The following is a 274,413-nucleotide window of genomic DNA, read 5'->3' as shown; positions in this document are numbered from 1 at the left end:
GGAATGAGCAGCAGACCTACCTTCGCTCTATTGTCAATAAAACTTGTGACCAAGTGTAGCCTGTAAACACATCGATGAGGACAGGTTAAAACATATTGAAATAGACAATAGTTTGCAATATGGGGACACGTACAGCACTCTAGCATCAGCCACACATAACACACTGTGCAATGATGCACATATTGACATGTCTTCACTCGTCCCGTCCGCTGGCTCACACGCAATTACTTCTCAGTTCTGTGCACTGGTGATGAGGTGTTGTGCAAGGGCATCTCTCACGTGCACTCCCAACGCATTCTGCTGAGTGCTTATGCACACTGGCTGAATGCGGCTTGCAACTTCAAAACGGGCAACCTACAACCAACTTGCATCGCAATGATCTAAGAATTCTTACCAAATAATGTGGAGCACACAGCTAGCACGAATGACAGCATCCACATTGTCTATGTCACATTCCAGCCTTTTGTGAAAAATTTGGAATCAAGCCTTCAGTCACCCAAACAAATTCTCGACCACTTGTCTGGCACTAGACAGTCGGTAATTGAATGCTCTCGTGCTCGATCCGTCCGACTCTGCTCTTGTATAAGCCTTCATCAGGTGTGGTTGCAATGGGAATGCCTGTTCTCCAAGAAAACTTGACCCAGCTGCCCCTCCATGCATCTGTTTCACTCCCATTTTGAAGAGGTCGCTTTCCAAACACTTGGGAAGTCTAGGTCTTTCGAACACCGCTGCATCATGCATCCAACCTGGTGATCCTATATTGGAGTAAGATCACCAGCTCGGATGTGACAGCGCTTATCAGCGCGCTCTTTGCGCAGCTCACCAAACCCCTCGAAATACCATGGGACCAATGCTCCAAATCCCTGCTGGCATTGATTGAAGTTGCCCTGGACCAAGAGGGGATGGACGTAAGACGCCTGGGAGGTGGTGTGGCAGCAATGCAAGGCTTGACCTTCCTCCTGCGTCTTCGGGACTTGACGTGGAAGCAGACTCTACTGTAGCAACAAATGTGGATGTCTTAGACCACCAGGCTGCAAAGAAGTCGCAAGGTTCAAAGGCACAAAGAAGCGAGCACCAGTTGAGCGGAAACTTCAACCCGCCAGAGATGCCCAACTTGGACTACACCTAGGCTGACAAGAGGCTGACCGAGCGTATAACGTGCAAATAGGCCCTGAACCCCATGTCATTTTGTTCCTCGTTTTCTGCCACTTTATACCTAAATTCTCCACTTTCGTTATTTATTATAAATTATTATTTATAATCGCGTTAGACTATCTTCAATGTCCGTGTATTTCTTTATTTATTTTGTAGTGAAAAGGAATGCCCACTACTGCACCGACATCGACACGTTGGCGCGAGGCGCGAGCTAAGGCTGCCTGGTTGCTGCTGCGACGCTGCCCGTATACCCGGCCAGATCTTGCTGCTTCTGCACCAACGCTGCTACCGTTTTTTTTTTGTGCAGCATTTACATTATATTTTGGTGGAGGTGCTGGGTGCAGCTTGCGTATGCGACTACGTACTCCTTGAACCTCAATTTGCGCTGTGCGAGCACGGCGCCGAGTCCAACACCGCTGGCATCGGTGTGTACCTCAGTCGGAGCAGTCGGGTCGAAGTGACGCGAGATAGGTGGCGAGGTAACAGGCGGCGCAACGTTTTGAAGGCATCGTCACTGACGAGTGACCAAGCGTAATTTTTTGAGTCACTGCGTAGAAGTTCAGTCAAGGGGGTGGTGATCATCGCAAAATTCTGAATAAAACGGCAAAAATACGAGCAGAGGCCAAGAAAGCTGCGCAGATCCTTCAGAGACGAAGGTTTAGGGAACTCTGCAACTTCCCAAAGCTTGGCGGTGTCAGGAAGAATACCGTCTTTAGAGACAACATGGCTGAGGATGGTGAGCCGACATGCGCCGAAGCGGCATTTCTTCAGGTTGAGCTGAAGGCCGGCGTCAGTTAGGCACTGCAGTACTTTATCTAGCCTGCGAAGATGCGTTGGAAAATCTGGTGAAATTATAACCACGTTATCTAAGTAGCACAGGCATGTTTCCCACTTCAGTCCATGCAAAATATTCTCCATCATCCGCTCGAATGTTGCGAGCGCGCTGCTAAGACCAAAAGGCATGACACAGAATTCGTAAAGGCAATCGGGTGACAAAGGCTGTCTTAGGCTGATCTTTAGGTGCGAGAGGGACTTGCCAGTATTCACTCCGTAAGTCAATAGAAAAGGAGAACTCCGCGCCTTGGAGGCAGTCGAGGGCATCGTCAATTCTCAATAAGGGGTAAACGTCCTTTCGAGTTATTTTGTTAAGACGACGGTAGTCAACACAGGAGCAAATTGACCCGTCCTTCTTCTTAACGAGAACGACTGGAGATGCCCAGGGGCTATTCAAAGGCTGTATGACGCCACGCATGAGCATTTCAGCTACTTGGTCATCGATAACTTGGCGCTAAGCTGCGGGCACGCGATAGGGTCTTTGACGCAGTGGCGCATTGGTACCCGTGTTGGCATGGTGACTCACAGCTGACGTGCAGCCGATTGAAATACGCTGGAAGTCAAAAGAAGAACGCAACTTGTCCAGGAGTCGTAGAAGCTTAGCACGTTGCGAAACGGTCAACGTGTCGGCGATGAAGCTGCTCAGTACGTCAGGCCTAGTCGTCTGCGGCGAAGAGGCACAGGTCACTCGGGCGACTTCGTGCTCAATGGAAGGACCCGTCGGCAGAGAAGAACTACTTTATCTATGACAAGAGAAGGAGTGCCTGGCAATTATTTGGGCTCTAGGTAAATTTAGACCATACCTATATGGTCACCCCTTCGACGTAGTTACCGATCACCATGTGCTTTGTTGGTTATCAGCGTTGAAAGACCCCTCCGGCTGTTTAGCTCACTGGGCTTTACGGTTGCAAGAGTTCGACATGCGTATTGTCTACAGGTCTGGCTGACGTCACACTGATGGCGACGCTCTATCACGTTCACCTGTGCCCTCCGAAAGCTCTGCATGTCTATCTGCCATGGACGAAACGGTTGCGTTTCCAGCAAACTGTGACATGGCGTCTGAGCAACGTAAGAATGACTGGATCAGTGCTCTTCTGCGATTCCTTCCAGACCCATCGACTTCTCCATCTTCTTGAACGTTGTGCTGTCAAGCGGCTCCCTTTGAGGTCCGCGATGGCCTCCTTTATCGCAAGAATTACAAGTTCGACGGCATAAAGTGGTTATTGGTCATACCTTGCCATCTTCGTGCTGCCATATGTTCAGCTTTTCACGCTGACCCTTAGTGCGCACATGCGGGCGTCTTCAAAATATACGCTTGGCTTTCCTCCCGGTTTTATTGGCGAGGCATGTGAACCTTTGTGCGCATGTATATTCAGTCATGCCCACAGTGCCAACGACGCAAAGCTCCCCTTCATCACGCCTCTGATCCAATCCTGCGAATCCCTTGCCCAGCTAGGCTTTTCGACCACGTTGGAATCGATCTGCATGGGCCTCTTCCATTCATGGCTTCCGGAAACCGCTTGATCGTTGTCGCTGTCGACTACTTGACGCGATACGCAGAAACAGCCGCTTTGCCTGCTGCCACAGCACGTGACGTATCATATTTTCTCCTGCGGAACTTCATTCTCTGTCACGGCGCACCGCGTGAACTTCTGAATGGCAGAGAAAGTGTGTACCTCTCTGAAGTCGCCAACGCACTCCTTGCTGAATGCCGTATCATTCACCGGACTACTACCGCCTACCATCCGCAAACGAATGGCTCGACGGAAAGATTCAACCGTACCTTAGAGCACATGATATCTAAGTATGTTGCTTCAGACCACTCCAATTGGGACCTAATTCTGCCTTTCGTGACGTACGCATATAACACTGCTCCACAGGCGACTACGGGCTTGTCGCCATTTTTCCTGCTATATGGCCGAGACCCATCCACCACACTAGATACTATTCTCTCTACCACCCCAATTCCTCCAAGTCTACGCCCACCTCTGAAGCTGCCCTCCACGCCGAGGAATGTCGTAAGCTCGCTCAATTATTCACAACCATCGACCAATGAAGACAAAAATCTCGACGTGACAATAACCAGCCGTACCCTAACTTTTTTTCCGGATACCCTTATATGGCTTTGGATTCCCGCTGTCCCTACAGGCCTTTCCTCGAAGCCTGTTTCAAAATACCAGGGACTCTACCGCGTTGTCTCGCAGACTTCACCTGTTAACTACATTGTCAAACCCGTTACGCCATCCACAGACCTCTCGGGGTCATGAAACCGTTCACGTACAGCGGTTGAAACCTGATTACGATCTGCTCGTACTCTGTTCTCTGTGAGTCACCAGAATGGCTCCTTTTCCGACGGGGGACGAAATGTAGTGAAGAGGAATGCCCACTACTGCAGCGACATCGACACGTTGGCGCGAGGCGCGAGCTATAGGGCTGCCTGGTTGCTGCTGCCGCGCTGCCCGTATACGCGGCCAGAGCTTGCCGCTTCTGCACCGACGCTGCTACCGCTTTTGAGCTTGCATTTGCATTATAATTTATTTATTTATTTATTTATTTATTTATTTATTTATTTATTTATTTATTTATTGTAGCTATTTTTAACTTCCTTGATTGTCTGTGTTTTGTTTTCTAGTGAATTTAACAAAGCATAACAGCCTAGGAACTAAGTAAGGCGCCCAATTCTGCCTCTAATAGGCTCCCAATACCTGCTCTTCAAACGTTGAGATATGGTTTATTCATTCTTGCTCGCTTACAAAAACATATAGCATGCAATTACTGTCGTTTTGTGTTCAGAGGCTCGTCTATACGCACAAAGTATCAGAACCACGTGTGTATTAGGTTTTTTTTTTTTTACAGCTCAGCTATATCTCATCTATGGGTCATTGCACGTCAATTTTTCCCACTTTAGCACTCAACCATCGGGGATTTGCTTGCAAAAAAATGAGGATTATCCTTTTAAAGATAAAGGTTTTCCACAAAAGATACTGTTACGAGTGACTGTGTTTATTTAAATATGAGGTGAAATGGCGTTCTGAAAAAGCAGCGTACTTCTGAGACAGGCCTAGAACGCTTCACCCAACCACACTGTCTCAGCGCCGCTCGATGCGGAGTTGCGTACGCAGATGCGGTGTTGCGTACGTGAAGACGGTGGCGTGACGGTAGACGTCTCGTCTAGGGCAAAGTCAAAGACAGAGGCGTAGCTTGCGATCACCTCCTGCAGCAGCGACCGTTCAGTTGATGGAAGTGACTTGTTAATCATACGGTAATGCTGGAAGAATAGTCGGGGTACGAGTTGGCATGGGGTTTCTTTACATCCACCGAGAGTTGGAGTGACCGTATGGTAAGAGTACTTTGCTCTTGAAAGCTTGCCAATTTGTCCTGCAGGCAAATATATGGGCTGTGCGGAAACGTTCACAGTCCACAAATCGGCACAACCATCGACGGTGAGCACGAGGCAACGAGGCACAATAACGTTTTTCTTAAGTGCGTTACTGAAGTTTGGCTCGGCTAAACCATAGTAAGAACCCGCACAAGAACGCAAAGAGTTTACATGCACAAACATTGCGGTATGCGGGGCCATGCAGACCTCTTCAGACACGGAAAACACTTCCAAGCAGTCATCAACGGTATCTTTCGTCAATGGAGACGGCAACACGGGACGAAAAATAATCCCACCACTACCCCAATCTAGAGTAGCACCACATTCCCGCAAAAAATCTATACCTAGAATGACGTCGTGGGTCGCTCGTGCAAGCACCGTTAGTTCAGCTCGAAACGTTTTATTTTCTACAGAAAGTAACACAGAACAAACTCCAACCGGGCTCAACGTTTCTCTCCCTACGCCGTGGAACGTAGCACTCCTATTTCAAGCAAACAATACTTTCGTCCGAAGGCGATATTAAAAGACATGCTCATTATGAAAACGGCAGCACCGGTATCAACTAGTGCAACAGTACTCACATTGTCTACAAAAACACTCACTTTGTTCTCAACCATTACAACACAAGGGGGTCTTGCGGAAGATGATTTTGCGGCCTCGCCCCCATTGTTCACCCCAGTTAGTTTCCCAGTGGTGGTGGCGTCCCCGAGCGGCGACACGGAGACGGGGATCGCTGTTGGCATGCGGGTGGTGGGGTAACGCTGCGGTCGGAGCAAGGCGAGTCAGCACGTGCTGCGTGTTTCCGTTGGAAAGAGCCCTGAAATGGTCGAGACTCGCCAGCAGGTACATAGGGCGTGTACACGTTGAATCGTGGAGCTCGCTGCTGGTGACGGTAGCAGTACCTAGCGATGTGTCCAGGTAGCCCGCAGTTGTAGCCAGTACGGTTGTCGCGTCTAGTCGTCCCCGCCGAAGTAGACCTCGTCGGCTGATAAAAGCCGGGCGATGGTGGCCGAGGAGTAAATCGCTGTGATGCAGCTTGCCTGCGTTCCTGGTTTTCGAGTGGTCGTTCACTCCTTCGTTCGAACCGATCGGTGTAATTCAGGCGAGGCTTAAAGTAGCTCTGTCGCATCCGAGGTACCAGTGGTTCACGGGGCCGTTGGTCGAATGCACACTGATGGCAGACACCAGCGGTGTCCACAGCTTGCAGTTGAGCAAGTTCTTCCTTAACCACTCGTCTTATAAGAGAAGAGATCTCGTCCTGCGATGGAAGGTTGACACTTGCAATCGTGGGCACATTCTCAAGACGTCCAAATTTCGGTAGGACTCTCCTCCTCTTTGGCGCTTCAAACGCTCGGCAGTGTCTCCTTAGGTCGGAAGGTGTGTGTAAATCTTCCTTGGTGATAAGAAAATTGTACACGTCTTCCACGATTCCCTTGAGCAGATGACCTACCTTATCTTCGTCACACATGGTCGCACTCACGATTTCGCAAAGCTTCAAGACGGCCTCGATGTAGGTGGTGCATGTTTCGCCAGGTAACTGAGCTCTGCGTGAAAGTGTTTGCTCCGCCTGCTTGACCTTAGCTGTTGAGTTACCAAAACACCTCTTCAGCTCGTCCACGAAAATGTCCCATGTGGTCAATGTACTCTCACGGTTGTCGAACCAAAGAGACGCGGTGCCGACGAGAAAGAACACCACGTTCTCGAGCTGCTTGGCCGTGCTCCAGTGGTTGCTGCGACTCACTCTTTGGTAGTGCTTGAGTCCGTCGTCATCCAGCTGACCCGAAAAGGTCCTTGGCTGACGTTCTGGCATGCCGCAGTGAGCTTGTCCTGGCGGGTGAGCGTGTTGCTCATCAGCAACGAGCTTGTTATGGCCTGCTCCCGCGTCCTTTATGTTTGGTAGCTGTGGTGGCAAGCCTGCGAAGCGTCTGCTCCATCGCAAAATCGGTAGAGCTGGGTCGTCCAGATCGTTGCACCCGGCACCTTCCACCAAACTGTTACGAGTGACTGTGTTTACTTAAAGATGAGGTGAATTGGCGTTGTGAAAGAGCAGCGTACTTCTGAGACAGGCCTAGAACGCTTCACCCATTCACACAGTCTACTCTTCTACTCTTCTTGTTCTTCTTCCGCGCCCCATAGGCTCGCGCATCTTCGTTTCAATGCGTTTTGAAGGAGTCGAAGAGGGCTTCTGTCTTTAGGAGCAGGTTTCGGAGCAGGATAATGTGTTTTCGATGTAGCTTTGATGCCGTAGAATAAGTGTTTCGGACCAATTCTGCCGCACCAAAAGTTGTGCTTTGGAGCATCAAAATTCAGTTTTGGAGCAGAGTCCTCGTGTCAGACATCCCTCCTAATTATAATTGTTGCTTTCTGGTAAACAGAACAAACCCAGTGGTTTTCACAACAATATCAGCCGAGCAGCCTTACCCCAAATTAATATATATTGAACCTTACAACTCAAAGCTTAAAGCACAGCAGCTCAAAGCAAAAAAAAACATAAGCGGTGTTCTAGGCAGCAACCAGACCTCAGACGAATAAAAAAAATTTAATGTTAAAATATTGCAATGTCTAAAATGTGATTGAAACTCGACATCCAACATGAAGAAAAGAATGGAGGCGGAAATGTTGTAGGCCCGTGTGCTTAGATTTGGGTGCACGTTAAAGAACCCCAGGTGGTCAAAATTGCCGGAGTCCACCACAACAGCGTCTCTCATAATCATATGATGGTTTTGGGACGTTAAATCCCACAAATCAATCAAACATAGAAAAAAACTCAACGCTCGAGATGAGCTAACATAATAAACGTTATCTCCATACTAAACCAATATGGATCTATAAAAATAAGTATGAAAACTTATGTTCCGGTCATTGAAGTGCCAGAGCGGACATGAAAACCGCGAGAAAATTTAAATGCGCTCGCCGCGCCGTTGCTTAGCCATCAAATAATTTTTTTTTCAGTACGATAAAAATTATATGGACTCTCGATGGTTTTTCACCATCGCCGCCGTGTTCCGCGTAAAGTACAAGTTGGTAACGTCCCCGGCGCATCCTCCCTTCTATCCGCATGTAAAATTGCACAAGCTTGGTGATGAGCGCTGCTGGAGCAGAGATTAAACGAGGCGGTCGATTCACGCGATGGCATCCCGCCGCGTATGGGGGGTTCAAGCAGTAGCGGTGAACTGATTCAAAGGACGTGGCATGCGATAAGCTGGCAGCAAGCATCCGCGCACAGCTTGGGCATCCTTTTATGTGGTGTGCTCTGAACGGGAAGAGATTGCGTGACAGGAGCAATTCTGCCTTGAGCAGACGTACTTGTATCTTACGCCAGCGTTATGTAGAGCTACGCGATATCGGATCCAAGAGTTAGCTGTCAGCCTTACTTCGAATTCTCACGGGGTTGTGATGTTGACAAAGGCAGCAGCCGCTGTTTTCATGGGTGAACGCTTTATTCGGGTAAACCTGTGCCCAGAAAGAAAACTAAACATCACTCTGCAAGAAATACACGCTGTACACTGATAGCAGCGAATATAGAGCATCGGCCACCGATTCTCTGCCTAGCAGAGAAGTGCGTCGACATTTATACATATGTCATCGGTGATTCCAGCGTTATCGCTATAGCAGCCGGGTAAGTTCCAGAACTAATTCTGTAGTACACGTCGTTCGCATAATCTCATTGGAAAGTTCCAAGATTAACTAGCTGGTTCCCAGTCATTCGGGCACAGTTTGTGCAAGACAGTGCGTTACACTCATAATTGTGTGGTGGCAAAAATAGAAAGAAAGGAGCCCGTGCGGCATTACCATTACAGCATTACATATTGTTGCTATATTGCAGTCATTTCTTTGCTGGTGAAACTAATCTTCATTTTTTTCCCTTACATGGTTCGACGGTCTCCATTGCAGCACGTGCGGTGCTTGGCGGTTGCTCACCAATGGTGCGGCAAATTTTTCGCAACACCAATGCCATCTTTATAGTTTAACTAAAAGCTTTGCTGTTTAAAGGCCAACTCAGGCGATTTTTTCACCATGTCAGGGAAATGGTGGTTCTTTGTTCCTCCGACACCCTTATCACGCGCCCGATAGCTGAAATGTTTAGCAAGTTTGAAAATAATTTTAATAAGCAAAAAGGTGCAATACCAAACCAAAACTCAACTGAGCGCACAGTCTATGTATGACGTAACGTTTTGTATGAACCTGGAATCGGATGTCGTACAAGGCATGCTGGTCCTGTTGGCGTGGTGTAGGAAAGCTGTGAATGCCGGGCCGAGCAAACGCTCGGAGTTTAGCTCGGCACAGAAGTCAGCACGCTGTGCGTCAACTAACATGTCCGATACTGACAGTGTATCAGAGCTGTCCGACAGCAGCGACTCTGACGCAATAAATGCTGTTACCTCGCCGTTTTAGGGGTGAAGCTCTTTATGCCATGGGTTGTGCGTCCGCGTTGTATGTAGTTGTAGTAGTAGTAGTAGTAGTAGTAGTAGTAGTAGTAGTAGTAGTAGTAGTAGTAGTAGTAGTAGTAGTAGTAGAAGTAGTAGTAGTAGGTAGGCACCTCTCGTTTAGTCCTTGGAATGTCCGCTGGATGGCGGTACTTCTATATAATGAATATATGATGAAAAGATGCGAGATGGCTGTACTTGGAGTATTCAATAGATGGGCGGACGTGCGGACGGACGGACCGACAGACAAATGCACGAACGGACGGACGGCCGCATGGACGGGTGGGTGGGTGCATGGATGTACGGATGGACAGACAAACGTGGACAGGTGGACAGACGCACGGAAGGACGGACGCATGGACAGACTGACGGACGCACAGATGGGTGGACAAATAAACGGCGCCGAAGCGCTGTCCAGGCGGGACCCCGGCGAGAAATGATCAGAACACACGCGTGCGTTTTGCTCGGTAACCAGTTGTCCCGCCTGATTGCACTGATCCACTTCTCACGGACGGCCCTGTCAAGTGGAAAGCTGTGATAGCAAGCATTCTGCGATTTGTGTGAGTAGTTTGAGCAGCCCACAAAGCAACACCAACTACCACTCACCGCACACCCATTCACAGGGAACAGAAAATTGCGCGCCAAACCAGCAAAACGCCGGCCAAACACCATGAGAAAAAAGAACACCGCTGCTGTCGCCTTGTGGCCAGCACAGTAAACGCTGCAGCGGCCAATGTTGCGATGCCACCGGCTGCGTCACTTCAGTGGACATGCCGAATGTGACGTCACACAGACAGAATTGCCAATAATTCTGACAAGACAGGTGAGCCGTTTCGAGACAATCTTTCAAATTCATTTGTAAACAAAGCATCTCTCGAGCCTGTAATTTGACATAAATGACAGTAATGTGCAAAGGAACGTACCCAGTGAATTTCACTGAGATCCAATGACCTCGAAAAGTTGCCGGAGTTGGCCTTTAAACTTGTGTAGAGTCGCATATGAGGTATGTACACAAAAGCCACCTTAACAAGGTTCACGCATGAATTGAAATACGACATAACTGAACTAATTTGATATGGAGCTATTGCGTCATTTTGTGTAACCCATGCACGTTGCTCGGTCGATGACAAAACTCGACTAAGTTTGGCATTACGCGCGTAAATTGCCGTTTAGGCGCATCTTGGCGCAGCAAGTCAGATTGGCGCATAACGGCAAAACTGGTCCAGCACTTCAACCCCTACTTTTGCGAAAAACATTTTTTTTTTTCAGCAACTACATGCCAATACGAAATTTTTCGAGAAGCTCGAAAGTATGGCTCGGAAAACAGATTATTGAAAATTTGTTTCTTCTGAACTGGACTGCTTCAGTTTTTTTCTGCAGAACGATGATACGCTCAATGTATAAAATTGTCTCGTGAGTATTGACGCTTCCGTGCAATTTCTTGGGGCCTAAATATAACACATATGCTCCACATTGGGCCTTCTTTATATAGAAAAGATCACTTTTAAAAAAATGGCATATATCTAGTTAAACTATGGTAATGCAGTTGTACAACGCAGAACAAATAATTTTAGCCGCATGCAGCGCTAAATAGTGCGGTCAGTCGACCACAAACTTTGCATACAGATAGTTTTGGCCAAGGTTCAGCATTAAATTGTACATTGGCATGGTCTTAAAAAAATTGTCTAAATAGTCCAATTATTCGCAACATCCACACCCTACAAAATGAGATGGCTTTACTCAATTTTTATTTGTTTTAAGTAAGCCATGACCCCTGAGCCATGACCTCAAAGTAAGCTGTGAATTCTTGCCTTTAAACGCATCCGCAGGCTTAATTGCCAAGTATCGCATTTGGCGAGATCATAGAAATTTAAAAAAAAATACGTTTTGCTGCACATCTCCTTTTCCTATAGTCCTACCGAGTGGGAGAACAGCACTTTTGAAAGAAATACGCTTTTTTTAGTGTGTAGGAAACGTTTTTTAGAAAGAAGACTGATAGGACAGAGCACAGAAAAATAACTTTAGCCACATGCAGCGTGAAATAGCGCGGTAAGTCAACGACAAACTTTGAATACTGTTATGTGCGCTCTGTCCTATCTGTCATCTTCCTAAAAACGTTCCCTGTGCACGAAGAAAGCGTATTTCTTTCAAAAAGACATTACCAACCAGCCCAAGTAGCCACTCTTTTGGAGAAAAGCTTAATTAGCTGACCTTAGTTAATCCTTAAAATCGAATGCCGACGACTGAAAGGAGAGATGGGCAGACCGGCCCCTTATCGCAAAATATCACCAGTGAAGTGTTTGTAGCTTTGCTCGTAAGATCGACAACATTTTTCACAGCAAAAAGTAACTACAGTTATATTTGTAGAATTTCGCTAGTGGTCTTCTTTATGAAACTGTTGAGGATCAAGGAAGGATGGCGTTCTCGTGCACGCTGGGAGAAGTGTTTTAAGTAAAACATGGAAACGACAAAGTGCGGGAATTTAATGAACGTATAAATGGAAAGTACTTCTACTTTAGCATTACCAAGGCTTACGATTTCATCACTGGTGATACCTGCCTGAGAAGGAATCCTAAAAGATGACTCGTGAATGAATATAGAACAACTATCCCAGCTGTCATTCGTACTCTATATATATATTCCAATGCGTGAAAAGACTGTCAGCCAGATGGCAGTATTGAATTGTGATGTTCTCGCTTTCGTGTTATGGTTTAATTAGCTTACTGGTCCTGTTTCTTTGTGGGCATACAGGCTTCTATTGATTAAACTGGAACCTTCTTATGTCGGTAAGCATGCATGAGAAAATCAGTTTCCTTATTTAAGTTTTCGACCCATGGTCAAACACTGCTATCATTAAGCGAAATGGACAAAAAGATATTTATAAGCTGAAATTTCGGTGCGCAGTGGAGTTCAGAAGAATAAAATTGGCATTGTATGCCGATTGTATACCGAACGGTTTGTGTTTTCGCGAGAAATTACTCTGGGTAATTATCTCCGAACTATGGTTTGTGGAGGATGAACAATTTGAGCAGCTGAATGTTTCACGGATATAATAATTTTCTTCATTCCGTATTACCATGAGACCAATTCGAAGAGCACACATTGAGGTGTATTTGAAGTGGTGGTATTTTCCAGTATTCTTGATGGCAATCGCATGCGTGTATCGTTCCTACCGGTATATAAACGCTTCGGTGTTTCCGGCAAGTGGTCACGGCTTACTTAACGCCGTGACCACTATGGTCGCTTGAATGTTATTGTGTTGGTAAACTTCGCATCATACCCACCATTCTACGCGATTCATGATTTTCATGACGACAGCATATTTTCTTATTTCTAAATGATATCGAAGGTAAATACCCGTTTAACACAGCATCTTCACTTGCCTCAGTGCGCGTTAACGCTATGCCCGCTGCACGAGACAATTTTATTGGCATTTTTAAGGAAATGAATATAGGCAAGTGATCACTTATGTCAGAACTGATCACCCCGGAAATCGTTTCTTCTGCAGTAGAATTTGTAACAAACATGTCTAGCAATGACACTGTAGATTCAGTAATACGCGTAGGCATAGTAATGACATTTTTAAAAGAGTTGCACTCAAGCACGATAAAAAATTCAGTACTTGTGGCTGAGTTCTTCAAGACATCTATGTTGAAATCGCCACCTACGGTAAGCATATAATCCATGACACTTGCATATGACAAAAGACGATCAATAAATGTTAGGAAATCAGCCGTAGAACCACTAGGAGGGCGATAGACAACAGCAAATACATTTGTGCCCTTCTTTAGACATAGTGATTCGTAGTTTTTTGTGATAAGACTATATTCTTCGATTACTTCACAAGACTCAAGTGTTGTTAGAATGGCAACGCCTCCCCCTCTACTCTTCATGCGATTTAAAAAGAAGTGATTGTACCCTGGTAGCATGAAATGTTCTGACTCATAAGTATACCACGTTTCTGTGAACATTAAAAGGTCAAAGTTTGTGCCACATGATTCCAACAGCGAAGTGACATCATCCTTTTTTGGTTGATGTGATCGGGTGTTTAAATGCATCACTTTGAACAGACTTCGGGCGTTTTTTCCAGATTTCAAAGTGTAAGACTGAAAGGCAGAGATTTTAATTAGTAAACAAATATTCGGTTTGGTATTTAGCACTGGGGAATCAGCCTCCCTCTGTAAATCATATTCTTCCTGTGCGATTAAAATATCTATGACAGTAAGACACCTGGAGTTTTCGGACGTGAGCTTTTGATTGCGCACGTGCATGTGTTTTGTATGTGTATGTATGACGGGTGTGTGCATGCGTATGTCTGTGTGTATGTACGTCTCTCTGTGTTTGTGTGTGTGTGTGCACGTATCTATACCTACGTCTGTGTGTATGCGTGTGTGTTTCTATGTGAGTGTGTGTGTGTGTGTGTGTGTGTGTGTGTGTGTGTGTGTGTGTGTGTGTGTGTGTGTGTGTGTGTGTGTGTAAGCACTTGCGTCTCTGTGTGTGTTTTCTCTCTGTGTGTGCGTACATCTCTCTCTCTCTGTGTGTGTGCATGTATGCATGCGCTTGTGTGTTTGTGCATGCATGCGTGCATGCGTGTGTGTGTGTGTGTGCGTGCGCGCGCGCATGTGTGCGTGTGTGTGTGCGCGCATGTGTGTGAAGCCACATGATGCCCGAAGGTTCGAAAATGGCCTCTTAAAGGCCGCGCTGAATAATGTAAGAAGACCCCAGCGATAAGAGCTAAAAGGACCTCCAAATATTGTTCGTGGCACGGAAGTCTCTTCATGCCCATACAATGATGGCAGCATATATGTGACCACATGCTACGCTACAGAGATCTCTTAGACTTTGCTCGGCCATGTCATCCAGGCTTTCGAACAAGAAAACCTTTCAGAGCGTTGTTTTTTTTTTGTTTCCTGTGCCTTTATTGATTTCAAGCCTTTTGTCCGTGTTTACTGTCATAAGAGAAAAAGACAAATATATCTGGATGGTAAAAACACGGCGCCGTGTTTGTCGCATCGGTTTATTTATCCTCAATTATTGATTAATCTAAGCCGACTTTCCAAAGTATATGTTCTTTTAAATTTAATACACATTGTATTTACAGCGCAGCTATCTTACTCTACTCTATGCCATTCTCATCAACGTAGTATTATTGTTAGTAGTAGTAGTAGTAGTCACAGAAGTCACGTCAGCAACAGGGGAGTGAATAAAAAATAAATCAAATGAAATGATGACAGTGTTGATGCTCGAAATGGTTATGATGTTGCTCTGAAATGATGACGCTCAATTTTTGTACCGAAATAATAATAACCATCATCACCATCGCGTCTTCCTTGCCTGACGTTTTTCACGGTGTGATGTTAGCTGTTTTTCTTTTGCCGTTTTTTAAAGACGATAGTTTTTCTTGGGGACCTTCGACGCGAAAATTTAGGTCTGTCTGTCTCTTCAATTGTCTATTTGTCCGCCCTTAACGGTACTTTAAACGGCACCAAAGTGGCCAAAAGATACTCCAAATGGCTGACCCCATCCGCAGCACCTACTAATATTGCTCAAGATTTAACGTTCATACTTGTGCGACTGTCAATTAAAAAGCAATGATCGCCCATATCTGAGGCACCATAACAACACGTCAATATTTTGTATGTGTGTCTCTTACTATGAAAGGCATACATAAGTAACTGTAAGGACCGTAGCATTTATCACGTTGCGCTGACCATGCAACGCTTGCATGAAAAGGCAAGTGTTTCCGACGCTTTGCTAAGATGACACGGTGGTGACACCTACCCATCGCTTTGCGTTCTACACCTTATCACCTCCGAGACGGGTGCATAAGGTGCCTGCACTTTGTTTTTCAAGATAACTGCCAGATAGCGCTCATGTCTCACGGGTGTCGTAACTTCATGCGCTCGTTCAGCTCCGCTGCACGCTCGAAGCACTCTAACACAGCGCCTCCAGAATACCATTCACCGATTTTCATGCAGTGAGTATTAATATCGATCGAATGATAATGAAGAATTCGTAAGTATAATACTTAAACTCCTAAGCAATTTTGTGGCATATGGATGCAATCACTTTTTGAGCTACACACCGATAACGGTGGAGAAGACACATGGAACCTTCGTTTCACTTGAGGCAGTATGCATCCATGACAGCCACGTAAACTCATCTACAGCAAAAAGAGCCACGATACATTGTTGCTACATTTATTCGGTATAAAAACAAATTAGCATTAATATAGGATAAAAATGTTTTCATGCAATATGAACGGAATAGCACCACTTGTCAGCTGCGGCTGCTTTTAGTAAGGATCTCATTTTTTCACTGATTCTTTGGCGGCACAGCGCCAAGCTTATAGAAAACAGAAGGTCCCGTGTTCTATAATACCCTGTTTGATGCATTTTACCGCTCCAACAATTCCTTATTTCCATCGGCATTGTGACCACCACTGCAAGGTAGTTATTACGGCCGGTAGAATATGTGTGCATTGCTTGCTCCATTCGATTATATTTTACTTCTTTTCATACAGTGATCACGACTTGCCCGTGGTGCTGACAGCGCACTAAGAATTATAGCTACAGAAGAGTAATCCCAGTTCACGTATTGCAGGGAAGGGGACACAGCTTAATAGCTTTGGCTATCAGTGCTATTAATAGCTGTTTCACAAATTAGTTTCTGCAGCCTTGCAGTGACAGCATCATCATTAGCTTGTTTTTCTATTACTATCAATGTGCTATCATTTTTGTAAATAGTTTTGCAGAGAACAGACAGTAGGCTGATCAGCCTGTACTTTTTCAACACCTTGACATCTCCTTTCCTGTGGATTAATTTAATGTTTACCTTCATCACAGATTTTGGTATCATTCCCGTCAAGAGACACTTCGTATATAAGGTGGCCAGTTTTTTCAACACAACTTCTCTACCCTCATTTTAGGAGGTCTCTTGTCACTTTATCCTCACCTATTCTAATAGAATTAAGGCAACAATAGAGTTCAATCAACCAAAGGACCAAGCAGGATTTCATATAGGCTACTCCACAATAGACCATATTCATACTATCAATCAGGTAATAGAGACACTTCATATATAAGGTGGCCAGTTTTTCCAACACAATATCTCTACCATGATTTCAGAAAGCCTATTGTCACCTTATCCTCACCTATCCTAATAGAATTAAAACAACATTAGAGTTCAATCAACCAAAGAACCAAGCAAGATTTGGTACAGGCTACTCCATAATCGACCATATTCATCTAATTAGGTAACAGAGAAATGCACGGAATACAACCAACCCCTGAACACAGCCTCAATAGATTACGAGAAGGTGTTGAACTCAGTCGAAACATCAACAGTAATGCAGGCACTATAGAATCGGGGCATACAAGAACCTTACATAAACATACTGAAAGAAATCTACAGTGGATCCACAGTCACCATAGTTCTTCATAAAGAAAGCGACAGAATCCCAAAAAAGGGAGACCCGATCCCTACAATGCTATTCACCGCATGTTTACAGCAGGTTTTCAGTGCCCTAGATTGGGAAGAGTTAGTGAAGAGCATCTTAGTAACCTGCGATTCGCTGATGACATTGCCTTGATGTGAAACTCAGGGAATAAATTACAGCTCATTGTTACTGAACTGGACACGAAAAGCAAGAGAGTAGGTCTGAAAATTAATATGCATAAAACTAAAGTAATGTGCAACAGTCTTGGCAAGAAACAGCGTTTTGTGATAGGGGGAGAGATGCTGGAAGTTGTAAAGGAATATGTCTACTTAGGACAGGTAGTACCCGCGAAGCCGAACCATGACAGTTAAATAACTAGAAGAATAAGGATGGTATCGCTCACACTCGGCAAGCATAAATGGCAATCTGCCACTTACTCTCAAGGAAGGTATATAACAGCTGCATCTTGCCAGCACTTGCTTACGGAGCAGAAACCTGTAGGCTTGCAAAGAGGGTTCAGCGTAAATTGAGGACGACACAGCAAGCGATCGAAAGCAAAATAATAGGTGTAACGTTAAGAGACAAGAAGAAAGCAGAGTGGGTCAGGGAACAAACAGGGGTTAAGAATATCATAGTTGAAATCAAGAAGAAAAGTACATGGGCGGGCACGTTGCACGTAGGCGGGATAACCGCTGGCCAATAAGGGTAACTGACTGGATTGCCAGGGAAGGCAAACGCATCAAGGGGAGACAGAAAGTTAGTTGGGCCAATGAGATTAAAAAGCTCACAGCATAACCTGGCAACCGAAAGCATAAGACCAGGCTGACTGGTGGATTATGGGAGAGGCCTTTGCCCTGCAGTGGGTGTAGTCAGGCTGATGATAATGAGGTTGATGATGATATCAATGTGTGTGCCTGGCTGCGGACAGGGTAAAGCTTGACAACTTCGGTGTGAACGGCCTCATTAACAGCAGCTCACTGTATAACCGCTGATGCTGTGAGCATCATGTGGCAATTAGGAAAGGAACTGCCACACATGCACTTCATGCAATTTCGTGCAGCAGGTGCACTAGCAGCAGCAGGACATCATCGCACAGTTCACAAACTGTGAGCAAGCGCCCATTACAAGCCGCAGGTGAAACATATAAATGTCTAGGAGTTATTACCTTGCAATACCTAAGGGCACATCATCCGAAAACTTATTACGGCAGCCCCCATTTCAAGTATCTCAATCATAGCAGCGATTTCCTTCTCTCTGCTTTCGGGTGTGCAATTCTGGCACCACCCATAACCACGCCTCAGATATTCTTTTATGTTTATCGTGCAAAGCAGACGCAACGATGTAGCGAAAAATAAGTGACAGTTAACTTGCCTTAAGTAGGAATAATTAGTTTGAAAGTCTGTACAGTTCAATCGAGCCCCAAGTTTTTGGTCTGCCGGCTATGTCTTCAAGGAGTTTACGAAAAAGTTGGATATAAACATCATTTTCCACTAATTATTTATTGTGGCTGCTCTTCTTTTTGTTCAAGTGAAGCGACATTACTACAAAGTGGCTAACAAAGAAATAAACACGGGACACTTATGAGCCACAAATAATTAAACGCACCCACTTTTGATGCTCAACTCGCCGAGTGATGTCTCCGATCTTGTAGCACGGCTGAAATTTTGAACGTAGGCAGTCAATTCCGCTGTTCTCTACTATTCATGCACTCAAGCACTGTCTTTGCTTGTTCTTTGCAAAATTTTGAAGTATTTGAAAGTAACCAATAGACGTTACTTTGCATGTTGCCCACCTGAAATGGTTGTTTCTTTCCACAACATGCTTGCTATGCCGTGGAGCTTCCTTTACAAGAAAGCGTCAACCGCAGCACAGCCAGACTTCATGACACCTCATGTTAGAGCATGTGCATAATAAAGAAAAAAAATTTGGAGAACGCGCATCACCTGCACTGTGACTGAAATTGTTTTGAAAGCTCCACAGCAGGTTATGCAGGCTAAGTACCGTAAACTTAATACACAAGTTACATTACAGCGTATAACTTGTGCCACCAATTCGAACAGACCGAAAACAAAATCATGCACGATATCAATAAAAGGTGATGGTTGTGAAGACAGTGTCGTTCAGTTAACCTGTACTAAACTCACTCCATTGGGGAGTTGGCTTATCAGTTTTTCGCGAATACATCTGTGTCGATGCGGCACTGAAGCTAACTATGGCGGCAGACAAGAAGCGAAACAGCACTCGTAAGCAGATAGCAAATCGTTGCCGAATGTGTGCCCCTCATCAGGATCGAGATCAAACAGACAGGCACGACTCAGGATGACAGAAATTGTAGCCCGGTCTACCAACTTCATTTGTACACTCACGAAAGTAAAAGAATTCAGTTTAGAAGGGTGGCAACCTTGGAGTACTCGTGTTGTAAAACACTCTGGTCAATTAGGGCAACTCAAAAATATTGATGGAACCACGCAGATAACAGACAGAAGACAGCAGTTGAGAAACGCATTTATCTCGCATGTCGGTGGAAAGCATAGCGCAACACATCATCAACTGCTTGCATTCAAGGCTTCCCACCACAACACTGTGACAACCTATATATAAGTCCGTGCTCCGCGTCTGTGCTCCTGCGCGCTCACGCAACCTTACATGAAGGAAAGCATTCAGAATACAAAATTTAATGGCGAGTATGCGCCTGTTCATGTATATATCCTACCTATATTCAGGTGCACTTTTCGATAGCAGCACTATTACCTACAAGCGAATTAATTTGCACCTGCTTCAATGGGCGCATACTAATGACCAGGGGTATCAAGCACGCGGCCCACCAATGCCTCGCTAGGGGCCCAAGGCACGCTGACTTTCTACTTCCGAATGTGTTTTTTTATAACTATATGTTTATGAGGAAACCATGTATGACCAGACTTACTCATTTTTTTTTTTATGAGGCACCCCCTGTGGTTGCCATGCGTTAATACATAACTGTGTAACAAACGTCACAATCTACATCCAGATTGTATGGTAATTTTGGAGATCAAGATCGGTGCAGATTTGTTCGTATCCTGGTGCCAAATCTTTCAAAATGGTTCATTTAGACATGTGAAGGGCCTCTCAAGAAGCAACTTTAGCTGAAACATGTACAGACTACACCATCTCTCCCTCGTTTTTCCCTATTGCAGCCCTTGGAAGAGTAATTTTGTGGCTGCGGCCCGCTAGTTGAGGCGAGTTCGAGACCCTTGTCTTAAACTGACAGTCGCCGGCCGGCAGAATCACTGCAGCACCGACAAGGACATCCAGACACTAATCCTGGAACGGACGGAAAGCGTGATCGAGAAGCATGGCCTGGCAGCCCACTTGGGCCCGTATTCACAAACCAACCTCGGCCTTACCTCACGTTTCACTCAGCCTTCTGCACTCTCTACATGATTTATAAAGGCACAAAAATGGTAACAGAGTGAAATGACAAGACTGGTTCATGAATACTTGCCAAATTTGTTCATTACGCGCAATAAAGGTTTAAAATCGACAAGGAAAACTCGAGGAAAAAATGAGGTTAGTTTGTGAATGCGGGCCTTAGCCTCCCTCACTTCTCACCCCCTTCGATAAATAAAGGCTCGCAATTACTCACTAAAGCACTGCATTGTGCTCTCTACCGGGCTGCAGAAATCAGCCGCCTTCTTCTTCTAACCATTACCACCATTCACTCACTGGCCATCCGGCTAACGAAGCGGACTTTAAGTCGCGAAATGGTTATTGCAAAGGCAATAGATGGTAACATGTCGCGGGGCCTCACTGGTTCTGATGTGGCCCTGCAATACTTTCTTGAACATGGCCAGAAAATGCTGCCAATAGGTAGTCGAGGGTCCTCTGAACCTGTGAGAAAATTTTTATAGAAACGCCATCCTTTTACCACAGCTACAAATTTCTCACTCTTCTTTCGGCAAATGTCGCGATAGATTAATCCGACACATCATTCATGAGAGTCGACATGGCTAATAGCTGACTGGAACATAAGACTCTTGACGTTTTCCTTTAATTAGAGTGTCCTTCTCCGGCATAATTACCGCAGCTTCGACGGGTTGCTGCCACATACCAGCGCCGCGCTCTGTACAGCTAAAATCTCGCGCTGTAGAAATACACTGGATCACTCGTGATAACACCAAAAGTGAGGGGACAAGTTTAAAGAAAAAAAAAGTGCTCAAGGTCATGATACGCGCTAATGCAGCTTTGTCCCTTGGTCATGGGCCCCAGTAGAGCTTTAAGCGAGCTCATTTCAGTGAACCGGGTGCAACAATGTTAACCTTCCTGCCTTTCCTTTGCCTTTCTCTCTCTCTCTCTCTCTCTCTTGTTCAAAGTGCATTAAGCATGCGATAAGCCCCTATAACTCCGCTACTACACACAAGATGTATTCGAAATTTTTTAAGGCAGTCCATTCGCAAGACAAAGAAATCCTATAATATGATGATTCATTAAAAATGTGTTGCACAGTCCCTTTCAGTTGAATACCTAGGTTGTAAACATAAGATGTAGGACAAAAGCACATGCATCATCTCGGGCCTCTACCAGTTTGTAGCCAATGTTCCATAATGCAGTGTTAACAATGCTGAGTGCTTGCATTCACAGCACAGTCTGTGATGAAGCATTACCAGAATGGAGCAATAATATTTAATAAAGAATAACCAGACAGCATCGAACAGTGATGATCAACTCTTTGACATTAGCGTAGTTCACTTGGCACTGAACACATCAAACCCTATTTAGTAGGCCTATAATTTAGACACATCAATTCTAGACACATTTATGCTAAACCTATTAAATAGGCATTGACACGCTTTGAATGGTAAAAATTTGCATTTATTATACATTTTTGCTTAAACATCGTATATGCCAACACTCAGCAGAAGCATTACCGACAAACTTTGGCATGAAATGTAAAAGTCGATGGACAAAATCAAAAATACAATCAAACAACAGCACTGGCCTAAATTCCACAATGAAATAACATACAGCAGCCACACAGAAACTAAATGGAAGGTGTGAAAATAAGACACCTCACATTCCAGCCGCTTTTCTGTAAAGGCGACGATACTACCTCACATTATGCCAAGACATTTTCAGCAAATCCCAAACGCTGCCCGGCCAACTCCTATTACGCATAAATGTTGGTTGGCTCACTTAAGGTCCCTTTTAAAATCCCCATTAGGCGCTCTGCATTGAGATGAAAAAGTTTTAAGAATATAGCTTCAAAAAAATGAAAACACAATAAATGCTAGCAGGGAAGAAAGCACATCCCATAATAATTCTGAAGTAAATGAGATTCAACATATGTCCACTGATGCCCTATGTCATATGAGGATGACTAATAGATATATACTCATTTATGCCACAAAAATCCATGACCAACACTTCTGATACATGGTGAGCAACGGTGAGCAAGAAGTGACCTCAACTGCACACCTCAACATGGCCAGCTAACAGCAGCCATGAAAATTACGTCCCTTAAACAAATTTTTGCCCCTTATTTGGTACACAATCCTCATTATTTATATAAATCTTTTAAGCATTTGGTCTGCATGGTCATCGCTATAGTGTAGTGCCAATGACTGTCCTATACAAACTCCATTTGTTGTCCAAGAGAGGTCAACGTTAAAAGCTGCATCATCCTTATTTCTTTTGTGCCCCGATTCTAAGAAGAGGTATCATTCAGTTCTGAGAACTGCACGGCTGGTTCTGTCAGCCTTCAAATGTCTGTTTCAATGGAACATTAGTCGTGAGTAAGCACTTGCAGTGTTCAGTATAATTCTTTGTCCCCATTTTCTCACACTGTCATCAAGAAGGTTATGCATTCTACCAAATATACCAGAGCGTACATAAACCAAGTGTAGCTAGATAAAGATACTACATCAGAAGCAGGAGTCACTAGCTACCTTGCCATTTTAGCATGAATTCCTAGCCCGGCTGCCGCGGTCACATTTCGGTGGAGACGAAATGAGAGGCCTATGTGCTCTATGATGTCAGTGCACATTAAAGAACACCAGATGGTCAAAATTTCTGGAGCCCTGCACTACGATGTTTCTGATAATCATATCATGGTTTCTGGACATAAAACCCCAGATATTATTATTATAAATTCCTACCAACTTTGTATAAAATTGTCAATGTACAATTATGAAATATAATTCAAAGAATAACATTATTTCTTGATTATGCTATAACTAAAATAGGTTGTATTACAGAAAACATCCATAGATCATGTATTAGTCCAGAGAAGAAATAAAATATAGTTTTCATAATATTTCTAGCATGTATAAAACTTCAATTCTCTCCGCAAAGAAACAGCCAATTGATAAATCACTGAGACAATATAAAATAGTGAAATAATTAGCGTTATCCTAAATTTTTCAACATATCCAAGTGTGTGCACAGTGTGCCTTTGTATTCCTCCCCACCCACCCCATTCCTTAAGGAAAAAAAAGAAAGAGAAACACTCATAAAATGAATAAAAGAAAGGTCCACCAGCATAACTTAAGCCCATACTAATGCAACACTATTCAAACTTTATAAAAGCAACTAGGCAAAGCTGTCAGATCAAATAATGCCAAATAAATAGTTTGAAACATTTAGCCATGACTGCTTTTAACGAAGCACTGTTTGTTGAGTGCAGCTTCCCGGCAATGTGCGAGGAATTGCCACAAAAGTTGTACCTTACGCCAATAATTGCGTGTACCCAACTTTCACATAGAACTTGCATTCCTTGAAATTTTGGAGGCGTACATATGTAAAGTTCAGCAATTTAGTAGAAGAATGAATTCATAATTTTTGTTTTATGCTGCTTAATTTCATTAAGAAGGAAATAAAATACACAAGTGATTATATTACCAAGATAATCACTGCAGCTCATTTTTCCACATTATTCTATGCTTTTAAGTCAATAACAATCACCATAATGATGTGAGTGATGAGATCATTTTATGTTACAACAAGAAATATATAAAATTTAGTCACAGAAAAGAAATTGCTATACTTTTTAAAACAAACCAAGAAAAAATAAGCTGGCTTGAATTAGTAAAACAGGCGTCTGCAATACGAGAAGCCACTCATTACATCAGAGGACACTATAGGCGGCCAAATTTTAAATAACCCAATAAAGTACACATGCTGCATCATGAACTTTGCCACTGTCTGCTCAAGCCTAGTTAACTTATCCTTAAAATGAACAGCCCTGTGTTAACAGCACTATGTTGGAAAGGAGCAAAAAATATAAAATGCGAGATGCAATGCCCCAGATACATCTATCTTTTCCGTTGGCTTCACCTGCTAAACTGTGACATCATTAGGAGACATGCCCTACTGTGGGGGTTCCAGATTAATTTCAGCCTCTTGGGAATTTTAATGTGCTACTAAATATAGGTACACTTGCATTTCTGCAATGAAAACGCTTAAAAGTGCAGTTACCATGATCTGGAATCACATCAGTGCCCTAGTGCTGAGCAGTGAAACATCATAGCCGCTAAACCACCAGGGTGGCTGGTTCCCAGAATTTTTTTTAGGAAATAGCCCAACAACCACAACTGTCCTATAGTACAATCATCCGAACCATTCCTACTGGCACTGATCTCTGAGATTCCTATAAATGTTATTATACCTTCATAATTTCAAGCAAACATAAATAGTCAACAATTTCAAGTAGTGAATATGCTAACAGAATATGAGCTCAGCAGCAAAGACCATTTTATTTGTACTTCAAGCATTTCAATATTTACACATCACCTAACAGAATATCTACAATATGTGTGCACATGTATTGCTTGTGTTCTCAACATGAAAATTCCAAAATATATATCGTGTTTTTTCTTCTTTTTATGCTTTTGCAACACTTTTAACCTTATTACTGATGTAAAGTACGAAATGTTTTGCAGTGAGGTTAAGAAAGAAAAACACCATCTTCGCATCTACAACAATGTGCCCAAGTATGCCTTCCACACACACATAGCAAACCTTCTCTCTACTGAACCCATCTACTTGTGTACTTCCACCACACAAGCCAATGGAATGCACCTTGATGCATTCTATGACGCTTTGCCCGTCGCACTCAATCAAATACCGTTGGTATAAGCACGTTGTCACACTACGATTCTTTCCTGCCCAGCACCATGCTGCAACACTGTTCCCATGTGTACCCATCAACACCACATGCACATTAAAGCCACAAACAGGCTATTTCAAACCATATCAAAGGCATATCTGCAATTACCAGGGGCGAATTATCAGTTTCTTACAGTGAAACAATAACTATTAAAAAAAACTCTAATATCGAATATATGGATTGATTGATTGATATGTGGGGTTTAACGTCCCAAAACCACCGTATGATTATGAGAGACGCCGTAGTGGAGGGCTCCGGAAATTTCGACCACCTGGGGTTCTTTAACGTGCACCCAAATCTGAGCACAGGCCTACAACGTTTCCGCCTCCATCGGAAATGCAGCCGCCGCAGCTGGGATTCGAACCCGCGACCTGCGAGTCAGCAGCCGAGTACCTTAGCCACTAGACCACTGCGGCGGGGCACGAATATATGAATTTAAGACACTGACTTCATTAAGGATGCCAAGTCAATAAAATGTATGATCATCAAAATATCAAGTGCCTGTTCTTTCTGATTAGACAATGATGTAATGAAGTACTATCCATAAAACTAGCTTATACACTATGGACGGAATGGTTCTGGTAAAATAGCACTCTATCTGAAAGGCATACATACATGCATTAATAAATGTTTTAGGAAAAATATTGGTCCGAAAGACTTTCAAAATAAACTTTGATGTAACATGGTTCAAGTGAGCATATGTGCAAATACACAAGTAAAATCTGTATACAATTTTAAATTATTATTACAGATAAAAAATGAAATGTATTATCAAAGCATGAGCCACAAGATTACACTGGAAAGCCCTCTTCTAAGAAGTGAATACAATGAGCTAGAAGGTAGTGAACCTTTACACATCTTGCAAACCTCACTGTAAAATGGTATTGTGTTTGTAATGAGCCCTCAGTAAACTTAGGCCCAAGTAGAACTAAGAATCATCTCACAAACTTGACTGTTATGATGTTGAGAGTTAGTAGATTAACAAATTTACATTCAGCTGAATCAAGGTTATACAAACTCAAAGATATGCTGCCTTCTCTTTCCTCCCTGTTGGTGTTCTATCGAACAAAGCCTTGCCATGCTACAAATAAAATAGCAGCATGTGTACAATTCTTGCAGATCTTCACACCAAAAACCGACCACAGCTTTTAAATTATTTTAATGGTGCAACCATAAACAGCACTGATCCATCGTTAGCGTTGCATACATTTTCACACTGGCACCTACCCTTTTTTGCATGCAGACTTGAATCCAAGATCTGGCAGTTTTATAAGTGATAGTTTAAAATATTATCCTATTCAATCCATATTTTACATTCAAGCTAGGCACAAGATATGCCACAGAAGATTTCGGTTATCCAGTGTCCTATGGAATATGCATTATTGCAGCGAGTTACCGAACAACCTGATGGCAGAAAGTGAGAGTGCCCACACAGCTTGCCATGAAAACTGCACAGCTAACACATGCAGCAAGAGGTGGGGATGCATGGTGTATGCAGTTGTTTCCATGAAAAACTTCATATAGCCCTATTTATTTCTGAAACCTTTCACCAAATGTCTGCAATCAATTTCATGAAAAGCAATATTGCAACTGGAAATTGCAATAGCTGTTCAGTGTGACAAATGTTTCTTAGCCCACAAGAAAGTCTTAAGGGGAGCTCAAGGTTAAGCTCTTTATCAGCAATAAATCACAGTCTGCTCTCACAAACCTCTTCCCGAGCAATTATTTTTAAAAATGTAAATTGGCACAACGTTACTGAGATAAATTTCACTCACCCAAGGTAAACGTACGACAGTGAATGTGAAAGTTCAAATACCATAGTTGTACTAATGAAGTAATATAACTAATCAACCTTTATATACTATACAGCCAAATACAGCAATGTTCACAATTTCAGTTCTCGTATATATAGAAATTTAGCAGAACTCCCGCCTTATTGGTCTCATAGTCTCTAAACTTAGCAAGAAGACAGAAGTTCTATACAACAATGCCATTTAGCAAAAGAGCACAGATATGTACTCAAAAGATCATAGTTTACTTGACTGAGCCTTGGCTCAACTGCATATTTTGTGGTACACAATTCTGCATGATGACTATACAACTTCACATGATTTAGTACACTTGAACTTTAACAATGCTTTTACAGCTTTATGAAATAATGCATAAAAAGATGCAGAAGGTATACAAATTGTGCACAATATGGCAAAGTGGCTAAAAACACGAAATATCAAAAATCACAATAAAAAATAAGATATAAAGATGGACGGAGCATTACTGTCTATGGTTGTAATAAAAGAAGCTCAACAGTGACAAATTTTATAGCCTGCATTTCTACATTCCTTCACTTAAATGTTCAAGGACTATATAGCAACCACTACAAGCACTTCACGCAATAACTAAATAATAGCCTCCTTTTACTGAGGGCTGTTTTTTTTAGAATAAAACTCTATATCTGAAAAAGTACATGAACGTTGTACCACTCACTTCCTAACGCCTAAGCTACACAGGTTAGAAACATTGCCCACTTGGTTATATTATAATAAAAGTGCCCTTAACCTTGTTTCCTGTGCACTCATCTTCCCGTGTGTGCTTAATGTACAACCGTCATCAAAATAAGTCAGGACACGTGTGCGGCAACCACAGTCATATCGAACTGCATCGCTGTGCCATGGGACGTTGAGCGTCTGGTGTCCAGACATCACAATGCGCACGAGCATCCTTTCACACTCGCAGCTGTGTCTTTAGTCGATTGTAAACAGCTAGCTGATTACATGTTGTATTATGCAGTAGGGGTCGCTTTGTTTATTCAATACATCGCACACTCACTCCGACAAGGGCCCGCTGGTGGGGAAGGGTAAGCTGTTTGTGTTACTTTTATTAGACAGATAACAAGCAGCAGCTGGACCTTCCAAAGTTATGAGAATAACAAATAATTTTTTTGTTGGCTCAGCACCTCTCCGCATTCGGTGCCCTTGTTTACATTTAAATACCAAACAGCACGGTTTCCCCAAAATGAATGTGCACAGAAAGGAACTAATGCTGTATACAGCAACACTTTCTCACTCAAAAAAATGTTATCTTAAAGGAAGTAAAGTGAGCAGCGTAAGCTTCACGCCAACTGTGCCCCCGTTGAATGAAGTGCATGACGGATTGAAAAAAGCAAGTGCCCCTGCCACCAAACACATGTCATCAGCTAGTAGTCTGAAAATGAGCAAAAAGAACACAGCTGTGGGTGTGAAATGACGCGTACGTGTACTGATTAATGTCTCAACAACAAACGCTCGATATCAAATAGCGCGGAAATGCAGTTATATGAGTGTGGTCGCCGCTCTTCCATCCTGAATTATTTTGCTGACGAATGTACTTACAGTAAAACAGGTTCTTTCGCAAGTTCCCATGAATAATGAGCCAAAATACTTGCATAAAACTACCACTGACCGCAAAAATAAAACATCCCGTATGGAAGGACTTCAAAAACACTGGGTCAAGTGAGATTTAGGATGCTAAGGCATACTGTACAATGCATGAGACCCATGTGGTTGTGAGTAAGGCAAAACGACAAGATTTTCTCCTCTGCACCTTCCTGTCTAGGTCACCAGCTTTTGCAAGATTTCTCCTCACACAAAGCATATTAAGTAGTGCAAGGACATGCAACATGATCGACTGGTACCGATCAGAAGAAATTCAGATGCCTGAGCAATGCAAGGCTTCCACACAGCACGAGCAAAGCATGCAGTGAACGGACATTAAGCTGGTCAGCACCATTGCAGCTGTCTTCAGCACAGTAGCACTCCTCCCAATAGACACCATTTTCGTGGTAGCCCCAGTCACAACCCCAGTTGACACCTCGCTCCGAGATCTGGGCACATCGTCGCTCCACACTTCTCCACCGGCCATCCCCTTTAAAAAAAATGCAAGAGCATTAATAAGCTTATTAACAAATAAAACTAGGATGTCATCAAGCTAGCACAGATATCCACCCCCATGTTTCCGTATGCTTACAATATTAATAAAAACTGAATTAATAGTAGGAACATTACCTACAAACAGCATGAAGATCAAATAAGTCGACCCATGTTTCGTGGACACAGGATGACACTGCGCAAGATTATATCTCACAGTGTGATAATTCTAACGTTAGGAGACTTTTAGAGTAGAACAACTGTCATAACAGTGCTCTTTTAACTATCCTTGTTCTACCTGCTATTTGATATTAAACAACTGAAGAGCAATACACACTACACAGCAATCCCAGTTATCATGAAGCCACTTGAAAGGTTTGGGAATTACAAAAACACAGTGCAGTGCGTAGATCACATGGTGAAAATCACATGCGCAAGGTATTGTATTACATTGGTGGGCAATGTAAACTCGACAAAAACTTCAAGTAAACCCGTCTAAGGGGAGCTACTTGTTTTGTTGGCAGAAGTATCACAGCCATTTCCCTCCACACCCACCATGACAACAGCCAGAAGCAATGCCAACACAAGAAGTTTTAAGAGATGTTTAATGTGAAAATTGCTTTCAAAAACATGTCATGCATTAGAAAAAAAAATGGAGAAAAATATCCATAGAAAACCTCCTTTGAGAGTTGTCTAAGTGATACATAAATGAAGAGTTACGTGTAACTTGATGAAGAAAACCAAATATCCACTCACGGGTCTCAGTCGTTCTACAACTCTCCCTATAAACGTACAGGGTCTGCATGATAGTGGCTACAGCAAATTACTAAAAGGGCAAGTTGTGTCATTCAAAAGTAGGCAGTAGCAATTATGGATGTTTATTGAAATAAATTAAGTAAAGCAAGAGAACGTAGCTACTGCTGAATATAACATAACTGTTCACAGTGTTGCCTACAGCAACTTCCACTGTTCTGATACATTTATAACGAAAGCCAAAGTGTGTACAACTATCATCTCAGCAAACTGCATGCACACAACTATCAAACCGTTTTGTGGCTTCAATGTTGTTCTGGAAGCAAGAGGACAGCAAAATTTAATTATTTAGTTTAACAAATAGCCAGAAATCTTAGAAGAAGAAGAGCAGTAGTAATATTGCTCTGTCTTGACGTGTGTGCTTAAGAACATTTTGCTGCACAATAGGCAACCAGCCCTAAAACTCTGCCAACTAAGAACAGCATCATAACACACAGCCTAACAATTTGAGAAAATTGTTTGAAGTAACACATACTGCAATTTCACTTCAACAAATCTACCGCTCATAATGATGCAAATCTGCCCAGCTTTTGGATTAGCTAGGCACTAGCCTGTTGGAGTGTTAGAGAGAATGGGCACCCAGTAATGTGAGCGACAATAGCAGGCCATTGTCACTTAGCTAGATGCATTAGAAAATAGAAAACATTATTAGAGGTGTAGTACATATGTTTTTTTGAAAATTTAATTTAATTTTCAGGACGGGAGCATATTTTACTTTCATAGTCAAACTTTACCTCTTGGTCAGGGAGGTGAAGTTTGCAAGCACCAAAATGAGACACTAAGAGTTCAATGAAATGAAAAGCAGACAACGTTGGTTCTCTCCATATTTTGTGTAGAGGAGCGAGGCAACAGAAAAACTGATACTCTCAAATGAAGTCAGCTTACTAGTTACTTAAACATCCTTATAAAACTCTGTTAATAGTACATTTACTATACATCAGCTTTTCATATCAACTTCTTCACCAGTTTATTCTTTTACAGCCAACAGTCCTCGCAATTATTGCCAACAGTCCTCGCAATTATTTTGTAAGTATGAGTGCACACGCATGCATGTGCTTTTTTACATCCATACCTGAACCCCCACTATTAGGTGACACGCTCCTAGAAATGAACCCAAATCCTGATAATAGGCATCGTACAGTTGAATTTTCAGTGTATCACAGCACCAGAACCCAAACCTCAGTGGATCGAAAAAGCAATAATGAGACAGGGTTGGACAAAAAGGAATGCGATGTTCATATAGCCTTCCCTGCATGAGTTGGCGGATTGTGCCCAAGATACATGGGGGACGTGTAGCGAACTTGAGACGGGCCAGTTCGAGCGAAGCAGCTCCCTCTGGTCAGTGAATGGTGACTATACTTTGCAACAATTTACCAAAAAGGTATTCCACAGGTATGGCTTTCGCTAAATACAATACAGGAGCAAATATATTATGTTTGGTCCTTCACCTATTCCCCAGATTCAATGAGAGCCCATGACAGCTACGTGAACAAAAACTGTCAATCGAACAAGACATTCTATCAAAGTAACCATTCTACAAGGAATTTCTAAAGTAACTTACTTTGTAAACATTGCTCTCCTTCAATACATTTGAGACACAGATGGTGCTGAGCTCACACATTTTCTATCACGAAATGTCATTATGTCCAATGACTAGTACAGCTGTGGAGACACATTGCATGCAATTTACTTTCTTGTGCAAAAGTGGAGTGCCAATCGAAGGGACATTTTTGAAGGAGCTATATGTTGTGTACACACCTATGGCTCGTTCACAGGTCAATTTAAAGGCAATTTGGCCGAGCTGTCGGTGAAATTGTACCCAATTACCAGTTCTCACCTTTCTAATAGAACACATGCAAAATGTGACTCACAGATAAATCCCCTAGGCCCCTGCATGATACGCTTGTAGCAAAAGGTGCCCAGTGCCTTGGCCTCTTCCCCTAAGCACTCAACAGCCGTATTCTTGGTCTTGTCATAGTAGGCGTATGCTCCACAGCGGTCTTCACCCTTAGGATCCTCACTGGTGCTACACTGGTAACATTTGATAGCCATCGCTGAAAGTGCGACACAATACATACAGTCAACTCAAGCACTTCAACACTTTATATGTAAGATAATACAACTTTCGGAAGAGTTAAGAACTGCAACAGTTGTCCTTGAGATCATATCATTTAGATATCCAGGCTTTGAACAGCTTATCGAGGTACACATCCTTGTTTCGGCTTCAGTTTGCAAAAACAGGGGTCCTGTATAAGGACACACCCTGAACTCAATGCCAAGAGTTTTCTAGCCACCAAGTGGCTTTACGCACTAGGAATAAACAAATTAACGAGAGATGTCGCAAATGCACTTCCAACGGGAACACAGCATTAACACTTCGAGTATCTAATTGAGTGCATAAAATTAAGCGCATAACTGCATAAAATTAAGCGCTTCCGCCAACCCTCATCGATATCGTGCAAGAAACGCGTCAAATGCGTTTCCATGCGTACGCTATGTTGGCCAATCTAGCGAAACCACTCCCAACAAGCATTCTTTCGACGATGAACTTCAGTGACAAGGAACAACAATATCTGCAAACAAACATATTATATATTTTTCGAAGTCGGCTAGGCTTTCCATGCTAACAGCAACTGGCTATATATTTCGAAAAAAAATGAAAGGTAGATCCTTTCATCGCTGCACACATATGATTATTTGACATCATTTTCGTGCGGGAATCGCCATGTTGGAAAACCAAAACTCAAGCTACAGCAGATGCTCGCGCTTACCTTGGTAGAAGCAGTTCAGAAAAACGCACGTCAGAGTGATCAGACCTATTGGCTCTAAATTCTTCATGATGTCTGGTAGAACACGATGTATAGCCACAATCTGAACAAATGTCGTCTTCACTACTTCCGCACCGGATCACAACGCCACAACCACTTGCTGCACGCAGCGCGACTCGCTTTTGAAACGCGCAGGATGCAACTTTGTTTCTCATACCAAGTAAAAGAGGGCGCTACAAGTCCAAACTTTTCGCCAGCCCGGCAAGTTTGAAATTATTTAAACGACGTAAACACCAACGTTGGTAAACACATAAATCCTTCATGATGTAATGAGCAGTCACACAGCGATACCGCTCATGGCATAATGAAGGTCGTTGGACCTTTTGGCTACTCATGTGCATAGCTAAATGAGCTAAATGGTAATAAATCATGCCGTTGAATGCTTGAGTCATAGGGCCGTCTGCGTTCGATTTTCCTAGGTGTTAGCTGTGAAAACATAATTAGTTGGCACCCTAAAGAGGTTAGAAATATCGAACTACCAGTGCACTTTGCGAAATTTAGACGGTCAGGTGGGGCCTTCGGCGTAGGCTTGGAGTAACGCATGATAAAGAACTTGCCCCCTGCCCCTTACGATGCAACTTAGCTTCTAGTACACTGTAACTTGGCTTTGAAACCACCAAGAAACAATTCTGCCGACGCCCATGAGTGGGACAATTGCAGGCCAGATTTTGAGGCTTATTCTTTCTACATAAAACACCCAAATGGTATAAATTGCCTCAGGGGTTTATGCGAGAGTTCTTAAGATGCTAATTGACAGAATTTTCCGTCGCGCACAAAGACGGAGAAAGAAAAGTCGTTGCGAATTAAGGGTGACCTCAGGAAAACAAGCTGGGGGGGGGGGGGGGCATCATCGACCCTTGGGGGTGTGTAGGGAAATCATTGAACTGCCTAATCAAACTCTTGCGTTCTTATCATGCACTGAGTTCACGGCCGGCCTATCGCCGCCGCCATACCCGGAGCGACGGTAAATATTGCAGGAGTACGAAAATGAATATATCGTGTTAGAATTACAGGAAGAAGTTCCAAGTCGAACGTATTTACATTGTCCCCGTTTCGCGTGCATAAGTATTTGTATTTCTGGGGTGACACATATGCGGAGATATTTCCATGGATGCCCTTACTACTCGAGGTCAGCGGAGCGATGACAGGTGAAGTGAAGTTAGCGACACCGAAACTGTGACGCAATGTATAGAAGGAAGGATTCACGGAATAATTTCGTAGCTGACTAGTTATTTTAATCATCGTGTGCTATTTCAAATACCAATCAGTGAAACGTTAAACGCGCAGTTAAAAAGGCTGCGTAGTACGCATCACGCCATAGGCGGAGATAGAGTTTTCATTTTCCCGGAGTAGGCGGGGCCAGAAGCGCGCTTCCAAAGTGCTATCGCTTTATCTCTGAGAGAGAGAGAGAGAGAGAGTCCGACTTCCAAATTAAAGAACGTAATGCAATTCAGTCTTTAGGTGCCGACACCATGATGTCATTATGAATATCTTTAATGGGAAACTGATCCAGACTGATTTTGTTTCAATTTACGCAAATACATCGATCTACATTGTAACGGTACTGCTTGGCTCAAAGCGAAAAAGGCTGCACAGGCTGGTACTCGCTGACTGCAGCCCATAAAATCGATTCCCACAATGCGTGGGGCTTGCCAAATGTTTTCACTAGTTCACTAGTATGTATGTGAAACCAGGCAACAGGCAAGAGGAGGAGGAGTTTGTAAACACAACATATTGGGTTCTGCGCATACCATTTTTTCTGAGGAGCATGTTTAACTGAATGTTTGGCTTGTCATTTTCACTGGTCTATGATCAAACGAAGTGGGTATAAACCTGTGAAAGAGCTACCAGACAGAACGGCGGACAGCCCGTTGTCAATGTGGGGGTGGGGAGGCCTAAGCCAAGTTTTTTAAAAATATCCCGTGCCGGCGCCAGAAGCGGGGGGGGGGGGGGGGCTTTGTTCTTATGAAGCTGCCTGAAAAAAGAGCCCCCCCCCCCCCCCAGATTTCCCGTACTATTCGTTTATTCATTGAGCAATAAAAGAAAGACCACCTTTTTCTTATTTCTTTTATTTCCTTCCTCAAGCAATGCATCCAGTGCGTGACTGCGCATTTACTATGAAAGTATAACTGAAATGCCTTCATTTTTCTTTTACTATAGCGATAAAGATTCAACGCCAGATTCACTCCTTGGCTCACCAGCATTGATCTTAATTTATATGCATACAGGCGTGCGCCGACATGTCACTCGAAGATTTTGGATGATGTCAGGTGGCATACAAATGCATACTTACATTTATTCGCCCTCTGCAGCTCCTTTTCTGGAAAAAGAACATCAAGTATACGCCCTTCCTCTCAATGCCTTTATCAATAAAGACATTTTCTCTCTCTCTCTTTGTCATGGGCACGGCCAGGGGGGTTCAACCTCGTTCCTTCCCCCTCCCCGGCAAAATTTTTCCGCTTGCGCATATATACACACACACATAAAAACGCAGGCACGAACATAATAACGTACTGTTGAACTCTCCCCCCCCCCCCCTTACAATACAAAAAAAATCTGACAATACCCCTGGTTACTGCCGATGAGATTTCACGGCAGATACGTTCTTGCATTGGAAACTTTTATATTTTCACAAAGCGTAAATAACGAAGCGATTATGTAAAAAGACACGGTTTCTTCGTTTCGTTGCTTACATTAAGCAGTCATATTACTATGTAGGCATGACATGACTTTCATTTATAAAACCGACGTGCTGTACCAAGCCCTTTAAAATAAAACGGAGACAGGCAGCAGGTTTTGCCCTTTCCTCCTTGATATTCAAGATTGGGTGTCTCCAACAACCCGCCCGCGAGCCTCTCCTTTGCGGCCCGCGGTTTGCACAAGATTGCCTTCGCCCTGCGATTTAAATATTTTTTTAATAGGTATGTTCGTGAGCTGCAGGTCTAAATGATCGCTTTAGTGAGGCACCCCATGTGGTCACACTGTCTATAACCGTGAAACAGAAATTGTATTTCATTATCGTCTTCCAGATAGTCATTTTGGAGATCGGTATCGATGTGTTTTAGGAGGCCTAGCACCAAATGTCCTTCAGAAATGACCCATATGTGTGATATGGGAAAGGTTGTCTTTCGAATGACAAAGGTTGCTGTCAATTTTCGCAGTCAACTCAGTGATGCTATGCGGCAAGAATTCCTCGAGTGGTTGCCCAAAGACGGACACAGGAGTGCACCTGCAGACCTTTCGCGCCTTTGTCGTCAACGGTAGCAGACCCAGATACATCAGAGGGATTCTCGGTGGAGGAAGCCAGTGATCATACATCTCAAAAGATCTATCTGGAAAAATTCGACTTAAGCTGCTGGGAGCAACTCGAGTTTCATTTAACACGTTCGGCAGCGTTTTCCCAAGTTCTCCAGAAAAACGAAAAGTTATTTAAGTCGCCCTGCGGAGCCAACACCATTATAAAATCTACATCATTCGGATCATTTTCGTGATGTTATCTGTGACGACTTCCTTTCGCCGACAGGTGGTGGCTACCTAATACGAAAGATGCGAAGCGAAGGGAAAGTCATTGCCGAATAAAAGAAGTTCGACGGAGAGGTGGTAAATGGCCTCAGATTGTTGAGTGGAGCTCACCACCTGTGGGAGTTGACTACTTGAGCAATAATAAGAAGCATGGAAATTCCAGGATTGATCGCGACCAACACGACGCTTGGATGGATACTGCAAGGACCCAGTCGTCAAAGTGCCTCTTTTGACGGCAACACTAACCTCGCGGCCTGTGTTTTTCAAGTGGAAACTACGAGTAACGATGACGCAATCTCGCAGATCCGACAGTCGTTCTGGCACCTGGAAGCAGCGGAGATCACAGATTCTGGCTAACGACACTTTCATGAGCCCACTGCAAGCGTCCAAGCAATTATTCGAAAAGAAAATGGGAAAAGTACAGTGGCACTGCCTCAAAAAGATGGCTCGAAACCGACACTTGGAACGAATCATGATGCCACACTCACTCGTTCAAAAAAACTGACAAGGTAATCGACAAAAGAAGGCTTATTGGAGCTACACAGCGCAACCGTCTGGCAATGCATAGTGCCAGGACATGCGTAAGTGTTTCCTAATGACGCTACCATCCATCGAGATACCCATTGTGTATCCCAACGAAAAAAAATATGAGGTAAATCTTTGACTGCGAACTTTCAAGTCTCGTTCCACGCTTCGTCAAACAAGCAAGGAATACGATCTCTCAACGAATGCGTTGGTATAAGGAAGAACCACAAGCCAGAAAGGATCATCGTCACGAGGTCCCAATTAACACCAGTCTCGGCGCATCGAGGGCGTTCGAAGTTTATTTCACGTGGCGACCATTGGTTGGGTGGTTCATGAGGCAGATTTGCCACAAAAGTCAAGTCTTTGTTGCTCAAGGCACTTTGAAAGAACAAGCTCAGCTGCGAAGAAACGGAGAAAGTGCAACTGGAAGTAAAGGCGGGTGCAAATTCAAGACAGTTCACCTACACGCGTACAGATGCAAAAAAGCCCTCTCCGATGTTTCTGGTGAAATTTTCCGTTGGACGGTCATCACAGGCTTCTCTTAGTCGAAACAAGCACGACTACGAAGCTCGAAGCGCTCAGGCTAGTAGGCGTGACAGCAAACACACAAGATACCGCCGGGAGCAGGTATACCTATAAGGAAGAGTACAAGTTAGACCTGGTGGTACACCTTGACCAAGCATTCTGTAGCAGCAGTCTCCAAGTAGTTGGTGCAGTGATTTTCGAGGCACCCAACACAGAAGTACTTGGCCCCCACGACGAATCATGGATGTCGACCCTGGTTAAGATGACATAACCCGAGTTTGCAGAGTGAAATCCCAACATGGAAAGCTTTTAAGAAGATCAGTACAGGAATTGTTCAAGCTCGAGTTCTGCAGCTCTACTGGGGAGCAGGAGTATGTAGGAAGAGAAGAAAGGAATAAACGTGTGCAGGTGAGCACCACAAGAAAAGAAGGAAAAGATGAAACCATGAATGGCGTTCGGTGTGGTTTCTTCGCTGATTCAGTTTTTTTTTTTTTTCACACCGCATATGCTGAAGTCACTAAACGGCTCAAACACCGTACACAAGATTTTGTACATCTCCTAACCCTCTAAAATAGGAGGCCAATGTCATAAACAAATGTTTTAGTGTAGTGCTGTGGGCACGTTTAAATTGGGCACGTATTCTTTAACTGAAATTGTTCGTATAGAAACATTTTAGCGAATCCTGGTGCTAGACACATAATTAGCGAATGTGACCCGCCAATGAAAAATGACATTTGTGCGAACGAGAATCCGGCCCCTATTTATGACACTTTCGATCACGCTGAAAAAAAGAAAAAAAAAACGCCAGGCCTGCGCGAAAGGCGCAGCGCAGTCACAGCGAAAGCTAGAAGAGCGGCTTTTCAGAGCCTTTTCTAAACACTCATTGGGTAACTGCTGCTAGCACACTAGCTGGGTACCCACTACGTCAATAATATTAATAATAATAATTTCTGAGTACTAGACCAGCATTCGCTATGCTATTTTACGTCATTCTTCTGAGAAGCGTTGTATCCGTTAAACGCTTGCAAAATTTTCTGCCAACTGCTCATGCAGTGAGTGGCTGATGACAACGAGTAATAATGCCTGAAATGGGTATGCACCACAGTTAATAGGTGATCAAAAACAAGCTTTTGTAATGGGTTAGAGCGTTAGACAACCCATTCGTTAAGTTATTCGCATTGTGTGACGCCTCGTAGTTGTTTTGCTGTGCTAAAATGTTCCTTTCCCAACATCAAGCCTGCCTAAGGCAAGTTTGCGAACAAATCCCTGGCGCCGGCGTGGCTCAGTGGTGGAATGCTGGGCTGGCACGCAACGGACCCGAGTTCGTGCCCCCTGTGTCCTTGGTACTAGGTTTTTTTTTCTTCTTATTTCGCGATAGTGGTTACGGACACCGGCGGCGGCGGACAACTGCGGCGCCACGCGCGACGGAAGTTTTGATTTCATAACAGCTTCGCAGTAAAGAAAAAAACTTAGTATTAAGGACACAGTGGGGCTCTAACCTGGGTCCGTTGTGTGCCAGCCCAGTATTCTACCACTGAGCCACACCGGTGCTTTTTTTTTTCTTCTTTAATGCATGAAACCATCACCATTAGTTGTGAACTACGCACAACATACTTCATCAGAAGTCAGACATCCGTGTGCTCAGATTTGGGTGCACGTTAAAGAACCCCAGGCGGTCAAAAATATCGGACCCCTCCACTAGGGCCTCTCATAATCATATGGTAGTTTTGGGACGTTAAACCCCACATATCAATCAATCAAGAAGTCAGGCAAACACACACAAGCGTCCAGAAGGGGAAGCCACTCCGGAATGAAGTCAAAAGTCTCAACAACACTGTGCACTTGAGCAGCTACGTCTCGAAAGACTGATCTCGTCGACCGTGAAAGCTTGGCGTGTCTATCAGCATGCAAAGTTTCTATAGTGAATACAGTCCCAACAACATAAACAGGTCACATGGATTATTATCGGTCAGGCTCTTTTTAAAAGGAAGGAATGAAATGTCATGAGGTGAGAAGTTTTTTGTATTGTTCTTTTTAGAATGTCCCAAAAATAAAATACGTCACCATAACGAATGAAACGATGCTCCATTGCCTCAGGTTGGTTGCAGAGTCTACAATTCACTGTACACGGCACATATATTGATTTTTCTTTCGGCCACGTTTTCACTGGCAAAGTGGAAGTGTGCAGTTTAAAGAAAGATGTTTTCGCTGAAGGATATATCTGCATTATATGTATACACGCAATAATACATCACGAGCAGACAAAAGCGAATATGCCATTCGATAAACGCGTTCAGGGAAAAGGTTATTCACAAGTGCAGCGGTTAACTTTGTTCTGTCAAGATTATACAAATGCTCAAAACTAAATCTGGTTTTCGAAAAATTGGCAGTATCGACAATTTCTCTTAGGAATCCGCGCAATGGCGATCCCTGAGCAACGCCTGTTGTGACATTATTAAAAGGAAGGTGGCAACATAGATTATTTCGAAGGACCGCTAAAAGTCACAGCTTTGCCGCAAAGGCAAATCAATTAACGCGATAGCAACAAATCGGAAAGTCACGAACACAATGGCAAGCAGATCGAAACGTGCCCCGCGTTTCTCATGTGCAAATGACGCACGAAATGTACTCACAGGTATAGATGACAGCGAATAAGCGTCTCAGTTGTTACTTCGCTGTGTCTGAAAAGCACGCCCTTTTCGCAAACGGAGACTGTGCGATGATTGCAGTGACCTTTGTGCACCCGGTAACTACAACAGAATCGCTCCAGTGAAAGCCAAAGGCCAGCCAAGACGTACGATCCTCCCCAACTCGAGATAAGGGCGCCTAAATGAGCGTCCACCCCTCTCCTCTCCACAGGGCAAAGTACGCGTGGGAAATGAAAGCGCGTGCTGAATCCTCGTGACGTTGTGGCGACGCGTGCTCATTGCGCCATCTTGCTGGTAATGCTGAAAACACGATAGTTAGCCCTGATATGCCCACAAACAGCGGTAAGTGGTAGATATAACTAGCTTGCCGTTTGAACATTCAAGGAGGTGCTCATTCGTGACTGAGTGATTAACGCATCGCATTCACTATTTAGTGGCCCCATGTTCGATTCCGTTGAGTGGTCACCTACACGTTCAGTGATCACTGTCTGTAGCCGATTTGTCAGCAATTTCGCTAATATTTTGTAGTCAACGTTAAGTGACAATATAGGCGTATATCCATTAACTATATTTAAGGCTTCAGGATCAGTACTTATTCAAATTATTGTTGTATGGCTCTGATAAAAAAGGGGAGGGGGGAGTTCATCACGTTCATAAGCTTCTTTAAAAAGTTGCTCAAGGAAAGGTCTCAGAAGTTCCTAAAATGCTATGTAAAATTCGCCATTAAGGCCATCTGAGCCACGAAATTTGTTCTTATGCAACGTTGTTATTGCAAATTTAATTTCTTTTTTGAATATGGGCCAATGAAAAGTGAGCCTGTCTTCTTGTAAGGGGGGCACAAGGCGATGAAGTGGTCAGCTTCTTCCTCAAAATTCTCCTGAAGCTCTGCCGTAGAAAACAAATCGTTGTAGTAATCCTCAAATGCGGCTCTTATTTCACGTGTCTCTGTGCAAAGAGAGCAAGCACCGTGACTCAATTTGCAGTATCTGTTTAGACAGTGCATATCCCCGAGAACTTTCTTAGTGGGTTCCTCTTCAGTGAAATGAGTAACACGAGAACGAATCATTGCTCCCCTGTATACATATGAATCGTGTTTTTGTATCTGTGCTCGAATAACATATATCTCATTCACGTACAATCCCGGCTGTTGACTTTCAAAAGTATGGAGCTCAAAGTAAATAAAAAAGGAGGCGCTTTTCAGCGTTTTTTCCCCCTTTGAGCTATTTCACACGAAGCACTAGTCACCTGGTACTTAACTTTGTTTTAACCTTTCCCATGTATTTATTTATTTATTTATTTATTTATTTATTTATTTATTTATTTATTTATTTATTTATTTATTTACAGTACCTACAGCGCCCGCGAGGAGCATTAGTGTAGGGGGGAGATAACGATTTCGAAATGAAGAAAGGCGACAGTCCATTAACACTGAGTTGAACATAAAAGAAATACAGATACATAATAAAGCATCCAATGGTGACACGTAATAAACATTGACGTGTGTGAAGGTACAACAGCAAGAAAAAAAAGAAAAAAAAGGCATTGGTTAGGAAAGATTGGCAGCTGTCGACACTGCGTTGCCTCTTGTACCAATTCTTTGACTATTTTTACAAAACAATCGTCGCGCAACAACGGTACGTTAAGGTTCTATAGGTCCCGGTTTAGAGGAACCTTACGAAAATTTTTAGGATCCCAAGAAACGGTGACCAAGCGATGGTTTGTAAAAAAAGACCAGGCCTGCGCGGAAGGCGCAGCACATGTCACAGCGTAAGCTAAAGAGCGGCCTTTCAGAGCATTTTCTAAACACTAGTTGGGTAACTGCTGCAAGCATGCACACTTGCCTGATACTCACTATGGCATTATTAATAAAAAAATTTTGTGTAGTAGGCTGGCATTTGCTATGCATTTTTTCGTCATTCTTCTGAGAAGCGTGATATCCGCTAAGCACTTGGAAGGTATTTTGTGCCAATTGTTCCTGCAATGGCTGACGACAATGAGGAATTGTGCCTAAAGTTGGTATCCCCCTGAGTGGGTACGAGCCACGGCTGTGGAATCATCATCATCATCATCATCGTCATCATCATCATCATCAAGTTGGTATGCGCCCCAGTTAATGGGTGAACAAGAACAAGCTTTTGTAATGGTTTGAAGCATTGGATGACCCACTAGTTATGCTATTCGCATCGTGCGACGATTGGTTGTTCTTTCGCTGTTTTAAAACGCTTTATAAGTCGTATTAACGTGATTGCTTTCCCAAGATCAAGCCTGCCTAAGGCAAGTTTGCCAACAAGTTCAAATCACCGGCGTGGCTCAGTCATTCTGCTCCTGGACGCCGGTCGGTGCAGACGCAGGATGTAAAGCTCGTACCGAGCAGCGACAGCGGCCGACGCCGGCCGCGGTATAGCGTCTCCCCTCGTTGCAAAGAACTACAGGATTATTCTGCCTTCGTTGCCATCGGGTGAAGCGATGCCTCGAGCAGTAGCTCTATCTACACTGCGACATCAGCTAGCGGCCGACCGTATCGAATCGACGACTTCGAAAAGCTCTAAAAGACTTGGGCATAATACAGCAAGGAAGTTTTTTTTTGGGACGTTAAACCCCACATATCAATCATCAAATCAACAGCAAGGAAGTGGCATCGGGGCATACCAGATGTCGCATGTGTGGTAATAATGAACATGAAGACCGAGCAAGCGAAGAAAGCGCTGACAGAAGCAGGCATTCTCAAAGTTAAAGACCAGGTATGTCTCGTCATTGACCCGACGCGGCAAGAGAGCAAGATCAAATTGCACTGGCTAGCGTTTGATGTTACAAAAGACGCTATTCGACGTGCCTTCTACGGCGACGTCAAGGAGGAGACCGATGACCGATGGAGAGTCGAGGATTTTGAAGGAGTTGAATCGACAACTTGTGTTATACGCATGCAACTACAAGATGGCGTTTCTGTAAATCAACTGCCGCATCAAATGCGAATTGGCAGCAGTATATAGTATATAGTGCCAGGAAGACCTCCTTTGTGCTTGCGGTGCCGAAGCACGGGGCACATGCGACGCGATTGCTAAGTTCCAAGATGCAGCGAATGCCACTCTTTCGGTCATGAGCAAGTTGAGTGCAACCGTTCGTACGCCCGATCTGCATGACGACGATCTGAGAATCAACAGAGCGAACTTCTCATGGATGAAGATGAATCGGAACAGGCATCTTTACCTGCAACATCACAGAAGCAAACGATCGGACGACGCGCCGGTGCTGAACAAAAGTAAGAAACTTTCTGCAGCTCTTGACACGAACGCCGAGCGGAAGATGGGATATCCAGTGGCCACTGACTGTACCTCAACGACGAGCAAACAGATGCGTCCTGCGCCTGCGATGCACGCCGCGTCACAGCCGCAAACAACGTGCCCTGAAATGTAGGCGTCCCAGACCAATGTCACTTGGACTCCTCTAAAGTCAGCTCCGCAGTATTCATTAGCGAACGAAACACATGAAAGTGAAGGTTTGCTTCGTGACCTGGGTAGCCAAAGGATGGAATTAGAATTGGCGTCTGCGAAATGCCATCACGACTTGGACGACGGCGCTCAATCAGACGAAACACAAGTGAAGTCAGAAGTGCAGTGGAAGATGGTCATTGGAGGCAAGAAACGAAACGCTGCCCGACAACCGTCGTCGTCGCTCAAACGCGACGATGGCCGCGCAAACTAAAGGTGAACAACATGGATCCACCCTGGACGACGAGAGCCCAACGAGTGAAAGTGCAGGGCTTTCAGCCTGGACCCGCTCACCAATTTCGCCACTGAGCGGGTTCGTGAAAGCAGCGACGATCAACGTACGAGAATTGGCTTCCAGAAAGAAACAGACCCAGCTCTATAGACTAGCCATGGACCAAGACCTGGACATTATATATTGCTGTTCAGGAAACCAAAGTGGAGAGCGTGGACGCCATTGAGAGCCTACTACAACGTTTCACCGGACGCTACAGTGCCAGCATCAATCATGCAGTTGGTAGGTCGGCAGGGTGTGTGATCTTTGTGCGGGATAGTTAAGGTGCCACTGTTTAAAATGTCACGTCTTATTTGTCCGGAAGGTTTGTTGTTTGGGATTTGGCTTTCTTCTTTACTAATTGGCGAGTGATTTGTTTACATGCACCTGTTGAAGTTGATGAACGGTGCGCAACATTCGAACAAATTTGTGCTTATTGTGAATGCGATCGCATAGTTATCCTGATGGGAGATTTTAATTGTCTGATCAGGGCCAGTAATAAAACAAGTACATCCAATTTTAATGATTCAAGCACAGTAACGTTAAAGAATCTAATGTCTGACTTGGACCTTGAGGATGTTGCAGAGTGTATTGGTAAAGGACCAACACTGTATACGCTTTTCAAAGGCTCCAGTCATGCGCGCCTAGATAGGGCCTATGTGTCACTGGAATTAGTTCTGATTATCAGTAAGTACAATGTCCTCCCTGTTTCATTTAGTTATCATTGCTTAGTATCATTTGTAAAAGGTAAAAGAAACAGACGTAGACCAGTATTTAACTAGGACATGTGGAAGCATTTTCTCTAATCTCTTTGAAGATGAGATATTTATGGACAGTGTTCGAGAGGAATTGGTAAACATAGACAGTGGAGACCAAAATTGTGTAATGAAATGCGAACAATTTAAACACGTTATTAAATAGAAAGGTATAGAGCACTCAAGTGTAATAAAACACGCAAAGAGGGAAGAAGAAAGAACCCTACGCTTAAATCCGAAAGAACTGCTAGCACAAGAAAGCAAAACACCAGGTTTATTCATTCATGATATAAGGCCAGTAAAATCAAAATTGGAACAATTGTTCAGGAGAAGTATTGTGGTGTGCAGATAAGGACAAGGGCGGAGAAAATTACCGCAGGAGAGAAGCCGACCAAAGGAATGCTCGGACTTGAAAAACGGAACACTCAGCGGAACGCTATACATCAGATTGAATACATGGGTAGTGTTACAAGTGAACAGAGATATATAGAGGATGCTTTAGATGAGAACTACACCACACTATTTGATAAAAGTGAAGTAAATATCGATGGATTCAAGAATGAATTTTAAAATTAATACCAAAGATTGAATATTGCAGGAAAGACAGCTTAAAACTTCCAATTTCTGAACCGGAAGTGGCAAAAGCAATCATTGTCCTCTATTTGGGAAAGCCCTGGGGACCTGACTAGTTAACGGCCGCATTTTATAAGGAATTCAAACACGAACTAACACCGATCTTAGCAGCGGTTTTTAACGAAGCTTTAGACGAAGTTCTACCACCTTCTTTTCTGCTATTTCATGCTATTTTAATTCCAAAAACTGAAGACCCAGTTAAATTATGTGAGGTCGTACAGGCCAATCAGTCTATCATATATCGACTACAATATTTTGATGAAAGTGTTATCAAGGAGACTGCAGACAGTTATCAATACCATTGTAGGCAACCACCAGACATCTGGAATTAAAGGGCGCACTATATTCACAAACATTCACAAGGCACAAAGTTTATTGGAGTGCTGTGATGCCACAAGCGATCACATCGTGATGATCCAGATAGCCGAGTACCCAATAAAATTCTTTTTCTTTTGTTAGACTATGTCAATGTTAGTAATGCGATTCACGATACAGTTCGAACGGCATATACTAGCTGGATGTAAAACTCGGCTAATCATCAACAAAGTTCTTGGTGAAAGAATTAATGTCAAATATTCAGTGCGATAAGGTTGTCATTTGTCTTCCCTTGTATTTTCGATTTATATAGAGTCATTTTGCCAAAAAGTCTTGAAAAGCAGTAACATAGAAGGGTACAAACTTCAAGAAGCTGAAGTACGGGTACCAGCATACATAGATGATATAACTGTGTTTTGTAAATATTACGAAAGTATCACTGAAACCACAAAAATCGTGAACCTTCATTCTAATACGAGTGGCAGTTCGGTTAACTGGAGCAAGTGCGTGGGTTACTGGCACGGCGAATGGCCTGTGACTCGAATTCATGGCTGGTATTTCATGGACTACTACTTCAGTGTGATACCTAGGTGTGCCATCAATGGGCAGAGTGTCAAATATGCACGGACGCATCGTTTCCTGGGCATAATAATCGACAGAAGTCTTTCGTGGAGCCCACATTGTGCGTACTTGAAGAAGAGACTGCTATCTATTGTGCATATAATGAAATTCATGTGCGGGAAAGCATGGGGAACTTCTGTGGCCTCCATGCTACAGCTGTACAGGGCCCTATTCTGGGTCTATTGCGCTACAGCTTGCCGGTACTGACTAACACTTGCAAATCCAATACTCATTCAGTGGAGAGTTTGCAGGGTCAGGCACTGCGTATCTGCCTAGGACTGCCCCGATGCGCTTCTACTTATGCCACAATCATGCTTGCCAAAGACCATCCGGTCAGGACATATAGAGTTGTGGATTGCCTCAGAGCGCACATTCGACATGCTAGCCGTGTCCCCGACCACCACTTGGCCCTTCTACCCTCCGGAAGACCACGTGCTACGTTTTCAGACGTCATAGCCAAGCACCTAAACAGCATTCCATCAGGATATACGCCAGCTGCGAGAATGGCATGTCCTTTGTGGTGCCTCGACCAGCCGCAAGTACGTCTAGAAATTCCGGAAATCAAAAAGAAAAGCAATCACTCCAGAGTAGCATTGAAGAAAGCAACACTGCTATTATTACATGAGTTGTACTTAGACCGAACGCAGATATACACTGATGGGTCCGTCTCGTCCAGCAGCTCATCAGGTGCCGCTGTAATTCCGGCTGCAGCAATGACAATCAAGTTTAAGTTGTCGCATATGACTACATCTACGGCATCAAAGCTTGCTGCTATAAGGGCTGCTTTACAATATCTCGTTCAAGAACGTCCAGGAAAATGGGTCATATTCTGCGATTCGAAGGCAGCGCTTCAGAGTTTGCAGTCTGCCATGCGTAGGAGGAGTCATGACCAATTGGTACAAGAAATAAGACATTACCATCATGAAGCTCTAGCACGAGGGCATGATATTATATATCAATGGCTGCCTGGACATATCGGTATTACCGGAAATCAATTAGTCGATGATGCAGCCCGCTCAGCCGATGAAGGAACCCGTGAAGTCCCGATTCCTCTATCAAGGAATGATGCAGCAAGACAACTTTACCTGCTGGCTCGAGATCTCACACGCACGTTCTGGTCGTCTACCAGCTTCCAAAGGTGTCAATTTTATGAACTGGATCCTTCGCTCAAGCTAAAGCTACCATCACAACTTTCCCGCTCCGATGCAACACTGTTATGCCGCCTTTGGTTGGGTGTTGCATTTACAAAGGTGTACTCCTTTCGCATTGGTATGGCAGACACTCCTACATAAGACTACTGCGGAGCTGAAGAGACCATCGAACACGTCCTGTGCAGCTGCGCTTGCTACGACACACAGCGATGCCAGCTCCGGATGGTTTTGAATCAACTTGACCCCGGACCATTTTGTGTGCAGAAGATACTAGGACATTGGGCATCTGCCTCAGTTGCCCAGAAAGCAACTAAAGCACTGCTACTTTACCTAAAGTCAACAAACCTGAGCGACCACCTGTAGACTGTGTGTGCTCCCCGAGTGTGCTCGTGATTGTGTTTACCTTCTCGTCTTTCTGCAACCTCTTTTCTCCCCTTTATCCCTTCCCCAGTGCAGGGTAGCAAACCGGATGTGCGTCTGGTTAACCTCCCTGCCTTTCCTTGCATCTTTATCTCTCTCTCTAGGTGTGCCATTGGAATATTATTGTAACAGTGAACCGTACTGGCGGCGTCAGGCCCTGGAGCAACGAGAAAAATCTGAACAACTTAAAGGTTTTCAGCTATCAATTTTTGCCAGAGCGACCTTTTGTAACCTATTTTGAGTCAGTAAGCTCTGATATGCCCTTCAAGTATTGCATTGTTCACGTGTGAATGTACAGAAGCTTTATCGAATGTTTGCTGTTTTCTTGCGGGGCTCTTCTTGGGAGCGAACAAGTAGAACTAACTTATCCAGACGGGTTCGCTCTGGTGGGCTTGGTCTGTGTCATTTGTACCTTCGGCAGTTAGTTAATCGGTTCATGTTTTTCTGAAATAATCGAGACCCATTCATATGTACTGTAATACAGCTTAGACTTGGGAGACGGTTGCCAGAATTTGTGGTAGCATCTGGTCACATGAAAGGAAGCATTAGAGCTTACCTAAAAGAAGATGTTGATTCATGTCTCTTTCTAAAAACACGTTTTTCATTGGAATATTTCAGTACAGTTTCGTGTAAAAAGTTATAGAAAAATCTAGTAGAAACAGTTCTTCTTGTTCTTCTATATAGAACATTATGCCGTGTAGGCCCAGGCCAGAACGTCTTAAGCCATGTAAAAAAAAATGGAGGTATCACCTGGAGCAAAATCCTTTTTCTTAAAATTGCACACTGGAACCTTGCCCGTGAAAACATAGATGCAAGAAAATGGCTTATTCGTTCTTTGGGGCGATGATTGTCTTTTCTGCAAAAAGCCGGAAACAATCGAACATGTTTTCATTGGCTGCTGGGATGCAGTATTTGTCTAGGATGTTCTCCAAAGAACTTTGAAAAAGGATCTGCCTCTTGATGCCTATGGCATCAGATTTCGTCCAGTATCAAATCAAGAAGGAATACCTTTCGACCTAGTTTTGTTACTGGGCCTGCACAGCTTATGGCAATCTAGAACGGTGGTGCGGCATACTGTTGTTAATGCACGTCCGGTTCGGCAATACTTTTTTCAATCTGTCTGTTCATTCGTGGAATCACAAAAGGTTCAACAAGATGTGCCCGAATGGCTTCATCGAGTAGAAAGTCTTCTACAGATAAAGGAATATTAAAAAGCCTGTTAACTTTGACGCTTTTTAATTATTTCTTTTGTTCATGTTTGTCCTTTGTTTGATATATATTTGTTTGTGAATGTTGTATGTACAAGGCAATAAAGACAAAAAAAGCGGCACAGCCCAGAGGTAGAATACTGGGCTGCACCCAGCGGACCTGGCTTCGAGCCCCACTGTGTCACTGGTATTAGGTTCTTTCTTTTAATTTAGTGTGATGTAGTTATGAACACCGGCGGTAACGGCGGCGGCGGCAGCAGCGACGGACAACTACGGCAGCGAATGACCCGAGTTTCAATCTCATAACAGCTTTCGCTGTAAAAAAATTATGCGTGGGTGTAAATTTGTTTCTTTCCTTCTCTAATCATACATGAAAGTGCTTCTGTGTTTTCTTCTGTTTTCGAGTTTGCAAAGCTCTGCTGCATATAGAACGTGCTATATATTACGAAACTCGCAGGTGCAACCCAGGTACATATGTATTTTAGTATCTCAGCCTAGGAACATTTCTTTTCTGTGTGAGCTACATTAAATTATTAGTGCATTAGCAAACCGCATTTATAAGTACCATTTAATGTTTGGCATAGTTTTGTTTTGCACAAAAAGTATCATGTCAGATAGGAAAAATAAGAGACGCTGCCGATAGTTATCGACATCTTTTAAGCACACTCAATAAAAAAAGAGGCAAAGGCTCTTTGATTAGCAATAACACTGCAGGAAACCGAACGTTTGAAGCAGAAACAGCATGCATGTATGATCGCTTGAAATTTTTTAAGCCCTGACTGCCCTAACCTCACGTACGCGTTACAACGCACCATCGCGTGGCCTGCTAGTTCTCTGTGCGCACTCTTTCTATTCATAGGAACGCCACGTAACGCCGCCAGTCTACATGCCACACGCTGACGTGTACGTGTGGTAAGGGCTTTACTCTTCGTCACCTCTCATGCAGTAACCAGAGTTTCACAAGCGCGTAGACTGCAACAACAAAGGTCCATGAATAAATCTAACAAGTGATATTCCCACTCCTACCTTTGTTTTTGCACTCACCCTCTCCTCCACTTCTGTTTTGGTTAAGGAAGATGATACGATACGTCCATACACATGCGACAATAGTAAGCAGTTGATGCTTCGAAAAAGACAAGACCACTGGTTAAAGCGTTGGCTCCAGCGAAACCCCCTCCTTGAAAATCTTTCGTCCCAGACAAGGCTCAGACGTTGGAACCCTCACCCCTGATAAGCGCTTATAACCTCTACAGTTGTGGAGGTTTAGAACTGCAAGGTAACTTTTTCACAATATGAGGCATTATGCGGGAAAGCCATCACACACACAAAAAAAACAATTGAAAAAAAGAAAACTTGTACAAGCATTTTCACTGTTGGTGAAACACAGCACTCACTGTAAAACTCATTCATATACACAATATAATGAATGACTTCATGGGTATGCGAAAGTTAATTCTAGTTGAACTACCCTTAAACATACTCGCTGTCTAACGGCAGGATGAGTATTTTAGATTTGTTTTGTCAACACAAGCTTGTCTATCTGGGTATTTCTCAGATAGCCTTTAGGACAAGTCACTTGCTATCCGTGAAAGCCTAACATGCGATTACGTCGCAACTCTACGCATTTGCAGTGACGCCTTTTAAGTTGACGAAATAACAAGGGCAAAGATTTCGAACGGTCTCGAGACGATTTGTCACTGCGGGTCGAGCATCCTGTGGGGTCACATCAGTGGCAATGAATTACTTCACTTTTTTTCTATTTAAAATAGAAAGAAATGCTTAGCATGGACACAGGGCCAACATGTAGTAAGGTCGTTAGCGCACAGTGTAGGTCGACACTACCTTGACATCATAGTCAAGCGTGCTTCACAGGTACAGGGAGACATTTAGAGTGCGCTACGCGCATTCCTCTCAAACCTTACAGTTTTCAAACAGTCGACTACTAGGCAGCGCTAATGTGCGAACCCACAGCGATCCAAATCATTGGCAAAATCGTGCAAAAACAATGCATTTCTTCACGCGTCATATAGCTGCAGAGCGAACGCTGTAGTGTACCTTAAGCTGAAACTCGTCAACTATTGTATCACTTCATCCTGCAGAGCAACTTTGCAAAAGACGCAAGCCTGATTTTGGAGCAGCAAGGTTGACTTGAAGTGTTAACTAGAAAATAGGGTTTTTTTTTTTCGTTTTGCGGGTGTATACCTTTCCCTTTTAAAAGTCAAAAACATCTTGGCATTTCAAAATATTTCATATCTCTCGTATGTACGGCCTATTACCTTGATCTAAAGTAGTCCGAGCCAGTGATTACGGTGAATTTTAGCTCTTGTTGTTATGACGTGAGAATGGCAGCAATATCCAGCAAGAAAATGCACCGAATGCTCCGACGCTAGTGGAAACGCGCGGGAGACGCTTTGGGCATCGCCATTTTAAAAGAGTAAAAGAAACACAGTGCCTTGTAGATGGAATGGTGTTTCAACTCCACTTACGTGAAAGTTACGGAGGGGCTAAGTATGAAGTGTGCACCGGTGTTTCTTCCTTTAATCGTCACCGGTTCCCTAATGCACCATCACTTCACAGATATGTTTCAGGAAGTGGTGTTTGAAATAAATGACTTCACCTAAGAGATTTACGTTTGTGTGTCTGGTTGTAGATAAAAAACTCGAACACTTTAGAAAATGTCGTTGTGGATTCTGACACTGTTGGCTAAGCCAAACGTGATGTTTTAGGCAGCAACAACGAACCTTTAACTCATGTTGTGTACAATATGAAGTGGTGACGAATAGTGGTATTTACCCAATTTTTGTGGCGCTGACCTGTTTGCGACGAACCGTGACGACGACAACATGACACGCCGACAAGCTGAGATCTTCAGGCTCTTCACCCCCAAAGTAAATAACGACATTTTAAGTGTTCCACAATGCAAATATATGAAAACCGAACATAGTAAACTCACAGGAGAAAGCTTTTGCAGAAAACAAAATTAATGTAGCAGATAACAAAACGAGAAACTAAGGTTCATCGTGGTTAACAGCGCGAAACACCCGGACAGGAGCGATAGAAGGACACGGTACAGCGCTGACTTTCAACTGAAATTTTTATTGAAAACACGAGAATATATATATAGACAGAACAGAAGACCTCGTGACCAAACCAGCCCCCTCAATCGATAAAATTATACACGGCGACAAGGCTTTGTCATGTGCACGCAATCTTGCCACAAAAATAACACATACTTCAAACTATAAGATTCCAATGTCGCCAAGAAAACCGGGCATGAGCAGACGAATGAACTTTAGCCACTATCTAACAAAGATAATTCATTACCAAGTAAGGCGATAGACGGCTGGCTAACGCATTGAGACCCTTTCTTATTTATAAAAAATGCCTCCATAATTTCTCTTGAAAGCTTGTCTGGGTGCTTGAAGAGTACTTTTGTTTTTTCAAAAAGTGGGTGGCATCCACATTCGCGGCAATGCAAAGACAAATGTGAATGCGCAAATCCTTTCAAGGAACTGTGGTGTTCCCTTAGCCGTATATTGACACAACGCCCGGTCTGACCAATGTACTCTCGCCCGCATGAAAATGGGGTTGAGTACACGACATTCTGCATGCACGGGAGAAACTTCATAGTATGTTTGATACTACACTGCTGATAAATTCCAGTCTTCCTGCCTTCTATGCGAGTGTTTACTGCCTGGCAAAGTCCCTTAAGCTTCGTTCTGCTTGAAAACCCAACGTTTAATCTGAACTTAGATGCTACTTTCTTTAATCTGTGCGAAAAAGAATGAACATATGGAATGTAGACAGAACGGCTAAAATCTTTTTCTTTCACTCGGGAAGACTGCCCCTTGACCTCACGCAGCAGCTTATCGCAAGTCGTAGAAATGATAGAGTGAGGAAAGCCTGCATCACGCAGCCTCGCCACCTGATAGTTAACGCTGTCAAGCATACGATGGGGACAACTCTTATTGAGGGCGGACCTTATAGCGGAAGTGGCTATACCTCGTTTAATCAATTTCGAGTGCCCTGATCTGAAATCAAGAAGAGACTTCTTTGACCTCGGTTGATAGGTCCAACACACATGTTCCGCTTTGAAAGACAGTCTAAGGTCTAAGAACTGCAACTCCTCCTTTTCAGGAACCTCAATAGTAAACCTAAGACCTTGTCCCTGTTCATTAAACAACTTTACGACGTCCACAATCGATCTTTGGAAATTTAGCCTATTGACGAAAACCAAATAGTCATCCACAAAGCGGAAAATTCTCAAAGCCAATTCACCTAGGTTATCATTTATTTTGCGGTCAACGAAACTTAAAAAGATGCTGCTTAGTACTGGCGCTACGCAGGAACCTATGCACACTCCTGCCCTTTGGATAACTGTCCTTCCTTGCCACTGAACGATCGTGGACTTCAAGTAAAACTCCAAAAGCTCTAGGAAGCTAGCAACCGGTATTTTGCAACTTTCGACGAAGCCTAACTCATTCATTTGTCCCTCGATGGTCTGTTGCACGAATTTCAATAACTGTACATGAGGCAGGGAATAATAAAGATCTTCTATGTCTATGCTGAATCCAAAGCAACCGCCAGGGTTATTATTCTGTTATTTTTGTGGCAAGATTGCGTGCACATGACAAAGCCTTGTCGCCGTGTATAATTTTATCGATTGAGGGGGCTGGTTTGGTCACGAGGTCTTCTGTTCTGTCTATATATATATTCTCGTGTTTTCAATAAAAATTTCAGTTGAAAGTCAGCGCTGTACCGTGTCCTTCTATCGCTCCTGTCCGGGTGTTTCGCGCTGTTAACCACGATGAATGCTCACCAACTAGCCCAGTTTTCCATCTTGCTCAACGTTATTTCTAGTACAAAGGGCTCTTTTCCATGTTCTAATGACTTCTTGACTAATCCCGGCTTTTTGACGTCGATGATAGCCGTTTACGTGTGCAAAGCAAGAGTAGCGTCTTGGTATGCCAGGAAGTCGCTATGCCCTCCCGACCTGCAGTCTTTGTGTGGGTGGATGACTCCGTCTGAGGGACACGCTCGGAGGATGTGCCGCATTTTACGCGCGGAGTGGTGGCAACACGTGAGGGTGTACAAGGATCTTTTGCGTTTAGCCTGTGCGAAAGAGGCTTCCGAAGCGCGAAGACGGCTTCTCCTGAAGGAGTGGACTAAAGTGTCCTACCACGCTACGGAGTTCTTATGGAGTCAAGTTCGACCTTCGCTACCTAAGAAGAAAGAAGTGAAAGGAACAGGGAATGTGACCATTATCGGGGACCAAGTAGTACCAGACAAGTTTCTACAGGTCCTTCAACTAGGGCCCAAATTCTGTCTCGAGCCGCGTCTGAAACAGCTGGATAAGGTCGCCTTAGCCAGGACAGTGGCTCACCGAGCTGAGGAGGAAGACAGACTAAGGTGTGTGTCTGAGTGCGTCGATGTGTTGTTGAAACCGTCGAAGGATTATAGGTGTTCGAGAAGGTTAGGACCTCTGATTGATTTCTGTGCGGATAGTAATTTGCGCATTCTAGAGTCTGACAAAGAAGGACATTTTGTTATTATTCCGGAAAACTTGTATTTGGAAAAAGCAACCACGGCAATGGATAAGAATTTTCGCGAAGTTTCCGTTGATCCCTCTAAGATTAAATCACGTGCTTTAGCTTTGATGAATGAGGTTGGATTAACGAAAGTAGCAAACGAAGTCAAGCGAGAAAAAGGGCTCCTTCTGCAGGCCTTCTTCAGTGTAAAGACGCATAAGCAGAACTATCCTTTCAGGACCATCGTCTCGGAAAGAAGGTCATGGTTAAATGTTATTTCAGGGTACTTGCAGACTAATCTCGCACAGCTTAAGCTGGAGGACCCTTACGAAGTCGCCAGTTCTAACTGCGTAGTTCAAGTTCTGCAGAATAATAACCCTGGCGGTTGCTTTGGATTCAGCATAGACATAGAAGATCTTTATTATTCCCTGCCTCATGTACAGTTATTGAAATTCGTGCAACAGACCATCGAGGGACAAATGAATGAGTTAGGCTTCGTCGAAAGTTGCAAAATACCGGTTGCTAGCTTCCTAGAGCTTTTGGAGTTTTACTTGAAGTCCACGATCGTTCAGTGGCAAGGAAGGACAGTTATCCAAAGGGCAGGAGTGTGCATAGGTTCCTGCGTAGCGCCAGTACTAAGCAGCATCTTTTTAAGTTTCGTTGACCGCAAAATAAATGATAACCTAGGTGAATTGGCTTTGAGAATTTTCCGCTTTGTGGATGACTATTTGGTTTTCGTCAATAGGCTAAATTTCCAAAGATCGATTGTGGACGTCGTAAAGTTGTTTAATGAACAGGGACAAGGTCTTAGGTTTACTATTGAGGTTCCTGAAAAGGAGGAGTTGCAGTTCTTAGACCTTAGACTGTCTTTCAAAGCGGAACATGTGTGTTGGACCTATCAACCGAGGTCAAAGAAGTCTCTTCTTGATTTCAGATCAGGGCACTCGAAATTGATTAAACGAGGTATAGCCACTTCCGCTATAAGGTCCGCCCTCAATAAGAGTTGTCCCCATCGTATGCTTGACAGCGTTAACTATCAGGTGGCGAGGCTGCGTGATGCAGGCTTTCCTCACTCTATCATTTCTACGACTTGCGATAAGCTGCTGCGTGAGGTCAAGGGGCAGTCTTCCCGAGTGAAAGAAAAAGATTTTAGCCGTTCTGTCTACATTCCATATGTTCATTCTTTTTCGCACAGATTAAAGAAAGTAGCATCTAAGTTCAGATTAAACGTTGGGTTTTCAAGCAGAACGAAGCTTAAGGGACTTTGCCAGGCAGTAAACACTCGCATAGAAGGCAGGAAGACTGGAATTTATCAGCAGTGTAGTATCAAACATACTATGAAGTTTCTCCCGTGCATGCAGAATGTCGTGTACTCAACCCCATTTTCATGCGGGCGAGAGTACATTGGTCAGACCGGGCGTTGTGTCAATATACGGCTAAGGGAACACCACAGTTCCTTGAAAGGATTTGCGCATTCACATTTGTCTTTGCATTGCCGCGAATGTGGATGCCACCCACTTTTTGAAAAAACAAAAGTACTCTTCAAGCACCCAGACAAGCTTTCAAGAGAAATTATGGAGGCATTTTTTATAAATAAGAAAGGGTCTCAATGCGTTAGCCAGCCGTCTATCGCCTTACTTGGTAATGAATTATCTTTGTTAGATAGTGGCTAAAGTTCATTCGTCTGCTCATGCCCGGTTTTCTTGGCGACATTGGAATCTTATAGTTTGAAGTATGTGTTATTTTTGTGGCAAGATTGCGTGCACATGACAAAGCCTTGTCGCCGTGTATAATTTTATCGATTGAGGGGGCTGGTTTGGTCACGAGGTCTTCTGTTCTGTCTATATATATATTCTCGTGTTTTCAATAAAAATTTCAGTTGAAAGTCAGCGCTGTACCGTGTCCTTCTATCGCTCCTGTCCGGGTGTTTCGCGCTGTTAACCACGATGAATGCTCACCAACTAGCCCAGTTTTCCATCTTGCTAAACTAAGGTTGTCCAGCTATACAAGCATCTACAGAGCAAGCTGTTAAAGAAGTAATGTTTTCTATGGCAAACTTGCGACAAATGCCACGTCGCAACGCTCTAAACACACACAGGCTTCTTTAAAATGGCCTAGAACGCACTTTTTCAGCAGGTTTAAAACATATTTTAAAAAAATGAAGCATGAAAGTTTGCAGGGTAAACACTGCTAGTGTGCTCTAATGACAAACAAAAAAAGACTAACATCAAATCTGTTCATAGCACGCACATTTTCTTGATTTTCTAGCCACGTATTTAGGCGCAAAAAGGATTAGCCACGAAAGTCTCGATGAAAGGCTAACTTCATTGAGATTAACTCATTAACTCATCCTCGAAGATAGTACCACAAGTTTGCTGAAATTTTGCAGGATTTGTGCTCATTTTTTTTTTTCATTTGTGGAAATAGAAGGTACTGTGGGCCTCAAATGAAACGCGAACAGTGGCAAGCTTTAGCAGCGGTATAGTGTGCGCACTACTGGCATCACCGCTGAGCATCACCACTGGCATCACCGCTAACATCAACGCACATCCAGTTTCATGGCACTGCACAAATGTGACTGGACGGCATGCGCTATGCCATTGCAAATGCTTGCCACTGTTTTATTTGACGCCGATAGTACACACAGAGTCAAACTTTGTTTATGGCCTAACGAAATTTTTATAAATGGAAGAAAACAGAATTCTATATACACTGTTTATTGACGTATTTTTATCTTTGATGCCCCAGTATTGAGAAAAAATGAAAGAGGCATTCCCAAAGGCTTTTTTTTTGGTAAGAGGAACTTATTTTAAATTTTGTAAATGCAATTTGTAGACATACTAATGCAGCCTGCATGCATTTTTTATTCATTACATTCATTCAAAGTTAAATGCGACTGAGCACTACGCCAATATGAGATAAACTTGAGTGTAGCTCATCAGGTGCCATTCTGAAAGTCTATCTGGAGGAAGGGAGAGGAAATTTAAGGGCTGGTTTCTATTTGTTGCACAAAGTATTAATGAGCCCTAACTCTAATTAATAATGCGATGGTCTGGTAGTTTCTAGGTGGGACTTCAATTTAGGATAAACAGAGTGAAAAATTTTAAAAAGTCAGGGAAGTTACTTTCTTGATTACTTTTTCAACATCCGCACCGTGACAACATTGATTACGCAGCATGTAATCACGAAGTGTTGACACTTCGTTTTCCGCATTCGAGGTACAAAAATAAAATATCGAGGATATAGCAGGGTAAAAAGAAACAGAACCCTATGTTACTTTCCCTTCATTCTGTACAAATCCACATGGCGAATAAAAAACTATGCATTCGTTCATGTCTCTTCTTGTGCTCATCTTGTTTGCACCTTTCTCCTTCCACAAAACATGCACCAAATAGACCAACGCAAAGTTCTACTTGAACAGAAAACAAGTTTGAACGGAGGCTGTGAATAGTAATAATTTTATTTGTACAAAAAATCCGTCTATAAAAAATGGACTGGTTAAACAAGCGAGCATTCAAACACCCCTTTCGCAATCCACGTACGCACATTCCATTTGCAGTAAAACATGGGAATTAAATAGTACATGGTGAAACAGGCAATCTGGTTACAATTCCATGATTTGTGGCACTTGGGAATATACTGGTGGTGTTAGATTTAAAAATAAATGGACGGAATGTTCACCACCTGCAAGAAAGCTGGCGACAAGGTATAACATGCAACGAATCAACAAAACGAACGCACTTCCATGAGAAGGGAAAATCGCATCACTGCAGAGTGTGCCCCCCCCCCCCCTTCCACCTCTCCCCGCACCCCTTAATGAAACATTTGAAACTTGGAAATGAGTAAATCATTACGTCAGTGTTGTATTTGTTGTTTCTTTTGCATAAGATGCTACTGAAACTGAATCGTTTATGTAGCATGCGTTCCCACCGGGCTGATAAATCACACACAAAGGAAACATAAAATTACGCCGACTGTTTTAGCGCACTTACACACGAGTTCAGCTCTAACGTCTGTTGTCAGCTGTGATTCAAATGACACTGGCAAGGTTTTCCCGCTAAGTACACAATATTACAAGTACACACAAAATTTTCACAGGCGGTATGCTATATATATATATAGATTACTGCATGAAAAACATTTTCTATTGATGTACCACCATGCGTGACATTCTTGCGAGACGTTGAGGATGGTGACAACACCAACTGTACAAACGCACACACAAAAAAGAAGACTAACCGATCTACACCAGAGGCTAGCTTGCTTCAAATACGATGACCCACCGGTAATTCCCAGTGAACAATTGCATAATTTCACTGCACTTTACATATAGGCGACCACAATTGTCTAAGGCACTGCAATTTTTCCTGTGTATGGTGCAGGTAATTCTATAGTGAGTTCCAAGATTGATGTTAAAGATCACCACTGAGTGTAATTCCAGGATTGTGATGCTGTATAAGGTCACAGACCAAAAATAAGAAGTATGCTGGCTTCTACAGCCGTGATTAAAAACATGCGACAGGACGGCAGAAGCCTATAACTGTACACCATCAAAACATTGCTCTGTGGTCTGCTAGAGAATGCAGAACAAAGTGGGGGCATGAATTTATCTTCTCCCTTCACAATTTTCTTGCTAGAAAAAAAAATGAGTACTATCTTTACGAAGAGATTAACTTGTATGTGCCCCCTTTCTCTAAACTTTTACAGTATAAATGCAACTGGCTGACCGCTTCTCGTGGTCCTTAAAAAAAAATTCTGCTCGGTCCCTCTTGACCAGCTTTCATCAACACGTTTTACCCTTCAACCTATAGAGCACACCACCTTATCTGCCAATTTTCCTTGAGAAGCCCAGCAACTGGTTTCGTTTGCCAACGTTCGTTATTCTCAAATGTACCCCACCTTCCTGGTAGTGTGACCTTTCAAAAGAGCTAACAACAATGGAAAACATATTTGCAGAATGGTTCCCTTCATGCTTGAAATTTTTTTTCTTCAACCTGCACTGAATTATCAGTGCTCGACACTACTGCACATCGACCACCTTCGCTTGTGCCTTAAGGGCCCGACGTTTCAATGTCGTTAGCTCTAACAATAACTCGGCACACTCACCAAGTACAAGCTCGGTGGGGTAGGCCATTGACGTTCGCTCAGCGCGCTGAGGATCCTCCTACAAAACACATTGGACGGACAGTTCAAAACTAGCTTGCACTTGCCACATGTAGTTCTGGTGTTTTCTGGCGAGTACGTTTGACGATACTTTCACGAGATAAGTGTCGAAAGCATTAATGTCCATGTGCCACACCAGCGTTACTACTGTTTTAGCACAGTACACACAACGTCACGCCGCTTTGGCCAGTAGCGGTTCAACTTGCCCGGTGCGAAAGTGGTAAAATCTCGCGAAAGTGATCGAGAAAGAATACTAGCCAGAATTCACCTTTTAAGCACATGCCTCACAACTATTACCTCACGAGCGAAGCCGACCGAGTGCAACAAGCCCCATCACCACAGCACAGAGTTGTTAGGGTGCGTAAGCATCAAACAGGATAAAGAGAGAACGCTGTCTTTTTGGGGACCACCCAATGATTGGTTGTTTCCGCAATAGTGCACCTTCACATCTGGAACAGGTGGAACGGCGACAAAATTAACCACCAGGTGGCGGCGTTGCTGTAATATCAGGCTCCATTATAGCGTACACGCAACAAGTGTTTCTGGAGATTCACACACTCGGGCACCTTGGGCAGGCCACAACAAGCCACGGTGTCTGAGTGGTCCATGTGCATAGTGGCATGGCGTACACTGGGAGAAGTGGTCACTAGCGAAGCGTGCCCAACACCACAACGGTAACCGCAGCTGCTCCGAAAGCCAAGAGTAAAAATGGCCCGCTTTGTTGCGAGGCTGTGTTGCAGCCGTCCTTGCTTTTGCAGGTGCAGGTTTCGACGAACACATCGTAAGAGCCAGTCCGCATGAGGCAGTAGTTCTCGTCGTTGGTGCCTTCGCCTGGCTGGCCCATGAAAGCGCAGGACCGGATGAACCGCCAGTTGCCGTTCACTGCGCACCAAGCCAGCATGAGTGTTCAAGAAACGATATCGCACGTGACGTACATACAATAAGCATATGAAGGAACGGACCGCAAAGTCTAGAGGAGTTTATCTTAAAGGCCAGCATGGCGTCAATGAAACATAAACAATGCTTGGTTTTTGCAGCGGCAGCAGTTACCAGTTACGCTGTATTGTACCATAAGGTATTAGGACTGGCGGAAATGCTGTAGGCCTGTGTGCTCAGATTTGGGTGCACGTTAAAGAACCCTAGGTGGTCAAAATTTCTGGAGCCCTCCACTACAGCATTTCTCATAATCATATGGTGGTTTTGGGATGTTAAAACCCACATATCAATCATGGTATTAGGACTGCACTGCGCTAAATGAGTTGCAACAAGTCCATGATAAAAGAAGCTAAAAAGCAAAAGGAACACAACAGGATGCCACTTTGTGAGCAAAGTCACGCCTTCCTCTTTGACATGTTCCTTGAGCTTGTTTGTTTGCTTTGTAACACTATAAAACAATATGAAAGTATAATATACCTACCAACCGCTGAAATTCAGAATAGAAAGAGAAAAATTGTACGCTCACAATCTTCAGCGTACACATAATCATTGAACCCTTGTATATCGCATGCAGGACCGTACCATTCATTTTCTTCACCGTTGGTTGTCTGTCGATATGAAAGCGTTGGGCTAACAGGCTAAAATCGCATCTGTGCTGATTTACTTTTTTAAAAATTTTATTTGGCAGAATATGGGAAGGTAGGCTACGTTAAAGCTGGCTATCCCAACATCATAGCAGTAATGTACAAGATGAACACACAAACAACAAAACTTAAAAATAAAAGAAAAAAACTAATCAGGGGTGCTATGTACATACTACATACATTATAGGGCTTATAATACATGAATGAGCACAGTATGTGTAGTCATTGTCCAGTTCATACATTGAGATCACTTACTTATTAAAGATTGTCTGCATTTTCTTCAGATGCAGATTTTTATACAAACATAAAAAAGCGCACACTTTCGGTCAAACTTCTACCTGTCCCACGTAATCCATACGAGTTAAATGAGGATGAAATGCACGAAAGCCAGCATGCTTAGATTTAGGTACAGTGTTTCCCGCTGAGGCGTGTACCATAAGTGTATCATACATTTGGCGCATAAAAACTCTGAATAAATTAATCGACACCTTTCTGTCGAATCTTGCGGCACATGGTCGCCTTGAGATTTGGGTAGTGGGGCAAACTCCGGGCAGCACATTCGCCGATGGGCAACGACGTGTTGTCAAAGGGGTCGGCGCACCTTGGATCTGCGTGAGAGTTGCATTCCCAGCACTTGATAGCCTCGCCTGCAAAAGGATCAGAAAAAAAAACAAGCAAGTTTGTACGCGTATAATTCAGATGCAGAGAAAACAAGGACAGACTCACTACAGAGTAGCGCACCAGAAGTGATACAACATTATTTTTAACAGCGAACCTGCATATGACTATTGCACGGCAATTCGCGTCCGTGGACTAAAGATGCACATGGAACATTATTTTTTCGGCAAACAGATTAACTCAAGTAATCCAGCGTTGGCCCCGCCGCGGTGGTCTAGAGACTAAGGTACTCGGCCGCTGACCCGTAGGTCGCAGGATCGAATCCTGGCTGCGGTGGCGGCATTTTCGATAGAGGCGAAAATGCTGAAGGACCGTGTGCTGAAACCCAGGCCGTCAAAATTTCCAGAGCGTTCGACTATGGCGTCTCTCATAACCATATGGTGGTTTTGGGACGTTAAACCCCACATATCAATCAAATAACGACCTATCGCTTTACATACACTATATGCCTGAGACCACAATACTCGGGGGATCAAAACCAATTACTTGCATTGTATACTGCACCTCTAGCATTTGCGCAGTCCCTGAAACGTTTCGAAATTGCGCGATGCGGCTAGGTGATGCACTTCAGTTTTATATCATATTGTGTCGTGATTTTCTTCTTTTTCGATGATTTTATTCGTTTCCTGTCATTGGCCTCGCTGATCTCGAGAACCTAGGGACTTTGCTCAGAATGAGTTAGAGAGGAACAGAATAGAAAATTATCGCTAGAAAGTATGCCCAATCATGTATTCAAAATATAAAAAAAAGAACTCTGCCTTTCGTAAGTGCACACTTTGTTATTCTTGACTTTGCTCAGAATGAGTTAGAGAGGAACAGAATAGAAAATTATCGCTAGAAAGTATGCCCAATCATGTATTCAAAATATAAAAAAAAGAACTCTGCCTTTCGTAAGTGCACACTTTGTTATTCTTGTCCTTTCACTATGATGATTTTCTTGGAGCATTCTTTGAACAGCGCATCTGCTGCAGTATATATCGGTGCTGGCCACGCCTGTAAGCGGTCGAACTCAAAAACAACGTGCAGCCTCGCCGCGGTGGTCTAGTGGCTAAGGTACTCGGCTGCTGACCAGCAGGTCGCGGGACCGAATCCCGGCTGTAGCGGCTGCATTTTTGATGGGGGCGAAAATGCTGTAGGCCCTTGTGCTCAGACTTGGGTGCACATTAAAGAACACCAGGTGGTCTAAATTTCCGGAGCCCACCACTACGGCATCTCTCATAATCATATGCTGGTTTTGGAACGTTAAACCCCACATAACACTATTGTAGAAATATCAGCAGTCATGCAGACACTGCGAAATTAAGGGGTCGATAAAGCATATGTAAACATCCTGGAAGAAATGTACAGGGGATCAACTGTTACCACAATGGTTCATAAAAAAAGCAACAAAATACCAATCAAGAAGGGTGTAAGGCAGGGAGATCCAATCTCCCTAATGCTATTTACCGCGTGCTTACAGGATGTTTTCAGAGGCTTAGATTGGGAACAGTTAGGCATTAGAGTTAATGGAGAGTGCCTTCGTAACCTGGGCTTCGCCGACGACTTTGCATTGCTGAGTAACTCAGGGGACGAATTGCAAGTCATGATTATGGAGTTAAACAAAGAGAGCAGAAAAGTAGGTCTTAAAATTAATCTGCGGAAAACGAAAGTAATGTACAACAAGCTTGGAAGAGAAAAGCGCTTCGTGATAGGTAACAGTGCACTTGAAGTTGTAAAAAACTACGTCTACTTAGGACAGGTAATAGCCGCGGAGCCGAACCATGAGACTGAAGTAACTAGATCAATAAGAATGAGGTGGAGCACATTTGGCAACCACTCTCAAATCATGACAGGTAGATTGCCACTATCCCTCAAGAGGAAGATGTATAACAGCTGCATCTTGCCGGTACTTAGCTACGGAGCCGAAACCTGGAAACTTACAAAGAGGGTTCAGCTTAAATTGAGAACGACGCAGCAAGCAATGGAAAAGAAAATGGTAGGTGTAACTTTAAGAGACAAGAAGAGAGCAGAGTGGATTAGGGAACAAACTGGGGTTAAGGACATCATATTTGAAATCAAGAAGATGAAGTGGACATGGGCTGGGCATGTAGCACGTAGACAGGATAACCGCTGGGCATTAAGGGTAACTAACTGGATTTATAGAGAAGGCAAGCAGGCTAGGGGGAGACAGAAGGTTAAGTGGGCAGATGAGATTAAGAAGTTTGTTGGTATAAATTGGCAACAGCAAGCACAGGACCGAGTTGACTGGCGGAACATGGGAGAGGCCTTTGTCCTGCAGTGGACGTTGTCAGGCTGATGATGATGATCATCATCGTACAGATGTCGCATTTCCAGCTTAATATTTCACAGATTTTTTTACAATTCCCTTGCCATCGCATTATACATCTCACCACCAGAACGAGTAAATGTTGCTCGCCTCAAAGTGCGCACTGTCACTTTTTCATATTCTTTTTTTTCCCTCATGTAGCTGTAGATTGGTACGGCCTTCCCAACAACATCGCTACTATCACCTGCTCATCTGAGTTCATCGAAGAAGTGTCTGCATTTCTCTCACCAAAATTTTTTTCTTTCTCTATTTTTGTAAACCCACCCCTTATGTAATACCCCTTTTTAGGGCCTTTAAGGAATAAAGAATCAATGAGAGAATGAATATTCTTTTCATTCGCTGAGTCAACACTGCCAATGTGGTCTTTTTCTTGAGCTCCCATATTTAAATTTTCATTGTGTGTTGTCATCGTTCTTCGTTAGATATTAACACCTGTGGCACATGCCAGCATACCGCGACCCGTATGGCACATACCGTGGGGTATGTGTCCCATGGGTCGGTCTGGAGGAAAGGGTTTGGCCACGCGCGCGTCCAGATTTTCACATTATTCGTGCTATGACCAGAAAGTTATGTCATACTCTCTTACCCTCCCGTACTAATTTCGATCAACCCCAAGTTAAGGAGGTGATCGTGAGAACACTCAGACGTACGCGGCTAGATATACAGACACGTAGATAGGAACGCTAAATGTGTCTGCGGTATGCGAAGAAATTATTCGCATTTAAAAAACAATACTGTCAGAGCTGTGCTATCCTCTGCAGGCGTGCTTTTCCTGACCACCTCACGCAAGCAACTACGCACGTTGCTCGACAACGCCCTTGCCCGAATAAAAGCACTTCCCCAAATACGTGGAGGCGGTTCTGCAAGGACGCTTGACTGTTGGTCAGCGCAGCAAATGTACTCGCAGCTTTTTCTGTGACTCTAAACAAAGCTCAGGTCACATCTAGCTTGTTCTGTGTGTCGTTGTGCACGAAAACGACCAGACACTACACCTAACTGACGCTTCATGATCCATGCGTTTGCTGCGCCTGATGACGTCACCTTGGGCGGAAAACATGAAGTTCCCGCGCTGGCTCGGAGCATTCGAGACATGCTGCCTGCCTGAAATGCCGAAATGTGGGCACGTCTCCCATGAGGGCATGCCACCAGATGGGAAAATGCACGCGCACGGCGTTCGAAACATCTGTACCACGCAGATTCAACAGACCCGCCGGGAACCGCAAACCGAACAGACCGCTTTGTCGGAACATGCCCTAATTGCCCTTCAAGTGCTAGTTTGGCGGTTGGCTGGGAAATCGCCATTCATGCATAAAGCTTGACCCAGGCCCCGGAAACTCTCAAGTTCAAGTGATCATCTGTAGGGGGCAAAAAAAGCAACCGCGACGCATTTCTGCTTCAAACACCCAGAGTGGATCTACTGACCTATCTCACTACTCGCACTATTGCACTTTCTTGTAGGGGCACCCTCGTCGGGGCCAAGTTTCAATTCTAAAATGATCAAATACTACACCTTTGCGTACCACTACAGATAAAAAACTTGTTCTTATAGCAAGTGGTTTTTCTTAAACATGTGCTGCATCATCAACTTTTTGTATTAGTTTTTGCTCCAGCTGACTCATAGTCAGCAGTAGCCTATCAACATTATTATCCTCATTTCAAAATATAAGGCGGCCAACGGTAGGAACGGCAGGTAACGACTCGCAGTACGTTCGGATGTGTCTCACAATGTTTTGTTTCGCTGTAAATATTTCAAGCCACTGTCGACCGACACTCTTTTTCGTTCTGCTTATTTTGACTCTATCAGATGCTTTCGCAAAGAGAATTCAAGTGACTTCCGAGGAACGAAGCGATCATTGAAGCTTTCATCGGATGAACACCCGTTGCAAAGCCCGAGAATTACGGGCCAGTGAGTAGAAACCACTTCAGTTTTTTAAGGATGGTTGCTTGCTGAGCTAGTTCGATGAAATGCTTTCGCAAAGAGAATTCGAGTGACTTCCGAGGAACGAAGCGATCATTGAAGCTTTCATTAGATGAACACCCGTTGCAAAGCCCGAGAATTACGGGCCAGTGAGTAGATACCACTTTAGTTTTTTAAGGATGGTTGCTTGCTGAGCTAGTTCGTTCATTTCAATATAAGTCGTTTTTTACCATTTACTGCATAGGCATCTCACGGAAGCAGTGCATTGCAATGTTAAATTTCTTTAATGTCTCAATTTCTCACTGCGAAAATGTGCGCTACTTGCAGCGTGGCTTCACGTGGTAACGAGTCGCTGACTCAACAGTTAATTCTGAAATTCTAATGCCAGCTAACACAAACCAAGCCACTGCGATGAAAGAAGGGAAATGCATCACTGTCGCCTCGCATGGATCTTCGTAGCTAGCCCATATATTCATGCAAAAAACCTATGAGTTAATAGTTTAATACAGTCACATTTGAGAAACATCACATAATTAAGGGTGTGACAAAGAAAGTGTCACATAAATCAGAAATACTTCTTTTTGTGCCACAGCCTCCTGACCTACCTGACATGGAAGCACTTGTACAATGGGCAAGGAACCTGCTACATGACATGCCTTGTGAAGAAGCAGCCCCAAGTGATACATGCGATACTAGGTACCATTACATACATCTATAAAATATTGCTGTTTACTTGTTAACTGAGTTTATTTGTTTACTTTAGAAAACTTCATGCATTGATTATGCATTGATTTCATGCACTGATATCAGGTGATGTTACTTGTTTTTCCAGACTGCCATTCAACAACAGAATGACTACCCCCCAATGTCCACTCTGCAAGCACGTTGAAACATCTGAACGTCCACTACAACACGTCATCTCGAACCTCACCCATGCAATGCTGTATTTGTGAATGTTTTACCATGCATATCGTGGAGTGGTGCTTTAGATTGGCCACAAGTAATGGCTGTCTACCGTGGCATGGAATCTGCTCTTCAATAACGTTGAAACTGTAACACTATTAGTTAGATTGTGTGGTATTGCTGAGCTCAACAACACAGGTTTGATCCCGGCCACAGTGGCGATATTTCAATGGGGATGAAATACTAAGACGCTTGTGTGCTTAAGGGTTTGTTCGATTCGCCTGCATCACATATGCATTTTACAAAGTGCTGCACCTCGCCATTTTGTTTCAGTGGTGCAGCAATGGCATCCTCTAAACCATGCAATTCATTTCAAAAAGCGCATGAGAGGTGCAGCACTAAAACTAGTTCATGATTTTCCTGTACCTCCTACTCTGACGGCACTGGTTTGGTGCAGCTGCAAGCACAGCTTAACAAACAACATAGCAGTAGACGTAGGTGTCATACCCGCCTCTACAAACGCAGCGTCTTTTACCCAGATCTTTACCTGATTAAATTAAGCAAACAAAAATAAGGATTCCACCTTGTCATTCACTTGTGATGTCGCACTGCTGAACTCGTGCTGCACAAGTTCTGAACTTCTCGTGCACAGCTGTGAACCAGTTCCCATTGGTGCAGGTGAACTAAACTGACCCTTAAAAGTTGGAAGCTTGAAAATATGAAAAATCTGTGAACACGAGGTGTCAGAGCAAATGTTTCAACAAGCAGTCTTGTCTCCAGCGAGGCTACAATGTGATTTGTTTTAACCCCTGGAAGCCAGAATAAATCTAAATTTACCCACTACTGTAAGACTCATGATCATTTCATAGTTGGCATGTGAATTGTCAGAAATTGTTAATTATAATACGAAACAAATACCCCCGCAGTGAGGGGCATAAACAGACTTTTGGACATTTAGTTGTGCCTTGTGACAGTTTACGAACTACACCCAGAACTGTTTTGTCTTAATTAACTGTGTTTAGCTCATTCAAGTAAGATGCACCAAACCTCATAAGGCTGCACTCAATTGCTTTAGCTTTGCGCACATGTTCAATGGGCTCCTAAAATAATAAATCATAAAGGTGATGAGCACTTGCAGCACAGCTTCCTCAAACACGTGAATGGTGTCGTGATGAGCAAGATTGTGTTCACTGGATGTGGTACTGTTTTTTCTTTCTTTTTTTCAAATAGCAGAGAAATGTCCCAGATTTCCTTGAGCACATCTGCTTTAGTTGTCAGAGCTGTAGTGTCTACCACTACGAAGCGAAATTCTGTGCGAGCCGTCATGAAAAAAATCTAAGAAATGCACAGGTAGTTGAAACATACATGATCTGGACTTATCCACAGCCACACTGCAGGATAGTACATATTTCAAGTCCTAACCTCTAAAAATAGCAGGGAGAAAGCAACTTCAGCTTTCAAGCTTAAGTATACTGAAAAAGTCAACACAATAACAAGTGTGTAATAAATGTGACCTTTACTGATCCAGTATTTGTACCGATTCACATTATGTATCACCAATGTATCACCAATTGATTTCAGGAGTGCTTGCTTGCAAGAGAGTGCTCAAGTTCTATCGATATGTCTATGCAAAAAAGAGATTGTGCTCAGAGCTGAGCAAATAGTGTACCGTAAAAGTGCCAACAAAGATGTACAAACAGCAAAAATGTACAATGCATGCCTAAAGCTTAATTTCTTAGAATTGGGCTTTCCTATCTGTAAGCACACACCTCATAACTCTGTTCCTTTAGCATACATGTTCACTGCATACTCAACAGACCGGTCATTACCTGCGACGAGAAATTCTAGCTGTAGTAACTGTGTAGCTTAACTCTAACAATAAATGTAGCAAGCCTGAACTATTTTTTAGGCCCATCACCTAAATACATATTACTTATGATAAGGGCTCCCGGCTGAGAATGAAAACTACTGCCTACACTGTCGACACGACGCGACATTGCACAATTGTGAAGTACTCAATGTAGCATTGCTGAGCGAGAAAGATTCAGAACTGCATGCATCCACAATTGTTTATTTAACAAATTTAGCTAAACTACACTGCTCTCACTGCGCGAGCCATCTCTCGGCAATGTGCCAGTTTCCTTCCCGATTCCACATCATGCATTCACTTCACTTGAAGACCAACACTACAGGGCAAGCGCCGCGTCTGACGGCAGAATCGGACCCTTGTCCTGAAGCCACGCTATTAAACTGGAACGCCGCAACAAAATGAGCGCGACGTTCATTCATCGATCTCAATGTTCAGTTAGATGCATATGCTTGTTAGCTTTCAAGAGTCTTTGCAGATGAGGTAAAAGCTTTTGATATTTATGAGCGACTTGTTTTGTTCGGACCCGACCGTATACATTAGTTGTACCGGCTTCGACACTGGCAAGAAACAACGCAAACCTTACTTGAATTTTTTTTTTTTTTTGCAGTCTGGGCCAGTTTGGTAACCTAGCGATAATTACAGGCGCAAACCAAGATTTAGCAAGGCAAAAAAAAAAAAAAACTGAAGAAGCGAGCAGCGCGAATGATTAGCGAGCTACCCACTGCTTGCAGCAAAAAAAAAATGCATCTGTTAATTGATGATGATAGTACTACCAGCGCCATCTCGCCTCGCGGTAATGCAGTTCAGTACGCCGCCGCTACGTGTTTGCATGTTATTTTGATAGAACAGCCCAAAGGTACGGTTTCCGTTCTCTAAACTGGTAGGTGTTTTGTGCTTGACCTTCGTCTAGCGGGTCGTCAGATGCGCGTTCGCAGGCGATGCGTAAATGTCATTCCCCTTCCACACGTGCAACTCTCGCAGGAAGCACGCAACGCGGCCGCTGACGACGTGGCGCTTGTCCATGCGCGTGTGTGAAACCGTTGCGCGTGCGTCTGTCGCCAACCGCCGGCAGATAGCGCGTGACAGCCTCAGCGTATCGACGGAGACCCACAGGTGCTAGCACGGCGCCTCGTTCTTAATTAAAAATCTCCGGCGTCCGACCGCGATCCAACAGTGTCTTCTAGTGATCCGCTGAGTTACTTTTGAAGTGATGAAAGCGGTTATAAATTCATAGGCCTAACATTCAAGTCAAACGAGAGCGCCACACGAGACATTTCATGACAATTTCAGAATAGCACACCGCGAGCCCTTGCGGTACGGCGTCTGCCACTGCGCATGCGTCGAAACGCGAGCCGGCGTTCGCGTTTGCGACCCGCGCGCAGCAAGTCCGAAATAGCGTGCGGCGATCGCGGCCTGCATGACGCCCGCAAAGCTGGATTCGAGGCTACGGCGTCACTGCGATCGTGCGTTGCGGTTTGCAGCAGGACAAACGCTATTCTAAAACTCATATCGCGCTCGCAACGCCAGCGGCGCTTGCAAACGGTATTCTAAGAATAATAATGACGTCGCGGGTCGACGTCGACACGCGTCATTAAAATTGCATTAATGCTGACGCGCGCGCGACGTGTCCATGTAGGTATAGGGGGGCCACCTAGCAGGCGAAGGAACGACAACCTCTTCGTCGGCGTCAATTACGCGCGCGCGTAATTTCGCGTGTCTTAGCGGTGCGCCACGCCTCGGTGCGGCGATTGACACACTTGCACGTGAGTAGCACAGTCGCGATCAAGGCACGCTTTCTTGCCTTTTGTATTCGCCATTGCGTGACAGGCCGCGTTCAAGAAACAAAAAAGAGGACTCACCGGATTCCCACAGCAACGCGAGGCACAACGCCGTCACGAAAGCGCCGGTCTCCATAGTTGTGCGTGAAACTTGGCCGCCTCGGCACCGCCACCACCTGCTCGTAGCGGTAATCACCGGCACCGCGTTTCGACGGGCCTCGTCATCTACGATGTTCCACCGCGCGGTCAGCGCCCAGTGCCCGATATGCGACACCGGCACTGCTTCGTCAGCGGCGGCGGGTGGGGACGATACGGCAAAACGCAAAGCGCCAGCGAAGTGAGCAAGCCAGACCTCAGAACACTTTATACTGCCAGGCCACAGAACACCTACCGGCCAGGCGGACTCCGAGAGGGAGCGACTGCTGCGCGGGGCCCCTTGCCACCCCGCCTCCTTTACGCGAAAACAGGTACGGTCGGCAGTTGCTGCCAACCAGCGGAGCCACTTCTTCCCTCTCTGGAGTGAGAAAATTCCCTAGATTTCCGTTATATTTTCACGGAGAGCGGAGTTTTGAAGGCTAATGTGTTTGTCCGTGGAAAACGATTTCCAAATTCACTTTTATGATATAATGGTGCATTCGTTTGAAAATATTCACTAAAATCACCATGCTGAAGGTGAAAAACTTTCGTAGTACAAATTGAAAAACTAACTTTTTATCCCATGAAATCACTAAAGTAAGCGGTAATGACAAAAGGGGGGAGGGGGAGGATACATAGTGTCGCAGTATTTTATAAAAATTACCAAGAAAGGAGCATTGCGTAGAGGCCGAAGAAGGGTGAAATTATGAAAATAATGTTTAGGAACACTGCTAGCTGTTCAATGCAAAACTCGGAAATGATACAGTGCACTTGTAATAGCATGCAAGTTAAATAATAATAATAATAATAATAACCAGAGCGAGCATATAAAGCGCGTACGTGAAATGTTCCAGCAAACATGCTTAAAAACCTAATATATTCCGTTATTTTACAATCTCTGTTATTCTGTTATTATTTTAAAATTCTGTTATTTTGCAGCTCTCGCCCCGCCGCGGTGGTCTAGTGGCTAAGGTACTCGGCTGCTGACCCGCAGGTCGCGGGTTCGAATCCCGGCTGCGGCGGCTGCATTTCCGATGGAGGCGGAAATGTTGTAGGCCCGTGTGCTCAGATTTGGGTGCACGTTAAAGAACCCCAGGTGGTCGAAATTTCCGGAGCCCTCCACTACGGCGTCTCTCATAATCATATGGTGGTTTTGGCACGTTAAACCCCACATATCAATCAATATTTTGCAGCTCTCTAGGAGAAAATGCTTGGTGGTGTTGATATAAAATATGAAGTGATGCAGGCTTGCATACCTTATAAGCAATGTCTTGAAAAGCGTACTCTCAAGCTTTGTCATATCTGATACAGGATATTGTGACAAAAAATAGTTTAACCATGAAAACATATTACGCCGTGTGGCAGTTAAGCCCTCGCAACCTGCTGAATGGATACGAAAAGATATGTTTATTAGAAATATTGGCTGCCATATATTCGTTTCAAATAAATCCTTGCAGTCTTCTACCAGCCACTTTCTCTTCCAACTTTTTTTTTTCAGCTCTGCAAATAACCGCATGCATGCAGCCTACTGCTCTGGCCGAGCTTTTCACAGAAACCTTGGTGACCTTGGCGGAGCAGCTCACTATCAACGTGACAGCGTTCGCGAAGAAGGGAAACCTATAAAAAAACATCAACAAACCAAAGAAATAACGCAGCGGGTGAAATGCAAGAAAATGGGAGTTTGGTGTAAAGGAAAACACACACACACACACACACACACACACACACACACACACACACACACACACACACACACACATATATATATATATATATATATATATATATATATATATATATATATATATATATATATATATATATATATATACTTGGCGGGCTCAAGAGAGAGCACTTTTTCTTTGGTTCGAACCGGGATTCAGGCAATCGACGTCGAACACGGATGGCATATAATGAACCGCAATGAAGTTGGGGAGAGGAGAGCGCTGACACAGCGTTGGGGACGGAGACCGGCCCTATCTCCCGCTTGCACAGCGCTTTTGGGTGAGCGTAGAGGGGGTGTAAAATAAAAAAAAATGTGGAAGAAGGAACAAAAAAGAGGTTGTGGGTGGGAGGTCCCTACGTCGATCTGCTTGCTTCACGTGGACGCGAAATATTTTCCTAGATGTTGACAAATTTTCTTTTTCGCCTAAGTACAACAAAAATCCCCTAGATCCAAGAAAATTTCCCTAGAGTTGGCAGACGGTCGGTCAGAGTGTACTAGAAGTGTTGAGTGGCGTGACCACGCCTCGCTGCCTGATCCCTTCCGCGTTGCCCGTAGCAGCAGCGGCGCTGCAGTTGAACGGTACTGAAAGAGCTGCTTTCCGCGTGCAGAAACTGCTATGCGCTTCGGCTCCTCCGTTGCGCTTTCTTGATGCAGATTTCTTCGTACCTACCCATCATTCATGCCTAGCACATGATGCCATAGCCCTTGAAGTATGACACATGAATCTACTGAATTTGAGCTCCGTAAAAGCGTGAGAGATTGAAAAACATTCAGAAAGGGCGTGTCTTATACTGATTTATTCTGTCTGAACTCTTTCTTCGTTGGTTAGGCGTCTACCATATTCAGCATAACTGAACCAATTTATTGGAAGTTAGCTTCACTCAGAAAGCTGTGAGATAATTTAACTTTTTAGGGTATACTGTAATATTTACACGCATTCACAGCGACCACCAATTGCCAAAGTATTAGTCGTGTTTCTGCACCCCCCCCCCCCCCGAAAAAAATCTGGGTGCTAGCTTTGCGCCGAAGGTTTACAGTTGGCGAAGCTGAATATAGTGCGTCTCTGTTCAAATGCGCACTGTCAATTTCACCCTGTCGACAGTATAACGTCCTAAAACTAGTTCAAGTCTAACGTTGTCATACGAGAAATGCACCGCCTAAAAATAGTAGTTGTGCTAAGGGGCATTGCATGGATATTGTTAAAGGGGGAGCGACGTGTGACTTTAATGCGTGCACTTTATATATATATATATATATATATATATATATATATATATATATATATATATATATATATATATATATATATATATATATATATATATATATATATATATATATATATATATATATATATATATATTGATGAGATCTAACAGACAATAATGCCAAGGAAGGTATAGGGGAAGGTATTAGGCCATTTGTAATGTAAATGAGAAGAAAGAAAAGTGGGTGAAAAGATAACTTGCCGTAGACAGGATCCGAACCTGTGACCTTCGAATAACGCGTTCGATGCTCTACCACTGTCGTGGCTCTTGAGATACATCGACGACTGCTACACTCTTAGCCACCTCGATTTGATGTCTGACTGAACTGACCGACCGACCGACCGACCGACCAACTGGACTGGACTGGACTGACTGATCGCGCTTGTCGTTGTCTCAGTGTAGTCGGAAAATGCAAAGCATTGACCAAGTACTAGCGGTAGCGACATCGACGACTGCTACACTCTTAGCCGCCTCTATTTTAAGCCTCCTCTATTTCATGACTGACTGAACTGACTGGCTGACTGTGACTGACTGTCTGTGACTGACAGCTGTCGCGCTTGTCGTTGTCAGCCGGTAGGGACAGCCGGAAGGGACAGTCAGTCACAGTCAGTTCAGTCAGTCGTGAAATAGAGGCGGCTAAGAGTGTAGCATTTGTCGACGTCACTACCGCTACCATGTGTGTATCTCCTAACCTGAGTAGTATGCCTTTGTTCCCAGGCCATCGGTACCTGAGTCCCGGGAATCCACTGCACAACGGAGACACGGTGGACGAGGACGGCGGCATAGCCAAGTCGCACCACGAAGCCTACGAGCGAGCCACAAGTCACGAAGACGTCTTTGCGGCTGACCAGGCATCTGCAGCTCTCTTCTTAAAATACTTTAGACGCACTGGTAACTGGCACTCTGCATTAGGTGCAGTCGGTCTGGGCACAAAGAATATTGTAGAACAATACATTTCGGGCCACATCCTCTACGGAATGCCAGGAGATAGACGGAAACGTGCACATAACGGGTGATCAGATACAGCAGACGCAAAGCGATACCAGTTTGACTCAAGCACCGGCAACGCCGAAATGTCGTCGCAGATGCCATCGGACGCTCCCGTCTGTCCACGCGGAGCACGAATTGGGGGTGATGGTGAAAATTCCGCAGAACTCGTTCAGCAGATCTTGCGCATACCTCATGACCCCGGAGTGGTCACAGTCTTCCGTAACAGCAAAATACTCACCACATGGGCCTATGCAATGCTGAAGACGAATTTAGTGTATGACACCGAGAAAGTGTTTCCTGATGTTCAAACTAGCTGCTCGCGCTTGCCAGTGAACCGGCCGTATCTTTACATTCCTCACGGCACCTACATTAACTTACCATCTCTCACAAGAGCTGTGAGTTGCACTGTCAAGGTTACTCCTCATGGTCTACGCACCCCTTGGTTGACTGGCTTTTCGGTTGTCCAGCCTGTCAACTCTGACGTGCTAGTTTAGGGTCTTAGCTCCGTCGGATTGAACCACTCCTTTAATACAGGCATGTGCCGCGTTAAGAAAGACAAGACAAACAGCCCGATGAAACCGCAGTCTTACACTCCATTTCAAGAGAAGGATCATGCCGATCTGGCTAAGAGCTACTAAGGTCTTAAAATCACACCGGGAAACGAGGAGCAAGATGGTGACGACGAAAAGAGCATACCTGCGTGCATGGACGTGCCGCGACGCAACTTTGCCTACGACTTTATTCACATTGACAAGGCTAGTCCCCGCTTGACCAAGTTTGTCAACCAGTTTCATTCAAAGGTCACGTGGGCACACCCATAGTCAACTATGAGTCCCAGTTCGGAGGTGACGCGTGGCTAAAGATGGGACCTACTTACAACGCGGAGAATGAGTTTCTAACTCGAACACAGCTAAGCCTGCCTACTGACGTTGTATCCTAGACTACCAGCAACCCAGTAGCGTAGCCCGGGGGCAAGGCTCAAATCCCCCCCCCCTCCTTTGCGCCACTTACCAACTTTTTTTTTTTTGTCGCTTCGCGCTTACATGATTTAGAAATTAAGCAGTGCAACTATCACAAATGATTCCTGGGTGCTTTTGCAGTAAATAATGTCTGCATGCGAAAAAAAAAAAAAACGTGTCGCAGTCTTTGCCAAGGCTTTGACACTTCTTTTAATTTAAAAAAAGCTGCGTATAATACAGAAGCAGGTTCCAAAGTGAAAACTGTCAGGGGGACCTCTTCTTAGAACAAGTACAAATAACGTAAAGAAAGATTGACAACTGAGAAACCGTAACAAACTATTTTAATATAAAAAGTAGCACTAATTTAAATATTTATCAAGGATATACATACATAGTGAACATACACACATAAATATAAATATAGTTAGACCAATACATATATAAATGCGCAAATACGATCTGGTGGTGCGTGTGGTTAGTGAAAATTGTTTGAGTGGACGCTGGAAATATTGTAATGAAGGGCTTGACTTAATTGTTGATGAAGGGATTTCCAGGATGAAATTGCAGTAAACAATGCTGTCATTTTACCATTGTTAGTGTTTACTTTTGGAAGCAGACTGTTTCTATTTTCAGAAAACCGTGTGTTATTGTTATTGAGAAGATGTGTTAGGGGAAGTATGTCAGTTGGAATGTAACCTGTTCTGCTTCTCAATAATAAAACACAAAATTTGAGTGTAAAAGCGGAAGTGATTGGTAGAATTTCGAGAGTACTAAAGAGAGGTGCTGCTGATTCAGTGTGTGAACTATAAGTGATGATAAAGATTGCTCTTTTCTGAGGGTGAATTATGGATGCCAGATGAGTGGTGTACATGTTGGCCCAGGATGAAATGCAGTAATTAAGGTGACTGTGAATAAATGCATAGTAAAGTGATTTGAGAATTCGTTGCTGTAAGCAATGTCTTGAGCGAATGAGTATGCAGATGCCATAAGCAGTCTTCTTGATACCATATTTGTTATGAAGTTTAACTTAAGGTGAAGATCTAATGTTACACCCAAAAAACTAACGAACTTTGACGGTGTAATGACACAGTTATCTATGTGTATTTTCGGATTTATTGTCACGTTTTTTATGTAAGCGAAATAATATGAAAATTGCTTTAATAGGCTTGATTTGCAATAAGTTGTTATTGCACCATGAAACAAGATTTCCGACATCTGTGTTTATTTTGATAGCATATTGGTGAGATCTGTCACTAGAAAATATTGTAGTATCATCAGCATAAAGAATGCAGTCAGAAAAAGTAAGCTATGATTGTAATTCATTAATGTAGATGAGAAATACGAGATGTCCCGAAATTGAGCCTTGTGGAACTCACTAGTTAGTTGTCATTAGAAAAGATAAAACACCGCAGCAGTTCACAAATTGGGTCCTGTTAGCAAAATAACTTTGTAGAAGAGCAAAAGTAGGCTCACTAATTCTCAGAGATTCAAGTTTAGCCATCAATATAGAGTGGTTAATGGTATCAAATGCTTTAGTTAAGTAAATAAATACCGCCCCTGCTCATAGACCTTTATAGATAAACTGTTTTAAGCGATCAGTTAGTTTTTTTAGTACTAATTCGGTCGGCAGCTTAGCAAGAAAACCAAACTGCTCACGTGACAAAAAGTTAAATTTTGTTAGGTACGTTGTAAGGTCTTCTCAATATGAGCTTCTCAATAACCTTAGTAAATAATGGGAAGATTGTTATTGGGAGATAATTAGAGAAAACTTTTCGGTCTCCCAATTTAAATATAGGTGTTACGTCTCCTTGTTTGAGAATAGTAGGAAAAACGCCAGAACGAAATGCGGTGTTGATAAGATCGGAAAGCACAGATGATAAGTCGGGGGCAACAAGTTTGATTTTGGAAGTATAAATTGAATCTAGGCCACATTTTGTTTTCTTCAAACTTTTTATAGTGCGTAGAACTTCATCAGGTGATATGTGTTTCAATAAAAGTTACTAAGACAAGCGAGACAATGAAGGCAAGGTAGTGACAGTCGATACAGAGTTGTTGCAAAAGAATTAATTAAATGAATTGGTGATAGCAGTGGCGTTGGTTATAGTGCTGGTGCTGTTCGGAAATACTGTTGAAATTGCGTCTGGCTGATCAAGATGTAAAAATTTTATTTAAATAGAAAATAAATGAATAGTTTACGTTCCAGTTTTTTCTGCAGTCATTACTATTCTCAAGCACTTTATTTTGATAGTAGGTTCGTTCGTTTAGCTTTTTTCAGTAGGGCAGTAAGGGTTTGTGAATACACGTTAAAGCGGGCCCGAAGAGACAAGTTGAATGGCCTGAGCTTCACTTTTTTTTTAAGATTATCTTTTTTTATTGCCGCGCAGCAGTCCTCTCGTAATCCACTGGTTTTTAGGGGCTTAGTAGCTACGTGATATGATGGATGCAGACGTACATGAATTTATGAAACCTATAAGTTTCTCGGTCAAGGCATTCAACGCTTTGTTGAGGCAAGGATCTTGTGATAAATCCCACCCCACCGGAGCACGATATCATATCAACGAACTTTGCAGAATCTAAAGCACACTTATTGGCCATTTCAGTTCTGATATTAGTTTGCGTATTTAATAGCAGAAAAATTGTATAATGGTCTGTCAGATTTAAATTGACTACACCGGCATTTTGAACAAATATTACTTTACTGAGCATATGGTCCGTAAACGTGTTGCGGCTGGGAGAAACACATCGTGTTTGAGAATCCAGGAGAGATTCTAAACAATGCCCCATGCAACAGTTGGAGTATTGAACACAAAAGGTATCGTTAATATTTGTAATGTCAATGTTTATAGACTAAAATTATCACATTGCAATTTTCAAATATAAAAGAACTTCGAACGTCATCAAGTTCAACACACAAGTCACCGTATAAGACGATAATGGGGACTGGTAAATATATCCAATGATAGCTATTTTGTTAGATGGAAGAAAGCCATGATCAAACTCGAGCCAGACTGATTCGAATTTCACTACACAAAATACGAAATAAGTAAGTATGTGAGATTTCAGTACGTCTGTGAGATATCAGTACGTCTATAAGATATCAGTATACACTCTGTGAGATTTTGGGCAAGAATCAGGGCCGCAAGTGTTTTAAGTACGGGATTAATGCTGCACCGGTGGTCATACCTATACCCGCCGGAAGGGACCTCGCCGGAGTCGATCGCTACGAAAAGTTTTTTTTTTTCTGGGTAGAGGTTTGTTTTAATTGTAAAAACCATACACAGTTTCAAGGCCTGATAGGCCACTTTCAAGCATATTACATTGCTACTATTCAAACGTGTACCAATGTATACCTAAATCAGAGACTAACATTTCGATTGAACTTTCGCACGTTCTGCTAACATCTAAACACACACACACACACACACATGTGAACCCCCCCCCCCCCCGACACACATGCACGCACGCAGGCACATACACACGCGCGCGCGCGCGCGACAAAATATTTGGTTTATTCAGCGAACTTCACTTGTATACGAGTTTACAATATATTGATACATGTTTCTTATGCCCTAACTGCTGAATACACTGTGAAGTGTTGCCTAGTGAGAAGGTGCAAGACAGCCAAACGTGCAGGCCAATCACAATCTTAGAAAGGCCTACTAAATATCTATGATGTAAAAAGGTGATGGTCACACCTAAAGCAGCCTAATGAGAAATGTAGCGTGGGAAGTTCTAGTGATCACGAGTTTTATTGTTCAGCAGCGTGATAAATAGCGCAAGAATAAGGGACATAAAGTTGAAAAAATGTGCGACGAATTAGAAACCTTTATATTGATTCGCTTCATCTGTTCGTCCCTTTCCACTGGCATGACTGGAAGCTAGGGCACACCGAGTGATTTCTGCAACTAGCGATATAACGAACAACAAGAAATGCACAGAATGAAAAAAAAAAAACATGGGTAGAAGTGGACATGTTATTATGCAGTATTAACAACAATATGCATAATAACCATAATTTTTTAGAAGAAATCAAACTAACCCTGTGCAAGCGATATTTCACGCAAAGAACGGACACATGCCACAGCGGAATACTGTTGGTTATCTTCTTCAACTGACTCGAAGATTACTCTGCGCATTACATGTCATATTATATGCCACATATATGTAAATTTACGAGAATCGTTACATGCAAACTAGGCTTGTTGCATTGCCGTTCAAACTTTTTGTATCCGCTAACCACGTCTGCAAGTGAAAAGTGCCACCGAAAAGCAAGAAGTAGGCAATGGGAGAAAACGGAATAACTCTGGCACGAAGTAAAAGTGATTTTCAGCAATATATCTCAATCAGTTAAACTTGCGCTCTTACAGCTGGACGAAAAGTAGCGCATAATCATTTTACCAAAACCGTCCTTTTTACTACCCGCCATGATGGTCCAGTGGTTATGATGCTCCATTGTTGACCCCGCAGGTCGCAGAATTGAATCCCTGTCGTATTTTTTGATGAAGACGAAAATGCGCGAGGCCCGTGCACTTTGATTTAGGTGCACGTTAAAGATCCAAAGTTGTAAAATTTCGGGAACGCCCCACTATGGCGTCCTTCATAACTATATTGTGGTTCTCATCATCGTCTCTCATGATCACCCTGTCTCCCACAGAAGATCACAGAATCTACGATGGAGATCAGTATTGTTTTTCTGCTTAATTAGTTTTCTGCCTGCGCTGATGACTCAACCTTTTTGGCAATTGACTCACGTTGTAGTACTTCTAGAAAATTTGTCGCGTAGAGAGCAGTGGTCTTGTAGTAGCCACGCTCGTTTTGGCTTCTGAAATTGTCGAGCGCCTCTTTCCGACGTGTGAACGGAGACGGGACCATGCTTGCACGAAGAACTTGGTGAGTTTCCTTGCCTCAACTTTATTTCCAAAAAAAAAAAAAAAACATGCATGTCTTGCTCTCTCAACCTACTTAGAATACACCAGCAGCCAAGAAAATATTTCTTACCAGTGAGGTTGAAACTTCAGTTTGCTCTTACTAACTGAGGGAAAGTTGTACGTAGTGAGCGCCTGGCTTACATGTTGTCATTAGCAAACGTCGTCTAGTCTCGTCGTGCTGCAACTTCTGGCGTCTGCATGGACCTGTTTAACACGTAAGGATCAATGTTGTTAGGAATCGCGGTTTCGGTGGATGCATCATGCTCCGATTGGTTTTCAGGAGTTTTCTCTGCACACGAGTCGTATTCAGGCAGTGCAGAACTACAGTTCAGAACCGTTTCCTTGGCTGCTGTAGCTTTTTACGCCAGTTGTGTGTGCATTGGGAGCAGCGTCGCCTTTCGAGAAATAATTATCAAGCTTTACCTTACAGCGTTTCGGCGCGGCTAGATTGTACTCTAGCGTGGCTATCGAGTCTCATAGAGGGACGATGATTGACACAGAGCATGAACTACCCAGCAAATACGTGTAGGCACCGTATTTCAATGGGGCAATTTCGCACTGCTAGGAAGCAACGCGCTCAGCAAAGTTCGGGCAGTGACACTGAATGCGAGGAACGAGAACTTTACCGACGATACATGTCGGCAGGTAATATTCCGCCTTAAACACTAGCTTTCGTTTTTCCCCCGGCGAAAAGATTCGCCGGTAAACATTTCCTCCGCTGCCCTTGAGGTGCCGGTATGGTCGCACGCGCCCCATGGCAGTATCTTACTCTGTGCGCGAAATGTCTCGCGTTTGTGATTACGCCCTTACAGAAGGCTGGTGGGTTCTGTTGCGCTGTGGTGTCATACCAAAAACGCGAATGAACGCGAAGCTGTTGATGCGAACAGTAAAGTTGCAGCACCTCGCATCAGAATACCAGAAACAGACAACCGACTGCAGGCACGGATGGTGCACAGTATACAGCGTAAGTAAACTTGTGTTGCATGCACTGGCAGTTCTCGTTAAAGTTCACGTGTTCTGAGAAATTGATTATGGTGCAATATGCTCTGAAGAAGACTGGATTTTTTCTCCTTCATCACTAGTGAACCGATCACTCGAGATTTTGCGTGGTACGAGGCTGCTCCTGTTCGCGATGGCGTAAGTGCTGCAAACATGAATGCATGAACTAGTTAGAACAGGGTATACATGACATATTCATGCTGCACAGTGGAATATTCCGTATGGTTTTGAATCTATTAGTGTAAAAGGAAAGGACAGCTGCACGCTTGGAAACAACGGAATACACCTTGCTGCTACGCTATCGTTTCCGGGAGCAGAGCGACGAAAGCTACGAAATAAAAAAATTAGATCACTACGCGTTTTCGCGCATATTGAAGTTTTCAAGAGCATATACTAATCGAACAACTTATTTCTTTGCGAGTAGGTATTGTATGGTTCCAGTTGCATTTTGATTGAGTGTAGTGGACATTTCTGAACAATTATTACCTTGTCCTCGCAGATTGCACGATAAAATCTTTGCGATTGGAGTTACTTCATTGATATCAAAAATCACAGTGCAACTGTAATGTCAACCATGGTTGCGAGGAAGTCTACCTGAAAAATAACGCCTGCGAAATTGTGTTGCCAACATGCAGCAAAATTTACAAAAAAATAATACTTATTGTGTATTGCAAGCATGCGCGTATGCACGCAGTAAAGTAAAAAAAAAATGTTGACTAAAAGTTATCATGGTGGCTGGGCTGCTTGACATAAGAAGCTCAAGATAAAAATCATTCCCATAGGCCTGCAGTCATTCTCATTTCACGTTGTAAGCGGAGCCGTCCTTGACTTGTGAAACGCACTTCGCTCCGACGAGGACTATGCCATCTACGCTTAACGATTAACAATTAACGATGTCTTCTCCGCTCGGGCGGGTCGTCGCAGTGACGCGTTTTCAAAGACCAGTCGATTCACTTGTGCGACGACAGGCCGTCGCTTGAAACGACCACTGTGCCGGTCGTTTATGCTTTACTGCTATTACTCTACTTTTGCTTGCTCGCACGGGGATTGGGGGGGAGGGGAGGGGGGAGTCTCAGGTCTTTGATATACATCTACGCAATATTCTAAAAATACCGTCGATAATAACGTCACGGAAAAAAGCTGATGCCTGTACCCCCCCCCCCCCCAGTCGGGTCGGTGTCAATTCCGCCCCCTTCCCCGAAAAAAAATTTCTGGCTACGCCCCTGCAGCAACCTATCAAACTACGAATCGTACGAGCAAAAGCCAGATCTGAACGTCACCATTCAAATTCGACCCGACGTTATGCACACGTGTCACGTGAAATATTTGGACCCCATGGAAAATGCTTATTTCACCCGTAGTTTAAAACCGATGACACACTCCACTATTCAACCGAGTTTGAGTTTCAGCGTGTTGGCGGTAAGCTATTCGAACAAGGACGATCCCGGCAGTACGGAAACTTTCCAAGACATTGGCGCTTTTTTTTTTTTCAAATTGACACAAAATTGGTGGTTCATTCTGACGTAGACCCCATAGTAGCCGACAGCGTCACTCTGCCGTCAAGGGTGGGGCCGTACTTGCGTCACACCAACGAGAGCATAAAAGCAAGTTACAACAGCCTCACACGTCACGGGCGCGCGCGTCCAGTAAACCTTACTCCCACCGAGACCGAGGTGACCGATCACAAGGCAGAGCACCTGAAAATTGTGGAAGCGCCGCACATCGGTCTCAAGAAACCAACGCTCGGTGCCTTTTTCTCCTCAATAAAAGCAAGATGAAAGAAAGCTTTTTGTTTGAATTTTATTACTAATACTGGAGTGTCGCTGTCGTCGTCGACGAAGACTAAAAAGATTATATATATATATATATATATATATATATATATATATATATATATATATATATATATATATATATATATATATATATATATATATATATATATATATATATATATATATATAATATATATATATATATATATGAGTATGTAACGAACGGTGGGCATGGTGGGTATGGTGGGTGCTGCAGTGCCGGCAACGCTTGAGTGCGAAATGACGTCAGAATCACCGTGACGAGTTGCCACAAAAAATAAAAAAATTCTATAAAAACGATATAAAAAACACCCGTCCCGTAAAAAAAAAAAAAAACAAGGCGCCACGGAGGATCGAACGTGCAACTTGCGCTAACCACTGCGCCACACCAACATGCTGTTGATTATGTGTTAAATACTTAGTAGGCATACAAACTTATGGTTCAACTTAAGTTATGTTTGTCGTGTACACAACATAGACAAGATCTACACCTGCTACTAAATATTGCACATTTATTAAACACAAGCAACTGCGGCCTTTAACGATTGCCGCTATGTTAATGGCACTAGCTTAAGCTGATGGTATCTGTGTCTGGGCATTAGCATTGAAACGTCTACAAGTTCGAGCAAGAATACAGAGGGCAGCGTCGCAAGCATCTGACTATCTTCGCACGCAAGGTCTAACAATCTCAGCAGAAAAATGTGCACTGGTAGCCTTCACGGCCGGGCAAGGCGATGACAAGTTGCCCGATAAGCATTAACCACTTGTAGGGCAGGATATGTTTAAAAAAAAAAACAGAAAAAGGTTGTCTTCTTTTACTAACCAAGCTAACATAAGTAGCTTGAAAGAACTTTCAAGGCTGTACAACGAGTACTTTATTAAAAAACTGGGACACATTTGTCCCACTGGCGCTAAATTAAAATTTAAAAAATGGGACGCATTTGTCCCAATGCTCCTTGAGGGCTCCGAGGTTACATTCGGCCGGCATGAAAAGGACCAAAACAAGTTGAACAAAGGGGCACATTGCACACAGAAGGTTGGTGCGCGCTTCTTTCTTGGCAGTCGAGCACCAACGACACCGCATCCTTTTTGCAATCTTCTGAGGGTGATGTCCAGCTCCCAGCAATCGGACTTCATCAGCAACGCCTACCATTTTCTGGCCATGTTTGGCACCTTTTTTGTTGACTCGATACGGGCGGTTGCTGGACCCTTTGAACGTTTGCCCGTTTATCAGCTGGCGACCAAGGACGGGCCGGAACCAAAGGTAGCTCATTTCACTGACTGCTTTCATCTGAAGAAAAGCATTTGCTATTGCTGCGTTCTTGCCAATCTGCCGTACCCTTCTTCACCTTTCTTTTCTTTCCTTGGTTAGGTCGGTGAGGTGCAAACAGTTCATAATGGCTTGAAAACGACGGAACGGCATAACCTTTGATATTTCAGGACAATTGAAAAAAACTGTCACTGCTTCAGTACAGGGTACATTTGATGTCTGGGGTTTGAGCTCATCTGCAGAAGTATGCCAAAGTATGCACGGAGTTCATCAATTGTAAGCTCTTTCTAAAGCTGTCGGCCTTTCTGTTTGGCAAAGCGGTTTGTCTCTGTCACCAGTGTGATCATGATACTTTCGTCAAAATAAACAGCAAAAGCTTCACAAGGCGTCGTCGGGAGATTTGCACTGTATTGTGGGTCCCAAATTTTTGGAACACGAATGACGCCATCCGGTTCGCTGCTATTCCATGCCCCAACCTCCTCCTCTTCGACTTCTGCTTCGTCGCAAATTCTAGGCACTTTCTTCTGCCTCCTTTTCTTTCTTGAATAGGTAGCCTTTCGCTTTTGTGGTTTCCTCGTTGATTCCGCCGATTCGGCTTCACTGCTTTGCTAATCTGAATCGGGCGGAGCGAGCTCGGGTGCGAAGTCTTCATCCGCATCTCTGTCGGAATCACTCGACGTAGGGTCGTCAGGAAGGCTAAAATATATTTCCAGCGCTTCCTTTCGCATCAGCAATCCTTTACCTGCGTTTTTACAAGCAAACAGAAAACAAAAGAGTCGGTGAAATGTTTCACTACACATCAAATGCAGGCAGCGGTGGCAGTAGGCTTCTCCCATCGTCATGCAATTTTTGCCTTGGCACCATTCGAAAAAGCTTTTAGGAGTAAATATTGCACCTATTGCTGAAAACACCCAATTATTACAAGCTGGAAGTATTTCTTTTGAAGCACAGAAAAGGGTACACTCACTTGTCAGCTTGAATTATTCTTTGCCGGAGACTCACAATGCGGAAATTTGTGCCGCCGGTAAAACAAAAAACGCAATTTTGAAAATAATCTATACCTTACGCCATCTATTTTACAGCTTTCAAACGAGATTCAACGGAAGTGTAAAAGCCTCAATGTAGATGGCAGCACAAAAAAATAGGCTTGATGCGTCCCATTGTTTTTTACGAGCAATTCTGTGGGGAACAAAAAATGGGACAGATATTTCCCGTTGTCCTACAAGGGGTTAATGACCAGCCCATCTCTTACAAGCGTAGCCATCGTTTCCTACAACGTTTCTAGACTAGGTAAGTTGCAAAACTTCCCGCGCCAGACTACTCGGCACACGGCGCCGGGACAGCTTCCAGTTTGGTGGCACTGGCGGCGCAACAAGCTTCCGCTAGCAGACGAAAACGCGTAGTCGTCGTGGCAAGACGCCGAGGCGGCCGTTCTGAAAGAGCTTTGCCAACAGTATATTATCGAGACTTGTTGTGCTGCCGCAGAAACTTAATACTGCGTAATATTTAGAGGTGTAAGGCAAATATAGTATAATTATGGCTTTCTGAACAGCCCATAATATACAATGCTTGATATATATAGCATAACATACACGAGTTTTTCGTTAGTTGCTAGTTGGTGTACGTCCGCAATAGATTTTTAGACGCAAAAAACCCAATTACAATGTCTTGCATCGTCTCTTGTGGCTGTGTTTTTCGTGCTTGAAAATAAATTACAACTATGTGGCACAATTTCGTGGCTTTTCTCTGGTTATGTAAACAGCTTTTTTTTTTTCATGTTAGTCACATTCTTTAGCAACTTCGACAGTCGAAAAGCAACGCTTGCGGCCATTATCTTAAGAATGTCTTCCCTCTGCTTCTTCTTGAATTCCTCTAATGAAACCTGTTAACACAGCTGCAGCCAAAGCTTCGAGCAGAGACCGCACTTTCGGGTATCGGTGAGCACTTCGTAGTCATCACTCACGAGTCTGCCTGCTGACGCACTGGGACATCATGAACACACTTTCAGCTTTCCTATGTCCCCCAGAAGTTCGGCCAATTGGGTGATGGTATCTGCATTGCCGGGCGACTTCGCCAAGCGATGGTGACGGCTGCTAATGGTGACTGTCATGTCTTTTGCGACAACACATTTTTCCACAAATGGTGCTTTTGTTTGAGCTCTAGAAACACCGCAAGACGACTTGTCTTGTCTTGCCATTTTCAACAACTTTCGACCAGCATGCAGCTGGCAAACAAACGTTTTCTATGTCTTGAAGCGAAATGACGCCACTAGTTGACAGCATGTCGAGACTTATTTCACTGTCTTCGAACTCAGTTCTCGGAGATAGTCGATTCTTTTTCGCCGATGATATTCAGGAAAATACCCCACTCCTATCGGGCAGCTTTCGCTTCTTTGTCGCGGGCCCCGCGAAGAAGGTAAGCGGGCAAATTCGGGAACATTCAGGGAACGCATCCTTCGACGAGGTTCCACTTTCCTCTGGCGATTTGTACCTTCTTGCCATATGACGTGAGTAAAAGTCTTCAGGATGTCCTTCTCATGAAAGTGCATATCACACACACGTGAGGTGCTAGGCATTTTCTTATCCGCACGAGGAATAGCGTGGTCCCATACCTCTCGCTGCTCAGGTACACGTGGGTACAAAAGAAATGTTGTGGTATCTCTCATTTCCTGTAGCTACTCTACAGCCGAGAACGCAACATCTGGGCATGATGAAAACACGCGACACATACAAAGCAGAACAGGGCACGCTGAAGCACAAAAATGTTCACGCAGAAAGAAGCCTCCACAGATATCGACGCGCTGCAACATGCACCGGCGATGGAGGTTACGGGAATGACACGAGCGAGCATGCAGTGAGTGAACCCGGATGCGACAGCAGCGCCACATTTGTCGCTGGCAGCGGCGGCGCCGCGCAACGCCACTCAGTTTTACAACTTACCTAGTTCTAGAAACGTTGGTTTTCTAGGTGTAATTGTTGACCTTGACCTCTCCTGGAGCCCTCACGTGACTAGCTTGAAAGCTAAACCAGGCCCCGGAAACTCTCAAGTTCAAGTGCTCACCTGTAGGGGGCAAAAAAATCAACCGCGGCGCGTTTTTGGTTCAAACACCCAGAGTGGATTTACTAACCTCTCTCGCCACTCGCGCTATTGCACTTTTTTTGTAGAGGCGCCTTCATCGGGTCCAAGTTTTATTTTAAAATGATCAAATACTACAAGTTTGCGTACCGCTACACATAAAAAACATTTTGTTTTTCTAGCAAGTAGATTTTGTTAAACATGTGCTGCGTCATAAAGTTTTTGTAATAATTTTTTATCCAGCTGACTCGATGTCAGCAGCAGCCTATTGACATCATTATCCTCATTTCAAAGTTTGCGCAACTGTGTTCTGTGGCTAAACTGGTATCTATTGCCATGTCCCGGAAGTTAACGCTGGAAAAAGGTGGGGCCCGTCATTGAGTTCCATGCTACAGCTATACCAAGCACTTTTTATCGGTGTACTGCACTACAGTTCTCTTCTGCTTACTTAAACTTGCAAGTCAAACATTCGAGCACTTCAGAGCGTGCAAGCACCGGCACAACGTGTTTGTCTCGTCTTACCACGAACTACCTCAACCGCAGGAACAGCTATATTGGCTCGGGATCGTCCGGTTACAACCTACGTCATAACCGACGTGCTGAGAGCACATATTCGGCACATTTCACGCATGGTATTGAGCCATTTGGCGCGTTTGCCAGAACAACGGCCGCAGGCGTCGTTCTCTAAGGTCGTCAGCTCCCACCGCGCTTTGCTACAATCCAGTTTTATACCCTTGGTGCGTTCACCGTCCGCCTTGTGGAGCCTACGACAACCCGACGTGTGCTTTGCTGTCCCAATAAAACGAAATAGAAAAGCCACTTCTACCTTGACCTTGAGAAAGCAGCACTGGACTGTTTACACTCCTTCTACGCTGACAGAATCTACGTATACACGGATGGATCTACCACCCAGACTAGCTCCACCGGCGCCACCGTCATCCCATCGCGACACATCAACATCACGTACAAACTTTGTCACGTGAGCACATCAACTGATTCGGAAATTGTTGCCCTGCAGGGTGCCATCGATTATATCGAGCAACAACCGGCTAATCGTTGGGCAGTATTCTGCGACTCCAAGGCGGCTCTACATTGTCTTTCGTTGGCACTTCGTCGCGGGTCGTACGAACAACTGGTGTGTGAGATCAGAGAAATGCTGCACTATGCGACCGAACAAGGACACAACGTTGTGTTTCAGTGGATACCAAGTCATTGCGGTATCTCCGACAACGACCTCGCTGATGAAGCAGCCAGAAAGGCACATGTACAAACAAACCCTGTTTCCATACCTTTATCTAGGATTGACTTGGCTAGACACCAAAGTAAGCTGGCGCAGAACATGACACTCCAGAAGTGGCAGTCATCACAGTTAGCACATCATCGACTGTATTCTCTCGACCCATCTCTACGACTCCGGCTACCCTCTGGCCTTTCTACGGAGGAAGGTAGAGTGTTGTGCCATCTACGTTTGGACGTAGCCTTCAGCAATGCCTACTCATTTAGGATTGGGATGGCCGACAGCGCGGTGTGCAACGACTGCGCCGTCGATGAGACTATTGAACATTTCTTATGTCACTGCCCGGCATACACAACCGAGAAGCTTCACCTGCGCAGTGTCTTAAATCAACTGGACAGAAGTGATTTCAGTGTCGAGAAAGTATTGGTATCATGGCACTACCCATCCCAATTCCGAAAGGCAACAAAAGCGCTGTTGCGTTTTCTCAAATACACTGGCCTGTTTCATCATTTGGGAATAAAAACTGTTACGCGTCGGCCCAGTCAGTGACCTTTTTTCTTCTCCTCTATAACTTTCCTTCCCCCTCTCCCCTTCCCAAGTGCAGGGTAGCCTACCGGGGCTCAGCCCTGGTTAACCTCCCTGCCTTTTTTCTTATGTTCTCTCTCTCTCTGTACAGGATAGAGCCAGGTGATGTGCTGGCCGATAAAGGCTTTGCTGGCATAAAGGCACCCGTGGAAGGTAACAAAGGTGTCGTAGTCCTGCCTCTTTTCTCCAAAGTAAACATGCAATTTACATTCGATGAGCTCCAGGAAACTTATCACATTGCCCAAATTCGGATTCATGTAAAGAGAGTTATTCAACGTATCAAAATGTTTAATATTGTTAATTTTCGTGTGCCTAATGAGCTTATTCCTCTCATGAGTGACATCATGCACTTGTGCTGCATACTGGTCAATATTCAACCTCCTATTATTAACAGCTCTCATCAGCAGAATTAAGACAGGTGTGAACATTGTATTTGCTGTACATTACTTGGGATGCTATGGTTGTATTGATCTTTTTTTTTTCTACAATATTTTTGGGCCCTAGTTGTATTATCATTGGCATTAGTGGTCTTGATCTATTCTTTTCTGTTCATGTGTTTGTGCACGTGCCTTATGTTATCATTATTCTGTGCCATCTAGACCATTGCAATCATTTTTATGGTTATGGTTTTTCCATCCACGGTCAGGGTATGGTGTACCTTAAAGGGAATTTCAACCAATTTTTATGGGGCTTGTTTTTTTTCAGTGCAGAGAAAAGCTCACCAAGAGCGTAAAGTTATGGAATGGTATTGTGGAAAGCGTTTGTACTAACAATTTTTGTTTATATTTGCAGTGACTGTGGGGTCCAATGCAAAACACACGCTGTAAGCTTTACATTACTTGGAATGCTATGGTTGTATTGATCTGATCTCTTCTATTGTCCACTTGTTTTTGGGCCTACCTTCTTTGATCATCGGCGTTAGTGCTCTCTTGATCTCTTGCTTGACGTTCATGTTTGTGTGTACGTGCCTTACGTTATGAGTCTGTGCCAACTAGCACAATATAATATTTTTTGTGGTTTGATGTCCCAAAGCCACAATATGATTATGAGCTGCAGCGGTGGGCACCGGAAATTTCAACCGCCTGGTGTTCATTAACGTGTACCTGGATCTAAGCATATGGGCTTCACTAACTCAACTTTGTGTTTGTTCGTGGACTAAATTTTTTGTTCCAGCTTGCGCCACATTACTTGGAGAGGTTGACCATTTACTTTTACGTCATTACTCATTAACCTGACATGTAAAGTTAATGACAAACAGGGTAGTATCTAACATGTAAGTTTCCCATAGTCACAGTTGAACAAATGAAGGCTACATCTGAATTGAATACACATGAATCATTACTTCAGCAAGGCCTTTAAGGCCTTTTTTAGAAGAGTGGTAAAAGTTAAGGACACAGTAACAGAAAAACAAAGATGCACAACACAGGTACCCAACTTCAAATGTGTCTTTTATTGATCTGCAGGTCATATTTATCACATGATATGCAAACAGCTGTACATACTTTTATGCATGCTTTAGACCACCGAGGATTTTAACAATTGATGCACACACTATGTCACATTAGAAGTTGTTTTCCTCTTGAAGGACTAAAGTGTGCTCGCAGATTTAGTTTGAATATGAATCAGTGTTATGTGTTGGGATAAAAATTAGGGCAACATAGAAAAAAAAAGATTAGGTGTCTGGCTTTTCATTGTGGAATGTGTGGTTGTGAACTGTTTTGGAAATGCTTTGTCGAGACGAAATATAATATGACCTCACAACGCCATCTTATTCTTATCTTTATGTTTTGAAGTTTGGCCGCACGCAATATACCCTCGGCCTCTTTACAGATTTGGCCTTTGGCGATGTTTCGTAGCACCTGTCTAGAGTCACTCAGCACTGTGTTTCTCGATTACCATGCCAAGAATCCTGATTTTACTAACTTCGGGGATCACGTAACCAGACTTGGTAACGATTCGGATTTTTCGAATTCGCGTTGTCTGGTTTTGCCTCTGCTGTTATTGGCCGGTGGGAGTACTAGGCTGTGTCGTCGATGGCGAGGGCGATGGCCACTTCCTCCACTTGTTCCACTCTGGAATTTTTCACGCTCGCTGCCATCCTTGTTGCGCTAGTCGACGACTCAATGGGACGACCACTGCGAATGCCTTCCGTTGGTACTGCGCCGCGTCAACGTACCTCGTGTGTGCGTCGTTGGCATGCACGTTGATGATAATCCTGGCCCTCGCCACCCTTCTTCCCTTGTTGTACCCGGGATCCATGTTCTACGGAATGGGGTTGGTTCTAATCTGGCATCGAACCTCTTCGAGGACAGGAAGCTTCATCTCTGCTTCGCTCAGGCATCCTATTTCTATATCCTCCAGTATCTTTTTACAGAACTCCGTTGTGGACAGCCACTCCAGTTGAGTGATTCGTTGCGCTTCGGCTATTTCTTCGAGCGTGTTGTGTATCCCGAATTGTAAGAGGTGGGTCGTGCTCGCGGACCCGAACAGACCCAGCGCCATCTTGTACACTCTTCTGATGATGGCGTTGATTTTGTTGCGTTCGTGTTGCACCCATCTGTGGAAGGCGGCAACATACGCGACGTGACTGATGATTGAGGATTGTATGAGCCTGATCAGGCTCTCCTCTCTCATGCCTGCCCTCCGGGACGCGATTCGTTTTGAGGAGTCACGTCGCGTTGGCTGCCTTAGCCGTGATATGGGCGATAGTGTCGCCATTTCTTCTGTGTTTCTCGATTACCATGCCAAGAATCCTGATTTTACTAACTTCGGGGATCACGTAACCAGACTTGGTAACGATTCGGATTTTTCGTATTCGCGTTGTCTGGTTTTGCCTCTGCCGTTATTGGCCGGTGGGAGTACTAGCAGCTTCGATTCGCTAGGTGAAAATCTTGGTCCGGTGCCTTCCAGCTGATCTATCGCGTCTATGGCGGCTTGCAGCGCGCCCTCGATGTTGGCGTCGTTGACACCAGTCACTCATAGCGTGATATTATCCGCTTAGATGGTGTGCCTAGCGTGTTAGATACGCGCGAGCTTCTCTGCCACCCAGAGTATTACCAGGTTGAACAGCATCGGCGAGATTACCGACCCCTGCGGTGTGCCAGTGCTCCCAAAATTCTTCTCTTGCGTCTGTAGGTCGCCTGCGCGCAGCTTGGTGGTTCTGTGAGGAAGTCCTTAATATAGTAGCAAGGTATTTTCCTCATGATGAGTTTGGAGACTTGAGACAGGATCGCCGAGTGTTTCACCTTGTCGAAGGCGCTCTGCAGGTCGAGCCCCAGGATTCTCTTGTTATCACGGGCGCTGCCGCCACCGTCGATGATTTGGTATTTGAGCTGCAACATCGGGTCTTGCGTGATCAAGTGTTGTCTGAAGCCAATTACTGTTGCCGGATACATCCCTTCCTTTCCAGGTAGCCTTGCCACCTGTTGAGAAGGACGGGCTCCAGCACCTTGCCCACGCAAGATGTGAGCAAGATGGGCTGAAGGTTGTCCATATCAGGTGGCTTCCCCGGCTTGGGAATCAGAATGGTCTTGGCGCCCTCTCTTCAGCACTTGTTGAAGTATTTTGCTAGGTTCTCAGTCGATCCGTCGTCAAGGTTCTTGAGCGCCTTATTCATGACGAGGTCTGGGCCAGCCGCTGACCGGCTGTTGAGGTTATGCAGGGCCGCGCGGACTTCCTTGACGTCCACATCACTATCGAGCTTCGCATTGGGTATGCCGCCGTACGGCGCGTGTTGCTCAGTGGGTGTACTTGGCAGGTATTAGTCGTTGATGCGTCTTATGACTTCATGGGCGCCGTGTGCCAAGACTGCACGATGTATAAGCTTGACGAGCCCGTCCCTTTGGTGCGACTTGGTCTTGATTTGGTCTAGCAGGTGCTGCAGCAGGTTCCACGTCTTCTCGCTGTGCATCTGCCCATCTGCTGTGTTGCAGATCTCTTTCTACTGTTGCGCACATAGCGCTCGGCAGTGATCTTCAATCGCACGGTTGAGCTCTGCTACCTTCTTTCTCAGCCAGCGGTTTAGCCGCTGTTTTTTCCATCGATTGAGTATCGACTGTTTGGCTTCGATTATATGTGCTATCCGGCTGTCTACTTTGTGAATCTCCGCGTCCGTTTCAATTTCTTTGGTCGCGTCGCCTACACTCTTGGTGATTCCGGCCTCCAACGAGTCGGTGTCTTCGATCTCGTTGCCATCGTCTCTCTCCTGGTTTCTGGTGTCTTGCAAGGCATCCCAGTTTATCCATTTGTGTGTTCTGTTTCTGTTGCCGTGTTCCGTTATGCCGATTTCCACGATGGTGTGGTTGCTACCGAGGTCGGCCCCCGTGTTTCTCCACGTGATCGCACCTCGAACATCATTCTGGACGAACGTGAGGTCCGGAGTGGTCTCGCGGGACACGGATTTGCCGATTCTCGTCGGATGCGTCGGATGCGTCGGATCTGTTATGCGGGTAAAGTCGAGTTTCTTGGCGTCGTGGTACAGATCACGGCCCTTTGCTCTGTACTCGTTGTAGCCGCAGGCGGGGTTCATCGCTTTGAAATCACCACATGCGATCAGCGCGTTGTGACCCGCTGCGGTGCTTGCTCTTTGCAACAATAATGCCTTGAATCTCTCTGTTCTTTTTGATGGGTTGCTGTAAACGTTGAGCAGAAATAGACTTCCCTTTCTCTTCTTGCCCGGGATGAATTCTGTGAGTGTGTTCTCGATCTTGACAGTGTTGTGCAGCTCGTACGTGTTCAATGAACGTGAGTCCTTTCCTGACCAGGGTGCACAGGCCTCGGCCGTAAGGCGGGCCCTTGTGCACTCTGTAGCTGGAGAGTGTCGTTGTGTCGGTGAGGGTCTCTTGTAGTATTATCACGTCCGGCTTGCACGCGGCGCGTGCGATAGGTTGCTGGACTGACTGATAGGACTGACTTGTCAAGCTCTAACAGTTCCACTGTCACACTTTTATGCCTGTTGCTGATGCGCTGGAGGCCATGATTGCATTGGCGTGTACGGTGTTTCTTGGTTCGACGGCTGTAGTGCGAAGAGGGGTGCAGACGTCGGGTGGCTCACAATCGGCTGCAGGATCCGTTCGATGTGAGCAGTTCTATTTGTGTTCTCGGCTTGGTAGGCATCCATTGCTTGTTTCATTGCTGTTGCAGCTGCGATGTTCGCCGGGATTAGATCTTTGATTTTGGTGAATCTCTCTTCGAATTTTGCTTCGAGCCTTGTCATTGCGTTCGTTTTCTTTTTGCTTGCGCTTGACCTCGAAGTCTCGCTTTTTCAGGACTGGTTCCTCTAGGACTGTCTCCTGGCTGTTCGTGATCATTTCTTTGGCCTTGCTTGTGCATAACATGGGTCTCTGTTGAGGCTCGTTGTTGGATAGCAGCAGCTTACGGATCTCGGCGATCTCTTTCATGAAGATGTTGATGGTTGTTCGCAGCTCCTCGTTCTCTTGCCTGAGGGTCTCATCGGCTTGTTTCACCTTGTCCTTATTGTTTTTCTTCGTGGATTCGGTGATTTTTGCGCACTCCGTGTATTGTTCTCTTTCGCTGCGTTGGCCCAGCCCACTCTATCACGTGATCAAAACCTTTTCCTGCTGAGACTTCTCTTGCTGCTGTCTCTGGATTTTCGGGCGTGGTTCTTCGATGCAGTCCTTGACTTTCGCGCAACTGGCGCTTGTCGAGTGGCGGAAAATCGTTGTCGGCTGGCGTTCGGCCTGTCGTCACACCCATTTTCGCTTGCGCACAACGTAGAGCATCTTGCATTTTGCCTTGCATGTTAATTCGGTCTCCAGTCGAGTGTTCGCTCCCACACAGCTTACATTTTGGGGTGCAGCTATGGACGTCATTGGCGTCCACAAGCCCGCAGGCCAGGCATGTCTTTATTGTAGGGGTCGGGCACACGTCCTTACAGTGTCCCACACGGCCGCACTGCTGGCAAACGTCGACCTGTTTCCTGTACAGGTTACACGGTATCAGGATGACTCCGTATCGAACGAAGTTCGGTACTTTGTGTCCTTGAATCACCACGATCACGCTGGTCGTGCTGCCGATACTCTTTGCGCCGACCGCTAGCGGGTTCCTCTCGTTGACAATATTTCTATCCAGATCTTCAGCGTTCGCGTCAGTGGGTATGCCTCTGATGACGCCCTTTAACCTTCTGGCTCCCCCTAACCCGCTTGCCTTCTCTGGGAATCCAGTCAGTTACCCTTAATGGCCAGCGGTTATTCTGTATACGCGCTACATTCCCGACCCATGTACATTACCTCTTCTTGATTTCAACAATGATATCCTTAGCCCCCGTTTGTTCCCTTATCCCCTCTGCTCTCTTCTTGTCTCTTAAGGTTACACCTACCATTTTTTCTTTCCGTTGCTCGCTGCGTCGTCCTCAATTTAAGCTGAACCCTCTTTGTCAGTCTCCAGGTTTCTGCTTCGTAGCTAAGTACCGGCAAGATTCGGCTGTTATATACATTCCTCTTGAGGGATAGTGGCAATCTACCTGTCATAATTTGAGAGTGTTTGCCAAATGTGGTCCACCCCATTCTTATTCTTCTAGTTATTTCAATCTCGTAGTTCGGCTCCGCGGTTATTACCTGCCCTAAGTAGACATACTATTTTACAACTTGAAGTGCACTATTACCTATCTCGACGCGCTGCTCTCGTCCGAGGTTGTGGTACATTACTTTCGTTTTCTGCAGATTAATTTTAAGACACACCTTTCTGCTCTCCTTGTCTAACTCCGTAATCATGAGTTGAAATTCGTCCCCTGAGTTACTCAGCAATGCAATGTAATTGGCAAATCGCAGGTTACTAAGGTACTCTCCATTAACTCTTATCCCTAACTGCTCCCATTCTAGGTTTCTGAAAACCTCCTGTAAGCACGCGGTAAATAGCATTGAGGAGATTGTGTCCCCTGCCTTACACCCTTCTTGATTGGTATTCTGTTGCTTTCTTTATGAAGCACTATGGTAGCAGTTGATCCCCTGTATATTTCTTCCAGGATGTTTATATATGCTTCATCGACGCCCTGATTCCACAGTGCATGACTGCTGATATTTCTACTGAATCAAACGCCTTCTCGTAATCAATGAAGGCTATGTATAGTGATTGCTTATATTCTGAGCATTTCTCTATTACCTGATTGATAGTTTGAATGTGGTCGATTGTTGAGTAGCCTGTTCGAAATCCTGCTTGTTACTTTGGTTGATTGAATTCTAATGTTTTCTTTACTTTGTTAGCAATTACATTTGTAAACAGTTTAATGCAAAATTATGGAAGAAGCAGGCTGGAGACCAAGCAGTAGGAGATTATGGCATCGGTGCTAGAAACGCCAGAGGAGAGCTACTAGTAGAATTCGCAGAACGCAACAAATCACGGATTTTAAATACCTTCTACCGAAAACGAGGAAACCGTAAGTGGACATGGAGGAGCCCTTATGGCGAAAATAAGAAGGAAATAGACATTATAATTGTGAAGGCGCAGAGATAAATTTTATCTCTCCACATGGCCGCCTCTTCCACTTCCCCATACTGAAATAAAGGCTTGTGCTGTAAAATAGGCATTGACAGTATCAAGGTTACTAGATGGTTACAATAGCGTACGTGAATCTTTTATTAAAGACCCAACCACACGTACGCTGTAGTACATGGTGCATCGCGTTCCTATTAAGGGAGAGGGTACGCATAAGGGAAATACACGCCGTGCACGTGCTGACGCGTTGTAGCACTTTAGCGATTGATGCCATTACGAATGCTTCGTACGCTATTGGCGGCGAGGACATACCATGGCGCCGTCTGCTGGAATCTTTCTGTGACGTGTGACGACATACCGACAGCGCGAAACGTTCGACGAACCTAGTGGTTCAAGTTGTGCAGCCGCGATGTTTGTCGCTTTGTAAGCGTTGGATGTGTTTGTTTTAGCTGCGAAACAACCTAGAGTGTCTGCCAACAAAGATCCAACGTGCGGTCATTTCATGCGCATATTCCAGAGTTTTTGTTTGGACGAGAGGAGAAAGAAAGCAATTGTCGCGTGTGCGACAAATTTTTGTACCTCCACTCACGCGGGACGGATTCTAAAAAAAGTGCAGCGGTCAATTCGATCGTGATGCAACAAGTGAGTTAATTAATTATATGGTGACCTAGAAAAGTGTTGTCAGGGCCCCTTTAAGTGACGGTTTCGTCAAATCTGTGTGTACGTGGTTAGGCCTATATATGCCACCCGCCATGCCTGGGTACCCTGGTAGTTCGCGTGCTGCTGCGCGGTTTTTTGGGCGCTCGTTATCTGTTTCTGTGTACGATGTTGAAAGGGAAGCATTCTGTTTTTTCTTTTTTTGCTGTCGTACTTTATCGAGCTCATCGGATCAGGAAGGCCTCGTTTGTTCACTCGATACAAGATCAGAAAATCAAGATGTGCGACACGGATACCAGCCACCGCGTACACTGGCTGCCCACCACGACCTACGAGGGCCCATTATCTCGCTTTCACTACAAACGCTACAAATTGCGTGGCCCAAGAACAAGTGAAAGCCCAAAGTCTCTCGAGCCGCAGTTTTAAGAGTGGATGAGCGAAGCGCAGCAGCTCCCGTGGAAAATGAGTCGTGCAGAGCTAATTTTACAAGAGATATAATATTAATATATTGCTGCGGCCCACGCCACCAAAGTAGCAGCGTCCCCCCCTCCCCCCCAACTGTTTTAAACACTGCTGATGTTGAGCCTGTTTGATTGAAACTTGTGCAAACAGCCGAGGAAAACATTATGCGAGGCAGAGAGAGACTTCGCGTGGTGCGTGCCGCGGTAATGCCGGTAATCACTTTTTTTTTCGCGTATGTTTTGACACCTTTTTCATCTTGTATTTTACCTTTTTTGTACGCTAATGTACAGTGAAGACCCTGAAAAACATGGAGACCGTTTTAGGGAATTCATTGACCAAATTTTGAAAATCCTGAGCCCTCAACTTGAACCGATCGGCTGTATATACTTCAAAGTGAACAAATATTGCTTCGCATCCATTTTCACAGTTTGTTTCAACGCAATACCCGAATTTCCGCGATCACCATCACGATTTTGACCGCCTACCTGACACGCTGATTGTGCACGCAGTGAGTTTGTATATACATGTATCTTGGTAAGCTATCTCTGTTTGCAGGTAAGTGCTTGGCTATGGCACTAACCCGGAAAGAAGTTTCACCTGAAGACGCAAATATCACCGAGGTTGTTCAAGTAGTTTTTTTTGTTAATCCGCGCCAGCCAAACACGCCGGTACTTTTCAGAAAATCGCAAAGTGCGTCCTCAGCTTTGGGTAATAACTTTCAGCGAAAAAAACATCCCGAAGCTCTGCTCTCTCTTCGGCGACTACTAAATCAACTTGCCTCACTAGCGGCCCTAAAACTTGCATCGTGAGGCAAAACTAAATGGGCGCAAGCACGAGGAGACAGCACGGTAGCGGTAGGCGACGGAGCCGGCAGATACCCGGGCATATCGGTGACGCATTTCGGAAGTGACGAAGGGGCGCTGCGTGACGCACGTGCACACTATATATATATATATATATATATATATATATATATATATATATATATATATATATATATATATATATATATATATATATATATATATATATATATATATATATATATATATATATATATATATATATATATATATATATATATATATGAAATGTTGTAGGCCCGTGTGCTCAGATTTGGGTGCACGTTAAAGAACCCCAGGTGGTCGAAATTTCCGGAGCCCTCCATTACGGCGTCTCTCATAATCATATAGTGGTTTTGGGACGTTAAACCCCACATATCAATCAATCAATATATATATATATATATATATATATATATATATATATATATATATATATATATATATATATATATATATATATATATATATATATATATATATATATATATATATATATATATATATATATATATATATATATATATAATTAAAGAGCAGGAGTACACCCAGGCTCGTAGTCAGGAATTTTTCTTGGGCGGAGAGGGGGGGGGTATTCTTCCGTTGAAGGCCTTTAAAACAAACAAATATTTCAGTTATTTTTCCTCGATAAAACACTCTCCATTTGAATTTCGGGGAAGCCCTCTGTTCCTTTCCGCTACGTGTAGGGGTAACATGGGTGAATGGAACACCACCAGCCTCACGGCCTCCTTGGTTCCCGCGAAGTGGAGCTGGTTGAATTTTTTCTTATTTTGTTCTCTCTCGATATCCTTATATCTTCTTCTTTCTCACTCTCTTTCGTATGTTTCACGTGCTCCACTTGGCACCGGCTGTACTTGGTAGATGGCTGTGGCGCATATACCTACATGACGAGTTTTGTATGATGGAGCGCAACTTTGCTGTAAAGAGAATGAAGAAAGCAGCCCTGGCCATAGCACGTGGATGAAATTTTCTTTGAATGATGAACGCATCATACCGACAAAAGTTTTTACAGCCGGCCTTAACAGCTGCGCTGCTTCAAAGCTGTCCTTCAGCATTTGATAGCTTTATGGCATTGTCGCATTCACATCCAGAAAAGCCGATTGGAGAGAATTTATTTGGCAGGCGCAGCGTGCACTTCTGCGAACATTAATGGGTACCGTTCAGTCAAGTTTTCCAGTCTTACTGCAGCGCCAGAATACATAACCTAGCGGATAAAAAGGGCAACCTTGAGACGGCCTTGGTAAAAAAGAACGTGACGTGCGCGTCTCACGCCCTGCATCGGTCGGCGGATTGTAGCCGGGATACATGGGGGACGCAGTGCACGCGTCTATTTTCTGCTGCTCCTAACGGCGAATGCCAAAGACTTTGAGACGGCACAGTTAGGGTGGCTAGCACAGTGTGAGCAACGCAGCCCCCTTTGGTCAGTGTGCGGTAGCTATGCATACCGGTTTCGGAATAGCATATACAACAATAAGAACTAGTAATAAAATTCATTATTGCATGTGAAGGCACTAATACGTGTCCTAGACTGAATAACAATATAACTAAAGCGATTGCAGCGTTTTGTTCTTATTTTCTGAGAAGTTTCGTTGTTAAAAGACAAAGTGTGTCTGCTGACAGCGAAAGCCTGATATTTTAGGATGGCTATGGCTAAAGATCTGGCTGCGGCCACTGCATATGGCTATTGTGGCTGTCAAAAGAAAAACTTCCTCCAGGGGGCGCAGAAACAGCGACACGCATCTTATTGCCACGTTGGATTTGATTGCCGGTACTGTTCCTAATTTTTTTCGGATTTAGAGTGAGCGTTGAGCTTAATGTTAAAATTCGTTGAATATACAAGATGATTTAGGCAAAATCCTGTCAGCTGTAAATAGCAGACAGCGTTGTAGTTTCTGAAAACTCAGCCATTTTCGATGGTAGTCGAGGAAAGAAGTCGCCATATATCGCTTCGCCTTCGTTTGTGTTAGGTGTATTTCCTTAAGTGAAACATTCTGACTAGTGAAGGAAAGGCGTGAGTTTCTGTGACTAAGGTACACTTTAAAGAAATAGCAGGCTGGAAGTCTTCTGGCGTCGCGTTTAAACGTCCCCGTTCCGCGGCGTCTTCAATGCGTGTCAAGCTTGAGCAGCTCTGCTATTCGTGCTAGCAGCTTTTGAATGTTCCGTAACTCGTCGCTAAGTTTTGAATTTGTTTTTGGTTTTGCAGGCAAAAATGAAGGTTAAAGAAATAGATAGAACAGCCAACGTGGCCTGGGCGCCGGCTGTGCACCACCCGATTTATATTGCAGCCGGCACTGCCGCTCAGCAGCTGGATTCCACGTTCAGGTACTGTTGCCTCTGGGATTTTCACGTATAATCCCTCATAGACTATTATTTCATAGATGTGCCTGACATGCTTATTGCAGCCTTCTACAAATTTCCACATTAAGTTTTTCATTACTGCCAGCTCACTCTTTTGCGCGACACATTTCAGCACGTCGGCTGCACTCGAGATATATGCACTGAACCTCACGGAGCCAGGACTGGATATGGAACTTGTCGGAACTCTTGATTCCGATCACAGGTGAGGATAATGTTTGCCATTCTCCAGTTCAGCTTGTGATGTTTTTTTGAGAACAGTTCGTCCGAACGAAACCTGTTAGTTTCAGCGAAAAACCGATGTATTAATTTACATGTGTGACTTGCAGTTGCAGTGTAATGATTTTTTTTATTCTTCTAAGGCGATATCGTGCATGTCACCTTGTCTTAGAAATTAGAAGGGAATTTTAAAGGTCGATCAAAGAGCAATAAAACAGGCTGTTGCTGCTTGATCTGCCCTTTTTAGTTACTCCATGTATTGAAACTGAATACGATGTTTGGTGTGAACATGTGTCGTTCATCTGTGCAGGGATGTGCAACGTGTCTGCTCATTCTTTTACAGTACTAGCATGAGTGCTAGTATTGCCTACAAGCATTCTTGTGTGTTTTATGCACTATGGCCACAAATTATGTTCTGTTGAGCAAAAGTTTGACCTGGTTGTTCCGAGCACAACCAAATTTAATCTTTCACTGTCGGCCATGCTGGAAGCAAGGTTCACTGCCACTTAAAATGTGAGGCACACTCTCTTTGCAGTTTTTTAGCTTAACTCTCCAAGGAATGTGGCACGTTAACCTTTTCCAAGGAATGTGGCACGTTAAAACCTGTCCAGCCTACATTTGGTTGTCATGAGTGTGTTATTAAAAATTGCAAAAAAACTTTTTAGATCAAATATTTTATTGAGACTAAACTGTGTGACTGGGGGAGTAGCATTTACTGGCATGAGTAGTACTACTTGGTAATCTCAAGCATGAATGACATGAGGTCATTTATGTTCTAGGGGCTTGCTTGTTATGAACAGAGTGTTTGGTTTGAGTCTGAAATGAACCCATGCCTTTTGTAGATCAAATATTTTATTAAGACTAAACTGTGTGACTGGTGGAGTAGCATTTGCTGGCATGGGTAGTATTACTTGGTAATCTAAAGCATGAATGACATGAGGTCATTTATGTTCTAGGGGCTTGCTTGTTATGAACAGAGTGTTTGGTTTGAGTCTGAAATGAACCCATGCCTTTTGTAGATCAAATATTTTATTAAGACTAAACTGTGTGACTGGTGGAGTAGCATTTGCTGGCATGGGTAGTATTACTTGGTAATTTAAAGCATGAATGTCATGAGGTAATTTATGTTTTAGGGGCTTGCTTGTTATAAACAGGGTGTTTGGTTTGAGTCTGAAATGAAGCCATGCCTTTTGTTAAAGGAAGAGTTATTCATGGTAGTTCAACAAATAACAGAGGTGACATTCGTGTTGGGATTTCAGGGCTTTACCACGCCATCTTTTTTGAACCTATACTGTGTTTAATCATGTTTCCACTAAGAAATCATCACCTATGAGGTTTTACTTGAAAACAGTGGTCTGCAAGGATAGAGTTCATAGTCATCCTTTAACTCTTTCATTACCACACCTTAGTGAACTGCTTGACAACTTTTGATAGGAAATATTCTATAAATAGTGCCATGCTGCTCATCAAGTAAAAACTGAACTTTAGTTTCTAATCATATTTGGCAATTTTTGGCACGCCTGGGAGTTTTGCAAAGTAAATGTTCAACAAAATTGATTGCTGAAACTGGCATCTTTTGCCCTTCATTCTAGTAATAAAAAATTTGTGCTTTGGTTGTTTCTACAAATGTTGTACAAAACATGTGAAGACTCTAGTTTTACTTCAAGCTGCACAGCTGTGGCAGCTTGATCACAGAGCCATACAGATCAAGCTTAGTGATTGAAATGCTGAGCAGGCTGTTCAACATGAAAAGCATAGCTTTGGAGCTAAAACAATTCTGAGCATAAAAAAAACCAGGCACTTCCTCTTCAAGAAGTAAACAAGAGCTTATTGCAGAATAGGTGCATACCTGTTTTCCCACATAACATGAAAAGTGTAATGCAGGACTTGACTCTCACTTTTGTCTCGACACAGCTTAAATGGATACTGAACAAAATTTTTGCTCCTAATAAGGTCAGATTTATAGCACACTGTTTTTCTCCAATTTTTTTTCACCTCCTTGCACAGCATTTTCATTCATACGAAAGCTATGTGCTGTTGATGCAACCAACTGATAAAGCGAATAGATGAATTGATAACCACGACCCTTAAGAATCCATGTGTGTTGCGATAGTTGCGTTTTTCTAGGCGTTTAAACGAAGAGAGATGAAGTAAGCAGATAAGTGGCATGGTTTGTGAAACATCCTTACGAAGAAAAAAAATGCTAGCAATATTATTAAAAAATAATGTGTTTTTCACAAACTGCTTCATCTAGCGGCCGCACCATGAACTATAGGAATAGACATTCGACGATGTCAGATCCACCCGAAACGGGCAAGCCAGCCGTCGCTTGCGTCTCTCAACACTCCTCTCCCCCTGTGGTTCCCAGAATCGGTATGAACAGCACCCATTGCAAACGATGCTCCTGGCTGATGCAAAGCATCAGCACTTTTGTGGACGTTCCTCGACTTTCTCTAGTTCCTCGAGCTTAAACATGTAAATTATAACTTTGGATATTAATGCATGAAATTACCTTGTTTTACTGTCTTTACATGGTTACCAAGAACTGTAGCTCTGCACCTACCCATACATTTGCTTTCTTTTGTACGCTTGTGCAATTGAAAAATGTAAAATGATTATATCCATATGTATTTCTGTATCATCCTCTTGTACATGGAAAGCCTATTTTTTTTATTGGAGTTTTGGTATTTTTGTATCTGATTCCTGCAAATGAAAAATTGAATTGAAGGGGGAAAGTGGAATGAAAGGAGAAGTGGAGAAAAGGAAGAGGATGACGGGAACTTGTGCGCTACGCCTGCACCTTAGCGAATCTGACGTCACGGCTCCCGCTCGCGTGAGGCCACCGTACGATGACGATTCATCAGAAATACAGCCAACAGTTTGAAAATATGGGAAATTAACTCTGTTTATCAGAACAGTTGCATATTCTGAGTAGAATTGCAACGTTTCCAGAGTTTTTCTAATTTTGTTCAGTATCTCTTTAACATATAATGTTTAGTAAGCACGTTTCATGTTATTGTGTTACTACCGTATGCTGCACCTAATTTATGTAGGTTTAACACACCTGAATATCTGTGGTTTCTTTCACCTTTTATGTTTGTAAAGGCAGTAAAACTGTTTGCTAGTACTACAGTTTTACTGCACATGTTCTTCTAAATAAGGAATATGGAGAGTGACATGGTTGTGAATGCTGTGCTGCATGGAGACCCACATGCTTCCATATGCTTAAATCCTATGCTCACTTTTTTTGCCTGCATTATGCTATAAAGTACCATCAATTTATTATTAAGAAATGTCTCATTCTTGTAGAAGTGTCGTACAAAAATGTGTAAGGCACATAGTATTGAAGGAAGGGCTGTTAGGTGGACAGTGATGTATTATGGTCAAAAGTATAGCAGCCAGGGATTCTGCAATAAAGCCAGCATCTCTTCACCTATGAATATAGCTTTAATTGAGGGGTGCACTCCAAACTTCATAATAGGAGTGTTCTTCTGCACTTATCATTTGCAGTCTCTGTGTCTGAATTGCTGATAAATTTAGTTCTTTTTTTCAGCCTGCATGCAGTCTATATACTTTTGTTCATAGGTGCACCAAAGTAAAATTGTTACACAAAGGTAAAACGAGATAAGGTATAGGACAGCACAGGGATGTGCTTGTTCAGTATTTAATCTCTTGTTTAACCTTTGTAATTATGAAATAGCCAAGCTGTTCCTTCATTGTAAATACCTCTATTCACATCCTAACTAAAATATTGTTAATTAATTGGTTGTTCCGGAAATTTATTTAAAAGAACAGTGCAGCTTTTGATTGCTTTTACGTCCGAGTGTTGTGTATAATCTACTCAGGTTCCATAAGATTGCCTGGGGCTGGCATGGCATGTCAGATGAACTGGCCAGTGGTGTGCTCGTCGGCGGGGCCGACGCTGGCAACCTGCTAGTTTATGACCCAGCAAAGCTCATTAAGGGGGAAGATTCACTCATTTGCCAAAAGAACAAGCATACTGGCCCTGTGTATGCACTTGACTTCAACACATTTCAGGTGAGTTGCTAAACACTGTTGAATGCTTAAACTGCTGAATGCCTTTGTAATCACACTTTTTACAACTTTAAAAAGGAAGTCCTACGCATTTTAAGCCACTTCACAGTGTGAACCATGGTATGTACTGCAATGATAATTTGTATTAATGAGTGCAATGTTATTAGCTCTGGCCTGCAAGTATATATAAGTTCAGTTGTGTTTACTTACAACCTTGTTCTGTTGTTGAGAGTCATTCTTAGCGCATTGCGCTTTGTGTGGCAAAATATCTTTCAGCAGAATACACAGCTGTGGACTCTAAAAGATTGCATAAGGTGCCTGGACTAGGCAACCTCGTCTACACCAGTGCAGAGCAGAATTGCCATTTCAGTGGACTTCCTCCTAGATTATGACTAGCATTGCCCTTATTTCACTGCATAAGCATTCACTTCGCAGATGGCTAGGAGTTTTAACTTCTTTGTAAGAGTGTTGCCCATTTCAGAATATCAGGTTAGTAGAGCTGCTGGGTTGGTGGTGCCACCTAGTGGCATAAAGCTTAAACAATAAATGCACACAGATTGTGATTGCATTGGCTAACATTCTTCGTAGCTGCTGCCCCGCCACGGTGGTCTAGTGGCTAAGGTACTCGGCTGCTGACCCGCAGGTCGCGGGATCAAATCCCGGCTGTGGCGGCTGCATTTCCGATGGAGGCGGAAATGTTGTAGGCCCGTGTGCTCAGATTTGGGTGCACGTTAAAGAACCCCAGGTGGTCGAAATTTCCGGAGCCCTCCACTACGGCGTCTCTCATAATCATATGGTGGTTTTGGGACGTTAAACCCCACATATCAGTCAATCAATCAATCTTTGTAGCTGCTGGCGTAGAAGGTCAGCAGCAATAAATATAACATGCAGCTGTTTTTCTTTTCTTCTGAATTTTCTTTGTCATTGAAAAATATGTAACATAAACATGTTTAATGTTTGGATAGCAAGTGTCACAAATATCAGCATTGCTGCTACTGATGATATATGTGGGTACCCTGTACTGTGCAAAATGATAGTGCATAATTTCCAGCCAAGCTAAAGATTCTTTTGGTGGTTACAGTGAAATAAGGTCTTATATGTTAACAAACTTTAAATATTAGGGTAGAAGAAAATATTGAGCTGAATAGAAGTGATCTCATGATTCCCCCTCCCCCACCTCTAGAAATGCTTTTAGATGGAGGAAAATGGTAGTTTAATGTTTAACAGAAGTGTCACAATAATCAACATTGCTGCTACTGATTATATCTGTGGTGACCCCATACTTTGCAAAATGGTAGTACATAATTTACAGCCAAGCTAAAGATCCTTTTGGTGGTTACAGTGAAATAAGGTGTTATATCTTAACAAACTTTAAATAAATATTAGGATAGAAGAAAATTTTTAGCTGAATAGAAGTGATCTCATCATTTCCCCCCACCTCTAGAAATGCTTTTAGATGGAGGGAAATGGAAGTTTAATGTTTAACAGAAGTGTCACAATAATCAACGTTGCTGCTAATGATTATATCTGTGCTGACTCCATACTTCGCAAAATGATAGTGCATAATTTACAGCCAAGCTAAAGATCCTTTTGATGGTTACAGTGAAGTAAGGTCTTATATGTTAACAAACTTTAAATAAATGTTAGGGTAGAAGAAAATTTTTTTAGCTGAATAGAAGTGATCTCATGATTGCCCTCCCCTCCTCCAGAAATGCTTTTAGATGGAGGAAAATGGAAGTTTATTGTGATTGGGTCATTAGCAGAAGCCTAAAATGCTACCAGTGAAAGTTGGTTTGGAAAACCCAGTTTGAAAATGCCCCTGATATTTGTAGATGTTAAATGTTGTATCAGAAACTGTTCGAGAATACAACACCAGTGCCATGTGAAACTGGCCGAGATATATGCAGAGACTGTGTTTTTTTCCTGGCATAGTCTTGTCATGTTTGCTGGAAAGTGATTTACAGAATGCAATTGAAGTGCCGTGTACTTAGAAAGTTGATAAACCCTTCATCACATTTCTTGTATAGCACTTGGAGCTTGTTTTTGTGTGTCAGGAATGCCATGTTGTATTGATATGGGCATTTTGTTTTTGTGATGCAGAAGTAGCAAGAATTCAGTTAAAGTGCGTGCAAGATAAAGATGGTCTGTAAACAGGATAACGTTTAGAGTCCTGACTTTCTCTCTGCTTTTTTAAGTAGCTTTCAGCATTACAAACATGGTATGAAGCCTTAGTTACCTTTTTGGATGCACAAATGAATATTTACTTACTTGCTTATTCATTTTTGATGGGACCAGCTTAACCCTGTAATGCCCATGATAAGTTATGCCTTCAGAAAAAATTGTGAGAAAACGCTGACTGTTTTTACTCTTCTTGTGCAGTTCATTTTGAGAAAAATATAAATAAAATTTTGTTTGAGGCATAACCTAATAAGTAATAATTGAGAATAATTGATTACTATCTTATAATATATGTCCCTGTACTTTCTTCATATCATGTGAAATCTGCAATAGCTGCTTGTCGTGACACTTATAGTAGCTTTTAGTAGCTTTATTGAGGTATTCAATGCATCAAATATGATACAGTGGATATTACACGGAGGGTTAAAATGCATGTGAAGTGTGTTTCGAACTATTCAGACATACGTTCTTCAGTAGGAAGTGAAGGAAATCAGTGCATAGAAAGCATTTCATTTTTTTAGGCAAATCTTCTGGCATCAGGGTCGACTGACTCGGAAATCTTCATATGGGACCTTAATAGTCCCAATGCGCCAATGACTCCTGGCGCCAAATCTCAGGTGGGTGTATGGCCCTTCGCTGCGGTTCTGGCATTTTTCATGTTACATTTATTACCATAACTCTTAAGCCTGTAGCATGAGCACATAACTCCCAGTTTCATAAATTACTGCTTGTATTGCATTTACTTCACTTTTCCTTGTAGAATTTTCTGGTTTTTCAAACTAGCAAGGCAGTGTTATGTACGTGAGTGCCCTTCTCACTTCTTCACATAATAAAATGTATGTTGTGTCGATACCAGCTTCATATTTGCAATGCAGTGCCTGCAAACTAAAGTGCACTTTTTGCAAAAGTACTGTCATAATTGAATATTTGTCGCACAGCACTGTTACAGTCTTGATTGTGTGTACAGCAAGCCTCAATATAACAAACCTCAATTAAAGGGGTACTGACACAAAAACTTTGACCTTGTGTTTTTGACCTTGTGCTTTTCTGCTGCAATGTGTTGCTGGGGGCCTGTTAGTCATGACATGACACATCGTTTGCTGTAGTGCATGACAGATAATTATTTACAGGCCTCTTATTATTGATCAGTTTCAGTTTCGGTTTCACAGAGCTTCAAAAACTAGGTGCAACTGTCGCCACCTAGTGTGCGCAGCTTTTGACCACATCAGCACACAGAACTGTGACACACGTCCGCACGATCCGCATCAAGAATTACATTCGAATAGGAAATGGGACTGCAATATCTCCTAACACAGAAATTTCTAAGCTTGCGCCACGGCTGAGCACTCGCAACCAGCCGTCGAGAAATATAAACTGCGTTAACAAGTGCTGCAAAAAAAAAAAAAAATGGCGGCTATGACGTCATCATAACTTGTTTTGTTGGCTGCAGCGTGGTGACGTGAGGGAAGTAGGGGGTCAACACCTAGGGGTCCCCTTCGATTGTGTCAATGGCACGATGGAGTCCAGGGCTCACGCAAACTTCAAAATTCTTTTAAAATATATTCCCAGCTATATTCGCTGTTATTTTGCAGATGATATACGAGTGTTCCTGAGAATCGACCCTACTGGCTATCTCGGCCGCGAAATTTTGTGTCGGTGCCCCTTTAAGTGTTATCCACGATGTAACAAATATTTTTATTTCTGGTTGTCTTTTTTACAACTTAGTGAAGTTGCTTTGTACTGCAGTTTCAACTTTAAGTGCTCACGAGTCACAATCACTGCTGGTCTCTCTATAACAAATAAAAGCTTGCTAAGCATTGGTTGGGAGAGAATTTTCGGCTGGTGGTCTTTCATATGGAAACATTACTAGTGGAAAGAGTGTATGAAAGGGAATGTGTAATCTTACTTGCATTTTTTCTGTTTTAAACACTGATTGTGACCCTCAATTCGTGGCATAGCCTGCACAATACACAATGGTATATGGTTGAATCCTGTTACAATGAAATTAACAGGAAGTGTGAAAAAATTCATTGTGGAATTTTGTTGCAGCAAAGTGTTGTCTATAGACCATGTAATCAGGTAAAATCTCATGATTATGAGTCATTTTTTGTTCCTAGCAAGCTCATGCATTGAACTCTCACTAACTCAGAAGTACCAATCTCATATCGTGTGAACGTATTTTCTTGCGAACAACATGCTCAAAATAAGCAGAAATGTTGAAGCTAAAGTTGAGGAGCGGGTTATACGAGAATGTCAATGCGTAAATTGTTTTCGTAGCATACCTAGCAATATTGCAAAGAATTTGAATTTGGTGTAAAAAAAAAATGATGCGTGCAAGATAAAGAGGATCTGTAAACAGGATAAGTTTCGGAGTTCTGACTTCCTCTCTGGCCGCCTTGCGATAATACGCGGGTACTTTTTTCTTCTGCAGTTTGCAGTCGGAAGTTACTGTTAAGGGAGGAGGCTACCATGGAAGGGCAACTTTTTTGTTTGTTGAGACATCCTAATGAAATTTTCAGGGTAGGCCTACTATAAAGCCATTTGAATAACCACGAAATTTCATGCATTTAGGTTCAGCCATTTATTAGGGTAATCCACATAAGTTTCTTAGTCAGGCTCCGGTGAATTTAATAAATACTGTAGCACAGGAAAATTCACTGTGGTGATTCCTGGATGGGGTGCTTTACACTAAGACAGAGCCCTTTTTTAAATTTCCGTGCTGAAAATTTTTAGCAGAGCACTGGATTTGGTGTTTGTCATTGAGATTTATCAATGAAATTTTAATTATCACAAAAAATACACATGCAATGTATTTAAAAAACGGCTCTGTCAGTGTGTGGGCTATTTATTGAGGTACATAATAAAACGAATATGATGAACATTTACAGAGGTATCACCAGACTAAACAGCTTCACTGGCCAATAAAGTCATTGTGAGAAAACGAACTTTGAAAGCTTTTAACACATATGTTGGTCTAAAATGACTCTGCAGAGTAGCTAGAAATGTCCTTTAGGACTCTTTTCCTTTTCCGCTTTTCCTGCTTGTGTTGCAGCCGTTCCTGAGCACATGGAAGGGGGTTTCTCTGCTGCCCATAGGTTGCCGACATAGCGCTGAGCTTTGATTGCACAGCAACGCGCTCGCCATCCTCCGCGGCTAACTTCTCGCATATCTAAAAACATGTTAGCAAATGCACAGTTGATGACGCGGTCGCACTGTTCGGGGTCGTAATCACTGCAGTTAGCGAGTGCAATGCATCAGACGCACTTGAACACGAAACACCAACACCAGCCTCGCCTGTGACGTCGGAGTGTTGCGCCGATGGTGTAGCAATATCGACATTGCGATAAGCATCAATGCAGTCGTCATCTTGAAGAGACGAAGGAGAAGCTGCTCAGCATCGATGCGACTGTCACCCACTCGTTGGCACATGAATGAGCCTCACCATGCGTACAAGCTTCATCGGACGCTTTCTTGAACTGAACGTGTACAGAGTCTCAAACTTTGGTCTACCTATTGTGAGGGACAGAACAACAATCAGCGTCCCATGAACACGGCGAAAGATTGTCTCGTCAAGTGAAAGATAATAAAGCATGTGTGAGAACCGAGCGGAATGATGCCGTAGTGCCTTCAGAACTGTGTTGTTATTATTTGTGAATTTGTCTGCGTGGTTTTTTCCGCGGCGTTGTGGCAAGCAGCATCGGTTTGAGTCAGTGCATGTAGTTTGTGGTCACTCACGATCACATCGACACGACCGCATTTGTGTTCGCAACGCTTGCGGCCGAGTGTAGTTAATTGCACTTGGACTAGGTGCACGCGTATGCCTTCATAGTAGCGTAGTTGTCATTCGCGATAGCATGGCTAGTGACGATGAGCGGTAGGTTTGTTTAGAGTGCTGCATTGAGATAATGGCGGGAGTTCTAAAATGATTCTGCCACGGCCTGCACGCGTCTCAAATCCACTGGCTTTATGATGGATGGGTCATCAGTCGCCGTGCATTTCCATGGCAAAACGTTTACTGTGATGTGCGTGTGCTGGCAAAAAGCATGTCTTCGACAAGCTTATTGGCCGCACCTCTCAGGAAGTCGCAAGCCAATGAGGAGTGGTTGAGTAGGTAGCGGAATTTCGTGGCGATCTTAGTAAAGCTCGTTTTTCTTATGCGGTAGTAGTACTGGCGAAAACTTTGTTGAAGCAGAAGTATCCAGGAAAAGTACTCATTGTTTTCTATGGGTGTCCGATTGGGAATTTTAAATCATTCGTTGTGGTGGAAATTTATTTGTAGCCGGATTCAACTTTAGCGGGTACTACACTGTCCTCCCTGAATCGCTGTGTATTTTAGCTTACAAAGACCGGCTAATCAGTGATTTTGACTTTGTTGCCACGCCAGTTTAATAAGCATTAGCAATGCAGAGATTTGGTGGTGGCCACAACAAACATGCACGTGTAACTCATTGCTAGTAATTCTTTCATGATGGGAATCAACTGTATTCTTGGCAGTGATTGTGGTGTAGCTTTGTTTTAAAGCATAGTGCATTCTTTTAAATGGCAAAATGCCAAATCAATCGTGCAAGCTCCTTAAGCACAATCGCTTGCGCGATTGCGTGCAAAAATTGAAGCTGCATTGCCAACATCAATGTATGGGCCCAGTTGAATGTGCGCTGCACCTTTGCTCGGTCAGAGTGATGTAGGCACGAAGAGGCCTTATTGCAGAGGCACACGCACAACATGAGATGAGCATCAATGGCAATGCACTGTCCACAAATTGCTCAGGACAGTTGATGTCATGCAGCAAAAGGGTCTCTTGTGTTACTCTGAACCGAGACTGGTTTTTGCTCTTTAGCAAATGTGTATGGACACATATTCGAGTAAAGCCTGACAAGTTATTAATTCTGCTACTGTGTTTCCTGTCATAGTTTCAAAATGCTCCTTGTTATCGCCTCTGTGCATTCTCGCATGGTCTTGCGAGAAAGGCGTAATTCGCAATTTTTTCCTCCCTTTGAGTTTCATACTTGCTCTCATGGCAAGCAGTCTTGCTACTCCGCTCTTCTTTTCTTTTGCTACAGCGTACTTACAAATGAAATGCAGGGCTATACTAGAAACATGTGAAGTTATTGCTGTTGACACAGCAACCTCGATATAATGAAATGTGTGGGTAAATGAAGTTGTGCACTGCTGGTATGTTTTATTATACAGAGCTTTTGCGGTATCTTTACCTGACAAAACAAAGTTTAGCATAGTCATTTAATAGCAGAGGTTCTTGCTACCCCCTCATATTCACTTTTATATTCTGTGAACGCTGATAGTGTGTTCCACCATTTCAGCTAGCAATTTGTACAGCTCGCAATCACTTCAGGATGCCTAGGCTCTTAATACTCTTTTATTGGACAGCCTCATGAAGACATCAGCTGCCTGGCATGGAATCGGCAAGTGCAGCACATCCTGGCCTCTACATTTCCGGCACGATGCATCGTCTGGGACTTGCGCAAGAATGAACCCATAATCAAAGTGTCAGACACCACTGCCAGGGTGAGTCTTACACCATGCTTTCATTTGAGTAGGAAAAGTGTGCATTGATAAAATATTTCAAAAAGTTCCCATATTGATGTGCTAATTATCTGAAAACTATGTAATGTCTGAAATGTATAACTGGCTCGCAACAAGATTACTGAGACCTGCCAGAACTTTGAAAAATTAAGAACTGGTGCTAGTGTCAGAACTGTTATTCGGGGAAATTCGTGCTGCCACAAAACCCCACTTCAAGATTAAATGAACATATTACTCTCACATCGATTCATCATTTTTATGAAGTATAAAAGCTTGTTATATGCTCTAAGTATAGCATAGTTTAAAAAAGAACATGTGCTTTAGGCTATCACTCGCGTTCTACCGAAAGTCAAATCCTGTGACTATTATAAGTTCCCTTTGATGAAAAAGAAAATGGCATTTGCACAGGCCTTGTTGTGATTTTTAAAAAAATATTGTGTATGTTAGTCAAGTAGTGACAAATATGCCCATTCTTCTTTATAATAAGCAGTATACCGTATTCACTCGTATAATGAAGCAACCTTCATCTTGGTTCTTGAAAAAAGGAAAAAAAAATGAATGTATCTGTTAATTTTATTTTGGTGTGATAGTGCCATTGACATTCGAAACAACGTAAAATCAAGCGGTTATGTCACAAAATAACGATGCAATAACAGTCAAAACATAGTTAAGCAACCATGCTGAACAGTAACGAGGAGCGTGTGTGGACGACTTCAATCAAAATTTAAAAGCCCTTTTTGCTTGTAGGGCCACGAAAGCACAGCGGCACGAAAATGAAGCAAGAAACAAAGCTCATGGGCTCCGAGATGACAGGCGCGAGGCGTGTGTTTGGGCTGCGTGCCCGCCATCTCGGAGGCCATGTAAAGCGCAACCATGCCCACCGCGCCGACGCCACGTGCACCCGCAACGTTTGTGTGCTGCCATCCGACGCAGCATTTTTTTGTCCGGTTTGTCGTAGTGAATTTACAGTAACATCTCGATGCTACGAATTTGAAGAGAGCACACAAAATATTCGTATCATCCTGAATTTGTATGAACCACAAACAACTTAAAGATGATACAGTCGAACCCCCTTATAATAGAGAGAGAGAGAGAAACAATTTTATTTATCTCATCTTAAGGGAAAGGGGCTGCGAGAAGGTGTAGGATCGTACTCGCGGTAGGCCTCTTCTGCCACCTCAGCCCACCTCAGGATAGCCTTCTGACGGGCGGGGTTTTAGTCAAGTAGTGACAAATATGCCCATTCTTCTTTATAATAAGCAGTATACCGTATTCACTCGTATAATGAACCAACCCCCATCTTGGTCCTTGAAGGGCGGGGTTGTAGCTGCGCATGGCAGGCTCGAGACACTGATATAAAAATGGGTGTAAGAGAGACCAGTGTGCCAACAGTAAAATATGGGCTGATAAGAAAATGCATGCGAGGTGTCCTGCTTAAAGAGACATCTCATTTAAAAGACGAAAATTGCCGTTCGAAGCATGCCTCTTGTAAAGTTGTTTAAATGTATTAAAGATGAATAAGAACTTTATTGGCAACTCCGTCTTGCTGAAAAGAGTCTATGACGTTCTTTTGAACTTTTCTGCTTTCACCATTTCTCGATACCAGGCTCTCGATAAACGCGTCCTTGTCAAGACTATGAGCTTTGGCGTGCTGCACGGTAGTTCGCAATAGCGCGGACGCGATCCATTGTCAACGCCTTTGCCGCCATGTTGAATTAGCCGCTGGTTGTTTACACCATAGAGTTTCCTATGGTTTACATCACATGGTTTGAGAGATAGAACAGCCGGTGTAGCCAAAGCCATGAAGCCAAAAGGCGATCTGCTATTGCGTGGCGGGAAAATTGGTCTCTGGCTGATTTTTTTACGTCGGCCTCGTGGTGTGTTCTTTTCGGCCACTAAAGCAAAGAGAACTTTGGCGAGTTTTGCCGCATTCACTCCCTTCGAGGCCAAGAGTGAATGGGCCTTCCTCCCACAGACAAGCCACATTGCGTTGCTGGTGTGCAGCGGCCCATCGCAGATTCGTATCATCCGCGTTGGCTGGGGAAGCCGTTTGTATAAAACCGAATCACGGTGAATCTAGTTCATTCGTATCAACCGTAATCGTATCATCGGGATTTTAGTGTAGTTAGGCACCTGCTGCGCAGGGCGCTAGCACACGGCTGCATGCGCTGGAGTAGGGGAACTGAGTGGCCGTATGAAACTTCAGTGTCAATCTGTGCGCTTTCATTATGGGAGAAAACAGGAAAGGCATTGGGCTACAGAAAAGAATTATTGCTCATTTCGTGGGCCAAAACAATCCTATGAAATTTTTGCTGTGATAACTCTCGTAGCTTTTTTCTCCCACGTAATGAACCCTCCCCAAATTGGCGTTGAGTTTTCTGAAAAAAAGGTGGGTTCATTACACAAGTAAATATGGTATATGCTATGTGAATTTGATTACAAATTATTCTACCAAATTCACTTCGAGCCTAAAACAAGCCTAATAATGGAAGGATTGCACCAGAAGCACGATTGCAAATCTGTGTATTTCAAATTTGTGAACAATGAAAAACGAAGGCACACAAATATTTCTGCTGTTTGAAAGTTACTTGACATGGTAGTGCACCGTGGCAGATGATGGTTGGTGTCTAAAAAATAAACGCACACTACTGTGTCGCATGACAGTGGACCCCTTCTGCTCACCGCACGCATCGCTGCAATTCACTACATATGCTATCAAAGTGTGTTGTACGTGGATCTGTTTTAATGGCCGCGGCTTGTATGAATGCACAAAATTAGGTGAATTCTCTTCCACTATTCTTATTTACTGCAAAAGCACGAGGTCAATGTGAACATGCTGCAGAGGGATGGCGGGTGACAGTCCCCTCCTCCAGTCAGCCTGTCATGGTGGCTGTGCTACTTTTGTGTGGCTGAGTGGATAGGCAGGTCAGCGTATTTCAACTTGCAGGTAGTCTACAGTGGTCACAAAGGCTGAGTGAGGCGAGATGCTGGTGGCTTAGTGTAAGCATTCTTCTCACGCACTTTAGTGCTGCAGGGCAGATTGTTTTATGGGATATATTTAAGTGAGAGACAATTTGGCTTCTTCTCATCTCTGTTTGGGCTGTTCACCATGTCACTGTTGCGACAGTGTGTGTTCGCAGTCCTGTTGTGTGGTGTTCGTCTTTGCCTTTGCGCCTGTGATGCCATGCTTGTTAATTTAACATACTAGTAATTTTTACTGCAGTACAGTAAAAGCTTGTTAACTCGGATCTCATGGGACTGGAAAATGTCTGAGTTGACCGAATTCCGAATTATCAAATGGACCATGAAAACAAAAGGAAGACGTACACTGAAAAAACCAACCTTTATTTCTTGAAAAAGTGCGTTATTTTCATCTGCTTCGCCGTCGTAATTTCTGACAGAATGGTCTTATTTAATCCCATGAGGTGGTGGTGCGCACATTTACTTTCATGAGAACAAATGCAGAACTCCTCGAGGAACGCGAGGGTTCGGCGGTCTCTTGCACGGTGCATCGAGGTCGCGGTGGCGGCTCATCTTGGCCGTCGGCATCGGAACAGTTATTTTGGTGCTCCTCAAGCACTTCGACAATATATCATCGTCAGTCAGCGGACCAGCAACAACCACCTGACAGTCTATAGCCACGTAGTCTAAATTCTGCACGCCACTAGAAAGTAGAGAGTCAAAAGGCGCGTCATTTAGCTCGTCGTCTATATTTACAGTGGGCTCACAAGGGTCTTCTGGAGTGGCGTCTGGAGGAATATCAGAGTTGCCAGGGTGGACAAAGCCGCTGTGCTGGAAAGAATTTGCAATGACTGTAGGGGGTGTTTCGCTCCAGACATGCGCTAAAATGTGAATTGTTGTCAGGAGAGTCGGGTCATATTCTTGCCCTGCTTCCTTGTACTGCAAGATCGGTTCCAGCACATGCTTTCTGTACCTGCTTTTTATGTGCTGAAGTATCCCTTGATCCTGTGGTAGCCGAGCAACTGTCGTGTTTGCCGGTAGAAATGCAAGTTCGATGCACTCCGGCCCTGTCATTCTGGTATGAGCGCTGCAGTTGTCAACTAGAAGTAAAACCTTGGGCTTGTTAGCAGAGAAGCGATGGTCAAGCTGGCGCAGCCAAGCTTCTGCAAGCTTTTGTTCATCCTCCGTTGCATCATCCTTGGCAGGTTCTGCTGTAACCTCTCAACACTCTTGTTGCCGCACCTGCAGGTTCTGCTGCAACCTCTCAGCACTCTTGTTGCCGCACCTGTAGTCCACAGATATGCCAATGGTTCTGGCAACCCTTTTGGAAATACCTGCAGCCTTGAGCTCCTCAAGAGAAAAACCTTTGCCCAGGCATTGCTTTGTGTTGTATTTGAAACCCGAGCACCTAATAACAGGTCGGAGGGCTCCCTTGATGGGCCTTGGCACGATAGCTCAAGCCCACTTCACATGGTGCGCATGACGGCGTTTCTTGCGCATCAGCTGATTGAACCATGTCTTCACATAGTGCTGGTAGTCCTTATGAAAATTGCCCTTAGGGACCATACTGTTCTTTTAACGAGCCATCTTGAATGTACCGTGTGGCGGCGGCCACGATCCTGTACAAAATATCCCAAGTCATCCAGGCCTTTCTATTGGCGCGGTATTGCACAAGAAAGTGGTGGATTTCTTGAAATACCTTGAGTTACGTGCCTTCCTGATGACTAGCAGTGGCAGGCGTTCGGTGCCCGCCATATTTACAGCGAGAAGCACAGTCACCCTTTTTTTGCTCCTCTTTCCGCCGACGCACGGGTCGCCCTTGAACGTGATATTTTTTTCCGGCAAGGCTTAAAAAAAAAAAAAGAGCCGTTTCATCGGCATTGAAGGCATTGGCAGGTTTATAATGAGCAAGTTTCTGTGGAAGCTCAGTTGTCTTCCAGTCAGCAATACGCTGTTAATCCAGTGCTCTTTTTTTACTGCGGAAGTTTAGAAAAACCAACCCGTGCCTTTCTCTAAAGCGGGCAAACCAGCCTTCAGCAGCCGTGAAAGATTCGATGTTCATTCTCTGTGCATACCTTTCACGTTGCTGGCAAATCAATGGTCCACTTAAGCGAAACTTCAACCGGCACTTTCCCAGCAGCTGGCCGCGTCGTATGTCTATTCACGTGTGTCCCTGGAAGACATACTACACGAGTTATTTTGACTGAAATAGATTTTTCTAGTTGTTTTGAGCCCTCGATGTTTTGAGAGATACAAGTATGTTCACCCCCCTTTGAGACTCTCACGTTTTACATTACAGTAGACTCTCAGTAAACGAAAATCTGTTAAACAGAACTACTGCTTAAATCATGGCTCATACAGGTCCTTGAAATCCTTGAACACCCTTGAATTTGAAAAATGCATTTTCAAGGCCCTTGAAAGTCCTGGAATTTTTTGCCATCCTTGAAAATCCTTGAATTTACCGAGTAGTGCACTCTCATATCGACATCGCGACGTCCTAAATGTGGTACATTGGTGTATCAACCTGTCGAACTCCCCCTTTCTCCAGCAGTAATGCGGCGGGGGTGCACATGATCTCATTTTGCAAAAGTGCATGTGAAAAAAAAAAAAAGTTAGTTTGTGGCAAGGGTGAAGCAGTGAATGTGATAGCAAAAAATTAGAATACCACAAGAAGGACAAGCAACCCCGTACATGCAACACGCAGCTCAAGCACGGAGGACACACATAAAAAAAGCACACAGGAAGAGTGCTGATAAACGACTGTAACAGCTCGACACTGGAAGTTAAAGGAGGACTCTGTACTTGAGACGAACTGCCAGATATTTTGATGTGTTTAAAAAGAAAATTCACAGTGTGATTGAGTTTTTGATGCTGATTTCAAAAATGTAATTACTATCCCTCTAAACCAATTAGTTTTTGAGATATACTAAAATAATTACCCATTGTTTGCCGGTAAATTACAAGAGAAATTTGTATTGCAGAGCTACTTCTGGCACATACCTGTGTACTAATGAACATAAGCTACACAACGGTAGGAGTGCTTTTTTTAATTTGATAATTTTAGCAAGGTTTGTCGCACCTTGCATTTCAGTGTTGCAGACAAACCCACTTTAGGCTCCAATTTCTGGCAAAAATAAAATTTTTCGAAGATCTCGGTCAAAAATTCACACCTACCGTTGTGTAAACTAAAAATACCGCTACATATCACAATAAAAATGACAGTTCTAGCTGGTCTGGAGGTAGAGATATCTTTTAGACAAGTTTGCAACTGCAGCAAAATTGGAATCCTGAGAAATCATGCAAAAACACAAGTCCATTTTGGGCAGACAGTAGCATGGAAAAGTTGTTTATTTACAATCATTTGCAAATTCAGCTTTCTCAGTAGGCACCATGCATATAATCCTTATGTTTTGCATAGCCTAAATGGTGTGTTTTTAATGCCTGCTGCATGTTTTCCGCAGAGGCACACTTGTGAGCTGATGTGGTCGCCTTGGGCTCGTCTGCCGACTAGGCCGCTTACTAGTTCGGTGACGCCTATGTGCGACGAATGTGCGTGTGTAATCCGCGATCCATCCTATAATAAAACGGTGTTCCGGCTTGTCCAGATTGAGCTGTTGATGTCGCAGACTGAACTCGTGCACTCGCTCATCAATTTCAGGGCTCCGAGAGCAGCGAGGTGTTAGTTTTCTTTTCACGTAAGATTGCCACGCTTTTGAGTGGAGGCTGCGGCACAATATGTTCATCGTTGCGGACGCGTCGTTACAAGCACTCTACCTGTTGCCAGTAGCCTTCATTGCTTGGCCGGTGAGCACGTTCACCGTAAACAGATTGATTTTCTGCTGTTTGCCGACGCGCGGCGAATTCCACTCTGGCGACCCGTCACGCAGTTCACGTCAGACAGAGGAACCCGCGGCATCGGCGCGTTTAGTGATAAGACTGCGCTTCCCTTCCATCGTTGCAAAGATTGCTATCTCTCGTAGCATCACTTCTGATTTTTTACTTGCCGTCTTGTAATTGTTGAAGCTCCAAAACACTGCCGCTTTCAGTGACGTCGACAACCGATGGGCTCGTACGTGAGTTAGGCCTACACCGGTGACTCAGCGACCGCCGTTGAACGGCGCGAGTTTGCTATCCTCCCTGTCCTGAGTGATAGTGGAGCTCTTTCTGAAGTTCACAGCGAACAAACGATCGCCACACCCGCTTCACGAATTAGTGTGGCGAAGAACTTCTTCACTACGGCAGGCAGTCGACAGCACCATGTCAAAATGGCGCATGTCCGTGCGCGTCCCGATGAAAAAGCAGACGCCTGAAACGCCACTTGACCAATATGGTGTCTAGGTTTTATCACGTGCCCCAAGCAGCCAATAGAATCGCGCGGTGGTGCTTCTCGATGATGCGTTTTTGCTGAAGAACCAAGGATCAAGGCGAGCCACATGTAGCGGGAAATTGAAGATGAAGAACGACCCTTTCAGACGAGACCAAGATGACCACGATAGCTCGTGTGTAACTGCAACGGTTCGGCATGAAAAAAGCGCGACTTTAGCATTTATTTGTGCTCAGATTCATCTCACAGGGATGTTACAAATTGATTTTGTGCCAGAAATAATGACGCGAGAAGCTTGAATCTTCTCAGATAAGTGCAAAAATAGTTGCAGATTCCGAAAATGTCAACTTCAAAAAGTCTGTATTTTCGCGATTTAAGGCCTTTTAAGACCCGTGTCCCCCCTTAAGGGAAACTGGCTGTTCCGCATGTCTGTTATCCACCGCAGCAGTGCGCCTTCCAGCTTCGGGTGTGCTGCTATCCTTAGTCGTTTTCGTTTTCTGGTGAATTTGGCGCTGTCAAACTCCTCAAAAATTTTTGCTTGGTTCTTCACATAGTCACTTGAGGTGCTTCTCTCAACATCGCACTTCTCTATTAGCTCTTGTTGATAAACACCTGCGTTCACGTCTTTCAAAATCACCTTTCTTTCAAGATAATTTTCTGGCTGCTGTGGCCGTTTAACTCTTGTGACGGTCACCATCGGTATGAAGCGCGACGGCGGCAGCAATGTGCACACACACAGCCGCAACAAGCAAAGTTACAGCAGAAAAAACCAAGTCATGAAGTACCCCAGTAGGTGTAGCATAGCGAACAGCTATTAGTAGACACTGGATGTGCCAGTGGCCCAAGTGCTTCCGCTGGGTGGTGACTAGCGCCACCTAGCCACTTTCCCCTCATTCGCTATCATCACGATCATATTGTGCTGCGGTCTTGGTTTCTCCAAAACTCCGGTTCCGCCGTCAGTTACGGCAAGCAGTGCTTGAGCCTCCAAACCGCCGAGATTGCGAGACTCTAGAGTCGCGTGGAGTTGTTTAGATAACCGGTGGGCGGCTAAATCCCTCCGAAATAATAAGCATTTGACCCCATTGAAATATACACAGTTTTACTGGGACCACGCCGCGAGTCCGAGTTAACCGAATTTCAGAGTTAGCGATGTCCGGATTAATGAGCTTTTACTGTATATATATGTATTCAATCAGAAATCCCGAAAATTGTGTTTAATACAGCAAAACTCTCTTAATTCAGAGTCACTGGGAATGGGAATATTCAAATTAAGCAAGTTTTTATATTAGAGTAATGAGAGGTGGTCATTTGCTATTTGCTATGCCTGCTAGTTTATGGCTCCAAGAGTGTTGCTATCCAGCAATACGCGGTCTAAGTTTTGCCACAAACTCGGGCCTCTCTGCTGCCAGTGAAAAAACAAATGTGAAAAAAAAAAAAAACTCGTGGTAAGCTAAAATGCGTGCCTGCGAAAAAGAAGATACGCTTCACTGCAACAGTGTAGTGATGGTGACATTTGAACAGCTGGTCACCTGTTCCTCTCAGCGTCAGTGCGTCATGGTGTGACCGTTTGCCCATTCTTCCTGTTAAAATAATTTATTGTGCCAGAGAGAGAGGCCAGTGTTTTGCAATTCGCAATTAGTTCTGACTGGAAAACATGGTGACTGAAGTTTTCTGAGTTTTCGCAGTATGCATTGCAGGGAAAACACTACCAGCAGTGCGAATGTGCAGATTGCCAGAGCAACCACCAGTCAGAAGTTCGCATACATTGTGATTTCTATCAGACCGTCCTTTAAAGGGGCCTTGCGACACTATTTGAGCATGTATTTTTCATTGGTTCTTCAGGTGCTCTGGAATGTGCCGATATCGTTGCGTAAATGGCAACGCCGAAATCGACGCTGTTATAATTTTAATTCACAGGACAAACTACCTTGGTTTCAGTTTTCGGCGACACACATAGGCTATTTTTATTATGGGAAGTGACGTTATGTCATGTGACGGGACGACAAACACCGTTGCCTTTTGATTGGCTGGACGCGAGAAATAGCGTGCAATATTCATATGGTGGTAGCTAGGCCATACGAGTGAATGCTAAAACACCAAAAAATTTTTTATACTTTCTCAGAAAGAAATCATTCGTGTTTCGAAATGATGTATTTGGAGAACAACGAACACAACACAGCCTGCGAACGAGGCTATGGTATGCCAGCAAGCAACTAAACATGGAAAGGCATGCTGAGTTTTTAGCGAGCCAACAATGCGACGGGTGGTGGGCGCAGGTGTTGACGTAGAAAGAGTCTTGCATGCAAGCAGAGAAGTAACTGTCCCCAAAGTGTGTGTATTTTACAGTGTCACCGTGGGAGCGTCTTCTAAGGTTCTATTCGGCGCATGTAGTTCATAGTAACCATGCTAACGACGCCGTCAAAAAGAGCGCTAGTGAGGTATTGTGTGAAGACCACCATGAGGTGACATTTCCGGAATGTCTTATGAGACGCGCACTGTGACTGGAAATGGTCTTTGACATCAGCAGCCGAGTGAAATTCGAAAGAGAACGCTTCTCCTCGTCGTCTGCTCGAGTTTGGACCTTTGAGGACTCATAAGTTCACTGTCCGTGCACCAATTTCCATCATTCTTGTTGCATTCATCTCAGTAATCATCGCTAGGTGTGTTCCGGTGCTTAATAGGGTTGTTCGAAAAGTGTTGCAGGGCCCCTTTAATTTTTTTTCTTTAGAAAGAATGGATAAATCGTGACGCGCTGACATAGCAAGAAGCATGTGACATGCTGCCCGCGTGCCACTGGTGTATCTGCTCTACTGGAGCGTGCCTTTTTTTTTTTTTTTCAGGAGGCATACATATCAGCTGACCAGGACACCGCTTTTACTTTTTTTTTTTTTTTTTTGCTGATGGCAGCGATGCTGGAGTGGTTCAGCTGTCACTCATTATTATCGCTTCACTGCATTGCTTTGTGGCTCCTACGGGCCGTCGTTCCTGCACATTTGCGGCACAATCGGGATCGGAAGGCCCATGGCACCCAAAGTTTTTGAATTAACCATGCTTGTGCTAACTGCTGCTTCGAATTATCCAGTCAAATTTACATTGTAAGATATGGGACCAGAGAAATGTTTCTAATTAAGTGGGATTTCAAAATAGTCGAGTTTGAATTGATGAGGTCTTGCTGTACATTGTTGCTGTTATCAGGGACCTGCCTCTTGAATGAAACTGAAACTTTTCGCGATTGTTAGAGTAACACCCCATCCTGCACAATCGCTTTGCTTTCATTTTGGTGTCTTTCACCGTCAGTTAAGAGATATGTCATGGCTTTCATTAAGCTAACAAAAGATGTGCCTATCAAAGTTGTTTGTTTGTCGTACGAACAGTTTTAGTGATGCTCAGAACTTTGTGGTAGCAACAAAGCTTGATCCTAGTGAAGGCTTCCGAAAAGGAATGGAGGTAGCTTTACGGCAAAGAAAAAAAAATTATGAGCGATGGTTATTACTGCTATCATGTGGGAAAGACAGGATGTAGGTCTTGAATGGGGGGCACCTTTGAATATGTTTCGGCTCACGGGCTTGGATCCACAATATTAGAAGCTCATGTAGATATCTGACATAGTGATAGTATTTTCGGGGGTTGGGTGTGTTCTTATTTTGCTCATGCCTTCTAATGGACTTGAAAGACCTGATGGCATGGTATGCCTTGTTTAACATCAGACAGGAGCAGAAATATGTTTTGCTGCAATCACTAGTGAATTGACTGTCACTGTACAATGCCTATCAAACGCAACAATATTTCGGACGGTATGAAACTTCTTTTGCATAGGCTGTGGATATACTTAGAGCAGCTCTCCTGCAAAGTCCTGGCAGTTAAAACCGACGTTGGTGCGTCACTGCAGGCTTGGGGAAGAAAAAATAACTGCTTCCTTTCTGACTTAGTGAAAATGATGCAGAAAGCAAACTTAGTATTTATAAGCATAGCTTCTTAGTATTATATGATAGTGCAGATAGTGCTTAAAATGTCCGAAGCCATGTACTGGACTAGCCTCAGGAGCATGTGGAACCTCCTGAGATTGTCTAATGGCTGTCTAAACAATAAAATTGCATAGTAGCCTTTCAGCTGTGCCAAGGTTGATTCAGTACTGTATTACTACTCATTTATAACCATATTAATAGCAGTGAACATATTTTTGCTCTTTCCTGGAAATCTTAGCAAAATGGAGCTTGTATGTGTTCAACTTGGTGTAAGGCTGCCTATAATTGCAGTGGATTACACGCAGGTGCATTGTAAAGCTGTGGCCTGGCACCCTGAAGTGGCCACTCAGCTGTGCCTGGCTTCCGAGGATGACCATGCACCTGTGGTGCAGCTTTGGGATTTGCGCTTTGCTACCTCTCCACTAAAGACGCTTGAACACCATCAAAAGTGAGTAGATTAATGTCGCTTCTGTGACTGCTTTGGGTTGACACATTATACTTTTTGCATTGTAGAAACATAGTCAAGAAGTGTATTAAAATGTCATGTCAGACCGGATTTAAGAAAAATGCCTGCCTTGTTCCTTGCACTCTTATCGCTCTGCTTTGATATATGAGCTTGAAATAGACATTAGGAAGCAATTTTACAGTGATTTTATAAGACCTATAAAGGCCTACTTTCAAATTCAATGCCTACATCACTATTTAAACGTAAGTTTTTCTTTGGTGTGCAGTCCAAGACTGTTATTCATGTTACCGGACAACACTGACTGTTTCTAACTCTATCGGGTTAAACCTTGTACTCTAGTTCAACCAACTCCTGGAAAAGAGTAGTGCTGTGCTGACAAAGCGTGAGCAGGACGCAAATGCAAGACCACGGAGAGCTGTTGAAGGATAAAATGTGTGTGTGTAGCAAAAGAAAATGTGATGTTCACATGGTGTTTTTTTTTCTCTCCTTCTCTCAATTTTTTTGTACCTAATATTCAAGGTGTTCACCATCAGGGGAGAAATTCGCTCCCTCCCTTCTGGTATTTTATAGATCGGGATATCTGCTCCCGCTCTGCGTTTCTCGGTTATGCAAAAAAAGAAAGCTATCTATGAGTATGTTCGTTTAACAGTGGACATTTGACTCTCTATGCTATGAAGTAAACGCAGAGGTCGTGTTCTTATAACAGTGCGGGAATTGCATGGTTATGATCAACTGCTGACTCTTTTATCATAATTGATAAAATTTCTTCATTTCCTGACGTTGACACAGGTTGCACCTCGCTTGAAATTATTTGCATGCAGAGGTCGTGTTCTTATAACAGTGCGGGAATTGCATGGTTATGATCAACTGCTGACTCTTTTATCATAATTGATAAAGTTTCTTCATTTCCTGACGTTGACACAGGTTGCACCTCGCTTGAAATTATTTGCATTTATGTAAAAGTTGATTGTGCCTATATATGTGATTTTGGAGGCTTAAAATGCAGTTTTGCCTGCGCATGTTTGAAGCCGAGATCATGCTTTCTCAATGTCGGAAAATTCGGCTTCTAGTCATGACACATCTCTCTCTCCTTTACTCCAACCAAAACCAGTTTGTAGAGAAGTACTGCAGTAAGAAAAGGAAAGTGTGCCAAAAACGCAACCTAATGTTGAAGTAATACTTCTGCAATAACTTCACTTTCAGTTTTTCATTTTTCTATCATGTATGTAATAAGAAAAGGGAATGCACTTGATTCAGTCACTGTAGCACAGGCAACACATCAAAATTTTCTAGAAAGTATATTTCTAATGTTATGTCAGTACTCTCAAGTTCTGTGTGCTGAACTACTTGTGTACGAGTGAAAGCATTCACACTGTTTTATTCTTTCTTCTTATATCTTTTGGTTTGGTGGGCAACGTATTGCTACGCTTGTATGTCATATACATTACCGTATTTACGTGCATAATTTGCGCCACAATTTGCACACCCTTAATATTTTGCCAGCTTTTCTGAAAAAAAAATTTACTCTGATATTTCGCGCTCCCCGACCTGACCGAGCCAGCTCGCCTGCGCGCACACGTTTGAACATTTTGATGCTTCGGCCGGGCGCGCCTCGCCGAGCAGACGGGTGCAGTCAAGCAGGCTGCGAGTGCGAAGTCCCTTCTTTCGAAGACTTCCCCCGAACTATAATTAGGGTCTCTAGAACACCGCACCCGAACAAAAACCTGTTGACAGGTCGCTGAAACTGCTCGAGCATTTGCCCCCCCCCTCCCCCAATCTCCCAATCTCTACCACCGCAACTATGGTGAGAATGTATGCTCGCGTCACGGCACGGACGACTTTCCACATCGGAGGCGTGCGCCAACTGGTCTCCTCGTTCTCTGCGTCCGCACTGCAACGCACGCTTGATCAATTTCGGAAGTTTAGGTTTCGCCATTCGGCCAACACATTTTGACGGGCTCCTTACGATGTGCTACAATAATTAAATACACGGCAAAATATAAGCTCGCTGTTGTAAATTTTGGCAAAGAAAGCGGATAGCGTGCTGTGCGTTTAAAGGAGACGTATTTCAACGTGATGACCGACACGATCGGTACGCGAGAAAGTAGAAGAGCGCGCTTGCTTGCTAATACAAGTTTCCTGCCATTCAAGGAGGCCTTTTCAATTGTGTACGGATGCTTAGTTCTTGCATGATTGCCGTGTCGTGGGACCCAGTTTCTCCCAGCATGGTCCAAAGAGCTTCAGGAAAATGGGGCGTTCAAACGTGCACGACAGAACCGGGGATGATGCGCTTTGGGAGGGTGGGGGCCGCGGCCGTGACGATGATTTCCAATCTGTCTTCGCGATCAGTGATTGCCGCTACACCACGCGTGACCGGTCGCACAAACTCTTTCAATTTAACAAGTACACTTTGTTTGTGCTTCAATTTATTCCTTCTTTTTTAAATGTATATACTGCACACGTTAGGATTGTGACACAATAATTCGTATGCGCTCGCAAAATCCTCGCGCAATTTGCGCACCTCCTTCTTGGGGCCCCAAAATCACAAAAAGAAGTGTGCAAGTTATGTGAGTAAATACGGTAGCTATTCTCTTGATCATGACACTTTGACATGGTGATGTTACTGTTGTCTGCGTTTTGTTGTGTACTCTTGTATTGTCAATGCATTGTCCTGCTTGTACAATGTTTGTAGTTTATTGCACTCCTGTAATAATCCCTATGGAGCGTTGACAGTATACTTTAAATAAATAGATTAGTAAAATTATCTTAGTGAATTATTTTAGGTTTCAATGCAGTACAACTGCATGGGTTATGCCTTCAATTAACTGAAAAAAAAAAAAAAAAGAGAGTGAGGAAGAGGGCCCCGCCGCGGTGGTCTAGTGGCTAAGGTACTCGGCTGCTGACCCGCAGGGCGCGGGTTCGAATCCCGGCTGCGGCGGCTGCATTTCCGATGGAGGCGGAAATGTTGTAGGCCCGTGTGCTCAGATTTGGGTGCACGTTAAAGAACCCCAGGTGGTCTAAATTTCCGGAGCCCTCCACTACGGCGTCTCTCATAATCATAGAGTAGTTTTGGGACGTTAAACCCCACATATCAATCAGAGTGAGGAAGAGGTCTGAAATATAATGTATGCATTTCTTAAAGGACACCAACATGTAATATTTAGTAAAACTGCAATGGAAAATTGGAGCTCTGCAAAAGCAAAACTTTCATTTATATGATTGAAAAAGCTGTAAAATAATTCCATAAAAGCCAGTGACTCTTTAAGTTCTAAAAACACCTTGTGATGTTGTCATAGATTTTGTCAGTATCTGTTTCACTCTAGGTAATTGCTAAATGCTCAGGGAGCTGAAGGATAAGTATAAAAAATGCAAGTACTTGAGCACTTCTCCCATGCGAGGTTGGTGCACAAAAATAAAATAAGTATACAAAAATAAAACCAATGTTTTGCATTGGTGTGCATATAGGGCCATTTGTTCTATAATGAGGCGTAGAAACTTGAGTGTACTGATGCGTGAACTCCACTGTGTTGAAACCTGACCCTTTTGGCACTGGAGGCCAGTTATGTACAATACAGATGTGCAATATTCAATGGCATGATTCTAAAGTTCAGTGAAGTTAGGGCCATGACTGTTTGAGGAGGCATAGCGGGGGAATTTTGTTCACTTCTTGCTTGTGTGATACCCTTTTTATGCTAGAAGCATTCAGTTGCCTAGTTCATTGTGTAAAGCTTGGGTGTCCATACTTGCAGGGGTGTTTTGGCTATCGCTTGGTGTCCACAAGACCCAGACCTCCTGTTGTCGTGTGGAAAGGACAACAGGATACTTTGCTGGAACCCAAATTCTAATGTACAGGGTGGAGAGGTGAGTTGCTCGAAAGATATGCTGTTTATTTAACATTATTAAGACAGTGAAAGACATTTGCTTACATCGGTGTATATTACTTTGAATGGCCAATCTTCATGTTGTTCCATGTCTGGTGAATTATTTTGGAAGCATTATTTATGCAAAGAGATGAAACCGAAAATATTTACTTTTTAAATACATAATCTTGCATGTTTCATTATTATTGCTTATACGATGAAGTGGAGGGCCACTACCATGGTGTGTCGAGCAGAATACACATCGTTCTTTGACCTAAAAGTTCAGTTTGAGTCTCCCCCTGTTGTTACAATTCGATTGTGGTGAAATGCTAGAGGTCTGTGTACTTAAGGGGGGAGGTGGCGTTAAAAAAAAAAAAAAAAACTTTGTTTGCTGACCTAGAGCAATGGAACTTAGCATGCATACTCATAAGTGTCTTGAATAGGGAAATATGCAGTTTCGTCACGATACCTTTAGTAGTTCTCAAGTTACATCCTACTACAGCGAAATCTCGGTATAATGAAATTCAGGGGACCGCGGAAATTTGTTTGTTATTTTGAAAGGTTGTTATAGTTAAAGCTAAAAAATTAACCATAAATACTTATTTTTCACTGACCAAAACGACTTACCTTTAGAACGGTGGGTCTTTGAACTCGTTTTTCATGAGAAAAAAAACCGCGAAAAATGCACGTTTAGTTTAAAAAAGTCTGTGATTTTTTGTTTTTTGTTTTTGATGCGAGCAGCACAAACTTTGCAGCGCAAAGGCCTCCAGCTCATCCAGATTCCTGTGGTGCAGTTCGGTTCTTTAGTCACGACAGCCTGCTTTTTGCCTTCCAGTTGCCAAAGAATATCCATTGTCTCGCTTAGCGAAAACTGCTTCCGCTTCTTTGTCGCAAGCAGAGATGAACTCATTTGTAGTATCACTGCAGCGCGACCGCCAGCTTGCTTTGCGGACGCGATAAGTAATCACCGAAAAGAGATGAACACGACTGAAAAAAATGAAGCCTCCAAAAAAAAAAAAACTCGAAGTGTGACGGCTGTCATCGCCTCTTTCTAAAAAAAAAAGTGCTAAAAAAGAAAATTTTTCGCGTTTAGTTTTCTGCTCTCTTGCTTTCTCAGGTTTTCCACATACATGCTTCCTGCTCCACAACTCCCACTCTGCCTCACTGACCTTGCCCTCCGGTGTTGCCCTTGCCTCTGCGCTCGCTTGTAAATCTGCAGCGTCGGCATTTCAATAAAAAGAAAGAAAAGAAAGTCGCCCTTTCGTTTTTTTTTTCCTCCACCCCGTCGCGCGTCTCCCGAGAAGCAAGGCGTCCGCTCGCTTTGTCGTCTACTTGCGTACCGCTCCGGTGGTCGCGACAGATTTCAGAACATAAGTTCGTAGTACTGAGGCGTTGTTAATATAGTGCGGAACTAAAGTAATGCTTGTTAATCTGAAAAGTTCGGTATTCTGAAGTACGTAGTAGTGTAATAATTTTACATTGAAACTATTAGCAGTCGGCACGGGACTTTTTAAAAGTTCGTTAGTCTGAAAAGTTCGTTAATGTGGGGTTCATTCTACAGAGATTTCACTGTACGTGGTTCGACTTGTATGGTCTGCTCGTGGAAAGCCTAGCGCTGTAACAAAGCATGTCAAGAAGCTTCAAATGGTGTTGATCTTTACTCAAAAGAAGACTATTAGTTATGAAAATTTCAGTTTTTTTTTTATCACTTCTCTTTTTTTTATAGAGATCATCATGGCTGCCTAGACATATTGTCAGAAACAGTGTACAAGTCATCTTGGAAAAAAAAAAAAAAAAACTGGACCATAAACAAAAATTCAAAAATTGTCAGGCCCTCAAAAAATGTTTTGAGATTCAGGAAAAAAAAAAAACAGAATCAAAATTCGTCCAGTCATTCCCGTGCCACACTTTCCATGAGCAATGCACAATGTTCAAAACACAATGTTCAAAAAAGCCTGTAGAAGTTTTCGACAAGCTTTTTTCGAGGAATTTCTTGTTTCTGGTTGGATGTTGATGAAAATTGGCACAGACGCTAAGAGTGGCCTCACAGTGCTTCCATAAAAATTTCGAGGCGATACCACGAATACTTAATGGGAGACAAATTATTTCGTCATTGAACCTCGTGGAGGGGCTGAGCATAATGAAAAAAAAAAATTGAGAAATCTCCATTTTAAGTTCCAATTTCTCTTTACTTTCCGATGGAGGCGGAAATGTTGTAGGCCCGTGTGCTCAGATTTGGGTGCACGTTAAATAACCCCAGGTGGTCGAAATTTCCGAAGCCCTCCACTACGGCGTCTCTCATAATCAAATGGTGGTTTTGGGACGTTAAACCCCACATATCAATCAATCAATTTCTCTTTACGTCTTGTGATATTCGACTTCTCAGGCATGTGGTCTCTGCCTAGTGTGCCTTTGATTACAAATATTCACTGAACATTTTTTGTATATCGAGAAGTGTATTGCATAAAAAAATGGCCCATACCATCACAGCCTATGCCTTCTTTCTAAATAACAAAGCTATAGGCAGGAGATTGGTGGCACAAGAATTTTTTAGCAGTTTATTTAAAGATGCAACATGGGCATATAAAAATTCGTGCCCCTGCTTCATTCATGCTGTTTATCCACTCTTACCGTGAAACGCATCATCATACAGCCGGTCGTGGGAACGCCAATCTACGAGGTTTTCATTGTCTCGGAACATTTGTAGACGCTTGTTGCGGTACAAAGCACGGCTCTAAGCGCGTCTAAATCAGATGACAAAAGCTTATTGACAGCACTCCATATGACCGTGGAGTGCACGGCCGCGTGGACAGTGCAGCTGGCACGTGATGCACTTGGAGGCAGCGTTCGGTGATGATGCGCGAAATGTGTAGCTGTGATGACAAAAAATCAGCATGCTCTGTGCTTGGTACAGACGAGCCCACATATAACGGCCCCACTTAAAACAAACTTTCGCTTAAAATGAACAATATCCGCGTGACCGTAAAAATATACATTGTTTCAATCACACAAAATCGAACTTACAACGAATGTCTCTGAGCGCGCGGATCGGTTACAGCGAACGGAGTCCGCACTCTGCCGACTTCCCGGGAAACCACTTTCCACTACGGATGAGTCATCGGTGAAGTGCCTGTAGATTCTTATTGTTAAACTCCGACCCTGCCTCTGACCCTCTAGTTGTCACTCATTGTCACACACCCTGTCCCCCCCGCTACTCTGAGCACCCCACATCGCCAGATGTGGCCAGTGTTTTGACATTGCCACCCATCTTTCGAACACCGGTTGGCCATCTCCCCTGTTTTTAATCGCTGGTACTGTTGTTGGCGTTGCTGGCCTGGAGTGACCTGACCATTTGCCAACATCGTCTGTATCCGATTGTCTGCATCTTGTCTACACTGCTGTGCGCGTCGATACAGGCGGTCGTGCTTAGACCTCTGTGCGTGCATTCTACGTGTAAGTTGCGCGTTTTGTGGACCTCTCAAGCATGCTGCCCGACCTGCCTCCTTGCCACGTGTTTTCGTTTTCAAGGTCTTCTTCCCTTCGTATCCTCCCTCTCTTTGCTCTATCTCAACTCCTTGCCTTTCTCTCTCAAATCGGCTCTCCTCTCATGACACAACTCCTTCGTCTGTCTCCAACGCTCCGCGACACCAGCCACGCTGACTCGAGAAGTTTTGTTTTCTGACTAGAAACAGGCCCAGAGCTGTACCCTGCATTCTGGCATGTGTGTTGCGTGTGGGCGTCTTGCTCGCTCTCGGTGTGCGTGTGTGGTCAGGATGGTGGACAGGAGGCCTTGCATGCTTTTTCCTGTCGCTCAACAAAAACGTTGAAAGTGTGACCGCTTGACTTGGGCGTAATCTGTGTTAGGTGCCGCGTTGCGGAGTGCTTGCTCATAGCTACTGACCACCTGGCAGCCAACTTGCCGCTTTGGGCGTCCCGGTATTCAGCTGTGGAGATGGTGAATATTTCGTGGGCAGCGGTGACGGCTACATGCATGCAAAATGTTTTCGCGAGGCCGACTTCGTCGATGTCGGGCCCGATGCAGAGCCTGAAGCTTCCGAACAGGACCACTCCGGGGCGATTTGTGGCAGCGCGTCGTCGACTCCGACCTGGCAGAGTGGGTGGGACATCAGTTGTGATGGTTTAATTACGGCCAATGATGATGCCGACACGGCGGAACCATGTACGGATCAGGGCGTTGCGAATTAAGTACGCGGCAAGGGTGATTTGGAGGAATCTGATTGCGAGAACGACGGAACTTTGAAGCCAGTGCCTCATGCAGCTTATGCCACGGATCTCGGCGAAGAGAATGCTGCCGTTTGAAATAAACTCGAGACCACCCTTATCACTTCTGCTCTTCAAAACACGTACATCACAGGCTTTTTTGGGAAAAAATTTTGCGTTTTCACTCGCAACTTTTTTAAACGCTGTGTTTCATTCATTTACTACGAACTTAGGGATACAGCGAATGGATGCCGCATCAGGCTCAAGCTCTTTATAGGCGGGCTCGACTGTATTGCATTTTCGAGTGACAACGCGCGAAAATGCTAGCCGCTGTTCCGAGCAATCCCTGGCAGTGGAGGGGGGCTTGACAAGCTTGACTGTGGGGTCTGCTGCCCATGTGTAAAATGCCCGTCCGCAGTTTCGAATAGCGAGTGATATGCTTTGTTGCTTACGAAGAAGCACGTCGCCATGAGTGCGCTAGCGCGTCGTTCTTTCCCGCAGTCTCGTCATCAGTAGGCTTAGGCCTAAAGACTCCGATGACTGGCCACTCTTGTAGACCGCGCCCCCACTCGTAGTAACCTGATCATGAATCCGCTTACAGCTTCGTTGCTTGGATAGATCATTGCATTATCATCTATCCTAATATGGCAATGTGGTGTAGTTTGAAATCTCTTTACGCGGTTTGTAGGGTAATTGAAACTACATGGCAAGTCCTGGAAAAGATGTATGTGCAGTTAAGCCTGCTTATAACGAATCCCCTTGTAATGAATTCCTCGATATACAGTAGACTCTCGTTAAACAGAACCTGAAGGGACCGGAAAAATATGTTTCATTTAGGAGGAGTTTCGTTTACTGAGAAGTGAACATGGGCGCAGGATACACGCCCGTAACCAAACATAGCAGAGGCAGTTGTTCTGTTTAAGTAGTAGTTCCCTTTAACATATTTCCGTTTACCGAGATTATACTGTAATGAAGTTTTTCTATTCCCCGCAGTTGCTCCATAAAAGCACATGTATTTGAGACCTCTATGTAACACCCGCAGTTGCTCCATAGAAGCACATGTATTTGAGACCTCTATGTAACAAAGTAATAGTGGGAGACAACCTTGGTATAACGAGTTTTCTACACAAACAATCTAGAAATTTCGCCCCGCATTTTGGCATTTTGGTACGAGCATGCATCTTCCACGGGTGCCCCGCGCCGACGAAGCAGAGGCAGTTGTTCCGTTTAAGCAGTAGTTCCCTTTAACAGATTTCCGTTTATTGAGATTACAGTGCAGTCCACTTATAACGATATCGAGAAAACCTAAAAATATGATCGTTATAACCGGTGATCGTTATATTTGGACTGCCGCCAAAAAATCGTCGCCGGACGTACCTTTTGTAGCTCCAGGCTTCATTTCGCTATTTTCACCAATTAATAAATATTGTAGATAGCAGGATGTCAAAAACAAGACTTTATTTCTTACTCCGAAGAACGCATCACGGGTTCGCTGAGGAAGAGAGACTGACCGACGGCGGGGTGGGAGCAGTGGAAGGAAGAAAGCACAGCCAGAGGTACACAGCCGGAATGCCAACGAGGCCCCGCCCCGATGCCGCCGCGCCGCTTTGCTTTTCGCTTTTTTTATTTTCTCTCTCTTATCGCTTTGGTTCGGCAAGCTACGAGTAGCTTGCCGGCTTGCCGTTGTAGAAGGCGGGGAGCCGCGGAGCGCGGCGCTTTGCTTTTCGCAATTTTTTTTTTTTTAAATTCTCTCAGCCTCTCCGCGGTCGACGCGCGGCGAGGCGCAAAACGTGACACAGCTGGCGCCATCTGTAGCGCGTCGCGCCAACTCGCGACGCTCTCCTCGGCTTTTTGCACGGCTGGGACGCGCTGCCGGCGCTGTGCTGCAGTGGCGGCAGGTACTCGCCTACGCTAACTTTTCGTCTTGTCTCGGCATAGTTCGTTTCAGAGGAACTTATCAATCTAAATGTTACGATTATTCTGAATGAAACATGCCGTCCACGGCAAACTTTTCATCGTTGTATCCGATATGCGGTGGATAACATATCGTTATATATGGTTTTTTTCCCCATAGCCCCAATGCATAAAATGAGACTGTTAGGTCGACCCATCGTTATAACCGATATATCGTTATATGTGGTATCGTTATAAGTGGACTGCACTGTATACTGTAATGAAGTTTTTCTATTCCCCGCTGTTGCTCCATAGAAGCACATGTATTTGCGACCTCTATGTAACAAAGTAACAGTGGGAGACAACGTTGATATAACAAATTTTCTCCACAAACTATCTAGAAATTTTGCCCCGAATTTCCGCATTTTGGTATGAGCATGCATCTTCCGCAGGTGCCCTGCGCCGACGAAGCACGGTGCATTAGGCGAGCGCGAGTGCTTGTTATTGTGCACGGGTGAGCACAAGGCAGGCAGGCGGGCCTGTCCCTTCGTGTTGAAAGCGCACAGCTGATACTTGCTGAGATAGCACGCCCCAGCGATAGCGACCGCCCTTAAAATCGAAGTTCAATTTGCTACTTGAGCAACGCGCCCCCCCTCCCCCACGTTTTTTCATGCTCGTTCAAGATGGGTGGTTTCCTTTCTGTTTGAGCATTCGACGGCAGTTATAACACGCCAGCGATAGAGATGGGCCGGCTCATTTAATCAGCAGTGCTCTCGCGCTTTTACCCGCTCGAGAAAGTTACAATGTGCGGGGGCATTTTGTTAATTTAGACTTGTTGACTTTTTACGGAACATGGCGGCGAGAGCGAAAATCCGCTGAGAATGTCCGTACAATTGCTATCGCAATGATAGCGCAGTTTTTTACTGCTAACGGTTTTAGCTTAGCTCTGCCTTCAGTACCCCTTTTGTTTGACTTGTGTTTACTTTCCGAATTTTTATACCGAACCACCATATAATAAAATAATCTTTATAACGAATTTTTCTGGGAATTCATCAATTTTGTTATGTCCAGGTTTAGCTGTATTTGTGCAGGAAAAGCTCCAATGAATTCAAGAGAAGGCTAGATTTGGTTGTTAACTCTGAAGTTTCCATTTTCTACAAAATACAGTGGAACCCCATTTATACGTTCTTCAGCAGACCGGGCACCAAAAATGGTAACAGCCGGAAAAAACGAACGAGTGGGGAAAGCTCCAAAAATTAGAGAACAGGCGCTTTGACTACAAACAATTTGTTTCTTTCGGCAAGATGAGCCTAAGACTTTTGAAATATTCGAAGATAGTTGATTGCTGCTTCTTTCGCTCGCCGGTAAGCATCACACATTTCTCAATAATCTGGAAGGTTGTATTGCTTTCAGTGTCGCTTTGGTGCGCGACGTACCTCCGAACGTAGTTCAGGGCTGTGACGACTTCTCCTAAGTTGAAATCGGCCGACTCCGCTGCCAGCTCATCAGAATCATGTGGCTCATACTCGTCATTGATGTCCCCGTCATCAAATGCAATCGAGTTTGCAACGATCTCTGCGATTGTCTGGCACTGCGGCTGTTTTGTAAGCCATGCCGTGCCTCTTGCGGAAACGGTCGATCCAGCCATTTGACGCCGCAAAAATTAGCGATACCCAGTGTGTCAGCTATTTCCATCGCCTTCTCGCGTAAAATGCTGCCGTCGAAGTTGATATCGGCAGCGCGAGCTTGTTTCAACCAGGTGAGAAGAGCCTCGTCGAGCTTCTTGTGCTTGGCGCCACGAGCTTGCATGCTTGGCTTTCAGGCCGACGAGAGAGGAATTCCCTTCAATCTCGGCACGCTTCGAGGCGATGCTGTTGAGCGTTGACGGTGGCAGTCCAAGGTCTTTGGCAACGTTGACCCTTTTTTGCGCTGGCTGCCTGTCGATGCTTTAAAGGGGCCCTCCAACACTGTTCAACCCCCGATGTTTTATTCGTGGGTTATGTAGAAGGAAGTTCAGACAGACTAATGCAGCGAAAATGGCAGTGATAATGGCATGCAATCTGAAGTTATTCAACATAAAAAATTCAAAACACAAGAAAAAAATGCTGGCCCTCAACTCAGTTTTCTTGGGGTCACTTGACCACATTTCACTCGCCCATGACGCCGGAAAGCTGCCCCAATGAAATAAGCTGGAAGCGCCAATGTAAGGGTAGCTCGCACCCCATCGTTGCTTGCTTTTTTTTATTTTCTTGTTTTCAAAGTCATGTTGACCTTGTTGCCACAGTAACAAGCGCGGTGCCTGACGCCTGGCTTGCCAGAACGTGAGCGGGAGCTACTATGTCGAAGCGAGGTATTTTCTGCTGTTTTTTACAACATTCCAAGTTGTTTGGTGAGACGTGCAACTAACAACAGTGGTGCATTGCACCCCTTCAACAGTGCAACTCCCAAAAGGAAGAAGAGGGAAGAAAAAGAGAGAGGTCTTTCATATATTCATCCGACTCGTGCAAGCCAAGAATCCAGTGGCGAAATGGCAGCCAGCACCTCTGTCGTGCTTTGTAGTCGCAGTGATCTTTTCTTGTCGGGGCCACGTCTATTCAGCGTTCAATGAAAAAGTACAGAGAAGAAAAATGAAACAGATTAGTAACCTCAGTTTTGATCCTACACCACGATTGCATCTAATGTTACATTTATCCAATGATATGGCAGCAACCTTCCGGCATCATTTCCAGTCGCAAAGTTCTGGCGAGGGCCACTACGGGGTAATGCGCTCGGCAGCGATGTAGTGACTTATTGCGTGATTAAAATACTAAATTATTTGATATCGGCGCTTAGACCTATGCTAAAATTATCTACAGCTATCGGTTTACGCAAACCACAGATAACAAATAGGTGCTTCAATAGTGTTGGAGGGCCCCTTTATGTACGTCCAGATTTTCAAGGGAAAGCGCTTTCCACTTACGCGATGCCATTAAGGCTTGACGAAGATTGTGTTGACAAGTTCAACGATAACAGGCATAGCGCACACAACAGCGACTGAAGACGAGTTGCAATGAGTGGCATGCAGAGGTGGGACTTTCATGCCCTTCCGGCATTCCGTAGTGAAACTTCCGTTGTGAGTGATGATGTTGATAGCACTTCTCACACATGGCCGTCTAGGGGCGGCCTCTACAACTCGCTGGCGGCTTCTTACAGCCTGTTTCATAGCTTGGTAGCCAAGCTAAACCAACACTGTCAAATGTGAAATTGAAATGGCGGTGCCAAGGTCGGTTCGGCGAACTAGATTGCGACACATCATACATGAACGTTCTCACAGTTGCGACATAACAGCGGGGTTTGCAACACATGGGATTCCATGAGAGCTATGCCGGCACCGATGAAAGATAACATAACAGCCGAGAAAACGCAGCAGTGAGGAACGTAGGTTTCACTGTATTTCGAAAAAGAATCTCTTGACATTGCCTGTCACATTAGTGTGTCTCAAAAACTTCAGGTTAACATGACTGCCACCACTTTGTGTGGTGGAAGACTGCTGACATGTAACTTCCAACCATCTTGGCTCATTCGACCTAATATGCTTCATGCAAGGCACCCAAGTGCAACAGGGTTCTCTCATGCTCTCTTGACCCTTGTTTCCTCCTCATGCTGTTCCACCGTGTGTGCACTCTTTTGCTTTCCTCTCTGCCCTGTTTATTTGAGTATACTCGTTTGCCCCGCCGTGGTGGTCTAGTGGCTAAGGTACTCGGCTGCTGACCCGTAGGTCGCGGGATCAAATCCCGGCTGCGGCGGCTGCATTTCCGATGGAGGCGGAAATGTTGTAGGCTCGTGTGCTCAGATTTGGGTGCACGTTAAAGAACCCCAGGTGGTCTAAATTTCCGGAGCCCTCCACCTCGGCATCTCTCATAATCATATGGTTGTTTTGGGACGTTAAACCCGACATATCAATCAATGAGTATACTCGTTTATGCCAGGGAGTCTGGCAGCTGTCATGGGAGGATGCAGCCTTTGTCACTTAGCTGACGGAGGTTGCCTGTCCCTATTGGTTCAAATAATTGCCACCTCTCCCCCCCTCCCCCCCCCCCCCCCCTAACTCCCTTTTTTGCAAAAGTCGTGTGCACAATCGGGCGTGCGTACCCCTACCATTGTGTGCCTACTCATCCAGGAATGTGTCGTCACTTGTCGATGCTGGGTTCAGTTCCGGCAACCTTTTAAATTTGAATTGATGAGGTTCTACTGTATAAATAGTCACTTTTGCATTGCGAAAAGCTGGGTGAGCCATCTGCTGCTTTGTATCACCTTCGTGCTATTGCATGGTTGTTTGTGAAAGCTAGAATTTTTTGATGGCTTTAGTAAAAAGTGGAAGAAAAAGCCTTGTGAATACGGTCAAATCCTGCTACAAGAAAATTTGTGGGACACGTGAAAAAAGTCGTTGTAGCGGAATTTCATCTATAGACCACAAAATTTGGTAAGATCTGATGATTGTGACTGGTCTTTTGGTCCTAGCAAGCGCATGCTTGGAACTCTTGCCAACTCAGACTTACCTGGCTGAACACTGAGTGAACATATTTTCTTGTGTATAACATGATTGGTTGGTTGGTAAGAACTTTATTGGAAGTCTGGCAGAGCATTCGCCGACCGGACCTTAGGTCTCCCGCTTGGGGACGTCAAGACCTTGCCTGACCGCCGCCTCGCGGGCCTGCTGGACGGCCCAGAGTTGGTCACCGAGTCTAGGGCTGCACAGGGCAGCGGCCAACCACGGCGGAAGGGTTCCGGATTTAGCACCTTGCGGATTCCTAGCGCAGTCTCAGAGCATGTGATTTAATGTGGCAACCTCACTATGGCATATCTTGCATATATTTGTCGGATATATATTGGGGTATAGTCTGCTAAACAGCGATGGGTTGGGATACGTGTGCGTCTGCAGCTGTCGTAAAGACACCGCCTGCATCCTGTTCAGCTTCTCGCTGGGTGGAGGAAAAGTTCGGCGGGCCAGATGGAAAGCCTTGGTAATTTCATTATAAGTCGTCAAACATGATCAATAACATGATCAATACAGAAAATTTGGAGCTGTAGTCAGGGTGCAAGTTATATGATAATTTTGGCACGCAAGTTGGCTTCACGGCACGGCTTTACTGCAATGCAGTGAAGGCAGCCTTGTATCAATATGTTGGTAGCTTTTTTTTCTTCCCGCGGTTTGTAGTTGGGGGTGCGGGTTATATGCAGGGGTGGGTTAGACAGGGGGAAATGCGATATTCAGACGACTCTTGAGGCTTGCCGAGTGCACAGAGCTGCAAACGAGCGTGCCAAAGCTTTGCTAGAGGCCTACTGATAATTGCAACTGAAAGTGACGAAGCTCCGCACTACTGTGGCCATAAGTGAATGACAGGAAAGTCGTAATGCTTCGTGTCATTTTATGGCTTTATTGTCTTTAATCTGCGGCTATGTTAGTTGTGCTTCTTCGCATTGTACTCTCTATCGAAGAAAAGACAGTACTGACCGCCGATTCTTGCGCAGCGGTAGTTTCGTGGTCACCCATGATTGTGTTCGGCACGACCGCATTTGTGTTTGCAGTGATTGTAAAAAATGCAGTTATGCTGGGACTAGGTGTGCACTGCTCGCGTGTGCGCTTTCGTGACGCGTGGTTATCATTCACAATCGCAGAGCTAGTGACGATGAGCGGTAGTTTTGTTATGAGCGCGACGTCAAAAACATATGGCGGGTGGTTCTTGGCTGCCGCGCCCTGCATGTGCATCAAATCCACCAGCAGCATCATGGCAAACGGGCGCGCTGTCACCTAGCATCTCAAAGGCGATAAATTCAGTGGTATGCGAGTCGATGAAAACACGGTTGCTGCGATGCAGTGAGTTGGTATTAGAATTTCGAGGCAATCCGAACCAAATTTCTTTTTCTTATGGGGTAGTATTAGGGAAAACTTTGTTAAAGCAGAAATATCCAGAAAAAGTATTTGTTGTTACGAGACATTTTTCACCTTGTTTTCTATGGGCGGCTGACGGGGAATCGAAAGTCATTCGTTGTGGCGGAAATTTTGTTGTAGCACAATTCGTTATAGCGGGATTCTACTGTAGTGCATATTATAAACGTTTACTGATGTATTGGTCAATTTTTTTGTTAGCATTGGCACAACATGTTCAAAGATGTGAATTTGTACTTGGTGCTTAGTATTTAATTATGGACTGTAGACCCTCATTTAAGGGAGAAGACTGGTCTTAGATGTTTTTTTTTATTTCTTCAGTGATCTTGATCAAACTGCACAGAATTATGCAGTTTTTTCTGCTGATTTCATATATTTAATTAGTTTTCCTGTCACTCATCTTGTTCCTGAGATAACTTAAGTTCACCCCCGCTTGCTTAAGGCCGCCATGGAATAAAAATGCTTAATTATAAGTGAATTTTGAGATATGCCAACATGGACTAATGACTATAGATTGAAAGTATGCAAGAGTTTTTGTTTTTAGGCCTTTCTTGATTATTTTAAAGGAAAATGAACTATCCATTTTCTAAAGCAGTTGGTATTGTGTTAGAATTTTGATCAGTAATTAATTAAAAAGGCTTGTGCTCTAAATTCTTCTCCCATACTTGCATTCTACACGCATACAAGTTTCCTTTGCAAGAAGAATCATTGTTGTACCTGCCCTAGCTGCAGAGATATTGAGGTCTCAAAATTGAACAGTTGTAAATTTTTTGAGTAAAATGGAAAAGACTGAAAACACACAGCTTCTTCAAAAAGCAACTGTCATGGTGCACATGTTTTGCCATTCTCATAAAGGTGCTCATAAATTCGTAGGAGAGCTTCTAACATAGGTGTTGGCAAATTATAAAGAAGTCTGGAAGTTTGTTCCCCATTTTTTTGCAGGTTCTGCATGTTAACAGCACCAAGAATCTGGACAGTTAGAATGATATTACAAAAAAATTACCACTTCTTGGTGTGTGAAAGTTTGCAGAGAGATTGAAAAATACTTGCAGAAACCAAGTATGTCAATTTCAAAAAATGAATTTTTTTGTCACTTTTTGATCCCAAAGACCAGTCTGCCCCCTTAACGAAAATTTGTTAAACGGAACCGCTATTTAAATGGAACAACTGCCTCTGTTACGATTGATTTCGTACTTGTGTTCTGCACCCCTGTTCTTCTCTCAGTAAACGGAACTCTTGTTAAATAAAACATATTTTATCAGTCCCTTCAGGTTCCGTGCAAAGAAAGTCTACTGTACTACTGTTTAGCACATAGTTATGCTGCATTTCGGCTGGTTTACAAATCGGTGCACTGAATCTTCATTTGGAATGGTGGGCATGCGAGAGCCTTTTCTTGAGAGGATTTGACCTTTTCCGTTTATAATCCTCTTGACTAATATAGCTACCGCTGTTAAGTGTACTTCTTATGGTGTTGCAGGTTGTGTGTGAAATCCCCACTGGCAACCAGTGGCATTTTGATGTCGCTTGGTGCCCACGTAACCCAGCAGTCATCTCGAGTGCTTCTTTTGACGGCCATGTGGGCATCTACTCGCTGCTTGGAGGTCAGCAGCAGGCACAGGCGAGCCCCAAGCTTGCGGAGTCCTTTCCTGGTGCTGACACACTGGCACAACTGCCACAGCAATACCAGCAGCAGCAGCAGCAACAGCGTGGTGTCACCATATCTCTCCTCAAGCCCCCGAAGTGGCTCCGCAAGCCCGTTGGTGCTTCCTTTGGGGTGCGTGTTTTTCTGTAGTGATGAACGCTCAGGCCTGTTATATTATGATTTTTCATAATTTTTTAAGATTTACATATTCAATAGTAGCAGTTTAAAAGGAGAAAATTTTCAGGTTATGCAATGGTTTTTCATTTGCTATTCATTATTGCAGTATTGCATTGTGTACTTTGTTTTGCATTTTTTTTTGTCAGATGTCATTCCTCACTAGATTATTACCGTTGCCCAGCGTAAGATGTGTCTGGCATACTATTTGAAATATCTTGAACATTGTCACCTCTTGCAGGTGACAATATTTAAGAAAGATATAGCTAAAGAGGCCTATCTAATCAGAATGTGTGCTGTGCATGGTGATAACGTGCATAAACTGTGGATGAAGTTGACTAGTGAGCTTGGGTATCATTGTGCTTTGAGTGTTACTCATCTTTCTGGGAGCAAGCTTGCCCCTATAAAGGAGTAAAATATTGAAGTTGCATTCCTGGCAGTGGTTAATTGTTCACCAATACTAAACATGGCAGTATGTGTTCTTTTTGAAAGATAATGCGAGCTTTATTTGTGAATAAAAAATGCTTATATATTTTACGTGTCCCTCACAGGGAAAAAAGAGGTCGTACTAAGCTCTGAATTTTTCTGTGAAAAGCGATATCTTCTAAAAGTGGTGTTTCTACATTGTGATTTAGATAAACTGAAGTTTTAAAGCAACATTATTAGCTTGTCGTGTGGCGAGGACGTAGTGGTTAGAGTATCCGCCTCGCCTGCAAAAGGTCCGTGGTTCAAATCCCGGTGCCGCGCAGTTCCCAACCGGGTTTAAAAAAAAAATCCGTGTGGTGATAGAACTTCATTAAGAGGCCTGAGGGTGCGGCCTCAATGGTAACCACCACCGGTAACGCACTCCCTCACCAGAGAAGGATTGGTCTCCCTGGTGCAGTATCTGGCCACTACCTCCCACATGCATACGTCAATTAACTCACGGCCCTCAGTCCCCAGCAGCTGCGAAGCAACTGACCACGACGGCGGTCAGATATGCAACGCAGCAGAGGGTGCTAAAAATCTCTGGATCCAAACAGGCTGCCATTGGAACCTGAACTTGGCAACGTTTAACGCTAGAACCTTATTTAGTGAGGGAATTCTAGCTGTACCATTCGAGGAGCTACAGTGTGTTAAATGAGATATAATAGGGCTCAGTGAGGTTTGGAGGACAGATGAGGCCTATACAGTGCTACAGAATGGGTTCGTCCTTTGCTATCAAGGCTTGGCTGACTGAAGAGAACTGGGAATGGTGCTCTTAATTCACAGAAACATAGCTGGCAACATAGAGGAATAATATAGCATTAATGAAAGGGTGGTAGGTCGCGTAATTAAACTGAATAAGAGATACAAGATAAAGGTGGTACAGGCTTACGCGCCCACATCCAGCCATGATGACGCTTCAGTTGAATGCTTCTATGAAGATGTGGAATCGGCAATGAGTAAGGTAACAACACAGTATACAATACTGATGGGAGACTTCAATGCAAAGGTAGGGAAGAAGCAGGCTGGAGACCAGGCAGTAGGAGATTATGGCATCGGCACTAGAAATGCCAGAGGAAAGATATTAGTAGAATTTGCAGAACGTCATAATTTACGGATCGTCAATACCTTCTACCGAAAACGAGGGAACCGTAAGTGGACATGAAGGAGCCGTAATGGCGAAAATAAGAAGGAAATAGACTTTATAATGAGTGCACGCCGAGGCATCGAGCAGGATGTGGAAGTTGTTGGCAAGGTACGATGCAGTGACCATAGAATGGTACGGTCTCGAATTCGCCTAGACTTGAAGAAGGAACGACAGAAACTGATACGCAAGAAGCCAATCAATGAGCTAGCACTGAGAGGGAAAGTACAGGAATTCAGAGTGTCGCTGCAGAACAGGTACTCAGCTCTTAGTGAGGAAACCAACCTTAGCGTAGATACAATGAATGATAATCTGACGAGTATCATTACGGAGTGTGCAGTGGAAGTTGGAGGAAGGGTAGTTAGACAGGACACTGGCAAGCTTTCCCAGGAAACGAAGAACCTGTCAAATCATGAAAGTGTCAAGTACAACAGACAAAATAGAACTGGCAGAGCTTTCGAAGTTGATTAATAGGCGTAAGATATGCGATGTAAGAAGGTATAACATGCAGAGAATTGAACACGCTCTGAAAAACGGAGGAAGCGTCAAAGCAGTGAAGAGGAAACTTGGGATAGGCGGAAATCGGATGTATGCACTAAGGGACAAAGAAGGCAAAACAACTACCAGTATGGATAGGATAGTTAAAATAGCGGAGGAGTTTTACAGAGATCTGTACAGTAGCTGGGACAACCACGACCTTGATACTATAAGAACTACCAGTAACTCAGATGACACCCCACCAGTAATGATAGAAGTCAGAAAAGCTTTGGAGAGCATGCAAAGAGGCAAAGCTGCTGGTGAGGATCAGGTAACATCAGATCTGCTGAAAGATGGAGGACAGATTGTGTTAGAAAAACTGGCCACCCTGTTTATGAGGTGTCTCCTGACGGGAAGAGTGCCAGAGTCTTGGAAGAATGCTAACATCATCTTAATACACAAGAAAAGAGATGACAAGGACTTGAAGAATTACAGGCCGATCAGCTTGCTCTCTGTAGTATACAAGCTATCTACAAAGGTAATTGCTAACAGAGTAAAGAAAACATTAGAATTCAATCAACCAAAGGAACAAGCAGGATTTGGAACAGGCTACTCAGCAATCGACCACATTCATACTATCAATCAGGTAATAGAGAAATGCTCAAAATATAAGTAACCACTATACATAGTCTTCATAGACTACGATAAGGCGTTTGATTCAGTAGAAATATCGGCAGTCATGCAGATACTGCAGAATCGGGGCGTCGTTGAAGCATATACAAACATCCTGGAAGAAATCTACAAGGGACCAACTGCTACCATAATGCTTCATAAAGAAAGCAACAGAATACCAATCAAGAAGGGTATAAGGCAGGGGGATACAATCTCCCCAATGCTTTTTATCGCGTGCTTACAGGAGGTTTTCAGGGGCCTAAAATGGGAACTGTTAGGGATAGGAGTTAATGGAGAGTACCTTAGTAACCTGCGCTTCGCCGATGATATTGCATTGCTGAGTAACTCAGGGAACAAATTTCAACTCAGGATTACGGAGTTGGACAAGGAGAGCAAAAAGGTGGGTCTTATAATTAATCTGCAGAAAACGAAAGTAATGTACAACAACCTCGGAAGAGAGCAGCGCTTTGAGATAGGTAATAGTCCACTACAAGTTGTAAAAGACTATGTCTACTCAGAGCAGGTAATAACCAAGGAGCCAAACCACGAGATTTAAATAACTAGAATAAGAATGGGGTGGAGCACATTTGGCAAGCACTTTCAAATTATGACAGGTAGATTGCCACTATCCCTCAAGAGGAAGGTAGTTAATAGCTGTATCGTGCCGGTACTTAGCTACGGAGCAGAAATCTGGAGACTTGCAAAGGGGGTTCAGCTTAAATTGAGGACGACGCAGCGAGCAATGGAAAGAAAGTGGTAGGTGTAACCTTAAGAGACAAGAAGAGCAGAGTGGATTAGGGAACAAACGGGGGCTAAGGATATCATAGTTGAAATTAAGAAGAGGAAATGGACATGGGCCGGGAATGTAGTGCGTAGACAGGATAACCGCTGGTCATTAGGGTAATGAACTGGATTCCCAGAGAAGGCAAGCGGGTTTGGAAGAGACAGAAGGTTAGGTGGGCAGATGAGATTAAGAAGTTTGTGGGTATAAATTGGCAGCAGCAAGCAGAGGACCGGGTTAACTGGCGGAATATGGGAGACAGAAGGTTAGGTGGGCAGATGAGATTAAGAAGTTCGCGGGTATAAATTGGCAGCAGCAAGAACAGGACAGGGTTAACTGGCGGAACATGGGAGAGGCCTTTGTCCGGCAGTGGACGTTGTCAGGCTGATGATGATGATGGTGATGATGATTAGCTTGTCTGTGTTATGGCTCTCCTTTAATTTACAAATGATGAGGCTAGCTTGTTTGGCTACTTTCATTCTTAAGAGAGGGACAACCGCTCAGAGCACGAATTTTCGATAATTCCAGTAAAAAAACAGTAAATTAAATGTTGTTTATTGTATATAGACATATACAAATTTTCTTAATTTTACATCTTTTAAGTGTTACACTGTTTGTACAAGCATGGCAGTACTTTTTTGCATCACTTGAGCTTTGGCATTTCCACTCTGTTCCTTTGTTTCTGACAGCTGGTGTGCCCTTGTTCTACTTGCTCTTACAGTTTGGAGGAAAGCTGATTTCATTTACCAAGCAGCAGCCCCAGCAGCAGTCATCAGGTGGTGTGCCTGTGGCTCAACTGATCTACATCAGCCAAGTAGTTACGGAAGAGGCCCTGATGACGAGGTCGTCTGAACTGGAGGCTGCTTTGAGCACTGGTGCTTTTGCTGACTTCTGCCAGCGCAAGGTTCAAGACTGCCAGGATGACCCAAACCTGAGGCTTGCCTGGTCTTTCCTTCAGGTGTGTGCCACAGACAGTATTTTTGTTGTGTAAGTCGTGCCTTACACAACTAGGGGTGTAAGATGCACCCCTTACTTTTCATGCCTTTCGCGGGAAAAAAGATATATAAAATGCACCTTTGTATTAGAAGCACCTATTTCTGACACTGCCAAATCATAAAACAACAATTCAAGCAAAATACGTTCATTGTCAAATGCATAGTCATGCACGGTGTTGAATATCTCCAAGCATCAGTATAAAACTTTTCAATAACACTGTCTTGTGCAAAAAACCAATGTTTAGCATTTCACAGAAGTTCAAGCCACTTCCTCGTGTGCACTGTCAAAAGTTCTTTTGCTACGATTGGCAGCATCAAGGGGTTGCCGTTGTCGGCCTTCAAGTAACTTGTAAGCGGCATTCAAAGCACCTTTGAGCACATTGTGGGCGCTGTTTCTCCAGCATTATGGGGCTTCACGTGAACACACAATCATTGCGCTGCACATTTGGCACCTACACGCATGCATACTGAATGTGAATGGCGACCGGAAGCCAGAAACTAAGACTAGTGCAGGACTAGAGCGTAGCCTCGTGTAGAAACTGGTGATGATGATAACAAAGTGGTACTTTCGTTTCTGCAGCTAGTATTGCAGGTGCTACAATGTTACCGTGAAACCTTGTGGTGCCCTTCTTCATTTATTGTCTCTGTTCCGTGGGTTTAATGGTTCGTTGAAGAACAAACAATTTGAACAATACAAAAATTTGGCAGATCCTACATACACTCGACGTCCGGCTTTCCGGACGCCCGAAATTCCGGACATGCCCGATTTTCTGGACTCATGTGTGGCACCATCAAGTTCTCCATAGAGTCAATGTATTAAAAAGTCAAAAATTCTGGACACTTATAGCCTTTGGCATCCGATTTCCCGGACATTTTACTGTTAACTGCCGACCCGAAGTCACCACTGACGCCACCATTTTGGTTGTATTCATATCTTCGTGCCGCGGCTGCCGTAACCTCGATACCGCACGTGTCAATCCGTTGCAGCCGTAGGTTAGTGGCTTAGCCAAGCCAAACCTCACTGTGTTCGTTCACGTGTTGTTTTGTCAGCTCTGCGGTAGTGTCTGCGGTTGATCGTTTGCTGCTGCACACTATCTTCAGTGATCACATTTTCCGACCTTCAACAACCATCGAGTTCCTAGCAGTTTCGTGCTGCGCTTTTTGTCGAGCGGATTTGTCGTTTACAGCGATGGCACCGACTGATCCTTCATCTTCATCTGCGCCTTCGAAGCGCACAAAGCCCCCTCGTAGGCTCACGATGGGAAAAGCTACTCTGTTGACCTCAGGTCTGCCGTCTGCATGCTAGCGGAATCATGGAAGGCTGTTACGCAAGAGACTGTGCGAACTGTTTTCGCCACGCAGGCCTCACACTCGAGGCTAAGACAGCCGCCTCGCCCCAAGTGGACAGTGTGTGTGATGAACTGCCATCCGCGGATGTTGCCTTCGACGATCTGCGCGCTGCCGGCGTGTTGATTCCAGCCGGGGTAATCTTTGAGGGCTTCTCCGACGCTGACAAAGACCTCGAGCTATGTGCGGACTTGACCGATCACGAAATCATTCGTCAAGTTACGGAGGATTTCGACGACTCCGACACCGAGAACTAAGAGCCATCTCCTACACTGCCAACGAACTCGGAGTTGACGCGAGCACTGATGACACTGTCATTGGTGTACAGCGGCAACATGACATTGACTGAAATTGAGGCAGACATGATCGTGGGCAAGTGGAACGCCGTGCAAAAGAAAATAGGCGACTTCTTTGCACCCAAGTGCTGACATATAAGGTAGTGCCGGCCACAACGGTTTTTTTTTTATAAACGACTCTTTTCAGAGCTACCTAAACGATGCATTGGCTGAATTGCAGTGAGAATCTTGTACTTCGGCCGTTACCCTCTCCATCAGGAAAAAAGGCCTACAAAAAAAGGCCTACAAAAAAAGGTGCGTTCTCAAGTGCATTTTTTTTACAGACTGCCCGATTTTTCGGACCTTTTTGCAGTCCCGTGAAAGTCTGGGAAATCGGACGTCGGCTGCACCATGAGAATCAATGTGATGGGAAGCATGCCGAGGGACTGGGGTGTATTTTTTTTATTGAGGGAAACGTTAAGATACAATGTTAAAGGTAGTATGTACAAATGTAGTACGCACAGACACATCTTGAACAGGTGCTATATATAAGCAGTTCTTTACAGTTGTGTAACAGTGCCAACAGCAACATGGGTGTTACAAATGCCAGAAGTGGTAAGGTGATTGGTAGCACTTGTCCTTGCAAAGATAGTAGCCTACGTAGTGATACGTATACCAACTACAGTAAATTGCGCTTAAGTTTGCAACTGAAGTTCACCTGCCTGTATCATAGCAGTACAAACACTCAAAGCTCATTATAACAAAGTTGAATCTTACATGAAAGTAAGCTTGCTATAGTCGAATCTCATTAATTCGAACACACTTAATTCGAACTTCCGGTTAATTCGGACTCAGGCTGGGGTCCTGTGAAAACTATGTGTATTCTAAACGGGGAAAACTACCTGTAATTCGAACCTGCAAGCACTTGCGACAGTTAATTCAAACATACCGCGCTCAGCACCATCCCCAATCGCTCGGCGGCACCTCCGCCTCCTCAATGCTGCGCCCGAAAAAGGAAAAGAAGAAAAGGAAAGAAAAGGCTGTGGCGGAATGTTTCATCATTATCATTAGCCTGACTACGTCCACTGCAGGACAAAGGCCTCTCCCATGTTCCGCCAGTCAACTCTGTCCTGTGCTTGCGGCTGCCAATTTATACCCGCAAACCTCTTAATCTCATTTGCCCACCTAACCTTCTGTCTCTCCCTAACCCGCTTGCCTTCTCTAAAAATCCAGTTAGTTACCCTTTATTCATTCACAAAACTTTGTGTCCTGAAGCTCGGTCTTTTCAGACCGAGGTGGGCCGCGTCCACGTCGGTACCGTCAGGCCGAGCCTTGTGGCGTCATCGTGGACCTTCTGGACTGCCCGTAGTTGGTCTTGATAAGACGCACTTCGCACCATCGTTTGCCAGTAAAGCCATTGTTTTTCGGGGTCGGCGAGAGTCTCGGGACAGCCTGCCAGCGTGTGTCTGATCTTAATGATGCCATCGCACGCGTCACACTTGCCTTGAATTTCACTGTCGGGGAGAATTTTATGTAGAAAATACGGAGTTGGGTAAGTTCCGGTTTGCAGTAAACGTAGCGTGACTGCCTGAGTCCCATTAAATTTTGCATGTGGCAGTGGGAATTGCCTACACCTCAAGTAATAATATTTTGTGATGTCGTTGTGATTAAATTGTCTTTATAGCCCCCGGAGTGGTAGTGGGCGTCGGATCGGATCTGACCGGCACGGAAAGCAAGTCCTCGAACCAGGTCATTCGTCACCTCATTGAGGTTGACTCGAATTTCGTCCACTTTTCCTATATGAGCAGGAAACCATCGAATTTCAGTATCGATAGGATTGACTTTATATACCTTCCTCTTGAGGGATATTGGCTATCTGCCAGTCATAATTTGAGAGTGCTTGCCGGATCCTGTCCACTCTATTTTTATTCTTCTAGTTCGATCTCGTGGTTCGGCTCCGCAGTTATTACCTGTCCTAAGTAGACATAGTCTTTTACAACTTCAAGTGCACTATTACCTATCAATAATAATAATAATAATAATAATAATAATAATAATAGCTGATAGAATTAAGGTGACATTAGAGTTCAATCAACCAAAGGACCAAGCAGAATTTCGTACAGGCTCCTTTGTAATAAACCATATTCATACTATCAATCAGGTAATGGAGAAATGCGCAGAATACAATGAACATCTATACATAGTTTTCATAGATTACGAGAAGGCGTTTGACTCAGTTGAGACATCAGCAGTAATGCAGGCATTACGGAGTCAGGGCATTGACGAACCCTACATAAACATTAAATAATAATAAATAAACCAGGATGTCTACCAACCTGGAAAACCTGGAAAAAATTATGGAATTTAGACCCTTCTGGGAAAGTTATGGAAAAGTGAGGTAATTTTTGAAAAACCTCGCCAAGTCGTGGAAACTGACAGCAGTTCTGTGTGGCCGTCACAAAAATAAGCATTATCATTGTTCAAAGCTTACAGCCGCTCTTCGAACTGCAACTGCAATGAGCTGCTAGAAAAAGTGTGAAAAAAAAAAAAAAAGACCGTGCATAAGTGTTGCTTCTTAGTGTGAATGCGAAAGGATACACCCGACCCATAGAACACAGTTTACTGACGTTTTGGCACCCGATATGGGAGAGAGTTTTGTTCACAATAAAAGCCAAAAGAAAGGCACAGTGTACCTAAGTAAGCCTAAGTACGTGGCGTAAGCAGCGACAGTACAGTGCCGGCCGCTGTTAGGGCGAACGCGCGAGCGTGTGGCCACGCTCTGTGGAACGCCACTGTAGTGAGCGCAGCCACGCATCGAAGTAAACCTGCGCATGCGTGGGAGTGCCCGCAGGCATGGCTTCGCGTCGTCTGCTACAATGCTCGCGCTCTTGGGCGTGCCAAGCTTGCAGTGCCGTGAAACAAACTTCGGTCACAATGTCACGCATTTCTTACTGCCAATACAGCCTTTAGTTTTAGTGTCTCAACTTGGAGGCTACCAGATTATGAACGCTAGTGGGGCACTTCACAATGGAAATACTTTCGAAAAATACAGTTCGGTGACTGTGAATTGAAGGCAACGTTAGCTCACCCATTTTTGTGTCTGTTCTAATGAGCATAGTGAGTGTGGGAATTTTTTGTGCATTTTCAGAGGGAGCATGTTGAGGGGTGTTCCTTGGCCATTGTTGCACTTGAATGCAGCAGGTGTGAGGCAGCGTGAGTGGCACCTGATAATATATATCTGATAATATATAAAACAGCTGGAGTGTTTACTTTGAAACGTAAAGATCAATAATTATACTGAAACTGTTTTGCACAGTGAAATAAAAAATTCATTTACGTGTTTTATAGACACAAATATTTATCCTGTTTTTCATGTGAAAAACAAACAACACACCGGAGTTGGACAAAATAAACAAGAATAGACTGGGAGTTTATTCACGAATGGAAATGGCCATGAATTTCTATGGTTTAAAGAAAATGAGATTACCTCACACTGCAGATATTTCTTGTCGACGTCGCAGCATGACGGTGAGCAAAATTGCGTGTCTACTTTTTTGCGACACCAAATCAAGACTGATCGCGGCATTGAGGTAAATATAACCGTGAGTGCTTTTTCGCTTCAGTACTGTGTGACTTCTCTGGCAGCGTCAATGACAGCTAGCATCCTGTCTAGCAGGGAGCTGTACAGGGATGCGCTGAAATTGTACAGCTGTACAGGATGCGCATATGAGCTGAAATTTTTCGGCTCATATGAGCTGTTTCTCACCAACGGTTGTCCGGGCGCCATACTCGCTGCCTTTGGTCCCATCTTGTGGTAAATGTCCACTCGTCGGTGAAGACGACATTTTGCCATTCGTTTCTCCAGTCTTCATGTTCTCGGGAAAACGCGAGGCACCTCTCTTTGTTGACGGCACTCCTTAACGGCCTTTGGACAGCTCTCCTGCTTTCGAGTCCCTCTGAATGTAGGCGACGCTTCACTGTTTGATCCGAAGCTGCCGATACACCCGCAATTCGCTTCAGTTTTCTGACGTTCAACGCAGGAAAGTCATTTGCCGCCAATATGATTGCTATGTCCTCATTTTTCGTGGTCACCTGGGCACGGGCCTTCCTGGGAGCATGCTTTATCCTGCTCTCCGTCCTGTAGGCTTGAATTATTCTGTTCACAGTTTTTAACGTCCTGTTAGTGATTCTAGAAATGGCCATTTGTGAATATGCTTTGAGGCTTAGCTCAACAATACGCATTCTTTATCCGGAACGCGTGACATTGTCCGATCACACACATGCCCCTAAATGCTTGCAGAGAAAAGAACTGGGATTCAATGGCAATCGCTTTTTTATCACCGCTAAAGCATGAGAAAAAACAACTGTATAGAAATAAAATTTTTATCTGATGCTTTCGGGTGATAGTGTCGCAGTGCATGGCCTGCTCTGCACTCTATATTTTTTATCTTGACTTGATCAAGCGTGAGCAGTGGCGGGATTGAATGCTGTATGGTCTTGTTGGCCACATTTTGGTGAAAGCAAGTGCTGGAGGCTTACGTAGTTAGGTTCAGGTGCGCTTCAAAAAACACCAGATGATGAACATACCTTGGGCAATCAACTACAACATCCCTCAATAATCATATCTTGGTTTGGGACGTAAAACCCCAACAAATATAACAAGTGTGAGTGTGATCATAGTGTAATACCGTCCTACGAATTTCCGTGAGAGATATCGTAGCGAAAATGCGACTACAAGCATCCAGTACGCTAACTGGGATAGGGTAAATGAAATTGAAGGCATTGCTTTGAGAATACACTGATTGAACAGAACGCAAAAATACGCCCGTTTGTTTTCATTTTTCTATTTTGCAGCAAGGGCAATTTGGTGTCATCATTGTTTTGAGTGCAACATCGCAGCCTTTCTCCCGTCGCCCAAAGAGAAACTTGAAAATCAAGTAATTTGTCTTCAAAAGCGCTGGATAGCTTGGAAATATGAAAAACCATTAGTGTTCAGAAACTTAGGCCCACTAAAAACGACGTATGTACCTGTACGTCGAAGGGACAATTTAATTTTGGTCAATAAAATTGAGATCACTTGGCGTCTGGCACGTTTTCATGTTGCGACACTAACAGTTGTATTGGCAGCAGGAAATGCGTGACACTGTGACTGAAGTTTGTTTCATGGCACTGCAAGCTTGGCGCGCCCAAGAGCATGGGCATTGTAGTAGACGACGCGAAGCCGCGCCGGCAGGCACTCCCATGCATGCGCAGGTTTACTTTGATGCGCAGCCGGGCTCACGACAGTAGCGTTCCGTGGAGCGCTGCCACGCGCTCGCGCGTTCACCCTAACAGTGGCCGGCTCTGTACACTGTCGGAAGTGTCCCATCACTTCTGTTCAGCTTATGTACAGTTGTCTGTATCAGGATTCCAAGTGCAGGCATGATGCAAGCTTCTTTTAAATGCGAAGCATGTTATAATCACACCTACTCGCAAATCCGGCGTTTGCGGTGGTCTACACCCTACTGCGTATGCTCGCGTCTCGCGTCTCGTGCCGCATGCTTACGCCTTGTGCCAACTGTCGCTCCTTCCCCCTCTCTCGCCTTGCAAGGCTAATGCAGGCAGCGTCTACTAGTAAAATCCGACTTGTTGCAGGCACTGCATCGTGCGTTCAGAATTCGGTTTAGGGCGTTTTTGCTTGGCTTTCGTTTGACTTTTGCTTGACTTGAGTAGATGTGATAGAAGCAACACAACCTTCGACCAGTAGTGGGGCACAAGCCAACATCCATGTCCCACAACTCGTTAAAGGCAATGCTTCTCCTTTGTTCAATAAATATGAAAATTAAAAATGAAATAACAATTGAGCATTTCCAAACCATACCCAATTATGCAACATTCACGTTGTACTCCTGCCACTCTACTACACATTTACTCGAGTCCCATCCCCCTCCCCCTGTGGGAAGATCCAGATTTTTTCTTTGTCCAGAACACATGCGTTTGATAAGTCTATTTGGTGGTCTGTGGATTCCGCGTGTTCAGCTAGGGCAGTCGAAGCCACGCGTTCTTTTGTGGCGTCATATTTGTGTTGTTTAACTCTTTTCTTGAAATAACCAGTTTCACCGATATACTGGTTGTCACAATTGTGGCAGCCTATGGCATAAACAAGACCAAGGAAATCTCTGCTCGGTAACTTGTCCTTCACATTGGCTAAAGCATTCCTTGGGCTTCACGTTGGTACATGCACTGTTTTTTTATGTATGTTGCTTTTACATATCTCGCGGCCTATGTGAATTTATGCATGTTTGCCTAGGCCACGATTTCTGCTTGGCTTGAAGGCTGTCTTGTCTAGGCTAGAACTGCCATCGGCAGAAGTGGCCAGGCTACTCATGTCTTTATTATTATTATTATTATTATTATTATTATTATTATTATTATTATTGTTGTTGATGCAACAGCAAACGTCCTCAACTACACACTTATTCCTAGTAGCTTGTGTTTCAAGGGTAGAACTTGGGTAACTTCAGCTAAATTTCTCATTTCAGTTTTGTGAGACTGTGTAAATATATATGCAATTATTTTTTAGCGTGACATCCACAGAACAGCACGTAAATCAAGGCAACGTGCCGACATCTGCAATTAATCTGTGGAATCAAGGTAGCTGTTGCACCTTGACAGATTCCTGCTTGCCACCACATATTTAAAGGTCGGCACTTTCAACGCTGTCCCCAGCTTGCATTGCAGCCGTCCAAGGACTTTCGTCGCACTTCAGGCGTCAGAGCCCGAAGACACAAAATACAAACATGCATGTGCTCGTTGGAAAAAGAAAGAAGGAAAATGTTGCAGTATGGCTCTGTTCTTGCAACATTGTCGTTGGTCATTGTCAGAGCAAGGTACACAGAATACGCGGGTAGTAGTAATTAATTTTTTTTGCTGAGAAGTATATTTTAGAGGTGTGCAAATTGGGCGGGGATGCAAACAAATAGTAAATAGAGCAATCCAGGTCGAGTCAAATCTAATCCAATCCACATCCTAAAAAGTTTAGTCAGTAAACATAGCAGTTCAGGGCGATCTAATTAAATTCAATCCAATCCACATCCTAAGTGGCGTGTGCTATAACCATTACAGAAAACTAGATTATACTCCAGTTACAGAACCGGCCAGGCTCCCATGTCCTCATTTTGTATGGATGCCGTGAGAAGGCCCCACTTCTACGTTTCCTAGCAGCTTTGACAGTGATGTCGGACTATCGCTGGCTCCTTCAAACTTTCATCTGTGGTTACTTTTAACTGGTGTGTTTGCTTCGTGGTCTGAACATCAAACAGCTGACTTGCTCACTGCTGGGCTCAGGGGTTTTATTTCGGCCAGATATACATTTTTTCACATTTACTGCATGTGCTCAGAACATTCCGAGTACGTCTGCTAAATATGTTTACTTCTTTCATATGGTGTGCTGATTTTTTTTTACCACTTGAGGGTCTGTTTCCAATGCACAGAGTTTTCTAAGCAGATGTGGCGGTCATAGAATTTGTTTTTAATCACCATGAAAAACCTGGAAAAGTCAGGGAATTCAGAAATATGAAATTGGTAGACACCCTGATAAACATACCGGAAGAAATCTACAGTGGCTCCACAGTTACCATAGTTCTCCATAAAGAAAGCGACAAAAATCACAATAAAGAAGGGTGTAAGGCAGGGAGACAGGATCTTTTCTATGTCGTTCACCGCATGTTTACAGGAGGTTTTGAGGGCTCAGATTGGGAAGAGTTAAGAATAATATTTAATGGAGAGTATCTTAGTAACCTGCAATTCAATGATGACATTGCCTTAATGAGTAACTCAGGGGACGCATTACAGCTCATGATTACTGAACTGGACACAGAAAACAGGCGAGTAGGTCTGAAAATTAATATGGTAGGCCCGTGTGCTCATATTTGGGTACATGTTAAAGAATCCCAGGTGGTCGAAATTTTCGGAGCCCTCCACTATGGCATCTTTCATAATCATATGGTGGTTTTGGGACGTTAAACCCCACAAATAATCAATTGAAAATTAATATGCACAAAACTAAAGCAATGTGCAACAGTCTCGGCAGAAAACAGCACTTTGCAATAGATTATGTCTACTTAGGACAGGTAGTAACGGCAAAGCTAAACAATGAGAGTGAAATAACTAGAAGAATAAGGATGGGGTGGATCACATTCGGCAAGCTTTCTCAAATCATGAATTGTAATCTGCCACTAACCCTCAAGAGGAAGGTATATAACAGCTGCATCTTGCCGGTGCTTGCCTACGGAGCAGAAACCTGGAGTCTTACAAAGAGGGTTCAGCTTAAGTTGAGGACGACGCAATGAGTGATGGAAAGGAAAATGATCAGTGTAATCTTAAGAATGGGGTGTAACCACCTCATTCTTATTCTTTTAGTTACTTGAATCTCGTGGTTCGGCTCCACGGTTACTATCTGTCCTAAGTAGACGTACTCTTTTACAACTTCAAGTGCACTGCTACCTATCGCGAAGCGCTGCTCTCTTCAGTGGTTGTTCTACATTACTTTCGTTTTCTGCAGATTAATTTTAAGACCTACCTTTCTGCTGTCCTTTTATGAATTCAGTAATCGCAAATTGCAATTCGTGCCCGGAGTTACTCAGCAATGCATTGTCATCGGGGAAACGTAGGTTACTAAGGTACTCTTCATTAACTCTTATCCCTAACTATTACCATTTTAGGCCTCTGAAAACCTCCTGAAAGCATGCGGTAAATAGCATTGAAGAGATCGTATCTCCTTGTTTTACACCCTTCTTTACTGGTATTTTGTTGCTTTCTTTATGGAGCTCTATAGTGGCAGTTTATCCTTTGTATATTTCTTCCAGGATGTTTATATATGCTTCGTTACCGCCCTGATTCAGCAGTGTCTGTTTGACTGCTGATATCTCTAGTGACATTTCGATGGTGGCTGAATGCCCCGCAGGGGCGTCTGCGCAAACAGGCATTTGGTGTTTAGAGAAGCCACGGACTTGAGCTAAAGGGGGGTTTTCACTCCCTGCCACGCCTAGCCGCACGTGACTGAGCCGTGTCCGGGGAAAAGGGGATCCTGGGGGTTGAGCCAATACCGGGTGACTGGACCTGTAAGGCCCCCTGGCAGAGGCAACGCACCCCTTTGGCCCCGGCTTCACGTAGGCGGCACCCCTGGGCTGACCCACTCGGGAAATCGGCAGTCTCTTTTTCCTGTTGTTTTCTCCCTACATCTTCGTCTTTCTCTCTCTTTTACTCTTTCCTGTCTTCTACACGGTTCATTTACTTGTAACTTTCCTGGCGGCAAGGGTTAACCTTGTGTAATCGCTCAACGTAGGGCAATTATATTCCAATATAGTGGCGATGCATGGTTGGAGACTCAAAGTGTTTGTAATGCAACCTTGTAGCTTCCCCTTGTTGGGCTCAGTGGTGGGTGGCCACCATCGCTGCCGAACTTCAAAATTTTTATGGCAAACTCCTTTCCTGCCTTACCTGATTGCCACTTGAAAAGGTGGTGCACCTATGAACTGTTTACTTTTGTCCAACCAGAAGAGTCTTTCCCCAAGCACTATGTGATATGTCAGCACTTTAAACACTGGTTGGAAAGTTGCAGAGGGCACACCACATGTGCCAAATGTGCATCCAAAGAACACTAATCTGACAAATGCGCCTTTGGAGTCTATTGTGCGAACTGTGGAGGAGACCGCCCCACCTAATCAAGATCATGAACCTTGTGGAAGGAAGAGAAGGAAATAGAACTAAAAATCAAATCGAACTTGTCTTTTCAAGAGGCATGCAAACGTTTTTCTCTGCACAACCCATCTTATCCTTCTTTTGCCGATATGACGCGCCAAACCTTTCCACGCTTGCAAGTGTCACAAGAGTGGGACCCCGGTCGCGCCATCAGTGCCCTTGGCTGGAGCAGCCTGTACTGCTCCGCTACTTGACAAACAGTGCTGGCAGACGCCCGTGTCTGTTGGTCCCCGGACCACTGCAAGCGCAGTCGGGTCCGAAACCACTGCGAATGTGCCTGCTGGGCAGGCACCATCCGCAAGAGGTGATGGGTACAAGTCCCACTACTCCTCCGGCGGCGAAGGATAGGTGTAAGTATTTGGAGTGTGCCAAAAAAGAAAAACTCCAAATTACAAGGCCCCTGAAAGGCCCTGTAACCTAAGGTAACACTTTTTGTACGCTCAGCACCACACAACTTTAAAATGACACAAGTACTACAGTGAAACGTCAGAGGACTGCTCAGAAACTTCGACAATGCTCAAGAACTTTTACACGAACATTCGCCCAAAGGGTTATGTGTATAGAAAACGCACCTTAAATCCAAAAAACACGAATTTTCCATGTTCTTATGATATTTCGAAAGGACCGAGATAATGCTGTGGTGTCATCTGGTGGCGTGGTTAATAAGTTAGTCAAGGTGTAGCATGTACACATCTATGACTACAAACACCTCTTGATGCAGTGGCTGTTCGAGCAGTTCTTCTGAATAAACTCGTCACCATCTGCTCTCTTTAGGTACCTATACAGTATCATCTTGAAAAACATGAATTCCAGTCCTTGATAGATGAACTATCAAAACCTTACATGGCCCTTGGGGACTTGAATGTACATAGCTGTCTATGGAGTGATTCTTAATGCTACACAAGTGGCTGCTTAATTGAACAGGTCCTGCTCTCTTCCGGTACATGTCTGTTGAACCGGAAAAAATACACATATTGTAGTCTCGCCAAGAAAATTTACTCATATATAGACCTCATCGTTGTATCTCCATTAGTTCTGCCCTTACTCCAATGAAAAGTGGTCAACAATCTTTTTTGAGATGGCCACTTTCCCGTCATTCGAAGCTCATCCTTATAAAATCAATGCTCCTAAATGTTCCACAGGTTCCTTCCTCAATGGCTCACATACAAAGCTAACTGGGAACAGTTTCACAAGATTACCCGCTTAAGTTGGACTGACATATCGTGTTTAAGCATAGATGCGGCTGTACAGTACTTTACTGCCTTTATAAGTGACGCTGCAGCTCAATGCATCCCGCAAACGTCTGGACTGGCGACCAAATGACGTGTCCCAGAGTGGAACAATGAGGGCCGAAATGCACACAAGAAACAAAATCAAACATAGAGGTTGCTCTAGAACTCTCCCATAGCGGAGAACCTCTCAAACTTTAAGAACATAAAGTCCCAGGGCAGAAGGACGCGCCGACAGGCGAGATGGTAAAGTTGGCAGAAGTTTCTATCGGGCATTACTTCCTGTATGCATGAGGGTAAAGTTTGGAACAGGGTCAGTAGCATAATAGGGAGACAGGCATATTCACTTCCGCTAGTAAACACCCAAGGTGACAGCCTGGAAGACCAGGCGAACCCTTCCAACGGGTGTCTAGCTCGTTGCATTACTCTGAGGGCTTCCAATGCTACAAAACAAGAATAAAAAAACAATCCAGAGCGGAAATATACAAAATATGAAGCATATAATTAACCTTTTTGTTTACCTATACTAATGGCATCGCTTGATTGCTGTAATAAGTCCGCCTCACGTTCTGATCGTGTAGTATATGAAATGTTAAAGAATCTACCTGCCGAAACACAAAGCACCCTACTTTCTCTCTACAATGCTATATGGTTTTCGGGCGAGATGCTTACTTCTTGTCAAGAGGCTGTTGTCATTTCGATTTTGAAAGAAGGCAAGGACCCATCCTGCACGGCGAGTTACAGGCCTATCGCACTGGCAAGTTGCCTTTGTAAACTGTTTGAGAAGATGATAAACAGGCGCCTGATACACTTCCTCAGTTTTGCATCATGCATTCTTTCATTGTGTGAGCGGCAGGTTCAGCTAGGTCTAAACAAGATGACAGAATGGGCAGAAGAGAATGGTTTCAGCATTAATGCTCAAAAAAAGCACCCGAGTCCTGTTCTCCTGGAAGCGACGCCTTCATCTTGACCCAGATATTGATCTGCATGGTCAACATCTCTCCATAAAGATGGGGCACAAGTTCTTAGGCCTAATTTTGGATAGTAAACTAACGTTCATATCACACATTAAGTACATGAAAAATAAATGCATAAATACAATGAATGTCCGAAAATTATTGTCATGCACTACGTGGGGCAATGACAAGAAGTGTCTTGATAGACCTGTACAAAAGCCTCATAGGCACTCACTTAGACTACGGGGCAATAATCTATCAGTCTGCCACACCAAGCGCTTTGCAGATGCTTGATCCTGTCCATCATCTGGACATTCCCCTATCTATGGGCGCCTTTCGCACTAGCCCCATAGGAAGCCTTTACGTTAAATTGAATGAGTGGTCACACCATATGCAGAGGTCCTATTTATCATTTGCATATTTTCTGAAGGTTAACGCAAACAAGAAACACCCTTCACACTCAACTGTCAATGACTTGTCCACTTCTACCCTTTTACCGCCTTTCGCTACAAGAGCACTACGCACTTCGTGTGAGGCGTGTTGCCGAGGAAATGGATGTGCCCATTCTAGAACACTGTTTGGCGGCTGCTGCTGCTAATCTCCCGCCGTGGCAGTGGCAGTTAATAGATTGTGATGTGTTCTTCATAGAGGTTTCAAAACACGCTCCCCTTGCTCGTATTCATACGTACTTTCTTGAACTTTAGCAAAAGTACACCTGTCCAGGATTCTTTACGAATGCCTCCAAGTTCCTCACTTCTGTATCATACGCAGCCATCGGTCTATCTTTTTCAGATGTTGGCATTTCTGCACGCAAATACAAGCATCTTCACAGCAGGAGTACACTTGATACTCGTGTTTATAAAACACATTAAACAAATAAAACTACAGAAGGCAGTAATATGCACTGATTCCCTGAGTGTAGTAAAAGCCTTAAAAACAATGAAAAATCACAAGAACCCTGTCCTTATCTCTGTATACTCACTATTATGCATGGTATATGCACAGAAATAGCATGTCGTAGTTTGCTGGTTGCCCGGGCACCGTGAGGTTCAAGGAAACGCGTTGGCGGACCAACTAGCTGCATCTGCCCACGAAAGTGCTGCCAATACAGCCATAGCAGTCCCTGCTCTCGACCTGAAGCCCTGTCTTAGAAGAAAACTCGGGGATCATTGGCAGCAATTATGTGGCAGGCAAACAGAATAAACTTCATCTTGTAAAGTTACATATAGGAGATTGGCCGCCAGTGTCAAGGTCACACCGCACAGAAGTCACATTTACCAGATTAAGAATAGAACATACACACACTACACACCCGCACCTTCTGTCCTGTGGTGATCTGCCATTGTGTGAGAAAATAAGCGGTTCTCCACATCCTCGTGCAGTGCAATGAGCTTGATGCTCTAAGAAAAAAAGCACTTTTTATTACCCTACCGACAGCAGCTCCTACTGCATTCTGTCATGCTCATCGGCAGGGTTCCGCTTTTTAAACTAGAATTGCTGTTTACGTTTTTAAACGACACACATAGCTTTCACCCCATATACCAAGCTGATCCGTAGCACGACCTCCCTACTGATGTCGCGGCTGCGGTGGCTACATCGTCAATATGGTTTTATGACGCCTTTTCGTCTTTCAGTTTCACTGCACATATTTCACGTCACGTCATGGTTTTAATATTTCTATGTTTTACCCGCGTTAGCGCGAGGAGTTTTAAGGCCCCCATACAGCCACATAGCATATCATTGTTCATATCTTTTGCCTACTGAAATGGTTCTCTTTAGCTATCAATTGGCCCTTGTGTCATCAAGCACCACACATAATAATGGTGACCGAATAAGAGCACCAGATGGACAAAATTTCCGGAGCTCTTCACTACAGCATTCCTTATAATCATATCTTGTTTTTTTAAATACGAAGCATTTCTTAGCGAACTTCGGCGACTTTGACCGTCACCCCCTTAACTTGGCGTGAACCAAAATTAGCATAGGAGGGTAAAGTGCTGTGAAGAATACGAGGTGCTGGTCAAGACATCAATAATGTCAAAATCCCGTCGCGTACGTCGTCAAACACTTCCTGCCAGACAGTGGCATATACCCATGGGCGGGTATGGGACGCTGGTATGCAGGTATGTGCCACAAGTGATTGACACTTAGTATCTACCCAGGAAGGATGAGAATACACATGGGCAGTTTTTATGCACGAGTCTTAAGAAACACCTGACATCGGTAGGGTCGACTCGACAAATGCAAAGAATAAATGTCGGGGTCCTAGCTGGAATCGAACCCAAGCATTCTACGTGGCAATGAAGTATTTTACCACAGAGCTAAGCCAGGTTTCGGGACTTTTCAAGTAAACGCTAATCTTCGTCAAACGTCAATAGGGGTCGCAGTACCGCCTACACAATTTTATAAACATTACACATGTACTCCTTTGATACAGCCGTCATGTCAGGTTAACGTTGATTGTGGTTAGTTACTATGCGCTGAAGTTCATTTATGTACCTAGCACTGTCCAGGGCCAGCATCTTCGCGAGTATCAGCGCTTGATATCAGCTTCTGGTGTTGGTAAAACGCATGTTCTATTTGGCATCATTGTGCAAGTGCGAACAACTGGCTATATAAACATCTGCAACTCTTCAACATATGTCTGTGTGTGCACATATATTTAGCATCGTTTCATAATGTGTCTCCCAATAAGATAATTGCAACACACGGTCACCTTCCCTTTGCATGCTTCGCATCGCGTCGATTCCCAGGTACGTGGGATCTGTCAAATTATTAATATTATCATTGTTATTATTATTATTATTATTATTACTATTATTATTATTATTGTTGTTGTTGTTGTTGTTGTTGTTTACGGGACTCTCAGCGTATTGTCTCCAAGACATTTACTTCATCACAATCAACCATGGGCGCCTCTGATTTGCAGATGTCAGGCTGAAGAGCATTGTATTTGTGTTCACGTGTCACTTTTGGCTAGTGGTTATTATGAATTAGTTTGTTTTTATTTTCATTTGTGTTGTGAAATTTCTTACAAATTTTTGATTTAGACTTACTTTGATGCCTTAATAGTTGAGATTTTAACTGATTACACTAGGTGGAGTACAAAATTATTGTGTAACACACATATGGTGTTGCAGAATTTACAACAGCATTTCGGTGGTAAGAGTTCTACTGATACAAATTTAAGTCTGATATGAACTAGTGAAATTTCTTGGCCAAATTTCGTAATGTCCCACAGGCCGAATTCGATGTTCCGAACACTTTTTCAGTGTTGTGACAGGTGATACAAACTTGGGTTACAATGTTGACTGTTGAGCGACAGCCAGCTAATCAAGCGTGTTCCAAAAGCACATGCATGCAGCCACGGTCAGAATTGTGTTTATGGTTTGCTGTATCCACTGTTAATGAAGCTGCTCTCACTACCGATGCAATCATGTATGGTGTTGATGAAACTTCTAAAGTGCACGTATATCCAACGGCCATTGCATCAAAACGATGCTGCATGCTGCAACTACTGTGGACAAAACCGCAGTAGATGCGATTATAGGCGGTTGCAACAAGGGATGCATATGGTCAGAGCACACGGATAGAAACGGAACTATCATTTGGTGTAGCTGCTGGGCACGAAACTGCACTTGCTATCGACGTAATCATCAATAGTGATTACGCAGCTCCATAGGTATGCGGCTTACACAGCGGTAGATTAAAGGAAACAGTCATAAAAAGGCATTAAGCATTTTGGAGTTCCTGTCATTCGCTTATGATCATGGTGGAGCGACTTCGGTACTTGGTTTTTATTTGCCTTAAGCAATGTTTTAACATGCACATTCACAGCAACCAGCTACGCCGTCCCTTTTTAATTCGTCGATGCATGTCCGAGAGAAAGATACAAAAGTTCTTTTTATGGCAATGAAGGTTCTGTGTACATTATCGTTTAAAGAGATTTTGCTAGATTTTTTTGGGTTTCTTCACTCTCCTTTAAAAATTATATCGTTGCAATTCTACTGTGTTTGGCTGATTACTGGAGTGAATGATATCTTGAAAAGGGATGCTGATATTGATAAGTCGTAATTAAAGTTTTAAGAAACTTGAAAGCAAAGCAGTTAAGTGGCTGTGGTCTTGATGTGAACGCAGACTGTATATCTATGTTTGGCCTTCGCTTATCTTGTTTTCTCCGGATAGGCCTTGTAGCTGCCACGTTTTCAGAATCACACACGCAGTACCATGCAAGTTTGTGACGCTCTCGGAATGAACAGTGGCGGGACACACAGTGGTGTATCTAGCCAAACTTGAGTGTCTAACTTAAAGAGGCCCTGCAAAACTTTTTCAAAGAAGCATTGTATGACCTCGCTACTGATGTTCATTGCCTCACAGATCGATTGCTGCAAAAGGTTTTTGAATCTTTCAAATATGAGAGGAGTTACAGAAACGTGTTGCACACTATAAACACTTTCTGTCTTATTCCAACGAGTGCGCTGGAAGCTACACAAAGGAAGATGACAGAGGGGAGAGAAGCTATACCAGTACGCATAACAAGCGTGAGATTTGATGCTCTTGCAACCATAAAATTAATGAGTTCCCTCTACTTCTTTGATGTAGCTGGGCTGATCAGAGATTTAGTTTGTTAAGAGAAGAGTGAGCGATTTCTAGCTGATTTTAAAACATAATTATAATCAGGTCACATGCTTTACTGTAATATTTGGCTCGCATACACAGGAGACCCGATTAACGATATGCAGCGTTTCGTGAACATGTTCAAAAAGTGTTGCAGGGCACCATTAAGGTGATGCCACAGCCCCCTCCTCCTCTACTCCCAACCTTAAATGGGTGTATGAAAGTGTGAACAAATGAATGCCTTCTCTTGTGTCATATGTTGCTGTCACTAATAAAGTGGGCCAAGAAATCTCATTGCTTTGAGAGCACAAGATGGAAGTGTCTTTTTAGTGATAAAGGTCGCAACTTGGCCAAGCCATATAGCAGGGAGTGGAAGGAAGCAGCTTGCACCAAGCTAAGGCTCCTGTAGACTGTTTTCTGCCGCTGGTTTGCACAGTTGAAATCTGATGGTGTGGCTGGCATTCAGCTTTTCAGTCCCTGAAACGTTGTCCTTGGTATTGCCGCTCACTATGTTTCCATCTGCGCCGCGTCATTTGCTTGGTGTCCCCATAATGTCTGCTTGCACTGTTTGGGCAAGTAAAAGCGAGCAGACAGCACTGCCAGAAAAAGTCAACATGGCAGTACCCACAGATGTGCGTTATTTTTACTTCAAATATATCGCCTGATCATCGTGCACTATGTGGCCCGTAAGTTAGAAACCTATGCTTGTATTTTATTTATGTTTGTGTCCTGAAGTATCGAAAGCAATGTATTCACTGTTATTTTACAGTGTTTCGAAGATCTACTCTCAAATCCTCTGAGACAAGGCTTACCAAATGTGGCTAAATAAACACAGCTGATGTTGATAGTAAGGACAAAGCATACTTCGTCCTCAGTGTGAGATGGCACAAAGCAATACCTGAATTCACCATTTATTGTTGTCATCATAGTCAGCAAATAGCAAGTCAAGTTCGGATCAAAGCGGGTGATCATCACGTTTGTATGGGTGGTGCCATTTTGGCTTATTATCACAGGTACCGGCAACTTCTAATACAGAAAATAAAGGCATGCACCACCATATTTGTTCAGTAGAATAAATACATCACATAATGCTGTGACGTACATGCTAAACAAATACCAGTGTCTCTGCCTTGTCAACATACAGATGATAAAATATCAAACTATTTTTGCTGTGCAAGCATGCGACTTGCTTAAACTCTGCTGCAACCAGCTTGTGTGGTACGACCACTTCATTTACCAAAGGCCATTTGCAATCGCGTGATCAAACATGGCCGCACCTGCGTGCTGCTGTGGAAAATATCTTATTGCTTTCTGCCCCCTTAAGCTTAAATAAGGCATGGGTGAAATTTTCTTCTCTCTTGTAGAGGAGGAAAGCTTGAAAATGCTTAGTTATTTTGTAGTTTGTGTAAAATGTTTCACCACTTTGGCTGATAAGTTTTTTGGAGCTTTACAGCACTGTAAAAATGCATTTTGAATATAGTATATATCCTGAAATTTCAAGGCCTTTGAATAATACAAGTGTCGTTCTAATTGAATCAAATATCGAACAGTTTAAGTGGACTATATTGATGTTACATTTTATGTACAAGTTAATTGTGTCAGAGCAGAGTTACATTGAGCTTAAGTTGGCATCATCATGCTGTAGCAGAATTGATCATTGTTACAGGAATTGATGCGCGAGATGTATGGATAGGCTCACTAAAGATGTTTACTCTATCTCAGTGCATCAAACACAATTGTAACACATGAAACTTCTTTAAGAACCTGAATTTACCTGTGATTTTTTTTTTAACTTTTTGTTCGCAGGCTAATTTTGAGGCGTCGCCCAGGGCTAAAATGCTTTCGCTACTTGGCTATGACCCTGATGATGTGACAAACCAGGTACATTTCTTTGTTTTCTGAGCCATGCTTACAATATTGAAGTTATCTATGAACTGGCAATATAAAGCTCAAGCAATATTCTAATATTTACAGCTCAGTTTAGTGTACACCACCACTTTTATTTTTTTGGATACTCCTGAATTGTTTTAAAGTAAATGTTACAATTTTACGTCTAGGTGGTGTTAGCCGCCGTCCGATCTAAAGGGTATAGTCGTGTCAATCCATGTATCCATTCATCCATATAAGTGTGATTTTGTATCATTTAAACAATGTATATTTTCATGGTCACGCGGATACTGTTCATTTTAAGTGAAAGTTCGTCTTTAGTGGGCCCGTTATATGTGGGCTCGACTGTATTTGTGCTCACCTTCATCTCATAGGAGTCTTATAAATCGATTTTGTGCCAAAAATAATGGTACGAGAAACTTTTCCGATGAGTGCTAAAATAGGTATTGATTCTGAACATGTCAGCTTTAAAAAGTAGATTTTTTTTCGGGATATTCGGCCTTCTGAGACCCGTGTAACTTACGGTTGATCAAATAACTAAATCAAAGTAGCCACACCATACATGGCAACTCCTGCAATATATTGGAAACTGTTACAGATAGCAGAATATTTTTTGCAAGATGAAGCTACAGTCGAACTTCGTTACAACGAACGCCACCGAAATTTCCGCAACAACGAAAAATTCAGGGTTCCCCGTTAGCAGTTCATAGGAGTCGATGTATATTGTCACCAGAACGAACACTTTTTATTCTGCCGTCCCGCTTCAATGAAACTTCAAGATGCAATTCCAGGCTTAGATATTTATTGCTATGCAGTAAACAGTCTTTAACATTTTGATGCATTTTCAGAACTTGAAAATAGGTCGACGAAGTCTAAAACACACGTTGGCACCACCGTTAAGCACCACTGTTCATCAAGCATGGGCGCCGCCATCGCCGCCATCATTGCCATCGCTCTATAGCGATGGCAATGAGACTGCCCTGCTTTTGCCACTGGCTTGCTTTTGAGCCGCAGACGATCTGAAGCTGAAGCTCAGTCGCTCAGTTCATGATTTTGTTTCGCGCATCTGTGCGCAACAATGCCTTTTTCGATGCCAATGCGTATAATTTTGTTCGTGCTTGGCCATTGTGGTAAATAATCAGAGCAGCTGTTCGTCCACACTATCAACAAAATCAACTATCTGCGAGTGATGGATGATAAGAATAGCATAGAATAAGGCAAAAGTCACCACTCCACGATACCCTGCCTCCATCTCGGCATTGTCGAATACACTTTGACGGCGGACAGCTGCTAGTGTTAACGTGTTAATGCAGATGTTTGGTTCGTTCACGAAAGTGGTTGTAGGCCTTGCTTCAGTGTGCTTTTCACCATGGCCTCGGTATGCATGGGTGAGAATCGCGTCACGACGCTGCTGCTATATTTTTTCGACTTCAATGAAAATTTTTCTGCGCCCCGTCAGTTTCGTTGTAGCGAAATTCGACTGTATATGTTTGTAGCACACAACATAGGAAGCATGTTTTAACTTTTCTTGATGCAAGTTTTTAAAGTTAGTCTTTTGTGTGACCACTCCATGGCTACATTCAGAAGTGTGGCAGCTTGGGCTAGTTGGTATGGCATGACGATAGTTATAGCGCAAGAACAAAATGACAACACAGACGAGGAGGACACGAAGGACATGAGCGCTCATGTCCTTCGTGTCCTTCTTGTCTCTGTGTCGTCGTTTTGTTCTCGTGCTATAACTATCTACATTCAGAGCTATAAAATTTAGTGTACTGTTAAGTAAGAAATAATGACCCACTTAAAAAATTGCTTTCTAGGTTGTGTGGCTTGGGCTTTCTACTGCTGATCCCTATGTCATCTGTATATTTTTGACAGGTGGTTGTTTTTCTGTTGTAGGAACAATAGAGATTACCCTAATTATATAATGAACAAATGAAGCTATAGAAACAATAACTACATCTTTAAAATCAGGAGAACAAACTGAGTAAACATGCCAACTTTTGTCACATTTGGTTCAAAAATAGATGAAATAACTCTCAGACCCATGTCCCCCCTTAATTTACGCGAAGTCCTTGATAGGGGGCCACCGTGATCAAAAATAAACATTGTTGTTTCTTAATCACTGCCTGTCTAATTTTGCCTTGTCTAAAGCAAATCATCAAAGGCAAATCATTTGTAGTGTCGGCATGTGGCCACAACTTGCATATGCCCCTCATCTGTCATGTACACAGAAGTATTATGAACTTTAAAGTTCACATGTTGGTAGGTATATTAATTTGAGAATGCACATTCACTAAAGGTCCACTCCACATCAAATAATATGAGAACAAGTCAGTCACTTTTATTTCTGGCCTAAGACAGTACTCACACACAAACAAAATAAACAAAAAATTTTGCAAAAATAGATTGCTTGGCAGGGTGGTTATTTACTAATGGTCTAAAGTTACTTTAGATATATGAAGTTGCTACAATTGATGTTGTTACAGTATCAGTAATTAAATCAATATCTTGGGGTGGTATTGAATTCAGCATATCAGAAATTATAAGTTGGGCATAATAGGAAGGTTTTTAGGGCGTTCTCAATCTTGCACATAGTGTCTGCAAAGTGGCATGTAGCATCTGAGGATTTGGCTGGCAGGAAAATCCACAAAACATTGCCAAACTGCCTGTTGTTTCATATCTAACTTCAGCCACACTTCATTCACTTATTCGATGTTGACATGAATCTCTTATCTCAACTTAATTTATAAGTAACAAACAAGTTTGTTTTAATTGCTGGAAAATGCTATCATAGCCTTACAAATGGTCACTCCAATCCTGTCAAATGTTCATATCATTTACTTCCTCTTGAAGGTCTGTCCTAGTCAACTTACACCTTTCATGTCTAACTGCTAATCCATCTCTTCAGGTTGACAGAGTGCTTGATGTGATATTGACATTTTCTCTTAACTTTCGCTAGTTGGCTCTAGCTTGCCTCGAATTGGAGGACATTGATGACCAGGACTTCTGCAATGACGTTGGCAGCTTGTCACCCAATGCAACTGTAAGATGCACTCTCCTACTCGTGTCTTGCTTTGCAGTTAGCTGTGGTTTATTGCCTCCTGCAGTGCCTTTTGCGTTAACCGCAGCGGTGCTGGCCACTTCGCTAAATTTGCACCACTGTCTCTTTGCACAACCTCTGCTTGCAAATGCATTCTTACTGAGCTACCTTTTTGAATGATCTCTGCTGAATAAACTCGATTGCTATTATATTATTAAGAATATTAGGGGTGTAGGAATATATTAATAGCTTTTGAGTGGACTAAGCAAATACATTTATAACAATCAAATTCAATTTGAAAATAATACCGTACTTAGAAGATTTATATTCTTATAACATGATATGAACGTTCACAACAAACTGAAGCAATTGCTGGTAGTGTGCGACCGCATGCAATTATTTTGCATTTGCTTGTATCTAAACAGCAAATGAGAGCACGGTATTGTAATTTCAGTACTCCTATAATCAACCAAACATTATTTTGTATTCAAGTTCAATAAAACTAAAAATATAATTGTGAAAAGTGTCCCGATCCTCCCGGCTCTCCTCTATGCTGTTCATAACAACAGGGGTGGAAGTGCTGCATCATTTCCGCCATTTTGCGCCAATTCGACCTGTTGCTCCAAGCTGCACCTAAACGGCGATTTGCATGTGCTGTGCCAAATTTAGTCGAGTTTTATCATCGGCTGAGCAACGCATGTGTGCTATACTAAGGACGCAACCGCGTGCATATAAAATTAATTCGGTCACGTCTATTGGTTCTGTTTCACTCTCACGCCGTATTTTGGTTCATGCATGAATCTTGTTAAGGTGACGTTTTTGTGCATACCTCATTATGCGACTCTATGTATGTTTGAACAGCAAAGCTGTTAGCCGAATCATATAAACTTTTGGCTAAATCACATAAACTATAATCGTATATAATTCTTTTGGATCAGACATTGTGACACTCTACAAAATGCTGGTGTAAGAGAAAAAGGACGGCCACTCCAGGGAGAAATGCTCTTATCGCACAGTCTCTTCCCGTTGAGAGCTCGCCATGTAGAAGGGTTTACTAGCTGCGTGCTGATACTTGCCAATAGCGCGCGCGCCAGCTTATTGCAACCACGCTTTAGAATCAAAGTTCACCGCTGCTGCTCAAGCACTTCTCCCCCTTCCCCCCCACCCCCCCCCCCCGGGTCTTTTTTATGCTCGTTCAAGAAGGGCGGCGTGTTTTATCTCTGCTTTAGCATTCGACGGCAGGTGTAACATGTGACGTACGACGCCCTTCGAGCGAGCGACGCAGATCAGCTACTTTGTTTAATCTCTGCTTGAGCAGCGCATACCACCCCAGCTTGCGGAATCTTACGCGCGAGTAAAACGTGCGATGCGCGGGGAATGTCACCAACTTGTAGTTTACGCAAAACATGGTGGCGATGGCGAAAATCCGTCGAGTGTCGAGTGCCTGGACGCAGAAAATCCGAAATAGCAGGTGGCGTGTGCGGTCCGCAAACGCTAATTTCGAAACTATGGTGCTGCTGCGATCGTGCGTTGTGGTTTGCAGGAGGGCAAATGCTTTTCTATAACTCATATGGCACCAGCTATGCCCGCAATGCCCGCAGCGCCTGCAAACGTTATTCGAAAACTCCCTAATGGTGCGGCGAGCCCATCTAAATTTCTTCACGATTCTCATGTCGGCTGTAGCACTTTAATGACCAGAACATATCTTTTACACTCATTTTTATGGAGCCCTATTGGTTTAGTATGAAGATAGCTTTTATTAGTTCATCTCTAGTCTAATTGACTTGCTGTTCATGTTAAGATGCGGTGTTTCATTCACATCTGGAACATTGCCACATCTTAACATCAATTTTTTTTTTCATTTGTCTGAGGTCTGTTAGCTGTCCATAGTACCGCTTATGTTTTTTCTTTGAGTTGCTGTGCTTTCAGCTTTGATGTTGTAAAATTTAATATATTTATCAATTTGGGGTAAGTCTGGTCACTTGATCAGCATTGAATGCTCAGTAAAAACCACTGAAATTTCTTGGTTTTATGAGAAAGCAGAAATTCTAATTAACAGCGATGTTCGACCTGAGAAATCTGCCCCAAAACTAAATTTTGATGCTCCAAAGTATATCTTTTGGTGCTCCAGAGCTGCTTCAAAAATCCCCTCTTACTGCTCCAAATCTGTTCCAAAACCGTAATATTCCTGCTCCCAAAGCTGCTACAAAAGACTGAAGCCCGCTTCCACCCCTGTAACAATAACTGACGTCTTCTCCTTGTTGGCTACTGGTGTGGCCACTATCTGCTGTGATACTGTCTTCTAGGCAGTATTAGCAGTGTGCCATATTTTTTAAGGTTTTCATCATAAACTGGCTTGTGTTTTTTTTTAATGCTCTAATCTAAGCTGACCATAGAGTTTGATACAGGGGTATATTTAAAGAACTATCAACCTAGATTCGAGTAAATATGCGAGTTACTTAAGCCATGCATTCGCCAAATGTTTAAGGAAAAAAAAAACTGGGAAGGAAACTTTCATCAAAGTGCCAACCACACAAGTTGCTGGAGTATAATTCCTGTTGCCCAGCATAGCTTGCAAGGTCATCTGATGAATGCAGTTTTCACATTGTGCAATGAAAAACCGGATTTTCTTCATGCTTGTTGCATGGCTGTTTTGTGCTTATGTTTTCATCTTTTTTCGTTTCGCTTATCCAGCTTGCAGGGTTGTAACTCTTGGTGGTGTTGCCTTACTTTGTCCTGTTTTTCTTCTTCATGTTTGTTCCTCTATGTCGTTCTTCCCTTTGCATGGTCTTGTGTTGTGGCTAGAGTGAGGAGGATGACTCAGAGCTGTATAGTCCTCCCTCCTCAGACTTCAGTGTAAGTTGACATGCCCCCTGGCTTTGCTTATTTTTACCATCTTGCATGCTTTGCTTATGTTTGTGGGAGAATGCATATAATGAGATAACAGCTTGGACTGACAGTATTTCTTGTTTTCTTGCCAGCAAGTTGCTCTGCATTTTGCTTGATAGATGTGATTTCGCCACCAGACTTGCTGCAGAACTTAACAAAAACATTGTGCATCAAAACATTATATTAAGGTCTCTGGATTTTGTTTTTACTACTCTTTGCAGCTATTTGCTGCAATAAGTTCTCTGTTTTTCACTGGGATTTCTAGCTCTTGTGGGTTCTTGTTACATTTGTTAGGAAAACTAGACCAGCGAACGTTGTTTTATTTTTTCGCCTTCGCATTACATGATGGCACATGTCTCGCCTCGCGGACTGCTTCTCGTAACAGCAGTCGCAAAGCTTACGGACTTGCGCTTTGGTATATGATATTCATGTATTGATGCTGTAGATTCTGGCAAGTTTCCTGGAGTGGAATGGAGCGGTAGAAATTCTGTTAAAAAAAAAGGCAAGGCACATGTTTGTCTTAGCCCCAACCAATAAATGTGCTGCATTAAAAAAGAAGCAGCAGTGGGAAGTTTCTCACTGGAGAGACAGATAAACATTGAGTGCGAGACCACTTGAGTAATGATAATAATGAAACATCCGCGAACTTGCAAAAAAAATGTACAACATGGTTTTCGCATGTTGTTTTCGTAGCTCAGTGTTATCCTACCTAGCTGTGAGAGAGACACGCCCGGTAGAAGGTAAATCTTTGCCCCCTACAAGGCTGGTTCAAGCAAAATGTGGCAGTGTGCTGTCTATAGCTCCGTGCAAAGAGCAGCCTTCGCAGTCACATGTGTACGTGCGTGTAACAAATTAAATATAGAGCAACATATAATTGTAAAGAACGGCACTGCTCTTTGCTTTGTGTGAGTTAACAGGAGGCCCTGCAATATGAAGGTGTTTGTGTAATACACTTTGCGCATCGTATAGACGGAGTCATGTGGGATTGACAACAGTTCGCGGGAAAGCTTCACAATTTCCACTTTATAATTGACAGTTCCATCTGAATATTGGTCGAATTAGTGTTCGAGACCCTTCGTCACGTGCTCGCGTGTCATTGTGCTCACGACAGTATATATATATGTATATATGTATATATATATATATATATATATCTATAAGGTGCGTGGTGATTGGAAGCAACTGGTGGCATCCCTAGGAGAAGGAAATGCAAAAGGAAATGATTTCTCTCATTTTCTGTCTGCTTTATTTTTGAGAGGTAAGTTTCTTAGGCCCGCACTCTGTCGTTGCTATCGCGTCACCGCTCACATTCCTCTCTTACGTGTCTACCTCTTTCTTTGTCTCTGCCCTTTCCCCTCAAACCAGCAAACGCACGAAACGATCGCTTTACCCTGTTGTCCTCCTGGTGGTTGGGCCGTTGCTTGGGCTAGCTCGCACTGCACTGCGTGTGGCGCACACTCACTCGCTCAGTCATTCTCACCATTAAGTGTAGGAGATGCTCTCCCCACCCTACCCTCTTTATGAAAGCAAGCAGCGAGATGAGGTGCATAGTCATTCTGGTCCCATTTATAGGGAGCTTCATTCATTGGTTGTATTCATATATTCGTACATGGAACTGCTGGTTTTTAACTTTGACGACTAATTTCTTCAGGTGAGGCATGCAAACTTTTTTTAAAAATTAGCGTTTTTTACACTGTTGATTAATACACACACTCCAGAAGGAAGTTGAAATGTGAAATATATGAAGATACATTAACTACAGAAGGAAGTACAGTAGATTCAAAATAATTCACTCTGATAACTCATACTTTTGGGTAATCCTCATAAAATATGATTTTTTGGTTGGCCCTTTATACTTTTAATGTATTTAAATGTATTAAATGTATTCACACTCATCATCTGGTTAATTCATACTTTTTGCAGTTTCATGCCAGAAAATATCTGCTGCTTTCCCAGTACTATTTAAAAATTTGCGGGCTTATAAAATCGTAACAGTCCAAAAATGACAAATAAGCAGTTAAGGTCCATTGAAGAAAAAGGCTTTGCTAGTAAAGATACGTATTAAATGCAGCACACGCACGGTAAAAAATGATGCTTCTGTTTAGGCACATTCGCAAAAAAAGCAGTTGGTGATTCACGATTTCTTTCAAAGGTCTGATCAGAAGCAAATGGCCAAAAACGTGTGGACATTACACCTATGCTTTCTGTTAATTGGGTGCAGTTAGAGTCCAAAACCCTTTAAAAATTTTAAATGTGATGAAATCACTGCCTAATCATGTGTGGTGTCACCTATCCCAGATTTTTATGTCTGAAAAGTTTGTATCATTCAGACTTATTTATAATTCAAATAAATTTCAGAGGTCCCTTTGAGTTAGAATTAACAAGAGTAGACTTCAGTATAAAAAAATCTTCCAGGTCACTTTTACCTGTGGATTGCTTGCACAGAAATTGTAGTAATAGCACTAAAGGCATATTTTAGGAGTAATGATGTAATTTATAGGTTCTAATGATATAGAAAAACCTGCATGTGTGTTACTAAAATTTAGTGGCACTCGTCAAGACTTGATAAGTGTGTATAATTTGATATTTCGGAGTTTGCAGTATGTGTCTCTAATGGCACATTGGGGAGGGCCATATCAGAGAACTTGGCCAGTTTAGTTTGGCAAAAGCTGTGTAAGACAGCAACTATAAGTAGGCTACAAAGATGACAGTGAGACCCCATAATTGTTGTGAGGTCCGACTATTCGCGTAATACCATTTTGAAGCTGTAGTAACTTTTACAGTGTGTGTGCGTGTGTGCGTGCATGCATGCACACGCACATGTGTGTGTGTGTGTGTGTGTGTGTGTGTGTGTGTGTGTGTGTGTGTGTGTGTGTGTGTGTGTGTGTGTGTGTGTGTGTGTGTGTGTGTGTGTGTGTGTGTGTGTGTGTGTGTGTGTGTGTGAGAGAGAGAGAGAGAGAGATCCTGGATGTATAAAACTCGGATATATCGCATTATTGGTTTTATCAAGCCGTTGAAAAATCCCCTTGAATTTCCCTTGCTAAAGTATGGGACCAGTGCACCTGTATATCAAATGCTACTCCGCGCCGAAGCCCAGAAACGGCATTTTTCCTAGCAAATATAGATCAATTTTTGGTCACGTTGTAATAAGTTCCGATTCCTTTGTGTGCGTAGTGTACAAAAAGGCAGTATTATTCTATCGTGCTGATCTGGTTTTATTCCATCGTGCTGATCTGACCAAATTCCAGACATGTCTGGAATTTGATGGTGTGCAAGAAGCAAGACAAGTTTACGGACTGTTTTCATGTAAAATAAGGTGCGGTAACTTGTAGTTCACACCTTTTTCATGTAAAATAAGGTGCGGTAACTTGTAGTTCATACCTTTTTCATTATACTGTGAGTGAATTGTTATGTTAAAGCTTGTAACGATTTGAGGCCTGAATTGCTTTAATTTAGGTCTTAAATACGCATATTTTCTATTTCGAATTATCGATACATCGAACTATTTTGTGATCCTCTTCGAGTTCGATATATCTGTGTGTGTGTGGGGGGGGGAGTTGATTTATGCACGTTTTATGCATGTTGGTCTGCTGTTTTGAAGGCAGTATCTGTAAGATTGATCGTGCTTTCATTTTCTAGAATGATGACCTTGTTGAAGATAGCAGCAGTGCTTTTGACGGCATTGCTGCAAATCAAAAGGAAAACGAGTGCTCGCCTTTCACTATTCCTACAAGTTCAGGTGAGAACTAGTTTTATATCTGACGTCATAGGTAACTTCGTATGTTGCTCTTTTCTGCTGTGTAAAGTCGGTTGTTTTGAAAAGGACTACTGTGCTTTGGGGAGATCGCAATGTAATATAGCAATGTACAAGCCTCTTAGTGTTTCTGAATGGCACCACACTTGCCATCAAGCTTCTGATATCTAGTGGTGCATCATTGAAGCCATGTCAACTTTGTCATTGCCAGAAACGACACTTCTCTGCTTTGAGATCATTTTCTGACGCAAGCTCACTGTTCCTAGATTGAATTCATAAACAATCTCATTCTGATGTAATTCAACCCTTTTGCTACTGCTAACTGGAGTACAAATTCAATTTATTGTCTCCCTTCGTAGCCGCGAAAAAACTTTGTTTTATATTGAAATTTTGGATTAATGTGCTCTGTTAAATTTTGGTTAAAAACAACTCCTGTGCTGTGGACATGCTGTTATAGAAGATGACCATCGTTATGGTAGTAATGATTTTATTGCAGTTTTTTTACATTCGAGTTGGAAGGGAGAACTAAAAAAAATTGCTGATTTAATAAAAAGTGAAGCTGCAAAAGAATTACAGCTGGCATTGATTGACGGAACACTTTATCTTGAATTGCTTGTGCTGCCTCACTTGCACACTGCTGATTGTTTGCCATTCCAGCTACAGAAATTCGCTTTCTATGGTAGCTGTGGCAGAGTATCATTGACGGTAGTTTCTCAGTTTGCTTCATCTTACTGACGTGAGTAGTAAAGCAGCAGGATGCATTGATATGTTGGCAGAAGTGCGTGCTTGCTACTGAGAAAAGCGCCAGCCTCTTCTACAACAACCATTGCTGAGCGAGTGGAACACTCCTTGTTTCATGCCCTTAGCAGAGTCACTGCATGTGGCTGTTTGTTGCAACCACTCTACTTTCAGTGTTTCAGTTTACAGTTATAGGCTTTGGCTAGTCAACCATACTAAACGTTGTTGCATGTTCTCATGTGTTTTTAGGTGATGCTGACAGCCTGCTGACGAAGGCATTACTGACAGGAAACATTGATGCGGCCGTGAACTTGTGCTGGCAAGAGGGCCGCTGGGCTGATGCCCTCATTTTGGCACAGGCTGGTGGTTTGGAACTCATGCAGAAAACACAATATCGCTACTTCAAGCAGGCTACTTCAGATTCAGCAAAGGCACGCTTTGTTTCTTTCAGTAGTCAGAATTAAGGACTTCTGCTCAGGTACATCATTAAAGTTTATACAGTCATATCCTGCTACAACTAAATTGACAGGATGTGTGAAAAAATTTGTTGGCGCGAAATTTTATTGTCGCAAAATTTCATTTATAGACCACAAAATTTGGGAAGATCTGATGATTACGAGTCATCCTTTGGTCCCAGCAAGTGCATGCTATGAACTCTCCCCAACTCAGACGTACCTGGCCGAACATTGAGTGAATGTATTTTCTCGTGTGATTAAAATTTACAGAAAATTTGGAGCTAAAGTCTGGGAGAGAGTTATACGAAAATTTTGTCACTCAAGTTGGCTTCATGGCACGGCTTCATGGCAATACAAAGGCGGCGCCTTTGCATCAATGTGCGGGTAGATTTTTTTGCTCCGGCAGTTTGTGGCCAAGGGTGCCAGAGGATGCAGGGGTGGGTTACACAGAAGCAAATACAATACACAATATTCAGACGACCCTTGTGAATTGCCGAGTGCACAGCGCCGCCAACAAACGTACCAAACCTTCGCTAGAGGCCGACTGATAAGTGCAACTAAATGTGACAAAGTTCTGCACTACCACGTCCATAAGTAAACAACAGGAAAGCAGTAATGCTTCGTGGCATTTTATGACTTTATTGCCATTAAAAGGGGGTATGGTAGGTTAAACTAACAAAAAATCGAATTTGTAGTTTTGACACCAAAAAATTCACTGTACTCTGAGGAACAAACCTGTGGAAGCCTGATCCGCGCTGAAATGCGCCGCGCATTCTCTGGCATAAGCAGTATGCCCACATAAAACTTCGTTTTTCTCGAATGACCTTTTCTGTACGTTTTTCAACTTCAATGTATCTTTTCTCAAAAAGTATTGAATCAATTTCGATGAAACTTTGTATGTGTGTGCTATAACACATTAGAAACAATCTGAACTAAAAAAATGCTGATTTAATAAAAAGTGAAGCTGTAAAAGAATGACACAACATAACACAACCTTCGTGGCATTGTGTAAGCAGTATATTTAATATTTTTTTCAAAAACGTTTTGCAATCTATGAGTCTTTCCAACAACATAACTGAATATCGTTACGTTCCTTTCGGTAGTTGCAAAAAAAAAGGTACATTGAATAAGTGAACCCCCTTTAAAATTTGAGAGTGGGCCATAGGAAGGATAAAAAAAAAAAGGCATAAAAAAGGCTGTAACTTGATACCCAGTGGCATTTTTTTGTGAGCACGTCAAATTTTATGGGAATACTTGCAGCTGTTTCTAAGATATTACGTTAAAACTTACATATACCATTTACCCTACCATGCCCCCTTAATCTACGGCTGTGTTAGCTGTGCACCTTCAGACGAAAGCAACTACTGTTTCCTGTGCAGCGGCTGCGGTAAACACAAGTTAGTTTTTAACCTGTGCACGCTGTACTGGCCGTGCGCGTGACTTAAAAGCAACTACTGTTTCCTGTGCAGCGGCTGCGGTAAACACAAGTTAGTTTTTAACCTGTGCACGCTGTACTGGCCGTGCGCGTGACTTAAATTAAGAACTGCGTCTTTGCTATATTTGTTTGCATTGTTACGGCAAGAAATATTGGGTTGATTCGGTGTGTGTTGACTGCGCATGTACTTTCGTAGTCGCCCATGATCGCATTCGACACAATCACATTTGTGTTTGCAGCGATTGCGGCAGAATGCAGCTACGCTGGGAGTAGGTGCACGTTGCTCGCGTGTGCGCCTTCATGATGCGTGCATGTCGTTCATGATCCCACGGCTAGGGAGCATGAGCGATAGATTTTGAGTGCGATGTCAAAAACATATAGCAGGCGTTCTTGAAGATTGCGATTCTGCCGCGGCCCACACGAACATCAAATCCACCGGCAGCATCATGGTGGATGGGCGAGCTGTTGCTGAGCATCTCAATGGCGATAAATTTAGCGGGATGTGCGTGTAGGGGTAGGAAAGCATGTATCCGATGAAAACGTGGTTGTTGTAATACAGCTGTGCACTCTGAATGCCACGAGCCGTGGAGAAATGGGCGAGCTGGTATCGGAATTTCGCGGCTATCCGAGGCAAGTTCCTTTTTCTTATGAAGTAGTACTCACGAAAACTTCGTTAAAGCGGAAATATCCAGAAAAAGTATTCATTGTGACGAGACATTTTTCACCTTGTTTTTTATGGGCGGCTGACTGGGAATCGAAAATCATTTCTTGTGGTATAAATTTCGTTGTAGCGGAATTTGTTATAACAAGATTCGATTGTATTTACATGAATTATTTAGGATTTTTTTAAAACAGGGGAAAAAGAAAAGTCATTAACAGGTCAAGAATTCAGTGACAAGATTCCCGTATTTGAAGTGTGCGTAAAACATGGTTTGGTGTATAACTCAAGAACGTTGTTGTAACGCCTATGTGAATGTCCTATGCACGCCTAGGTAGAGGGAAAAAAATGCGACTTTTTTGCATTACTGTGTAATGAACATTATGATAGTGAACAACCTTTCAGAACTTGCTTCATGTCACTGTATTTCCTCACCTATGTTTCCTCTGTGCATGTGGGGTCAAGCTCTGCTTTCTAGACACAAATCTTGTGCTGTTGCAAAGTGCTGGTCAGTTTTGTATGTTTCGTGTTGTGTAGGCCTTGAGAAATAATGCTGTCTTTGTGTAGTTAAATGTGGGTGTTTGCTTTGCTTCTCTTGTCTACTCTTTCTCACAAGGCAAAGTTTTTGTATTGTTTACTGTAAAAGCCCGCATATAGCTCGGACCCATATATAGTCTGAGGTGTAATTTGGGGAATAGCAAATGTGAGAAAAAGTTTTCACCTGAATATAGCTTGAGTAAAGTGGAAAAATGCGTTCATTAACACACTTCATACATCATCGTTGTCAGACGCACTCTTTTTCGAAGCTCTCTTGTTGGAAATGATCTCCCACAGCACATCATCCTCAGTTTCATCGAGCGCATTATGAGATGGAGCACTTCTTGAACGCGCGCCAAACGAGCCCCTCGGGAATGCAGGCCCAAGCCTGGACAATCCATGAGCACAACATTGCTGGTGAGGCTTGTTTCAGCCGTCCGGCAGGAGTTAATTCTGGTTCTCCGGACCTCATCCACTCCGCATACAGGCACTTGACATAGTCCTTGAATGGCTTATTAAGGCATACATCAAGCGGCTGCAGCTATGATGTCATCCCCGCTCGGTGCGGGAGTCGCACAGCAGTCGCTTAACAGAGTTGATTAGGCGACACTGGAACCCATCGAGCACAAGCATCGAAGGGAGCCCCAGCAGTGCTTCGGGCTGTGTATACCAAATGGACTTTATACAGCCAAGTACTAGCGATTCGTCCATTGACCCTTTGTTCTGGCAGCAGGCGACATTTTTTGAGAACTTCTTTCCCTTTGACAGCGTCTTTCGTTTGAACACCACGTAGGGTGATAGCTTGCGACTGTCTGCAGTGCAAGACAACATTACAGTCACCTGTGTTTTTTCGTTCCCAGTCGATCACACAATAACTTGCCTGGAGCCTTTCTGATGCACCGTCAGTGTTGAGGGCATATCCAGGTAGACCGGCGTTTGATCCCTGTTGCCGATCTGCCCCAGATCAAAGGGGGCAGCCTTTCGCAATGCCATTACATACTTTTGAAACTTCACAAAGTCCTCTTCGTAGCTCTTTGCTAGCTTCTGTGAGATGGACGTATGCAGACGTAGGGAGAACCCAGCGCGGCACATGAAGAGACACCCAATGCTTGCTCACCTTGAAATACTCCAGCTGAATGCCTTTGTCTCGGGCGATCTTCCTTGCCTTTGCTTGTAGCAGCTCGATGCTAACAGCGAGATTTGCAGCTCGCTGCTCCCGCACAAAGTCTGCGAGTTATCGTTCCACGTCAAGAAACGCTCCATTTTTTGGTCCGCGGAAACTTTTTCACTGGATGCTGCAAGCAAAGGGGGCATCCTGCTTCCGCCAACCACAAATACTCCACTTGTTGACCCCGAACTGCCGCTCTGCGGCACAGTTGCCAATGCTTTCGGCAGCGGCGATAACTTTCCTTTTTAAAAGCAAGCAGTCTGCGTGGCGCTGACATGGCGCAAAATCACAGGAGCAAAATCGTGACTGTCGTTATGGGTGTCAAGCTGAAGCAAAGGTCACTGACCATTGTTGCATGCATAGGTCTGTAAGTGTAACGCCTGCTACCGCCACTAACACTACCTAGCACGTAGTGCAGAAGTGCACAAACACCTGATGATGATGATAGCATTGCACTATGCTGAAACCAAAACTGAACTTTGGCTGAAAATTCTTGGGATTCGCATATAGTACGGGGCCGAAATTTCGTACCCTAATATCTAGGAAAAATCCCCTGGCTATAAGGGGGCTTTTACGGTATTACCAAATCAACATATTGCCAGCTGATTTTGTGTTACTGAGATATGCATAGTTAAAGAGGCTCAAAGAACTTAAAGGGTTAATGGAGTTAGCATGCACAGATTATCCGGATGCAAATTAAGCTTGGCTTGGTTGAGTCATATGAAATTCCGATATGGCAGGCAACAATCTATGCCCCTGCAATGCCATGTCCATACATTCCTGTGCAAAAATATAGCCACACTTTGAATGACTGATTTACCCGTCATTTTGCCATTGAGCGCACTAGTAGCACAGCAAATGTTTTGTAGGAGATACACTGTGAAGTCTGTATGGTGCATAGTCTGAGCAACAATATGTTGATCCAGGTAAAACTGGTGGGTAAAATTTTAATAATGTGCAACATACTTCAATTGTATAATATATAGCTCGCAGGCACAAGCAGTCTTTTCAACAGTCATCACACGACTATGTGCACAGCTGCAAAGTGGTGCTAATAGTTATGCTCCTTGTTTTTTCAAGTCTCCTGACTTCAAGTATATTGAACAAGGGCTGCTAGATGGAGCTTTAAGGCTGTGTTATAGTGGAACTTTGGGCTGTTACCACTGGCTTCCTCAGTATTTCTTATCTGGTTTATCTTCTATGTCCTAATGGGCATGCATTTGATGCATCTATTCTAGGGTGGCTCAAACAGTAAGAATTGAATTAGGTTTACTTGATGCCGCTTTAGTTAAGTGATATTTCGTTAGATCAAATTGAGAACTAGTGTACTGCCAGGTCTGTTCTCTTGGTGAAGGGATTTTTTCGACATTAGGGGCAAGAAGCATAGGCCAAACTAAGGAATACTGCTTCAGATGTTGATGTTAAGGACAGGGAGGTAATGGTGGCCATGTCTTGATAGCAGCAAACCACAAAACACCTGTTAGGGGTTTACGTTGAACAACTCCAGGTGTTAAAAAAAAAAAAATCCCGAGTACCCCACTATGGCAGGCCTTGTATATCACACTGTACATTCCAATTCAGTGGAATCAGTCAGCAGCTGTTCAGGGACTATATTTTCTAGCTATAAACTTTAATTTCTCTTGTTTACTTCCTTTTTAGTGGTACAGACTGTGATGGTAATGATGTGAACTGTTGTGTATGAGTTAGTGGTTGGCAGCAGAGAGGTCTTTGCTATGCCTTAGCACCAGTGATCTAACTTGCGAGTACGCGAACTTCTCCTGGAACCCTACTCTGCACGTATAAAGTTGAACCTTCTCTTAGGTGCAGATATCTTACAGCATGCAATGTGTGCCCTAACCTTAAATTATAACATATTTAAGCACTAAATTTCAAACCGGCCAACTGTCCCCAGATTGTCTGGAAAACTCCCAATTTTTCACCTGTCTTCCTGTTTGTATGATTAATGGCCATAAATCTTCTGTTAAACTGCATCAACCCAGTTTAAAAAAAAAAAAAATCACTAAGACAAGAACTAATGATTACAACAACACAAACTTATTTATATGACACACTAAAAGAAAGGGAATGTCCACCCAGCTCTGAAGGTTTGCTAGCTGCTGCTGTTTTCTTTGGCCAAAAGCATATGCATTTGCGCACACTCCAACTTCTGACACTAGTGAGCACATCACCTATTTTATGGCCCAATTCTTAGCGGGTAGAAAAACTGGAACACCTTCATGATAAGTGTTTCAGTAGGGGCTCGCTTTGACTGTTCCAAGGCCATAAAAGGGGGGCTGTATGGTGGACAGTTTTGGAGACCGATCACAGGTGTCACCTGAAACAACTTTTTTTCTGTGCCAATCTGACCTGCTGCACCAGGCTGTGCATAAACGTTAATTTCCGTGAGTTGTCGATAGGAAGTGTAAACCACCAAATCTAGCCACATATTATCTTCGGCCGAGCAACACTGAGCATTGGCTATACCAAGGACATGGTTCCATCGATATTCGATGGAGTTTGGTGACATTTTAATGGTTCATAGCTGTTATTGCTGTGGTTTCTCCACAAAAGTGGTGGCACCAACATGAGTAACTGCTAATTATCTAGTAATGCAGTAAAACCTCGATGATTTGTATGAACTGGGAACACGGCATGATCATGCAATTAGCGGTAGTGCACGTTAACAAGTGCAAATGTGCATCTCCTGACATGCCCCATCGCCACCAGAACGTTTTGACGTGCCCCATTGCCACCTGACGTGCCCCATCGCCACCAGTACCTACCAGAAAGTCTTTTCTTCCTTTTTGCCAGAGTGCGGAAAAGATCATACCGGGTTGGCACTCTCGCACGATTGTTTTGTCGCGCGCAGTGGCGACGCCAAGGAGCATTTCGAAACCATTACAGGGTTCGGAATACGCAGCAACTGAAATAGTGACTGAACGGACACTATCAGTTTTCGTGATACACATGTATGTCTGTCTACCGCGATCTGATACTCAGCGACAACTGACAGTTTTATTGAAACAGAGAGCGGTCGCGTGGGCTCGGATCATCCATCTCCTGGTTAGTTGCGTGCAGCACAGCGTCTATGCTGCCCACACTGTCGCTGCTGGGCGGCTTGCTGAACCATGCCAGAGGATTTGCGGTGTGAATTGCTCGTGCCCACTTCGCTCCACACCGAGCACAGATGAGCAAAGTAGTCTGTCGTCGGGATAACAATCTTCCTCCAAGCGATGTGCCCTGCAATTATCTATACTCCGGTTCACACATCAGGTGCAAGGCTGCGAAGGCTAGCGAGACTCCTTGTAGTAGATACATTTGTGTGAAAAATAGTTCTGCGTTTTCACCACCCAGAATATATTTTTGCTTTTGTCTCGGGCAGAGTATGAAATGGGCATGTTTTGTAACACACAACACCCACACAAACACACGCACAGACATGTGCACACAGGTGATAAGTGTGGTAAGCTATTAGTACAGAATTTTTGGCAAAAACCATTGAAATTTTTTTTTACCCGAAATAATTTTTTTGACGATGATGAGTGACACTAAATAGCTGCTCCAAAACTAACCCACATTGCTCCAAAATACACCTTTTGGAGCTCCTAACCTGCTCTGAAACTCCCCTTTTACTGCACCAAAGCTGCTCCAAAACAGCATTATGTCTGCTCCCTGAGCTGCTCCAAAACACAAGTTCACTTCCACCCTTGTGTGCTCCTCTCCCCTGCCCCCTCCCTTCTCCGTGGTGATGCTCCCAATTTCAGAAGTTTATGTATCTTGGAGCTCTATTGCTGACATATTCAAGGTAGTACGTCTTAACTTTTTTCTCATTATGTATATAATTTTTCTTGAATTCATTGCAGTACTTAGGTGACTAAAATGGTTTTTTTTTTTGGAAGTGATTGAGATATGCATTTTTGTATTTCTCTTAACAAATTGCTTTCTCAAGCAATTTTATGGGTGTAAATAATAGTTTATAATAGTTTATTTTTTTTTACAGCTCATCTCTGCTGTTGTACACTCTAACTGGGTGCATGTGGTGGAAAACTGTGAGATCAACTGCTGGAAGGAGGCCCTAGCAGCTGTACTTACCTATGCTAAGCCTGAAGACTTTGCAGTACTCTGTGGTGAGCTGTCTTCTTGGGTTTCTTTATTTTCAGAAGCATGGCGAGAGAATAAGTGTTGCACACACACAAAAAAAAAGAATGAGTACAGGTCAAATGCACTTTTACCGTTAGTTCTTGCGTAAGAGCTGGGCCCCTAGATTTGAATGTGGTATTTTAGCAGGGGGGGGGGGGGGGGGATTTTGTGTGTGTCGCATACCTTTTTCATCATAGTGCTGGTGTCTTCTTTTTAGATGTGTCCACAATTGAGAACCTTATGGCAGGAACCTTGTCGACTTACCACTTGTTAGTTCTTAATAGTGTTAGAAGCATTAAGCTTTAGTAGCGTGCATGTGCATCAAGCTTCAATTGTGTGGTTAGAGCTGTGGAGTTATGTAATTCAGAGTGAAATGTCAGTACAGTAGTATCTCATTAAATGGAACCTGAATGGATTCCTAAAATGTGCTCCATTTAATAAGAGTTTCATTTAATGAGAGATGAACAAGGGTGCAGAATACACACAAAACCAATCATACTAGAGGCAGTTATTCGATTTCAGCAACAGTTCGGTTTTTAAGGGATTTAAGTTTGCTGAAAGCCTGCTATATTGTTTGCCACTTAAGTTTTATGTTTGGGATGTGCAGTGGTAAGAAACCTGCACCAATCGCACCAACCTGCACCAACTGGAAATTACTGCAGCATACTGCTCCAAAGGGGTCTTTTTTGTCTAATTTGCTCCATTGCTGTGCCGCAAGGTAGTTTTGGAACCAAAAGTAATGTTGACAGCATGCATCGTAAGCAGCTATTACATGAAGGTCGCTATCTTGCCCCTTGTGCTGCTGCAAAAGCACGAAATTGGCTGATCAATTATTCCCACATCTGTGCAATTGCGCTGGTGCCTTTTCTGGTAATCATTAGCAAAGAACGAAAGCAATGTGATGACAACCGAAAAGCGCGCAAGTATGAATTATCGCCAACAAAAAGCCTGCGTGTGTGGCGTAGCGCCGCTTTGAGCCTACTGCACGCTTTTAATAGCCAATGACTACCTGAGAGAGCTGAAGCGCCGATTGCTGCCGCCTCAATCGATGTGCGGGACCGTGCTCAGCGTGCACCACTTTGCAGAAATGAGGGCGACATACTGTTGCAGAGTTAAGCGCTGTCGATCGCGAGGACCGGGACAGTAAGTGTAGCACATGCTTTCATGAGGGGAGCAATGTTTGCCCCCTACAATGACATAATAGCGAGGGGGAGAAGCACTGTGATGAAACTCTGCCCTCCTCCCCTTAAGGAGAACCCTGCACACGCTTATGTACTTGTTTGTTCATGCGTACTAGATTTAGTGCGTAGGTAACCCTGTTACCGATAATTTCTTGGAATGTATGTATTAGTATGTATTAAGTTTTATTGTAATGAGCTTTAAAAGTGTGTGTGTATGTGTACTGGTTTGTGTGTGCACTGCTTGAACTTCATGCTGCTGCTAGATATATCCTTCACAGTTTTGTCACCGCTTTTCTATGTGAGCCTGCTTTCGCTAATATTTTGCACTTATTTTGTGGGCTTGCTGCTTCTGTATAAATAATTATTTAAACTGAGGGAACATTAAACTAAATAAAGCTAAATTTTCTCTGTGTGTGTCATGGAAAGCCCGTGCATGCTCCAAACACAGAGGTAGCTACTACAAAAGTAGTTTTTGCCTGCTCCAATGGCTACTCCAAAATGCTGGAAGACATTTTTACTACTGGACATCTCTATGCTAAAAGCTGGTTCAGTTTGTTCATGTTGCATTTCACATAAGCACACCGTGCAGGCTAAAGCACTTTTCTGTTCTGGGCATTGTTCTCAGAAAGCCTTGGGAGTCGGCTGGAAAACACATCACTGGTGCCTTATGCAATGCTCTGCTATATTTGTGCGGGCAACTTGGAGAAGCTGGCACGCTGCTGGGTGCAGATCCAATGCAAAGCTGAGAGTCCGGAGTCACTTCAAGTAAGTGACCTTGTAAATTGTTTTTAGGAGTTCATGGATTTGTCGTTTTTCTGCTCACTAGTCCATACTGTATATAAATTGTGGGAGCAACTGGCACATTGGTGGCGGCAATGATGTAAACTGTTGTGTGTGAAACAGTGGTTGGTGGTGTAGGCTAAGACTTTTGATCTTTACTATGCCTCACACCAGCCAGCTGTCTATGAGCACGTAATCTTCTCACTGAGCCCTACTGCGTGCATATGAAATTGAACCTTGTCTTTAGAAAAATTGTATCAGTGACTGCTACTATATCATCATGATTATATGTGTGTATTTTTTATTAAATGTGTGTATTGTTTTATTGGTAATGCTTATATATACAAGAAGCGTAGCTTTTGTTGTACGGTCGATACAGTCACCTGTAAGAGTAATGAAGTGCCTTGAAAATTTTACTGTTTCGTAGGTTAATTGTTATAGTCATGTTTTTTGATAAAAAAAAAACAATGGGAGGGGCGGGGACACAGGTCACATTTTCAGGAGACTGCGCGTTGCCACATGTCATGTGAAATTGTTATCGACCTGTGCTACTCGGGTATTCTGCGTGTCTTACCGGGAACAATCGGTGACCACTGCATTAAAAGCTCAGACATATTATCTGCCATAGTTCTTTGTAATAAAAAGAAATATTTTTTCACATGTGCTAACTCTTCGCCTACTACCGGAACTATCATAGCCCTTAGCCTGGTTTTGCCATTGTTTGAGGAATGTGCCAACAAACAGCCTTAAATAAGTTACCTTAAAAAATGTTTATGATGAGATATAGCTATAAAGAAAGAATAACAAGTCAGGTTGATTTATGAAGCAATGGTCTGGATGTTCTTTATCGGATAAATGGCTAAACTATGTTTAGGTTTTGCATAGCTGAACTCTGTTTATTTGTTCTTAGTAACTTGAATTGGACTGGTTGGTACATACTGTTCTTCAATGAAGAAACAGAGCTAGAGCATGATACGGCATAAGCACCAGTCTGTGTTCATGCCATCTTGCTTTTGTCTTGATCTAGCGCTCTGTCTTCATTCAATATGATTATCTGTACATTTGTGCAGATTTCTCTGCGCTGCACAGTTGCTTTTTTTTTTTTCTGGCTGTCTTTGCCAGCCAATGGTGGCCACGTTTTTATTGCAGCAAAGCACAAAAATGCCTGTTATGGATTTCCATTCAACAACTCCAGGTGTTCAAAATCAATCCAGAGCACCCCACTATGGCGGCCTAGCCTAGCCTCTGCTTTGTCCACGTATCATCTACAAGATAGGTTGCATGGGGCTGCCTATCAGACATGCAAGCTAGATAGCAGCCCCTCTTCCCTGCACCCCTTAACAAGTTCACCTACCCTCTCCCCTGCTGTCTATTGTTACATAGTGGACTGTGGTGGGAGAACATCATTCCTTCACTCATCACCAGTGTAGTCTATATATGGAGGGGCAGAAGGAAGATTTGAGATAGGCGTGTGGTGGCACTGCAGAGAAGGCTGGAAAACTGCCTGCAGCATGGTGCGTGTTGCATGTGTGCAATTGGTGTACGATCCGCGTCAAAGTAAACCCGAATATCAGCAAGTCTTCGTGATGGTATAGTGTGCCGTCCACTTATCATCATGGACAGGCATGCATATATGCGCAGGGCTGCCTAATAGAATGCGTGCGCCTGTCAATGGTGTTAACGGGACGGTGCGCACTATACTACCGTGAAGGCTTGCTCTTGTTCGGGTTTCATTTGACACAGATAGTACATAGTATCTCACATAGTTTCTTTTTTTCTTCTTTGGCTTTCTGGGTGCTCCTTTTCCGGCTTGTGCATATACTCACCTCTCCAAATTTAATTTTTCTAGCCATTTACTTCACATAGAGGACACTGCAGCATCTGCATGTTAATATAAGTGGGTTCAGCTACATCTAATTATTCATGATAGCTATATTTATCATATTGATGTTTTAGTGTCAGGTTGATCTGCATTTATCATAGTTCTGTGAATAGAGCACTGCTGGACAGGTGGCCTGATTAACATGAAAAAGTGGCAAGGCAATTGCATTTTTTTTTGGCTACTACAGCAGTCAAAAAGGGCACCATTGCTTGGTCACTGTTGAGAGCCGCACTAGTTCTTTGAAACCCTTATTCTTTGGATCATGTTGCTGTTGTTCAGGTACTTATCACATATTTTTTCATCTCTTGCACCGTTAACCTAAAATGTAGGAAAAGTAACTGGAAGTGACATACTAGTTGACTGAAAATTTGTCGTGATGTTTCCAAATGTGATGCCGAATTTGATGTAAAAATTTCCACAATCATGCAGGTGCTTACTGTATTTACTCTCATAATTTGCACACTTTTTTTCGCAATTTTAAGGCTCTGCAAAGGGGGTGCGAAAATTATTTTGGGTACTTAGCAAATGCATACAAAATAATGTGCAATAGTCCTAACGCATGCAGTATAAAATTTTAAAAAGTTATTAACTTACAGCACAAACAAAGTGCACTTGTTTATTTAAAAGAATTAGCGCTACTTAAACCAGTCATATCCAGTCAAGCGCAGTCTTGTCAAAGTCACTAATTGAGCCCGATTGAGGCCAATTGAGAAACATCATCGTGGCCACTGTCACTGCCCTCCCATAGCGCATCGTCCTCAGTTCAGTTCAGTGCGTTCGAATGTCTCATTTTTTTGAAGCTCTTCTTGACAATGCTGGAAGAACACAGTGTTACCGGAGGTCTAAGTGCTCGCATAAACTGAAAAGGCCCTCAACGGGCAGAAAAATTGTATTAGCAAGCTCAGACTCTTCTGCTTTCTCCCGCAGCGATTGCTCCGATCGTCACACGTTAAAGCACATCACGCTGAAGTCTCTGCGGTGCCGCGATTCCAGTTTTCATCGGCAAAGTTTATAATAGCGAGCTTGAATTTCGTCGTATGTATAATTACTGTAGCTCATTGCAAGAGAACAGTAAAAACGCGGTGGACAGATGGCGAAACCTAAACTTCCAAAATCAACCAAGCGTGCGTTGCAGTGCGGACACAGACACAAGAGGAACAGTTGGCGCGACAGGCCCTCGCAAGCCTCTGGTGCCGAAAGTTATCAGTGCCATGACGCGAGCGGGGCATGCCATGGTGGGTAGAGATGGAGAGATAGAAGCGGGAAAACCATGGAGGAAAGAATTGGGAAAACGCTCAAGCGGTTCAGACTACCCGTCAACGTAGACCCGTCAATAGATTAGAGTGTTTGGGTGCGGTATTCTAGTAACTCTAGTTCGGGCGAAGTCCTCGGAAGAAGGGACTTCACATTCGCAGCCCGTTTAATTGCACTCGCTTGATCACCAGGGCGCGTGCTCAGCCCGCCTGTGCAAAGAATCTGAAGGTTCAAAGTCCGTGCGCCAGCGAGCTGGCTTGGGTGGGTCGGGGAGCGCAAAATATGCGAGTAAATACGACAGTCACAATTCTTTTTTTTAAATTAACTAGTCAGTGACAACTAAACTTTACCAATATGCGTGCACCAACTGCTGATGAAGTGCGGTTGGTCGTATTTTGTTTGGTCTCTATATTTTGTGCCTTCTTGAAATTAGGTCGATCCAACTTGTTGATCAAGACTGCTGCCCTCAGTAAAGTCACTGAAAGGAGATAAGTACAGCAACTGTTCATCTGTTGCTTTATTTGGTCCAGTGTGGTCGAAGCTGCAGCAGCACACTTTTATTTTGCATAGATTGTGTAATGAGCGTTTTATGAATTTCGTGCACTTTTACAGTCCTGTATGAGGCATACCGCTGTTTTCTAAACGATTAGTCAAGAAATAGTGCCAGTTTTTTTATTCCTACGCATGCAGCCTACCTTAAAGTCAAACATGGTATAGATGCGCATGATGCAACTAATTATGATTCTGACGTAGATTAGAGTGCTCTGAAAACAAAATGTGAACAACCTACCCAAGTGCTGCGCTGTTCACATTTATTTTGGCCGCCTCAGTACATGCTGGAATACATGATGTACCAGTGAACGAAAATATTAAACTACATGCTGCCATACAACAGATGCACAGTGACCCATCTGAGATTTATTTTACACCAATATTGCGCAGGCATGCTGATGCTTTTGAATCCGTTATACAGCTTTTTTTTTATAATTTTTTGAAGTAGCTTCATATTTTTTTCTTAGGGCAAACGTTTACTAATAGTTGTTACATCAAGGCACCTTTTTCTTGGGACGCTAATAATTAGGACTGAAGCAGACAAACAACATACGCACTTCTTGTCATTCAAGAAGTGTGGTGATCATTTGCTTCTGTTGCTGTTTTTCAGGCACTCATCACATACTTATTTATCACTTGCACCATTAACCTAAAATGTAGGGAAAGTAACTGGAAGTGGCATACTAGTTGGCTGAAAATTTTTTGTCATGATGGTTTCAAATGTGATACAGAATTTGATGTCAAAATTTCCACAATCATCCAGGTGCTTAACGTATTTGCTCGCATAATTTGTGCACTTTTTTTGCAATTTTAAAGCTCCGCCAAGGGGGAATATACACTCAAACCTCGTTATAACAAAGTTAAAGGGGAGCCACAATTATTTTGTTATATCCATTATTTTGTTTTATTGATTATAACAGTTTGTGGCAATGTATGCTCAGATGGGTGCACATCTATAAGCATGCAACGAAAGTAACTGCCTAGCAGCCCAACGTACCGCCACGCGACCACGCGTGCCACGGAAAATGAACTGTCGAATCTCATTAATTCGAACTTTCGGGTAATTCGAACTCGTGCTGAGGTCCCGTCAAAGCTATGTGTATTCCAATGGGTGAAAACGCCCTGTAATTCGAACGCGCAAGCACTTGCGACGGTTAATTCGAACATACAGCACTCCGAAAATGCTCTCAGCGCCATGCCCAGTCCCGCGGCGGCACCTCTCAACGCTGCGTGCGAAGAAGGAAAAGAAGAAAAGGAAAGAAAAGACTGTGGCGGATTGTTTGCTCTCTCTGAAATGCTGATCTGCGACGCGCCTGTTCCACGCTTATCCCTTTTCCGTCTCTGCACGTAGAGACCCTTCTCCTTTCAAGTTCGTGCGCGTGGACAGAGGAAAAAAAAAAAAAAAAAGCTGTCGCGGAGAGTCCTCTTTTCTCGGCGCAGAGTAAGCAGCTATGGTAGCAGCGGAGACGCAGCCGTTGCCGTCGTGAGATGGAAATCACTTTGCACGGCGGCGCTGCTTCTCGGTGATGTGACCCGCTGAGCGCTTCCTCAATCCTCTCCGCTGGCTGTGTGAGGAGGACCGCTCTCTCGGCCGTGTGGGGCGGGGCTGTAGGTCAGCGCGGGAGTTTTGAAAGAGCCGCGCCGAATGAGCGTCAAACTCCGCAGAAAACTCTGTACTTAACACACTACGGTCGTTGTTTTTATAGACTAATTTAGTTTGTTATATCCATTTACCAGTCAATTTTAGTTCGTTACAATGAGGTTCTAAATGCATGGTTCTCAATAGAGTTTTTAAGGGGATTTCATTTACTTCGTTATATACATTATTTCGTTACATCTCGTTACGTTATAACGAGGTTTGAGTGTATATAAATAAATAGTATGTGGAGAACATTCACAAAGAATTCACAGCTCAGTGCATGTAGTGCTTCAAAATCATGAATATGGGCAGCAACAGAGTCCACATCAAAAAAACCATAGATCATAAGTGAGCCACATGGAAGTGACTGTAGTGGAAATGCAGCAGTCAGTTTTGTGGCGCACTGATCGTGTTCTGTGCACCCAAAGGTGTCAATTTTATTCAATCATAAAATGAGCTTTCCGTCAATGTTATTGTGCATGAACCTCCTCTGGCAACCACATGAAACACGCTGCACTATTATAAGCGCAACTTCAACATTCGCCTAAATATTTGCAAATACTCAATGAAATTCTTACCTCACGAAGGCGGGTATAATTTGTGGGAACGAGTTCTCCCACCATATTTGGGCAGGCCACACAGCCCCTCACTTGGTGTCTTAGTCCCAGCTAGAAATACCAAAACGCGTTTCACCTGCTTCTCGCCAATTGCTGCCGTCGAAAGCGCAGCACAGAGGCATTCTTCAATATCTCTTGATAGGTTTATTAACTATCAAGCATCAGAACGGTTTCGTAAAGTTCATGTACGCATTTATGAAGCCATAAAAAATGACTCTCCGAAGAACCGATCGTTGATGGTCGGGAGAAACAAGCGAGATGTGTGCCGAAGACCATTTATGGCATTACATGACTTCGTGGCCATGGAACGCGCATTGCGAGCGTGGGCGTACGATGGGGCGGAGCGTGGATTGCGCAGTGGCGAAGAGGAAACAGATGTGGTACTTTTCTCGTTCCAGTGACTTCAGCCCAGAGTAAGCCAGTGGTTTTTGACATGGATGACAACCAAAAGATTTGGTCCATGTTTTTAGTCCTTTTAGCACAGCTTCAACAAGCCCTCAAGAACAAGTGCCAATTGAGACCTTTGATGGCTGGGCCTTGTCATGGTGTAATGTCAGAGATGCATAACTCTATAATGAGGTGTGCATGTAGAGGCTTCACAGTGAGCTGTACTTAGCTCTGACTCTTTATCTTTATCCATTTATTTATTCAGTATGCCGCATTTACTGACATAATTTGCGCACTTCTCAAGATTTTGGGGCTCCAAGAAGGGGTTGTGCCAATTACACGGGGATTTTGCGAACACATATAGAATAATGTACAATAGTTCAAATGCGCGTAGTATATACAGTCGAATCTCATTAATTCAAACACGCTTAACTCAAACTTCCGGTTAATTCGAACTCACGATGAGGTCCCGTCAAGGCTATATGTATTCCAATGGGCGAAAACGGCCGGCAATTCGAACGTGCAAGAACTTGCAACAATTAATTCGAACATACCCTGAAAATGCTCTTAGCACCCCGCCCAATCCCGCGGCAGCTCCTGCGACACCTCAACGCTATGCGCGAAGCAAAGGAAAAGGAAAGAAAAGGCTGCAGTGGAATGTTTACTCTTTCTCAAATACCCATCTGCGACGCGCCTGTGTCGCGCTTCTCCCTCTTGCCATCCCCTCCACGTAGAGACCCTTCTCCTTCTAATGCCACGCCCGAAAAGAGAGGGGAAAAAAAAAAGAGAAAGTGTCGCAGGGCTGAATGAAATGTGTGGTTGAAGGAAAGGCAAAAGGCACTATCTTCTGCAGCCCTTGCCCCTTACGGGAGCACGGTTCTGTGCCTTGAGGAGGGGGGGATCTCACGCGCCGGTGCCATGCTTCCCCTTTCCCGTTCCTGCCACGTAACCCTTCTCCTTTCAACAACGCCTACGAAGAGAGCAAAAAAAAAAAAAAAAATCGCTGCCGTAGAGTATTGGTTTTCTCTTAAATGCCGATCTGCTTCTCTCCGCATGGAGACTGCTCCGCCTTTCTCAACATGTGCTGGCCATGCTGCAGCTCCGCTACGCTGTCATTGTTGTCGTCGTCTTTAGAGAGTGTCGGCGCTGGACATTTTCGCACGCAACTTCTCTTGCCAGGAGAATGCTGAAGCCGAAGTAGAAATGCTTTGCAAGCTGCGTGCGAAATTGACTCACTGCAAGGCAAACGTGTGCAAACCCGCATCACCAATTAATGACGCATGTCCTGTGATTTGTGAATAAATGTAAGTGTTCTGAAACTTTCGTGTGTTAGCTCAATGCACATGTGCCACTGCGCGGAGAGCCCTCTGTTTATTTAGCTTTCATTAATTCGTACTACGTTTAATTCAAACAAATTTTCGGGCCCCTTCGAGTTCGAATTATTGAGGTTCGACTGTACATTCAAAAAAAATTATAAATTGGCTTACAAACTAAGTGTACTTGTTAATTTAACAGACTTAGGAAATACTTTAACCAGTCATATCCGGTCATGCATAATCTAGTCAGAATCACTGATTCAAAGGTCCGATTGATAATCGTCGTCGTGACCACTGTCACTGTCTTACCAAAGCGCGTCATCCTCGGTTCTGTCAAGCGCGTTCTAATGCCTCAGTCATTTTCTTGAAGCTCTTCTTGACAATGCTGGGAAAAATTAGGTCCCACGACATTGCGATACCAGAAGACCTAAGCAATCACACATAACTGAAAAGGCCTTCTTTAACTGCAGGAAACTTGTATTAGCTAGCGCGCATTTTTCTGCTTTCTACCGTACAAATTGCACCGATCGTCACACGTTTAATTAAGGGCTCAACCTGAAGTGCTTGGTGATGGCATGGTTCTAGTTTTTTTTCGGCAAACTTTATGACAGTGTACTTGAATTTCGCAGTTGAAAAGGGGTTTATTGGCGTGTGCTGCGACCGTGGCCCTTCGATGAAAACACGATCTGGACAGAGCAACGATCAAGCAGATGCCGGCAACGATCAGCATGAAGCGAGCGAGAGAAGCCCAGAACCCAGTACTCAAGCGGTGGCGATGTTGCTTGCCAACGATGCATTTTATTCTTCACAATTTTCTCCCGCTGAAAAAGACCCATCCTGGCGACCTAAGAGTCTGGAGGCAGAGGGTGATGATATGGCTTAAGGCGGGCGACGTGGTCGATGTCACGTCCACGCCGGCGCATGTCGTCAGGTGGGGAAAGTGGCTCAATGAGAAAATTCACCGGCGAGGTTTTCTCCAAAACGTGGTAAGGGCCCTTGTACTTCGGGACGAGTTTTTAGGAAAGGCCGGGGCTTTGGTAAGGATTAGCCAGCCATACGAGCGATCCCGGGGAATAGCTGTGGCTTCGTGAAGAGTCGGCGTTGTTTTCTTTCTGACGCTGCTGTTCTTGTGATGTAAAGGTGCGTGCGAGTTCATGGCACTCACTCTTCCGCTTTTTGGGCAGCTTCGGACACAGATGGGCATTTGGATGCTTCAGAACGGTATGGAAGGAGAGTGTCGATGGTGTGGGATGGTTCGCGTCCATAAAGAAGAAAGAAAGGTGAAAATCCAGTGGTACACTGTGCCGCGGTGTTGTATGCGAACGTGATGAAGGGAAGATTGCGATCCCAGTTAGTATGATCAAATGTTACATACATCGCGAGCATATCGCTGAGGGTGCGGTTATATCTCTCCGTGAGCCTGTTAGTCTGCAGGTGGTATGCCATGGTCTTGCGATGAACAACATGGCATTCAGAAAGCAGAGCCGTGACGACTTCTGATAGGAATGCTCGACCTCGGTTACTTAGTAGTTCTCGAGGTGCACCATGTTGTAGTATAAAGCGATGGAGGACGAAGGACGCTACGTCCCGTGCAGTGGCACTTGGAAGGGTGGCGGTCTCTGCGTAGTGTGTTAAATGGTCCACAGCGACTATGATCCACCGATTTTCATCTGATATTGTCGGTAGAGGGCCATAGAGATCAATTCCAATCCGATCGAAAGGTTTGGCAGGGCACAGAAACGGTTGAAGCGAACCGGACGAGTGGAAAGACGGTGATTTGCGGCGTTGACAGTCAGGGCAGCCCATAACGAATTTTCGAATTTCGAACAAAATTATATACATTCCGTGCCAGTAGAAGTGATGGCGAATGCGTTCGTAAGTTTTGAAAACTCCGGCATGGCCACATTGGGGATTGTCGTGAAAGGAGGCGCATATTTGAGATCGTAAGCTGCGGGGGACAACCAAGAGCCACTTACGACCTTCAGGGGCGCAGTTCACAGCCGATCACGAATGGCGAAATGAGAAGTTTGACGCTGGAGAGATCATGATACCCCAGTAGTTGACGATCCAGAGAGACAGTCAAAAAGGGAAGCGATCCACGAGTCATTGTGTTGTTTACCAGCAAAGGAGTCGAGGTCGAGAGATGCGACGGAGTCGGTACCAGTGGTTCCGCAGACCGAGTCGGGAGGTAAAGGCGAACGGGACTGGGCGTCGGCGTCAGAATGCTTGCATCCGCTGCGATAGATGACACGAATGTCGTACTCCTGGATTTGCAGTGCCCACCGAGCTAGGTGGCCAGAAGAATCTTTCAATGTGGCGAGCCAACAAAGTGCATGGTGGTCAGTTATCAGGTCGAATGGGCGACCGTACAAATAATGGCGGAACTTGCGAAGTGCCCACACTAGCGCTAAGCACTCCTATTCAGTGACGCTGTAATTGGCCTCGGCTTTAGTGAGCCTGCGACTCGTATAAGCGACGTTTTCGGAGTAGCCCGGCTTGCGTTGGGCGAAGACAGCGCCAAGACCAACCCCGCTAGCGTCTGTGTGAACTTTCGTTGCAACTGTTGGGTCGAAATGCTGAAGAATGGGAGGAGATGTTAGCAGACTACGGAGTGTCGCAAACGCGACGTCGCAGTCAGGAGACCAGGATGAAAAGTCTGCGTTACCGCGTAGGAGGTTGGTCAGTGGTGACATGATCGACGCAAAATTTTGAACGAAGCGCTGGAAGTACGAGCATAGACCAACGAAATTGCGTAATTCTTTCAGTGTAGTAGGTTTCGGGAACTCAGCGACTGCTCGCAGTTTTGCAGGGTCGGGTAAAACACCATGCTTGGACACGATGTGCCCTAAGATGGACAGCTCTCGCTCGGCAAAGCGGCACTTTTTAAGGTTCAGTTGGAGCCCAGCATTGGTTAAACACGTCAGAACCAGTTGGAGCCGAAGCAGATTTTTAGGAAAATCGGGAGAGAAAACGACAATGTCGTTGAGGTGGCATAGATACACAGACCACGTTGTCTATGAGTCGTTCATATGTGGCAGGAGCATTACAAAGCCCAAAGGGCATTACGTTAGATTCGTACACGCCATCTGGTGTAATGAACGCAGTTTTCTGGCGATCAGCTTCTGCCATAGGAACCTGCCAGTATCCAGATCGTAAGTCTAAGGAGGAGAAGAATTCCGCTCCTTGGAGTCTGTCAAGGGCATCGTCGATGCACGGTAATGGGTAGACGTCTTTCCGCGTCACCTTGTTTAATCGCTGGTAGTCGACGCAAAATCGAATTTATCCATCCTTCTTTCGAACTAGAACGACAGGAGATGCCCAAGGACTGTGCGATGGTTGAATAATGCGACGGCGTAACATCTCTTCGACCTGGTCGTTGATGACATGACGTTCTGCAGCAGAGACACGGTGTACGGTCTTTGACGCATTGGTTGGTGCGAACCGGTGTCAATGTAGTGGTGCACTGTGGAAGTGTGACCCAATTGTGGCTGAGAAACGTTGAATGAATTCGCGTAGTGCTGGAGGAGATTAAGAAGCTCGGCGAATTCTTGAGCACTTAAGGTGTCAGCGGTAGAACTCGAGAAGATATCACTCGACGAGCATCCTAGTGGGGAAAGGGCATGAAGTTCGGTCAAGGTGCTACTGCACGACTTGTCTGGCATGTTAAGAAATAAAGAAGAATCAAGGTACTCCACTTGACGGAGACATTCTCCGGCAAGTAGCATAAGCGGTGCAGAAAGGGGGCTGTGGACGAAAATATTGCTTCGGCCAGCAGTGAAGTCAAGTGTAGCGAAAGGCAAGAAAACGGCTCTGCGGCTCATGAAAATGTTGGAAGGTGTAAACATTACCGTAGCATTGTTATGGTCATCGTAGCAAACAGGGACAACGGCAAGAGAGGCTGGCGGAATTTCGTTGTCCTCACGCACGACGAGTTTTGGCGACTGCTCAAGAGTTTCGTGCAAAGGTTCATCACACAGGTGCGAAAATTGAACTTCAGCGCGTGCGCAGTCGATGACGGCATGATGATGTGACAGAAAGTCCTACCAAGGATAACGTCATGCGAGAAAGGACGATGAACTCGACAACGTACATAGAGCCTTGGATGAATATGCGGGCCGTACAGGTGCCGAGAGGTCGAACTGGTTGTGCGCTAGCCGTACAACCAGTCCAGAGAGCGGCGTGGTCACTTTGCGTAGGGAGCGGCTGAGCTGGGTGGCTATAACAGAAACGGCAGCACCTGTGTCGACGAGGGCAAAGGTGGAAACACCATCGACAGATATGGCGACGACGTTAGCAGGTGAAGTGCAAGGACTTGAGCATTTCGACGATGGTGCAGTTCTTGCCTCTGGAACTGCGGCGTTCAGTTTTCCCGGTTGGAGGAAGCAGGTCGGGGACGCATTGGGGACAGTGATCGCCTGCGAGGAGACGGGGAGCGGGGAGAGTGAGTCTGAGACAGGGGCTGGCATTACTGAGACTTGGGAAGGTTACTGTAGCCATACTGTGGTGAGGGATAGGGAGCAGGTAGTTGCATGGGCTGTGGGTCATAAGATAACGGTTGAGTAGCGTCGTTGAGTGATTGGAAGCGACGGCGACAATATCGTGCCACGTGTCCTGGAGTACCGCAGGCGTAGCAGATTGGTCGATATTCAGGAGTGCACCAGGAATTGCTTACTCGCGGTGTGGCCCAAGGTGTCGAAAGAGGGGCGGAGTGGGGAGCAACTGAAGACATCGGTGGCAAATGCTGCTGGCGGGGTCTGCTGCGTACCACCTGGGCATACGTAAGAGGTGCGGTCATGGGCTGCATAGCCGGCGCATGGGGAACAGGCATGGCCACAGGCTGCTGGTGGGCAGCGACGGGAACAGCCTGAGCTACCTCTTGGGCAGTAACGTCACGGAGTGGTGAGGGCAGACGAGAGGACGGCGGCTGCTGCGTGAAGGGAATCAACGACAGTTGCCGAGCTACTTTTTCACGCACAAAGTCTTTAATCTCTTGCAGAGTTGGTGAGTGATCGGGAACAGAAGAAAGACTGGAGAGCGAGTCAGCGTGTGAGGAAAATGGCCGAGTCAGGACACGCCGCTTCCTCAACTCGTCGAAACTTTGACATAAAGTCACAAGTTCCGCAACGGTGGCAGGATTACGGGCCAGGAGCATCTGAAATGCACCGTCATTTATTCCTTTGAGGACGTGTTGAATCTTCTCCGACTCGGGCATGGCGGTGTTCACACGGTTGCAAAGACCAATAATGTCTTCGATGTAACTAGTGAACGATTTCGTTGGCTTCTGCGCGCGTCCGCAAGCGTTGTTTGGCTCTGGACTTGTGGACAGCGGGTCGGCCAGAAACGTTAGCAACTGACGTTTTGAAGATGGACCACGTCGTAATGTCGTTTTTGTGGTTGTTATACCACATTTCGGCCACGTCAGTGAGGTAAAAGATGACGTTAGTCAACTTGTCCGTGTCATCTCACTTGTTGTTTGCGCTCACCAGTTCTTAGTTGGGGAACCAGTCTTCCACGTCGGTCTTATCAGCTTTGCTGAAGACCTTGGGCTTTCGCAAGCGAAGAACGCCAGGGTTGCTGGAGGATGGAGTGGAAGAGCGAGGTTGCGCGTTGTTGGTGGCCATGATCGGAGGTAGCGTTCGGTTGCGCAGCTCCAGGTTTAGGCGACGGCAAATGGCAGCACCCAAGTTCAGGCGAGGGGGAACGTCAGCACCCTCCACCAATTGAAAAGGGGTTTATTGGCGTGTGCTGCGACGGTGGCCCTTCGATGAAAACACGATCGGGACAGAGCAATGGTCAAGCAGAGGCCGGCGACAATCAGCACGAGGCGAGCGAGAGAAGCCCAGAACCCAGTACCCAAGCGGTGGCGATGTTGCTTGCCAATGATTCATTTTCTTCTTCACACAGTATGTATAATTAATTACTGTAGCTCATCACAAGAGAACAGTAAAAATGGGACGGACGGATAGTGAAACCTAAACTCTGAAATCAACCAAGCATGCATGGCAGCGTGGACGCAAAGAACGAGGGGGACTGCGACCTGCCGTTGCACGCCTCTGCTGCAGAAAGTGGTTCGTACCGTGACACGAGCGTCTATTCTCATGGTAGTAGAGATGGGGAGATAGAGGCAAACACTCGAGCAGTTCCGGTGACTCGTCAACATGTTTGAGTGTTCGGGTACAGTATTCTCAGGACACTTGTTCAAGGGGAGTCCTCGGATGAAGGAACTTTGCACTCGCAGCCCATTTGACGGCGCTTACCTACTAGTCGAGGCGCGTGCTCGGCGTACCCATCCAAAGCGTCCAAACGTCCAAGTTTTCTTTGTGCATGTGCTGGCGAGCTGGTTCAGGTGGGATGGGGAGTGCAAAATATGAGAGTGAATATTTTTTTTGTGTGTATAGCTGGCAATATATTGTGGGTGCACAAGTTATGCGAGGGCACAATTATGCCAGTAAATATGGTGACTCGTTAGAACAGAACATGGACTAGGAGACTACATTCCATCAACTGGAGTTCCATTTGTTGAGAAATATGCCTAGGGTGCAGCATAAATATACAAAACTAATTAAACTAGAAGCTGTTGTATCATTTAGGGGATTTTCATTTGCTGAGATTATACTGTGCAGGTTTTAAGCCATCACTTCACTATAATCTGTCTCTCTCTCTCTCTCAACCCAATGAAGTACTTCTGTTGATGAAGCTTTAAATTCTTGTTTTATACAGGAACTGGTGGAACAGGTGATGGTTCTGAGGGCAGCCATCAGCCAGATGGGTTCACAGCCACAGCCTATAGAATCTGGAGTGCTTTCAAGCCTGCTGAGCCGCTATGCTGCTCTACTTGCTGCTCAGGGAAGCCTGAACGGATCTATCAACTACCTGATTGACACCTCAGAGGTGAGTCACTAGACTGGCTGAACTTGGGCCAAGGATCTCATACTTCGACGGAAGACTTTTGAATTTAATATAGTCCACTTAACATGTGCTACTTAAACAATGGTGCCTTGTTAGTGGAAATTTTCGGTCTCCATAATTAGTACCAGTAAAGTTTTAAATACATGCTAATAATGAAGATACAAAGAGTTTTCTACTGTGCAAACCTAAGATGCGCTCCATGAGCTTGAAAATGAGAGCTGCATTAACATGTGCCATTGCATTCTTGTAGTGGCTGCGCTGTAGCAGCAGGTACGGGTGGGTGATGAATTGTTGCTGTAAAGGTGTAATATCTTCTTTTTTAGGAACGTTGTTACTTCCATCTTATGTCCTTGCTTAGATGTTTGTTTGACGATACATGTTAGTAGTGTGAGTGTACATTTGCTTTCAAGGTGGCAGCTTGCTTTTCTCCCCTGTGATGTCAAGGTGCAGGTCTGTGGTGAACCTTAAAAAATGCAGTAAAACCCTGTTAATTTGGACTTCACGGTACCAGAGAAAATGTCCAAATTGACCGAGGGTACAACTTATCGTGAGTATGAACAAAACACTTGAAAAATGTCTCCTACACCATCAGACTTTTATTTCTTAAAAAAGTCTGTGATAGCGTTTTGCTTCACGGGCGCAATGTCTGACAGTCACAATTTTGCGAAGTTCCTGCAGGTGGCTTAGTCTGCGCACACTGTCCGTGGAAATATGCATATGTCCTCCAAAATGGCCAATGCATGCACAGCCTCTGTCATAGTGTGGCGTGGACGCTTGTCAGTATCACTTACATCCTCGTCAGCCGATTCCCCTTCGCCGTCCAAGATTTCGGCGACGATATCGCTGTGGGTCACTGTGCCGGTCACAGCAACATCGCTGTCAATTGCAAAGTAATCGCCAAGGGGCACATCAGCTGGCATGATGCTCACATAGCGGCCATCTTGCTCTTACCCTGTTTCCTCATTGGCCACCATCCTCGGATCAGCAACGTCGTGCACGAAGCCGCTATGCCTAAAGCTGTTTGCGACTACGGCAGGTGGTGTGTTGTTCCACACGTATGTCAGCATGCGAATTGGGCTTAGCAGGCTTACTTTGTACTGCTTGCCTGACTCCATGCAGAGCAACATCCGCTCGAGTACCTGCTGTCGATAGCAGATTTTCACGAACTGTATGATTCCTTGGTCCATCAGCTGCGGGGAAGCCGTTGTGTTCGGAAGCAGGAATTGCAGTTCAATGTTCTCGAGCCCGGACACTTTCGTGTGTGCACTACAGTTGTCTAGCACGAACAACACCTTCTAATCTTTGCCGCAAAGCAGCAGTTAAGCTGACCCAGCCAGGCTTGAAAGAGTTCGGCAGTCATTCAAGCCTTTCTGTTGAACCGGTAGTCGGCAGGCAGCTGCCTAATATAGCCTTCCCGATCACCAGCAGCGGCAGCCGCTTTGTGCCAGTCATGTTAGCAGCCAGAAGAACTGTCACGCGCTCTTTACTTTGTTTTCCACCAATGCACGGGTCCTCGTTATACGCAATTGTCTTGTCTGGGAGAGCCTTATAGAACAGCGCTGTCTCGTCAGCGTTGAAAATGTTGCACGACTCGTACGTAGAAAGGCGCACGGATAGTCCAGACCGCCAGTCCTGCACAACACTTTTGCCAACCGCACCTCTTTCACCACACACGTTGCAGAACACCAGCCTGTGTCACTTTTTGAAGCGGTCGAACCAGCCTTCCAACGCATTGAAGGAGTCAATGTTCATGTTCACCGCGAACTTCTCTGCTTGCGCGCCGATAAGGGGCTGCTCAAGGGCAAACATGCATCTCGCAAAACGGCAATTCAGTGCAATAGCGCTTCTTCTAGCTTGGGATGCACTGCGGTTTGAAGCCTCTTCCTTTGGTCACCAAACATGTCCCCGTCATACACTTGCATAATCTGCTCTTCGGTCTTCACGTAAGTGCTCAGTGTGCTTTTCTTCACATTGAACTTTTCATTACTTCTTTTAGAGATGCTCCCACTTGCAATGCCTTCAATGTTTTCACCTTCGCAGCCAAATCCTTTGTGTCGTACTTTGCCCTCTTCATTGCGGGAGTTGGGGCGATTAGGACGGCAGGAGACGAAGGGGAAGCCGTCCCGGCGTTGCTCGCGTAGCGGTCACGCACGCGTTCACGAAGTAGACAACACAAACACACACACACACAAAAAAAAAACTTACGGTGGTAAGAACGAAATAAAAACCGGTGAACTTTTCAAAAAAACAGCTAACATTAAGACTGCAGATGGCACTCATCATGTACAGATAAATAATTTAAAGCACACTAGAGGTGAGCAATCCAACTCGACTGTCACGCAAACGTGTTCGACGCGCAAGAAAAAAAGACAGGCAAATTCGTGGTTTGCCCGTTGCTAATGACAGTAGTGATGCACTGCCTTCCATTTTTGGTTGTTTAAAGCACCATGTGGTTTAGTTGTTTTTTTCTTGGGGGGGGGGGGGGGGGTGCTTCCAAGATGTACTACCCAAGAAGTTTTGAATCTCAGACGCCGCAATTCGATCCCAAAGTTGTTTAGGTGCGCCGTCGATTTGGCTGGCAGAATCCGCTGCTGCTTCCCCGTCGTGACTCGACGGCGGTGAGGCATTCGCATTAACCGAAGTGTGGCTACATTTGTCCGAATCAATGAGAGTTTTCAGTCGTAGAACAATGTACATTTTGGACGGGACCAGATGTCTTGGCTGAATTAACTGAAATTCTGAATTAACGGGGGTCGAAGTAACGAGATTTTACTGTACTTGTAAAATTTGCCAGACCAGTCCTATTCCTGCCACATCTTTACGTAGCCTTCATTGTGGTTCAGCATGTTGTTTTTAATCTGAAAAGCCATCCTTCTCGGGGAGAACTCCCAATACAGTAAGACAGGTGATAATTTTTTTCCACAACCGAATGTGCTCTGTAATCTTCACGAAGCCTTTGCGGCATTGCTTCTTGCGCACATCGACACACTTCTCATTGACATTGATGTGCTACTAGTACCGTAGCACACCTTCCTGTATCGAAATCATGCCATGCCAATACTGTACTTACACACCCGAAATTTCATTGTTTATTGGCAACAATAGTCAAGCTGACAGGTGTATCTAAATTCAAAAGAGGCATTCAGTGCTTGGAAATATATTAGATTTTAGTACAGTCGAATCTCGATAATTCAAACTCGAAGGGGCCCGAAAATTTGTTCGAATTAAAAGAAGTTTGAATTAATGAAAGCTAAATAAACGGAGGGCTCTTCATGCAGTGGCGCATGTGCATTGAGCTAACACATGAGGGGTAAGTTTAAGAAGACTTACATTTATTCACAAATCACAGGACATTCGTTATTAATTGAAGTAATCGGTGATGCGCATTTGCACACGTTTGTCCTGCACCGAGTCAATCAATTTCGCATGCAGCTTCCAAAGCATTTCTACTTCGGCTTCAGTATTCTCTTGGCAATAGAAGTTGCGTGCGAAAATGTCCAGCGCCGACACTTTCTAAAGACGACGACAACGACTGCTGCGTAGCAGAGCCTCCCGCTCTCCGCCAGGCAGCTGCAGCATGGCCAGCACATCAGGAGAAAGGAGGAGAGAAGCAGATCGGTATTTCAGAGAAAACCAACACGCCATGGCAGCTTTTCTTTTTTTTTTTTTTGCGTTCTTTGCGGGTGTCGTTGAAAGGAGAAGGGTTACGTGGCAGGGAAGAGAAAGGAGAAAGCGTGGCACCAGCGCGTGAAAGACCCCCCCCCCCCCCTCAAGTCGCAGAGCCGTGCTCCCGCAAGGGGCAAGGGCTGCAGAAGATAGTGCCTTTTTTCTTTCCTTCAACCACACAACCATTCAACCCAGCGACGGCTTTTTTTTTTTTTTTCCTCTTTCTCTTTGCCCATGGCGTTAGAAGGAGGAGGGTCTTTTTTTGGCAGGGACGTAAAATGGAGAAGCGGGACACGGGCGCGTCGCAGATCGGCATTTAGGAAAGAGCAAACATTCCACCGCAGCCTTTTCTTTCGTTTTCATTTCCTTCGCGGGCAGCGTTGAGGTGTCGCAGGTGCCGCAGGTGCCCATTGGAATACACATAGCTTTGACGGGACCTCATCCTGAGTTCGAATCAACCGGAAGTTCGAATTAAGCGTGTTCGAAATAACGAGATTCAACTGTATATTTTTCCTCAAGCATTGTAAAGTATGCTTGGAGCATAAATTGAAAGTGCTCAATGTGGCCATTGTAAATCCTCAAGCTGCACGCTAATGAGCATCGTGTGCCCCTGTCCAGTGGGTATCGTGCAGGTTGCAGACTGCTGCAGTGCATATTTGGTTTGGGATAGCTGTGATGGTGGTGGTGGTGTTGGAAAAAATTCTTTAATTGTCCTGTAAAACCTGAGCTCAAGCCATTATGACCAATACATTATGACCAATACAAAATGTCTTTTATATCTATAAATTGTGAAAGAAAATGTTATTACGGATGAGGGGAGTTTCATTCTGGCTGCTTTATTGCAGAACCCCAAGGTGACATTGAGAATGGCAAACTGGGCAAGTTGATATCTGTTCAGGGTGTTCAAGGTGGGGCTAAACTAGTACAGAATGAAAGAAAGACACCACATAGCCAAAGCACACTAAGCAGTATACAGTGAAACCTCATTAATACGTACCTGCCGGGGACGGCGGCATAACTACGCACTAAACGCACTACACATTAACCACCAGCTACAAATTTGCATACCCTGACTTGTGCCATTGCCGCCAACAAAGGAAGAAACTCAGTGCCATGGTAAATATTGCCTTAAGTGCCCAGCGCAAAGCCATTTCCTTCTTTTTGCCGAAATGCAAAAAAGTTTGACACAACTGCCCGACAGTACGCAGTGGTGACATCGATGAGCATTTCAAAACTACTGTGGTGTGCGTAATATGCAGCGTGGTACAGCGACAGAATGGACAGAATAAGCTCTCAGTGATACAGTTGTCCCGCGGTCTGCTTTTAAGCGAAAACTGCTGCAGTTTTTTTTTCTTCTTTTAACGCAGTGCAGTCTCAGAGAGCCAAATTGTTTATTCCATGGCTAGTTGCGCTCAGCGCTTTGCTTACTCGGCGCACACCGTGACTGCCGATCCGTTCGCTGTAGAATGCGCTCTCTCCGCTTCAGGCCATGCACAGATGCGGCAAGTAGCCTCCTGGGTTATGCAGCGACGAAGAGCTTTCTGCAAGCAATGCACTCTCTGCGATGCTCTAGCAGTCCTGGCAATGGGCGAAGGCGCGTTTAGGCTGCCTCTGAATAAAAGCGTGCAGCATGATTACAACAGCGCTGTGCGGGGCACGTGTTGGCATAATACAGCAAGGCTTATCGGTGCTCGCGGCCCGCAACACTAAGGAAGCTCCTTGTGTTTCTGTAAAGCGGTGCGCAGTCAAATACAGTCCCACACAATGAAGCGGCAGCGATCGGCGGCCCAGCACATTCAGGTAGTAGCCTACTAAAAGCCTGCTCTAGGCCTCAAATAAGGCTACGCTACACGCTGCTCGAGCAGATAACCAGTGTGCTTACTGTGATGAGGCTTTTTTGCGACGATAAGTCATACCGGCGCATTTTTCGGTGATCGCCACCTCACTTTCGTTTTTTTCTCAATGAATACTTGCAATGTCGTTGCCGCAATCACGCAAAAGTCGGAATAACTGATCGGCTGATCCCCACACTTGTCAGCATGACGGGAAAACATTCGTGGCGCATTGTGGCATTGGAAAGTTCAGCAGTGCAGTAAAATTTTGTGGCACAAAATGTTATCATAGTACGCAGTTAGTACGGACAAACCGCAAGGCATGAACACTACGGCTTAAGCGGTTCGCAAATGCATTAGTCTCTATGAGACTCGGTCGGGGATTCGTTGCAACTGAGTTTTAACCGTTTGCACTCTTAAGGCGGGTACGCACTAACCACGTTTGACTGTATTTTTCTTCCATATTAAAATTAGTGCTGTTGTTGAAACTAGTGCTAAGCCTGAAATTTTCAAATTATGGATTAAGTATTGTCATATTCGAATGAGTCTTTGAACCGAATACTCAGTAGTAGTTATTTGTAAGTACTGAAAGACGCAGGAAGACTTCACCAGGCAGGACCAGCAGGAGCGTTTATTCCGCGATGACTGCCTCGGCTCAGAACAGCAACGAACGAGCCAATCGCGATGCTGATGGTTATGTACAAGTGAGAACGATGAAGTACAATAAATGAGCTTACACTAATTTTTCCCCTCTTCAAAGATCAGCTGAACGAGTAATGAAAGGCTTCATGCATGACATGTGAACAATTTCCGCGCTGCGACGACAGCAGTCAGTGACGGATTGAAGCGGGGTGACGAGATAGTTCACTGGGGAAGTTTGTTGTAGAACGGTGTATGGGCAACGTACCGGTGAAGAAATTTTTCACACAGCTCTGACGCTCAAGTCGGTGTCCATAGTAAGACCTTATCTCCGGAATGAAATGTCACGTCGCGTATTTTGCTATCGCAGCGACATTTTCGTTTTTCTTGAGTGGCTTCCGTGTTGCGCCGAGCAATTTCACGGCATTGCGTGGCTCGAGTTGCGAACTCTTCTGGTAGGGAAGTACTGGACGGAGCTTGTGCAAAGAAGAATGCAGTGTCGAAGACTAAGGATGCAGATCGTCCATACAGAAGAAAGAAAGGGCTGTAGCCAGTAGATCTTTGTGTTGCGGTATTATATGCGAAGGTGACAAACGGTGAAATATTGACCCAGTTTTTTTTTATCCGGACGTAGGTACATGGGGATCATGTCAGAGAGTGTTCGGTGAAAGCGCTCAGTAAGGCTGTTCGTCTGTGGGTGGTACGTAGAAGTTGTTTTATGCGTCGTTCTACAGGCCTGTAGGACTTTCTCTGGGACTTGCGAAATGAAGACTTTGCCTCGGTCGCTCAGAAGAACGCGTGGAGCTCCATGGCTCAAGAGGATGGATTGCGAGAAGAATTTGGCGGCTTCTGTAGCCGTACTAGACCAAAGAGACACAGTCTCGGCGTATCTTGCCAAATGATCGACTGAAGTGACGATCCAAGGGTGACCATTAGATGTCAACGGCAAGGGACCATACAAGTCAATTCCAACAAATTCAAAAGGTGTTGCAGGACAGGGAAGAGGCTACAGGAAACCGAATGGCGGAGACGTGTTACCCGTGGGATGATAAATATAGAGTTTTAACACACCGTCGTTGAGGCGAAATTGTCGAAGCTGGCGTCTGAAGCTGCAGTTGGGTGGTTTAGTGATGCTGCGAATGTAGTCAATGAAAGTTAAACAGTAGGAGTCGGCCCGCTGAAGTCAACGGAAACTGGATTGCGAAGCAGGTTGAATTTGGTCCAGTGAGGTGATCGACAGGTGTCGTGAGGCAGGTGAGATGTTGGAGCTCTCGGGATGCAATGCGAAGGGCTTATTGTTGGGGGAAAGTGAAAGTGGGCATCGGGACAGCGCGTTGGCATCATGATGACATTTTCCAGACTTATATGTGATGGTAAAGTCACATTTTTGCAAGCGCAGCACCCAACGCCCTAGACGTCCTGACATATTCTTCATCGAGGACAGCCAACACAGTGCGTGATGATCTGTGACGATAGTGAAGTGCCGGCTGTAGAGGTACGGGTGGAATTTCTGTATTGACCAGACAATAGCCAGGCACTTTTTCTCAGCTGTCGACAGAGTCCGACTGGCGTATGCCACTACCTGCTTTATAGAGGCGGCATCATGCTGCAAAAGTACAGCTCTGATATCTTGCGCGCTTGCTTCAATGTGGAGGATAGTTGGCGCTCTCTCTTCAAAGTGGCGAAGCACTGATCCAGAAGTCAGGCGTTTAAGGACGTTAAATACGAACTCGCAGTCGTCAGACCAATCGAAAGGAGCACCAGGGACTAGTTTCTTATTTAGGCGAGCCGCTGTTGTCGCGAAGTTGCATATAAGACATGCCAGGCCAAGAAAACTGCGCAACGTCTTTTGGGTGGAACACCGAGGAAACTGCAATACAGCGGCTATCTTGTTGGGTTCTCGCCAGACTCTGTCTTTTGATACGACGTGACCAAGGACTTTTATACTTTTGCTGGCAAACATGCACTTTTTGGTATTTATCTGAAGGCCAGTGTTGAAAAGGCACTGAAGTACTTTGTCTTATCGTTGAAGTTGTTGGATAAAGGTAGAGGAAAACACAACAATATCGTCTAAATAACAAAGGCAGGTCTTTCATTTTAGGCCACGAAGAACAGTATCTATTATGCAAAATAACAAACATTTTTGTTATTTTTATTTGTTATTTTTATTGTTATTGTTATTTTTATTGGTATTTGTTATGTTAACGTTTTTGTTATTTTGCACTTTGTTTGTCCCCGACCAGACGGGATTCCGTCGGACTCTTGACTAGTATCTATTATGCGCTCAAACGTTGCCAGAGCGTCGCACAGGCCAAATGGCATTACATCAAATTCGTAGAGTCCATCCGGCATAGCAAAGGCGGTTTTTCTTTGTCAGCCTCATTCATAGGGATTTGCCAATACCCCAATTGTAAATCAAGGCTGCAAAAATGATTCGCTCTTTGTAGTGTGTTCAAGGTGTCATTTATTCGAGGCATAGGATATACATCCTTGCGCATGATCCTACTTAGCGCACGATAATCAACGTAGAAACGAACGTAACCATCTTTTTTTTCACTAAGACAACCGGAGAAGGCCAGGAACTGGAAGATGGCCGTTTTATCTTGTGTAATAGTGTATCTTCAACTTTTCTTCAATGAGTTTCCTTTCCGATTGCGAGTCACGATAAGGCCAACAGCGTAGAACACCAAAACCATCGGTTTGAATGTGGTGTACAGCCGCTGCAGTCTGGCTAAATGTCATGGCACAGCTATCGAAGCAGGCCTTATGCTTAGCTAAAAGCGCCAATAACGCTGCGGACTGGGCAGGTGTTTGATCTGTACCGATGATTTATGGGAAAGAGGAGGAACTGACGTGGGCAGTGACGATGAAGACAGGCAAAGTGCTGCAATGCAGGTCAGTGGAGAGGCGTCTATTGTCGCTACAGTCATCCCCTTGGGTAACATCATTGATTCTGCAGTTGTGTTGCAAATGGGCAGAAGAGAGCACGGCCATGGGACAACCGTAGCAGACAGATGGCAACAAGAACTCCACTAGAAGTGCAGCGAGCAGCAGGGGCAACTAAGGCATCACCATCGGTTACTTGGCTAGATGCAACAGCTACCACGTGTTCCTCACCAGGGCGCAAAACACAGTCTTCAGCGACAGCCAAGTTGAAGACCCATAAAGGCGGATGTGACAGAAATGCTTCCGATGTATCCCCGATTGCAACGATCTGTTCTTTACATGATATGACAGCAGAGGCGGAATGTAGGAAGTCCCAGCCCAGGATAAGTTCATGAACCCACGTGCGTAGCACAATCATTTCGATGTGGGTATATAAGCTGTCGATGAAAATGCGAGCCGTACACTGTCCATCAGGCTGGCTGAGTACGTTATTTACGTCAACCAACACAGGTCCTACATAAGGGGTTCTTACTTTACGGAGCCGCGAGCACAAGTCACTACGTATAACAGAAGTAGCGGCACCGGTATCAACAAGCGCCTGCACAGGAACACCTTGAATAGTCGCTAACAACAGGTTGGCCGGGGAAACAGGAAGTACTTTTGATGATCGACAGGACGCAGTTTTCCCTTCAAGGACTGCAATCCTTAGTTTTTCGAGTGTTGTTATACAGTGCGGGAGAGGGGGCAAAGCGGAGATACTGAGCATTAGTAGGGTGATGGAGAGCGTCGTCTGGAGGAGCGGTAGTCCTGATGTTGACGCGGGGACGCTGGAGGAGACGGTGACCGGTACTACATGAAAGGGTAGGAGTCTGGACCGTAATAATCGGGCCGTTGATAGCGGTCCCGCTCGAATTCAGCGTAGCCTCGTCGTTAATCCTACTGGTGGTGATTACATTAACGAGATATAGGGCCTTGGATACCGCAGTAAAAACAAACAGGACGGAATGAATGCCACTGAGGATAAAAGGATAGAGGAGGTACTCCACACCGCACCGAAGGCAAGCGGCCACAAGTAATGGCAGCAGGCTCAGATTTGACCACAGGAAGCGGAATTGCAACTATATCCACATATGTGGGCGTCGGTAGTTGATCAACTGATGCTGTCGGTGTCGTCATGGACGCCACATCAGCGTATGTGGGCAGTGGGCGTGCTGGTGGAGTGACCGGCGTTGTCGGTGTTGTCATGGTTACTAACTGCTGCTTCACAAGATTCTGCAAGTCGAACGGTGCGGATGGAGTTGAGACGGCAGTGGACCGCTGCTGTTTCAGGTCTCGAAGTTCTTTACGAATGATTGCGCGGATTAGTCCTTTCAAATGGGACGGAGTCATAAGGCAGAGATGGTTGTCTTGTTGAAGGTGGAGCGAGTGCAACTGATCAAGGTGTTGGCATGTCGAAATTATGTTTTCAACTCTAGTGGGATTGTTAACAGCCAAGGCATTGAATGCAATCATGCCGATTCCTTTGAGGATGTGGCAATCGCGCTTGGCTTCCGTCATATCGCTGTTCGCATGGTGACAGAGGGCCAAAACATCCTCGATATACGAAGTCTGTCTCGTGTGGATGTTGAACTCACGCTGCCAGTTTGTTTTGTGGTTTCAGAATGACCTGTCGAGCATCCGAAGACTTGTCGCAGCTTTGTGGCAAAGGTGAACCAATCAACGAAGTTAGTTTTGTGGTTGAAATACCACGTTTTGGCTGTGCCGGTCAGATAGAATGAGAGATAACTCAATTTTTCCGCTTCGGTCCACCAATTAGCTGAACTCGCACGGTTGTAAAGGTCGAGCCAGTCCTCGACGTCGTCACCGCGGAGGCCTGCGAAGATGGGTGGTTTGCGCTGAGGGCTGGTGACAGTGGACGAAGGGGGCGGCTGTAGGCATCGGTGCGAAATGGTTTGGCCTAGGTATTTTGCTTTTGATTTTTTTAATATTTCAAATTGTGATCTGTTAGCAACAGAGCAGGAAATGAGACAAAAAGACCAATGCATTTTATATGTGAGACTATAGCACGTATGAAACATGTGGAATTGGAAAGTGTGGCAGGCTACATTATTTTTGGAGCCAGACTTTGTTGCCAAAATGGCAATGGTTCACAATCTCTGAATAATGTTGCATATATATACGAATGACCTAATTGTTTCTAATGCTCAGTTTGCGCTTTTATTTTGGTGGGCTTTTTTAATATGCAGTGCTTCACAATGTGCAGTGTAACGAGAGAAACTTACAGATATAATGAATAGCATGTGAGCACCTTCTTATGTCAGTTGTGAAGTACTATGTTTACTCTCATAATTTGCGCACCCCTATTATTTAGCCAGGTTCACACAAAAAAATATATATATATTTAATCTCATATTTCGCACTTCCCAACCCATCTGAGGCAGCTTGCCAGTGCGCATGAAGAGACTTGGGACCTTTGGATGCTTTAAATGGGTGCGCTAGGTGCACGCCTCTCCGACAAGGTGAGCACAGCCATCCATCAAAAAATGCTGTGAGTGTGAAGTCTCATTTTTCGAGGACTTCTCCTGAACTGTGGTCCCTAGAATACCGTACCCGAACACCAAAACCAGTTGACGAGTTGTTGGAACTGCTCGAGCGTTTGTCTCCCTCTAGTATCTTCCCATCTTCTCCACCTTGAGAATGCATGCTTACATCACAGCACGGACAATTGTCTGCATCGGAGGCGTGCGAGGGCCTGCCACACCCAACTGTTTTCTTCGTTCTCTGCATCCGCGCTGCAATGCACGTTTGGTTGATTCCAAACGTTTAAGTTTTGACATCCGTCTGTTGCGTTTTTACTGTTCCCTTTCGATGGACTACAATAACTATATACAGTCCACTGTCGTTGATTCAAACTCGAAGGGACCTTTGAATTTTGTTTGAATTATCAAAAAGTTTGAATTATCAGAAGTTCTCAGATAGATGATTCTGGGTGAAGTGACACCGCACATTATGATTAGGCATTGATTTTATCACATTTAAAGTTTTTAAAAGTGTGTCTTTAAGCCCTAACTGCATGCAGGGAACAGAAAGCAGAGGTGTATAGTCCATACTAAATTTATTAGCCTTTTATTTTTATTGCTGATCAGACCTTTTAAAGAAGTTGTGAGTTTCTAACTGCATCACGGTTTACCATGCATGTACATCGTTTCAAACATTTGTTTACTTGCAAAGCCTTTTCCCTTGAAGGCCTCAGGTGCCTATTTTTCATTTTTAGACAGTCAAGATTATATTAGCACGCAACTTTTTAAATAGTAGTGGAAAAGCAACTGATATTTTCTGGTAGGAACCTACAAAAAGTATTAAGTAACCACATGATGGAGTTTGTATTAAGAGGCTTCTAAATACATTGAAAGAATAGAGGGCCAAAAAAAAAAAAGTGAATTTTGTTTGAATTAACCAAAAGTAGGAATTATCAGAGTTTGAGTTATCGCGAATCAACTGGGTATGGTGAAATTCAAGCTCCTTGTTCTAAAGTTTGCTGTAGAAAACGGGAACCATGCCTACGCCAAGCACTTCAGCTGGCAGTTTTTCTGTGTGTGATGTTTGCTATGGAAGAAAGAAGAGTGCACGCTTGCTAATACAAGTTTTCTACTGCTGAAGATGTGTGAAAACTTCAGTATTTCGGTATCACCATGTCTTGGTATCCGATATATCTCAGCATTATTAAGAAGAGCCTCAACAAAATGGGGCAGTTGAACGTGCGCGATGGAACCAAGGATGACTCATTTTGGGAGGGCAGTGACAGTAACTGCGACAATTGCCTATGAGACCTTTCGACCAGTAATTCTGACTAGACCGCGCGTGACCGGTGCTAGTATGTGCTAATTCTGTTAAATAAACAAGGACACTTTGTTCTTGCTTTAATTTATTTTTATTTTTACGTATATTTTGTGTGCATTAGGACTACTGTATATACTATTGCACATCATTTCAGATGCATTTTCAAAATTTCCGCATATTTTATGCACCCTCCTTTCAGAGCAGAAAAATTGTAAAAAAAAGTGTGCAAATTATGCGAGTACATATGGTATTTTGGTCATGTCCATCTCAAAGTGACTATTTGCACACCCTTATTTATGCTATGCAAGTTCTGGTTTGTGTGAATGTAAATGCAGTACTGTAATCTAGCTGTTGTCTGATCTATATAACACAAATAACTGCTACAAATGCCTATGTGTGGTTTCATTTCGTAAACATGCAGCCTTCACTAGCAATTCTACGAGATCGAATCTGCCAGCACCTAGGCATGCCATCACCACACTTCCCTTTTCCAAGAATTGAAGTCCTGGGTCAGTTCTCAGCACCGTCAGCTGGTGGCAGTGTACAGCAGGGTAGGCCCTTGACAATGGGAGGCCCCAGAGCTGGCCTTCCAGCACCAACTGGAAGTCGCTTTGCTAGCAACACAGGGGTGTCACATTCACGCATGGCTTCAGCGGTTTCATCACAGACTCAAGCCTTCTACCAAGGGGGCCAGCAGGTTCCTCCAGCTGGAGCATCTGTGAGTTCCAGACCTCTGTCTATACTCTGAATGCAGAATTTACACACTGGGAATGCTTACTGAAAGGGGCCCTGCAACACTTTTGGAACATGGTTCGAAAATGGTGCCGATAAGTAGTTGAGGCTCCCAAGAACATGCGAGCCAAGTATTATAGCGCAAGATGCAGCCTAGAATGTACTATAAATTCTCAAAGTGAGCTAAAAAAAATTTCTCTCTACAAATAATGCTATATATCAACAAATTGTGTCACAGGCCTAGTATCTTGCCATCTGCTTATTTGAGCATGGCGTGCTCAGGAGTTACTGGGGCCACCGCGGGAGGCTACGACATGTCCGCAGCTGCTTGCACATTTGTGTTAAAAAACCGCGAGTTTGAAGAAGAAAAAAACAAAAGTAGTGCACAAGGTCACGAGGCATGCTTGGCAAACCCTTTTTGCCTGTGCCATTCCTTCCTTCTTGGCTTCTAGTGCTTTTGTCAGAACGAGAGAAAACAAAGCAGTTGTAGCATGTGACAAATTTTTGTAACTCTGCTGATACTCGACAGATATAAAAATTTTGGCGGTGGTCAGTTCGTTGGGCAACAAGCTCCTTTAGTGAATTAATTTCATGGCTACTTGGAAAAGTGTCGCAGGCCCCATAACTGTAGGAAGAGCACTTTAAACTAGGACTAAGTGCGGTGTTTAGATTTTTTTGTCCGTTTTATGGAACATGCTATGTAAGTTTATTCAGCAGCATTCTTGCATTACTATGGAGATGTTATTTTGTATAATAAATAGAGCAGCTGACACATGCAGACGATATCTGTGTTCATTGAAACTGTTGCAGCCACAATTTAATGTGTGTGGTTATTTAATGCAGGGATCTAGAAAACAGTTGTACCTGACTAAAAAAAAACAAAGAAAAGGAAGGCATGTCACAGTACGCGTTACACTAAAGCTCACCTGAAAGTGTTGTTGCACCTCTACATGTATACGGTTTTCTAAAATACCAAATTCATATGTTAGAAACAGTAGATCAGCAACTACACACAGGAATTTGAGCTGGAATAAATGCATTACTATTGCCCTTGATGGTGTGCAGGTCACCCCGTAAATTCGCTGAGAGCCAAAATCACAGCTATGTAACTAGAACTTGAGCTTGGGGACCATAGCGTGGATGATCATTCATAACTATTACATGCTTGAGAAAAAGCTGCCACAGGCATTGAGTAAAGACAATGAGGAGTAATAGGCAATATTGTTGTTATGTATGTGATTTCTTGATCAACACCGTGGCTATTTCTGTACAACTGCACTCTCAGTGATGTTTGCTTATGAATTCTGGAAAGAAGAGTGGTCACCTTGTGTTGGACTTCAGTATTTTTTGTCATTTTAAACAGAGCAAATTATTAGCTGGGCTCACTGGTTCCCACAATGCTTTCACACGCAGTCATTGTAAAGACAAATGGCGACATGCCTGCTCACAAACAATATGTCATCGAATGAATGTCTTGAGTCGTACGTAAAATGCCAGGACATAAAAGACATGAGTACTTACTCAACTACTGGGTAGTGCAGCTGCAGCCAGCTCTCAAAGTATCTTGGAAAGTGTCTCAACGAGTATGTAACAGTACCACCAAAGTTATCTAAATTGCAATATAAATATAGAATCTGTAGAAGTACCTCATTCCAAAAAATTGCCACAGGTATTTTTTGAATTCCACATCTTGACTAAGATACTAATTAAAGTGTGGTGTACATCTAATTTAGCTTAAGAATGTGTAAGTTTAATATGTAATATATGGGCTTGTGCAAATAAAATTGAAAATTTTGAAGCATTTGAGATGGTCAAATAAGTATGTATTTGCTCACATAATTGCCTGTAAAGGTGGTTTCACTGCAGAGGATTGGTGCTAAGCTGTGAAAACACTTACCCAGTGGAAATCTTGTCGCGAAGCTTCACTTTCGGCACTACTGGAAGCCTTACTGCCGCAAAGCCACACTTCAAGGTTAAATGAATATATTACTGTCACATCGTGCCGTCATCTTTTAGGAGTAAAAGCTTCTTATATCACTGCCATGCTACCAAAAGTCAAATCCTGCTACTATTCAAAGTTATTCCTACTATGAACAAAAAATGACATTTGCACAGGCCTTTTTCAAATTAAAAAAATGTATTGTAGATTAGTTAGGTAGGACAAAGTGGCCATTTTTTTATAATATATAATATACAGTAATCCAGTCTGATTCAAAATTATTCGACCAAAATCACTGTTCTCTTCGAACCTAAAATTCACTTTTTCCATTACTCTACCTTTATAGCTTTTTTATGATGGATTCTGTTTGCACACAGACTGCAAATATGCCTCACTTATGTTGCTAGAGTAGAGAGAGGGTGAAAGTTGAGCAGTGTTTTTGAGCAGTGTTTTTACTGCTCTTACCTTTATAATTCCTTGGTAAAGAAAGGGAATGTTATGGTTCAGTATGCCTGGAGTTCAGAAGTCATGCAATTGCAACTGAAAACTTCATTGTCCCAAAGTGAACAGCACAAAGGCATCATAGGGCAGTGTGTATGTGTAAGTCTCATTAACTTTTGTGGGTACTTCTACACTGTCATATTCAGTTTGTTAAAGGCCAACTGCAACGAAATTTTGTACACCTCGAGAAGCCAATCTATAGGCAGCCTAACTGGGAACTATGCTGCCTGCCAAGTTTCACTTTTGAAATGCAAGTGGTTACCTAAGAAAGCAAAAACTTGCCAACGACAGTTTTTGATACCAAAACCAGAAACCATGACACCATTAGAGCTGACCGGAACTGATGTGGACAGTAGCTTGGCAGACTGACCGACGCGAGTGAATCATCTCCTCTGTGCTCTGAAGAATGCACTTCGCAGCCGCTACCAAGAGTTCTCTTCAAATGGGAACGAAAAAGCAAATAATCTACACATGCAATGTGTAAAATACATAATTATAAAGGCTCATTAACCCTTTACTGCCGAGTGTCGCAAATTTGTGACATACCTAAAAACTTCGAGCAAGCAGGTCACGAAATTCGTAGTGGCACCTGTATTGCCAGCTGTCAAGTGCTCATGGAAGAACGCAACTTTCACGACAAAAGATCTAGCGCTTTCTCGTCTAAGGTATTTTATCCTAGAACTAATTGTTTTGTAGCTGATGGCGAAGAGTGCGAAGCACTTGCAACAGCTCTCGCCTGTGTAACGTGAATTCTATCTTCAATAGTAATTTTTGTTCTTTGGTGGTGAGCTTTTGAAGCTTCACGTTTTTAGGAAAAGCAGGAAAGCTGGTCTTAGCCATAAAATATGTTCCAGGAGCCTACGGCACTGCATTTTGTACTTCAAAAGAGTGAACTCCTCTTAATTATCTGCTCGTACGGGGTCGTCACGTTGAAAAAAAAAAACGGATGCAATCGCAGGGAGTTCTGCACACAAGCAGTAATGAGCAGCAATTGACGCCATTTCCGTTTGTGTACGATTTGTCCGGGCACACCGCTAGAGCTTTGCATTGCCTGCTAGCTGACAATTATAGCACCGATTACAAACGAAAGACGCAATTGCAAGCTTTTTCACGGTCATTATTATTGCTTTCCCAACATATAATTTGCACTCCGAGTGAATTCTGCCCGAGTCAAATTTCGTTGCAACTAGAAAAAAAGTATGGATAAAATTAATATAGAACATGACTAGGATTTAATACTTTTTTGTGGGGCCCCTAAGCACCTTCACGCCCCAATACATAGTACTTGTAAACATGAAACATACATTAGTCTGTCAAACTATGTCCTCGCAGCCTAATAGTATTTATTCAGCTGCTGAAGCTTTAGCTTAACTTGCTTAGTTTTTACTGTTCATATTTATGCTTAAAACAGGCATTCTTAAGGAGGCTGTGTAATGAGTCAACCATTGGTTTATGCGATGATCAGACTTTATATGGCTTGTACTCTGTTTTAATTGATGATGAAATAAATTGATAGTAAGAGTGTTCTTTCAGAGAACCATAAAAGCAGGACGAATTTTAACAATTATTCCCATTTACTGATGGGTATGTATCAAAACATGTATGTATACATAATTCTTGAACATATGTAGCTTTATTTTAAATGTGAAGCATTTCTTAGCGAATTGTCTTTGAGCGTATCTATCTATCCAGCCACCTATGACTTTTAGTTCTCCCGGCCATTTCGATGATGGGATCTATTCGCAACTCAAATTAATATAAGAGGGCGCTGCCGAATTGCAGCATGGCAGATTCACGGAGGTCACAGCGTCCGCTGTGGCTAACACAAATATTGAGTTTTCTGCAGTGTGATTGCAGTTTGCTCTGCTTTGTAGAAGGGGAGCAGGTTATTGATGTGGAGCATCTTATTTTAGTCGGCACCAGTGGTCCCGCAAGCGCGAGCGGCGTTCTTGAAGTGGTCGCGTTGTGTGTGTAATGCACATGGCGCACCGCGTTTCTGCGAAATTTGTTTACATACTTCGGGCGCCACAGCGACTTGTAGACACTGGATACAATGGTCATCTAATAGTCATTTGGCTAGCTTCACATATATGCGGCTGTTGTGCTGGCTTCACATATACAAATTTTGGTATTATGTGACCTGAATGGATGATGCACACAAATGACAAGCACAAATATGGTAATCATGACATGAAAGTCATAAACGGCATAAGTTACCTGCCTACCACTGCTGGTGCTTGTATTGCAAACGTTAGTGGTGCTGTCGTTACGCGACCATAAACTACACACTTGGATCTTATCTAAATACCTGAGTGCACATAACATTTCTGCTTGTGTTTACTGTGTACTACATTCGTGTGCCTCGTGACGTTGTGCTGATTTTAAGGTGACATATCAACCTCCCTCACTTGTGCTTCACATATCGATTCCCTCTGCACGTGGGATCTGCCAATTTTGTATTTCAGTTGGTTATATTTAAGTCTGATGTATTGGTGCTCAGTGAAATAAAAGTAATTTTTGTGGACATTTTGGAAATCTTCAACAAAACTTGATGTTAACATCTTGTTGTCCATCCTTTATATGTTAGGTAAACCAGTTTGGCCGCCGAGATTCGGCAGGATATGCTGGCTATGGAATATCCACATCTCAGCATGCAGAGCCAGCCTTCCAACCTCCAGTTGCACCCACGCCACCGCCACCAGTGGACTCTGTGGCATCCATGTCGCACAGCAAAGGTGGGCCGCCAAGTGCTCAACCACTGTTGCAGCTGCATTTTGTTGAAAGCAAATTGCTGAAGCACTCATATAGTGATAGTGCATGCATAAAGGGATGACAAGTTGAAGCACTAAGTCATTGCAGACTGATAAATTATTGCTTGAGAACCCCATTGTTAATTTTGCAACCATAACTTGATTCGCGATCATGTTGACCTTCAGCCCATTTCATGTCCTCTGTGGGAAGAAGACCCCTTCCTACGAGCGCCGATTCATTTTCCTGCGCTAGCTGATTCTACTACTTCTGTGAACTTATTTTGATTGCTCACCTACCTAACTGCCTCTGATGCATTTTGCATCACTTGGTACACATTTCATTGTTCTCATTGTGCACCACTTGCGAGTCGTGCGTATAAAGTGTCTCACCCTTGTTCATTTTTTTGCTGAATGCCATCTAGAATATGAAATACAGTCGAGCCCACATATAACGGCTCCACTTAAAATGAACGACACCCACGGGACCGTGGAAATATACATTATCCCTATGGCACAAAATCACACTTACAACGAATGTCTCTGAGCCCTGCCCATCAGTTACAGCGGACGGAGTAGGCGCTTCGGCGACTTCCCGGGACACCACTTTGGACAACGGATAAGCCATTGGCAAGGTGCCCATAGATTTCTGTTGTTTAACGCTGACCCTGCCTCGCGATCGTCTAGTTGTTGCTCTCCCCGACTGTTGTTTTGTAATGCACCCCTCCGTCCTTTGTCCCGCATCCCCACCGACTTCAAAAATTAGCGATTCGTTGCGCGTGCATGCTGACTGAGCGTACAGCCGGCGCAGGCTACTCTCCCAAGCAAGCTACCCGAACTACCCTCTCTCACAGCTCCTTCGCCAGACTCCACCACACCACTCAACCCCTTTTTTAACCCTCTTTCTCTTCAAGAATCTATCTCCGCAACGCTGCTGCATCCGTTTTTTTTTTCTGGCTAAAAACGAGCTCAGAGAATCGACTACTTGCGTGATTGCTTGTCTTATTACATGTGCGCTACATGCGCCATGTGTGCGCTTCTTTCTCACTAGCTGTTAGTGTTCAGGTGTTCTGTGGTGGCGTGCGGTCATGATGGTGGACGGTGGCATGAAGCGAAAAGCGTTGGACATTTCTACCAAGCGAGTAATTTTAACAGAGCTCTCTCAAGGTGTGAAAAACTGCGTGTTGGTTAAAAATTACGGCATGAGCAAGTCAACCATATCGACGATCCTGAAAAACAAGGAAAAGATCAGCAGTGGCGATGCCAACACGACTGAGAGAAAGCACTTGCGGAGGGATACCTACGCGGACTTGAAGGATGCGCTGCTGAAATGGTTCGTCGTCGCGCGAGCTCGGAACATTCCGGTAAGCGGTTCTATGAGGCTGGCCAAAGCGAAAGACTTTGCATTCCTTTTGGACTTTCCAGACTTGTGTCCCGGAAATGGCTGGCTACGTCGGTTTAAAGTGCGCCATGGCATTGTGTTCAAATCGATAGTTGGTGAGGTGGCCTTGGCAAGGGACCAAGACGTTGCCTCGTGGCTGGAAGCAAATCGAGGCACCATTTCCAGCTATGCAAAGCGAGACGTTTATAACGCAGATGAAACTGCGCTACTTTATCAGAGGCTTCTGGAAAAAACTCGCGCCATGACAGGCGACACGTACGCTGGCGGCAAACATAGCAAAGTGCGCGTCACAGCACTTTTGTGCACTAATGTATATGGCAGTGACCGGGGCATGCCCTTTGTAATCGGCAAATCGAAGAAGCAGCGTTGCTTTCGGGATTATGTGCCTGTTGCTCATAGCTGTTGACTGTCCGGCATCCAACCTGCCGCTTTGGGTGACCTTGTACTGGAGATGCTGAAGGCTTCGTGGACTGAAATGACAGCTACATCTATGCAAAACTGTTTCCGCAAGGCCGGCTTTGTTGATGCCGAACCCGATGCCGAGCCTGAAGCCCTCGAAGAGGACCGATGTGCCGATTTGTGGCAGCGCGTCGTCGACTCCCACTTGGGAGAGCGGGACATCCGGTGGGATGACTTCATTACAGCCGATAATGATGCCGACACTTCGGAGCCATGCATAGATGAGGGCACAGTGAATGAAATGCGTGGCAAGAGCGATGCAGAAGAACCAGATGACGAAACTTTGAAGCTAGCGACCACGAGCGTGCTTGTAGCGATTGGCTACATAGATAGCTTCAGGGAACTTGCATATGCCAAGGGCCTCGGCGAAGAACGCGCTGCCGCCTTAAATAAACTTCAGACGGTACTTATCACATCTGCGCTGTCGAAACAGATGTGCATTACAAACTTTTTCGCAAAAAAAAAAATTAATTTTTGGTTTTCACTTGCAACTTTTTAAAAGCTGTGTTTCATTTACAACGAACTTCGGGATATAACGAATTGATGCCGCGTCACACTTAGGAAACATTCGTTATAAGTGGGCTCGAGTGTACTCATGTTAGTTCTCTGATCTATTCTATTGTCTTCAGAATGCGAATGAGAATTTATTATTAATGAAAGTTGGTAAATTTACAAGCAGTTACAAGCACTGGTAAAGTTATAGAAGGAGGTTTCATAGTCGAGAGACTGCATCAGGACCTCCTGTACAAAGACTAATAGGGTAGCAAAAGACTTAAAAGCGACAGTAGCAAAAGATCAGCAAGTGAAAAACATGATAAAAGCAGAACAATAAACGAGTGATTACAATAAATAGCATGGTTTTAACGTAACGCTGAAAAGTTGTAAAATAAAAATTAATAAAAAAGCAAGCATAGAACAGTTTGAAAACCTTATGATGCACTGATTAAAGCATACAAAAAATCATATAAGCAACATTACTTCTGGTTAGTCAGTGTGAAGTAGGTACATTTTTTGCTCTTTCTTGAAGTTTTGTAATGATCTTGTTTTCATGATGAGTAGAAGAGTGTTTCATAATAAAAATGAAGTGAATGTAACGCTTTGCTTACCATAATTAGTACACATTTTGGTTAAAAGAAAATAACTGTTCAATGCAAATCTAGTACAGTTAAATCTGGATATGACGAAATTGACAGATTCCCGAAAAAATCCATTATAAAGAGGATTTTGTTGTATACAGGTTTGGTATGGAAATTGAAAAAGTAGATGAACAAATCAAACAAAAGGGGAGCTGAAGGCAGAGCTCGTCCAAAACATTTATTTAGTGGTAAAAACTGCGTTAATATTGCAATAACAATTATATGGACACTCTCAATGGTTTTATGTGGTCGCCGCCATGTTCAATAACAATTCCAAATTGATAAAGCATCGTAACTTTTACGAACAAGTAAAAGCGAGTGAGCCCTGCTGAAGCAGAGATCAAATGAGTTGGCCCATTCTGTATTGCCTGGAGGGCACGTATGATAACACCCTCCCGCGTGTTAGACCTGCAGTCAAATGCTGAAACAGAAAAAAAAACAAAAAACACCTGAGTTAATTTCCAACTCCTCGGCTAGCTTCTGCACTAGTTAAGGAGGGAAGGTGTTGAGGTTCAGAATGGATGCCCCTCGATGACTCGAGTGTTCGGTGGCAGCGGGAAGGAAGAGCCGTAGTTTGGTGAAGAGATGCTTTATTGCAGCAGTCCAAACACCCCCTTTTGAACTTTATTGCAGCAGTCCAAACACCCACATCCAGACACCCCCTTTTGAACCTTCGGTCAAACAAGGGGCCTCCACACAAGCCTCAATGTGAGCACACAATGTGTGCTCGCATTTTCACAACCAATTGCAAGAACACTTTCATGATGGACACGGCATTGGAAACAAGCACGTCGCCATATACAACACGCGAAAGGATAGGTTCTCAGCTTGTTCCACTCTCTCCCATGCCAGGCCGTGTATCGGTTGACCTGGGTCGGTAGCCGTTCTCATGCTCGAGTTTTGTCAGCTCTCTCATTAAATGGCGCTGCGTAGAAGCCCACTTAAGCGTGGTGAGTACACCGTCAGGCGCCCTATGCACTGACCAGGAATGCGTGTGACAGTGAGGCACCTCGCCATCCAAACAACACTCGGTAATGACATGTAGCGGAGGAGGACAAGCTCGTCTGTGTGCCGCAACTATGTCTCAGTTGGCCCAGTGGTCGTGTCCGTGCGGAATTCTCAACGACACACTTGCATGCCAAACAATGACTTAAGACCAGACGATTGTGCTTGGCCTGGTTCTTGTGAAATGCGCTTCTTAGTAAGCTTTCCCTTTTTACCTCAAATTGGTATGACTTTGACGACTGTGCCCTTGAACCGTGTGAACGACGGAATCTCCTTGTTCCGATGCCCGGGTCTTCTGCGTTGGCCTTCGCGGAACTGATCAGCATCATTAGATGACGGGTAAGGAACTTGCTCCGTACTCTGCATCAGTCGCATTAGTTGCGCTAGACATGGATGTCTCATACTAACTACCTGTCTTGAACGAGAATGAAAAAAGGCGCGGGGGGGGGGGGGGGGGGGTCGTACGAGTAGCAACAGTGCACTTTGACTTAATTAAAGGGACACTGAAGAGGTTTTACATTCGTGAATTTACTGCAAACTTGGTATCCGTGACCTCTTACAACATGTCTACAGAGGTTTTTTTCGCAAGGTTCGATCAAACAACGGCGCTATAAACGAACAAACTTTGAACGCGAGAACGCCCCCTTGGTATGCCTGTGCACAGGGGTAGAGCACAAGATAGACATGTGGGAAGGTGACTTCACCTTCAGGGTCGAGCCACTGCCCGGCGGGCAACTTCGCGCCAAGGCCGCCTTTGTCGCTCAGTCAGCTCAGCTTGTTTACTTTGGGGTTGTGCATTGTTTCTGCTGCCATCTGCTGCCTGGCGAAGCAACACTTCTGCCATTTCGTAGGGATTTATTGCCATTGCCCAGTTTTCTTCTTCTGATTGATCGATTGATTGATTGATATGTGGTGTTTAACATCCCAAAACCACCATATGATTATGAGAGATGCTGTAGTGGAGGGCTCTAGAAATTTCGACCACCTTGGGTTCTTTAACGTGCACCCAAATCTGAGCACACGAGCCTACAACATTTCCGCCTCCTTCGGAAATGCAGCCGCCGCAGCCGGGATTTGATCCTGCGACCTGCGGGTCAGCAGCCGAGTAGCTTAGCCACTAGACTACCGTGGCGGGGCATTCTCTTCTTCTGGTTAGAGACTTTCACCATCTGACATTCTCTGGTTGTGTTTGTGCAAGGTTGAAGTAGACTCGCGAGGCCGAGTTACAGCGCGGCATATAACTGCCGCGGCTCTTACGGTTGCGATGAGGTCACATTTCACAAGTTTCCTCAGGATCACGAGATGGCTGCGAAATGGGCCGCTGTAGTTAATAAAAGAAAATACTTCAAACGTACGAGATGAAGCGCGCTGTGGCGGTCGTGAATCCGTCGAATTTTGAGGCAGCAGCAATGCTCCACCTCTTTGACCATTTGCACGCAGTGCGTGCATGAGCACATGTGGCAAACGCACGTGTACAATGATATCAGTACGCATACAGTGAAATCTCAGTATAACGAATTTCAGGGGGCCGCGGCAATTCGTTTGTTATTTGGAAGGTCGTTATAGTAAAAGCCTTAAAATTAACCATTAATACTTCTTTTCCACCGACCAAAATGACTTGCCTTTAAAACGGTGGGTCCTTGAACTCGTTTTTCGCAAGAAAAAACAAGTGCAAAGTGAACACTAAAAAATGCATGTTTACTTAAAAAAGTCTGATTTTTTTTTTTACGCGTGCAGCACGAACTTTGCAGAACGAAGGCCTCCAGCTCATCCACTTTCTCGCTTGGCGGAAACTGCTTCTGCTTTTTCGTCGCAAGCAGAGGTGAACTCATTGTAGTAGCACCGCAGCACGAATGCTGACATGCTTTGCGGGAGCGATAAGTAATCACTGAAAAGAGATGAACACGACTGACAAGGCCTCCTGGAGCACATGTAGAAGTGACAAAGATAAGGAAAACCCGAAGCGTATGGCTGTCATCGCCTCTTCCGCGAGGAAAATGCGAGGAAAAAACATTTCCTCGGATTTTGTTTTCTGTTCCCTCGCTGTCTCAGGTTTTCCGCGCCCATGCTTTCTGCTCTGCAACTCCCACTCTGCCTCGCCGACCTTGCCCTCCTGTGTGGCCCTCGCCCTTTGCCTTGGCGCATGTAAACCTACAGCTGCGGCGTTTCAATAAAAAGAAAAAAAAGTTGTCCTTTCGTTTTTTTTCTCTCCACACCATCGTGCGTGTTCCGAGAAGCAAGGCGTCCCTTCGCTAAGTCGTCTGCTTGCGTACCGTTTCAGTGGTTGCTACAGATTTCAGAACGAGTTCGTTCTACTGAGGTGTTCTTAATATAATGCGGAACTAAATTAGCACTCGTTATTCTGAAAAGTTCGGTATTTCAAAGTACGTAGTAGTGAAATAATTTTATATTGAAACTATTAGCAGTAGGCACGGGATTTTTAAATGGTTTGTTAATCTGAAAAGTTCGTTGATGTGGTGTTCGTTCTACCGAGATTTCACTGTACTTATCGGAATCGGCTATTCTACACGACAGTCGCATGCTTCTATGCAGCTAATATGTCGCTTGCATTTTAACACATCATCACTGTATTGCTGGGCAGAATTCACGTGCACCTTGTGCGCTGCGAAGTACGATACTGACTGCATTAACAACGCTGCACTCTGACCTGTGAAATTGACGAACAGCTGATGTGTGTGTATGCTGCCTGCGCCTAGCACGGGCCGTGCCAATACCCGGCTAAAAGAGAGTGCTGATACTGCTGTTTCTTATTGAATTTGATATCCACTGATCAGCGCATCATTATATACAGTGAAATTAAGCACTGGCATGCATCTTATATGTGCCAGTTTATGGCACATATAAGAAATGCGAAAGGTGCATGCTTGTACAAATATGAGTAAATCCATGACAAAATTTTTAAATTGTCCGCTGCGAAAATTCGTTATATCAAAGGTGTCTCACGCTGCTACATTTTTACATAGAGGTCACAAATACATGTTTCTATGGAGTAACGGGGGGAGGGGGGGACGACAGAAAAAAGTTCGTTATATCGAGCAATTCGTTATGTGGAGGTTTGTTATAGGAAGATGTAACTGTAGTTCTTTAAATCCTAAGATTAGCAGACAGAAAAATGGCCAGCAGAAGTTTGTTATGAGCCTGTAGAAAAAAGTACCTAGGTTGTATTTAGTCGACTCAAAAATGGTAAGGTTGTTATTTTCGCATAGTAGAAATTTGGAACTGGGAAAGCATGACCTGGATGGGATTATTCTAATAGCATGGTTCTAAATGATCTACAGAGATGAAATATGAGTGTTGTTGGTACTTCCCCAGCATATATAGTGATAAGAAAAATGATAGTGAATGAAATAGTGATACAGAGATAGTAATGTGGTCCGTAAAAAGTAATGGTGTGTGTTAATTAGATGTGTATACCGTACACTATTTTTTTTTTTTAAGTCAGCAATGTGATATTGAAATTTTAAATTATCAAGAACGCTAACAAAGGAAGAACATCAGCTAGGAGAAAGGGTGCGGGGTACAAAAGTGACATGAGGTATTGATAATAAGTTTTGCTGATGAGAAGTGAATACAACGAATTTGGTTTTAGTAGCATCAATAGACAATATAATGATATTATACCACTTTAAAGTATTTTCTAAACTAACATTCAACGTATTAACGAGATATGAGATATATATCTTTATGAGAGGTTAATATCCAGTCTTCTAATATTAGTGCCATTATCTTTTTTATCCGTTGCACACTGTACAGTTTTTAAGAGACAGTGAACTAAGTTTTTGCCGCCAAGGCAGCTTATGGCAACCCTTCGAGCTATGGTAATCGTAACCCTTCATGGTTGGCCAGAAATTTGTCCAAGAGCAAAAAAATTAGGTGTGATGGGAATGTTTGGACAACCACTGCTTTATTGCTTCCATGATCTGAGAGGGTTGACATGCATGCAGGAGCTCCCACTTCCAAGCAGTAGGTTTCTGTGCAGTCGCCAAAATGCTGTTGTCTACGGGCTGTTAAGCTGACTGAATGGCATTGCTGATGTAATATTTCGCAGAAACAGAGAGAGTGCCTCCAAAACCATGGGGCAGAGCAAAGCAATCTATTGTGCAAGTTCATAGGCTCCCTGCATGATGCAGCAAAATAGTATTTAGCTTTTGTGTTTATGACTGCACTGTCTGTACTTCCTTGCCATGTCTAAATGTCTTACGATACCATCCCAAAAATATACGCTCATACACATGTGGATGGCTATCAAGTATGTTGAAAAGCAGTAGCTTTGGACATTTCGCAGAGTGGTCGGTAACTATTGCTTTTTTTGCCTGTTTGACCAGCCAGAAAACTTTCCTTGTCACTCACAAATTCGCATGGAGGCTTCCTGGGGAGTCAATTCGTTTAGTGAAGGTCATGAATGCTTCAGGCTGGTGCTCCACTTTTCAGTATGAAGATGCGAAACTTCACTAGTAGTCACTTGGAGGACACCCGCACCATGAGAACGCGGCATGGGCTCGCCGTACCTACAATAGATTTCTTGTACCATTTCGAATTAACAGCTTCAGTGTAATCTGAAAATATGTGTCACCTTTATGCCTGTATCTCGTTGTTCACCATATGTGCATAATATTTTGCAGGTGCACGGTCTCGATACCCAAGTGTACATGACCCATGTGTTTACAATGAACAGCAGCCAGGGTATGGACAGAGCTACTATCAACCACAAGTGCAAATTCCCTACCCTTCTCCACCGACACAAAACTATGTGCCGCAGTCGTACTCTCAGTCAATGCCTGCGTACTACCCTCAGGACCAGGGGTAAGCCCATTTACACAGTGTGCTTTGATTATTAGATTTTACTTTATTCGGCTTACTTCACAAAATAAGTACACAATGAAATGTGCATTTATTGATATCGAGGATCATGAAAAAAAGCTGTATTGTAGCAATTTGGCTAGCCTTGCCATCTTATGATAACGAACGCAGCACCAAAACATGTCTTTCCTTCGGCAGCTTACAGACCTGATGGTGTGATATTGGCAAAGCAGTTTATTACTTTCTAAATTTTATAGGCACTTCAAGGTCCCGTACTGTTGCACTTGGCTCCCTCATCGAGCACCCCGCCACAGTGGTCTAGTGGCTAAAGGTACTCAGCTGCTGACCCGCAGGTCGCGGGATCGAATCCCGGCTGCGGCGGCTGCATTTCCAATGGGGGCGGAAATGTTGCAGGCTCGTGTGCTCAGATTTGGGTGCACGTTAAAGAACCCCAGGTAGTCGAAATTTCCCAAGCCTTCCACTACGATGTCTATCATCATGTGGTGGTTTCGGGACGTTAAACCCCGGATACCTACCTCCCTCATCGAGCACTACTCTGCACTTTAGAGTACAGCTGGTGACGTGGGTGGTTTTATTATCTTATCACTCACATTGTGCAATTGTAACAAATATAGTCGATTCTTTTTAATACGAAGTTCACTGGAACTGCAAAAAACTTCTAATGAGACAAACTTCCGATTAAGCAAAATGCTCAAGAAACTGCACTTTTATTGCTTCAAATCTGACAGTTCTTTAAGAAAATAGTCTGTCATCCTATTTTGCCCAACCTTTCTGCGGCTAGCAAGTTTTACAAGCACTAGACACGTCGAAGTGCTTCTTCAGCATTGTCTTCAAGAAAACATAAAAATCGCAGCGCAAGAGCAAAACCTGCAGCAACATTGGTAGTCCTCGATGGCGGTTCGTTTCTATGTCGTCGTCCACTAGCCGAACTATCTGCACAATTCTTCTTTTCATTAGTGGATCACATATATCAACGTTGCTGTCCATGGCAACGAATTTTTCAAAATGGACGTCGCTAAGAGCAGCCGCCAAACTACCGTTTTTGAGTTCACCTTTTTGCACTTGATGAACTACGAGAGCGAGTTAGGCTTAACGCCGTACTTTTGTGCGATGTTTCGCTTGGTGGTGCCGCTCTGGTCAACTTGAAATTTCAAGACTTTCGTTACCAGTTCAAGCATTCGGTAGGGGCCGTGAGTTGCCATCATCAAACGTCGCCACCACAACACTCAAAATCAGCTGTGGAAACGTCACTCAAAATCAGCTGTGAAAACGTATGCAGAATCGACCCACAGTGCGTCGGCGGACTAGTTGGTTTATCATGCTATGTTTGAACAGTGCAACTGAACGCGGACGGAGCAGAACATGCACACACACAGCACTGTGTGTGTGCTTGAGCGTTCTACTTCATTCGCGTCCAGTTGCGCTCTATCAACTTCAGCCAGACTTCAACCCAGCGTGCGACTTGACACATCGCAATGAAAGACCTAGTTAGCCGATGCTGTCAATGTGATGCCTCAGCATTGACTAAACAAGATGGCCGCTTCATGAACCATGGCGCTGCGGGCAGTGGCGATGACCACAATACGACGGTCTGACAGCTTTCTCGAGGTTTACTGTTTCTGTAATAACATTTTGGTGCTACATTTACTGGTGCCTAATATTTTCTTCTCTTTTATGCTTCTGTCTTCCAGATTTGGAGACCAAAATTCTACCTATACATTGGCAAACTCAGTGGCTCCACAGTATGCAAATGTTTATGGTGCGTCAGCAGGTAAGCTCATCACAAACAATGAAGCATTCCCTGACACGTTCTTTGTCATGGAACTGAACATAGAAATATACGTCGTATTGAGAGATAATTACAAAATGTAGTGCCTAAATACAGTCTAATCTCAATAATTCGAACACACTTAATTCGAACTTCCGCTTGATTCGAACTCATAATGAGGTCCCATCTAAGCTATGTGTATCCCAAAGGGCGAAAATGCCCGGTAATTCGAACGTGCAAGCACTTGCGACGGTTAATGCGAACATACCGCGCTCCGATAATGCTCTCAGCACCCCACCCAATCCCGCGGCAGCACTTTTGACAACTCAATGCTGCACTCGAAGGAAAGGAAAAGGAAAGAAAAAGCTGTGGTGGAATGTTTGCACTCTCAAATGCCGATCTGCAACTTGCCTGTGCCACGCTTCTCCCTTTTCTGCCCGTGTCACGTAAAGACCCTTCTTCTTGCAATGCCGCGCGATAAGAGAGAGAGGGGAACAAAAAGAGGGAACTTTCGTGGAAAGTGGCTCTCTCACGCGTCGGCGCCATGCTTCTTCTTTCCCGTCTCTGCCACGTAACCCTTTTCCTTTCAACGACACGCGTAAACGCAAAGAGAGCAAGAAAAAAAAAAAAGAGAAAGATGCTGCCATGGAGTATTGGTTTTCTCTCAACTGCCGATATCCTTCTCTCCGCGTGAGACATTCCTACTTTCTCGTCATGTGCTTGTAACGCTCCAGCTTTGGCACAGAGGGTAGTAGCGAAGATGCAGTCGTTGTTGTCGTCCTCTTTAGAGAATGTCGGCGCTGGACATTGCCGCGCACAACTTCTCTTGCCAGGAGAATGCTGAAGCCGAAGTAGACATGCTTTGCAAGCTGCTTGCGAAATTGACTCGCTGCAAGGCAAATGTGTGCAGACGCGCATCTCTGATTACTTCAAATAATGACGGATGTCCTGCGATTTGTGAATAAATGCAAGTCTTCTGAAACTTCCCCCTTGTGTGTTAGCTCAATGCACATGCATCACTGCATGGAGAGCCCTCCGTTTACTTAGCTTTCATTTATTTGAACTTCTTTTAATTCGAACAAATTTTCGGGCCCCTTCGAGTTCACCGTGATTGTAATATGTTTCCAGCTTGAAGGGCCCTTGAAACCAAAATCGAAACTTTGAGATGCTTGCGTTGCTTGATTGTCCTGTAGACATAGGCATTTCTGACCTGTTAACATTGTCTTAAGATATCTTAATTTGGTTTCAAAGTAAGAGTGAGTGCTCATACGAGTTGGCAGCTCCTCACTACATCGCTGCTAGTACGATGTAGACGGAGGCCTCGTGAGACTTTTCACAAGAAGAGCAAATGTCAAAATCTCGGAAATTTCACGGTGCACACAATACTACAACTGGCACTCAATCAGGGCTATTGTTCCTCGCCCCTCTCACTCTGTTGTCACAGGGTAGGTTCGGCTGCTCATGCCAGGAATGCTCTTCTTTTTTTTTTTTTGAAAGAACATGCTCTTAACAGGATAATCTCTCAATACTCAGTGCCCCGATTTGAAAAAACTGCGCTCTCGCCATGCTGATTTTTTACCATTTTAGGTGGACATTTCGAAGTGAGGCTAAATTGGTCTAAATTAGCAAAGCTAGCATTATTTACATGACATGTTAGAGCATTTACAATTCAATTTCAGCAGAAGGCTCAGCAGAAGGCTACTAATTACAGTAAAAAAGTCTCAAGCGAAAATTTGGCTTTCAGGGTTCCTCAAGTACCACGTCCTACGGGTACTATGTAAAATTATCCTAAAACTGATATAGGAGCACCTAAACAATATGAAAATTGAATGTGCTAATAATTTTTAAGCTCCAATTCTATCAAAACTAGCCAGCTTTATTGCTACTGAGTGAAGCATTTTTTTAATTGATATCTATCATAGTCACTCTGGCTGCAATTTAACTCTATGAATAAACAAATATGTTATCATCCTTGCAATCATTGGAGAGTTTTCATGTCTTGTATAAAGTTGCATTTATCAAATGACTCCATCGATTGCAAACGCAGTGGACCAGCTAGACTAATCACAATTCTAGTTCGGGGTGTTATGCGTGCACTTCAGGATGGTAATTAAAATATTATGAAATAAGTTTGTTAATTTGTTTAACTTAGTTAGTTTGTTAGTTCGTAATATAGTTTAACTTAGAATTTGTTTAGTGTTACTCGTTTCACTTACTGTGGTGATTTTGCAAAGATGACAGGTGTCTGTGTTATAGTAGTACAGTATAATTTTATGCTCAGTAATTTTAAAAAATTCGATGATGCAAATGCATTCTTTGGTTCTGGCAAGCATAGGTATTGTTTAATTTCGTCAAACTCTCATTAATTCAGTCATATTTGGTCTCCGCCCAGTTCATTCAGAACATTTCTCAGATTGCACCCTACACAAAGTGCCGCAAATGTGCGAAGCAAAAAAGTGAAAATGGTGTTCACGGACAACAGCAACTAGAAAGCGCAGCCTGCAATGCGCATTGCTATCAGTGTGGACCGTGCGGTGATGATGGTAATGACGTTTCTGGTTAATTTTTGGTTAGCAGGTTCAGGTTAAAATTAAAAGGTCTCGCCGCATTCACATTGTGAATAATATTGCTAGAGGTGGAAACTGTGGCTTTTAAACTGCTCATATGCAAAGAAAATACAGGAGAAGGGGGGCCCCTTTACGAAAACAATGCTTTTTTGCTCATTTACTACATTTAGTACATTTACATTTACTACAAGAAAATGAATTTATTTACTTAATAGACATTTGATTTTTCTTGATTCTTTGAATAATTGGGAATTTGGTAAAATTGGACATTTTTTCCAGTCCTGTAGAACCTGAGTTCACGAGCTTTTAGCGTACCGTAATTACTTGAATCTAACGCGCACCTTTTTTCTGGTTAAGCGAGTTCATAAATCGCATGCGCGTTAGAATGGAGTACGAAAAAAAAAATGAATAAGGCCATTCTATTGCCATCGGCACTTCCAAAATGGCCGCCCCCTACGTGCGTCAGCATAGCGCGTCGGCCATTTCTGCCTATGTGTTTCCCATGTGCGGCACTTCGTACGTGTGCTGAGGAGTTCGTCATCTTGTAGTACATTAGCATCGACGGCTTGCTAGGGCCGACTCCAAAAACTCAACGAGTGTTCCACAATGCTGCTTTTAAAAGAAAAGTCATCGCATGTGCCGAAACGGACAGAAATCGGGTCGCATCGCGGTCGTTCGGAGTTCCCGAAACGTGCGTGCGGGACTGGCGGAAACAAAAGCAGAATATTGTCGACAGCAAAGATTCACGCAAAAGCTTCAGTGGACCACAGCAGGGTCGGTTTCCACAAATTGAAGAGCTGCTCGGCGAGTATGTGATTAAGCAGTGAGCGGCACAGCGGCCCGTGACGACAGAAGTGCTCCAAGTGCAGGCTATGCAGTTAGCCTTAGAAAAAAGGCTAATGCAGAGCCAGTTTAAAGCGAGCAGGTGCTGGCTAATTAACTTTATGAAGAGGAAAGGCTTTTCCCTCCGAAGGCGAACGGGCATATGCCGGAAGTTGCTGGAGGAGTACGAAGAGAAGCGTCGGTCTTCAGAGGTTCCTCCTAAACTTGCGGCACAACAACGGCTACCTGCTTGGGCAAATCGGGAATGCCGATCAGACGCCTCTTTACTTCGACATGCCTGGCACCACAACCGTCAAGGAGAAGGGGGCGAAGTAAGTTCGTGTGCTGACATCGGGCCACGGTAAAACTAGAGTGACAGCAATGCTCCGTTGCACGTCAGATAGGCACAAGCTTCCCCCGTACCTCATATTTAAACGGAAGACGCTCTCAAAAGGAGTCATTTTCCCGAGTGGTGTGATCAAGCGGGCCAACGAGAAAAATGGGTGCGCGTTGCAATCGATGTCTTAGTTTTTTTTTTTTTTTGTCGTGGAAACCGGGCGCGCGTTACAATCGAGGGCGCGGTAGAATCGAGTAATTACGGTATTATAAAACTGTATTGTATAAAAAAGCCATGTACGTATATCAATTCGTATCATGTTTCCAGTGTTTGCCGTAACTGGCCCTTCTGCCAAGATTCTCTCTAATAATCATCATTGGCCTCAGTGATTTGAGTGGCACTGGCTTTTCAATTGATCAATTGTAACTGTATCTATCAGTGGCCATTTAACTGTAGCTACCTGTGGCGATTTGATTGGCTCATCGTTGTCGCACATGCTTTTTGTGGACTTTTCCTTTCTTTTCTTGGTGCAGCCTCTTCAAATGCATCCATCCAGTCTTGCGAGCTGCCGCCATCAGCTGCAGCATCTAGTGCAGCTCCTTCATCATCTTCCAGTTTGCCGGACAAACAGTCCAAGTCAAGCTGGAATGACCCTCCTCATGTGAAGCAGTCTGCCAAGGTAGGACATAAACCAGCATTCCTTGGGAACTAGTATACAAATGAAAGATTTACCATATTGTATACAGTCGATCCCGGATATATCTAACTTGGATATATAGTTTTATTGGCTATATAGAACAATTGAGGAACCCCCTTGAAATTCCCATGCAAAAGTATGGGACTGGTGCACCCATATATTGAACTTCCACACAGTGGGACATCCGCTATATGGAATACTGCGCTGCACTGAAACCCAGAAAATGCGTTTTCCTAGCAAATATTGATCAATTTTTGGCAACGCTCTTAAAAGTTCTTGATCCCTTTTCTTCAGCAGGTGACGAAAAGGCAGTGTTATTCTATTGCACTGATCTGGATTGTTGCGCCGCGCTTGCAAGTGCACCGGTATATTTGATGCACAATCTGCAGGTCTTTACGCTTGGACATAGTGTTTTTCAAAAATACTGATTGCCGAGGATACCAAAATGAAAATGTGAAGTGACTCGGTGATATTGCTGCAATGTTCGCATTCCCTTGTTTGTTGATGCAGAATGGCACCTGTGCCTGAAATTGATGACCTTCGATATGTGCAACCTCATGACAAATTTTAGCGTTCGTCGTTCTATAAATCAAGTCTCGGAGGCTATGCTTTTCTAGCTTTTCGCACCAAAGCAGCTGAAATCAGCGACTGCCAGCTTGTTACAAAGTCGCAAGTGACATCGATATCACCAACATGTCGGCGGTGGGATTAATGGGAACTCAGCGTTGTCTTATGCGTCTTGTGGACTTGTGTACTTCTCGCCTCGTTCCTGATAAATCTTCATTTAAGAGTTGAACGCAACGTTGATTTCTGCGTAGCGATAAAAATTATAGCGCTAAAAACTGGTGCTTAAAGGGACCTCAAGTAAAGCATCGTCGCAACATTTTCTTGCGGGCCAGGTGACGAGTTTGGGTGCGTCATGACTGCTGATGACGACGTATTGTGCCTTAGTGAGTTCTGCAACTTATCAGCATTTCCGGGCACCATCTCAGACAGTGAGCGACTTTATCGGTGCAGATGACATACAGTCGAACCGGGGTATATCAAACTCGCCAAAAAACGTTTATTAGTTCGATATATGGCATAATTCGATATAGGCCCGCTATAGGTTTTGACACAAAGGCACATAACAAACTAGAAGAAAAGTACTTTATTAATATGGTGGCTTACTTGCGTGCCCTACTGTGGAACAAAATAGTCTCAGATTTTTTTCTGTGTCAACGACTTCGCTGCCTGCGACAGCAGGCATGCCTCCACGTTGTCCAACGAGTTGGAGCAGCTGAGGCCGCAACCTTCCACATTCAAGCAATAGCGCTGGACCAACGCAAGTGCACTGATCACTTCGGAGGATGTAGGCAATGGGCCATCATCGATTTACATATTGCTGTCGCTTTGGCTCGTGGTCGGCACGACGTCTGCAATGTAATCCTCATCCTTATAATTGGCCCATGATGGGGACATTATCGTCCGCACTGACAAACTCGTCGAATTTCCATCCGTCGATAGCACCCGGGAACTCTGCCAGCTCGTTCTAAACTTCGGCGGAAACACCTGCGGTGTCTTCAGTGCTGTCAGAATTTGGGGTGTCATCACCAGGCATGCGGAAGCCGGCATGCCTAAAGCAGTTCGGGATCGTCTCCTTCTTGATATCTGCCCATGATCTACTCAACATAGAAATAGCTCCGAGCAAGTCTATCTTAAGCTCCCTGCCGACACAAAGGTTCTGCAGCAGCCCCTTCACCAGGCGCTTCCGATAGCCGGCTTTCATTGTGCGTATAACGCCTTGATCCAGTGGTTGCAGTACAGACGTAGTGTTCGGGGCGAAAAACGCAGCTCAATGTTGCTGAAGGTTGTACTGCATTGGTGCGATGAACAATTGTCCACGAGCAGGCACCCCTTGCAATTTTTGCCTACCAAATCATCATTCCATGACGATAGCCATCTGCTGAAAAGCTCCCCGGTCATTTACGCTTTTGAGTTTGCTTGGTAGGTAACTGGAAGCGACGGCGCATTTCGAAAACACTGCGGTGTCGTGCTTTTCCCGATAACCAGAGGTCGAGGCTTTTTCGATCCGTCTAAATTAGCTGCCAACAGCACGGACACACGAGCTTTGTTTGCCTTGCCGCCGCTTGTCTTGTCGCCACGACACACAAGTGTCTTGTTTGGCAACATTTGCCAAAATAGAGTGGTTTCGTCCGCATTGAACATATCTTGGGCTTTATATCTAGCTGGGATATCTCGCCAGTTTTCCTCGAGCCATTTTTTTATGCTGTCCAGGTCCGCTGCTCTGCTTTCACCTGTAACAGCTTTGCCAACGATGTCGTGCCATTCTTTGAACCGCTGAAGCCAGCCTGAACCGCCTTGGAAATCATTCCTGTTAAGCAGAAAAGCAAGGTCCTTGGCTTTCTGCTCGATCATAAGGCTGGAAACCGGGATGTTTTGCGACCGAACGTCCACAAACCACTCGTAAACGGCCGCTTCAACAACTTCGTTCACAGCAGCGCGCACACGTCGGGCGCCACGGGCACCTGGCCCTTTGTCCGACTTGGCCTTTTGTCCGACTTGGCCCTGATGTCTGCCTTGTTCTTCAGAATAGTACTCAACGTGCTCCTTGGAATTTTGTACGTGGCGGCTACGTCGGACTTCTTTTCACCGTGCTCAATCCGATTGATGATTTCGAGTTTCGCGGCGAACGGCAAATTTTGCCTCTTTGTGCAAGCCATGATGACAGCGCGCCAATTCAGTTCACAGAGCACCAACGGGCAACACCACAGACCACGCTGAATCGGCAGCAGCAGTCACTAAAGCATAAAGAAAGAAAAAATGGGGCTCACTTCTACCGCCTCCGCGCCTCGGAGAAAGCACGACGGCCTCTGATAGGCTGTAAGCGCTGCAAGCGGGCCAGGATAATTTCTTGGAGGGGGGTGTTCGCCCGCACACAACCGGGTCTAACCAACTTTTTCTAGGGTGGCGCCGGCACTTTTCCCCGCCACCGCGAGCGAAAGCCAACTTGCTGGGGCACTTTTCAGGCACATGGAGTTTGGTATATCAGTTGTCGTTGCTATTTTCGTTCAATAAAACAGTAACTTTTGCTATATATTCTCAATGTACACTTACCGTGTTTAGGAATTGTTCGATATACAGGATAATTTGATATAAACGGATTCGATATAGTCGGGCTCAACTGTAGCTGTTTCTGACTGCATCCATGCTGAGATCATGACTGCCGTTGCCAGTTCCATGGAAGTGTATCCGTGCGTTTATGAAAAATGCCAACGCCTTCGCTACCGCTGATAACCAACCTTTTGCCGTGCTTCAAAGCTTGCATCGACGTTCTGCGTCAATCAGCGCTGTTGTGGCTGAAGGAACTGAATTCGCTTAATTGAAAAGCTTCAATGGTGTTGAGGATGACAGGGACATGACCGTGCACAAAAAGCAAGAAAAGTTTACGGACTATCTTCATGCGATATAAAGTGTGGTAACTTGTAGTTCACATCTTGTTCATTATACTGTAAGCAAATGCTTATGTTATTGCTTGTAACGATTTCGGAGGCCTGAAACGCTTCAATTTAGGCCTGAAATGTGCATATTTTGTATTTTGAATTATCTGTATATGGAACTTTTTGTTGTCCCCTTCGAGTTCGATGTGCCAGATATACGAGCTTGCTTAGCTTTCGGGCCAAAGAGAGTGGCATTCCCATCAATCTCGGCACGCTTCAAGACAATGCTATTGAGCGTTGACAGTGACAGTCCAAGGTCTTTGGCGATGCCGACTCTTTTTCGCGCTGGCTGCTTGATGATTGCTTTAAATACGTCCAGCTTTTCGTCAAGGAAAAGCGCTTTCCACTTACACGACGCCGTCAAGGCTTGACAAAGATTGCATTGACAAGTTCAATGCTAACAGGCTTAGTGCACACAACAGCGACTGAATACAAGTTACAGCGTGCAGCGGGGGGACTGTCATGCTCTTTCAGCATTCCGTACTGAAACTCCTGTTGTAAGCACAGTGATGGTGATACTAGCTCTTTTCACAAATGGCCATCTAGGGGCGGCCTCTTCAACTCGCCTGCGGCTTCTTGCAGCTTGTTCCGTGGCCAAGGCAGGCCAAGACTGTTAAACGTCAAATTAAAATAGCGGTTCCCTGGTGGGCTCGGCACACTAGGTTTTGACTAGGCTTGTGCGAATAGTGGATTTTAGGTTCGTAGCCAAGAGAAATTTTGGTCGAATAATTTCTAATCAAATTTGAATAGTATACGTGATATACAAAGAAAAATGGGCATATTTATCATAACATAACTAACCTGCACAATATTTTTTTTAAATTGAAATAAGGTCTCTATGCGAGTGCTTTTTTTTTTTTTTTGCCGATCAAAGGAAGTCGAAACAACTTCGATAAGTAGTAGGATTTGACTTTCAGTAGGATGCAAGTGATAACTTGTAAAATACGGAACATTATTCATGGCAGTTAGAATGTATAAGTCTACAAAACAAGCTTTTAAGCTTAGAAAAATGACCAATCGTTTTGAGGATCATATGTTCATTTAAAGGGTCTCTCAACAGCTTTACAATTAGCCATGGAATGGATTCACTAAAGAAGCCTATTACCTCACGAATTAACCGCCGCCAAAACTTTAAGAATCTGTCCAGTATGAGTGGAGTTTTGTGATTTTCCACGTGCTGTGATTGCATTCTCTCTTCTTGTTCCGACGAAAGCGCTTGAAGCAAAGCCAGGAGAGATGGCATGGGGAAAAAAAACGCGTGACGTGCGCATTGTGACCTTAAGCATTTTTTCTCTTTTTTTTTTCTTTGAATATGCTGCTTTTCAGTGTGATCGGGCATGTACGCGTGAACAAGTCGTGGCCACCCGCCGCACCCAAGTAACGACCGAGCGCCCCATTCCTAAATCAGCCAATGGCTGGTGCAATGACTGTGATTAGCGATTTTTGACTCTTATGTCTCATTTTCCGAGAGAAGAGAGCAATTTTTATCTAATTTTGAGAGTTTATTGTTAATCCTAGATTGCATGCTGCACTATAATATTAGCTCACTTGTTCTCGGTAGCCTCGACTACCGATCGGCAGCGTTTGCTGACCATACTGAAAAGGAGTTGCAGGGCCCTTTAAATTTTAAGTGACGCTTTGCGGCACAGCAAATTTTTTTTGTAGAGGTGTTTTCACGGCTCAGCACCACTATACTGCATGAAAACCACCCTTACAGGCAGTTTCATGGGGAATAATACAGTGAAAGCTCGTTTATTCACACCTCATTAATTCGAAATTTTGGATAATTCGAAATGGTCGCCGCAGTCCGGTCTGCTGTGCATAGGAAACCATGTGTAAAACGATTCATTAATTCAAACAGAAATTGCTGCCTCTACGAATAATTTGAAGCGCGTGCCGTCGAGCGTCATCATGGTCAAACACTAGTGGGAGCTTTTAGGGCCGAGCAATAGGTGGCACGGCTGGTTTTTTCAAGCTTCAAATGGCCTCCGAGCAAAGGGCGAGCAAAGTATGGCCTCCAAAATCCAGGGAGCAATTTTTTTTTTCTGTAGCCCTCCCGCTATCTCAGCGCCAGGCGCCACTTGTGTATGCGGGACCCGCGGGACGCTGAGGAGTCGGCGGAGTTATCCTAGCAATCCTAGGCCGCACCTGGCAGCGTCACTTTGTTCCTCGAGCACGTTGTTCGTTCACACTGTCAAGCCGTCCTATTCCGCATCGAAGTTGCAAGATGCCGCGGGGAAACTACTGCGCGAAGACTGTCAAGGAGAAGGTGGAGATTTTGCGAGAGGTTGACCAAGGGAACTCGAGCAAATACGAAATTGCAAGGAAGCGCGGCATACCTCCGAGCACGTTGTCAACCTACATATGCAACAGGACGGCCATTGAAAACGCCTATGAAGCCGAGGATTTTGGCGCCAGTAGAAAAAGGCTAAGGACAGCGAAGTTCCCGGAACTGGAGCCAGCTTTGATAATCTGGGTTAAAGAAATGAGAGCCCAGAGTATCGCATTGAGTGGCCCTATCATTATGGCCAAGGCAGCCGATTTCCGCTTGGACATTGAAGACTTTGTCGCCTCCGAGGGATGGTTTCATCATTTCAGGGAGTGGCACAACCTCGTATTCCGCACGTTATCTGGCGAGGCAAAGGAAGTGGACGCCGAAACGTGTTACTTGGAGAAGCGACACCCTGCAGCAATACTTGGAGAGCTACTCACCACAGGATGTGTTTAACGCTGGTGAGACAGCGTTATTTTTCAAGTTGCAGCCAGACAAGACTGTCACCTATAAGGGAGACAGCTGTGCCGGCGGCAAGTGCAGCAAAGAGCGCGTCACTGCTCTGGTTGCCGCAAATATGACCGGTACGGAAAAGGTCCCCCTTTTTGTGATTGGCAAAGCACTCAAGCCACGGTGCTTCAAAAACATTCGGTCACTGCCGACGGAGTACGCCGCAAACAAGAAAGCCTGGATGACAGGTGGCCTATTCAAGAAGTGGCTACTGAAATTCGACAGGCGAATGGAACTGGGCGGCAGACGCGTTCTTCTTGTCGTCGACAACTGTTCGGCGCACAAAGTCGACGTTGAGCTGAGAGCAACAAAGTTAGTGTTCCTTCCAGCATATACGACTGCGGCCCTACAGCCAATGGACCAGGGTGTGATAAGGAACATCAAGTGCTTTTATAGGTGTCACGTGCTGGAGAGAATGATTTGGGCGCGGGTGACAGGAAGCACTTCGGCATTACGCTGCTTACTGCCATGCACATGTTGGTGCGCGCATGGGAACAGGTGACCGCGACCACAATCGCAAACTGTTTCCGCCACAGTGGATTTGCAGCTGGAAGTGCGCAGGATAGTTGTGATGTCGACGTGGATGGGGCTGAGGAGCTCATGCCAGTGGCATTGCGCGACACTCTTCGGGGCGTACGTTTTGCCGATTATGTTGAAGTTGACACCGGTGCATTGGTGTGTGGTGCCCTCACTGATGAGGACATTATCGCTCAAGTAGCCGGTGCGCAGCCTGTTGCTGAAGAGCCAGAAGGCGAGGAAGACGAAAATGACGAAGCGCCTGTGCACTCGTCAGCTTCTGCGGTGATAGAGGCACTTAATGTGGCGCGTCTCTTCTTCAGCTTTGAAGAGGGTGAAGAGGATTCCCTGCGCCGCGTCCGCGCGCTAGAATAGAGAGCCGCAGCTGTGGCATTCAGAGAAAAGAAGCGGATGATCATCGCCGACTTTTTTGTCCAATAAATATTTTTCGTGCCCCCACCCCCGAAATCCACCCATTTTTGCTCACTTTCATTATTTCGAATTTCGTTTAATTTGAAATCGCTCAGCGTTCCTGTGGAATTTGAATTAACGAGCTTTAACTGTATAGACCTATTCGTTCCTATCGAATACTTCGAAATATTCGATAATTTAAATTCAAATTGAAGCGAATTCGAATACTCTACTATTCGTTCGAATATTCGAAGCATTCAAATATTCCCGGAAGCCTATTGATTGATATGTGGTTTAACGTTCCAAAACCACCACATGATTATGAGAGACACCGTAGTGAAGGGCCTTGGAAATTTTGACCACCTGGGGTTCTTTGACATGCAGCCAAATCTGAGTACACGGGCCTACAACATTTCTGCCTGCATCAGAAATGCAGCCGCCGCGACCGAGATTCGATCCTGCGACCTGTGGGTCAGCAGCCCAGTACCTTAAATTCGCACAAGCCTAGTTTTGACGCATCATGCAAGAACTGTTCTCACAGTTGCGATGTAACAGGACGATTCATAATACATGGAATTCTATGAGAGCTATACCGGGACCGATGAAAGACAACCTAACAGTTGAGAAAAGGCAGCAGTGAAGAGCGTAACAGCAGGGTTTCATTGTATATTGTTGGGGATTGGATTTACATTTATGGCACGCATTGTACGAGGGCATCTGTTCTATGCTTGCATGTCTAATGCCAGCCCTGTAGTGTACATTAATCCTGCAGCTTGTCATCACCTTTTTCTCTACAGCGGCCGCAAGGTGCATCTGTGCCAACATTTGACATGGCAGCCCCCATCACGGCACCTCTTGTTGGTGCCCCAGCACCAGCTATGCCTGAAGCAGCTCCACCGACCTTTCAGGGTGGATATGTGCCTCCACCAATGCCACAATTTGCCTCCCAGCCACTGCCTTCAGGAGCACAGGCACTGCCACAGCAGGTGTGTAAGCACTTAGTATGCTCACACTGCTTGCATTTATCTATGCCACGACAGTTTCTTCAAGGGACACTGATTTACATTCCGGCAGCTTAAAACTGGTTGTTGGTTAGGGTTGCAGCAAAATATACAAGGCAGATGGGGTCTTACGTGGACATTGCATAATAGCTGTTGTGTGTCTAAATTAATATTTTTAGGTAAAGTTCAGTTAGTCACATAAGCTTATGGGGGCACAAAAGCTGAATTCTCAAGAAATGTGGGTTTATATTCTTTATTTTATAGCTTCAGACTGTTGTACCTTCTGTAATACATGATGGTTCAATCAATTGTGTTTGCTGTGCTTTAGTGCATGTTCACATTTGTCCTGTATTCCATGTCTTGCTGCCTACACCAGGAGTTCTGTAGCCTCCTAGCCTTGGGAAACCACAACAGCTTTTCCAAAGTGTAACGAAACTCTGCCCCTATTTCCACTGATACACTTTGACCATACAGAAGCCAGGAGGTGGTGCAACTTCCAAGTCTGTCTAATGGAGTATCAACTCTGCCACATCGATTTGTTAGCTGTGATGTCAAAAGCCATTGCTCTTGATGAGGAGGATCGATGAGTTTTTCCTTCCCGCCCTACTCAGCGTTTTAATATGCATGCTGACCATGCAGCTACTGTCTGCAGAGCACCCCTGAAGGTTTGCAGAATAATGCGTACTGTATACAGGAGGGTGCCAACTCCAGTCCTCAACCTTTAGAGATATGTTTTAAGGTCACATTGCTAGCCCTTCATTCAGGCATTGGCGTGCGGAACAGGCGTTTGTAGCCATTTGGCTGTTAACATCAGCCTTGATGCAGTAAATGTGCAAAAGAGCATTGTTTTCGTAAAGGGGCCCTGCAACACTTTTTGAGCATACAGTCAAATCCCGCTACAATAAAACTGACGGAACGCGTGAAAAAATACATTGTCGCAGAATTTTGTTGTAACGAAATTTCGTCTATAGACCACAAAATTTGGTAAGATCTAATGATTATAACTTGTCTTTTGGTTCCTGCAAGCACATGCATTTAGCTCTAGATGTACCTTGTCGAACACTGAGTGAAAATATTTTCTCGCGTATAACGTGAACAAAATATACAGGAAATCTGGAGCTGAAGTCCGGGTTCGAATTATGCGAGAATTTTGGCACAGAAGTTGGCTTCTTGGCACGACTTTATAGAAATGCAAAGAAGGCAGCCTTGCATCAATACACGGGTAGTTTTTTTCTGCCTCCCGCGGTTTGCGGCCTGGGGTGCCAGTTATATGCAGGTGTAGGTAGTACAAAAGAAAATACGATATTCAGACGAGGCTTGCCGAGTGCACATCACCACCGATGAGCGCGCCAAAGCTTAGCTAGAGGCCAACTGATAACTGCAACTGAAGGTCACGAAGCTCCGTACTGCCGTGGCCATAGGTGAAGGACAAGAAAGCCATAACGCATCACGTCATTTTATGGCTTTATATTGCCTTTAATCTACGGCTGTGTAAACTGCGCACCTTCGAATCGTATTCATTATCGAAGAACGAGACGATAGCGACCATGCACGGTTTCCTGCGCAGCAGTTGCAGCAAACATTAGTTTCATTGTCAGGTAGAGACACGCGGTAGGGTCGAAGGTGTACAATAGATGTCCCAACGATTTGAATTCGATGTGCTGTAGTATTAGTGCGGCCCAGCTTAGACGAGCAACTATCGAAAGAATATGCATGTTTCTGTAACAATGCGAGCAGCTGCTGCCTCGGTGAATTCGTCAGGTCACTGCTGATAGCGGTGGTAAAGGCGGAGGAAGAAACATGCTCATCGAGGGAAGGGTTTTTGGAAGCAATGGCTAGAAGTGGCATGACAAATACAGGCTTGAAGTCGGCAACACGAGCCACAGTAGAGCCCTGTGGCAGTAAGGTCTTTTCCGGTGTAGAGTTTACAGCGGTGACAAGCGCAAGGCCATTGCCAAAACGAACGACACTGGACGGAAGAAGTATACATTTATGAATGCAAAGTGGTGAAGGTGAGACGAATACATCACCGTGATAGATGTCGTTGGACGTAATGCTGACAATTTGCTATTGTAGTGGCGGCAGTTCGATGTCTTTCGCAGCGACCAGACGAAGTGGCTTCTGATAGTCGTCGTCAGTGAGGTGAATGTTGCGTTGTCCACAACAAATCGTTGCGGAAGCAGAGGATAGAGAATCCCACCCCAAAATTAGTTGGTGAGAGCAGCGGGACAGGACAGCAAACTGGACATGATGGCGGATGCCGTCGATGAAAACACAGACAATACAAAACGCGGAAGGGCAAATGACGTTCCCCTTGGCAGCAACTAACGTGGGGACATCGTAAGGCGCCATTACTTTCCTTAAATGTTCACACAAATCAGCATGTATCACAGACAATTGTGCACCTGTGTCCACCAAAACATCGACTCGCACTCCTTCCACTTCCATAGAAACTATGTTACACAGGCCTGATGGAGGAATTTTAGTTCTAATTCCGAATGCAGTTTTTCCTGCACAAACTGCATCATTTAGTTTTCCGAATGAATATCAGAGGAGAATGAGGCGGGCGGAAGTGGAGAAGTGGAACGGCGGAAGGGCAAAAGCGAGCGGCTTCTCGTATTTCGGCTGTTCAGCGATGCAGCCGATGCCGGAAGAGATGGAGACCGGTGCGGGGGAGACGAATAACGCCGACCTTGATAAGACGCCCCAGTGTACAAATCCCGTTCGTGCACGTCGTTCTGACGCTCATCTTGCTGGCGCTTTCGGCAGAAACAAGATGTGTGGCCGCGATAGCCACAGTAGTAGCAGACAGGACGAGACGAGCGCCACGGTGGGGGATTAGAAAGCGTTCGGGGCACCTGGAGATAGCGCGGTCAGGTGGGCCGAAGTAGGGTTAGGTGGCACGGAACGGTAGTTCACCGGGGGAGCGGAAGCAACTGACGCGTAGGATGGCAGCGGCAATGTTGCGTGTGCGTCGCTGGGAGGCACGGCAGCAACATGAGGGTACGTGGATACAGGGCGAGAAGCAGGTGGCAGTACGGGCGCAGAGCCGGTCAGGGATGTAAGTTCCTCCCTGATGATGTCACGCAAGGGCACTCCCGAAGACTGTGTAGGACGCAGTGTAGGAGGTGTGAAGCCCATAAACCGCAATTTTTCGCGTATAATGTCCCGGATGAAGTCACGCAGATGGCCATGAGACGTGGAGTCGTGGTCGCCAATGTCCGGTTTGAGACGAACTGAGTCCAGCGCATCAAGGCACTGGCATGTCATCATGACATAAGCGATGGTAGCTGGGTTTTGCACAGCGAGGGCATTAAAGGCAATAGGCCCAATGCCTTTCAATATATGGCGAACTTTGTCCGATTCCGGCATGGATTGATTGACACGCCGGCACAGAGCGAGGACATCCTGGATGTATGAAGTGTACGATTCGCAGGGATGTTGTTGGCGTGTATCGAGTGTCCTCTTCGTGATGGCTGATCGAATGTCCGGTGTTCCAAAAACGTGTCACAGCTGCTGCTGGAAGGTAGCCCAGTTGGGTCAGATAAAAAGTGACGTAACGCAGTTTGGCGGCCTCGTCCCACTTATTAGCGGCATTTACGCTTTCGTAGTCATCAAGCCAGTCTTCTACGTCTTCTCCCCGAAGACCAGAGAAGAGCGGGGGTTCCCGCTGATGTCTGTGTATGTAAGTAGGAGGGGCAGCATGCGGCGGTGCGTGGTTGATGACAACAGTGCCAGCACGCTCGGTCTAGGACATGCTGCCTGACAGTGGGCGTAAGCGGCGGCCTGAACGAAGCTTCAGGGGGTAGAGCGGACAGCGGGAAGTCAGAGGACCGAAAATCCACTTTCACCCCGTATGAAGTCTTGGTAGTCTTGGTTGCATCAGCGTTTATTTGAGGAAAAACCTCTCAAAACGAACGGGCAGAGCCAGTACACAGACGATGACAATGATGATGACACAGAATGGCAATGAAGACAGAGACAAGCGCATGATGGTGATTATGATCATGCAGGGATGAGAACGATGAACGATGTAAGTAACAAATGCCCACAATATATATATATGTATAATATAGAGAGAGAGAGAGGGGGGGAGGGAGAGAGAGATCTAACAGACAGTAATGTCAAGGAATGTATAGGGGAAGTTATTAGACACTATTGTAATGTATATGTGAAGAAAGTGGGTTAAAGCGGTCCCACGTTTAAATTCACATATAAACCCAATAAAGTGACTGCGGGGATAGCCGCCGTGGTAGCTCAGTGGTAGAGCATCGAATGCGTTATTCGAAGGTCGCAGGTTTGTTTCCTGCTCACGGCAAGTTATCTTTTCACCCGCTTTTTTTTCTGTGCATTTACATTACAACTGGATCTAATAACTTTCTTTGGCATTTTTGTCTGTTAGATCTCATTAATATTGTGTCAAAACATGGAAAAACGAGCCCTTAAGTATACACTTCTTTCCCATATATATATATATATATATATATATATATATATATATATATATATCATTTTCAAAGTATTCGCATCAAATGCATAGGTGTATATTAAACTGCATGTAACCGGTTGTAAAGGTTGCTTCACTGCAATGTAGGGGTGCTAAGCCATGTAAGCACTTATCCAGAAAAAATTCGCTTTGCCGCGAAGCCCCCCCTCAAATTGAAAGGGGCCCTGCAACACTTACTAAGCATGGTTAGAAAACACTGCCGATAGGTAGTCGAGGCTACCGAGAACACACCAGGCAAATATTATTGCGCAGCACGCAGCCTGTAATTCACAATAAATTTTTAAAGCTGAAAATTGCTTTCTTCCCTCGTCAAATGACACAAGCTCGAAAATCACTTGTCACAGCCAAGAAGGAACATACGGATCTGGTCACAGCCATTGGTTGATTTGAGCATGGCGCGCTTGTCGTTACCGTGGCCGCCGCTTGTCCACGAGTACGTGTGTGATCAGACTGAAAAGCCGCGCATTCGAAGAAAAAAAAGGTGCTCAAGGTCACTAGGCGCGTGTGACCTATTTTCTTTCACCGTGCCATTCTTCCCTGCTTAGCTTCCAGCTATTTCGTCGGGATGAGAAGAGAGAATGTAATTGCATCGTGCGACAAATTTTTGGAACTCCGCTCACACTGGCCTGATTTTAGAAACTTTGGGGTGGTAAATTTGTGAGGCAACAAACACTTTTACTGGCTCCATGGCTGCTTGAAAAAGTGTACCAGGGCCCCACTAAAAGAACATGTTATCTTCAAATAATTCATTTTATTAAGCTTGTTATGACTGCTTATATGCTCCAAGTATAATAAATTTTAAGACGTTATGTATCTTATAGGTTATCACTCGCACCCTACAGAAACTACTATTCAACGTTGTTTCGACTTACTTTGAACGAAACAAAAAAATGGCATTTGCATAGAGCCCCTATTTTAATTGAAAGGAAATATTGTTCAAGTTAGTGAGGTCATGATAAATATTCTCTTTTTTTGTTTTGATGTGTCATTCATGCCATTCGAATTAGATTCGAAATTATTCAATCAAAATCACTATTCGCTTCGAACCAGAAATTCACTATTCGCACAACTTTAATATATATATATTTGCACAGTTTATGAAATTCCCCTCTGTTCAACTTACTTTGGATCTTTAGTTCCTATGAGGATTTTGGTGAAAGGATTGCACTTGGTGTGCTCATGGCAGGCAATGGAACAGGTGTTGGAACACTTCAAGGGCCCGTCATGGGTTAGTGGGACACATAAGTCCCACTTTTTCTTTTCATAAACTAAGGGTCGTATTTTGGTGAAAATCGATTCATACTATCTTTAAGTAATTATTTTTATATTCCACTGGCATGTTTGTATTGGCATGTGAAAAAATATTTATATATGAACCCACAAAGGGTTAGTCAATGTACAGGCGGTGTCAAAAGTTTAGAGACCTCTAGATCTGAGAAACATTACAGTATTTTCTCGCTTAATGAACCCACCTTTTTTTTTTTTTTCAGAAAAGGTAATGCCAATATGGGGGGGAGGGTTCATTACAAAGGAGAAAAAAAGTCACTGGAGTTATAACAGCAGAAATTTCGCACGTAAGCTTTGCTTGCTTTAGTCTATGAAATATGCGATCAATCTTTTTTGTAGCCCGCATCTCTCTTTGTTTCCTCCCGTGACCAAAGCGCACGGATCAACACCTAAGGGTCATCCAGCCGCCCCGCCGTGGTGGTATAGTGGCTAAGGTACTCGGCTGCTGACCCGCCGGTCGCGGGATTGAATCGCGGCTGCGGCGGCTGCATTTCCGATGGAGGCGGAAATGTTGTAGGCCTGTGTGCTCAGATCTGGGTGCACGTTAAAGAACCCCAGGTGGTCGAATTTCCAGAGCCCTTCACTACGGTGTCTCTCATAATCATATCGTGGTTTCGGGATGTTAAACCCCACAAATCAATCAATCAATCAATCAGGGTCATCCAGCCACTCGGTTCCCATGATCCAGCACATGCTGTTTGTAACCAGCCATGTAGCTAGCGTATCGATCGAACGTGCCCTGCGCGGTAGGTGTCCCAACTAAGTTCACAACGACAAACCCGACCACAAAAATGCAGCGTCGGATGGCGGCGCAGAAAGGTTGTGGTAGACGTTGGCGCTGGGTGCGGTTGCGCTTCGCATGGCCTCCGAAATGGCGGGCTCTTGCTTTGCTTTTGTGCCACTGTGCTTGTGTGGCGCTATCAGCAAAAAGGTTTCTCCTGCATTCGACAGGTGGCGCTTTGCCGCAAAAGGCGCGACTTTCAAGCACTTGATTGATTTTCAAGTATTTTGATTGTTGTCCACACTCCCGCTGCTCTCAACGGCTTAGCAAGGTTGCGAAACTATGTTTTGACTTTTATTGTGTTGTTATTTTGTGATATAATGGCTTGATTCAACGTTGCTTCGATCATCAACGGCACTGGCTATCATACCGAAATAAGGTTAAGATACATTAAAAAGGATTTTTTTTTCAAGAACCAAGGGGGGGGGGTTCGTTATGCGAGTGGGTTCATTACGCGAGTAAATACAATTTTTTACCGAATTCGGGCGAACTGTTCAGTATATGTGCGTTGTTAACGTTGTTAGTGTTTTAAACAGGCATGAAATCGAAATTCAAGGCTCCCTGCTGAAGCACCAGGAATGTTCAGCTTTTTTACTATATCTCGTGTCCTTAAACTTTTGATGTGACTGTATTATCTGCGTTGAATGACATACAAACAGGGGTGAGCATTAGAAAGTGCATAGCGTGCGCTGTGCAGTCATTATCGTTGACAGGCGCGCATCAATCCAGTTTTGCAGCACTGCGCATGTCCATAGTCCTGACTGGACAGTGCGCGCACTGTGCCGTTTCTGATTGTTGTTGCCGTTCGCGTTCCATTTGACACCGATAGGACACCATGTGCATGAATACCTTTAACCTGTGTGGCTAGTAAAGAGGGCATCGCCAAGCACATTACTTTCACTTGCCAGCATTGCCAGCAAGTGGTGAACAAGCTGTGTTGCTAGCCGTTTCACTGGTGCTAAACCACGCTGAGCACATCTTTTTATGGTCTTTCTGATACAGTGAAATCTCGGTAAACGAACTTCAGGTGGCGGCAGCAATTCGTTTGAAAAGTCGTTATAGTTAAAGCCCAAAAATTAACCATAAATACTTATTTTCCACCCACCAAAACGACTTGCCTTTACAACGGTGGGTCCTTAAACTTGTTTTTCACGAGAAAAAACAAATGCACAAATGAACACCATAAATGCACGTTTACTTTAAAGAAGTCTGTGATTTTTTATCATTATTTTTTTACGTGTGAAGCACAAACTGTGTAGCGCGAAGGCCTGCAGCTTATGCACATTCCTGTGGTGCGATTCGGTTCTTTAGTCACAACAGCCTGCTTTTTGCTTACCAGTTGCCAAAGAATATCCTCTTTCTCACTTGACAAAAACTGCTTCCGCTTTTTCATCGCAAGCAGAGATGAACTCATTGTAGTAGCATCGCAGCGGGAACGCCGACTTGCTTTGCGGGCGTGATAAGTAATCACTGAAAAGAGATGAACACGACTGACAAGGCTTCCTGGAGCACATGTAGAAGTGACAAAGATGAGGAAAATCCGAAGCGTATGTCTATCATCACCTCTTCCGAAAAAACGAAAGTGCAAAAAAAGAAATTTCCTCGCATTTCGTTTTCTGCTCTGTCGCTGTCTCAGGTTTTCTGTGCCCATGCTTCCTGCTCCGCAACTCCCACTCTGCCTCGCCGACTTTGCCCTCCAGTGTTGCCCTCGCCCTTTGTTTCGGCGCTTGTAAACCTGCAGCATCGGCGTTTCAACGAAAAGAAAGAAAGGAAAGTCGCCCTTTCGTTTTTTTTTTCTCTTTGCACCGTCGCACGTCTTCCCAGAAAGAAAGGCGTCTGTTCGCTTTGTCGTCTGCTTGCGTACAGCTCCGGTGGTCGCGACGGATTTCAGAAAATGAGTTCGTAGTACTGAGGCGTTGTTAATATAACGCGCTACTAAATGAACGCTTGGTATTTTGAAAAGTTCAGTATTCTGAAGTATGTAGTAGTGAAATAATTTTACATTGAAACTATAAGCAGTTTGTGCGGGCTTTTTTAAAACTTTGTTTATCTGAAAAGTTCATTAATGTGAGGTTCGTTCTACCGAGATTTCACTGTATGCATCCGAAGTTGGAAGTGGCCTGTCATAGCAGGCGACTCCAGTTATAGTAAAATGGAGGTTACATATGGCTCAGGAAGGGTGACAGGAACATGCGTTATCTCTATGTAGTTTTGTCCTGTAAGTATTGTCACAGGTGACAATATCGTAAGCTTGCCTTTGTGTATCTCTTCACAATCGCAACCAAGCAAAATGACTGCTTGGTATAATAGGTGATGAAGCTGATGATACATATGTATGTATGGCTCCATGTAACAGTGAGTACAAACAGTAGTTGTGATATGCATGGAGGCATTGCTTTCCATACAATAGTACATATGTAATGCTCCCTCAATTGTGGGTTTAGTTTCTTTTCTTGGTTGAGGAATTTTTTAAAATTAAATACCCACAGCACCGTCATAGGCATTGCAGGGGGGGGGGGGGGGGGATACATATAGCACATAATACAAAGCAGGGGTTACTTGGAGAAAACACGGGAACATGAAACATGATCATAACTATACATATTAGTACATCACAACATGGTTATGCCTATTCAATAACATCATGTAGCGCCTGTACAAATGCTGCATTTGGACTTAAGCTAGCAATGTGTGCTGGTAACAGATTCCAGGCTCTAATGGTATTGAAGAAAAAGGACTTGCTGTACATGGTAGTTTTGCATGACATTTCTTTAACTTTTAAGTAGTGGTGTACTCTCTTAGACACGTATTCAGGGTCATGTAAATATTTCGTGCTTTCAAGGGAAATGCTTGAAATGCTTTCAAGTGAACTGCTGTGCATCAGGGTTATAGAAATCTGTGGAGCAATTTTTACTGCTGAAACATATGAACTTCAGCCTAGCCGAATTTCGAGTTCAGTAAGACTGTTCATTGGATGTGTGGTCCTTATGTCAAGGTTGAACTGTTACGAGTTGTGCAGCGTGCTTTTTGAATTGTGATTTTGTGCTGTGTTAAACTGTTGTTTTGACATTTTCGCTCTTGAATCATGCTATCTTGTTTCTCCTTACTGTCCATTCATATTTGATATCTGTGGAGTCTTGTATGTCGCAAAGATTGTTCACTGTGTGTGGGCTTACTTATTTTTTTGTTTGGTCTTTTCTGTTTGTTCTGGGCATTGTGCTTTTGTGCTTCTGGTGGTGGTTTCTGTTACCTGTTTGCTTGTCTGCTTATGTTATTCTTTTTGTTTGGTTCCCCTGACGGTGAAGGGTGTTTCTCTTCACTTTTCAATCCTCAATCCACTTGCGGCTGTAAGTAGATTTCATTGTCAGCTACTGAAGAGATATATGTTAGTGGCTGTTGTGAGGGGTTTGGGAAAGTGCATGATGAGTCCAGGGCATGGAAGTTTTTAAGAAGTATCTGAACGGTGGGCTTGCTTTGTGTGTTCCTGTTTAGCAGTTAAAGAAATAAATTTCATTTGCCTCTGTGAATGTGAAGGAATGTAAGCATTTGAACCTATAACTAATGCAAGTTATCCTCGGCATTTTTTATGATGGGTACTTGATAAGCGCATCCATCTTTACTAGTGCAAAAATAAATTCTAATTTCTGCTAAGACAAAGCAAAATCCCAGCTGTCCTCGTAGTAAACTTAAAGGACGTTCTTTTATTGCATATTTGTCCTATTTTTTTGGCTGTTTACTGTGATGGCTTGAGATTCTTCAAGCTCTGGGCTGTCATTTCTTTTTTTAAACCTCGTTTTTGCGATTGTCATAACTACTGTATGCAGTGGCCTGCAAATACTTTCTGGATTGAACATGGCATAGTAGCAAGCCTGTGCCTGCGCCTGATCTACTTGTTTCTAATATACTAACACTTTGTATTCTGAACATGCTCCACAATTCTAAGAAAACAGTATTTCTATCAACAGGCATACTATAAGCACAGAATGAAAAGATGTAAAAAGCAGATCTTGGCTCAGATTCCAGTGCACACTCCCTTAAAGCATTCTGTATTAAATCTTGTATAATCATGAGCCACCCTCCCAACAAGGTAATACATCAAGCAATGTGTTGAAATAATCAAGCATTTGTTCAGGGGGAGATTGCGTCACTGTTAATTTCAATTATTTAGTTCTGAGAATCTGCCCTAAGACTGGAACATAGGTCGACTTCCCCCCCCCCCTGCAACTTCAAATCTACAAAAAAAAATTATAAAATTTGCAAATTGAAGTATTTTTTAAAATGAAGTATTTTATTGGTTGCTGCAGGTTGTGACGCGCTGCTTTTGCCCCCTCCAGTAGCGGACACTTATCTCCAATGCACCGAATTCCCTTTGTGCCACCAGGTTGCCGTGCGCTTCAGCATACTACATAACTTTTTTCTTAAAGCCTATCATAAACTGCCGTCGACTACCACACCATTCTCGAGGAAATAGAAAAAGAAAACAGCAAACTGACAAAGATAACTGAAGCGAAATGGCCTTGCTGGTACAGTGTAATGTTGACCTTGCCTAGCCTTGCCCAACGGCGCCACTGTTGATGCTCATGATGGCAGTGGAGGCTCTTGATTTCAGCTGCCCATTGTTGCGATTCTTCTACATTTTTTTATCTGCCAATGACTGGTATATAAAATGAGGTTCGACTTCTCATCGCATTAAAAAAAGTTCGACCGATATTCCGGTTTTTGCGGTAGTACAATCAGAAGGGCATGACATGCTTGAAGAATGCCGAAGCATCTGAACATAATGGCTTATAGGTTCTCACTCATGCGTTTATTCTTAATTAGATATGCTCGTGCGGGATAGTCTTGGTAGGTCTCAAGAAATGCGTAAAAGTTGAACATTATTGCTCAAAACTTTCCTTAGAATTTTTAATGTAGGATCATTTACAGAACTGTATGTTGCGATAGGTGCAGCATTGTTGTGAAACTGTTACATCTTCTCCTAGCAGCTCAGTTAGAAAAGACACCCTTTTCTACCTATAATTGCTCAATACTAAAAAAAATTCTTAAAATATTTGTATGCAATACCATTTAAAAAAATTTCTTATGAAAAAATTTTTTTTAATTCATAAGAATTATTACTCTGAACCTTTGTGCCACATTGAAGCTTTGGAAGCAACAGACTTCTGTTTATAAGGAACAAAGAAAAAGAATATCACTAATTGCATAGAAGGCAGCATTTTTAGTAAAACAGTTGCCATCAAATTTGGTAACCATAGTAAACATTTGTTGAAGACAAATGTGTCAGTGGGGATATTAGCATATCTGATCCGAATGAAGGTGCAGTGCAACCACAACCAGATATAGAAGAGAGTAAGACTGCTCATCATAATTCACTGCTTTTTTAAATAGACATATGCAAATTCCCTTCTTCTTTTATGAAGCTGTACTTTTTGCTCCAACCTTTGCTCTTCAATGCAGGTTGTCTAGGTGATATCGATGATATCTTGCATGTGTGTTTTGTATATTCAGTTAAGGGTACTGACACAAAATTTTGCGGGCTAGATAGCTGTGGGATCGATTCCCGTGAACAAGCGTATATCATCTGCAAAATATCAACAGTGATTATAGCTTGGAAGGTATTTTAAATTAATTTTGAAGTTTTTGTGTGTAATCGAGCCTCGTGGTATTGACACCTTGAGACTTTAGGGGCCTCCTCCTTCCCTCACGTCACCGCGCTGCTGTCAGTATAAGTTATGAAGACGTTGTAACCGTCTTTGATTTTTTTTTTTGCTTCAGCTAACTACTTTTTGGCAGCTGCTCGCGAGTTCGTGGCCGCAGCGGCGCAGGCGTTGGAAAGTTTTCTGTTTGGCATTACTTTCTTCCCATTTCCTGTTGGAAGAGACATGTTGATGCAGACTGTGCTGAAGGACGTCACAGTTCTATGTGCTGACATTGTTTAGCGTTGCTTTGGCTAGGTAGTGATAGTTACACAGGGTGGCTTGTCGTTTTTGAGCTCTCTCAAACCAAAACTGGTCTTTATTGTAATTATCTATCGTGCCCTGTAGCAAACGATGTTTCATACCGTAACCAACAGGTCCTCAGCAACACATTGCACTAAAAAAAAAATATGCGAGGCTTGGTTGGTTATACACTGTTTTACTAAAGTGTAAGCTTCACAAATAGTAAACTGGTTAAAATGTATAACTCCTCACTTTGGTAGTTTGCATTTCATTTAAAGGGACCCTGCAACACATCTCCTAGTACCGTATTTACTCGATTCTACCGCGCCCTCGATTGTAACGCGCACCCGATTTCCACCGCGAAAAAAAAAAAAACGTAAGACATCAATTGCGACGCGCACCCATTTTTCTCGCTGGCCCGCAGGATCACACCACTCGAAAAAATGACTCCTTTCGGGAGTCTCTTCCATTTAAATATGAGGTATGGGCGAAGATTGTGCCCATCTGACGTGTAACAGAGCATTGCCGTCACTGTAGTTTTACCGTGGACCGATGTCAGCACGCGAACTTGCTTCGCCCCGTTCTTCTCAACGGTTGTGGTGCCAGGCATGTCGAAGTAAAGAGGCGTCTGATCGGCATTCCCGGTTTGCCCAAGCAGGTAGCCGTTGTTGCGCCGCAGGTTTAGGACGAACCTCTGAAAACTGTGAAGCTTTTCATCGTACTCCTCCGCAAAACTTTTCGCATATGCATGTTCCCCTTCGGAGGGTAAAGCTTTTCCTTTTCATAAAGTTAGTTAGCCAGGACCTGCTCGCTTTAAACTGGCTCCGCATTAGGCCTTTTTCTAAGACTAATTGCATAGCCCGCACTTCGAGCAGTTCTGTCGTCACGGGCCGCTGTGCCGCTTGCTGCTCAAGCACATACTCGCCAAGCAGCTCTTTAATTTGCGGAAACCGACCCTGCTGTGGTCCACTGAAGCCTTTGCGTGAAGCTTTGCTGTCGACAATCTCCTGCTTTTGTTTCCGCCGGTCCCGCACGCACGTTTCGGGAACTCCGAACGACCGCGATGCGGCCCGATTTCCGTCCGTTTCTGCACACGCGATGACTTTTCTTTTAAAAGCGGCATCGTGGTGCACTCGAGTTTTTGGAGTCAGCCCTTCCACGCCGTCGGTGCTAGTGCACTACTAGATGACGAACTCCTCAGCACACGTACGAAGTGCCGCACATGGGAATCACATAGGCAGAAATGGCCGACGCGCCATGCCGACGCACGTAGGGGGCGGCCATTTTGGATTTGCCGATGGCAATAGATTGACCACAATTTTTTTGTTCGTACTCAATTCTAACGCGCATGCGATTTATGAACTCGCTTAACCGGAAAAAGGTGCGCGTTAGATTCGAGTAATTACGGTAATCATCTAATGGTTTCATGCAAGGAGCTTATCGCCTCACGAATTTACTGCCACAAAAAGTTTTATAATCTCTGACGTACGAGCGGAGATGGAGATTTGTTGCATTCTTCAGGCATTTTTTTTTTTTTTTTGTACGAGCGAGCACGCTGAAAGTTATGCAAACAGGGGGATGACAAGAGGCTCGAAGATGCCTCCAGTCTTCAGCACTCAACTTACTTTCATTGGGATCAGGCGTGTGGGCACTTGTTGGCATTCTGTGGTGGCCGTAGAACTATGTAGCTCATAGTGATTTGGGTGTATGGTATCATCTGTCAAGAGGGAACGATTTCTAAGCAGACCTCAAGAAAAAATTGTACGTTCCATGTGGCGTGCTCTAATTTTAGCTCGTGTGTTCTCAGAAGCCTTAATTAACAATCGGCACCACTTTCTGACCATGCTAAGAGTGCTGCAGGGCTCCTTTAGAAGTGCTTGGGCAAACCCAGCACAAGTCTCTATGAAAGTCAGCATGACAGGCCCCAAATGAAAAACCTTATAAAAAAAAATGTCTTGAGAATAGGTATTTCAAACAATAAATAATAAAAACTGTACATCATGATTCTTTTTTTCAAGGCATAAGGAATTTTCATTTGTTACTCTGCCAAAATAAATGAACAGTTTCAGATATTTTTTCAGAAAAATGCCTACACTATTTCTTGGTGAGAAGACCACTACAACAAGAAGTCATGCCATCCTCCACAGCATTGCATGCTATGATGAAACGGAGCATCTGAGCTCTGATTTTGCAATTCGATGCAGTAGATTAATGCAGTTAACTCTACCGAATATATTGTGTGCATGCTTGTTTGCTCGTAGTACTTTATTACTTTCCAAGTAGCTTATTATTTCATAGATTTTGGGGCTTTGAAACAGGCTGTAGCACCACCATCGCCACCAGTCCCACTTGCACCACCAGTCCCACAAGCACCACCAAAGGAGAAAGGCCCCATTCCTAAGGAGCACCAGATCCTGCAAGAAGTTTTTGAGAGACTGCGGGTGAACTGTTATGATGCTACTCTTAATCCTGTAAGTACTAGATGTTGATTGTACTAATGGGTCTCCGGTTTTGCAAGGCGTTTTTGAGGGAGTGCAGGCGAACTGTGCTGATGCTACCATTAATCCTGCAAATACTAGGTGTTGATAGTACAGTAAAATCTCGTTAATTCGAAGTCACTGGGACCACGAGAAATCTTTAAATTAAGTGGTTTTTTTTTTAATTAACAGACCATATAAAATGTGGAATCCAAGGAACTTGAAATTATTCAATTCAATCAGGGCTGGTCATTTGCTGTGCCGGCAAGTTCATGGCTCTAAGGGTCATGTTTTTTAGCAATACCTGGTCACAGTTTTGCCGCAAACAAGGGGGAACTCCGGGCATAACTGCTGTGACCGCAAAAAAAAAAAAAAAAAAAATTGAAATTCGCGTTTGCAAAAAACAAGACATCTTCACTGCAACACAGTAGTGACACGCGGGCAGCATGTCGCCTGCTCCTCGCTGCGTCAGCACGTCATGATGCGACTATTCGCCCATTTTTTCTCGCAAAATAAAGAATTTATTAATGAACAGTGTGACGAAATTCGCAATCAGTTTTGGCTGGAAAACATCTCTGTTGAAGCTCTCGACCCGAGTTACAGGCCAAAACTCCGCCAGCTGGGCAAGTGCGAGAATTGCTTGAGCAACCGGCACTCGTACATTCCGATAGATCGCAGATTTCTTCAGACTGACCTTTATTAATTTCTTTATATTTCCAGGAAGGATGGATAAATCGTGACGCGCTGACGTTGCGAGAAGCATGCAATATGCTGCCCGCACGTCATTGGTGTATTGCAGTGAAACATGTCTTCTTTTCCACATGTGCATATTTTAGTTTATCACGAGAACGTTATTTTTTATATAATTTTATTTTTCCTGCTGGAAGTAGGGAGGCAGGGGTGCTTCAGCTACCACTCATTAGTATCGCTAAAGTACATTGCCTAGTGGCTCTTAAGGTCCGTCGTTTCCGCGGATTTACGGCGAAATCAAGAATTGGCACCCTGCACCCAAAGTTTTCGAATTAACCAGACTTCTGCTGACCACCGCTTCAAATTATCCACTCAAACTTGCATTGCAAGATACGGGACCATGGAAGTACTTCGAATTAAGTGGGATTTTAAATAACAGAGTTTGAATTAACGAGGTTTTACTGTACTTATGGACCTCCTCAAGAATATTAAGTTCAGTGGAACTCAGGGCCGGTCACACTTGTATAAATGTTGCATGCTGGCCACTTTACCAAGGATAAAGAGATGCTATACTGAAAGATCGAATGCAGAATTAACAGTTCAATGCAGGGGGCCGTGCCACTTTCAAATGTTGGAAGCCTGTCAGGTTGGGATTTCTAAGGCAATTTAACTGCTAATTTGAAGAAAGTATTGGTGCATTTGATAAAAAATAATGAGAACTTCTACAATATTCAATATTTGATTTCTATTTGGCATTGTACATATATTCGCTTTGCATTTATTCGCTCTCAGAGGTCATTCACTCACCCCTACATTTTGTGCAGAAGAATTAGTGGATCATTTCAATGCTGTTGCATATAGCTTTCATAGCAGCAAGCACTCTTCTCACTTTTATCTAGTGTATCCCAACAATCATTTAGTGTAGTGAGTGGCATCAAGGGATGAGATTTTTAAAAATTTTCTCCGAATTTGTATTTTCGTTTTTGCAAGAGGATGTGTGCGGTAGAACTGGTGCTTTGACTACATGACTGTCACATAATAAAAGTAGCATTATCTTCAATTAGCCTTGCTGTGATCAATAAAAAGCCCTTATCCTAATGCATGCCACTGCAGGACCTGATGCTTGAGGAAAAATTGCATATGTCTGTTTTCACTCAGTAGTTGATGTATGTAGTATGTATACATGTACGAACACCAATACGTATAATTGTCTTAGAACATGGGTTGAAAACCACACATAAGTGCCGTGTGTGTAAATGAAACAAAAAGAAAGCTAATAAGTGCAACAAAATACCATGCTTTCTTCATTTATTTATTTTGACTAGTAAAGGCAGCAGGTAATGATAATGTTGCCCTCAATTTAAAAAAAATGACCAGAACTATCCATATACGTTGTAATAGTTGAAGGGTGTGCTTTAAAATAACAGAGAGCTGAGCTAGTTTGTATGTATTTATTTTGAAAAGACAGCATCATCTTATATTTTCTTGTCTTTCCACTGCCGGACTTCAAATGAAGTTTATTCATTCATTCATTTTCAACAAGTCAGTGAAGTTAATGCCTTGCCAATTCATTTGAAATCATATGTTCTATAACACTAGGGGCTTCCAGGTGGACACAATTGGATAAATGATTTAGTAGGACTTTTGTCACCCCAAAAGCTTCGCCTGGTACTCTGCTGCTGTGGCTAAGGTACTCGGCTGCTGACCCGCAGGTTGCGGGATTGAATCTCGGCTGCGGCAGCTGCATTTCCGGTGGAGGCGGAAATGCTGTAGGCCCGTGGGCTCAGATTTGAATGCTCGTTAAAGAACCCCAGATAGTCAAAATTTCCGGAGCCCTCCACTACGGCGTCTCATAATCATATGTTGGTTGTGGGACGTTAAACCCCACATATCAATCCCCGTAAAGCTTCATAAATCATTTGGGTAGAGGTGAACTGTGGTGCAATCTTGTACGCGTTCCAAATTTGGACGGAGGCGCTCCGTAGTTGCATCAAAAAGTGGGCAGTCCACATCGGAAGTGAACAGCCAATGAGGAAAATGGAGGCCTGCGTCACAATGTTGACGTCGGCTTGGCGACTGTATAGCAGGTTGAGAAGTGTTTCTAACATGTTGAGGAATGTTTAACTATTATTTCTCGCTGCTAAAATGTGTTGGCACTGATTTTCAAACATTGAATATGGAATGCGGCACAATATAAATGTATCTTTCCCGTTATTGTTTTGAAATGACGCTAGGTGGCGCCGCCATTCAACGGGACGTTTAGTGGTGGTGTTATACACAACCACATTTAAAGAAATTGCTCTACTCATGTCTCCACCACTACTTAAATTCAAACAGTGTAACTTTTGAAGCCGTTGGCTCAGTCGAGCGAAATAATCGCGAGGGGCACCTCAACCGGTAGCCAAAAGAGCGTCTCTTCCACATTTTCGAGGCTCAGTGCACGATGGTGTTCGCCTTCATGAAGGAGCATCCCCATCTCACAGGGAAAGCCATTGATCTAAAGCACAGCTTCACCATCACCGACTGGCGGCGGCTGTGACAGACGCTAAGTGATGCGCTTAACCATAAAGGGCCTGCCCAGAAAAAAAAATCGCAGCATATTCACGGAGTGAATGTTGATGAGTGGGGCAAAGCTTGAAAGGGTTTCATCGGTAAACTGGGAATCCTACGTTCAGCTGTCTGTCTGTCCGTCTGTGTTGGCCTGTCTGTCTGTCCATTTGCCTGTCTTTATTCGACAATGAACATAGACAGATGGGGTGGCTACGACAACGGAGGAGGAACTGAGCCACAGCGTAAAGGCACGAGGCCCACTGCGACGCCGCTGCTGTCGAAGTGGAATGATCTAAGTGATATGACATCTGTGTGTATATCAGGCCACTGGCTTGCTGGCAACCAATGATAGGGTCAAATTCGTTGCACAAGATGCGCACTGTTCTTTCTGACACAGGATAACGTCGGAACACTCTTTCAGTCAACTATTCAAATGCACTATTTACATTGCTTTGTTGTCTCTGCTCGACTGCAGAAGCCGCACAGGGGAGACGAAAAACTGTGGCAGAGAAAGATAATGCCAGGTTCTCAAAGTGCCCAGATACTGAAAAGTTGCAAAGCGCTTACATTTCAATCCGATCCATGCTGCTTTGCAGCCATTTCAATCCATTTGTTTCGTTTCGGATGGTCTCTCTGACCGTTCCTTCACCTCCGTCCGAAAAACAGACGAAAACAGACACGTGACACCTTGGCTCACATGACATAGGACGTCATGGCATTCATCACGGCTCAAATGGGCCAATTGCGTGCGAGTCGATGGAACATCTCCGTTCGAATTTGGAATGCGTACAAAATTGCACCACTGCTAGATGTTCGTGTACTGTGCAGCACTACTGGTGCGAGTACGGACGTCACTTATTACTGCAGCTGAGCCAAATAAGAAAGGCGTCTAGCTGTGGTTGCTGGAAAACATCCCCAGAAGGTCGCGAATGCCCCTGCCACAGGACGACCTAATAGAACCGAAGTATGATGGCAGCCAAAATTTTTGCTTCCTGAACATTTTTCACGCACATCATTCCAGCTATGACAGATATAAAGAGCAGACTTGTCTTTTAAAAGTGTGGCCATCCTAATAAGTTTAACAATTATAATCTTAACAAATTTTAGTTTTATTTACAGTATTGCTATTAGAGCACTTACGATTTGCTGCTGATTGAGACTATAGTTGTCCAATGTGCTTATCATGTATAATAGGACTTTATAAAGGTAATGTAAACAGTAGCTAAAGAGGAACGATGACTTGGTTTAGATTGACAAACTGCACTCTGAGAACTCTAATGCCACTTGGTTTACTATCATAAGTTCATTATTAGTAGATAAAATAAAGCTTGAAGTTTCGTTTTTAAATTTCGCACCAAAAGCTTCGTGCGTGACTAAAATTTCAAAATGTATTTTTTGTATTTTTCTGGCATTGGCTCGATGAAATTTTCTGAAACTTGATATGCTATGTCTAAAGCACCCACAGATTGCTATGTACTTCATTTTTATGAATTAAAATTAGTAGGACACCTTCAAAAATTTTTACGACGCGGTGTTTGGTGCAGGAATCTCAAGGTGGCATTGCCACCCGCATATTTTTCTCGCATGTTTTCTCTGTTACCAAAGTTCGTGCTGCAGTAAAAGTGATGCTTTCTGGATTGTGAAATTATACTTTACTACTATGCAAAAAATTGTTTTGCTTTTTAGTGTCCCTTTAATTAAGCAATGTAAGAGCATTGAAACACTGAAGTGTCTGTCTTTTTTTTGACCAGCAAACGAGGCGGAAGCTGGATGATGTTGCACGTAAGCTTGAGAACCTTTACGACAGGTTACGAGAAGATGCGGTAAGTTGGACTAAAAACTGGCTTCTTCCTAAAGATCACTTCCGTATGCTTCTAGACCTCAAGAATTAGTTGTGTCTCTGACTTGTTTCTTTTCTATGCCTCACAGTACTTTGAAACAGATGAGTTTTTGTGTTGTGGGAGAGAGAAATGTTTTATGCATCATTTTGAGATCGATTTTTTTTTTTTTTTTTTGAAGCAAGCAAAACAGTTGCAGTGTAGTACTGGTGCTTATGTTTCCATTTTCTGCTAATGAGGCATCAGTGCAGCTTTTCGATTCTCATTGCAGTGTTTTCTTGAAAAAAATGTTATATTTACCTAGTTATATTCACAGAAGTTTTACTGTTTTGCTCTGGAAGTAGGAGTGGAAGGTGTAGCTGTGTTATTCACATTAGAGTTTATGTACACAATCAAACCATTATATAATGAAGTCATACTTGCAGTGAAGAAGTTCTGTACATTTAGAATATTGTTATGTCAAGGCCCTTATGTTCAACAGTAGAAATAACTTCAAAGGTTCTATAATAGTCCTGCATTTCATGAGTAGGCAGTAGAAGTGCAGCAGCCAAAGAAGAGAGTACAGTAGCATGACTGCTCACTATGAGAACTGAGACAAAACAGTGCTGAAGAAAGGAACCAAACGCTGAACTTGTTCACATCGCAGTTTATTGGCTAATTCGGCAGTCTTAACATGGTGGATGAGTACGTCTGGCGCATGCAGGAGTGTCCAGTGCTGTGCCACTTGTCCAATGGACGACAGACATAGGTGCACCCACAGCAGTGCGATGTGGTGGAGCTTTCATACAATTAAAGTGTGAAGCAAATAGGTTTGAGCTAAGTTTGGAGTGTACTGATCTTGCAAGAGCCGATAATGAATTGGGCAAATGTCTCGTCAGATTTGTTGTTGCGGGACTCCAGTTCAGCAACATTGAGGTGCTGAGAAATGCAAGATGCATGGAATTCTACAGGTATTCACCGGGGACTGCAAAATATTTCATTGTCATGAGAACTTTATTATTCTGGGTTTCATCGGTAGTGACAGATCTGTACTGGGGAAGTGCTACATTATTAGGCTAATACCAGAATGTGCATCTGTAGGTGCTAATTGAATTTAAAATTTTTTTCAAACTAGAGTGACATATAAACAAAAATAAGTAAGCATATTCAATACCTAATATTTGGAATAATAAAGCATTTGTTTACATTTGAAACGTAATCTGTTAGTGCAGCCCAAGTCATTTGCCTTTAGTATCCCCTTAAATATGTATTTGCTCTATAAGATGATGCCCCAGCTGTGGCATCGCATGGTCTACAATATTATCATGTGAACATGCCAAAGGATGCACTGATTTTTAAAAGACTTTGTTTCTTTAGCTGCATCTCTAAACATTGTGGGGTACAGGGATGAAACAAGACCACCAGTGCTTAGCATTCAAGTTGATGTGTACATTGAAAAAATACAGCTGTTCCACTCTTGCATATGCAGCTCGCACCAGCAACGATAACCTATCTTCATGAGATCGTACGGGCTCTACAGGAGAACAACTACGACAAGGCACTGGGCCTGCACAGCCAGCTTGTCGCCATCTCCAGCTTCTCCGAGACAAGCAGTTTCATGCCTGCACTAAAGACCCTGCTCCAAATCTCCAAACAGCTAGGTGTGTTTGTGCAATAGCCCCACACTGTTGTTCCTGCTTAAGTCTTCTGCACCTATGATGCCTTGTCCCGCCGCCACACTTTTTTTCCCATTTTCTTTCGCCTTTTTACTAAAAACCAAAACAGCACTTTCTTTCACTTTTAATAAAGAATGTTGGGTTTAAAAAAACTGTAGTACCACTTATTGTGTGAACCCTCAAAATGAAAAGCGCAACAATCATGCCTATATGTTTTTACAACAATTTTCTGTAATTTTTTTTCAAGGGCTGATTTTATTTTTGTAGTTGATTTTATGAAGCTGTTTTTACACAGAGTCTCGCTTGTGAATGGTGCAAGTTGTTTATGACCCACATTTTGGTCTGCTTGTGGGAGTGTATCAGGAACAAGAGAGTGTGACTGTGCTGGGGTAGTCGTGTCATAAGCGTGACTTGTTTTCCGAGTTGGGTGCCTGCGCTTTGTCGATTTCTTGTGATTCAGTGTAGAGCCTATTTTTCACAATGTGCTACACACAAACACAAACACTAGTACTCAATGTTTCTTAACATACCATATTTAATTGCATAATTTGAGCACTTTTCTTTTTTAGCGATCATAAACTTCGAGAAGGGTGTGCGGAGATTTCGTGAACGCATATGAAATGATGTGCAATAGTCCTAGCAGGTGTAGTATATATGTTTAAAAAAATGAATTGGACTGGAAACGAAGTGCACTTTATTATATAACAGAATATGCTAAAAGCTATTACCAGTCGGATCTGGTCGCACGAGGTCTAGTCGCGATCACTGATTGAAAGGGCCAATTGGGAATCATCATTGCAGCTGCTGTCACGGCCCTCCCAAAGTGCATCTCCCAGAGTGCAAGGGAGCGCTTTTAAATAGCCAATTTTCTTGAAGCTCTTTTCTACACTGGTAGGAGAAACTAGGTCCCACGACTGGATGACCTAAGCGTTAGCACATAATTGAAAAGGCCTTCTTCAGTGGCAGGAAAGAGATACAGGTAAACCTGGATATAATGAAATTGACCAATCCTCAGAAAAATTCGTTAATAGAGAGGATGTCTTTATATACAGGTTCAGTACAAAAACTCGAAAAATAAATGCACAAATTAAACGAAAGCGGAAATGAAGGCGGATCTCACCCAAAAAACGTATTTAGCAGTAAAAAACTGCGTCAATTTTTTTATGGCAGTTCTATAGACACTCTCGAGTAATTTTTGTCGTCACTGCCATGTTTCGCAAGTCCAAATTGATAATGTGCTTCCGTGCACCATAACTTTTACGAAAGGGCAAAAGGGCATGAGGGCTACTTGAAGCAGGGATCAAATGAGCCTGTCCATCTCTATCAACTGGAAGGCACACACGATAACATCTCCCGCATGTCAGAACTGCCGTCAAATGCTCAAACAGAACAGAAACCAGTCATCTTGGACGAGCAGGAAGAAACTTGGAAGGGGGAGTGGGGCACTCAATGCACGCGCCATGCCACTAACTAAAAGCGTGGCACTGCCAATGCAAAAAGAGTTTTCTTTTTGTTTGTTTGTTTTTGGTTTGAAGGGAGGGGAGGGAACATCTGCACATGCGCCTGTTGTGGCAAGAAGGGCGGCAACGTCGGCTCGTGGGGCACAGGCGGCCCCGTCTGCTCGCCTCGCGCTTTAGCCTGGGAGTCACCGGGGCCACGAGTGTGCTGGGTGTGCCACCACCGCTTCGCGCGAGCTTTGTCGCGAAAGATGCATGCTCATGCCAAAAGACGAAATCCGGGGCAAAATTCTTAGATTGTCCGTGGGGAAAATTCGTTATATCAAGGATGTCTCTCGCTGCTACTTTGTTGGCAAACTTTACAACAGCGAGCTTGAATTTCGTCGTATGTATAATTATTCAAGCCCATCACAAGGGAACAGTAAAAACATGGACAGATAGTGAAACCTAAACTTCTGAAATTAATGAAGCGTGCATTTCAGCGCTGACGCAGAGGTTGAGGGGAACAGCGTGACAGGGCGACAGGCCCTTACGAGAGCCCTCACACGTCACTGATGCAGAAAGCTGTCCTTGCTGTGATGTGAGCGTGCATTCTCATGGTGATTGAGATGGAGGGATAGAGGGCGGCGGACGCTTGAGCAGTTGCGGTGACCCAACAGTCTTGAGTGTACAGGTACGGTATTCTAGGTTCAGGCTAAGTCCTCAGAAGGAGGGACATCGCACACATAGCCCATTTGGCTGCGCTCGCCTGCGAGGCGAAGCACCCAAGCAACTGTCTAAAGCATTCGAAAGGCAAAAGTGTCTTCGTGCACGCACCGGTGAACTGGGTCATGCAGGTCACAGAGCTCAAAACATGCGAGTAAAAAAATATATATATATGTTGTTTTAGTAAAGCTGGCAAAATATTCGGGGTGTGCAAATTATGCGACTGAATATGGCATTTAATCGTTCTGGAAGTACTGTTGAATTTGATGTTAAGCCCAAACTGAAACAGTACTAATTCATTTCTCGTGGCTTGCTCATTTAATTCAGGACAACTTGAGCTATTCTACTTTCAAACCTCGATATAACTAATCGAGATATAACGAAATATCAGTTGTAACAAAGTAAATAAATAATATTCTCGCAATAGATTTAGTGCCAAGAATAAACTTTTAACGAATTTTTAGATACAACAAACTTATTTTCATGTAAGATGCAAGTTTGTTATTATGAGGTTCGAGTGCAGTTCATGCCGGGTCTTGTTAGCTTTATGGGTTTCTTTGAAATGAGTGTGTTGTACAAAAGGAACCTCTCTTGAAACCAGTAATTAAAAAGCAGGCATTTACAGTACTTTAAAAAAAATCTAAAATGTTTATACAGTAAAATCTCACTAAGCGGAACCTGAAGGGACCAGGAAAATGTTTCGTTTAACAGGACTTTCGTTTACTGAGAGATGAGCAGGGGTGCAGAATTCAGGTACGAAACTAATTTTGCTAAGGGCAAATGGTCCATTTAAACAAAAGTTTTGTTTAACAGAGTTCAATTGACTGAGAGTGCACTGTAGTCAACATTAGCTACCCTTGATGTTACAATATCAGGCTGTCTGAAAAATAGGCAGATTTTTTTTTTTTTGCCGTTTCGCGAATTTCTTGTCACTTTGGTCTTTAGAGAAAAGATCTTTCAGTGCTTGCACTTCTTGTGTGCACTTGTCGCAGTTTGTTTTTATATTGAAAGTCCTCTGTGGCACGAAAGCTTTTACTGATGAAGCACAGTGATAAGGATGTTGAGGTCATCCTGAAAAGCTGGTGTCTGCTGAGGGTAATTTAGTTGGTAAACATGTCACGTTGGGGCACATATTGTGTTACCAATACATAAAGAGAAAATATATACCTAGGGTTGCAGCAGGATGCATTGACTTTTTTTTTGAATATGGCAAACCTCTAGATGCTTCTTCCTAACGACCTGTCATGCTTTTGGCAGGATATGCCTTTCTGTAGGAGTGTACTTCAGTGCTCAATGCTTTTCTTTTGCATAATAGTCTATCAGGCTCTCTTACTGGCTAGTTATCTTTGCAAATAATAATCTATCTTGAGCCTTATAGTTTTCTCATTGGATAGGCTTCAGCGCAATTTAGAGGAAAACAAAAGGAGACGCACAGAACACAGATGAGCGCTCGTCTGTGTTCTGTGTGTCTCCTTTTGTCTTCGTCTAAATTGTGCTGAAGCCTATCCAATTATGCACCAACTCGCCCAAGTCAAAGTGCTTTTAGAACAGATTTCTCATCATGCCGCGGTAGCTATGCGTTCAAGCAGAGTGTTTTAAAATTTTTGGTACAAATCACTTTTAATATGTTGTCTGGTAAACACACTGTTTTCAAGGTTGCAAATGCGAAGAATAAAAGCTACAAAGAGGCTTTTATGTTTCTTTTTGTTTTGTTCGCCAATGTTGTAGGCACCATGTGCAAAAGCTCTGATGTCACATGTTATTACTGTGCTGATTATCATGAACAGAGGCTGATGAACTTTGTTATTACTGTGCTGATTATCATGAACGGGGGCTGATGAACTTTGTGATCTCTAGTTTCTGGCAGTTGCGTGCACTGGGCCGGTATTAGTTGTGGCACATAAATTGAAGCTGCACTGTATGTAATGTTAGAACTTCTAGATCCAAGTTTTGGAAATTTCTGGAAATAGGTTTCATTTCAACAATTTCTACCAAAATGATGTAAAGTTTCTATTAAAAGTCTGGTTTTAACACTTCAGATATTTGTACAAGTGGTGGGTCAAGAGTTGCCATTCTGCAGTACACTACAAGAATATAGAAAATAAGAGAAACTCTGTACACAGGCGAGACGGTGTATATGCCAATATGTAGTAATTTCTTATTTAGAGAACATTCAGTGGAATTTCAACTTATCTCTTCAATTTACTAGAATTCCGGGATCAGACTTGTGTAAAAGCTACTGATTCTCTCTTCAGGTTCATCCTGTCACTGTAGCATTCTATTGCATGTAGCAGAATCGATATGTCTAAGAACTTGAATGTAATAGCGAAGTTGTGCGATAAACCAATTTGTGTTCACAAAGTTTTTAAAACTTACCAGTCTCATTTTTTAAAGTGGATAAATTTTTGCAGCCTGTTATTGTGGTGCACAATGCTCATTTGGAAATTTTTGTACTTCTGTTATAAGCTACTGTTTATAAAAAACAAAGGCATCGTGTGCTGCAGTCTTGTCATATGAGAAATGTTGACTTTGACGTTGTTGGGGAATGATTGCCAATTGTTTATATATAACGAACACACATATATAACAAAGAAACAAATAAAAATAGGTTGGTCATGTTTTATTGCAATGATGTTTCAAGATATTTTCTACTGCCACAGCACATAAAGACGCTTCGGCTCGCTTTGTCGACTCTGACACGGCACAGAAAGAACACTCGAGGCATGTGGTAGAAGCACGTGTTTTAAACCCTTTGTAGGTTCGCCTGTATTGCTGGCACGATTTTGTAAAAATTGGCTATACTGTCGAACCCCGCTACAACGAAATTGAAGGGGCGCGAAAAAAATTTCATTAAAGCGACAAAATATAGCCGATCTGAACCAGCAAAACAAAGAAACTATTCTCAAAATTCAAAAAGTGTCCGCTGCTTTTTATTCTATGCCAGCAGCGTCACGACGGGATTTTCACTTATGCATATCGAGGTCATGGTGAAAAGCATGCTGAAACAGGGACTATAACCGCTTTCGTGAACGAACCAGACAGTTGCATTAACACGTTCACACCAGCAGCTGTCCGCCGTCAAAACGCCGAGATGGCAGCAGGGTATCGTGAAGCGGTGAGTTTTGCCTTATTTTATGCCATTCTTATCATCCATCCCTCGCGGCTAGCTGATTTTGTTGATAATGCGGACGAACAGCTGCTCTGATTAGTTACCACACTCACCAAGCGCGAACAAAATGATAAGCATTTGTATCGGAAAAGGAATCGTTCCGCAGATGCACCCAGCAGCTGCGCGAAAAAAACCATGAACTAAGCAACTGAGCTTCAGCTTCGAATCGTCTGGAGCTATACAGTAAATCCAATTTTTAACATTTTGATGCATTTTCAGAAACTGAAAATATGTCGACGAAGTTTGAAATACGGGGTGGCACCACCAGAAACCACCGCTGTTCAGCAAGCGTGGGCGCCGCCATTCCTCGATAGCGATGGCAAGGAGGCTACCCTCTTTTTGGCAAAGCAGGGCAGCCTCATTGCCATTGCTATCGAGCAATGGCGGCGCCTATGCTTGCCTAACAGCGAGGAGGAGCACTGACGTCAACTTTACTCATGCCAAGATTTTTGCGTCAGCGAGTAGCTATAGACCTCGTAGCAGCGATTCGCGATGTAAAACGCAACTGAGGGATGAATAACTATCACTTTTATTGGTTTATATCACTCTTATCTAGCGCTATTCAAAACGGCCGGTAATCCCGCCATTTTTAGTGCTGGGAGCACCAGCAGTAGCGCTACCTCGCGGTCACCTCCAGATCACGCCACAGCTGACCACTTCTCCACAGAAAAGAGTGACGTCGGGTTCAGCTGCTCCGCAAACATTTCGTCTGCTAGGCGGGCACATTGTCGTGCCTTGTCACCTGTATTGCTGTCGTCACCCTACAAAGTGTCTGCTCAGGTTTAATACAATAGTCTGGAGCTTGGAGTCCCCGCGATTCACGATGTCGTTTTTTGCTTCGATCGACCTTTTGCAGAACAGCGATTCCGAAATAGACGCCGTTCCAAGCAGCACTGCAGAGGTGCCCGAGGATGCACGCTTTAGCCATGTTCGCTCGTGTGTCTCAGTTAGCTATATTGGTGTGTTTTGGCCTGAAAAGCATTCAGGTATATACAGAGGGGTCAATGCAATATAGCTATCGCGAATGAGCATCAGCGGAGAAATAGAATACATTTCCTGCTAGCCAGGTTCCTTTTTTGCACCTCAAGATGGCCTCACCTATCCAGCCACTCGCGATTAAACACGGTATTACCACTTTTACGTGGATGCAAAGTCTACAGATGAACTAAAATTCAACGATACCTGCGTGTTACTTGTTAGCGATTATATCTGACTATACGCTATTTCACTTTTCATAGCTTGTGGTAGTGTTGATGTGTAATACATACGTACGTGATATGAAAACACACCCTCAATGCGCGTTTACATGCTTCAAACTAGACGACTGCAACTCGCAACGATTCCTAGACATGCTGCCCGACAAGCACACATTTACTCATGCTCTTTTCTTTCACCGTTCTTTTAAAGGGGTTTTATCTTTATAATTTCATGAAATCATTCAAATTGTAGCGATGAAAATCAGACGCGACGAGCGAGTGGGTTTCTGTGCTTCTGCGCCACAATAAGAACACTCTGATCGTACACGTCATCACTACTAGGGCATCGTCACTCAGAATGGTATTTGTGGAATGTATCACACCAAACACGTAGCACTTGTGTCGATGTCGCAGGGCAGTCTATTTTTCGTTTTTTTCTCCTTAGCTTTTCTACGCTGTTTGACATTGAATTAAAATAACTTCCATGCCACAGATGCCGTTCAAATTTGGCCAAGAAGACTTATGCATACCAAGCGATGGAATGATGAGCACATCTCGATCTTGAAATATGATGTCATTGCTCCTTTAACAGTGGTGGTTTCTGGTGGTGTCAACGCATGTTTTAGACTTTGTCGACGTATTTTCAGGTTCTGAAAATGCATCAAAATGTTAAATCTTCGGTTTACTGTATAGCAATAAATATCTGAGCCTGGAATCACATTGTGAAATTTTGTTGAAACGGGATGGAAGAAGAAAAAGTGTTCGTTGTGGCGACAATATTTATGCATTGACTCCTAAGGACTGCTCACGGGGAACTGGGAATTTTTTATTGTAGTGGGAATTTCGTTAAAGCAGCGTTCGTTGTAGCGGAGTTCATGTACTATCATACTAGTATGCTACTAGGATGCGGCTTTAATGGCTGTGACTCCATTTATTCAACAACTTACTTATCAATCATATAGCTCGTTAAGCAGCTCTGTTTTCTCTTTTAGAACTTGACGCTCAGGCTGTTTTGGTGAAATTTAGAAATGACAGATTAATTTGATGTTGCACTGTTTATAAACTGCTGCTTTGGCAACGGTTACATCATTGTGCTTATATCATGTGGTGCTCAACTTTACCGGTTTGATGTAATTTCTGCCACAAGTAGTGCTACCTTAAATATATAGCATATTTCACAGCGCATTCAATAACCAATTATTTATTCATTATTATAAAATATATTTTGCAATAGATATAATTTGTGAAATACTTAAGCACTGCTTTTAGCTTTATGGCACCTTTTGCCAT

The 274,413-nt window shown here is 43.9% G+C and overlaps 4 protein-coding genes and 1 pseudogene across 6 annotated transcripts; 2 read left to right on the top strand and 3 right to left on the bottom strand.

The window, feature by feature from the left end:
- Positions 1-22,062: 22,062 nt before the first annotated feature.
- On the bottom strand, positions 22,063-33,035 carry LOC119161310 (uncharacterized). Its single transcript, XM_037413717.2, has 3 exons — positions 32,863-33,035; positions 31,963-32,145; positions 22,063-29,276 (listed from the first exon to the last, which is right to left on the bottom strand). The coding sequence occupies exons 1-3, from the start codon at positions 32,927-32,929 to the stop codon at positions 29,050-29,052; spliced, it is 477 nt and encodes a 158-aa protein (XP_037269614.1). The 5' UTR covers positions 32,930-33,035; the 3' UTR covers positions 22,063-29,049.
- Positions 33,036-57,971: 24,936 nt separating this feature from the next.
- LOC119161309 (UPAR/Ly6 domain-containing protein crok) lies at positions 57,972-70,960 on the bottom strand. Its single transcript, XM_037413716.2, has 3 exons — positions 70,827-70,960; positions 61,761-61,919; positions 57,972-60,574 (listed from the first exon to the last, which is right to left on the bottom strand). Exons 1-3 carry the CDS (start codon positions 70,879-70,881, stop codon positions 60,339-60,341), a joined length of 450 nt encoding a protein of 149 aa, XP_037269613.1. The 5' UTR covers positions 70,882-70,960; the 3' UTR covers positions 57,972-60,338.
- A 50-nt stretch (positions 70,961-71,010) lies between these two features.
- On the top strand, positions 71,011-78,029 carry LOC142776228 (uncharacterized). The gene is made up of 2 exons (XM_075879505.1): positions 71,011-71,212; positions 74,592-78,029. The coding sequence occupies exons 1-2, from the start codon at positions 71,011-71,013 to the stop codon at positions 74,888-74,890; spliced, it is 501 nt and encodes a 166-aa protein (XP_075735620.1). The 3' UTR covers positions 74,891-78,029.
- Positions 78,030-85,442: 7,413 nt separating this feature from the next.
- LOC142775307 (uncharacterized) lies at positions 85,443-94,707 on the bottom strand (annotated as a pseudogene).
- Positions 94,708-100,844: 6,137 nt separating this feature from the next.
- On the top strand, positions 100,845-271,387 carry Sec31 (COPII coat complex component secretory 31). Of its 3 annotated transcripts, XM_075879501.1 has the most exons (27): positions 100,845-100,933; positions 101,369-101,487; positions 101,636-101,725; positions 105,585-105,777; positions 108,474-108,569; positions 113,338-113,475; positions 125,049-125,191; positions 128,959-129,070; positions 142,590-142,886; positions 147,189-147,425; positions 167,434-167,508; positions 170,474-170,557; positions 173,360-173,410; positions 177,083-177,182; positions 178,185-178,366; positions 186,189-186,315; positions 188,135-188,274; positions 202,657-202,827; positions 216,130-216,426; positions 221,468-221,615; positions 230,273-230,453; positions 232,163-232,242; positions 236,499-236,644; positions 244,669-244,857; positions 259,705-259,857; positions 264,855-264,926; positions 266,410-271,387. In XM_075879501.1, exons 2-27 carry the CDS (start codon positions 101,375-101,377, stop codon positions 266,596-266,598), a joined length of 3,804 nt encoding a protein of 1,267 aa, XP_075735616.1. In that variant the 5' UTR covers positions 100,845-100,933; positions 101,369-101,374; the 3' UTR covers positions 266,599-271,387. The 3 variants fall into 3 exon arrangements, with proteins under 3 accessions (XP_075735616.1, XP_075735617.1, XP_075735618.1); XM_075879502.1 differs by lacking the exon at positions 173,360-173,410; XM_075879503.1 differs by lacking the exons at positions 170,474-170,557; positions 173,360-173,410.
- The last annotated feature ends 3,026 nt before the right edge of the window (positions 271,388-274,413 follow it).

This window comes from Rhipicephalus microplus, chromosome X, assembly GCF_043290135.1.
Source record: "Rhipicephalus microplus isolate Deutch F79 chromosome X, USDA_Rmic, whole genome shotgun sequence".
NCBI classification, from domain to species: Eukaryota; Metazoa; Arthropoda; class Arachnida; order Ixodida; family Ixodidae; genus Rhipicephalus; species Rhipicephalus microplus.
Note: the sequence above shows the minus strand (reverse complement) of the source record. Positions and strands in the feature narration are given on the sequence as shown.

Excerpts from the sequence above, each read along its gene's own strand:
- Sec31 (XM_075879501.1), top strand. The coding sequence starts at position 101,375 with ATGAAGGTTAAAGAAATAGATAGAACAGCCAACGTGGCCTGGGCGCCG. Across the intron at positions 101,488-101,635 it reads CAGCTGGATTCCACGTTCAG|CACGTCGGCTGCACTCGAGA; the intron begins GTACTGTTGCCT and ends GACACATTTCAG. Across the intron at positions 244,858-259,704 it reads CACAGGCACTGCCACAGCAG|GCTGTAGCACCACCATCGCC; the intron begins GTGTGTAAGCAC and ends GCTTTGAAACAG.
- LOC142776228 (XM_075879505.1), top strand. The coding sequence starts at position 71,011 with ATGCGACACCGGCACTGCTTCGTCAGCGGCGGCGGGTGGGGACGATAC. Across the intron at positions 71,213-74,591 it reads CCTCCTTTACGCGAAAACAG|GCCATCGGTACCTGAGTCCC; the intron begins GTACGGTCGGCA and ends CTTTGTTCCCAG.
- LOC119161310 (XM_037413717.2), bottom strand. The coding sequence starts at position 32,929 with ATGAAGAATTTAGAGCCAATAGGTCTGATCACTCTGACGTGCGTTTTT. Across the intron at positions 32,146-32,862 it reads TCTGAACTGCTTCTACCAAG|CGATGGCTATCAAATGTTAC; the intron begins GTAAGCGCGAGC and ends TCGCACTTTCAG. Across the intron at positions 29,277-31,962 it reads GGGGCCTAGGGGATTTATCT|GGGATGGCCGGTGGAGAAGT; the intron begins GTGAGTCACATT and ends TTTTTTTTAAAG.
- LOC119161309 (XM_037413716.2), bottom strand. The coding sequence starts at position 70,881 with ATGGAGACCGGCGCTTTCGTGACGGCGTTGTGCCTCGCGTTGCTGTGG. Across the intron at positions 61,920-70,826 it reads CGCGTTGCTGTGGGAATCCG|GCGAGGCTATCAAGTGCTGG; the intron begins GTGAGTCCTCTT and ends ATCCTTTTGCAG. Across the intron at positions 60,575-61,760 it reads CCGCAAGATTCGACAGAAAG|TGAACGGCAACTGGCGGTTC; the intron begins GTGTCGATTAAT and ends CTTGGTGCGCAG.